Raw genomic sequence first — 288,358 nt, 5'->3', positions numbered from 1 at the left:
CCACGCTTCTCAGCCACCAGCCCAGGGGCTTTCCAGTGTCAACTGCTGTGGTGCAGTCTCTGGGGATTCAGAGGAGTCACCAAGCTACTCACTCACCAAAACCCATGTCTTCTCATATTCCTCTTTGTGTAACTCATCTTTAGTGCTCAGATGTTCTTGTACCAATGGATTGTTTTGCTACCATCCCTGGATTTTTGCCAGGGTCACCCCAAAATTTGCAGAATCCCTTCAGCAAGTCATGAACCTCATACCATTTTTTTCATACCATGTATTTATCAGCCTCCCCCAACTACTTACATGTAACACACAGACACATGTAGAACCTCTCAGCGATTCATGGAAGATGGTCGCCTCCTCAAAGAGGTGGCTGGTCTACCCGCCAGCATGATTCACCTTCTTAGAGATGTGACCTGCCTACTGGTTGGTGCCCCACACCTACTGGCCAGTGTCACATAACTGCTAGCTGACGTCACCCACCTACCTGCTAACAGCACCTCCCTGCCTGGTGAAGAACTCACTCACTTGCCTGGGTAACCAACCTTTTTGCTGAAGAAAACCCTTGTGTCTTGATGTCACATCTCTATTTCTGACCTCATTTCCTTGTAAAACTATTCATTCCCCCACTCCCTCTTGTTTCTTATCTCCTCCAACAATATATTCTTGGTTCAGGTCACCTCCTCTTCTCCTGTGGATCCTGTGACCCCCACATTCTAGGCCCCCTGCTTCCCTTCCTGCCGCTTCTGTCTAGTTTTCATTCAGCCGGACACTTCCTGTGGCTTGCCCCTTCAGACCCCACAGATGGCCTCTCATCACATTCAGATGAAAACCAGGCTCCCTACCGGGGCTACTGATGCCTCACATCATCTGGCCCTAGACCTTGGTTCCCTCCAGTTCACTACCTCACACACATCTTTCTTGACAAACTGGCCTCCTTCTTATTTTCTTATTTCTAAAAACAAAACAAAACAAAACAAAAAACTGAATCCATTCCTGCCTCAGACCAAAGCTTTGCCCCATTCCCACTGTCAGTGCCAGAGTCACCCTCCACGCAAAGCTCTGCATGTCTCACTTCCTGTATTCATTAAGTCTCTACTTCAATATCAATTATCTTGGTTAATATAGCTTTTACAATTGTTAATAATGTCGAATATTTTAACAATTCCAATGATTTTAAAAAACCTAAATTCATAAGGATAAAATTCTTATCAACTAATGTTCTTTTCAGAGGCCTCATGGTGCAGTGGTTAAGAGCTACGGCTGCTAACCAAAAGGTTGTCAGTTCAAATCCACCAGGCGCTCCTTGGAAGCCCTATGGGACATTCTGCTCTGTCCTATAGGGTAGCTATGAACCTGCATTGACTTGATGGCAACAGGTTTGTTGTTTTTGTTAATGTTTTTTCAGGAAAGGCTACATTTAAAGCGACATAGTTAGATGGTTTTTTTACAGGAAAAGAGCCAAATCTAGTTATGTGGCTACAGGCAAATTCATCAATGTCTTCATGTATCTATTACTTCCCTTGTAAAGTAGAAAAAATTCTGTTTCTGATGCTCAAAAAGCTGTGTGACACAGGGGACATGTTCATATGAGAGAAATACTTTGAAAAAGTTTTCAACTTCTCAAAGCTTTCTTGTTTATTTATTTATTTTTTCAACTCCTCTGGATATTTTGCACTCTTTGAACATGGGTCTCTCAGTGAAGGCAGACAAAGAACATTAATACTGATCCTTTACACGGTACTCTGTTAGATTTTGTCCCAACTTTGATTTTTTTTCTTCTCTAAATTTTACTTTTAATGTATGTTACGCCACATTAAGTCCTTTCTGGTATAAGGAGAAGTTACACATAAATGCATTTTAAAACAGCACTCACTGTTTGTATTCTTGAATCATGCTTAAAAAGGAAAAATTAGAAATACCCCTGCACTTTCAGCTCTGTGGTGTGTATTTTAATTTTTTCTTTTAAACCTATTATTTGAAGATGGCTGGGGTCAATTTGAATATAAAACCAAAACCAAACCTGTTGCCGTCGTGTTGATTCCAACTCATAGTGACCCTATAGAACAGAGTAGAACTGCCCCCGTAGGGTTTGCAAGAACTGGCTGGTGGATTTGAACTGCTGACCTTTTGGTAACTACTGCACCACCAGGGCTCCAATTCAAATATAAGGAAGTAGAAAACATTTCAATAACCTAGATATGAGTTTGTTCTTCTATTACCTTACTCCCATCCCACACAGATTTTTATTTTTGATTTCTTGGTGTCTCTAATATACCCAGAAAAGACTTAAAAAATTTCTTCCCTAAGTATAGCATAATGTATAAAATTATTATTTCTAAAGGTATTTAATTTTATGAATGACTAAAAGAGGGTTAAAGCCAAAAAGAACTGTGGAGATTATTGAATTCAACCTTGTCTTTTACATGTAAGAAGCTTTAATTACCTGCTTAGTTCCAGACAGCAAATTTGAAACACCTATTCCTTTCTGGAGCCTTAGTGGCACAGTGGTTAAGTGCTCGGTTGCTAACCGAAAGGTTGAGGGTTCAAACCCACCAGCTGCTCTGTGGGAGAAAGATGCGACAGTCTGCTTCCGTAAAGATTTACAGCCTTGGAAACCCAATGGGGAAGTTCTACACTGCCCTATAGGGTCGTTATCAATTGGAATAGACTCAACAGCAATGTGTTTGGTTTGGGTATTCTCTCCCAGAGGCCATTATGAAACTGTCAAATTATATCATGCTCCTTTGAATGGCTTTCTGAGACATGTTTGTACATGCTTCTGGGGTACTTTAAAAACTTTCCAAGCAGAGGAATAGTCTTGTGATACAATTATCTTCCATCTGAGCAGATCCCTGTGTGGACCTCTTTGCTGAGCTGTTTGGCACAGAGTCCAGGATGACTGTGGGTCACTTGATTCAGCAGAGATTTGTCTCTTCTACAAGACGCATTTTAAACCCCCACAGCTTTCACACAGCATTCTTTGTTCCAAGGAGGATTAGGTAGGAACGGCAGGATGTCCCGGTCTTAATCGTTTCGTGCAATGGATTGTTGAGGGCCTAACTTTGTGCTAACCCAGAGATAAAAGGAACAGTAAAGAGTTTGCTCCTGCAAGGAACGTGTAATTTAGTTATCTATCAACCTGACTGGGAGATAATCCCCAAGCAAATTCCTGGGTGGTGGTTAGGAACATGTTCTTGGTTCAGTGTATAAACAGGTGTTTTACTGGTCTAGGTAACATGGCCAGGAGTGGCTTGAGTGACAGTGAAAGTGAGTAGTTTCTCCTGTTTCACTAGTGGAGGAAAACATAGCCTCATTAAATGTTAAAGCTCCAAGTTACCTTAGAAGGTATGTAGCCTATCCCACTTGCTCTGCAGGTAAGGAAGTTGAAGCCCAAAGCTGATGTCAGACCTGGAACCTCTTTCTGGGTTTCCTGTTGCAAGCCTTAAGCTCTTTTCTCACTTCCTCACAATTACCTCGGTTTTTTTAAGCAATAGATCAGTACCCTGTGGCAACAGTGCCAATGAACCTAACACGAGGTGCAGAGGGCAGACCTCACCAACATGTAGGCATCCCAGGAGGGCTTTATGACAGGCTTCTTTGCTTTCTTCATTACCAGGGTTGTGCAGTATTCTTCACCTCAAGGCAAAGTGTAAGGTGAGAAGCACTGTGACGTTGCTCCGCAGCTTGTAACACACTGTTCCTAGGGTTCCATGCCCTACTTGTGCTGCAATAGTGTGCGTGAACCACAGTATTCAGGTAAATGGAGAGGACCACCAGCAACAATGGTGATCATCTGGCACTACCCCTGTGACTGGTACCCAATAGCTGTAAAGGATGTCCACAGAAACAGTGGAGAGGGCTCGATGACATAAGCTCCTCCCCAGCTCTCAAGCAAGTACTCTGGACCACAATTCTCAGCCACTCCTACCTATTGTGTAGATTGCTGTGGCAAAGTTCCCTCATGACATATGTCTTTGCTGCCCATTTCTTCCCTACTTGTGTGACCTGGCCTACCTTGGGGCATGACAAGTTAACTGGACACATCCACAGTGAGGAGGGAGGTGCTAAGGAGATAAGAGATAATTTGTGGATGCCAGGAGGATGTTCATTCTGTCATACAGAGCCCAGTATCAGGGAGGTCCACTGTGGGATATCAGCTTCTGCTCTTGGGTGGGATTTAACGGCAGGAGACTTGTGAGAGCAAGGACAGGCCACCAGGTTGAGAGAATTTTATGTGCCGGGCATGTTACCAAGACAGTGACATGTGTTGGACCCACTTATCAGATCCAGGGTATAAAATCAGCATTGGATCCTAGAAATGCACCATCAAAACCAGGTACAAGGCCAGAGCTAGACCAGAAGCAAGGTTGAGTAGACACTGAGTTGGAGAGTGCTAGGAAAGAACTTTTTAAAACTCTCCTTCTTAAGGCCAGCTTTGAGAGAATGAGAAAGGGTGTGTCTAAGGGGCCCATCTATGGCAAAGGAAGGGCTGAGAGATGGAGAAGTAAGCAAGCTATGATGTGATCATAGATACTCATGTGCTTAAATAAGGCCTACCTAAGAATGGGCTGTCTCCATACCTGTGCCCTGTGTGTCACTCCCTTTGCCACCACTCTTGGTCAAACCCACATCGCCACTCACCTTGCCATTCTTATGACCTGCACTAGTCCCATTGTTGTGTTTCTCCCTTAAATAAAAAAAATAGGCCCTTACATTTATGGTACATTAAGCTGGAAGGAAGTGGAGGAACAGGAGGCGTGTGGCAGCTTCTGGTCCATAGCAATTCTTCCCACCTTCCATTACGGCAGGAAACTGTTTTGCCAATTGTGTTGTACACTATGTCCCAATCATCTCAGCGGTCGCCTTGGAGAGTGAGTCCAAGTGCGTGTGTGTCTTGAGGTAGGAGGTAGGTGGGCACTGGTAGATGGTTAAGAAGAATTTTCACTTTTTGGTTTATATTCTTTCATGTTGTTTGAGTTTGTATTCATGCATTTCTTATATAATTTAAAATAAAAAGTATATAAAATAATAGAAAATAGAATATAATTGAGCTCATGAATGGCACCAGCCCACTTGGATCCTAATAAATTGCGCTACTGTGGTCTTGGTGGTGTGAAGACAGGAGACTTAGAATGGCAGACTAGACAAGAAGGTGGGTTTAAATTTGTAGCATGAGTAACAGTAGCTCCTGCAGCCTGTGTCAAGGTGGGTGGGATCACCGGCCACCCTCTGGCACCCCCAGTATGCAAGCACCAGAGCAAAGTTGGGAAGCTGCATGACTCTGGGCAAATCCCAGAACCTTCCATGTCTCAATCTCCTCATCTTTAAGATGGGAGTAGAGTCAATGATCAGGCCCAGCTAACTCACAGGGCTTTTGTTTTGTTTTCTTTGGGTTTGGGTTTTTTTTTTTTTTTTGCTGGTTACTTGATATTTCCGTGCGTTGCATCTCTGACCCAGTGGAATGAAGATTGAAAGAAGGTGTAAGGTAAAAGCTAGACAATGATGACTGGAGTCAGATTGGGAGGAGATAATGAATTGGTACATGTTGCAATAACCCAGCTTTGCCTGGTATCTTAGGAGAGCTAAAGGCAGAACTTAACACCATTTCCAGGAAAAGAAAACCAGCAGGCATTTTGTCAGCATTGGAGACTTTTTTTGAGATAGAAATCTCTCCCTCTGTGCCTATCTTTAGAAGGCCCCATGAACAAGATATTATGAAAATAATCACTATTCTGCCAGTCATATTAATGAGGAAATGTGTATTTTTAATCCATTTCCCTTCCCTCTCTCCACGGACCCAGGACATAGGGAATGCCAACTCAAAGGCCAATGTATCTACATATCCGCCCACAATGAAATGTGCAGGAAAATGTGGGCAAAAGCATACAGTTTATAATTTTAAAACTCATTTTACTGCAGAACTATATATTTTTCCTGAGTTTTAAAGACATGCATGGCCTTTGTATAAATGAATGAATAAATAAACAAGTAGCTTAGAAATGTGTAAAAAAAGAAAGTAAAATTTCTCCCACAATCCCACCACTCAGAGATAACCACTAATGGGTGACACTTTTGTGTGGGTCCATTTTTAGAAAGTAGTTTTTTTTTTTAAGTATCTTTAAAATTTTCTCCTGTATAGATAACATTAGGAAGACCCATAGCAAAATTATCTCTGCAAAGCATTTCATCCCTTAAGTATGTGATGATAAGGGAGCAAACACTTATCTTCTCCTTTCCAGAAAGTTCTTCTTTTGAAGGAAGCTGTCTTCCCTGAGGCTTTCTTACTCAAAACCTGGGGGCAGCCCTGCAGTTGAGAGGGTGTTTCCATAATGTCCCCCAAAATTTTGGCAGGCAATTTTTCTGCTCTTCCTAGTTACTGCAGTTCAAACATCCTGAAGACCAAGAAGAGTGTTGTCATTTGGGCAAGACTCCCACCCTTGGAAGTGTCAAACGTTTAGAGTCCAGCGGGATACACTGTTCAGTGTCTGCTTCTTCCTGGAATTTTTTATCTGAATTGATCGTTACTGGTCTGATACTGTAGCCATTTTCTTCCTCTTTCTCTAATAAGATAAACTCTAAAATTCTAAAACTTGGGGGTAAGTTCAGTGACGTTTGTAAACCTTCTATTGTGCCCTGCGGTGTCCCACCACCACCACCACCACCCTGGCAGCTGATGGCGAAGGCAGCCCTTGCTGGGTCCCCACACCTGGCCACCAGGCTCTGGAAGCTTCTCAGGCACCAGCTCTACATTGGCACCAGGCCCCACTAGCTCAGCAAACAAAGAACAATCAGCATGTTGTTCTCAGTAGAATTCACAGTGTTAAAACCCTCTGGGCCAGGCACAAACTCCCTCCTCTCTCCCCTTGTAGTTTGAATTTCTAATTGACTGGGTGTTGAAGCCTGGGACAGGTGAGAGGGGTGAAAAGAGAGGATACAAAGTATGGTTATGCCTTCAATATAGAAGCACCTTCTACTCCCCTACCAGGCTGGTAAAGACCTTTCACGGTGTTAATCCTTGCAAAGGCAACGTTCTTACCCACCTCACATATATAGAATAAGGAATGCAAGAAAAATCTATTTTTTTTTAAGCTACAATGACTCCTGCAATATTATTTTTCAAATATCAAAGGTGATATGTTTTCCAAAACATATTTTGATGCCTGCTCTAAGGACATGCTTAGCTTCCCTGTAGGAGAATCCAGCTGTGCTGACCCGACATCCGAATTTGGGAAAGTAGTAGCAATTTAATAGATAGCAGTTTCAATAAGATTAAAATAACTTCTGCCAGTGCGATCCTGCTATTTCTGGGAATCCAAGACTAAAGATTGTTCTATTTATATGTGAACTCACTCACTCATCACACTTAGAGAAGTATTTCTTAGAACTGGAAGAAAAAGATGCCAGCAAACCTTAAGAAGTTTTGTTCTAAACAGCATTCTTTTAAGTAAAACTGTATTTTCTTTGCAAGAGGAAGTCTTGCCATCGTTGCTTCTAAAGAGCATTCTGGTTGTACTTCCTTCAAGACAGGTTTGTTCCTTCTTCTAGCAGTTCATGATACGTTCGATATTCTTTGCCAACACCACAACTCAAATGCATCCGTTCTTCTTCCATCTTCCTTTTTCATTGTGCAGCTTTCGCGTGAATATGAGGTAATTGAAAAGACCGTGCTGTCGGTAAGGTGCACCTTAGTCATCAAAGTGGTATCTCGGCTTTTTTAAAGGGGTCTTTTGCAGCAAATTTGCCTAGTGCAATACTTCATTCGATTTCTTGACTGCTGTTTCCATGGGCATTAATTGATGCAAGTAAAATGAAATCCTTGACAACTTCAATTACTTCTTTTTTTGTTTGTTTTTGTTTTTTAATTTTTATTATGCTTTAAGTTAAAGTTTACAAATCAAGTCAGTCTCTCATACAAAAATTTATATACACCTTGCTATATACTCCTAGTTGCTTTCCCCCTAATGAGACAGCACACTCCTTCTCTCCACCCTCTCTTTTTGTGTCCATTCAGCCAGCTTCTGACCCCCTCCGCCTTCCCATCTCCCCTCCAGACAGGAGCTGCCCACAGAGTCTCATGTGTCTACTAGATCCAAGAAGCTCACTTCTCACCAGTATCATTTTCTATCCTATAGTCCAGTCCAATCCCTGTCTAAAGAATTGGCTTTGGGAATGGTTCCAGCCTTGGGCTAACAGAAGGTCTGGGGACCATAACCTCTGGGTCCTTCCAGTCTCAGTCAGACCATTAAGTCTGGTCTTTTTATGAAAATTTGAGGTCTGCATCCCACTGCCCTTCTGCTCCCTCAGGGGTTCTCTATTGTGTTCCCTGTCAGGAAAGTCATCAGTTGTAGCCGGGCACCATCTAGTTCTTCTGGTCTCAGGCTGATGGGGTCTCTGGTTTATGTGACCCTTTCTGTCCCTTGGGCTCATAGTTACTTCGTGTCTTTGGTGTTCTTCATTGTCCTTTGATCCAGATGGGTTGAGACCAATTGATGCATCTTAGATGGCTGCTTGCTAGTGTTTAAGACCCCAGGCGCCCTCTCCAAAGTGGGATGCAGAATGTTTTCTTGATGGATTTTATTATGCCAATTGACCTGGATGTCCCCTGAAATCATGGTCCCCAGACCCCTGCCCCTGCTATGCTGGCCTTCAAAGCATTCAGTTTATTCAGGAAATTTCTTTGCTTTTGGTTTAGTCCAGTTGTGCTGACCTTTCCTGTATTGTGTATTGTCTTTGCCTTCACCTAAAATAGTCCTTGTCTACTATGTAATTAGTGACTACCCCTTTCCCTCCCCCCCACTCTCATAACCATCAAAGAATATTTTCTTCTCTGTTTAAACTATTTTTTGAGTCCTTATAATAGTGGCCTCATACGGTATTTGTCCTTTTGCAACTGACTAATTTCACTCAGAATAATGTCTTCCAGATTGCTCCATGTTATGAGATGTTTCACAGATTCGTCTATTGATGCATAGTATTCCATTGTGTGAATATACCATAATTTATTTATCCATTCATCCGTTGATGGACGCCTTGGTTACTTCCATCTTTTTGCCGTAGTAAACAGTGCTGCAAGGAACATGGGTGTGCATATACCCGTTTGTGTAAAGGCTCTTGTTTCTCTAACATGTATTTCAAGGAGTGGGATTGCTGGATCCTGCGGTAGTTCTATTTCTAGTTTTTTAAGGAAGCGCCAAATTGATTTCCAAAATGTTTGTACCATTTTACATTCCCACCAGCAGTGTATAAGTGTTCTAGTCTCTCTGCAACCTCTCCAACATTTACTATTTCGTGTTTTGGGGATTAATGGCAGCCTTGTTGGAATGAGTTCGAATCTCATTGTAGTTTTGATTTGCATTTCTCTAATGGGCTAATGATCGTGAGCATTTCCTCATGTATCTGTAAGCTACCTGAATGTCATCTTTAGTGAAGTGTCTGTTCATATCCTTTGCCCATTTTTTAACTGGGTTATTTGTCTTTTTGTTGTTGAGTTTTTGCAGTATCATGTAGATTTTAGAGATCATACACTGATCTGAAATGTCATAGCTAAAAACTGTTTCTCAATCTGTAGGTAATCTTTTTACTCTTTTGGTGAAGTCTTTGGATGAGCATAGGTGTTTGATTTTTAGGAGCTCCCAGTTATCTAGTTTCTTTCTGGTGTTTGTGCATTGTTAGTAATGTTTTGTATACTGTTTATGCCATGTATTAGGGCTCCTAGCATTGTCCCTATTTTTTCCTCCATGATCTTTACTGTTTTAAATATTATATTTAGGTCTTTGATCCATATTGAGTTAGTTTTTGTGGATGGTGTGAGGTATGGGTCTTGTTTCACTTTTTTGCAGATGGGTATCTAGTTGTGCCAGCACCATTTGTTAAAAAGACTGTCTTTTCCCCATTTAACTGACTTTGGGCCTTTGTCAAATATCAGCTGCTCAAATGTGGATGGATTTATGTCTGGATTCTCAATTCTGTTCCATTGGTCTATGTATCTGTTGTTGTACCGGTACCAGGCTGTTTTGACTACTCTGGTGGTGTAATAGGTTCTAAAATCAGGAAGTGTGAGGCCTCCCACTTTGTTCTTCTTTTTCAGTAATGCTTTACTTATCCGGGGCTTCTTTCCCTTCCATATGAAGTTGGTGATTTCTTTCTCCATCTCATTAAAAAATGTCACTGGAATTTGGATCAGAATTGCATTGTATGTATAGAAGGCTTTTGGTAGAATAGACATTTTACAATGTTAAGTCTTCCTATCCATGGGCAAGGTATGTTTTTCCACTTATGTAGGCCTTTTTTGGTTTCTTGCAGTAGTGTCTTGTAGTTTTCTTTGTAGAGGTCTTTTACGTCTCTAGGAAGATATATTCCTAAATATTTTATCTTCTTGGGGTCTGCAAATGGTATTGATTTGGTGATTTCCTCTTTGATGTTCTCTTTGTTGGTGCAGAGGAATCCAACTGATTTTTGTATGTTTATCGTGTATTCTGATACTCTGCTAAACTCTTCTATTAGTTTCGGTAGTTTTCTTGAGAATTCTTTAGGCTTTTCTGTGTATAAGATCATGTCCTCTGCAAATAGAGATACTTTTACTTCTTCCTTACCAATCTGGGGAAACCCTTGTGACGTAGTGGTTAAGTGCTACGGCTGCCAACCAAAGGGTCAGCAGTTCGAATCCACCAGGCACTCCTTGGAAACTCTATGGGGCAGTTCTACTCTGTCCTATAGGGTTGCTATGAGTCGGAATCTACTCGGTGGCACTGGGTTTTGCTTTTGGTTTGGTACCAATCTGGATGCCCTCTATTTCTCTAGGACCTCCAGCACAATGTTGAATAAGAGTGGTGATAAAGGGCATCCTTGTCTGGTTCCTGATCTCAAGGGGAATTCTTTCAGGCTCTTTCCATTTAGGATGATGTTGGCTGTTGGCTTTGTATAAATGCCTCTTATGTTGAGGAATTTTCTTTCTATTCCTGTTTTGCTGGGAGTTTTTATCATAAATGGGTGTTGAACTTTGTCAAATGCCTTTTCTGCATCAATTGATAAGATCGTGTGGTTCTTCTATTTTATTTATAAAATAAATAAATTTAATTTATTAAATTTATAATTAAATTTAATTAATTACATTGTTTTTCTAACGTTGAACCATCCCTGCATAACTGGTATGAATCCTACTTGGTCATGATGAATTATTTTTTTGATATGTTATTGAATTCCATTGGCTAGAATTTTGTTGAGGATTTTTACATGTAAGTTCATGAGGGATATAGGTCTGTAATTTCCTTTTTTTTGAGGTGTCTTTACTTGGTTTTAATATTAGGGATATGCTGACTTCATAGAATGAGTTTGGGAGTATTCCATCCTTTTCTATGCTCTGAAATACCTTTAGTAGTAGTGGTGTTAACTCCTCTCTGAAAGTTTGGTAGAACTGTGCAGTGAAGCCGTCTGGGCCAGGGCTGCTTTGTTGTTGTTGGGAGTTTTTTAATTACCTTTTCAATCTCTTCTTTTCTTATGGGTTTATATAATTGTTCTACCTCTGTGTTAGTTTAGGTAGGTTCTGTGTTTTTAGAAATTCATCCATTTCTTCTTGGTTTTCCAATTTGTTAGAGTACAATTTTTCACAGTATGATTCTTTTAATTTCAGTTGGGTCTGTTGTGATATCACCCGTCTCATTTCTTATATGAGTTTTTTGCTTCCTCTCCTGTTTTTCTTTTTTCAGTCTGGCCAATGGTTTATCAATTTTGTCAAAGAACCAACTTTTGTTCTTGTTAACTCTTTCAATTGTTTTTCTGTTCTCTATTTCATTTAATTCTCCTCTAATTTTTACTATTTGCTTTCTTCTTGTGCCTGAGGGTTTCTTTTGTTGTTCTATTTGTTTAAGTTGTAGGGGTAATTCTTTGATTTTGGTCCTTTCTTCTTTTCGTATGTGTGCATTTAACGATATGAATTGACCTCTGAGCACTGCTTTCACTGTATCCCAGAGGTTTTGATAGGAAGTATTTTCATGCTCATTCCAAAACCACACCAAACCCAGTGCTGTCGAGTCGATTCCGACTCGTAGCAACCCTATAGGACAGAATAGAACTGCCTCACAGAGTTTCCAAGGAGCACCTGGTGAATTCAAACTGCCGACCCTTTGGTTCGCAGCTGTAGCACTTAATCACTACGCCACCAGGGTTTCCTCATGCTCATTGGATTCTATGAATTTCTTTATTCTGTCCTTAATGTCTTCTATTACCCAGTCTTTTTTGAGCAGGGTGTTGTTCAGTTTCCAAGTATGTGATTTCTTTTCCCTGCTTTTTCTGATATTGATATCTACTTTTATGGCCTTATGGTCAGAGAAGATGCTTTGTAATATTTCAATGTTTTGGATTCTGCTAAGGCTTGCTTTATGACCTAATATGTGGTCTATTCTAGAGAATGTTCCATGTGCACTAGAAAAGAAATTATACTCGGCTGCTGTTGGGTGGAGTGTTCTGTATATGACTACGAGGTCAAGTTGGTTGATTGTGGCATTTAGATCTTCAGTGTCTTTATTGAGCTTCTTTCTGGATGTTCTGTCCTTCCCCGAAAGTGGTGTGTTGAAGTCTCCTGCTATTATTGTGGAGCTGTCTATCTCACTTTTCAGTGCTGATAGAGTTTGTTTTATGTATCTCCCAGCCATGTCATTGGGTGCATAAATACTTAATATGATTATATCCTCCTTTAATCATTATATAGTGTCCTTCCTTATCCTTTGTAGTGGATTTAACTTTAAAGTCTATTTTGTCAGAAGTTAATATTGCCACTCTTGATCTTTTTGATTGTTGTTTGCTTGATATATTTTTTTCCATCTTTTGAGTTTTAGTTTGTGTCTCTAAGTCTAAGGTGTGTCTCTTGTAGGCAGCGTATAGATGGATTGTGTTTTTTAATCCATTCTGCCACTCTCTATCTCTTTACTGGTGCATTTAGCCCATTTACATTCAGCGTAATTATGGGTAGGTAAGAGTTTTGTGCTGTTATTTTGATGTCTTTTTTTGTGTGTTATAGACAGTTTCTTTTTCCCACTTAATTTTTTGTGCTAAGTAGTTTATATATTGTCTTTTCCTGTTATTCATTGTTGTTGATTTTGTTTCTGCTGAGTCTCTGTTCTTTCCTTGTATTTTATTTTGATGAATAGGATTGTTAGTCTTCTTTGTGGTTACCTTAACATTTACCCCTATTTTTCTATCTTTAAACCTAACGTTTATTTCTTTATGTTGCCTCGTCTTCATCTCCATATGAAAAATCTATGACTACTTTTCTTAGTCCCTCTATTGTTTTAATATGTCTTCTTTTACATAATGACATCACTTTTTCCCTGTTTTGAGCATTTTTTTAATCTTCATTTATTTTTGTGATTTCACTATCTGGGTTGACATCTGGTTACTCTGTCCTGTGCTCTAGTCTTGGGTTGATATCTGATATTATTGATTTTCTAACTAAAGAACTACCATGGTTTCTGCTGAGTGAAAAAGTAGTCCGAGCTTATTCTTGTTGGCTGTTCTATGTAGGTGACTTTTCATTTATCCCTAGGTACTCTGAAAATTCTCTCTTAATCTTTGGTTTTGGCAAGTTTGGTTATAATATGCCTTGGTGACTTTCTTTTGAAATCTACCTCACGTGGAGTTCGATGAGCATCTTGGATAGATATCTTCTCATCTTTCATGACATCAGGGAAGTTTTCTGCCAACAAATCTTTGACAATTCTCTCTGTATTTTCTGTTATCCCTCCCTGTTCTGGTACTCCAATCACTCGTAGGTTATTTCTTTTGATAGAGTCCCACATGATTCTTAGGGTTTCTTCATTTAAAAAAAAAAAATTTTATGTGATTTTTCTTTGAATGTATTGGTGCCAAGTGTCTTATCTTCAGTCTCACTAATTCTGCCTTCCACTTCCTCAGTTCTGCTTCTCTGACTTTCTATTGAGTTGTCTAATTCTGTAATTTTATTGTTAATCTTCTGAACTTCTGATTGCTGTTTCTCTATGGGTTCTTGCAGCTTATTAAATTTTTCATTATGTTCTTGAATAACCTTTTTAATTTCTTCAACTGCTTTATCTGTGTGTTCCTTGACTTGTTCTGTGTATTGCCTGATCTCCTTCCTGATGTCTTGAAGAGTTCTGTGTATTAATCTTTTGTATTCTGCATCTGGTAATTCCAGGAAGACACCTTCATCCAGAAGGTCCCTTGATTCTTTGTTTTGAAAGCTTGATGATGTGATCATGGTCTGCTTCTTTATGTGATTTGATATTGACTTTTGTCTCTGAGCCAACTATAAGCTTTTGTATTAGTTTTTTTTTTTTTTTTATGTTTGGTTACTGTATCCTAGCTTCTCGCTTTGTTTTGTTTTGTTATGCCCAAATAGGCTGCTTGAGTGAGCTAGCTTGATTATTTTCACCTTTGAAGATCTGATGTCCTGTCACCAGATTGCTAGAGCTGTTATCAGGTATATCAGTCTAGGAGTCCATTTGCTTTTCTTGTATGGATTCGGCTCAGGTGTCCAGGTAGTTGATCATCAAGTGTGTGATACAGGCTCTGTCCTACAGTCTTAGAGGGGCAGGGGGGATTGGTGTAGTTACTGGTATCTGATTGCAACAGGTGGTCATGCTCTGAACAAGACAGGGGCTGACAACTTTCCCCCCAGTATCTGTGAGGAAAGTGTGTCCCTGTTCTTTAGATTGCACAGGTGGGTGGGTTCTGCAGACAGATCATGGGCACCCAATGCTTTTGGTTGTAAGGACTGGGAGGTACCAGTTATCCTTGGACTCCTGCCACGGGTGGCTAGATGACATGGGTGGAGCCACCAGTCCTTAGGCCCCTGATGTGGGTAGGTGAGGACCCTGTTTAATAGGCAAAGCAGTGTCAAACATCAAACATCCACCTCTCCGCCACACAGCTGAAACAGTTGCAGTCTGGCAACAAGGGCCTATTGTCCTGAAATAGGGCCACACAGATCCATGCAACAGGGAAAGGTATTCACAGACCTTTTATGCCTGGACTGCAGCTGCTTCTATCCTGAGCTCCACAGCTTAGTGGAGCTGGGCGATTATCTTTTCCCCCAATTGTGAATTTATTCCTTCTCCAAGGCCAAGAGAATGGCTCAGGGAACTCAGCAGGTCCTATCTTAGCCCCAGGGAAATCGACAGCCACTGAAGCTGACTTGGGGGCTGGGGGCACGATAAAATATACACATGTACTTAGGTTTTGCTGAGAGCGCCATTCCTCTCTGGTTCCGAAAGTGTGAGTAGGCTGTGTGGCTGCCTGTCTCTCTCTGAGGAAACTGCGTTCCCGAGCACTACCTCCAGCCCCACCATGGTTGCTCCAGGGAAAGAGTGCCTGAGGGTTCCCAGTGATTCAATTCGGGTAACTCCTCTCTGCTTCTGAACCGTCTCTCCCTTGCCAAGTGCCACTCAGTCTGTTTTCTAACTTAGTCTTTGATGTTCTGGGCTCCTAGCGTGTCATAAATGTGATCGTTTCACTTGTTTTTTCAGGTCTTTCTTGTAAGAGGGATCACCGGAAGTGTCTGACTGCTCCATCATCTTGGTCCTGCCCCCTTCAGTTACTTCTTAATTTATCATGATATTGTTTATGAGTCCAGTTGTAAGGGCTTTTTTTTTTTTCTTTCACATTCAGGTGTAATCCATTCTGAAGGCTGTGTAGTCTTTGACCTTTATCAGTAAGTGCTTTAAGTTGTCTTTGCTTTCATTGGGGAAGCAAGGTTTTGTTATCTGCATATCTCACATTGACAACGAGTCTTTCTCCAATCCTGATGCCATGTTCTGCTTTATATAGTCCAACTTCTTGGATTATTTGTTCAGCATACAGATTGAATAAGTAAGGTAAAAGAATACAACCCTGCCACACATCTTTTCCAATTTTAAACCACATCGTATCGCCTTGTTCTGTTAGAATGCCTGCCTCTTGATCCACGTATAGGTTCTGTATGAGCACAGTTAAGTGTTGGAATTCCCGTTCTTCATAATGCTATCCATAATTTACTATGATTCATAAAGTCAAATGCCTTCGTGTAGTAAACGCCTTTCTGGTATATTCTGCTTTTGGCTTAGATCCATCTTACAGTTGCAATGATATCCCTTGTTCCGCCTCCCCTTCTTAATCTGGCTTAAATTTGTGTGGTTGTTTTTCAATTATCTTCAGCTAGCATTCAATAATTTCCACATTAAGTTTGATCATCTTTCTTTGGCATGGGCACAAATATAGAAAAATAGGTAGGTGTCTTCCAAATTTCTTGGTATAGGCAAGTAAGCACTTCCAGCATTGCATCTGTTTGTTGAAGTACCTCAGCTGGTATTCTATCAATTCCTGGAGCCTTGTTTTTCACCAGTGCCTTCAGTGCAGCTTGGACTTCTTCCTTCAGTACTGGTGGTTCTTGTTCATATGCTACCTCCTGAAGTGGCTGAATGTCAACCAATTCTTTTTGGTACAGTTTCTCTGTGTTTTCCTTCCATCTTCTTTTAATGTTTCCTGTATTATTCAATTTTTGCCCATAAAATCTTTTAATATTGCAACTCTAGACTTGAATTTTCTCTTCAGTTCTTTCAGCTTGAGAAATGGTGAACGTGTTCTTCCGTTTTGGTTTTCTAACTCCAGGTCTTTGCACATTTCATTATAATACTTTGTCTTGTCAAGCCACCCTTTGAAATCTTCTGTTCAGCTCTTTTACTTCATTGTTTCTGCCATTCACTTTCGCTACTCTTCTGAAATCCATTTTGGTCGTTTCCTTTTCTTTTTAATGACCTTTCACTTTTTTCAGGGACTCACCTTGAAAGACACTCAAAACACAACTGGGGGAGTTGTCTCCTCAAAGTAGAGTCAGCCTTAATGATGCAGGTGGAATAAAGCCATTGGGACTGTTTTTATTCATAAGGTTTTCAGAAGTAGATTGCCAGTCTTTTCTTCTGTCTCAGTCTAGAAGCTCGTCTGAAACCTTTCCAACATGAATGACCCTACTGGTAATTGAAATACTGGTGTTATAGCTTCCAGCATCGTAGCAACACACAAGCCACCACAGTGCAACAACCTGACAGGTTCTACAACTTTATATAAAAGGAAAAAAATATATATAGAAAGTTTTCTTTTGTGTCTGGCTTCTTCACTCAATATTATTCATATCGTTAAGTGTACCAGTAGTTCATGTTTTTTTATTTGTCCCAACATTTATTAAGAAAGCCTTAAGGCAGGCCAGGCAGGTCTATGGGAACTAGCTTGGAGCAGGCCACGGCAGGTCTCTCTTTTGGATAAGTCATGCTGAGACAAGTCAGCAGCCATGTCACAAGGACACTCAAAGGAGTCAAGTCTTCAGATGATTCTACCCCCATTCGACGTCTAGACTGAAACATCATGAGAGACTCTAAGCCAGTAGCTGATTGGGAAACCGTATACAAATATGATTTTATGTGTACATAAACAAATGTGCATACACATACACAAAAGGGAACCATTCTGATTTTGCTGTGGATGACCCAGAATTTAGATAGGTGCCACTACATATTTTCTATTTGTCTTGAATGGTCTGAGTGCTAAGAGCTAAGGTTTGAGATGATGTTTTATGGGTACATAATCACTTAGGTAATAAGGTGAACCAGGGGAGGCATAAGACACATTCAAAACTAGTTTGTAGATTGACTCTAGAAAATAGTCCTTAAAGAGAGAAAAGCAATAATCAAAAGAAAACCTTTACGAAGGCTGCAAAGGATTTTGTAATTGTCATTGTTAAAAACTGCTTAACCTATTTGTTTTTGCTTGTCTAACAAGTCTAAGAAGAAAGACATAATTAGAATTTAATAATAGTTTCCCTTAAGAAATTGAATTATTATAAAATAGAGTGAAGTGAACAGACATGGGTTTTGGATTCACACAGACTTGGGTTTGGATCTGGCTTCTTCACTTACTTACTATCTGCCTGAACTTGGACAAATTAATTTCCCTGAAACCAGCTCCCTTGGGTGTGAAACAGAAAAATCAATTGCCTTATAGGGTTGTTGTGAAAATGTAATGTGCCTTAAGAGTTCTTTCCACCCTTAATTACTTTTTTTTATTGTGATAAAAAAATACGTATAACGAAACGTTTGCCAATTCAACATTCCCCTTTATTGAAAAATTTAAGACTTGTTAAGCTGTAAGGAGAAAAAAAAAAAAAAAAGGAAATTGACCTGTAAATTAATCTGACGCACTCGGATAAAATACTTTGAAATATATCTTTGGAATTCGAGGCAGCTTGACCTCAGAGGTAAAATAATTGTGAAGTGGGAAAAAGCCATCAGGCCAAAGAATCTGTAAAGTGCAGCTTTTGCCGTAACTCTAGCCTAGACAGAAGGAAAGTGAGCGCCCAAGAAGGCACAGGGTCCATGCTGGGATTGGGCAACAGTGCCCCCTGGTGGGCGATGAATGCAGAAAACACCCACAGTTTTCAAAACTTGAGGGTGGTTTTGAACTTGATCTTTTCTTGCATTTTCCAAGTGTTTGCTTTTGATAAAAACATGTTCATTTTTATTGCATTATCTATAATTATAATTCATTATAGAGATATTGCATTTTCTCTGATTTTAAAGAATTCCTTGACTTTTAAAGAGCATTAATTTTACACTTCTTGAAATGATCACGGCAAACCTTAGCAGTGGAAGAAGTTCACCGTCAGCTGTTGGGGGTTAGAGCATTAAAGTTAGCTTTATAAATACCTGTAATGAAACCATAATGGGCCACAGCTTCATATCTGTGAAATGGATTGGACAATACTTGTCTAATCCTTTTTGTGCAAATCATGAAAAATGCTGTCTGTAAATGTCTTCGGAAGACTGAACGTACTAAAAAAAAAAAACTACAAAGTGCAAAATGTAATTATCAGGTATCAGGATAATTGAAAGAAAAAACTCTCAAAAAGTGGGTAATAATAAGTGAATACTAAGTAAAACTGAGTTCCATTAACGCACTGACATGTTGCAATTCCTCATATTACTTATGTATCATCCTCCCCCAAGGAGCCCTGGTGGCACGGTGGTTAAGCGCTCTGCCACTAAGTGAAAGGTCAGTGGTTTGAGCTCACCAGCTACTCTGCCTGAGAAAAATGTGGCACTTGGCTTCTGTAAAGATTGTTGTTGGTAGGTGCGGTAGAGTTGGTTCCAACTCATAGCGACCCTGTGTACATCAACAGAAGGAAACAGTGCCTGGTCCTGTGTCATCCTCACAATCATTGTTATGCTTGAGTCCAGTGCTGCAGCCGGTATGTCAATCCATCTCTTTGAGGGATTTCCTCTTTTTCCACTGACCCTCTACTTTACCAAGCATGATGTCCTTCTCCAGGGACTGGTCCCTCCTGAAAACATGTCCAAAGTATGTGAGACAAAGTTTCATCATCCTTGCTTCCAAGGAGCATTCTGGCTGTACTTTTTCCAAGACAGATTGGTTCGTTCTTCTAGCAGTCCATGGTATATTCAATATTCTTTGCCAACACCATAATTCAAAGGCGTAAATTCTTCTTTGATCTTCTTTATTCAGTGTCCAGCTTTCTCATGCCTGTGAGGCTATTGAGAACACTATGGCTTGGGTCAGGTGCATCTTAGTCCTTAAAGTGACATCTTTGCTTTTTAACACTTTAAAGAAGTCTTTTGTAGCAGAATTGCCCAATACAATGAATCATTTGATTTCTCGACTCCTGCTTCCATAGGCCTTGATTGTAGATCCAAGTAAAATGAAATCCTTGACAACTTCAATCTTTTTATGTACTACTGCAACTGCTTTTGAATGATCTTCAGCAAAATTTCACTTGTGTATGGTATTAATGATGTTGTTAGATAATTTCCATATTCTGTTGGATTACCTTTCTTTGGAATGGGCACAAATATGGATCTCTTCCAGTTCATTGGCCAGGTAGCTGTCTTCCAAATTTCTTGGCATAGACCAATGAGTGCTTGCAGTGCTCCATCTACTTGGTGAAACATCTCATTTGGTATTCTGTCAATTCCTGGAGCCTTGTTTTTCACCAACACCTTCAGTGCAGCTTGGTCTTCTTCCTTCGGTACCATCAGTTCTTGATCACATGCTGCCTCCTGAAATGGTTGAACGTGAACCAATTCTTTTTGGTACAGTGAGTGACTCTGTATTCTTTCTATCTTCTTTTGATGCTTCCTGCGTCATTTAACATTTTCGCCGTAGAATCCTTCAACATTGCCACTCAAGGGTTAAGTTTTTCCTTCAGTTCTTTCAGCTTGAGAAATGGCGAGTGTGTTCTTCCCTTTTGGTTTTCTAACTGCAGGTCTTTGCACATTTCATTGTAATACTTTATTTTGTCTTCTCAAGTCACCCTTGGAAATCTTCTGTTCAGTTCTTTTACTTCATATTTCTTCCTTTTGCTTTAGCTACTTAATGTTCAAGAGTAAGTTTCAAAGTCTCTTCTGACATCTACTTTGATCTTGTCTTTCTTTCTTATCTTTTTAATGACCTCTTGCTTTCTTCATGGATGATGTCCTTGGTGTCATTCTACAACACGTTTAGTCTTTGGTCATTAGTGTTTAATGAGTCAGATCTATTCTTGAGATGATCTCTAACTTCAGGTGGAATATACTCAGGGTCATTCTTTGTCTCTTGTGGACTTGTTCTAATCTTTTTCAGCTTCAACTTGAACTTGCATATGAGCAGTTGATGGTCTGTTCCACAGTCAGCCCTGGCCTTGTTGTGACTGATGGTATTGAGTTTTTCCATTGTCTCTTTTCATAGTCAACTTGATTCCTGTGTATACCCTCTGGCAAGGTCCATATTTATAGTCACTGTTTACATTAGTAAAAAAAAGATATTTGCAATGAAGAGGTTGCTGGTCTTGCAAAATTCTATTTTGTGATCTCTGGCATTGTTTCTATCACCAAGGACGTGTTTTCAATTACTGTTGGTGGCACAGTGGTTAACAGCTACAGCTGCTGACCAAAAGGTTGGCAGTTCTAATTCACCAGCCGCTCCTTGGAAACCCTATGGGGCAGTTCTACTCTGTCCAATAGGGTCATTATGAGTTGGAATCGACTCGATGGCAATAAGTTTGCATTTTTTGGCTTCTCCTTCTTTGTTTCCAACTTTTCCATTCTTATCATCAGTAATCATCAATGCATCTTGGTTGTATGTTTGATCAATTGTAGGCTGCAAAAATTGCTAAAAATTTTTCACTTTCCTCATTTTTGGCACTAGTGGTTGGTGTGTAAATTTGAATAACAGTTGTATTAACTGGGTCTTCCTTGTAGGCATATGGATATTACCCAATCACTGACAGTGTTGTACTTGAGGATAGATCTTGAAATGTTCTTTTTGACAATGAATGTGACACCGTCCCTCTTCAATTTATCATTCCCAACATAGTAGATTATATGATTGATTCAAAATGGCCAATACCAGTCCATTTCAGTTCATTAATGCTGAGAATATCAATGTTTACGCATTTCGTTTCATTTTTGATGACTCCTAATTTTCCTAGATTCATACTTCAGGCCTTCCACATTCCTATTGTTAAGGGATTTTTAATGCTGTTTCTTCTCATTTTGAGTCGTGCCACATCAGCAAATGAAAAGCTTGACTCCGCTCATATCATTAAGGTCGACTCTACTTTGAGAAGGCAGCTCTTCTCCAGTCATATTTTCAGTGACTTCCAACCTCAGAGGCCCATCTTTTGGCACTGTATCACACAATGTTCCAGGGTATTTATAAGGTTTTCACTGGCTAATTTCTTCAGAAGTAGACTGACAGGTCCTTCTTCCTTGTCTGTCTTAGTCTGGAAGCTCAACTGAAACCTGTCTACAATGGGTGACCCTGCTGGTATTTGAAATACCAGCGGCATAACTTCCAGCATCACGGCAACACACAAGCCCTCACAGTATGAGAAACTGACAGATGTGTGGAGTCATAATGATTACAGCCTTGGAATCCCTATGGGGCAGCTCTACTCCGTCCTATAGGTTCGCTGTGAGTTGAAATTGACTCAATGATAATGTAATTATTATCCTCCCCCTGACCCTGCCAGAACTTCTTCATTCTGAGCTCTCAGACTTAGGAGGCTTAGTTTTGGGAGAGTAGAGTGGGAAACTAACGCTTACTGAACACCCTTGAATTAAACATCAATCAGGCTTTAATGTTTCACACATACTATGTCATTTAATCCTTCCACTAACCCTTTGAGAAAGTGTTACTCCATTTTTACAAGTATGGAAAGCAAGGCTCAGACAGTTTAAATAATTGTGCATAAGGTCACATAGGTAGGTAAGTGGCAGAGTCAGCATTTGAACTTGGATCTATTTGGCACCAAAGTTTTTTCTTACCCTGTGTTGCTAGAACAACATACAGTTCATCTTTATCCTCATGATTTTTCTTAAACAAGAAACATTGAAATTGGCTTATTTTTCTACCCCACAATTCTGTAATTTATCTTTTCTGCCCCCTAAATCTGCCCACCCCCTTGACCCAAATGTAAAACAAAATATAAAACATATGTAGATTAATTTGAGTGTACTATCTGCAGATGAGAAGTCCTGGAGGTGTAGGGTTAAACATTATACTGCTAACCAAAAGGTCGAGGGTTCAAACCCACTAGCTGCTCCGCAGGAGAATTACGTGGCAGTCTGCTACTGTAAAGATTTACGGCCTTGGAAACCCTTTGGGGCAGTTCTACTCTGTCCTATAGGGTTTCTATGAGTCAGAATTGACTTGACGGAAGTGGGTTTTGGGTATCTACAGATAGGAAAATTTAAAGAAAAGCCATATGTGATCTTAACTGTGCAACATATTAAGTGAGCCCTCTCCTGCTGTGAGCATTAGTGGATGTTCTCTGTAGAGTCACAATATTACAACTGGCGTAACAGACAATGGATTTCCCATTTATTGCCGTGTTTGCATTTGCATTGAAGGGGCAATTGCTTATTTAAACAAAATGCTTTGCCTTTTTTTAATAATTTTATTGTGCTCTAAGTGAAAGTTTACAAATCAAGTCAGTCTGTCACATATAAGCTTATATACACCTTACTACATACTCCCATTATTCTCCCCCTAATGAGTCAGCCCTCTCCCTTCTTCCAGTCTCTCCTTTCGTGACCGTTTTGCCAGTTTCTAACCCTCTCTACCCTCCCATCTCCCCTCTAGACAGGAGATGCCAACACAGTCTCAAGTGTCCACCTGATACAAGTAGTTCACTCTTCATCAGCATCTCTCTCCAACCCATTGTCCAGTCCTTTCCACGTCTGATGAGTAGTCTTCGGGAATGGTTCCTGTCCTGAGCCAACAGAAGGTTTGGGGACCATGACCACCAGGATTCTTCTAGTCTCAGTCAGACCATTAAGTCTGGTCTTTTTATGAGAATTTGGGGTCTGCATCCCACTGTTCTCCTGCTCCCTCAGGGGTTCTCTGTTGTGCTCCCTGTCAGGGCAGTCACTGGTTGTGGCTGGGCACCATCGAGTTCTTCTGGTCTCAGGATGATGTAAGTCTCTAGTTCATGTGGCCCTTTCTGTCTCGGGCTCATAGTTATCGTGTGACCTTGGTATTCTTCATTTTCCTTTGATCCAGGTGGGTTGAGATCAATTGATGCATCTTAGATGGCCGCTTGTTAGCATTTAAGACCCCAGACGCCACAGTTCAAGGTGGGATGCAGAATGTTTTCATAATAGAGTTTATTATGCCAATTGACTTAGAAGTCCCCTTAAGCCATAGTCCCCAAACCCCTGCCCTTGCTCCACTGACCTTTGAAGCATTCAGTTTATCCCAGAAACTTCTTTGCTTTTGGTCCAGTCCAGCTGAGCTGACCTTCCCTGTATTGAGTGTTGTTCTTCCCTTCATCTACTAACTAATCAGTAAATAACCCTCTCCCACCCTCCCTCCCTCCCTCCCCCATCGCGTAACCACAAAAAAATGTGTTCTTCTCAGTTAATACCATTTCTCAAGAACTTATAATAGTGGTCTTATACAGTATTTGTCCTTTTGCATCTGACTAATTTCACTCAGCATAATGCCTTTCAGGTTCCTCCATGTTGTGAAATGTTTCACAGATTCGTCACTGTTCTTTATCGATGCGTAGTATTCCATTGTGTGAATGTACCATAATTTATTTAGCCATTCATCTATTGATGGACACCTTGGTTGCTTCCAGCTTTTTGCTATTGTAAACAGTGCTGCAATAAACATGGGTGTGCATATATCTGTTCGTGTAAAGGCTCTTATTTCTCTAGGGTATATTCCGAGGAGTGGGATTGCTGGGGTGTATGGTAGTTCTATTTCTAACTTTTTAAGAAAACACCAGATAGATTTCCAAAGTGGTAGTACCATTTTACATTCCCACCAGCAGTGTATAAGAGTTCCAATCTCTCCGCAGCCCCTCCAACATTTATTATTTTGTGTTTTTTGGATTAATGCCAGCCTTGTTGGAGTGAGATGGAATCTCATCATAGTTTTAATTTGCATTTCTCTAACGGCTAATGATCGAGAGCATTTTCTCACGTGTCTGTTAGCTGTCTGAATATCTTCTTTAGTGAAGTGCACGTTCATATCCTTTGCCCACTTTTTGATTGGGTTGTTGGTTTTTTGTGGTTGAGTTTTAACAGAATGATATAGATTTTAGAGATCAGGCACTGGTCAGAGATGTCATAGCTGAAAATTTTTTCCCAGTTCGTAGGTGGTCTTTTTACTCTTTTGGTGAAGTCTTTAGATGAGCATAGGTGTTTGATTTTTAGGAGCTCCCAGTTATCTGGTTTCTCTTCGTCATTTTTAGTAATGTTTTGTATTCTGTTTATGCCTTGTATTAGGGCTTCTAACGTTGTCCCTATTTTTTCTTCCATGATCTTTATCGTTTTAGTCTTTATGTTTAGGTCTTTCATCCACTTGGAGTTAGTTTTTGTGCATGGTGTGAGGTATGGGTACTGTTTCATTTTTTTGCAAATGGATAGCCAGTTATGCCAGCACCATTTGTTAAAAAGACTATCTTTTTAACTGACACTGGGCCTTTGTCAAATATCAGCTGCTCATGTGTGGATGGATTTATATCTGGGTTCTCAATTCTGTTCCATTGGTCTATGTGCTTGTTGTTGTACCAGGACCAGGCTGTTTTGACTACTGTGGCTGTATAATATGTTCTAAAATCAGGTAGAGTTAGGCCTCCCACTTTCTTCTTCTTTTTCAGTAATGCTTTACTTATCCGGGGCTTCTTTCCCTTCCATATGAAGTTGGTGATTTGTTTCTCCATCACTTTAAAAAACCTCATTGGAATTTGGATCAGAAGTGCATTGTATGTATAGATGGCTTTTGGTAGAATAGACATTTTTACTATGTTAAGTCTTCCTATCCATGAGCAAGGTATGTTTTTCCACTTATGTAGGTCCCTTTTAGTTTCTTGCAGTAGTACTTTGTAGTTTTCTTTGTATAGGTCTTTTACATCTTTGGTAAGATTTTTTCCTAAGTATTTTTTATCTTCTTGGGGGCTACTGTGAATGGTATTGATTTGGTGATTTCCTCTTTGTTGTTGTTTTTGTTGTTGTAGAGGAATCCAAGTGATTTTTGTATGTTTATCTTGTAACCTGAAACTCTGCTGAACTCTTCTATTAGTTTCAGTAGTTTTCTGGAGGATTCCTTAGGGTTTTCTTTGTATAAGATCATGTCATCTGCAAATAGAGATAATTCTACTTCTTCCTTGCCAATCCAGATGCCCTTTATTTCTTTGTCTAGCCTAATTGCTTTAGCTAGGACCTCTAGTACAATGTTGAATAAGAGCGGTGATAAAGGGCATCCTTGTCTGGTTCCCATTCTCAAGGGAAATGCTTTCAGGCTCTCCCCATTTAGAATGATGTTGGCTGTTGGCTTTGTATAAAATTGTATAGATACCCTTTATTATGCTGAAGAATTTTCCTTCAATTCCTATTTTGCTGAGAGTTTTTATGATGAATGGGTGTTGGACTTTGTCAAATGCCTTTTCTGCATCAATTGATAAGATCATGTGGTTTTTGTCTTTTGTTTTATTTATATGGTGGATTACATTAATGGTTTTTTCTAATATTAAACCAAACTTGGTATAAATCCCACTTGGTCATGGTGAATTATTTTTTTGATATGTTGTTGAATTCTATTGGCTAGAATTTTGTTGAGGATTTTTGCATCTATGTTCACGAAGGATATAGGTCTGTAATTTTCTTTTTTGTGTGGTGTCTTTACCTGGTTTTGGTATCAGGGATATGGTAGCTTCATAGAATGAGTTAGGTAGTAGTCCATCATTTTCTATGCTTTGAAATACCTTAGTAGTAGTGGTGTTAACTCTTCTCTGAAAGTTTGGTAGAACTCTTCAGTGAAGCCGTCCGGGCCAGGGCTTTTTTTTGTTGGGAGTGTTTTGATTACCTTTTCAATCTCTTTTTTTGTTATGGGCCTATGTATTTGTTCTACTTCTGATTGTGTTAGTTTAGGTAGGTAGTGTTTTTCTAGGAATTCATCCATTTCTTCAAGGTTTGCAAATTTGTTAGAGTACAATTTTTTGTAATAATCTGATATGATTCTTTTAATTTCAGTTGGGTCTGTTGTGATATGGCCCACCTCATCTCTTATTTGGGTTGTTTTCTTTCCTGTATTTCTTTAGTCAGTCTGGCCAATGGTTTACCAATTTTGGTAATTTTTTCAGAGAACCAGCTTTTGGCTTTGTTGATTCTTTCAATTGTTTTTCTCTTCTCTAATTCATTTAGTTCAGCTCTAATTTTTATTATTTGTTTTCTTCTGGTGCCTGATGGATTCTTTTGTTGCTCCCTTTCTATTTGTTCAATTTGTAGGGACAGTTCTCTGATTTTGGCTCTTTCTTCTTTTTGTACGTGTGCATTTATCGATATAAATTGACCTGTGAGCACTGCTTTTGCTGTGTCCCAGAGGTTTTGATAGGAAGTGTTTTCATTCTCATTGTATTCTATGAATTTCTTTATTGCCTCCTTAATGTCTTCTATAACCCAGTCTTTTTTGAGCAGGGTATTGTTCAGTTTCCAAGTATTTGATTTCTTTTCCCTGATTTTTCTGTTATTGATTTCCACTTTTATGGCCTTGTGGTCTGAGAAGATGCTTTGTAATATTTCAATGTTTTGGATTCTGCAAAGGTTTGTTTTATGACCTAATATGTGATCTATTCTAGAGAATGTTCCACGTGTACTAGAAAAAAAAGTATACTTTGCAGCTGTTGGGTGCAGTATTGTGTATAGGTCTATGAGGTCAAGTTGGTTGATTGTAGCAATTAGGTCTTCTGTGTCTCTATCGAGCTTCTTACTGGAAGTCCTATCCTTCTCCGAAAGTAGTGTGTTGAAGTCTCCTACTATAATTGTGGAGGTGTCTATCTCACTTTTCAGTTCTGTTAAAGTTTGTTTTATGTATCTTGCAGCCCTGTCATTGGGTGCATAAATATTTAATATGGAATGTCTTCCTGATCAATTGTCCCTTTAATCATTATGTAGTGTCCTTCTTTATCCTTTGTGGTGGATTTAACTTTGAAGTCTATTTCATCAGAAATTAATATTGCTACTCCTGCTCTTTTTTTGTTTGTTTGCTCGATATATTTTTTTCCATCCTTTGAGTTTTAATTTGTTTGTGTCTCTAAGTCTAAGGTGTGTCTCTTGTAGGCAGCATATAGACGGATCGTGTTTCTTTATCCAGTCTGAGACTCTTTGTCTCTTTATTGGTGCATTTAGTCCATTTACATTCAGTGTAATTATAGATAAGTATGAGTTTAGTGCTGTCATTTTGATGCCTTTTTGTGTGTGTTGTTGACAATTTCATTTTTTCACTTACTTTTTTGTGCTGAGACATTTTTGTTTGTAAATTGTGTGTTCCTCTTTTTCATAGTAGTTGAATTTACGTTTGCTGAGTCGTTATGTTTTTCTTGGTTTTTATTTTTGAGTTATGGAATTATTAGGCCTCTTTGTGGTTACATTAATATTTACCCCTATTTTTCTAAGTAAAAACCTAACTTGTATTGTCGTATATCACCTTGTTTCCCTCTCCATATGGCAGTTCTATGCCTCCTGTATTTAGTCCCTGTTTTTGATTATTGTGATCTTTTACATAATGACTTCAATGATTCTCTGTTTTGAGCATTTTTTTCTTTTGAAAATTAATCTTAATTTGTTTTTGTCATTTCCTTATTTGAGTTGATATCGGGATGTTCTGTTCTGTGACCTTGTGTTGTGTTGTTATCTGAAGTTATTGATTTTCTGACCAGTTTCCTTTAGTATTTCTTGTAGCTTTGGTTTTGTTTTTGCAAATTCTCTAAGCTTGTGTTTATCTGTAAATGTTTTAATTTCGCCTTCATATTTGAGAGAGAGTTTTGCTGGATAAATGATCCTTGGCTGGCAGTTTTTCTCCTTCAGTGCTCTGTATATGTCATCCCATCGCCTTCTCGACTGCATGGTTTCTGCTGAGTAGTCTGAACTTATTCTTATTGATTCTCCTTTGTAGGAGACCTTTCTTTTATCCCTGGCTGCTTTTAAAATTTTCTCTTTATCTTTGGTTTTGGCAAGTTTGATGATAATATGTCTTGGTGATTTTCTTTTTGGATCAGTCTTATATGGGGTTTGATGAGCATCTTGGATAGATATCCTTTCGTCTTTCATGATGTCAGTGAAGTTTTCTGCCAATAGATATTCAACTATTCTCTCTGTATTTTTTGCTATCCCTCCTTGTTCTGGAACTCCAATCACATGCAAGTTATTCTTCTTGATAGAGTCCCACATGATTCTTAGGGTTTCTTCATTTTTTTTAATTCTTTTATCTGATTTTTCTTCAACTATATTGGTAATGCTTTGCCTTTTAAAAAGTCATTTGGCTCACCAATAAGTTAAGATGTCTTTGAATCTTGTAAAAAACAAATAAGATCAACTAATACCTGAGTGGAAACCATGGTGGCATAGTGGTTAATTCCTATGGCTGGTAACCAAAAAGTTGGCAGTTTGAATCCACCAGGTGCTCCTTGGAAACTCTATGGGATGGTTCTACTCTGTCCTGTAGGGTTGCTATGAGTCGGAATTGACTCAACAGCAACAGGTTTTGTTTTGATTTTGGTTTAATACCTGAGAGGAGCCCCAGTGGAGCAGTGGTAGCTCTTAGCTTAATGAGCTACAGGTTTCGTTTTGGTTTTGGTTTAATACCTGAGTGGAGCCCTGGTGGCCAGTGGTTAAGAGCTATGGTTGCTAACCAAAAGGTCGGCAGTTGGAATCTACCAGCTGCTCCTTGGAAACTCTATGGGACAGTTCTACTCTGTCTTATAGCATTGCTATGAGTTGGAATGCAGTGGACAGCAAAGGTTTTTTTTAATACCTCAGTGTTAAAAAATCCATTGATAGTCTTCTGTAAATATGCTTAAATTTCATGTATATAAATTATGTAATGTGAGATGAAAAATAGCAGAATACAAAGACGTAATAATCCCAATTTAAAAAATATGTACGTATGGGTAGAAAAAGGAGTAAGAATGTTAATGTAATTATCTTTTGATAGTGGAATTACAGATGATTTTTATTATCTTTTTTCTGTAATGAGCATGGATTACCTTTATAATCAGAAAATTTTTTTTCTCACACTTCTGTCTGACAGATTTAATTTTTTTTTAATTGTGCTTTAGATGGTATACAGAGCAAATTGATTTCTCATTAAACAATTAATACACGTATTGCTTTGTGACATTGATTGCCAGCCCCGTGACATGTCAACACTTTCCCCTTCTAGACCTTGAGTTCCCCATTTCCATTCATCCAGCTTTCCTACCCCTCCCCTGCCTTCTCGTCCTTTCCACTAGGCTGATGTGTCCATTTAGTCTCGTATACATGACTGAGCTATGTTTATCGTTGTTTGTTTTGTGGGCCTGTCTAATCTTTGGCTGAAGGGTGAATCTCAGGAGTGACTTTGGTACTGAGTTAAAATGGTGTTTGGGGGCCATACTCTTGGGGTTTCTCCAGTCTCTGTCAGACCAGTAAGTCTGGTCTTTTTTTGTGAGTTAGAATTTTGTTCTACATTTTTCTTCAGCTCTGTCTGTAACCCTCTATGGTGATTGCTGTCAGAGCAGTCAGTGGTGGTAGCATTGTATCATCTAGTTGTGCTGGACTCAGTCTCGTGGAGGCTGTGGTAGCTGTGGTCTATTAGTTCTTTGGACTAATCTTTCCCCTGTGTCTATGGTTTTCTTCATTCTGCCTTGGGGTATCTTAGATGGCCACTCACAAACTTTTAAGACCCCAGACACTACTCACCAAAGTAGGATGTAGAACAATTTCTTTATAAATTATATTATGCCAATTGAACTAGATGTTCCCCAAGACCATGGTCCTTAGGCCTCAGCCCAATAATTTGATACCTCAGGGAGTTTGAATGTGTCTGTGAAGCTTCTATGACTTTGCTTTGGTCAAGTTGTGCTGATTTCCCCTGTACTGTGTACTGTTTTACCCTTCTCCAAAGTTACCACTTATCTATTGTCTAGTTAGTGTTTTTCCCTCCCCATTTGAAGCTTATGGTTCCATGATTGACATTTGTATCTATTTTACTTAGCTTTTCGGGTCTTTGGTGCAGAGGGCTGGCACAGTGCTTCTGACTATAGCGCCATGTTGGCTTCACCTCAGAAAGAAATCTTAGTATAAAAATACATGCATCTTAAATACCATAACAGGAAATCAAGAAACTGAAAATAACAGCTGTGTACATATTTCAAGCAAGGCTTTTTTTTTTTCTTGTGGAGTAACTTCAGGGCAGTGGCCACGGGCAATACTGATTAGAAAGCGTAGAACTAAAGTATGAAAGGATATCATACTTGGTGCACGTGCCTCCAACTCAGTAGAATTACAGATGTTTAGTTGCATTTTCAAAGCCTTCAGCCCTTTTTCATCTTTCCTAGGTGGTTCAGAATAACAATTTCATTATACATGGGGAGAAGAGTACTGAGATAGATTGTTCTTGTTTTTGTAATACAAATCCAAACTTCCCAGACGTCTTCAGAGAAAAAAAATTTTTTCTAAACTCAGGAAAGCCTTGAAACCCCTCCAATACCAAAATAAACTCTGAGGATGGAGAAGTGTATTAGAGGAAGAAGGAGGAGTGAGAGAGCTCAGGGGAATCCAGTTGGCCATGGCAGAAAGCACATTCTCTTTAGATGGAATGATGGAATAATACCACATTAATTTACTAAGTGAACTTACTATGTCCACCAGTTCTTTCAACACCTATGCCTTTATCCTTGTCTGAAACAGCCTGGCTAAGAGAATGCCCACCTATTCTTTTCCTTCTTTGAAACTGACTATCTGGGTGCCTCAGTCTTTGGACATCTGCAAGATCATCTGCTTCAAGTTGCTTCATCCCACACTGGAGGATCTAGAGAAGTGACAGAGAACTACTAAGGGGTCAGACAAGGAAGCTTGGGTTGAAATGGAGAGAGCAGAGGGAGGAAATTATACCCACCCTGAAGAAGGACAGGAGACAGGACTGGAGGCTTTCCCTGAGAGTAGGGCACTGGAGTTGGCTGTGTGGCCCCAACCTAGGTAAGACAACAGTGCCAGGGCAGAGCATCAGGGGTGGGGAGGGATGAGGCAGGTTCTGCCCCTCCTGAGGGCATGAGGACATATAACTCACCCTATTTAAAAAATGGTGGTGTTTTTGGTGATGAATTTCTTTGTTAAATTTATCTAAAATAGCCTTGTTGCCCCTTCTCATTCATGTTAGATTGTATAAGTGAAGAGGACCCCATCTCTATCATCTCTCCCCACCCAGCATTTAACTCTCCCCCTTTACATATTTTCTTCCATTATCTCTTCAGAGTAATAAAACGATATACATGGCTTTTACTCAGGATCCTTTAGGAAACAAATCATATCTTCCAGAATGTATAATCAATAGATAGCACTGAGATGGACCAACCAATGTAATGACAATTCAAGATATGGTTAACTGTTTATGGCCTGAGAAGTAAGAAAATGTGGTAAATTTTGGGGGACATGTTCAAGTAAATGTTTATATAGAGATACCTATGGTGGAATATAATGGCAGAGACAGAATTGTGGGGAATGAAATACAGAAGGTGAGAGCTGCTAGATGAAGGTCATGAAAACATGTCTATCTGGGAATAGTGTTTGATAGTGCTCAAAGGAGGAGAGAGTGTCAGGAGATGTAGATGGAAGAGGGGAACGCTCACAGTGGCTGAATGATCAGACATTCTCAGGTGGCTTATACACAGTCCCCTTGCTGTGGCCATGTTGAAATGTGGGCCATCACATTGTGATGTGCCAGTAGAACAAGTTACTCCCACAAATGGTACCAGATACTAGAAACAGTTTTCTCTGAATATCTGTTCTCTGCCTTGAATCTAGCTGGAATTTAAATGTTCGTGGAATTGAGCTGCTTTCTCCGTTATTTGTCTGCTCACCCTCAATATCATCCTGTGAGCATATAATTTAAATTCCTGATCTTGGCATTCAAGCTATCTACAGTCTAGCCCAGTTCTGGCATCTTTGCTATATTTCCCACAATCTGCATAGTTCATCTAGGCTGGTTTACTCTCTATCACTGTGAATGCTCAACTCTGCATTATATTTCACGCCTTAACCTCCCTCCCCTACTCCACCTGTCCTGGCCTCATCTACCACCTAAAATACTCACCTTCACAGTACCCTCCCCAGCCCAGGGTGACCTCTACCCTCTTCTGAAATCCTATAGCCCCAAAGGTCAGTCCCATTTATTTGTCATTAAACATAGTGTTTCCATTAATTTTTCATGTTGGAGTATATATACTACACTCTACCAGATATTAAGCACTTGAAGTCATGAGCTGTCTCATGTCTCTTTTATAACATTTGTATTCTCAGATCTCATATCTTCAGTTAGATCCAGAATGCTTGTTTAATTCTCAAAAAGGACAACAGATGAATTCAGACTCACTTATCTAAGGGATAAATTTTCATAGTAATAAAAATACCAACTAAAAGCCAGCCAGACACTGCAGTAAACTTGTTATCTGTATTATTTAAGTAAATCCCTCAACAGCACATATAATTATTCCCATTTTACATATGGAAAAATTGAAAATTAGTAGAGAAGACAGGAGGTGAGAAATAGATCTTCCTGAAGAGGGAAAAATGAGTTTTTACCATTAGCTACTGATTCCTTTGGGTTAGACCTTGCATTTTTTTCAATAAAAAACGTGGCTGAAAGTATAAGCCATTAGCTCCCAAAATCTTGTTGAGAGTGAGTAGCTCCTGAGAGGGCAGAAGCAGTGACTAGGGAAGGTGGGATGGGGGGAAGAAGTAGGCAGAAAATCAAGTGGAGGTGCTAGCACTGGAGATAAATTTGCTTTTCTTAAAATAACTGACTTGCTTTTTTCCACTCTCCCTAACTATTTTTTTGCTGTTCTGAGGCCAATAATCTAGTGCTGATTCTCCTGAATCCCACGTAGCTAACTTAGCTACCTCAGCCAGGTGTTGTGTTTTAAGTCACAGGTTTACCAAATGTAGCCCAATCCTAAAAAAACAACCATTGCCATCAATTCCACTCCGATTCATAGCAAACCTATAGGACAGGGTAGAACCACCTCACAGGGTTTCCAAGGCTGTAATCTTTACAGAAGCAGACTGACACATCTTTCTCCTGAGGAGTGGCTGGTAGCTTAGAACCACTAACCTTTGAATTAGCAGCTGAGCACTTTAACCTCTGTGCCACCAGGGCTCCTCCCAATTATTGCAGGACCCAATTAAATCAGTCTGGGACCTGTTGTAGATTATGGCTTCACTATGTCTTCCAATTCTCTGAGAGTCTCTGGTTTGATGATTTTCAGATTGGCTGGACTGGACTGATATGAAACTTGACTGAGTACTGCTGGTGAATATCAAATATTTGAACTCTGTACAAAATTTAGGCCTATAACTATCTTATCCTCATTTTATCCCCTCCACCTTGCGATGTTGAACAGATTCCAAGTTCTTTTCAAACAGCCATTTTTGACATATCCTCATTTCCCTCTTGCCAGGCATCATCTGCAAGCCACTGATAAGAGCAGCTGCAGGGAGGGTGACCCAGGCAGAACAATGCTCATGACTTGCTTTCATTATCTGAGGTTGCTCTGGTCCCTCCTGCTTTCCCTGTTTGCTGAGCAGGGCCAGATTAAGGCGTGTGAGAGCCCTAAAAACTGATAATCTGTGGTCTCCCTCCTCTGTTTACTCACACATTTGAATGGGATATATTAGTTTTACATATAATGTACATATAATGTGTGTGTGTCTATGTCTTAGCTGTCCATGGTGTGACTTCCCTTTAAATGTGACTATAATATTAGCGATTGAAAGCAGAAGTGGCATATGCCATCTTAGTGCAATGAGATAAACTGGATTATAAATGTGTAGTGGATGTGGGGTACTAAGATTTTTGCTATATACCACATTTTCTACAAAAAAGAATATTCCACATATTCTACAGCAAAGCAAATGTGTCAGTGATCTTGGCTGTTTCAGCAATTAGTGTAAAATTCTGTTGATCTCCCACGACGAATAACTGACTTTCACCAGTTATGAGCCTTAAACGGCTCATACTTCAATTTTGCTGCGCATTTCATAATAAATGCTATTATTATAAGTGAGCAAATGAAAATATGTCATAAAAGAAAATTTAATGATCAGAAAACAGATATTACAACAAATTACTATATTTTATTTTTAGATAGATCTTTCATCTTTAATGTATTATAATTACAAACATTTCTTTGTACCTGATCAGTCTGAAAAGAAAACATAATTGTTAAGGTATACAAAATTTGTAAAATGTACATTTTATTTTTTGGTGGAATTGTTCAACTACCATATTGGAAGATATGTACATAATTGATGGAACAACAGCACCACTTCTCGACAAGCAAGTTTGTTTGACAAGTCATAGCTATATCAATCTCTTGAAAGAGAGTCAGTCTGAAGGAAAATGGAAACTAAAATACATGTCTATAATTTTTATTACCTAAATTTATTTCCTTGAGGAATTGTTCAATTTCCTTACATGGAGATACATAAATATTCTGATAAAATATAAATGTATTGTTCTGATAAACACTCCTCATTGCTTTCTTGGGAAACAAATTTAGAAACACTCTCATTGTTGCAAAACAGAAACATATATTGCATGATAAATAAATATTGAATTTTGTGTCCACTTAATGTGCCTAATACCTCATTTATTAGCATATAGAGATAGTGATATCAAACACTGTGTCTCATGCAACAGATAATAAAAAGTGAAACTCTCTTGAAATATAAATTAAAACATTTTGTGTTAGATAAATATTTCCAGTATTTTTGGATGTTTGCTACATTAGTATTATACTATTACCCATGTTAGTATTATATATTAAATGTATGCCGGATTGTGTCCATGTGTATGCCAAACATATTTAAAGTTGGTGTTATAAATATTATTGTCTACAAAACTTAGAACACAACTCTGTACATATGCATGCTATGCAGTTAAAAAGTAACCTGAGTGATTCACTGCAAAGGTCAACTTATCCGAGTTCCCTTGCTTTTACATGTTTTCTGGAACTGGAGTTTCCATTGGTTGTTTACCAGGACGTGTACAAGAGCCTACCCCTGTGTTTCTATCATGACAAAGAGCATTGCTGGCCCTCCTGGCTGGAGTTGCTGGATCAGCAGATGTGGTTGTACAAAGTGGCTCTCTCAAAATGGATCAAAGACTTGTTATCTATTAATATAATATGTCCATCACCAGAAACTGCTCATGTTGGATCCAGTTGCATATTGGCTGAATATAGCAAGAGTTAGACTTGACAGTCCACCCCCACCTCTTGTTTATTAGAAAGAAATAAACCCAAGACATGCTGAGATAAGGAGTTTCAATTACACAGGAGTAGACCATAAGAGACAGAAGTCAACAAAGATGTTGAAGTGGTAGGGACCTCATAGCTTAAATAAACTTATAGGTGGGTTCCCTCATGACCCTGCGTGAACCTTATTTCCGGCTGGCACGCTCTCACAAACTGGAGCTGGTATCAGTTTTATTTAATGCCCTTCCAGTTCCCTTCCACTGTGGCACTCCCTTTTTCGTGTCCTGTCTGCTTGTCTCCTTGGCATCTACGGGTCTTTGCTTTGGACAACTGGTGCCTCTGTTTTGTTGATGCCCTTAGAGTGTGCTTACGTTGCTTATTGGGTAATCCATCCATGGAGCTGAGCCATTTCCATGCTATAAAGATGAACAAATTCAGAGATTCTACTTCTATTGGAAACTTAAACACGGTGTCCCAAAAATCCCATCAGGGAGTCTCCAAATCTGAAAATAAATGCAACAAGATGGAGAACATTATATTTATGAGGATTCACTTCAAAGAGAGTTCTGCGTTTGTTTTGAGGAAATTTGTTTTGAGGGTGAAGGGTCTCCCCCCACCCCAAACCAAGTGTAAGTGGAGCTAGTCTGAAAATAGTCTGTGAGAGAAAATGGGAGGATTGAAGCTTACTCTGGGAATGAGAGAAGGGAGAATGGAAGGGAGAGAGGAGGGGAGTGAAGGTGGGGATGGAACCAGTGAAGTGGTGCTACCTCATGGGACTACTTCCTGTGCGCCCCAAAATCTTCGTTAAAGGTACTTCCATCATGAAATTTTTGGATATGAGTGGGTTTTTTTTTTTTTTAATATAATCAGATAAAGGGATGAAATTTTACATCTGAGTGATACATGGATGGACTCAGACTTAAAGAAAAAGATCATGAAGAAAACTATGAAATTGGGAACTTTGAGGCACATTTACTCAACTATGTAAGGATTGGGGAGGTCCTAGCTGATGCCTGAGTTATATAAACCGATGTGAGGTAACCAGAAAGTTTTGTAATTACACTACTGATGGCCTATGTCTCTCGACATTAGTAATCAGGATGTTGCTGATACCAGTGGCCTTAATGCATATTTTTCTGCCTTGTATGGGCAGCCTGACAGTTGTGTTCCATGGTTTTGTTGTTGTTGGTAGGTGCCTTCGAGTCAGTTCCAACTCATACCGACCTTATGTACAACAGAACGAAACACTGCCCAGTCCTGTGCCGTCCTCACAATCATTGTTAAGATTAAGCTCATTGTTGCAGCCACCGTGTCAGTCTATCTTATTGAGGGTCTTCCTCTTTTTTGTTGACCCTCTACTTTACCAAACATGATGTGCTTTGCCAGGGGCTGATCCCTCCTGATAACATGCCCAAAGTATGTGAAACATAGTCTCGCCATCCTTGCTTCTAAGGAGCATTCTGGTTGTACTTCTTTCAAGACAGATTCGTTCGTTCTTTTGGTAGTCCATGGTATATTCAATACTCTTCTCCAACACCACAATTCAAATGGATCAATTCTTCTTCAGTCTTCTTTATTCATCGTCCAGCTTTCACATGCATAGGAGGCAATTGAAAACACCATGGTTTGGGTCAGGTGCACCTTAGTCCTCAGGGTGACATCTTTGCTTTTCAACACTTTAAAGAGGTCCTTTGCAGCAGATTTGCCCAATGCAACGCGTCTTTTGATTTCTTGACTGCTGCTTTCATGGGTGTTGATTGTGGATCCAAGTAAAATGAAATCCTTGACAACTTCTATCTTTTCCCCATTTATCATGATGTTGCTTATTGGTCCAGTTGTGAGGATTTTTATTTTCTTTATGTTGAAGTGTAATCTATACTGAAGGCTGTGGTCTTTGATTTTCATCAGTAAGTGCTTCAAGTCCTCTTCACTTTCAGCAAGCAGGGTTGTGTCATCTGCATAGGGGATTGCTAATGAGTCTTTGTCCAATCCTGATGCTCCACTCTTCTTCATATAAGGATTATTTGCTCAGCATACAGGCTGAATAGTTATGGTGAAAGGATATAACCTTGACGCACAAGTTCCCTGAATTTTAACCATGCAGTATCCCCTTGTTCTTTTCAAATGACTGTCTCTTGACCTATGCATAGGTTTTCATGCACACAATTAAGTGTTCTGAAATTCCCATTCTTCAACAGAGATCTGTGCCTATGTAGGTTTTATATATTTAGTGAGAAAATAAAATATAGATATAATAAGTAATGTATTTATCTTATTAGAAGGTTGTAAGTATTACAAAAAAAAAAAAAAGAAAAAAAGGATAGGCTAAGTGTTTTCAGAGGAGTCTAGGTGGCGCAAGCAGTTTGCAAGTGGCTGCTAACCCAAACATTGGCAGTTTGCTCCCAGACACTCCACAGAAGAAAAGGCTTGGTGAATTGCTTCCATAAAGATTACAACCAAGAAAACACATATGGAGCAGTTCTATCTAGCACACGTGGGGTGGCCATGAGTTGGAGGCTGAAAACAACGACAAATATTCTTAGGAATGAGGAGGGGGTTGAGGATAGTAGTTGACATGGGTTGTAATTTTAAACAGGATGGTCAAAGTATGCCTCCTTGAAAAAGGAACATATAAACTAAAATTTATAGAAGTTGAGGGAATTGGCTAAGCAGATACCTAGAGGAAATGGGTTCTGGGTAGAGGGAACTGTCAATGTGAAAATCTAAGATGGAGCATTCTAGAGTGTTTCGGGCACAGCAAAGAGGCTGGATTGTGTGGAACAGGGTAAGCGAGGGGGTAAAAGCAGGTATGGGGAGGGTGGGTATAGATTATATGGAGACTTGTAGGACTTTGTAAGGACTTTGGCTTATACTGGGTGAAATGGGGAGCCATTGCAGGAGTTTGAGCAGAGAATGACAGGAAGTGACTTCCTTTTTAACAGGATAATTCATTTCATATTGCAACCTGTAACTGTAAAGCATGATATGTGTGTCCTGAGATGGGATCACAGGAGGATATAATTTATAAATTATCTGTGTGATTTGGGGCCCTAAGCTTAACCAGTCTCAGCCAGCCTCAATAGCTCATTGTTGTGAGGCACCAGTAACATGCTATATACATATGCACACAATTTTTAACATTATTTTTGGCACTAATTCAGTTGTTTGTTGTTGTTGAGTGCCGTCAAGTTGATTCCGACTCAAAGTGACCTCATAGGATAGAGTAGAGCTGCCCTGTAGGGTTTCCTAGGCTATAATCTTTGTGGAAGCAGATGGCCAGGTCTTTCTCATGTGAAGCCTCTTGGTGCGTTCTAACCACCAACCTTTTGGTTAGCAGTTTAGAGCTTAACCATTGAGTGACCAGAACTCTGACCTGTAATCTAATGCTAGATGATGGATTATACCCTATAAGTATTTTAGGAGTTAAGCATGCATTCTCAGTGGGGGCGGTAACATGCCCAAGGGGTAAAAACTGGTTTGAGGGAGCCAATATTCCTACTCTTGAATATATAAACTACAGATTTACATACAGTACCTAAAGAGATATACACTAAAAAAAAAAAAAAAAGAGAGAGATATACACTATATCTGTGGTATTCTAACTTCATGAAGAAAAATATTGTAAAATGCTCCTTTAGTTGAGGAGATGTTATTGAAAAGAAATAGGTTGAAAAACAGTTAAAAGAAGGGCATCAGTAGTAGAAAGATCATTGAGCTGGGGGTCAGAAAACCAGAGCTGAAATCAACCGTCATTAACTCTCTGTGTGAACTTGAATCATTCACTTCCCCTTTGTAGGTTTTCTTCAGACGTAAAATAAAACGTTAGACTGAGTGATCTCTTAAGTTTTCTGCAGCTGTAAAATTATGAGGAGGCTTGAACTGGAGTTCCATAGACTTATAAATGCCTGGATATGAAACCTATAGTAATTTATCAGATATTTGGACCCATTAAACTTCACTTTTAGTAAAATAAATATCAGTGTCAATAGTGTTTAATAGCTTTCTCTGGCCTTCTACCCCTTACTCGTTTTTAAAGTTAGAATTCTAGAAATACTGCTCTAGTTCACTCTAGAAGATTTCTGGATACAGTACATAGCCTAAGGGTACAATGGAGTTTTACCGATAAGATGCCCATCAAATGCTTTGAAATGTGCATTGCTTCTCAATTTGCACATAATTTCTAGATATTACAATCTAGATAGTATGGTGAAGGGAAGCAGGAATTAGCAAAAGAAAGTACCAGATTCAAAGACAAAGACTGCATATATCTACAACACCTGTGTTGTTGTTGTTGTTAGGTGCCATTGAGTTGGTGCAATAGAACGTTGAGCTGGTGCAATAGAACGAAACACTGCCTGGTCCTGCGCCATCCTTACAATCGTTGTTATGCTTGAGCTCATTGTTTGTTACAGCCACTGTGTCAATCCACCTTGTTGAGGGTCTTCCTCTTTTCTGCTGACCCTGTACTCTGCCAAGCATGATGTCCTTCTCCAGGGACTGATCCCTCCTGACAACATGTCCAAAGTATGTAAGACACAGTCTCGCCATCCTTGCCTCTAAGGAGCATTCGGGCTGCACTTCTTCCAAGGCAGATTTGTTAGTTCCTTTGGGTTGGCAGTCCATGGTATATTCAATGTTCTTCGCCAACACCACAATTCAAAGGCGCCAACTCTTCTTCGGTCTTTCTTATTCATTGTCCAACCTTCACATGCATGTGATACGATTGAAAATACCATGGCTTGGGTCAGGTGCACCTTAGTCTTCAAGGTGACATCTTTGCTCTTGAACACTTTGAAGAGATCCTTTGCAGCAGATTTGCCCAATGTAATGCATCTTTTGATTTCTTGACTGCTGCTCCATGGCTGTTGATTGTGGATCCAAGTAAAATGAAATCCTTGACAACATCAATCTTTTCTCCATTTATCGTGATGTTACTTATGGGTCCAGTTGTGAGGATTTTTGTTTTCTTTATGTTGAGGTGTAATCCATACCGAATGCTGTGGTCTCTGATCTTCATTAGTAGGTGCTTCAAGTCCTCTTCACTTTCAGCAAGAAAGGTTGTGTCATCTGCATAACGCAGGTTGTTAATGAGTCTTCCTCCAATCCCGATGCCCTGTTCTTCTTCATATAGTCCAGCTTCTCGTATTATTTGTTCAGCATATGGATTAAATAAACAAACAAACAAGAGAAACCAAACCCAGTGCTGTTGAGTCAATTCTGACTCATAGCAACCCTATTGGACAGAGTAGAACTGCCCCATAGAGTTTCCAAGGAGCACCTGGCAGATTCGAACTGCTGACCCTTTGGTTAGCAGCTGTAGCACTTAACATCTACGCCACCAGGGTTTCCACAGATTAAATAGATATGGTGAAAGAATACAACCCTGATGCACACCTTTCCTGACTTTAAACCAATCAGTACCCCCTTGTTCTGTCCAAACAACTGCCTCTTGTTCTATGTAAAGGTTCCTCATGAGCACAATTAAGTGTTCTGGAATTCCCATTCTTCGCAGTGTTATCCATAGTTTGTTATGATCCACACAGTCCAACGCCTTTGCATAGTCAATAAAACACAGGTAAACATCCTTCTGGTATTCTCTGCTTTCAGCCAGGATCCATCTGACATTAGCAATGATATCCCTGGTTCCATGTCCTCTTCTGAAACCAGACTGAATTTCTGGCAGTTCCCTGTCGATATATTGCTGCAGCCGTTTTTGAATGATCTTCAGCAAAATTTGCTTGCGTGTGATATTAATGAGATTGTTCTATAATTTCCACATTCGGTTGGATCACCTTTCTTGGGAATAGGCATAAATATGGATCTCTTCCAGTCAGTTGGCCAGGAAGCTGTCTTCCATATTTCTTGGCATAAACGAGTGAGCACCTCCAGCGCTGCATCTGTTTGTTGAAACATCTCAATTGATATTCCATCAATTCCTGGAGCCTTGTTTTTCGCCAATGCCTTCAGAGAAGCTTGGACTTCTTCCTTCAGTACCGCGGGTTCCTGATCATATGCCACCTCTTGAAATGTTTAAAGATCGACTAATTCTTTTTGGTATAATGACTCTGTATTCCGTCCATCTTCTTTTGATGCTTCCTGTGTCATTTAATATTTTCCCCATGGAATCCTTCACTATTGCAACTCGAGGCTTCAATTTTTTCTTCAGTTCTTTCAGCTTGAGAAATGCTGAGCATGTTCTTCCCTTTTGGTTTTCCATCTCCAGCTCTTTGCACATGTCATTATAATACTTTACTTTGTCTTCTCGAGAGGCCCTTTGAAATCTTCTGTTCAGTTCTTTTACTTCATCAATTCTCCCTTTTGCTTTAGCTGCTTGACGCTCAAGAGCAAGTTTCAGAGTCTCCTCTGACATCCACCTTGGTCTTTTCTTTCTTTCCTGTCTTTTCAGTGACCTCTTGCTTTCTTCATGGTTGATGTCCTTGATGTCATTCTACAACTCATCTGGTCTTCGGTCACTGGTGTTCAATGCGTCAAATCTATTCTTCAGGTGGTCTCTAAATTCAGGTGGGAGATACTCAGGGTCATGTTTTGGCTCTCGTGGACTTGCTCTGATTTTCTGCCATTTCAGCTTGAACTTTCATATGAGCAATTGATGGTCTGTTCCACAGTCGGCCCCTGGTCTTGTTCTGACTGATGATATTGAGCTTTTCCATCGTCTCTTTCCACAGATGTAGTCAATTTGATTTCTGTGTGTTCCATCTGGTCAGGTCCATGTGTATAGTCACCGTCTACGTTGGTGAAAAAAGATATGTGCAATGAAGAAGTCGTTGGTCTTGCAAAATTCTATCACTCGATCGCCGGCATTGTTTCTGTCACCAAGGCCATATTTTCCAACTACTGGTCCTTCTTCTTTGTTTCCAGCTTCCGCATTCCAATCGCCAGTAATTATCAATGCATTTTGATTGCATGTTTGATCAATTTCAGGCTGTAGCAGCTGATAAAAATCTTCTGTTTCTTCAACTTTGGCCCTAGTGGTTGGTGCGTAAATTTGAATAATAGTGAGATTAACTGGTTTGCCTTGTAGACGTGTGGATATTATCCTATCACTGACAGTGTTGTACTTCAGGATAGATCTTGAAACATTCTTTTTGACGATGAATGCAACACCATTCCTCTTCTGGTTTTCATTCCCAGCATAGTAGACTATATGATTGTCCGATTCAAAATGGCCAATACCAGTCCATTTCAGCTTACTAATGCCTAGGATATTGATGTTTATGCATTCCATTTCATTTTTGACAATTTCCAATTTTCCTGGATTCATACTTCGTACATCCCAGGTTCTGATTATTAGTGGATGTTTGCAGCTGTTTCTTCTCATTTTGAGTCATGCCACATCAGCAAATGAAGGTTCCGAAAGCTTTACTCCATCCACGTCATTAAGATCTACTCACTTTAAGGAGGCAGATCTTCCCCAGTCATCTTTTGAGTGCCTTCCAACCTGGGGGGCTCATCTTCCAGCAGTATATCAGACAGTGTTCCGCTGCTATTCATAAGGTTTTCACTGGCTAATGCTTTTCAGAAGTAGACTGCCGGGTCCTTCTTCCTAGTCTGTCTTAGTCTTGAAGCTCAACTGAAACCTGTCCTCCATGGGTGACCCTGCTGGTATCTGAATACTGGTGGCATAGCTTCCAGCATCACAGCAACACACAAGCCCCCACAGTATGACAAACTGACAGACACGTGGGGGACAACATCTGTAGGTGATATCAACTGGGCAACCTTGCGCACAGTTCCTTGCTGCTTATTCCAGAGCTGGGCCAATCGCACTAAGAAAACCTTGAATACATAGTATACCCTGCCTCTTTTAGTGTCTTAGTTTCTCTTAATTTCCTGGCCCTCCAACTATATTTAAAAGACCCTTGAAGAATAGAGAATATACCTTCTAACACTTATATGTTCAGGGCCCTCTTCAGTGTCCTGTACATAAAAACCTCTCAGTGAATGTTTGTTGACTTTGATGAGCATGTACATTTAAGAGGGAAAATTAATGCAAAACTATAAATCTTTGAGTGCCTTACTTTGGGTGGTCTGTACAGATATGCCCACAAGCCAGGGCATTCATCTTCTTTTCCTTCTGCCATTTAATCACCTAGTGGTGTTTCCAGATAAGAAGTGTACATGTAATTCATCACCTGACTTGAGCGTTATAACTAATCCACAAAAGAATATAAATATGCAAAAATTGTTTTGTTTAATGAATTCCAATGTAAATAAATGGGTTGCTATTGTGGTGGTGCAGTGGTTCAAGCACTTGGCTGCTAACTGAAAGGTTGATAGTTGGAACCCACTAGCTGCTCCTGGGGAGAAAGATGTAGCAGTCTGCTTCTGTAAAGATTTATAACCTTGGAAACTGTATGGGGCAGTTCTCTGTCCTATAGAGATGCTGTGAGTTGGAATTGACTTAATGGCAGTGGGTTTTGGTTTTTGGTTATTGTGAAGAGCTATAATTCTCAACTGAATAGCAGGAATTTCTTGAATATTGTCAACATTTGGAGAGAATTAGGAGAGGGAGCTCTATTCAGTGACAAATGGCTAAATATTCAGAATTTCAATGTATACTGAGAAGGTAGTTCAACCCCTGGTTTGTCTAAAGAATCTTGGAGTTACTGGCAATGACAAAACCCCAGAGCCTAATTGAAAGAATCCTTAGTAGGGAAAGAGTTAACTGAGTGTGTATGCTTTATCTTTTGTCCAATGGGCTTGTGGTTTGCTAATTAAAGTCTCTGGTAAATGATTGCTAGAGACCTGTCATTGATAGCTGTTGCTAGTTGCTGCATGTGAAAAGCCTGTTGATTCCTCTGAAAGGCTGTACAGCATCCTTGATCCCTTTACTGATTTCAGATCTTCTCAGGTTTGCTGGCAAAAGGATCTGTCAGATCAATAAACATAAGTGATAAAGACTACAGCACCATCTATGACACAATCCAAAGAGAGGGAACATATGAGGTCTCAAACCAGCCAGGAGAAAATGAAGGTCTCCTTTATGATGATATCCACAAAGGCTTGAAACCAGAAAACAATTTATATGCCACCCAGCTGGAAATCCGTGAGCATGACTCTGTGTCTGGCTATGTTGTTGGGGGTGAGGAGAATAGCCTAGCCTCTTCCCAACCGGAAGCAGAGGGATACCTCCTGCCTGATGAGGTGTGGCCTGAGGCCCAGGATCCTCAGCCAGGTGAGTCCCAAGAGGACAGAGACGACTGGATAGAAGAATTACATTCACCAGCTCAGGCTCAGGATCTCCTCTAGGAAGATACCTGCTCAGGGAAGCCCCGCTCAGTGGAAACCTTCTCAGAAGAGCCCTTCTCAGCGGAGCCCTGCTCAAAGGAACCCTGGTCGGAAGAGCCCTTCTCAGAAGAACCCTTCTCAGTGGAACCTCGTTTAGTGGTGCCCCGCTCAGCGGAGCCCCTCTCAGCGGAGGCCTTCTCAGCAGAGCCCTTCCCAGCGGATTCTTGCTCAGTGGAGCCCCACTCAGCAGAGCCCTTCTCCTCCGAGCTGTGCTCAGTGGAGCCCTTCTCCGAGGACCCCCAAGGGAATAGAAGCATAATGAAGGAACACCTGCCTTCTCCTTCAAGCTTCACCATCCAGGATAGCAAAGCCTTCTGTGCCAGCATGCATTCCCCAACTGGCTATTCCAGTGCTAATGGTTTTGAAGAAAGTGAAGCATTTTCCATGCACCCTGAGATTTTCCTCTTCGTGAAGGTAAGGGCTGCCTTAGACAGCACACCTGCACATGCAGATGGCTGAATTGGGGTTTTATCTTGCTCTGAGTGGCCAGAGATAGATGAAAGGGATGATGGTCCCTGGACCTCGGTATTCAAGAGTAGGATTGAATAGATGGGTCCTTCCAAAGTTCAGTCAGGACTTCCGAAAATAAGAACTGGGAAGTACATATAAAGTGTGTGTCAGCAGTGACTTTTATATGCCACGGGCAAAGCATTTTTTGAAGAGTTCACTTATGAGTGGGCAGAAATTGTTGCTCAAACAATTACCTTTGTGACAGATATTAAGTACATTTTAAGTTACATTTAAGTTAAATTTCCGTGGTCAACGTTGTTTTTAAAAATGAAACCGAGGCTTGTGAGAGAAAATCAAATCTACAGTTAGATGCTGGTGTTTCCTTCTTACATTCCTAAGGTCACAGATACTTCAGATATATGGTCCATAAATGTTACTGCTGTCACTGAGTTTGCCCTTTTGTTACTGATATAAATCACTCAAGTATCTTACCAAGTAAAACGATTTCGGTAGTAGTAAGAAAAGTAATTAACAGTGTTAATATTTAATACTTATGATGTTTAAACAAGGAACTTTCATGATCTTTGCATTAGACTGCTATAATAAAGATTATGGTTATGAATATTATCTAAATGTAAAAAGCATTTCAGGCTCTTTATTAATCAAGATGGCAGAACCTTTTCCACTGAAATTGTCCCCCCAACATGCAATGTTTATTTTTATATATTTTTATGTGTAGATAGCATGTTAGTAAATACTCTTATTTCTGGCTAATAAAAATGGTTATTCTATGGAGCTACAAAAATCCCAGTCCACACTCATTTCTCCCCTTCCTTGTTTCCAAAACCATGTCTAATGGAATATGTTTTATTTGCTAATTTAATACATTGTCATTTTTTTACTTTGTGCTTTTCTGTTTTGTGTGTAAATCATGTCTCCTTTATTCTATTATAAATAGCCATTGGAAGAATTTTCACTTTTACTCTGAGTGATATGAGGAGTCATGGGAAGGATGAAAGGATTATTCTAACTGCCTTTGGAGAAAAGACTACAGTGGTACAAGGGTGGGAACAGGGAGAAGGGCCAGGAGGCAGGAGATGATGATGGATTGGCCCACAGTGACAGTGGTGGAGGTGGTGAGAAGTAGTGTTGGATTGTTTTGAAGAGAGAACCTGAAGAATTTGCTAATGAAATTGATGTGGACTGTAAAGAAAAGAGCCATGATTGACTCTAGGGGTTTTGGCTTGAGAGCTACTAAGTGAATGGATATGTCATTCCCATTTCAACTATGGACCCCTTCTCAAGGAATTCTAACATCAGCTTTCTTGATAATTTGCTGTGAAACATCCCTGGGCCCAAGTTTCCTCATCGCTAGAGTGAGATCCCTCCAGCTCTTATAGTCTTTGATTTTAGTGTGTGTAACCTAGCTTAGCATGCATACATGTGGCACCACATGTTGTCCGTTCCTGAATTCACGCACCGTAGCAGCCCTGGTGAATATTCCTCAGATTCCTATTTAGCCTAGAACCTTTATTCTAAAGGAGTGACTCCCTATAATTTGGCTCAGTGACTCACAAAGTGTGGTTCAGGGACCAACAAAATCAGCATTGCTTGTGAGCCTGTTAGAAACACAAATTCTTTGGCTCTGGTCTTAATGGATCAGAAACTTTAAGAGTGGGGCCCTGCACTCTGTGTTTTAACAAGTCCCGCAGGTGATCCTGATGCACGGTTGAGAACCACTGGCTTTGCTACACCTGAGACTAGCTCATCACTCCTTGGATCTTTTCAGGTACTTAATTACTCTGTGTTGCCTAGGCTAGAGCTGTAGAGTCCTTGAGGCATTTCTAGGGCCTTCTATCGATTGAATTACCCAGAACAGCTGTTGGGGGATTCTAGGACTGTCTGTGCTGGTTATGTTTGTGAGGAGCATCCCTTCATTGCTGGCCAAGGTCCAGAATTTGATCCATAATACCTGCTGCTGCCGTTTGACGTTTAGGTAGTGTTGATAAACATCATCGGACTCTCTTAGCCTATCAATGGTCTTGTCTTCTTGATGCAATTCTTCTTTTCTTGATTGATCCAAGTATCACCAACCACTGTGTAGCTTCAGTTGCAGAATTCAGCAGCAGCTTCCAGTCCTGCTTCTCCAGACACAGGATCAGACTATACGGAAGGTTTCTCTGAAGCAACCTAGACTGTAACCTTAATCTTCAAGTAAAAGACAGCCCATACCCTTAAGTGCACTCTTTCTGAATGCAGTTCAGGATCAGTCCGGTGTTTCATTCGGTGTGCACTGCAAGAGAATATCTGTGGGCATACCGAGGCTATCATGTCCACAAATTTTGTGGTTGTTCATAATTTATAGGTTAGGAGCAATTTCTCAAATACCTGAAAACTACACAATCTTTGATAGGTCTCCTAAAAAAGGTTTAAGTATGTCTTTGAAAGGGATCAGTTAGACTGAGTGGTCCCATCCTTGCAAATGAGAAATGTGTCAGATGAGGCATCATGTAATCAGAATCGGCCTGCCGCACTGTCCATACCATATCCGTCCCATCCCAGAGTAGTACTGGGTTATCAGCAGTCTTTGAAGGGCAGCTGGTTTTCCCTAGCAGATGTCAGCATCAGTGCTACATTCTGACTGCTCTTAGGGAGACTTAGGGTGATGGCATGATGGAGAGAAACAAACATGAGACTGGGAACTGAAAGGCTTGTATTCCAATCCTGACTCTGATACTTTAAGATTTAATTTTCCTGTGGAAGTGACAGCCTCTCTCTCTGAGAGAGAACCTCAATTTCCTGTTGTATAATATGAGGGTGATAAAACTTACCGCATGGATCAAATGGAATAACAAAGACAGAAGAGCTTTGCATAGTGGAAAATGTCACAGAATTTTCAGTAATTGATATTATTGCCATAACACAGGAACCTTGATGCTGTTTTAGGGGCATGATATCCCAGGTAGGGTAGTCAACATACTCTGTGAGGGTACAGGAAGAAAATATTAAATATTAGAATAGAAATATTAATCAACATTTCCATTTATTTTTATCTCATCTTTTAAAATATTTTATACTTTATGTGTTTCATAACGTACAAGTGTATTCTTACAGTAGAACATTAACATAAACTGTAAGTGCATAAGTGTACCTATATTTTGGGTAAATGATTAAGTTTTTTATGGATTAAAAAAGCAAAAAAAGAAAAACAAAAAACCTGTAGCCATCGAGTCAATTCCAAATCATGGCAACCCTACAGGACAGAGTAGAACTGCCCCATAGGGTTTCCCAGGCTGTAATCTTTACAGAAGCAGACTGCCACGTCTTTCAACCATGGAGTGGCTGGTGGGTTTGAACTGCTACCCTTTCAGTTAGCAGCAGAGCACTTTTGTATTGATAACCAAAATCTGTTGCCATTGAGTCAATTCTGACTCCTAGTATCCCCAGAGGATGGAGTAGAGCTGCCACATAGGGTTTCCAAGGCTGTAACCTTTACCGGAGGAGACTTTCGCATCTTTCTCCTGCAGAGCAGCTGGTGTGTTCCGGCTGTCCACCTCTTTTCAGCAGCTGGGTGCTTAACCACTGCACCACCAGGTCTCCTTTTTTGTATTGATAACGATGTACACTTAAAAAAATCTTGTTGACCTATATAGCCTTTCCTCCCTTTTCTGCCACCATTCGAGAGCTCTTTCTTTGGCCCAAGCCTGGTGAGAACAGGTCCCCTCACGTCCTAGGTCCTTCTCTGTAGTAAGTTTTCACAAGAAGCACATTCAGTCCGTTTACCTTGGAGGCAAAAAAGAAAAGATATACGGCTGCAGGGGAGAAACTGTAAAATCACATTGAGGAAATGAGGGAAATGAAGCTGGATTTGGGTGTGAGATGCGGCTCAACTGAGGAGCTGGGTGGAAAGATAGTGGACATAGAATAAGCAAAGGTACAGCAAAAATGCACATCCGTGTGACTAGATCCCTTTGGCTGGAATGAAAAGAAGATCTGAGTAGGGGCAGGGCAGACAGGGAAGTTGAAGAACTAGGAGTGCAGCCTTGCATGGCAAACTAAAGGGTTTGGACTTTATCCTGAAAGCAACAGAAAGTAACAAAATATTTCTGAGGAGGATGACACGAGCGAAGCAATACTTAGGGTGATTGGTAAACCAATTAAAAAGCATTTCCACCTATGTGTACAGCAGAACCAAACAGTAAAACTTCTAAGCTTCAGTTATGTTATTAGTTCAAGCATTTACATGTAAAGACACTGTGTGTAACAAAACTATATGTTTTTATAGTTAGTTATTTGTTCAACTGATCATCTGGGGATACCCAAATGTTTAGATCCTTGGCGTCGTATAGGCAATTTTTTGAAGAAAACGTATCCAGGTACAATGCTGATTTATATCTTACCTACATATATGTCTACCTAGTTACTTCATATTTGGATTCAGGACAAAATTTTGATTGTTGTCATTTTAGTATAGTTTCTATGTGTTTGTGTGAGCCTGACTTAGCCTGGATGAAGTGCTCAAAGTTGCACGTTTAAAGAACTCCTTGCCTTCGAGTTGATTCCATCTCATAGTGACCCTATAGGACAGAGTAGAACTGCCCCATACGGTTTCCAACGAGTGGCGGATGGATTTGAACTGCCGACTTTTTGGTTAGCAGCCGTAGCTCTTAACCACTGCCCCACCAGGGCTCCTGTTGCATGTGTTTGGAAATAGTTGGAACCCTGAAAGGGTCCTCTTGTTCCATGATCCTCCAGGAGCAGCCTGCTCTAACATCAGTAATATAGATACTTCAAATTATGTCCTTGGAAACATTTGTAAGAATATGCAAGTCTGAGCTTGTCCCAGGTGCCCAATTGCCCTTTCATGGAACCAACGAAGCATACAAAAATGAACCAATGAGCAGGTTTGAGCAAAGATTTCTATTCTTGTCAGAATAGTTTCTTAATTGGGGTTCTAGGAATACAATCAAGATTCGATTTTATTCAGAAGTCATTTAATAGGTGCCAACACGAACTGATTTGCTTTGTGAATCAATACTATCAATCAAAGTGGTCACAGAATCTCAGCTATGTGACAAGAACATTGAAAACCAGAGGAGTCAAGTGACTTCTGCACTCCTTGCAAGACTGCCTGTGAACGAGTGGCAAGCTGGGACTTTGGGCTTTCAATTCAGTGTGCATTCCTTTATATTGGCATTCCTGGTCTGGGGTGCCAAATATTCATGAATATGCTTCAGGAGGTTCAGGAACATTCTAAATCTCTATGCCAAATTTTGTGTGGGAAATGATTCTCAGGGGGGCCCATGTCTCCTCAGAACGGTTAAAAATCACTGTGATGCATTCCACCTTCCCTGCCTAGGCACCCTGTTACTCATATGTACATGTGGGAGGAGGTAGAATGTGCTGTGGAGCAGCCCAACTCTATTTATTTCCTGATGAGTCATCCACTTGCTCTAAGCCTTTCAGCATCCTCAAGAAACCATAGGAAGAAGCCCTCATAAAAGAGTAATAAAGAAGCATAGCTTGAATCATCGTGTGGGGATTATGTCAGTTCTGAAAATGAAGGTGATGTGATGCTCTGATATAAATGTCCCCAAATTAGGACCGATTTGGGCATTTTTTTTTTTTCTACAAGAGACTAAAAATTCAATTTTAATTCATCCATGACTAATTCCACGAACTTGGTGGACAGTATAACTAATTGTACAAATGAAAACTTTCGAGTAACTTAGATTTCTGATTCTCTGTCCAGCCAATTTCACCTCCTAAAATATTATCTTCTCCATCTGGACCACTCTAGTCACTGTCATGTTAGCCATGTCTGTTCAACTGGTCTCTCTACCTTTAGACTCATCTCGTCTCAAGAATCTCTCAGGTACCCATCAGAGTGATCCTTATAAAGTGGGCATCAGACCATACCATTCTCCTGCTTCTAACTGTACAGTGGCTCTTCATTACCTCCAGGAAAAAGGCCAGGCCTGATAGAATGCATAAAAAGGCTCTTGTGATCCACCAGGCTTTTAGTCAAGATCTCCATGACTGCCAGTCCTCACTCATGCTTTGCCTCAAAAAGCATGGAGTTGCCTGTACTTCCCTGAACACTTCATGTCATTTTATGACTCTGGGCCTTTGCTCAAGCTCTCCCCTTTCAATGCTCTCTTTTCCTGGGATAACCTACTGCCCTTTCACACCCAGTTGAAAGTCATCTCCTCAGCCAAGCCTTCCCACATCCCTCCAGACAAGGCAGGGCAGGATCCCCTCTGTGATCTCCCATTTCTCTTACCTCAGTGTTGTAATTACCTGGTTAAGTCTTTATCTTCCTCTTCAGTTGTGAATTCCTGAAGAAGAGTCTACACTTAAGCCATTTTCATATACTTGGCCCATGGTGTACTTAATAATTCATAGCTGAATGAAGTAAGGAAGGAGCTAGCCAGCCCCAGGGATCCTCAGAGCAGTGGGGGAGGAGGAAGACTTGTCTGAGTAGCCGGCAGCAGTAATAAGTGTGGTGCTCCAGACCCCTGAAGGAAGAATGAGTTGAGATGAAGCACGGGAACCTCTGGACATGGGTAGCCACTTGTGGGGTCCATCTTCCTTCCAAATGCAAGAGGTTCTGTGAGGAATCGGTGAACTGTGTACACTTTCATCTCTTTTGTTCTCAGACATTCACGAGAATGCCTGCCATGTTCCTAGCATTGGCCTGAATTCGGAAAGGAAGCCAATATTCTGAGTGTTTAATTGGATGTATTGAGCTTGTATTGTTCAAGTCAAAGAACTTGAGGATTCGGCCTCTATCTGAAGTGTTAAATACTGCAAGGAACAGCCTGAGAAAGCGATGTTGCCATAGCTAATTCAATGCATCCTTGTCCTTGAGCCTGCCTTTGTGTTTTTCTGCATCAAAAATATTTACCAAACACTGTTCTGTCAACAGACACAGAGCCAAACTAAACACAGTGACCAGGAGAAAGTGAGAAGTGTCAACACCTGGGGGAGAGAACAGCAGCTGACTGGGATGTGGCTGCCAGTCTGAAAGGAGTAGGTGGATGGGGAAGGTTGGGGTATAGGGGGGTTAGACTAGTAGGTGAAGAACCATTTTCTGGGCCCTAATTTTTTAAGGGTGATTCACCAGACTGTCAGTTCCTTGAGGCAAGGGACCATGACTTGCTTATGTCTGTAGCTCAGTGTCCTAGGCGGGGCAGGGCGTGTCCTAGGGGCTCTGAAAATGTTGGTCAAAGTGAACTGACCTGAAGAGTCACCCCTGGGACACTCAGGTAGCCTTCACCTGCCTAAGGAAGTAAAGATCACCATCCCTTGGAATAAAACTGCAAGTTTGATACTTAACTTCCCAGCTTTAAATCTCGCCTGCTGCCAAGAGGACCAATTTCACCCTTAAGCATCCCATGTTCTGCCCCTAACAACTTAACCATCCCATCTCCCACCATGCCCTGACTTTAGAAGAGAACTATGCCCCAGGAATACTGAGCTGCTTGTAGCTCCCCACAAATCAGATGCTGTTTTGTATCTCCTGACTTTGCCCATGCTGATCCCTCTGCCTACAGCACTTTCTCCTCTACTTTATCTGGATAATTCTTTCTCATCTCTCTAGAATCATATTCCCTGCGAAGCCATCTCTGAAACTCCAGGTTATTCCAAATGATACTCCCTCAGTAATTACCTTACCTTCTTCTTAGTTCTTGCCCCCTAATGTTATGACTATCTGGTTAAGTGTATGTCTCCCCCAGCCCCTCACTAGACTGAAAGCTCCACAGAGAAAGCACTCTCCATCCATATCTTCTTCACCACGTATCTCCATAAGTGGCGCAGAGCCTGAACAGCACCCACTGCCACTGAGTCAATTCTGACTCATAACGACCCTATATGAGATGAGATGAGATAAGCGATATTTACTGAGTTAAACTGAGCTGGCAACAGGAAAGGAAGTTTAGCTTTCTTCTTAAAGGAAAGCAACTAGTGTGTTTGGGAAATTTGGTCAGCAGTCAAACAAAGACCCTTATATCTCTACATCCATTTATATTTGTCTTTGGGGTGGAATAGATGGAGAATCCTAGCTGAGGGGCTGGCTGGCATAGCAAAAAAAAAAAAAAAGTATATATATATATTTTTTATATAAAGCAAGTCACATTTACTGAATGTCTACTTTGAACCAGGCTCTCTTCTAGGTTTCATGCTTCATTCACATTATCTCTGAAATAGGGCTTAAGAACTAGGCCCCCATCTTGATTCTGCTACCGACTAACTGGGTGACTTTGGGCAAGCCTTTTACATTCCCTGGACCTTGGATTTATCACTTGTAAAAAGAAGCAGTGGAATGATATGAGCCCTAGAGCCCCCACTGGCTCTGATTTGCTGTGTATGGAAGCTTTGTTTTTCTCCTATGGTAAAGCAATCTGCCTCCCACCGGAACATCTCTCTCACACCTTAAATTTATATTATTGTCATACTCTCTGAAGGTCTTAGGCAGCACTGTGGTTTTTAATATGCGGGGGAGGGGGAGATAAAACAGGATTTTTAAAATAACTTATTTTATTTTTGTTGTAGTTGAGAATAGACACAGCAGAACATACACCAATTCAACAATTTCAACATGTACAATTTAGTGACATTGATTACACTCTTCAAGTTGGGTAGCCATTCTCACTCTCTGAGTTGTTCCTCCCCCATTTACATAAACTCACTGTCTTCTAAGTTTTCTGTCTAATCTTTTGAGTTGCTGTTGTTCATTACTGAGCATATTGATCAAAGACCCTATAGAAGAATCATGTTCAAAAGATAGAAAATGCAGAACAGAATTTCAAATTCTTATGGAATCCAGACTTTTTGGATCCATGGAGGCTGGATGAACCCCTGAAACTATTGGCCTGAGATAATCTTTAAACCTTAAACCAAAAAATATCCTCTGAAGTCTTCTTAAAACTAAACAATAGTTTAGCTTAACTAGTAAAGAATGTCTGCTTTTAGCATTGTACTCTTTTAGGATTTTTCTATATGGGATGAAATTGACAACAGCAACTTGAAAGAAACAGAATTTTGTCTCAAATCACATTGAATAGTGTAGCCCAATTGACTCCCTATTCACTTTGAATAAGTTGAGTATTTGCACAGCACAAAATTTGAAAGATACAAAAGATAGAGTCCTTTCCCCCTCCATATTCCCGCAAACACTGTATTTTTGTTTTCTGAGCCAATTCATTCCAACATTTTCATGTATATACTTCCTGAAATATTTATGCACATTCTGACAAATACATGTAAATGCATATTTTTAAAATTCTCTTTTATCTTTTATTTTACACAGATGGCATTATGCTGTTATGCACCTTGCTTTTGAGGGGTTATTTTTATTGGGATATAAGTTATATATACATTAAAATTCACCAATTTTAAGTATACAGTTCAATGAGTTCTGACAAATGTATACAATTTCATAATAGTCACCACAAACAAGACACAAAAACATTTCCATCACTTCAAAAAGTTCCCCTGCCCCTTTGCCATAAATCCCCTCCTATTCACCCTCTAACTCCTGGCAACCGCTAACAGGCTTTCTATCACTCTAGTCTTACCTTTTTAAAAATATCATATAGGTAGAATTAAATTCTATGTAGTCTTTTACTTAACAATAGTTTTAAATTCATCCGTGTTGGTACATTTTTCAGCAGTTTGTTCCTCTTTATTGCTGAGTAGTATTCAACTGGAAACCCTGGTGGCGTAGTGGTTAAGTGCTACGGCTAACCAAGAGGTCGGCAGTTTGAACCCACCAGGCGCTTCTTGGGAACTCTATCGGGCAGTTCTACTCCGTCCTATAGGGTTGCTATGAGTCGGAATTGACTCGATGGCAGTGGGTTTGGTTTTGGTTTTTTAGTATTCAACTGTATGAATATACCATATTTGTTTAGGCATTCACCAGTTGATGGACATTTGGTTTATTTCCTAGTTTTTGGTTATTTTGATAAAACTGCTATAAATATTTGAGTATAAGCATCTGTGTTGATTGTGTTTTCTTTCTCTTGGGTAAATACTTAGGAATGGAATTATTGGTCATATGGTAAATGAAAGTTTAACTGTATAAAAACTTGCAAATTGTTTTCAAAATAGCTATCAGAATTTGTACAAAACTTATAGTCGCCTTCTTTCCAGCACTTGTGTTGCCAGTCTTTTGAATTTTAAGCATACTGTTGAATGCATAGTGCTATTTCGTTGTAGTTTTAATTTGCGTTTGTCTAATGACTAATGAACCCTATGGGGCAGTTTTCCTCTGTCCTATAGAGTCAATATGAGTGGGAATAGACTCAGCAGCAATGGGATTTTTGGGTTTTAATAACTAATGAGATTATAATGAAATGTGCAAAGACATGAAGTTAGAAAACCAAGAGGGAAGAACACTCTCAGCATTTCTTAAACTGAAAGAACTGAAGAAAAAATTCAAGCCTTGAGTTGCAATGTTAAGGGATTCTATGGGCAAGATATTGAAGCATTAAAAGAAGATGGAAGGAATACACAGGGTCGCTGTACCAAAAAGAATTGGTCGATGTTCAGCCATTCAAGGAAGTTGCGTATACTCAAGAACTGATGGTATTGAAGGAAGAAGTCTAAGCTGCACTGAGGGTATTGGTGAAAAACAAGCCTCCAGGAATTGATAGAATACCAACTGAAGTATTCAACAAACGAATGCAATGCTGGGAGAGCTCACACATTTATGCCAAGAAATTTGGGAGACAGTTACCTGGCCAACCAACTGGAAGAAATCCGTATTTGTGCCTATTCCAAAGAAAGGTGATCCAACATAATGTGGAAATTATTGAACAATATCATTAATATGACACACAAGTAAAATTTTGCTGGTGACAATTTAAAAATGGTTGAATCAGTACATTGACAGGGAATTTACAGAAATTCAAGCCAGATTCAGAAGGGGATGTGGAATGAGGGATGGAACCTGTGTTTTATTGACTGTGCAAAGTCATTCTACTGTGTGGATCATAACAAATTACGGATAACATTGGAAAGAATGGGAATTCCAGAATACTTATTTGTGCTCATGAGGAATCTGTACAGAGACCATGAGGCAGTCATTTGAACAGAACAAGGGGACGCTGCATGGTTTAAAATCAAGAAAGGTGTGCATCAGGGTTATATCTTTTCACCATACTTATTCAATCTGTATGCTGAGCAAATAATCTCAGAAGCTGGCCTATATGAAGAAGTATGGGGCATCAGGATTGGAGAAAGACTCATTAACAACCTGCAATATGCAAATAACACAACTTTGCTTGCTAAAAGCAAAGAGAACTTGAAGCACTTACCGATGAAGATCAACGTAAGGAAACCAAAGATTCTTACAACTGGACCAATAAACAACATCATGATAAACAGAAAAGACTGAAGTTTTCAAGGATTTCATTTTATTTGGATCCACAATCAATGCCCATGGAAGCAGCAGCCAAGAAATCAAATGCCATATTGCCTTGAGCAAATCCGCTACAAAAGACCTCTTTAAAGTGTTGAAAAGCAAAGGTGTCACTAAGGTGCACCTGACTCAAGCCATGGTATTTTCACATGCATGTGAAAGCTAGACAATGAATAAGGAAAACTGAAGAAGAATTGATGCCTTTGAATTATGATGTTGTCAAAGTATATTGAATATAATATGGATTTCCAGAAGAACATAAGCCTTGGTGGTATAGTGGTTAAGAGCTGTGGCTGCTAACCAAAAGGTCAGCAGTTTGAATCCACCAACAGCTCCTTGGAAACCCTGTGGGGCAGTTCTACTCTGTCCTGCAGGGTCGCAAGAGTCAGAATCACCTTGATAGCAACAGGTCCAGAAGAACATACAAATTTGTCTTCGCTTCTTAGAAGTGAGGATGGTGAGACGTACTTTGGACATGTTATCAGGAGGGACCAGTCCTTGGAGAAGGACATCATGTTTGATAAAGTAGAGGTCAGAGAAAAAGAGGAAGACCCTCAATGGTGTGAATTGAGGCAGTGGCTGCAACAACGGGCTCAGACATAGCAATGATTGTAAGGGTGATTCAGGACTAGGCAGTGTTTCCTTTTCTTGTACATAGGATTGCTATGATTTGGAACTGACTGGACAGCACCTAACAACAAAGACTAATGAATGATATTGAACATCTTTTCATGTGCTTAGTAGCCATCCTTATATTTTCTTTGATGAGGTGTCTGTTAAATCTTTTGCTTATTAGTATTGTTATTTTAGTATTTTGTCTTGTTATTACTGGGTTTTTAAGAGTTCTTTACTTGGGATACAATTCCTTATCAAATAAGTGTATTGCAAATAGTTTATCCCAATTTGGGGTTTGACTTTTCATTTTCATAAAAGTGTCTTTTTAAAATCAGAACTTTTTGATTTTGATAAAATCCAGTTAGCAATTGTGCTGTTTATATCCTACCTAAGAAACGTTTGTGGAGAATTAGGACACAAAGATTTTCTGGTATATATATTCTTCTAGAAGTTTTATAACTTTAGGTTTTATATTTAGTTCTATGATCCATTTTGAGTTAGTTTTGCATACGATGCAAAAAAAAAAAGGTTATTTTTCTTCCTTCTTTCCTCCTTGCTTGCTTCCTTCCTTCCTGTCTGCCCGCCTGCCTTATTTCCTTCTTTACTTTCTTTCTTCCTTAGGCATGTCCAATTACTTCAGCACAATTTGATGAAAAAATTATTCTTCCCCATTGAATTGCCTTGATACCTTTATTGAAATTCAGTTGACTATATATGTCTGGGTCAATTTTGATCTCTATTCTACTATTAATCTATGTCTTGATATCACACTGTCTTGATTACCGAATATGGTAAATCTTGAAATCATGTAGTATAAGTCTTCCAACTTTGTTCTTTTTTCAAAATTATTTTGGCTATTATAGATCATTTTATTTTCATATAAATGTTAGAATCAACTTGTCAGTTTCTACAAAAAAAAAAAAAAAAGCCTTCCTAGTTGTGTTTTCATTTTAATGTAGTTAAAAGCATTTTCTAATTTCTCTTGTGATGGTTTTCCCTGATGTATGGGTTATTTAAAATTGTATGTTTTAATATCCAAATACTGTGGAATTTTCCACACATTTTTTCCAGTACTGCCTTATAATGTAATTCTGTTTTGATTATACTGTGTATAATTTCAATCTTTTTAAATTTAATGAGACTTGTTTCATAGCCCATAAGATGGTCTATCCTAGTAAATGTTCCATGTGACCTTGAAAAAAGTGTGTATTCTACTTTGTTGGGTGGAGTTGTCAATTAATGTCAACCAGGTTAACTTGTTTGATAAAGTCCACATATTCTATTTTCACTGATTTTCTGTTGTATTAATTATTGAGAGGGAAGCGGGCGCTAAATCATCAAATATAAGTGTAGATTTTGTCTTGTTTCTCCCTTCAGTTCCATCAGTTTTTGCTTTGTGTGCTTTGTATCTTGTGTGTAGGTACATAAACATTTAATTTGATATTGACCCCTTTATTATGAAATTATCTTTTTATACCTGATAATAGTCTTTGCTATGGAATCTACTTTATCTGATATTAGTATAGCTACTCCAGCTTTCTTTTGATCAGTATTGGTAAGGAACATCTTTTTCTATCTATTCACTTTGAACCTATTTATGTTTTTATAATTAAAGTGGGTTTCTTACAGGCATCACATAGTTGGCTCTTTCTTTTTAAATGCAATCTAACAACCTTGTCTTTTAAATGTTATGTTTAAAATATTTACATTTGATCTGATTAATTATGTGGTTGGGTTAAACTGTACCATCGAGCTACTAGTTTTTCTATTTATTCATCTCTTCTTTGTTCCTTCCTCTCCTCTTTTCTTGACTTCTTTTCTACTAACTGAGTCTTTTTAAAAAGGATTTTATTTTGTTTCTTGTATTGGTTTGTAGCTCTAACGCTTTGTTTCTTCTTCACTTTTGAAAGGTATTTTTCAAGGTATAGAATTGTAGGTTGACAGGTTTACGGTTTTTTCCGGTACATTAAAGATGCTCCATTGTCTTCTTTGTATCATTTGTCGTAAGAAGTCTGCTGTCACTTTAACCTTTATCTTTTATCTCTGCTTTAAAAATTTTTCCCCATCCATGTTTTTTAGCATTGCCTTGATGTAGTTTTTTTCATGTTTCTTCTGCTTGGGGTTTATTGAGTTTCTTGGGCGTGTGTGTTTATAGTTTTCATCATATTTGGAAAAATTTCAGTCTTTGTTTCTTAAAATTTTTTTCTGCTCCTTTCCCCATTTCTTCTTGGATTCCAATTATACGTATATTTGGACTGCTGATATTGTCCTACAGCTTACTGATGCTCTGTCTATTTTTTTCAGTCTTTTTTTCCCTCTGTTTTATAGTTTATTTTACTATATACTGAAGTTCACTGATATTTTCTTCTGCTGTACCTAATCTACTGTTAATCCCATTCAATGTATCTTTGCATTTTAATTATTGTCTTTTTCAGCTTTAGAAGTTCTATCAGGCTTTTCATATCTCTCCAATTTCTGTCTTCATCATGTTCATGTTTTTTTCCTACTGTCTTGAACATATGGAGTATATTTATAACAGAAGTTTTAATGTCCTTGTATACTAATTTTATTGTCTTTGTAATTTGGGGATCTATTTTGATTGATTGTTTCTTTCCCTTGGTTATGAGTTGTATTCTCATAGTTATTTGCATGCTCTGTTAATATTTTTTTGTTGCCAGATATAATGAATTTTATGTTGGTGGATGCTAGATTTTGTTGTTGGTCCTGATTCTGAGGTGTAGTTAAGTTACTTGGAATGCATTTAATTCCTTAAGCTTACTTTTAATCTTTGTGAAGTTGATCCAGAAAGCCCTAGTCTGGAGCTAATTTGGCCCCATTACTGAAGCAAGATCCTTCTGAGGACTCTGCCCAATGCCCTGTATGTTAGAAGGTCTTTCAACACTGGCTGCTGGGAACACAAATTATTTCTGGTCCTATATGAACTCCTGAGATTGTTTTCCTACTCATTTCCTGTGGTTATTTTCCTCACATCCATGTGAAGTTCAGTACTTAGCCAAAGATTCAAGGGGTCTTCTCTGTAGATCTCCAGAGTGCTCTCCTTCTCTCCTCCCCACTCCCTCTCTATCTCTATCCAGCTCCATTCTCTCCTGTATTTAGATTTACAAATTCTTACTGCCTTGGCCTTCCCAAACTCCAAACTCTGCCATTTCTTCAACTTGGAGCGACTGCCAGGCTTTTTTTTTTTTTTTTGAGTCCTGTGTCACCTGTTTCCAGTGTCTGAGAACCACTGCTTCACATAGTTTGTCTGATTTTCTAACTTTTAAGGTAGGAGGGTAAATCTGATTCCTTTTATTCTATCATTGCCAGAAACAGAGGTTGTTCTTACAAACTTTGAGCTCCCCATTTCTCTTGAGTTTTCTCTCCTTTCATTTTGGATATAGGCCTCCTGAATTCAGGTTTGAATTGGAGTTTGAAGGTTAGTTATGACCTGCAACTGAACTAAAATCCAGTAAATATGGTGTTAAAGTAATGTCATGGAATAATAATAATAAAAAAGCTATAGCTAAACATTCTGGCTGTCTGGCAAGAGGTTCCCTCCTGATCCTCCTGTTTTTCATTCTCTTTGAACGAGTAGACTCTTCTGCAAAGCCTTTAACTATACCTCAAGTTCTTGGCAATTAGAAAACAGGAAAAAAGATGTTCTAGCTAGTCATTCATGGACATGAGCCAACATGCAATGTCATCTTTTCATCTTTTACCTCATACCACTCAAGCTTCTGGTGATCCTGTGAGTTTCCTTGGGAAACCTCAGGAAAAATGGCCTTTACTACTATCAAAAAGGAATCCTATCTCAAGCTATCTTTTGATACCTGGGCCCCAAGTGTCCTGAATCAATTTGTGTATGAATTTTACTGTGTGTGTGGGAAAATATGCTGACTAGAAGCTCTGCTCCCAGATAACATCCCCTCAAAAATACAAGATGATTTTCCTTATGAGTATAGTATGTACTTTAGACCTGAAGCCAAGTACTTTTGTGCAATCTTGTGAGGACAAAGATTAGAAATCTGGGATTGGAGCCATGCCCCACTTCTATGCTATATAAACAGGGACCTTCTCCCTTCCTTCATGAGCCCATGGGTCAACAAAAGTGCCAGGCCTATCAGAAGCTGTCAGCCTCCCATTGCTGCCCAGGCTTGGTGGACAACAGTAACATGGCAATAGCTGAAATAAGTAGGAGAATTCATTGTTTAGGAAACTATTACTGTTCTGAGGTTTCAATGATAATAACCACAAGGTAAACATGGAAGGTGGTAATGAATAACTGACATGAGTGCCTTTTGTTAATTGGACTACAACTGCATGCTTTTTCCCTCCACAGACATTCTTTTGTTATATTCTTCTATGATAGCATGACAGGAAAGAGTATGGGGGACAGTCATGTTATATTCACAATAGCATTCCTCTGTAAACTGACCTGGTTCTTCTAGAAATGTACTGTTCAAAACAATAGCCATAAGCCATGTGTGGCTATTTAAATAAAGTAAAATGACATAAAATTAAAATTTTAATTCCTCAGTCATGCTAGCCACATTTAAAGTGTGCAATAGCCTTATGCGGCTAATGTCTTCCATATAGGGTTGTGCAGATAGGGAACATTTCCATCATCACAGAGAGTTCTATTGGACAGCATAATTTGGGGGGTGATCTGGGCTCAGATTTGGCATGAAGACCAATCAGCTATCTTCAGACAGTTTATGCCTGTTCTATGGGACTTTATTTCTTTGTCTAAAAATAAAGGGGTTTGGTGCTTGGCTATTAACAGTGTTGATGCACACAAAATAAAGAAGCCACAGAACAGATTATTCATACTGATAAACAGTACCTGTGATACAATGTCATATGAATTAATTGATTAAAATGGTAACTATCTAGGCACAACTCTACAACTGATAATCAATTCTTGAGAATCTCAGTAAACATCCACTGGCCATGCCCAAGCCACTGGCAAGTGCGATCATCAAAGTTTCAACAAACTTGAGGATGATGATGTTGCCTCTCTAGCTACCAGGGCCAGATGAAGCATTAATCCTGTGACCAGGCCTTAGGAATCTGGATCCCTCACTCATCCACCCTTCTCCTCAAAACAACTTATCAAGTTAAAGCAGGGAGGGTTATCGGGGTTGGAGTAAGGAGGTTGTTACAACTACTCAGAAAATGGGAGGATGAAGGCTGAGCAATTGTCTGGTGAATGTGGAGAGTCCTATTCCGTGATAAAAATTTTATGCCTGCAAAAGTGAAAGCAGGTCAATATGCTTATTCCTTCTGGTGTATCACTTTAATACATTTTACATCAACAAGTTGATAAGTTTTTATTGAGCCTGAACTCTGCACCTCATGCACAGATACTGTGACTGATACAAAAGCACTCTAAGATAGGGGCCCTTTCTGTGAGGCTCTGGTCAACTGGGTCAGGAGGAAGGACTAATGTTAGGAAGCATTTAGAACTTAATACAAGAGCTCTGGTAGAATCAGGTTCTAGAACATATGGTGCACAGTATTGAATAAATACTGAAGACATTCAAAGATGGAAGAGGACTAGATTTATCAGGGAAAGCTTCATAGAAGAGGCAGACCTTGAAATAAACTCTAGACACTCAATAATATAGTTTGGATGGAACATAAAGTAGCTGAAGGTGAAGGCTTGGAAGAAATAAAATTATACCTGGGAATTGGTCAGGACCACAGATGGCTTAAATACCAGCTAAGACTTTTGAAATGTATTTGGTCTGAGTGCTTTAAACCAGGAAGTTTCAAGGTCAGAACTATGCTTTGGGAGAATGGTTCTGGCACTGGTAGGTTTTACAGCAAGTCTTGCCCTTATTACCTTGGAGCCAGTAAGGAAGTGGGAGCACTGGCAGAAGAAATATCTGGCTTAGTATCTCCCAACCAAGCCATCAGATGGCTTCTCTAAATGCTAGTCAGTCCCTTCTTTGACTGGTAAGGAAGAAACATGTGGCCTGGGCACAGAACCTGGGGTGTCCCTGTAAAGAAAAACCAATATGAGGGGTGTCATCCTTTCACCTGCCCTCAGCCAAGATTTCCAAGCATCAGTCCCAAAGCAAAACAATTCCCTTTATATCAGCAAAAGGCATTGAATGGGAACTCTTGATTCACTGACCAAAATAATTTTGGAGGGTTTCTTGCTGGCTGCCGAGTACACAGCATGGCTACCTGATCTTGCGTTTCATGAAGAGGGCATCTAGTTCTCAGAGGTTGTAAATTATCAAATCTCAATTATAGGGCTCTTCAGGGCAAAATTACAGAAGGGAACGCCAATCCCCTGGGGTAAAGCTCTCGTCAGCCTCCTTAGGCAACTGGCCACAGCAGTGACTGCTGACGACACCTAAAAATAGCCATAGTATAAAGCCCCAGCTCTGGGAGAAGCTGCAGAAAAATAATTTGCTGAGGGAAGAAGTACAGACTGTGATAAAGTGCTGCCTGATATTTTCTAACACGTCATCAGACATGATGTGTATTCTGAAATCATGAATGACAACCTCAGCAATTAAAATGAATTTACTGGGTGGGATTGAAGGCCACTTTCTAAGTTGTGACAGGCCTCGCAGATTATCTAGTGGAATGTCTAAATTTACAGATGTGGAGAGTGAAGTTCTCCATTCCTCAGCACATCATTCTTCCATTTACGTACGTTCGTCCTTTTATTCACTCAGCAAATGTTGATTGAGCGTGGCTCAGTTCCTCACTTCCTTCAGTGTCTCTGTTCAAATATCGCCTTCTCACCCCCTAAGACAGCACCCCAGTGTCACTCTGTTTCACTTATTGCACCGGCATTATACCAAAACCAAAACCAAACCCGTTTCTGTTGAGACGATTCCAACTCATAGCAACCTTATACTTTGTATTTATTTGTTGATTGTCTATCTGCCCTAGAACATTGGCCAGCTGCAGGGGCAGGGACTTTGCCTGTTTGGAGTCTGAAAAGTGAATAAATGTGCTGAGCATGGAATGTGTATCAGGTGTGGCCCTACCCTCTATTTTCTCTGTCCTCTCTTTCTATAGCTCCTATCAACTGGATGTTGGCCCTCCTGGATTTGGCCTCTAAGAGTCATTTTTCTCATGTTTTCTCCTTGGGGTTTTTTTTGCTCTAGGATTTGAGATATTTTCTTTTAGTTCTCAGCTCTAAAGTTTTACATTTTTGACAGTTACATTCTTAATTTTTAGTAACTCTGATCTTATTCTCTGATTGTTCCTTTTTCAAAGCTTTCCATTCTGTATTACAAGGCTGAGAAAAAGGGCAGGTGTCTATCTATCTGTCTGTCTGTCTGTCTACCTACTTACCTACCTACCTACATACTTACCTACCTATCTGTTGCACACACAGGCAGGCTGTGCCTCAAAATTCCAGGCAAGGATAAGGCTGCTAGGAATGAAGCCTTCACCCAATGGTATCAACCACTCCATGGGTGCTGTGTTCATTCAGAATGATCAAGCTGGCTACAGGAGACACATGCACAGTGTTGGCAAAGTGAAAGTCATTGCTATTATTTATAGAAGGCAGGTAAGCAATAAGAACAGATTACTTATGGTAAACAGTCCTGCCCTCCTACTTGTAGTTCACTTTGTAGGAGAGGACCCTGCTTCTGTCTCAAAGTGGGAACCTCAGCTTATCCTTCCCCCAGATTAATCATGCCCATACTTATGTCACTGGGTTCCGTGGTTCAGGTCAGATGCTTTGTTCACATCACTGCTTCTTTCAGCTCCCACCATGCTACCCTGGGCCCACATGGGGCCTGTAAGACTCCTGCCATTTCGCTGTCCTGGGGCCCACGCAGCTTCTACCTGGGCTGCATGGTTCTGACCATGCTCTGCTCTGCCACTGGACCTCACTGGACATGGTGTTGCTGGATCTGCCTTGCTGTAGAAAGGTCCCTGCACAGGATCTGAGGCTCTACAGGCAACTCCTGCCTAGGGGTACCTAGCTTCTCTCTGTGGGCCAACTAACCCACTGCAGCCATCTCTCTCCATGTGCTGACAAGTCCACCTCTCTCTCTATCTTCATTGTTACAACCCTTGACCTGTGTTACAGCTCTTTTATTTAGGTCTAGGAGATTCTCAGCACAGGGACCCTGGGTCCAAAGGATGTGCTGAGTTCCAGCCTTTAGGTAGTCATAAGAGCCCGAAACACCTCTGAGAAATAGGTCAGTAATATAGGCAATATCTAGGTGTGGCCCTGTCAGCAGTACCACAAACTACCCAATCCCCTAGGTGGACTGCAAGCCACTCTCAGTCCTTTTGGGTGGATTACAAGCTGCTTTTGCAGCTAGTAAACCAACCAATCCCTGAAAACTGTTTATGTGGATAGTAAATAGATGAATCACTTGCAAAATTGTTGTCTGACCACTCCTTTGGGGAGAGTTACAAACCCAGGGCCAGAAAGACTATATATAAGAGAAATCCATTGTACTACAGAAGGTCAAATTAACCATCCTTACTTGAGAGTGAGGAGAAGAGAAGTGGATCTCCAAATGCCAGACCAAGGAAGGCTGTACCCTGGAACTGCCACACACACATCGGAAGCATGAGCTTTCTCCAGGCCATCAGATGGATTCCTATGAAGAAGAACCATCCACCTAGAACCTAGAGGTTAATGCCAGGCTGCCAGCCCTCTGCACAGAGCTGAGAAGTGGGAGAGGGCTGCTGTTTGGCACAGTTTTTCTTAGAAAAGACTTTCAATAAATTCCTTGACTTAAGCCCCATATCACACCTCCTGTCCAGTGTGGGATGGGCTAACTCCAAGCCCACCGTTTCTCAGGAGTTCTGGTGGGGAACCTGGCCCCACCTGGCCTCCTCCATTGCCCCCTTGGGATTTATTCTGAGCTGTGGCTTTCCCTGTCCTTTATCATCAGTCAACACTTTCCTAGCTGCCTTCTATCTTCTAAAAGTTTGTCTAAATCCCTTGTCCATTGATGGCCCTGTCTCATTTTCTTTATTGTTGGGAGATTATTCCTATTCATACTCCTATGATTTTATTTCAGCATGATCTCAGGAAGACCTGCAGACGGTAACCTGTCAATAATAGACTATGAACCAAAACTAAACTTGTTGCCATTGAGTCAATTCCGACTCATAGTGACCCTAGAGGACAGAGTTGAACTGCCCCATAGTGTTTCCAAGGAGGCCTGGTGAATTCAAACTGCCAGTCTTTTGGTTAGCAGTTGAACTCTTAACCATTATGCCACCAGGGTTTCCAGATTATGAACAAAGTATTTTAAATACAGTTTTGGAACTGCTGAAGCTAAAACAGTGTTTAAAAGGACTCTTTACTGCAGTACTTCTCAGCACCTTTAATTTGCAAATATGTACTGCAAATCTTTAAGAGAGGGTGTGATATGGAGCATTTCCCAATGATTTAATCACAAGACTCTTCTTTTTTCAAGGAAATCTCATCATTCTAATATTCCATGAAATACACTGTGGAAACTACTGGATCAACTACTGATATCATGCTAGTCCTGGGACTGGAATATAGCAGATGTTAACAATGTTTGCTGAATATATGCATGAATACACACACACACACCTCCCCTGTGACACACACACACCATAGGTTTAGTTAGTGAAGATGATGTCTTAACTCAGACAGTGAGTGCAGCGGAAAGAACACCCAGGCTGAACTCAGATTAGCATAACTCTTGGGTGACATTAGGTAAATTGACTTCTCTGAGCCTCAGTTTCTATATCTGTGATATGGAAATGTCTGCTCTTATCATATGAGGCAATTGCGAGCATCAAAAGATAAAATATATGGAACAGTAATTTGAAAAATATAGAACACTACAAAAACACAAGGAATTATTGTTGTTGCTGTGAAATTCGGTTACCATGTCACAGGGAGTTAGAAGGTGAAAGAAAGACACTTGAACATTCTGTAAGCATGTCATATGTCTGGCCCCCTAATTATTCTGCATTTAGAGATGGCCCGAGTCACAGAATCACAGGAAAGAGCAATTATACAGAGAAGCCTTAATCGTTTACATGGCTTGCACATAGACCTAAGTCAGGACTTTATGCTCATTTTGCAAGTGAAAACATTGAGGGAGACAAACAGAAACTGAGATCTTTAGATCTGGAAAGGACCAGAGATGTCATTTGATCCAACTTGCTTGGTTTAGACAGTGGAAACTGTGGCCCAGAGAAGTTAAATAATCTGTCCCCAATCATAGTGAGATAATGCTAAAGAAAGAACTAGCAAGCAGATCTCCTGGTTCCTCGTAACATAACTCAACCCAACAAACATCTATTATTTGCCACTGCCCCAGGTGCTGCAGGGATACACAAGTATAAGCAAGGTTTCTACCCTTAAGGAGCTTACAACTGCCTGTGGAAAAAAAGAGTAACAGCAAACACTAGAAGAGAGTTGATAATTAAAGACTGAGTTGTTTAGTTAAATGTTCTAGGAGCTCAGAGAAAGGGGCACTTGTTGATGGCTGAGGTAAACACAGAGATTTTGGTTTGTAGTTGGTGTTTTCCATTTTGAGAAATTCTATGCCTTCATCTCAAAGATCTTTAGTGAGAAGGTTATACTTGCACATGTATACATACACATATATATGTATATATATAGTTGTGTGCTGTTGTGTGATTCCAACTCATAGCTCTATCATAAAACAGAGTAGAACTGCCCCATAGGGTTTCAGAGGCTGAAATATTTACAGAAGCAGACTGCCACATCTCTCTCCTGTGAAGTGGCTGTTGGGTTCGAACCACCGACTCTTTGATTAGTAGCTAAGCACTTAACCATTGCACCAATACTATGACATATATACTTTATACCTCAGATACGAGTTGAAGAATCTGTTGTGAATTTCGAGGATAGTTTCTTGGCCTTAAAAACTCCAAGAAAAGTGAACATGTAGAGTCCATTCTTTCTGAAATATGCTTGTTGCTGCCTAATCCATCTCCATGGGGCCCTGGTGGTGCAGTGGTTAAGAGCCTGGCCGTCAACCAATAGGTTGGCAGTTTCAATCCACCATCCACTCCTTGGAAGCCCTATGGGGCAGTTCTACTCTGTCCTATGGGGTCACTATGAGTCAGAATCAACTCAACGACAATGGGCTTTTTCATTGGAAGCCATCTCCGTAGAGCGCATGTTCCTTTTGCTGCAAAGAAGTAGAAGAGAAATCTCCCATTTCTTTGGCAACAATTTTTATTTAATATTGCAATAATATTCCTGGGTTTGGAAGACCAATGCATCTATTAGTATTTTAATTTCTGGAGTTTAAGGAGCAGCAAATTTGTCTGGCTTCTGTTAGTAACTATGCTGTAAGATGGAACGATTCATTCTTGGCAGTTAGTGGATCTCCCATTAGTGGAAGTTATGAAATGATGTGGTTGAACTTCTCAGAATACCAAGTTTATTTTGCGTTAGGACAAGTGGCATGTTATCTTGGTTTCCATTTCTTCAAAGAGCTTCTAAAAATCTCTCCTTTTGTATTCATGTTGGAAAATTCAATTTAACCAAATATCCAGAACCAGAGCACAAGATATTCAAATGCCTGTTGGGGGCTGGGTGTACCCACCCTGCACTACTGAATGCACAGGGATGGTGACTTTCAGTTGAGCAGAGTAACTGTGGTGGCTCTGCATAGGGGTGTGCTCCACAAGGACCTAGAGGACCATGAAAAAGAATCAATGGGTTACGATGAACAGTACACTCACACTCACATTGGCTCTAAATGGTTTGCTCTTGAGAAGATGGATGGATAATAGACATCCGTGGGCTCTCCTAGGGCCAGCAATTATTTCTGAAAATATATCCCACAGACCACAGGTCACTGGAGGTACTCCACAAAAAAAGGATTCTATGGCTAAAGAAATTTGAGGAACGTTATCAATTATTTCCTCCTTTTGCAGATTCATGGTGCACATTAGCCTATAAGAAGGGCAAAGAATCAGTCAAGAAATCCGTTGAACATTGTTTAATCCAGTATTTCCCAAACATTTTGGATACAGTAACTACAACATCCCATACAATGGAATTGATAAGCCTAAGCTTCCTGACTCAGGCTATGTATGACACCGAAAATAATTGATGACAGAGAAATGAACATTTTATTCTGTTTGAAATCTATGTTTTTACCCCTTAGCCAACACAATATTCTGTCGCAGTCCCTGGTGGTGCAAATGGTTAACATGCTTGGTTGCTAATCGGAAGTCCACCCAGAGATGCCTCAAAAGAAAGGCCTGCCAATCTACTACTGAAAAATCAGCCAATGATAACCCTGTGGAGCACATTTCTACTCTGACACACATGGGATTGCCATGAGTTGAAATCGACTCAATGACAGCTGTTGTGTGCTGTCAAGTCGATTTCAGCACATAGCAACTTTATAGGACAGAGTAGAACTGCCCAATAGCATTTCCTAGGCTGAAATCTTCACGGGAGCTGATCACTAGCTCTTTTCGGCCTTGTAACAGCTGCCAGCCTTTCAGTTAGCAGTTGAAAGCTGAACCATTTCGCAAGCAGGGCTCCTCATTGTCGACTTAGGTGCGTTCAAGTTGGTTCCAACTCAAAGCAACCCTATGTACAATAGAAAGAAAACACTGCCTGGTCCTGCACCATCCTCACAATCATTGCTATGTTTGAGACTATTGTTGCAACCACTGTGGCAATCTATCTTGTTGAGGATCTTCCTCTTTTTTGCTGACTCTCCACCAAGTTTATGTCCTTCTCTAGGGACTGGTTCCTCCTGATAATATGTCCAAATTACGTGAGACAAAGTCTCGCCATCCTCGCTTCTAAGGAGCATTCTGGCTGTACTTCCAAGACAAATTTGTTCATTCTTCTGGCAGTCCACAGTATATTCAGTATTCTTCATCAACACTATAATTCAATTCTTCTTTGGTCTTCCTTATTCATTATCCAACTTTCACATGCATATGAATGAGGCAATTGAAAATATCATGGCTTGGGTCAAGCACACCTTAGTCCTCAAAGTGACAACTTTGCTTTAATACTTGAAAGAGATCTTTTGTAGGAGATTTGCCCAATGCAATATGTTGTTTGATTTCTTGACTAATGCTTTGATTGGTGTTGACTGTGGATCCAAAACAAATGAAATCCTTGACAACTTCAATCTTTTCTATGTTTATCATGATGTTGCTTATTGGTCCAGTTGTGAGGATTTTTGTTTTCTTTATGTTGTTGTGTAATACATACTGAAGGCTGTAGTTTTTGGTCTTCATCAGTAAGAGCTTCAAGTCCTCTTAAGCAAGCGAGGTTGTGTCATTTGCATATTGCAGGTTCTTAGAGTGTCTTCCTCCTATCCTGATGCCACATTCTTTCTATAGTCCAGCTTCTTGGATTATTTTCTCAGCATACAAATTGAATAAGTATGATGAAAGAATACAACTCAGATGCACACCTTTCCTGATCTTAAACCGTGCAGTATCCCCTTGTTCTATCTGAACAACTGCTTCATGGTCTATGTAGAGGTTTCTCATGAGCACAATCAAGTGTTCTGGAATTTCCATTCTTTGCGATGTTATCCATAATTTGTTATATCCACACAGTCGAATGCCTTTGCACAGTCTATAAAACACAGGTAAGCACCTTTCTGGTAATCTCTGCTTTTAGCTAAGATTCATCTGACATCAGCAATGATATCCCTGGTTCCATGTCCTCTTCTGAATCTGGCTTGAATTTCTGGCAGTTTTCTCTTGCTGTACTGCTGCAACTATTTTTAACTCATCTTCAGCAAAATTTTACTTGTGTGTGATATTAATGATATTGTGTGATAACTGCCGAATTCTGTTGGATCACCTTTCTTTGGAATGGGTGCACATATGGATCTCTTCCAATTGGTTGGCCAGGTAGCTGTCTTCCAATTTTTTTGGTGTAAATGAGTGAACACTTCCTTTGTTGCATCCCTGTGTTGAAACATCTAAATTGGTATTCCGTCAATTCCTCTAGCCTTATTTTTTGCCAGTGCCTTCAGTGCAGCATGGATGTCTTCTTTTATTACCATCGGTTCTTGATCATATGCTACCTCCTGATATGGTTGAGTTCTTTTTGGTACTGTGACTCTGTGTATTCTTTCCATCTTCTTTTGATGCTTCCTGCCTCATTTAATATTTTGCCCATAGAATCTTTCAATATTGTGACTCGAGGTTTGAATTTTTCTTCAGCTCTTTCAGCTTGAGAAATGCCGAGCATGTTCTTCCAGGTTGGTATTCTAACTCCAGGTCTTTGTACATTTCAGTACTTGACTTTTGTTTTCTCAAGCTGCTCTTTGAAATCTTCTGTTCAGCTCTTTACTTCTTCATTTCTTCCATTTGCTTTAGCAACTCTATATTCAAGAACAAGTTTTGGAGTCTCTTCTGACATCCCTTTTGGTCTTTTCTTTCCTGACTTTTTAACGACCTTTTGCTTTCTTCATTCATAATGATGTCCTTGATTTCATCCCACAACTTGTCCGGTCTTCAGACATTAGTGTTCAATGTGCCAAATCTATCATTGAGATTGTCTCCAAATTCAGGTGGGATATACTCATGGTTGTATTTTGGCTCTTATGGATCTGTTTTAATTTTCTTCAGCTTCAACTTGAACTTGCAGATGAGTAATTGATGGTCTGTTCCACAGTCAGCCGCTGGCCTTGTTCTGACTGATGACATTGAGTTTTTCCATCACCCCCTGCTGAAGATGCAATATTGATTGGATTCCTGTGTATTCCACCTGGAGAGGGCCATGTATATAGCTGCAGTTTATGTTGTTGAAAAAAGGTATTTCCAGTGCATAGGTTGTTGGTCTTGCAAAACTCTGTCATGAACCTTTAGTGTCATTTTTATCCCCAAGGCCATATTTTCCCAAATACTGATCCTTCTTTGATTTCAACTTTCACATTCCAATCACTAGTAATTATCAATGCATCTTGATTGCATGTTTGATCAGTTTCAGCCTGCAGAAGTTGATAAAAATCTTCAGCTTCTTCATCTTTGGCATTAGTGGTTGGTGCATAAATTTGAATAATAGTATTAACTGGTCTTCCTTGTACAAATATGGATATTATCCTGTCACTGACAGTGTTGTACTTCAGGATAGATCTTGAAATGTTCTTTTTGACAGCAAATGTGAGTCCATGTCTCTTCAATTTGTCATTCCCAGCATAACAGACCATATGAATGTCCGATTCAAAATGGCCAATACCAGTCCCTTTCAGGTCACTAACGCCAGGATATTGACCTTCAAGCATTCCATTTCATTTTTGACAACTTCCAATTTTCAGATTCATATTTTGTACATTCCACATTCTGATTATTAATGGGTGTTTGCAGCTGTTTCTTCTCGTTTTGAGTTGTGCCACATCAGCAAATGAAAAGTCCCAAAAGCTTTACTCCCTCCATGTCATTAAAGTTGACTCTGCTTTGAGGAGGCAGCTCTTCCCCAGTTGTATTTTGTCGTCCAACCTAAGGGGCTCATCTTCCAGCACTATATCAAACAATATCTGCTGTTATTCATAAGGTTTTCACTGGCCAGTTTTTTTTAGAGATAGATCACCGGGTCCTTCTTCCTAGTCTGCCTTAATCTAGACTTTTTGCTGAAACCTGTCCATTAGGGGTGACCCTACCGATATTTGAAACATCTGTGGCATAGCTTCCAGCATCACAGCAACATAAGCCACAACAGTATAACAAACTGATAGACGAGTGGTGGCCATGAGGACTAGTTACGGGTTATTACTATGCAGGTTGACAGGTCTATATCTGAGAACATACAGAAACTGCAGCTCATACCTGTGTCCTTCGGTCTCCTAAGTTTATATTTTTAACTCTTATGTTGCTTGAAATGTAAGTGCATTTAAACTCTCTCTCTCTCTAAAGACAATTCGCTTCAACTTCCTCTGCCTGTTATAAATGAAAAAAATGAAAGAGAAGGGGAGGGAGTCAGGGAGAGAAAAAAAAGGAAGAAAGATGGTATCTAATTTTTGTAGAAATACGTGTGAGGACTTAGCCACAGGAATACTTTTGTGCATTTGTGACATGTCTCTTTATCACACATTATAGTTGGTGTAACAACTCCTGGAAGATGTTGTACTTGGACATAGGTTAAAAACATCATTGTTTAAAGAGGGAAAAACATCCATCTTCCCAGGATGGGGAGAGAATCCCAAAGATGATTGTGAATGAGCTCATCTAGGGTTATTCCTTGTTCACTCCAAGGTTTTCGGATCCCAAGTCTACGGGCCAGCCCCTAAGCCACAGTTGTTCTTCTCAGCCTTAATTTGCAAAGCAAAATAGTTGGCATAACTGGTGTCTTATCTTTCCCAAATCTGCCTTGCTCTGGGAGCTGCAGAAGGTGTTCATACAGGAGCCCTTTCGGAAAGTGCTTTGGGACAGCAAGATCATTTGTTTTCCTCCCTTGCTTCTGACCATTCTAGCATTTAAATTCTTAAATTTGAATTCTTGAATTATATTTTGTATGACTTTTACACCGTTTTCCAACCAGGAAGATTCCATTTTCCCTGAGGTTACCATCTTCCTAAGCACGCACTGATGGCTAAGCCACCATGATATGACTGATTGATGCCTCATGCTTCAGGCTCCCTGCCAAGTCTTTTCCCTGGAAATAAGGCCTGATGAAAGTGCCAGCTTCTTATTGGTTAAACTCTTCTGAGCTGTCCTCAATGCCAGCCTAACCTACCCTCCCAGGCAAGGAGGAAGTCCAGGGTTCTGACAGGCTAGGGTTTCAGGAGCTGGGGTTTGAGTGTGTGTGTAGGGGGTAGTGACTGCTGGGTATAGCAAAACAGGCAGCATCAAAGGTGAGATTTGAAGTAAGTAGGCCATTTACTACCAGCAAAGAGGCTGAGAAGAGAGATGGAAGCCAAGGAGCTGGCAGAGGGGACATTTGAACTTGGGAAGATGAAGAGGAGGCAAGGTCTAAAAAAATCCCCACACCAAGGGTTGGGTAGGAGCAGGGCCAGATCCACATTTTGTGGGGCCTGAAGCTTGTACAATCAGGGAGCCCTCTTCAACAAACGTATACAAAATAATGAATACATTTTTATAATGAGAAAAAAATCAAAATGAATTATTTAAAAAATCTGTGAAATATCACAAACATAAAAAAAAATCCAGAAAAGAAACTTAATATTTTAATAATTAAATGCCTGACAAACATCTATAATATTTTTTTTTTCTCTCCGTTTTTTGACTGCATACACTTTGGTTACTTTCTCATTTGACAACTATTTTGTAATATCATTTTCTATTGGGAGAAGAGAAAGATAATAGTTTTTTTCACAAACATGGGTGATCAAAATTTGATATTTAGTACTGATAGTTGTGATACTGTGTGGTTTAAAATCAGGAAATGTGTGCATCAGGGTTGTATGTTTTCACCATACCTATTCAATCTGTATGCTGAGGAAATAATCTGAGAAGCTGGACTACATGAAGAAGAGCGGGGCATCAGGATTGGAGGAAGACTCATTAACAACCTGCGTTATGTGTTAAGCAACCTTGCTTGCTGAACGAGAAGAGGACTTGGAGTACTTACTGATGAAGATCCAAGACCACAGCCTTCCGTATGGATTATACCTCAACGTAAAGAAAACAAAAATCCTTACAACCGGACCCATAAGCAACATCATGATAAATGGAGAAAAGATAGAAGTTGTCAAGGATTTCATTTTACTTGGGTCCACAATCAATACCCAAGGAAGCAGTAGTCAAGTAATGAAAGGATGCATTGCATTGTGCAAATCTGCTGTTAAAGACCTCTTTAAAGTGTTGAAAAGCAAAGATGTCACGTTGAAAACTAAGGTGCGCCTGACCCAAGCCATGGTATTTTCAATCGCCTCCTATGCAAATGAAACCTGGACAATGAATAAAGAGAACCAAAAAAGAATTAACGACTTTGAATTGTGGTGTTGGAGAAGAATACACCATGGACTGCTAAAAGAACGAACAAATCTGTCTTGGAAGAAGTACAGCCAGAAAGCTCCTTAGAAACAAGGATGGGGAGACTGCATCTCATATACTTTGGACAAGTTGTCAGGAGGGATCAGTCCATGAAGAAGGACATCATGCTTGGTAAAGTAGAGGGTCAGTGGAAAAGAGGAAGACCCTCAAGGAGATGGATTGACACAGTGGCTGCAACAATGGGCTTAAGCATAACAACAATTGTGAGAATGGTGCAGAACCGGGCAGTGTTTCATCTGTTGTACATAGAGTCGCTATAAGTCAGAAGGAACTCAATGGCTCCTAACAACAACAGCAACAAAACTACTCTAAATGAAATCTGTTTCAAAAGACCTTTATTGAAAAATCAACATAGGGTATACACCCAACTGAAAAGTAAAAAACACAGCTTTCATGTGAGTGATGGAGGTCTCTTCTTAAGTGATCACACTGAAGTGACCCCACAGGCTTCCGCTAAGTTAAGTAAAATGTTGAATTCCAGAACAGGCAACAGCAGGTAATCAGACATGAAAAAGACTTTTGATCCTCTGCCACCCTCTTTACACTGTTAGTCAATAGTCACATATAGCTTTTAGGAAATGGTTAATCCCTTATTATGTTTCTTTTGTTTCCATTCACGTGGAATTTATGAGCTTGTCTTGCTCACTTTGACTAGGAAGATTGTCCATTGGGGCAGAGAAGATAGCATCAGAGTCTATCAGAGGAGAAGGGAGCCTTAGAGATTATCTTCATTACACAGTGGAGGAACTAAAACCCCAAGAGGAAATTCACACATCAGAGTTAAATGAAGTGGCACACAAGAGCAAGTGAGACAAGGTCTATTTCTGGAAATTGTATCTACTTTGTTCCTTTACCTTAAACATAAACTGATGTTTTGTCAAAGTCAAAGTAGAGAGAATAGTTCGGGCAACTACATAGTACCTCTGGCATTTTATCCTCGGCCCCATCTCTCCATGCTCACTCACACCCGCTTACTAGAAAGTGATTACACCTGCCTGTACACAGTTATGGTGATTGAAAATTGTATTTGAAAAGTAATAATACTAAATATTTCTATCTATTGTCCATTACTTATCCAGTGCTTCCAAATACTAGGAAATGTTAGAAATTATATTAATAGAATTTCATAAAGAAGAAGAGTAAGAAGTTGAAGATAGTGGTTATCGTGATAAATACCAACAGATAATACAGTATAATTTCAATTTAGTAAAATACGTACAATAAAGATTATACTTATTTGGGTAGCGACCTTAGAGTTCTTGTCATTGTTTCTTCAGTATAAAGATGATAGAAAATATAGAGGTATAACTCTTTATATTTTTCAGACTATTTACAGTCCATAATTTTTTTTTACTAAGTTAAAAAAAAAAAGACTTAAAGCCATGGAGGTTTTAGGGTTCAAGGTGAACCCCTAAAACTATTGCTGAGACAATCTTTAAACTTTAAACCAAAAATATCCCCTGAAGTCTTCTTTAAAACAAACAGCTGTCTAGCTTAACTAGTAAAAATTGTCTGCTTTGAGCATTAATGCTCTTTTAAAAACTATCTATATGGGGTCAAATTGAGAACAGCAACTGGAATGATTAGACAGGAACCTTAAGGGGCAGTGAGTTTACCTTAATGGAGGAGGAACAACTCAGAAAGGAAGGGTTACAATCGTTGCACAACTCGAGGAATGTAATCAGTGTCACTGAACCGTAGATGTAGAAACGGTTGAATTGGTGTGTGTTTTGCTTGTGCAGATTCTCTACAGCAACAATGAAAGAAACAGAAAAATAAAAAGATGTAGATATAGTTTCTTAAAGAAGATGAAAGTACCTTGAATTTGCATAATGACTAGGAAAACTTGTATCTGGTTTACTGGTTTTGATTCAGTTGTGTTGTTTGATAAACAGGGAAACCATACACCCATGGGAGTTAAGTAAATTCCCACTAACATTCCGCGAAGGGAGAACTTTGACGGACCTTCTCGTTGCCCAGAAGGCCCCTGGTTTCTCTGTGCCCAGCATGAGGGAGAATAGGCCAGTGACACTCTGTCCTCCCAGAGCCCAGCTTGCTGGGTGTTTCATGGAGTCACTCTTGCTCTGAGTCAGTCCAGGATGAATAACGTTTCCCCTGGACAGGCGGTTCCCACATTTGCGAGAGGAAGGAAGTGAAGGAAACAAGAAAAATAATAACTTTGCTGTTACCACATTAAATAGATTTCAGTATGTCGGACCAGGCAGTAAAATTATAGAAGCCAATCTTTCTGAAAATGTAAAATGCAGTGTGTTGGATCATGTGTTTTCTTTTTAAAACGTTTTCAAAAAAATTGTTGTCAAATTTATTTATTTTCTGACCTCTGGAACAGACTATTAAAAAAAAAAAAAAGAGACTGCTAATTCCTCTGGCAAACGTTGTGGAAACTTGACACAGGGTCTTGGGGACGGCATTAAAAATGCAAGAAGGCATTTTACTCTCTGAAGGATGAAGGGGGAGGGGACGGTGCTCACTCACTGCTTCGGGTCAGAAAACTAACTATCATTTATTTATGGAAAGTGTGCTAGGTGCCAGCACGGATGCGGGGAGTCTGAGTGACAAGAGCAAGAATGAAGTTCTCATACACAGCAGCCTCTGATGATTCATGAGGGACTTTCACATTTCACTCTCATCTTCAGATAATTTTTCAAGCTATGTTTTCAGATCAAGCTGTTGATCTTTCACTTTCTTTGGATTCAATAGGATAGGGCTTAGATTGTAATTTTTATTATTTGCGTTGTAATTTAGGAACCACTGGATACTCATTTTGCACATTCAGTGACTCTATGCCCCCTCCCCCAAACGACAAGACATGTGTGAGAATCAAGTTCCCTAAGACATTCCCATCTAGGCTCAGGAGACACCCAGATTCCTGCCACTGGTGGGTCTGTTCTACCCATGTCAGGCAAGAGATGGCCCAATCTCCATTTACATTTTATTTGTGCCCTAGAAGCCCTGGGTTGTACAAACTGTTAACATGCTTGGCTGCTAATCAAAAGGTTGGAGGTTCGAGTCCAGGCTGAGACACCTCAGAAAAAGTCCTGATGATCTACTTCTGAAAAATCAGCCATTGAAAACCCTTTAGAGCTTAGTCTGACATACATGGGGTGCCCATGAGCCAGAATGGACTCCATGGCAAATGGTTTTGAAAGTTCTGAACAATGCTGAAGCCAAAAGAATTTGAATCATACAATTTCTAAATTTATATACATTTCTGGACAGGCTTAGTTTTAAGCAAATGATGGTATAGATGAAAGTTGATTTTCTGGGAGCCAGGGAGCCCTGGTGGCGCAGTGGTTAAAGCACTTGGCTGCTAACTGAAAGGTTGGCCGTTCAAACCCATCAGCTGCTCCATGGGAGAAAGACGTTGCAGTCTGCTTCTGCAAAGATTTAGAGTCTCAGAAACCCTAGGGAACATCTCTACTCTGTCTTTTAGGGCCACTGTGAGTAAGAATCGACTTGACGGCAATGGGTTTGGTTTCTTGGTTTATGGCCTCCCTTTACCTTCTTCCTATTCTCCCCTCCCTTGTCCTCTCCTTGCTCTTGCTCCTTCCATCACCACTGTGCCCACCCTCTTTGAGCATTGCTCTCAGAAAAGAGTTTGGTAAATGAATCTGTGCCAAACCCTAAATATGGTTTGAGGTGGTTATTTTTATCAGAGTATTTAGATTTTTTATTCGTCAAAAGTCCTTCAACTATAGTAAGGAATCCCTCATAAAACTTCAGGCCCCAACAGGTGGTATTTTGGAAGGAAAGAATGAGCCCCTGAATAGCATCCGCGGCATGACTATTCACTGTCAGCACCCCATAAAGACATCAAACATGATTTTGCCCCTGAGCATTTTCATTGTGGATGTCTTTTCTCCCAGCTATAACATAAGAACCTGGAAGTGAGTAACATGTTTTATTTGGCTTTACCTAGCCCACAGCACCCAGCATGGTACCTTGCCCGTAGCAGGCACAGCAGACATCCAGTGAGCCTGTGAACCAGAAGACCGGCTGCCACTCCCTTTATCCATGCAGTGGCAAATTATGAAGTCCTATGCAAATTATAAGGTCCCTGGGTGGTGCAAGCAGTTTGCGATCAGCTGCCAACCCCAAAGTTTGGGCGTTCAAACCTTCTCAGTGAACTCTGAAAAAAAAAAAAAAAAAAGGCCTGGTGAACTGCTTCCATAAAGAGTACAGCCAAGAAAAGCCTATGGAACAGTTCTGCTTTGTAACACATGGGGTCACTGTGAGTTGGAACTGATTTGATGACAACAATTTTATTCAAGTTATATGGGGTCTCTGGGTGGTACAAATGGTTAACGCACTTGGCTGCAAACTACTCAAGGTGCCTTGGAAGAAAGGCTGGGTGATCTGCTTCCAAAAAATCATCCATTGAAAGCCCTATGGAGCACAGTTCTATACTGATGCACAAGAGGTCACCATGGGTTGACATAGACATGACAGCAACTGGTTTTATGCAAGTTACCTACGGAGGGCTTCTCTGCTGCAACCTGTGCAATGTGCCACCTTTGCCCTCATTTTCCATATTGGAAAATGGATATACAGCAAGGTGAGTGAGCTATCTTCAGGAAGTAATTGAAGCACAAATGAAGGGATATTTCTCTCTTCCCTTTCTCCAAGCCTCAGTTTCTTTTTTGTAATACTTGAGCTATAGGAGCCCCGGAGGCACAGTGGTTAAATTGCTACGAAAGGTCAGTGGTTCGAACCCACCAGTCACTCCGTGGGAGAAAGATGTGGCAGTCTGCCTCTATAAAGATTACAACCTTGAAAACCCTGTGGGGCAGTTCTACTCCACACTCTAGGGTCACTATGAGTTAGAATTGACTCGATGGCAATGGTTGTAGTTTACCTGAGCTATCCCTAAAGTGGATCCTAACCTAAACTTCCTCTCAGTGCTACAAAGTGCTATAATCATGTTCCAACTTGAAGCAATTTCTCCCGTGTTGTATTTATAAATAGAACATGAACCTAGGACATTTAGGAGTTTGTCTAATTTGATATGGCAGCACAAAACCAAAAAAAAAAAAAAAAAAACCCATGGCCATTGAGTCAATTCTGACTCATAGTGACCACATAGGGTTTCCAAGGCTGTAAACCTCTATGGACGCAGACCATCATATCTTTCTCCCTCAGAACAGCAGGTGGTTTCTAACCACAGATGTTTTGGTTAACAGTCAATCGCTATAACCACTGCGCCACAAGGGCTCCTTATGGTAGCACAAGGTTTCCAAAATTAGCTTAACCACTATAGTTCTACCCCCTTAAATCCCTCTCTATCTTAAGGCCAGCCCCATCTCATTCCATATACTTTGCAGGCATTTGAGAACAGGTGACATGGTGACAATGAAGACATTGATCTGGCTGTACAGTCTGGTTCGCCACTTACCAAGTGTGTGATTCTGGGCTGGTTACATAAAACTCCTAATCCTCACTTTCCTCATCTATAAAACAGGATTAAAAATAGTGCACAGCTTATAATTTGTAAGATACATATTGTAAGGAGTAAATGAACCAGTGTATATAAAGCATCTAGCATAGTACCTGGCACACAAAAGGTGCTCAATAAATGTTAACCATCATCATCATCAATAGTTTCATCTTCACCATCACATCCAGTAGCAGCGACTAACACTTTGTATACCATTCATATCTGAGCATGTTTACTCTGTTGGTCATAAACAGGCAAAGTCATTAGATGTGATTTAACAGTAGGCTAGAGTCACAAGGAAGAAAATCCCTGTGAATTATGCAGTTCTGAAATGTATCCCTCCCCATCAGTTTTGTTTCCTCGGAAACAAAAACAAGTAAGCAAGGGAGACTCTGCTTCCCGAAGAGTTTGTAATGGCCCTCCTGCTTGCAGGATGTTGCTCTTATCTGCTGTAACCCAGAGGGGCAGTGTGGTACAGCCAAGAAGCCTGGGTATCTGAGCCCTGGGCTCTAGTTTTGTCTCTGCTCAAATGAATAGGAGCCCTGGTGGCACAGTGCTTAAGAGCTCAGCTGTTAACCAAAAGGTCGGCAGCTCAAATCCACCATCCGCTCCTTGAAAACCCTATGGGAGTTCTACTCTGTCCTATAGGGTCGCTGTGAGCTGGAATCGACTAGACGGCAGTGGGTTTGTAGACTCCACCTCTCAAGTCTCCTTGAACTTGAACAGTCTATGTTTTGTTTTTGAGGTATTGACATTACTTCTTTTTTTCCCTTTCCATTTTCCAATTAAGAAGACATTGCAGAAGTGAAACAGGAGAACAGTGCCCTCTAGGGCCTTTCAGAGGCATGCCCGCATTGAGAATGTGTGAGCGTGTGTAAACTGACTGAGCATCCCTAAGGGCCTGGGTGCTTCCTAAGGCCTACCTGCCCCTGCTTCTCAGGTGGGCTGTACAGTGTTGTTCCTACCTTGATGGGGATTTAAGCAAGTTTATTTTGGCAAAAAATTTAAAAACTCAAAAATACACACACACATGAAAGCTGGAGAAAACTTGGAGGTACAGAACCCCAAGTCAAGATGGGGAATTATTGGGGGAAATAAAATTAAATTCCATCTGAAGGCATTAACTATTATTTATTTCAAAGATAAGTTTAACATTTAATGAAGAAATACAGCCTTTTTGATGTTTCCATTGTGGTAGTTAAGAAAATGTTCAGAATATTTAAGCCAGGTAAACTTTAGTATTTTATTAATGCAATGTCTTAACTTCTTTAAAAGTAAAGACTATTAGAGAAAGTCCATTTTGGTTTATATTTTGGGGCTGAGTCATCGAATGTCGCAAATTACCCGGTCTACTTATCCCATTGCACAGATGAAGAAACTGGTAACCCAGCTCTTTTGTTTCTGATCCAGAGATTTCAATGTTCTCTGAAAGAGTAGACATAAGAGTAATTGTTGTTGTTGTATGCCACTGAGTTGACTCTGACTCATGGTAACTCTATAGGACAGAGTAGAACTGCCCCATAGGGTTTCCTAGGCTGTAATCTTTACAGGAGCAGATTGCCAGGTCTTTTCTCCTGTGGAACCACTGGTGGGTTTGAACCACTGACCTTTTGGTTAGCAGTGCTTTAACCATTGCACCACCAGCTCTCCTTAATATGAGTAATGGTAATGGAATTATTCAGTACAATTAATAATAGGCATGAATTGACTATGTGCCAGGCACTCTGCCATGTAATTCTCATTTAATCCTCACAACAAACCATTGAGGTAGTTACTATTATTATTCCCATTTTACGACTGAAGAAATGGAGGCATGGAAAAGTTATGTAATTGCCACAAAATTCACAACTTACCAATACTTGTGGGCTTTTGATATACAACAACAAACCTAAAGACTCACATTCAAATTAATAAAAATTGACAGATACCACTGTTTTTTACGACCTCTGTGTTTTGTGGAAACACTACCCTGGTGGGGTAGTGGTTAAGTGCTACGGCTGCAAACCAAAGGGTCAGCAGTTCGAATCCGCCAGGCGCTCCTTGGAAACTCTATGGGGCAGTTCTACTCTGTCCTATAGGGTCGCTATGAGTCAGAATCGACTCGATGGCACTGGGTTTGGTTTGGTTTGGCTGTGTTTTGTAGAGCCCTTTGGAACAGCTTATTGAAAGCTCTTCTTAATAATTGTGAGGATATCATGAGGAACAGAGAGTTGGGATGGGGACTAAGAGATAGATGGTAAATGGACTCTAGGGAAAGGGTGACAAGTGGCTAGTCTCAGAATTGGTCAGTTAGGAGTGAGGTGAAGCTTGAGGGTCAGTCATGATCCTTCATAAACTAATGGGTCCATTGAGCAAATACATATAAAAGAAAAAACTTAATTCATATTAAACCTTTAATAAACTCTATGCACATGCATTTATATTTTCTTCTCTTTGGTAAAAGCACACAAATGTACACTGATTATCTGAACACATAGTTTTGTGTTGTTCTAACACAGTGTTTTTCACATGCAATTTTCCTCTTGTCTCACTTTTGATAGCTGTATGATATTATTTCTTCATCTAATTTGCTTAGTCATTTCCCTATTTTTACAGCTTTGGATTGTTTTCAGCTATAAATAGCACTGTTATACCACATCCAGACAATTTCTAATTTGGATAATTTTTTTTCCCTAATGTATATTCCTGAAAGTTTAAACACTGTGTCAAAGCTCTTGCTATATATTGCTAGATTGACTTCCAGAAAGACTAAAAAACAAGTGGTGAGATTAATAGTGTCGAATATATCTTCCATTTTTTCTGATTTATTAATTGAAACTGGTATTTACTATTTTAAGTTGTTACCAAAATACCACAGTCACTGGCAGCATCACAACTCATCACCTTTACCAACAAGACCAAAACCAATGGCACCATTACCATCATCACCTACCATAACCATTAACACCACCACTATCATCCCCTTCAACAACACAACCAGCAACTCCACCAACATCATCTCTGTCATTCACTACTACCAGCACCATAAAACCTCCACCACCAAAAACACCAGCACCACCACCACACTGTTACTTGTGCCATCATTATCTCCGTCATTAGCTACCATCACCATCACCTTTTGCTGCTGTCAGGTGCCGTCAAGTCAGTTCCAACTTATAGTGACCCTATATACAACAGAACAAAACACTGCCCGTTCCTATGCCATCCTCTCAATCGTTGCTATGTTTGAGCCCGTTGTTGCAGCCACTGTGCCAACCCACCTCTTTGAGGGTCTTCCTCTTTTTTTGCTGACCATCTACTTCACCAAGCATGATGTCCTTTTCCAGGAACTGGCCCCTCCTGATAACATGTCCAAAGTATGTGAGACAAAGTTTTGCCATCCTTCCTTTTAAGGAACATTCTGGCTGTACTTTTCCAAGACAGATTTGTTTGTTCTTCTGACAGTCTATGTTATATTCAATATTCTTTGCCAACGCCATAATTCAAAGGCATCAATTCTTTTTCAGTCTTCCGTATTCATTGTCCAGCTTTCGCATGCATATGAGGCGATTGAAAACACCATGGCTTAACAGAGAGCCCCTGAGGGAGCAGGAGAGCAGTGGGATGCAGACCCCAAATTCTCGTAAAAAGACCGGACTTAATGGTCTGACTGAGACTAGAAGGACCCTGGTGGTCATGGCCCCCAGACCTTCTGTTGGCCCAGGACAGGAGCCATTCCCGAAGCCAACTCTTCAGACAGGGATTGGACTGGACAATGGGTTGGAGAGGGATGCTGGTGAGGAGTGAGCTTCCTGGATCAGGCAGACACTTGAGACTATGTTGGCATAGTCTGGAGGTGAGGTGAGAGGGTAGAGGGAGTTGGAAGCTGGCAGAATGGACATGGAAAGAGAGAGTAGAGGGAGGGAGCAGACTGTCTCACTAGGGAGAGAGCAATTGGGCATGTATAGTAAGGTGTATATAAGTTCTTGTATGAGAGACTGACTTGATTCGTAAACTTTGACTTAAAGCCCAATAAAAATTTTTAAAAAAGAAAAACCACCATGGCTTGAGTCAGGTGCACCTTAGTACTTAAGTGACATTTTTTTGCTTTTAGAACACTTTAAAGAGGTCTTTTGCAGCAGATTTGCCATACGATGCGTCATTTGATTTCTTGACTGATGCTTCCATGGGTGATGATTGTGGATCCAAGTAGAATGAAATTTTTAACAACTTCAAACTTTTCTGCCTTTATCATGATGTTGATTACTGGTCCAGTTGTGAAGGTTTTTGTTTTCTTTGTATTGAGGTGTAATCTATACTGTAGTCTGATCTTCATCAGTAAGTGCTTCAAGTTCTTTTCAGTTTTAGCAAGCAAGGTTGTGTCATCTACATATCACAGGTTGTTAATGAGTCTTCCTCCAACCCTGATGCTGCATTCTTCTTCATATATTCCAGCTTCTTAGATTATCAAAACACTGTGCAGCATACAGATTGAATAAGTATAGTGAAAGGAAATAACCCTGATGTACACCTTTCCTGATTTTAAATCATGCTGTATCTCCTCTTTCTGCCTCCTGGTCTATGTACAGGTTCTTCATGAGCACAATTAAATGTTTTGGAATTCCCATTCTTTGCAATGTTATCCATAATTTGTTATGATCCACACGGTCAAATGCCTTTGCATAGTCAGTAAAATACAGGTAAGCAACTCTCTGCTATTCTCTACTTTCAGCCAAGATCCATCTGACATCAGCAATGATATCCTTTGTTCCATGTTCTCTTCTGAATCTCACTTAAATTTCTGGCAGTTCCACTACCTTTCCCACCACCAGTCTTCATCCACCATCATTAATATCACCTTCACCACCACCACCAACAACACCATCACATCTTCACTACACCACCAACAAAACCAGCACCATCATCACACCACCACCAACAAACCAGCACTACCATACTATTAGCTACATCATCAACAGCATTTCCATCCTGCACTATCATCATCATCATCTTCAATGACTCCAACAAAAATAATACCACCATCACCATCATCGCCATGACCTTTTCCACCACCAACACCAGCACCAATACCACCATCACAGTCTTCCACCACTAATACCACTTACTATTAATGCAAACTTTCTGTATGTGCCAAATACTGTGTTAAACGTTCTATTCGCATTAATCATTTTATCCTTGCAATGGCTCCTAAAGATACATGATAACCTACTGTTACTGATTAGAAAAATTTACTTAGAGGTTAGGATCCTTGATCCACACCTATATTTGTCTGACTCCAAAACCTCTTCTCTGAACTGCCAGTAACTACACTTAGTTTATTATAAAGTTCATTTGTTTACTTTTCTTTTCTGGCTATTGAGACTGAGCATTTTTCCACGTGGTGATATATTGTCTACATTTTCTTGTGTGTAAATGCTCCATTTATTCCCCACGACCTCATTTTGAATGAAAGCTGAATATTGATCTTACACAATTACATCATTTGTCCATTTCCTATAGTAAAGCTTTACCTTTAACATTTTTAACCTATAATTTTCTCACCTACATTTTCTCTTTTAAATCCTTTTATTTTTTATATTCTAGCATACTTACTTTTATCTAATTGTATCTTAAGGAATCAGAAATGTTTTTTCTTTAAATGAAATGGATATGCTCATTTCCTCCTAGTTGTCTTTTTAATGTTCATCATTTTGCTTCAACTGAAATTTAGTGTATGACGTGAGGTGTAAACCTAATGTACTGTGATATGATTGTCCTATGGATTAAATAATGATTAATTCTTGTGTTTGCATATCCTATTTTTTTATATAATAAATTCTTATAATAGCTTGAATTTACTTTTGAAATACCTATTCTATTTCATAACTTTTCATGCTTTAAAGCCAATATCATATACCCAAGAAAACTCATTGCTGTCGAGTCAATTCCAACTCATGGTGATCCTATAGGACAGAGTAGAACTGCCTCCACAGGGTTTCCAAGGCTGTATCTTTATGGTAGCAGACTGCTGCATCTTTCACCCTCAGAGAGGCTGGTGGGTTTGAACCACCAACCTTTGGATGGTTAGCACTGAGTGCTTAACCACTGCACCACCAGGGCTCTTTAATATCATATAGTTTTGATAATTGTCACAGGTTTTAAAATCTGTAAGGTAAATCTTTTATCAATTCCCTTGGGAAAAATGTGTTTGTGTGTACGTGTGTGTCTGCTTATGCTTTTTGTATGCTTTCCTGTTTGTTCTTTTGGAGGAATTTCCAAATCAGCGTTTCAGGTTTTAACGAATGTGTTACGGAGAACTTAATTATTATCATATGAGTAGGGAATATTGTTATCTTAAGAATATTTGGTCTTCCGTCCAGAAAGAGAAAAGTAACACAATGAGTAAATGGAGAACTATACCTTATTCATGGACGGAAGACCAAATATTCCTGCCCAAAAACTTTTAAAAACGCAGGCTAGTCTTTTGTTCTGTGAGACAGGGGTAAGCGTAGCTTAGGCCCTCCTTGTCTCCACTTGCAAGCCTCTTCAATAAAACTTTGCTCGTACGGAAAACTCTTCATGCCTTACCTGCTCGTTCTTGACTAGTGAAAGGCAGAGTTTTGGGGCAGGAAAAGATTCATGTTTATTCAGAGACATAGGTGGGGTTTTCCGGCAAGTAGCCTGTTTTGGGCGAGGATAGGTTAACTAACATGCCCGAGCAGCTGCTTTCTAATATGGCTCCTCTCCCAAGGGCCTCTGGGATTCATAGCAGGACTTATTATGGGGTGTCATGCCTGCCCGGTCTCTTGCTCCCCGAGTTAATTCCTCGGATGCAGCTGCAGCCCCTCACTGCCTCTGGTGGGCAGTCACAGGTGGATGTTCTGTGCATGCCCCTGTGGCTGGTTTTATCTAGCTGCTTCTGAAAGACAACTTTAAAGAAGTTTCCGGGCTGTTTTCTGATACCCTGCCCCATTGTTCTAGGGAATGGCTTTGTTTCTGCTGCTGCCCCATTTCCTGTTACTTTGTGTGCAGATTTGGGGGCTCCTCTGTTCCCTATCTTAGTCAGAATGATTTGACTACTTGTGCAAAATGGCTGGTTACTTCAGCCAAAGTAGACGCAGACTGTGCACAAGCTGAATGTCACTCTGTGCTAGTTTTCAGACACAATTCTCAGAGATTAAATATCCAGAGGCAAACAAACCAAAAGAATAGTCGAGATGGAGGCATTGATAAGAGAGTTCAGGCAAAATTATGTCATTTAAAAGGAACTGAGGCATCAACAATTGTGGGTAGTTATTAAGCAATACATCTGAGCTTCTGAAACAAATGTCCTCATTGTCACTTAATCAAAATACCTTTTACTTGAAGGAAAATGTTTTCTGCTCCATTAGATTTCTCTTTCTTTTCTTTTTTTTAATGTTAGTCAATGACTTGAAAATTTCTATCTTTTGAGAAAAGGATTGCAGCAGAATGTAAAATAGGGAAAGGGAAGTGGCTATTAGGAGTCAAGAGACCTGAGCTCCTGGCCTGTTTTTTCCTCCACAAGATAATGGTGACAGCACCTATCCTAATTATCACACAGGATTACTTGGGTATAAAGTAAGAGAATGTAGATAAAATTTTTTAACGTGCTGAGCACGTATTTTGAATCAGGTACTTCCACATTCTTTGTTATTTAATGCTGAGGACAATAATTCACTTTAAGGATCCCTGGTGGCACAAACAGTTAAGCGCTGAACTACTAACCAAAAAGTTGTCGGTTTAAACTCCCCCAGCAGCTCCTCGGGAGAAAGACCTGGAGATCTGCTCCCATAAAGATTACAGCCAGGAAAACCCTTTGGGGCAATTCTACTCTGTTATATAATGTCCCTATGAATCGAAATCAACTAGAGGGCACCTGACAAGAACAACATTAATAGTCCTATTGCAGGAAACTGCAATTTGGAGAGCTTGAATAATTTGCCCATGGCCACACAGTCACCCTTTTCTTTAAGGTCCAAACACTCTTTAAGCCCACGCTCTGCGTTCTTGTTCTCCCCTCCATCAGTTGGAGGCTCCTACTGCTTCGAGGCTCAGACAGAAGTAGAAAGAGAGCAGTGCTTGAGGTGGGATGTTGTCAGGCTGGGTCAAGTTCACATGAAACTCTTCAATTCGACTAAGATGGAAAATAGAGGCGGGTTGATGGCATGTGGAGCACTGGTGGCATAGTGATTAAAAGCTACGGCTGCTAACCAAAAGTTCAGCATTTCAAATTCATCACGCCATTTTTGGAAACCTTATGGGGCAGCTCTGCTTTGTCCTATGAGGTCACTATAAGTCAGAATCAACTTGATGGCAACAGCTTTTGATGGCATGTGGCACAGAGCATCCAAGGCATTGGCCACAACCATCTCTTAAACATCTCAGTCTGATGTGCCTGTATTGGGATTATTCCCCAGCTCAGGGCTACCTGAAGTGTAGGCCTTGCCTTACACCCGTGAGACTAAAAGGCCTCTCTGAAAAGCAGCATTCACAACCTTTGCTTTCTATCAAAATTACCTAGGGTTCTTTAAAAATAATCCTGGTACCCAGGCCGCATCCCAGACAAGCTAAATCAAAATCTGTGGCGACGGGAGATGGGCAGAAATATTTTTTAAAGCCCCCAAGGGCAGCCAAGTTTGAAAATGGCTGCTCCAGATTGTCCCCCAGAGGACAAAGGAAGGACCACCATAAGGACAAATTGTACTCCCAGGATTTTAAGCGAGAAGCTGCTTTGGCATAATTTTGAATAGTACTTTTTCATTTGTTTGTCTTATTTCATTTTGTGCTTATTATACTAACAAATGGTATGAGTCCTGGAGTTTCACCCTAGGTCTCCTTATTGTTGCCTTAAAAAAAATAATAGCCCCTTGTATTAATTTAGCAGAGCCCTGGTGGCCCAGTGGTTAATTAAGCGCCTGTCTGTTGGCAGAAAGGTTGGTAGTTTGAACCCACCAGCCACTCTGTGGGAGATAGCTGTGGCAGTCTATTTCCTTAGAGATTTACAGCCTTGGTAACCCTACGGGGCAGTTCTACTCCGTCCTACAGGGCTGCTCTAAGTTGAAATCGACTCCATGGCAATTTTTTTTTTTTTTAAATTAACTTAGCACTTTATGGCCATCTCTTTTGCTTGCTCTTAAAACTGGCTCTCCAGATCAAATTGTTGACTTAAAAAAATTAAATCACATTAAATAGAGATACTATTGATGGTCGATGGTGATCAGTCCTTCTGGTTACAGTGATGTCAGAAGTCAGCGCAGGAAAGACTCCCCAGATGTAGAGATAAATCTAGAGATAAATTGATCTATAGATACAAATTTAGTTTTACCAAGTGATGTGAGTCTCCCATTCTTTGGCATTTCTTCTCCCTTCCCTACACAGGATCTTTGTGGGCCCTCAGAGTTAAGACATAAAATCTTCATGGGCTGATAATGTCCTGCAAAACCGGGTAGGTCTTCCCGTGTGAGCTGATTCCGTCTGAAGACAATGGAGAGCAGCAAGAAAGGTCTCAGACCCCAGCTCTCCTCTACTCCAGGGGCTATGGGGTTTTAGTGAGAAAATAAATAAATAAATAAATAAAAACCCAAACCCATTGCCTTTGAGTTGATTCTGACTCATGGTGACCCTATAGGACAGAGTAGAACTGCCCCATATGGTTTCCAAGGAGCGCCTGGTGGATTTGAACTTTCAACTTTAATTAATTTTAATTAATTATCATAAAATTTATTTATTATAAAATTTAATTAATTTTAATTTCTAGCTTTTAACTACTAAGCCACCAGGATTTCAGGAGAATAAAGAGGTAGATTTCCAGGCCCCACCCTCAGATACGGGGCTATGGGAAGAGCTCCACAATAATTTTGGTACAAACTGTTCTAGGAGGCTTTACTTCACCCACGCCCCTCACTTGGAATGCAGGCCTTTGTGTTATTGTTTTCTCCCTGAGATGCCCTTTTAAAATGCCTGGATAACTCATTAAAGTTCCACTCTGCAGTGGGGAGATATGAAAAGGACAGCTGTAGGAGGATCCCGAAGCAGGTATTGAATGAATGAGAGAAGAGTGAGAGCTGAAAGATCTGTTAGTATGCGGTGTTGGTGAGGAATGAGGATTTTGAATCCAGGGGCAAGCCTGCAGAAGAGGGATTTAGCTTCCTGAACAGAGGTGGTTGATTAGATAGAGGTGGGAAGCCTACCTAGCACAAAGAGGCTCTGAGAGGTCTGGGCAGAGGAGGCTGGCTGAGATGCCTAGGTCTTGCTCCACAACTTAATTTTTTAAATTAGAAAAGTAATGCTTCTTGTAAAAAAAAAAAAAAAAAATCAAACAATATAAAAGTGTATAAAGTAAAAATTGAAGAGTTTTCCCTCCCCAATTCCATTGTCCTGAAATAACCAGTTTATATCAACAAACAACACCCACAGAAGCAGCAGTCAAGAAATCCAACAACGTATTGCATTGGGCAAATCTACTGCAAAAGACGTCTTTAAAGTCTCAAAAAGCAAAGATGTAACTTTGAGGAATAAGGTGGCTCAAACCCTGGTGGCATAATGGTTAAGTGTTACAGCTGCTAACCAAGAGGTTGGCAGTTCGAATCTGCCAGGCGCTTCTTGGAAACTATAGGGCAAGTCTACTCTGTCCTATAGGGTCGCTATGAGTCAGAATCGACTTGACGGCAGTTGGTTTTGTTTTTTTTTTCACCTAAGCCATGGTATTTTCAGTTGCCTCATATTGACAATAAAAGAGGAAGACCTAAGAAGAATTGACACATTTGAATTGTGGTATTGGTGAAAAATATTGAAGATATCATGGACTTCCAGAAAAAAGAATAAATCTGTCTTGGAGGAAGTACACCCAGAATGACCCTTAGAAGCAAGGATGGCAAGACTCAAGGAATTTGGACATGTTACTAGGGTCACTATGAGTCAGATCGATTTGATGGCAAACGACAACAAAAGCAATCCTTGGAGAAGGACATCACGCTTTGTAAAATAGAGAGTCAGCGAAAAAGAGGAAGACCCTCAACAGGGCAGATTGACACAGCCTGCAACAATGGGTTCAGATATAGTAAGGATGATGCAGAACAGGGCAACATTTTGTTTTGTTATACATAAGGTTTGCTATGACTTGGGGCTGACTCCACAGCACCTAACAATACCACAGTTTAGTGTATAGCCTTTCAAATAATATAGTGAAAAATATATATTTTTGACATAAATGAATTAAATACACACACTATTCCGTAATTTGATTTTTTTTAATTTAACAATACATCATGGATATCTTTTCACGTCACTACATATATATTCCTTTTGTGATAACCCCCTCTTGTATATGATGGTTGTTTCTAGTTTCTTTATTTCACGCAGTGATGCAATGAACATCTTTGAACACACATCCTTTACTCACTTAAGAGTTCCCTAGCAGTAGACCTGTTGGGTAATGATAAGGCCCAGATTTGTTTTCAAATTTGATAACAGGCCCAGCAAAAAGGCTGTGCCAATTTATATTTCCTACCCACATTGCAAACTTACCCAAAACTTGTATTATGAGTCTTCTTTAAATTCTTACCAGTTAAATAAGTGAGAACAGCTCTCATTGATGCAGTTTGAGTTTCCCGTCTAAGTGGGATGCCTTTTCATATATTAATTACTCATTGCGTCTTTCTTCTGTGAATTAACTGTTCATGTCTTTTATCCAAGTGATGGCTCAAAACTGTGTGTTCCCACATTGTGTTTTCTTATTTTCACTATGACATCTGTTGGCAAACACCAAGTAGTCATGTGCTGAAGACAACAAATTCCATGGAGAGGGTGAGGGGTTAGGGAGCCACTTTTCACTTCATCAAGGGATCAGTAAAAAACCAAAACTAAAACCAAAACTAAACCCACTGCTGCAGCATTGATTCCAATTCATAGCGACCCTATAGGACAGAGTAGAACTGCCCCATAGGATTTCCAAGAAGCACTTGATGGACTCAAACTGCCAAACTTTTTAAATTATCAACAAGCTCATTAATCACTGTGCCGCCAGAGCCTCTAGGTATCAATAGCAGCAGAATTTATTATTTAAAAACACTGTTCACATTATTTTGTGTGTAAGACCTGCAAGAACTGGAGCAGCATCTTACATTCTGCAAAGCACGGTGATGGGGATAAAAGGATCTTAATCAGTAGTGGTTGAATAAATGAGTCAATGTGGATAGATAGGCCATAGAGACATATGCCCTGTGCTTATCGCTGTGCTAGGAACAAGGAAACAAACAGAAGAAACACTGTCTCTGCCTTCTAAATGCTTGAAGCTTTGTCGAGAATGATAATTACAATGCAATAAGTGATTAGTACAGGCAAGGTTCGATGACTCTTGCATTTGAAGACATTAGGTCTAGAGGGCAGACAGATACATAAAGAAATACAGTAAAGGTTTATACAAGGTGCTATGGGAGCATGAGTTTTAAGGGTGAGGAAGAGTTAACTGAATGAGGAAATGTAGGAAAAGTGTTTTAAACAACGTGAGCAAAGACATGAAGATGTGAAAGAGCAGGGTGTGTATGTGGGCAATGAAACCATAGCGGAATTCCCAGAATCTATGGAGCCTGAGGCCAAATGAGGTCAGGTGAGCAGGCAAGGATATGACAGGCAGCATGTCACAACTTGGTGTCATGCTGGAAGCATGGTCCAGTGCCGAACCACCAAGGGTGAGGAGTGACCTGGTATGCATTGTAGATGGCTTACTTTGACCACCAGGTGGAGGATGGACTTGAGGGCAGGGTGGGTGGCCAAGTGAGAGATCAGTTAGGAAGCCTCTATGACCGACCATTCAGGCATGAGGTGATGTGACTATGGTAACAAGGATGAAGAGTGAAGAAATTTGAGAGGAAGGATTTGGTGACTAGTTGGATTTGGGATGATGGGGGAAGTAAACAAAAACAAGGGCTTGGTTTCTGCTTTGGGTGACTGGACGGATGATGGTGTCATTGACTGGAAAAAATATACAGGGTAAGGAGAGACTTTGGGGTAGAAATTTATTAGTGCAACATTTTGGAAATGTTGAGTTTGAGGAAATTGGGACACTGAAAGAATACACCCAGCAGACAGTTACGTATTAGCATGTGGCTCTCAGGAAGGTGATAAGGGCTAAAAATCAAGATTTGGGAATGAATGAGTGAATTCAGCATGGCAACGGATTTCAAGGCAGGGGCCTTGTTGAGCTTCACCCATAACTCACTCATAACCTGGCATAGCTCCTGGGGGAAGTTAATTGTCCATTTGAATTCGTACTGCAGCTGCGGATCTGGGTGAATTTTGGCCTGACCCTGTGAAGCCCTTTTGGTCCCTAACAGCAGTAGGGGAAGCCCAGCAGTGTAGTAACCCAAACCCTGGTCTTCATCATTGAATGAGAATGAGCTATTATTGATCAGTTGTTAGTTTCTTTCCTCAGATAATCAATTCTGCAGCAATAGTTTACTCGTGGTAAAAAAGGAAAATTGGGGTTCGATGGTATGTGCCACCCTGTCAAGTTCAACAGGACTTTTTGTGTGTGTGTGAAAAGTTGGGTTCTCCTTAGCAACATGATTTGAAGGGCAGGGAAAGGTGTCTTAGCTCTTGCCTGTCACTACATCAGTATGAATTAGTTTCTTGTCAAATATTGATCAGTTTGAATGACCCAGAGCCCAGCTTTAGGGGAGATTTCATACAGGATAAGGCATCAAAGTACATCACAGAGTTACAGAGGCCAGATCCTGGCTCTGCCACTTTCCAGCTCAGGGAATTTGGATGAGTTATCTTACTTTTCTGAATCTGAGTTTCCTGATCTTTTAAAACGGGGATAAGAAGAATAGCATCTGTTCTCCTACCTCTCATGACTGCTGTTTTGATAAAATGATATTTTTGGAAATACAAATGCTTTTGTTGTTTGAAGATGCCTGGGAAAGTGCATGTACTTAGTGGAAAAAAGTTACCTTTGAGTTGATTTCAACTCATGGCGACCCCAGGTGTGTCCTCTTGTACACTTAGTAGCCCTCCATAAACTGTTGTTGAAGGAACTGTGCTGAGCTGCAGTCATTAATTTGCTCATTTATTCAACAAATTCTCGTTGGGTGGCTACTATGTGCCAAGCACTGTGCTTACTGCTTCTGTTGTTGTGTGCCGTCTAGTCGACTTAGACTCCCAGCTGCCCCAGGTGATAGAGCAGAAGTGCCTCATAGGGTTTTCTAGGCTGTAATCTTTATGGGAGCAGATCAGCAGGTCTTTCTCCGGTGGAGCCGCTGGGTAGGTTTGAACCACCAACCTTTCAGTTAGCAGCCAAGGGTTTAACCATGATGCTACCAGGGCTCCTTGCTAGGCCCGTGTGTGCATTATAGGCCCCAAGCAGCTTACTGGAGGAGAGCCAAGTGTAAACAATCTTAACGTCAGATGCGGAGGAGGGGGATACAGCTGTGTATATGCACAGCATAAGCAAGCACCTTCCCTTTTTATTGTGCAGATGTTTTATCTCCATTGTGACAGGTGCACGCAGACAGTCAGATCTGTTTATTGTTCAGACAGGACACCCTATTCTTTCTTCACTGCAGGATAAATGATCACCCAGTGGTGAGAGGCTCAGGCCACCCCGGGTCTCCCTGTAATGGCGGGTGGGGTGGGGGTGGTGTACAGTCAGCTTTCACTTGGTCAGGCGCACAGCATTTCCGTGATCAGCTGGGAAGAAGTGGAGGAGGAATTGGAGTTGACCAGTGAGCTCAGCCGGGCCACTTTTGCAGGGCTGTTTTGCATCCCTGTGCCCTTTAATTTGATGACTTTCCTAAAGGAGCCTGGTGCCTATGAGTAACGCAGAGCTTAAGTCAGCGTTTTGACTCTTTGGGCATTAATATTGGGAGGCTTCATTAAGTGTTTTAAGTGTGGTGTCTACTGACGCAATTGCGCTATGCTGGGTTAATGGGAGATAAATGACTGAGTACATATTCAACCTTGTTTCTCTTGGGACTTTTATGAGAGAGGAAAAAGTGAACACGGTTGGGTTTACAAGATGCCAAAAAAAACCCAGTGCCGTCGTATAGGACAGAGTAGATGCCAAAAGAGCAAGGTAAAAAAGAATTTCAATGTAATAGAATTTATTTCAATGGATTTTTTTTTTTTAAACATAAAATCACTTAGATAAAATATCAACCTTTGGGGTAGGGTTCTCCCATTCCCCAGATGTCCCTGCCTGGTGAAGGTGAAGCCAATGAGCAAAACCAAGTGTGAGAGACCTTGGAATGGAAAACGTATAATGCAAAGGAGTCTGAGAATAATGTCTATCTCTAGTACAGGCGTGCGTTGCAGGCCTTTCCAAAGTGCATTTAACTGAAGACGTTGTGCATAGTAAAAGAGCGATGAGGTATTTTTTTCCTTTAAGTGATTTATTGCAAATTCAACAAATATTCTGTGGCGCAGTCATTATTTATGCTAGAAGTTTTTCACTGAATAAAACTTCTGGGCAGATTTTCTCCAGTGATGTATTTAAATTACAAAGACTGCATAATATGATTATATAGCAAAAGGTGTAAATGTGGCCCTACCGTGTAGACCCCATAGGTATACATGAAGGAATTCAAGCCAGGATTTCAGCTCCTTAAGCATAAAATGCTCTGCTCTTCCTCATTGCCCTCACATATGCTATTCCCATCTCTTTTCCCTCAAATTTCAAATGACTGTCTCTTTTTCATTTTTCAGTTCTGGGTGTAAATGTTACTGCCTCAGAGATGTCTTCCCCACTGAATTTCCTACAAAGGAGGTTCCCTAACCCCACTGTGATTCTTTATCATTATACCCCAGATTCCTTTACTAGCATTTATCACAATTTAGAACTTTGCATTTATTTGTTAGTTTACTTGTTTGTCCTGTCTCCCACAATGGATTGCAAGAGCCAACAAGCAAAGCCTAGCTATGACTGTTTTATTACCCCAAATACCTAATGTCTCCAAGAGTATTTGATTTATAATAGGTAGTCAACAGATAAATGAATGTGAAAATAAACTAATTATGGAGATTGTCATCTCAGTGGAAGAGGACTCATTTATGAGGCAGCTGGGTGTAGATCCAAGTGATATCTTTTAGTTATGAAAACTTAAGTAATGAGCATCTTTTGTCAATACCATCAGCTTTATTTCAATTATGTTTTTCTAAAAACACACTGTATCTACTTAACTATAAATGGATTGGGAGTGGGAGTCCCCAGGAGCATTTTGTGTATTGTGAGCTCCTTGCAGGCAGGGACCCTATCCTATGCCTAAGTTTATCCCCAGCATGAAGCACAGTGGCTGACACAGAACAGGTGCCCAGGAAATATTTGTTGAATAGAACCAAATCGAGGTAATTGAGCACTTCCTGCCTTCTCCTTGGAAGACATTTGGGAGGAATTTTTGTTCTTCGGTTTTGCGTCAGTCACTGTGGTTAGACGCATCATGAATATTTGTAAGTAATATTACTTAAGTGTTACATAAACTTCAGGGAAGTTACTGTTATCCCCATCTTACAGACAAAGAAACTGAGGCCCATAATAAGGTTATTTGGCTAGAAAGTAGGAGGAGCTGAGCCCTGAATTTAGGACTTCTGGATTTAAGTCTAGTGCTCTTTTCACTATATCATGAAGATGATCTCTTTGTTAAAAAAAATTGATGGAGACATTGTTTTGTGATTTTTATTATCTTATTCTATTTTTATTTTTGGTTATACCTATTTATGATCACCTTAAATCTATATATAAAGCCTTTCCCTACGAATTTGTCAACTTATGAACATATATATTATATTTTTTTAAATTTTGTGTTTTAGCTCAAGATTCTGAAGACTATGTAGAGTTTTTATGTGGGCCTGGAACTTTAAAAATAATACTCTTTATTCACCCCAAGATGTCTCTTCCTTTTAAAAATGAATGACTGTGTAGTTGATTCATGTCCAATTTACAGTAGCCTTGAGATCCTTTATTCTGTCATGTGTACCATCTCTTGCTCATAAGTCTCTTTATTCTCTATAAATTCATAACCATCGCAAGTATAAATCTCAAATTGCAAACATTAGAACACCCAGCTCAAGATGGCCCATGCCAAAAAATAGATTTTTACTGACCATTATGACGGAAGTTCTAAGGATATCAAGCTTCAGACATAAAGAGATTCAGGGTGTCAAACAATACATCAGAACTTGGGCTTCCTATCTCCACCTCTTGGCCATCTCTGTTGGCTTTACTCTCAGTCAGGCTGTTAGTGGTGGTAACATAGCACAAGCAGCTCCAGGATCATATCATGACCTAGCATCTCCAAAGTCCAGCAGAAGGAAAAACAAAATGTCTCTTAAACACATTTCTAACAAAGTCCCAGAATTTAATCTCATTGGGCCTAAGTCAATCATGTGTCCATTTTGATCCAATCACTATGGCCAAAGTGATACAGTGCTCTGATTGGCTAACATATAAGTCAATTGTCATTCCTGAAGTCAAGAGTGAAGCACCCACCCCTGAAGCTCTACTTGAATATGCTGGACCGAGAGTGGAGAAGGGAAAATTGGGGGACCCTTACCAAAATGCAGGAGCCCTGGTGGTGCAGTGGTTAAGCACTTGGCTGCCAACCAAAAGGTCAGCAGTTCAAACCCACCAGCTGCTCTATAGGAGAAAGACATGGTAGTCTGCTTCTGTAAAGAATACAGCCTTGGAAACCCTATAAAACCAAACCCACTACCGTTGAGTCGATTCCGACTCATAGAAACCCCATGGGGCAGTCCTATCCTGTCTTATAGAGTCCCTATGAGTTGGAATAGACTTGATGGCAGTGGGTTTTAACAAAATGGCAAATGGATTCAGGTTGTTAACAATTACAACCACACTTCACTTGTCCTTTCAGAACTTTAAACTATTTGTTTGTGGGCATTTGTTTTTACTTTGCTCAAAACATTCTGCATACTGTTCCCCCTGCATAGATGCTGGCTTCCCACCCTCAATGTTACTCACCATGATTTCCCCCTCCAACACTTGCCTTCTTTAACACAATGCCCTTTTTTGAATTATTAAAGTCCATTCTTGTGAGTTGGCAAAATTGGCTTTTTGACCAAAATAAAATCAAACGTGTGGGTCAAAGTAATATTTGTCAACAGTTATTTTAGAATTTTGTTAAGTGCATCTTGGATCCTGACCAATATATATATATTGGTCGCAATTATAAATATATATTTGTGTAATAGTTATATTTTTATGTGCTTTTGCCAGGGCTAAAGTAGGAGCTTGAGGACAATCACCAGAGCAGTAAATCCTGCCAAAAATGCATGGTGATACAACAGAACACGACCTCGGATTACTTTTCTCCTGCCTTTTGGCTCCCATGTTTTCTCTTTTCTTAGGGGCTGGGTACTTTTTCTCTTTTGTATTTCATCTCTTAATGTCTATGTTTCTTATTTCAGTTCATCTCCAGGTGTCTCTTAGTTTAAGCAGAGTGAAGGAGGGTTCTAGAATTCCCAAGCTAACCATTTCTTATCTAAGACCATTTATTCACAGATTCAACCAATTTAGTAAGCAATTTCCAAATATTTATTAATGTCTGCACCTCCTGCATCCTACTTCAAACATGTGCATGTGTGTGTATGTCCACATACACACACAGTTAAGCATGATGGTTACTAGTATGGGTTTTAATGGCCGAGAGACCCGGGTCAGAAAGAGTACCAGATCTGTTGTTTATAATTATTCGTGTGATCTTGGGTAAGTTACTTAAACTCTTTACGTCTTTGCCTGCTTGTTTGTGAAATGAGGCTGATAGTACCTGCCTCACTGGGTTATTTTGAAAGTGAGATAAGCTAATAAGGCTTTCAGAGTTCTAGGCATATGGTAGGCTCTTAGTAAACAGTAACTATTATTATTATTATTACACAACTCTTTCCTATGCTTTTCTGCAAAATTAGAATCTTTAGATAAACCTCATACTGGAATATCCATGTCACTGATGTTAGTCTTTGAGTGATATAATGGCAAAATCCCTAGTGGAGGAGGCTCCAAATAAAAAAAGGTGCTGTTTATTCCTTGATTGATTCCATTAACAATGACTTATTAAGCCTCCACGCTGTGTTGGGAATATTATCAGGCTGTATGCAAGCTTATAGCCAGAAACAATTGTGCTCTGTGGGTCATGTAAAAGAAACACAAAACTGGATTCCTATCCTCAAGGAGCTTCCACTCTTTTGGGAAAGACAGAACTCAACCCGTGAAGAAATAATGCAGGAGTAACCATCAGGAGGCAATATCATACTTACTCCATATTCTTGGAGGGTTCTAGAAAGAACATCAGTAGTGCCTGGCACACGTAGGTACTCCCAAAACACCAGTTGAAGGAATAAGTAATGAGTGAATCAGTGTGATGAGTAATGGTTGTTGACAAGGACTCCTGGCTTCAATCCAGCTCACTCCTGGAATTCTCCCTTTGCTGAGCACCAGTGGGCAGATTACTGTATGGACAAAGATTACTGGTAATGTTGGGCCTACCTGAGAACATATCAGTTTACAAAGGAAAAGATCGAGCTACCAATCCACCGCAATTCTTCTCACACAACAAAGTATGACCTCATGTAGGTGTGGTCCCTCCAGAATTTACCTCTCTTTGTCCACATCCACATGGTCCTGCCACAGAGACACAACATGTTTGGTGCTTCTGCAGGTGTTATCAGAATCCACCAGTCCCCTCTGTCTGAACTTCAAGCCCTTGGATTGTCTGCAAGGTCCTCAGTAGAGAATGTAGGGGTGGGTGGCACAACCTGGTTTAATTCCCACAGAGCAGAGTGAATGAGTCCAATTAAATACTGTTAGGTACGTACAAGTTGGAGCTTATAACTAATAAAATACTTGTATCCTGGTATCGAGTAAGGTGAGCATATTTTAAAATCTCCCCATAAGGCTTATCATTATTTCATAATACATATCCTATTATCATGCCTGAAGATAAAACTGTAATACACATTCACAGTTTAAATATGTTTATTATGTTTGGTTTTATTTTTTATTCTAATGAAGGTTCATTCTATTTTATTGATTGGCTATAAGTAGAAGCACTTGGTGTCATGGATTAGAGGTCTGTTTCACATTTCTAAAGTCAACAGTAAGGTGAGATCTGATGCTAAGGATTTGAAGCAGAGAATATGCGGAAAGGGGTTGTAGAAATACAATCTGGTAGCTTTAAAAGCTTATGTTTTTTTTAAACTTATTTAAGCATTTTGGTCATTTAAAAATGGGCATAAATTCACTTTTTTAGTATACAATACTATAGATTTTAACGTATGCATAAATATTATGTAACCACCACCACAAATAGGATATAGAACCGTTGCATCAATTCAAAAAATCTCCTCATGCTGTCCTTTGTAGTCAAACCTTTCCTTACCCCTAGTCTCTGGCAACCACTCATCTGCTCTTCATTTCTGTAATTTTGCCTTTTCCAGAACGTCATATGAATGGAAACATATAATATGTAACATTTCGAGACTGGCTTCTTTCACTTAGCACAATGCATTTGAAATTCATCTATGTTTTGCATCTATTAATGGTTCTGGGTTCTTTTTTTTTTTGCTAAGTGACATACTATTGTATAAATGTAACCCAAAACCCAAAAAATAAATAAATGTAACACAGTTTGTTTATTCATTTACCCATGGAAGGACATTTGTGTTGTCATTTCCAGATCTGGGCAATTATGAATAATGCTACAAACATTTGCATACAAGTTTTTATGTGAACATAAGTTTTCATTTCTCTAGGATAAATACCCAGGAATGCAACTTCTGGGTCATACGGTAAGTGTACTTTCAACTTTATCTGAGCTCGCCAAGCTGTTTTCCAGAATACCTGTATAATTTTGCATTCCCACCAGCAATGTATGAGAGTTCCAGTTATTCTGTATTTTTGTCAGCACATAGGATTGTCTTTTTTAATCATTCTAATAGGTATGTAGTGGTATCTCCCTTTAAATTTACATTTCTGTAGCATAGTGGCTAAGTGCTATGGCTGCTAACCAAAAGGTTGGCAGTTTGAATCCAGGCGCTCCTTGGAAACTCTGTAGGGCAGTTCTATTCTGTCCTACAGTGTTGCTATGAGTCAGAATTGACTTGACGGCAACGAGTTATTTGTTTTGTTGTTATACTGAATGATGATGGTGTTGAGCATTTTTTCATGTTTTTATTTGCCATCAGTGTATCTTATTTGATGAAGTGTCTGTTTAGATTTTCTGTTCATTTATTTTTTGGGGGGGGGTGTTTCTTTTCTAATTCTTGAGTTTTGAGAATTCTTTATACAAGGACACAATTCTTTTCTTGAACATGCAATTTGAAAATAGTTTCTCCCAACTCGTGGGTTGTCTTTTCCTCCTCCTAACTGTGACTTTCATGGAGCAAACGTTTCTAATTTTGATGAAGTCCAATTTACGAATCTTTCCTTTTATGAATAATGCTTTTTATCCCCTAAGAAAACCTTGCCTAGTTCAAGGCCACAAAGATTTTCTTTTATATGTTTTCTTCAAAGATTTTTATTGTTTTGTGTTTTATATTTAACTCTACGCTACATTTTAAGTTAATTTGTATATAATATGTGAAGTATATGTTGAGATTCTTTTTTTTTGATAATTGATATCCAGTTGTTGAAAAGACCATGCTTTCTTTGTTGAACTGCCTTTGCACCTTTTTCAAAGATCAGTTGATCATATATGTGGGAGTCTATTAATCGACTCTGTTTTTTTTTTTTTCCATTGATCCATGTGACTAATATTTTGCCAATATTAAACTCTCTTGATCACTTTAGCTTTTATAGAGTGTCTTAAAAACACTCTATGGAAGAATGAGTATTCCAAATTTGTTCTTCTTTTTCAAAATTGTTTTGACTATTCCTGTTCCTTTGTCTTTTTGTAGAAATTTTAGAATAAGATTGTCTATATCTAGAAAAAATTCTGTTGGGATTATGATTGAAATTTCATTACACCTATAGATCATTTTGATGAGATCTGACATCTTAGCTATACTGAGCCTTTGAATCCATGAATGCAATAAGCCTTTCTATTTATTTAGGTCTTCTTTGGTTTCTTTCGTCAGCATTTTGTAGTTTTCAGTGTACAGATTCTGCAGTTTTTTTTTAGTGTTGTTGTTGGATTTATACCTAAGAATTTCACTTTTTTTGAAGCTATTACAAATGGTATTTTTTAAAAAATTTCAGTTTCCCAATGGAACAAAGGATCAGTAAAACTGAAGACAAATTCTTGGATACCACTTTGAGGAAAAAAATCAGAGAAAAGAATGAAGAAAAATGCAAAACACCTGAGAATGATGTGGGACACAATCAAAGCAAAAATTTGCACGTGATCAGAGTTCCAGAACAGGGGAGAAAATGGAAAACACAGAGAGGATCATTGAAGAATTGCTGACAGAAAACTTCCCTAATATCATGAAAGAGGAAAAGCTGACCATCCAAGAAGCTCAATGAACATCATAGAGGATAGACCCCAAAAGAAAGTCACCAAGACGTATCATAATCAGACTTGTCAAAACCAAAGACAAAGAAAGAATCCTGAGAGTAACTTGAGAAAAATGAAAAGTCACATAGAAAAGGGAAACAGTAAGACTAAACTCTGATTATTCAGCAGAAGCCATGCAGGCAAGAAGGCAATAGGATGACATATATAAAACCTCGAAAGAAAAAAAAAAAAAAATCCAACCAACAACAATATATCCTGAAAAATTCTTGCTCAAATATGATGGCTAAATTAGGACATTTTGAGATAAACAGAAATTAAGGGAATATGTAAAAACTAAACCAAACTTACAAGAATTATTAAAGGGAGTCCTTTGGTTAGAGAATCAATAACATTAGACAACAACCTGAATCTAGGACAAAGGACAGAATCAACAAGATATCAACCTAGGTAATGAACTCTCAAGGATAAAACAAAACTAAAAGATTTACAACAAGGAACCAGAGAGGTCAATCTGTAAGTGTTGACGACATCAGAACAATAAAAGAGGGAAGTGTAGGTACAGAACTTTCAAATAGACAGGAAGTCAAGGTGATATCAAGTAATAAAAGGACAGTTTAAACTTAGGAAGATGGGGTAACTTTTAAGGTAATCACAAAGAAAGTTACAAACCTACTCATCAAAATAAGGAAGAAAAACATAAAGTCTCAGTAAACATAAAATCTACAAAAATGAAAGGAATGGGAAAAAAATCCACAAACAAAAGGAATTCAGCACAGGAGAGTCAGAGGAACAAAGAAAACATCAGACCACACACACACACACACACACACACACACACACACACACACACACACCTGTCAATAATCACACTGAAAGTAAATGGCTTAAATGCACCCATAAAGAGACAGAAAGTGACAGAATGGATTAAAAAAAACAAAAACAACCAAACAAACAAAAAACAGGGCCCATCAATACGCTGTTTACAAGAGACACACTTTAGAAACAAAGACATAAATATATTAAAAATCAAAGGATGGGAAAAACTGTATCAAGCAAACAGCAGCCAAAAAAGGGCAGGAGTGGCAATACTAATCTCAGATAAAATAGGCCTTAAAACAAAATCCACCATAAAAGACAAGGAAGGACATTATATAATGATTAAAGGGACAACCCATCGTGAGGACATAACTATAATAAATATCTACACACCCAATGACAGGGCTCCAAAATACATAAAACAAACTCTAACAGCACTGAGAGGAGAAAATGATGGTTCCACAATAATAGTAGGGAACTTCAATACATCATTCTTTGTCATAGATTGAACTATGTCCCCGCAAAAATGTGTGTATTAACTTGGTTAGGCCATGATTCCCAGTATTGTGTGGTTGTCCTCCATTTTGTGATTGTAATTTTATGTTGAGAGGATTAGGGTGGGATTTTAACACCACCCTTACTCAGGTCACCTCTCTAATCCAAGGTAAAGGGGTTTCCCTAGGGTGTGGCCTGCACCACCTTTTATCTCTCAAGAGATAAAAGGAAAGAGAAGCAAGCAGAGAGTGGGGGACCTCATACCACAAAGAAAGCAGCACCAGGAGCAGAGCACATCCTTTGGACCCGGGGTCCCTGCACTTGAGAAGCTCCTCGACCATGGGAAGATTGAGGACAAGGACATTCTTCCAGGGCTGACAGAGAAAGGCTTCACCTGGAGCCGATGCCTTGAATCTGGACTTTTAGCCTACACCGCTGTGAGGAAATAAAATTCTCTTTGTTAAAGCCATCCACTTGTGGTACTTCTGTTATGGCAGTACTAGATAACCAAGACATTCTCGGTAAAGGACAGAACATATAGAAAGAAACTCAGCGAAGATACAGAAGATCTAAAGGCCTCAATCAACAAACTTGACCTCTTAAACATACGTAGAACACTCTACCCAACATCAGCAAGGTACACATTCTTTCCAATGCATATGGAACGTTCTCCAGAATAGACCACACCTTAGGCCACAAAGCAACCCTCAACAAAATCCAAAACACTGAGATAATATGAAGCTTCTTCTCTGATCACAATGTCATAAAAGTAGAAATCAACAGGAAGAATGAGGAAAAAAAAAAAAAAGGAAACTGAATAACACCTTGCATAAAAACCACTGGGCAATAGAAGAAATCAAAGATAGAGTAAAAAAATTCCTAGACTCAAACAGAATGAAAACACATCATACCAAAACATTTGGGAACAGCAAAGGCTGTGCTCAGAGCTCAAATTATAGCAATAGATGCACACATCAAAAAAGAAGAAAGGGACAAAATCAAAACATTAACTATACAACACAAGCAAGTAGAGAACATCAAAAGAAGCCCACAGTCACCAGAAGAAAGGAAATAATAAAGATCAGAGCAGAAATAAATGAAACAGAGAATAGAAAAACAATAGAAAGAATCAACAAAACCAAAAGTTGATTCTTTGAAGGATCCAGAAAACCTACAAACTATTGGCCAAATTCACAAAAGAAAAACAGAAGAAGCAAATAACCCAAGTAAGAAATGAAATAGGGGAACATTACAACGGACCCAAAAGAAATAAAAAGGATCATAACGGAGTACTATGAAAAACTATACTCCAGCAAATTTGAATATTGAAGAAATGAACAAATTTCTAGAAACACATTACCTACCTAAACCAACACAAACTGAGGTTGAAAATCCAAACAGACCCATAACAAGAGAAGAGATTGAAAAGGTAATAATAATAAAAAACTCCCAGCCAAAAAAAAAGCCCTGGCTCAGATGGCTTCACTGGAGAATTCTACCAAACATTCAGAGAAGCTCTCACATGGGCAATACTCAAACTATTTCAGAGCATAGAATAGGAAGGGATACTTTCAAATTCATTCTATGAAGCCAGCATAACCCTGATGCCAAAACTAGGCAAAAGCACCACAAAAAAAGAAAATTACAGACCAGTATCTCTCAGTAGTATAGCTGCAAAAATTCTCAAAAAAACTCCAGCCAATAGAATTCAGCACTATATTAAAAAAAAAAAAAAAAATACACCATGACCAAGTGGGATTCATACCAGATATGCAAGGATGGTTCAACATTAGAAAATCAATCAACGTAATTCACCACATAAATAGAACAAAAGAAAAGAATCACATGATCATCTCAATCAACACAGAAAAGGCATTCAATAAAGTCCAATACCCATTCCTGATAAAAGCTCTCAATAAAATAGGTATAGAAGGGAAATTCCTCAACGTTAATACAGGGCATCTATGCAAAACCGACAGCCAACATTATTCTCAATAGAGATAGTCTGAAAACACTCCTCATGAGAACAGGAACAATACAAAGATGACCTGTATCACCACTCCTATTTAACATTGTGCTGGAAGCCCTAGTTAACTCAGTAAGGCAAGGAAAAAATAAAGGTCATCCAAATTGGTTAGGAAGAAGTAAAACTATTCCTATCTGCACATGATATGGTACTATACATAGAGAACCCAAAAGAATTCATAAGAAAACTACTGGCACTAATAGATTCAGCAGAGTTGCAGGATACAAGATAAACATACGAAAATCAGTTTGATTCCCATACACCAATAAAGAGAACTATGAAAAGGAAATCAGGAAACCAATGACATTTATAATAGCCCCTAAAAAAATAAAATACTTAGGAATAAATCTAACCAGGGATGTAAAAGTCCTATACAAAAAAACTACAAAACACTACTGCAAGAAAACAAGAGAGACCTACATAAATGGAGAAACATACCATACTCATGGATAAGCAGACTCAACATTTCGAAAATGTCAATTCTACCCAAAGCAATCTACAACTACAATGCAATCCTGATCCAAATACCAATAGCATTCTTTAATGAGATGGAAAAACTAATTATTAAGTTTAAATGGAAAGGGAGGAGGCCTGGAGAAGTAAAGCACTATTGAAGAAGAACAATAAAGTAGTAGGCCTCACACTACCTGACCTCAGATCCTACTATACAGCTACGGTAGCCAAAACAGCCTGGTACTGGTATGACAGACACATTGACCAGTGGAACAGAATTGAGAACCCAGATGTAAACCCATTGGCCTATGGTCACCTGATCTTTGAAAAAGACCCAAAGTCCATTAAATTGGGAAAAGACAGTCTTTTTAACATATGGTGCTAACAAAACTGGATGTCCATCTGCAAAAAAAAAAAAGAAAAAGAAAAAAAACAGGATCCATACCTCACTCCGTACACAAAAACTAATTCAAAATGGATCAAAGACCTAAATATGAAACTAAAAACTATAAGAGCATAGAAAAAAACTAGGGTCAATGCTAGAAGCCCTGATACACAGCATAAAAAGGATACAAGCCATAATTAACAATATGCAAATGCCAGAAGATAAGCTAGATAACTGGGATCTTCTAAAAGATTATGCTAATCAAAAGACTTCACCAAAGGAGTGAAAAAAGAACCTACAGCCTGGGAAAAAAATTTGGCTAATACAAATCTGACAAATGTCTAATCTCTAAAATCTATAGGAAAATCCAACACCTCTACAACAAAAACACAGATAATCTACTTAAAAAATGGGCTAAGGATATGAAAAGATACTTCACCAAAGAACACATTCAAGCAGCTAACAGACACAGGAAGAAATGCTCGCGATCACTAGCCATTAAAACCCAGTGCCGTCGAGTTGATTCTGACCCATAGCAACCCTACAGAGGTCCCATTAGAGAAATGCAAATCAAAACCACAATGAAGTACCATCTCACCCCGATCTTATGGGCACGAATCGAAAAAACAGAAAATAACAAATGTTGGAGAGACTGCAGGGAGATTGGAACTCTTATGCACTGCTGGTGGGAACGTAAAATGGTACAACCATTTTGGAAAATGATATGGCACTTCCTTAAAAACTAGAAATGTAAATACCATATGATCCAGCAATCCCACTCTTACGAATATATCCTAGAGAAATAAGAGCCATCGCATGAATAGACATATGCACATCCATGTTCACTGCAGCATTATTCACAATAGCAAAAAGATGGAAATCAACAAGTGAATGGATAAACAAATTATGATACATACACACAATGGAATACTATGCAACGATAAAGAACAATGATGAAACCTGTGAAACATCTCACAACATGGATGAATCTGGAGGGCATTTTTCTGAGTGAAATAAGTCAATCACAAAAGGACAAATACTATATGAGACCTCTATTATAAAAATTTATGAACAGGTTTACACACAGAAAGAAATAATCTTTGACGGTTATGAGGGATGGGAGGGATGGGGATGGAAAAACACTAACCAGACAATAGATAAGTGGTAACTTTGGTGTAGGGTAAGACTGTACACAATACTGGGGAAATCGGCACAACTTGTCCAAGATATGGTCATGGAAGCTTCACAGACATATCTAAACTCCCTGAGGGACCAAATTACTGAGCTGAGGTCTGGGCACCACGGTGTTGGGGAACATCTAGCTCAATTGGCATAGCAGAGTTTACAGAGAAAATAGTCTACATTCTGCTGTGGTGAGTAGATTCTGGGGTCTAAAGGTCCATCTGGAGGAAGGTAGAATGGAGAAAACCAAAGACACAAGAGAAAGATTAGTACAAAGGACTAATGGACCACAACTACCACAGCCTCCACCAGACTGAGTCCAGCACAATTAGATGGTGCTTGGTTACCAACACCAACTGCCCTGACAGGGTCACAATAAAGGGTCCTGAACAGAGCTGGAAAAAAATGTAGAACAAAATTCTAATTCGCAAAAAAAGACCGGACTTACTGGTCTGACAGAGACTGGAGAAACTCTGAGAGATGGCCCCCAGATGTCCTTTTCACTCAGTATTGAAGTCACTCCTGAGGTTCACTCTTCAGCCAAAGATTAGACAGGCCCACAAAACAAACAATAATAAACGTAGCTCAAACATGTATACAAGACTAAATGGGCACACTAGCCCAGGGGCAAAGACTAGAAGGCAGGAGGGGACAGAAAAGCTGGACAAATGGAAATGGCGAACCCCAGGTTGAGAAGGGGAGAGTGTTGACATGTCACAGGGTTGGGAACCAGTGTCACAAAATAGTATGTGTATTAGTTTGTTTAATGAGAAACTAATTTGTTCTGTAAACTTTCATCTAAACTACAATTTAAAAAAATGAAAGAAAAGAAGAAAAACCGTTTTCCACTAAAAGGAAACAGGGCTTCTTAGGGAAATGGCTGATTCCTGAACTGGGCCAGGGAAGGTACAAGAAGATTCTGGGATAGCTTGTTGCACCAGAAAATAAAGCAGTGCTCAGAGAACTAAGGGAACATGTGAAAGAGAGATGCCAGTTTGAAACGGCTATCACTGGCCAAATTAAAAATAACCTGAGCATCAAAATAAATAATGATGTTGTTGTTAGGTGCCGTCGAGTCGTTCTGACTCATAGCGACCCTATGCACAACAGAAGGAAACACTGCTCAGTCCTGTGCCATCCTCACAATCATTGTTAAACTTGAGGTCATTGTTGCAGCCACTGTGTCAAACCACCTTGTTGAGGGTCTTCCTCTTTTCCACTGACTCTGTATTTTGCCAAGCATGATGTCCTTCTCCAGAAGGACAAGTAATGATAGTAATCAATTATAACCCATTGGGGAAAAAAAATTCAGTTTCCAGTTTTTCATTGGTGTTATATAGAAATGTAAATGATTTTTATATGTTGAACTCCTAAGCTGAGACTTTTCTATGATGCACTTATCAGTTCTGGGAGCTTTTTTTTTGTAGATTCCTTGGAAATTTCTACTTAGACAATTGTCATCTGATAGTAAAGACAACTCTTCCTTTCCAATCTGAATGCATTTTATTTCTTTTTCTTGCCTTGTTTCACTGGCGGAAACACTGGTGTAGTGGTTAAGTGCTACGGCTCCTAAAAAAGAGGTCAGCAGTTCAACTCCACCAGGTGCTCCTGGGAAACTCTGTGGGGCAGTTCTACTCTGTCCTATGGGGTCGCTATGAGTGGGAATCGACTCGACGGCAGTGGGCTTGGTTTTTTGGTTTGGTTTCACTGGCTAGGACTTCTGGTTCAATACTAAATGGAAGTGATGAGAATATCCTTGCTTTATTCCTGATCTTAGGGAAAAAGCAATCAGTCTTTGCCTGTTTAGCTTTTTTGGTAGATGCCTTTTATCAGAGGAAGTTTCTACTTCTATTTTTCTGAGAATTTTTTTTAATAGTAAAAAAAAAATAAAAGATGCAATTTTTCTTGTTTAATCTGTTAATATGGTGATTTACATTGATTGATTTCTCAATATTGAAACAGCTTTGCATTCCCAAGGTAAACTTCACTTGGTTGTCATGTATCGTACTTTTTATATATTGCTAGACTCAGTTTACTAGTATTTTGTTGAGGATTTTTCCATATAGGTTTATCAGGGATATTGGTCTGTAGTTTCTTTAATGTGTTCTGTCTTTACTATTATTTTTTAATCAAGGTAAATAGCCCTCAAAAACTGTGTTGGGAACCGTTTGCTCTTCTAATTTCTGAAAAAGATTGTGTGTTATCTCTTAAATGTTTAGTGAAGACATCTGGGTATAGTCTTTTTTTTTTTTAATTATTTTCGAGGGCTTTCAACTATGAATTTAATATCTTTAGTAGATATAGAAGTATTCAGGTTATTTGCTTCTTCTTGGGTGAGTTTTGTTAGCTTGTGTCTTTCAAGATCTGGTCCATTTCTTCTAAGCTATTTATTTATGCACAGATAGTTGTTCATAGTATTTCCTTATTATCCTTTTTAATACTGGTGGTGTTTTTACTGATATCTCATCTATCATACCCAATACTGGTGACTTGAATCTTTTCCCTTTTTTTCTTGGTAGGTCTAGCTAGAAGTTTTTCAATTTTATTGATGCTTTAAGGAAAACACCTTCTGGTTTTATTGATTTTTTCCATTGTCTTATCTTTTTGAATTTCATTAATTTCTCTTATAATATTATTTCACTCCTTCTGCTAATTTTGGGTTTAGTTGGTGACTTTTTTTCTAGTTATATGCAGTGAAAGCTTAAATTATTGATTTGAGACCCTTCTTCTTTTCTAATATAAGCATTTCATGCTATAAATTTCTCTCTAAGCACTGTTTTAGTTGTGTTCCATAAATTGTGACATGTCATATTTTTGTTTTCATTCAGTTAAAAATATTTTCTAATTACTCTTGAGACTTCTTTATAGACTATGAATTATCTAAAGTTTGTTGTTTAATTTCTAAATATTTGGGGGTTTTGCAGATATCTTTCTGTTGTTGATCTAGTTTAATTTCACTATGACCAGAGAAGAAACTTTGTATGATTTAAATTATTTTAAATTTAATGAAGTTTGTTTTGTGACCCAGAATATAGCCTATTTTCATGGATGTTTCATGTGCTCTTGAAAAAGATGTATATTCTCCTGTTGCAGTAGGGTGTTCTAGAAACGTTAATTAGGTTCAGTTGGTTGATCATGTTGTTTGTTGTTATTAATTGGGGTCAAGACCATTCTGATTCAACCTTCTATATTCTTGCTGAGTTTTTTTTCTGTCTATTCATGTAACTGCTTACTGAGAGAAGAATGTTTGCAGTCTCCAGCTATAATTGTGAATTTATTTCTTTCTCCTTTCAGTTCCATTTGTTTTTGCTTTGTGTATTTTGAAGCTCTGTTATTTGATATGCACACATTCAGGACTATTATATCTTCTTAGTGAGCGGATTCTTTTATCATTGTGTAACATCCCTCTTTATTTCTGATAATTTTCTTCATTTTGAAGTCCATTTTGTCTGATATTAAAATAGCCACTAACTTTCTTTCAATTAGTGTTTATCTGATATAGCTTTTTTCGTCCTTTCAATTTATCTATATCATTATGTTTGAAGTGAAATTCTATAACAACGTATAGCTGGGTCATGTTCTTTAACCCAATCCAACAACCTCCATTTTTTTAATTAGGTGCTTAGAAAATTTATATTTAGTAAGTGTTGATACGGTTGGATTTAGGTGTATTATTTTATTACAGATTTTCTGTTTGTTTGCTATCCTTTTTTTCCTTCAGTTTTTCCTTTCCTGGCTTCTTTTAGATTATTTCAATGTTTTTACCATTCCATGTTAATTTATCTATTTTTTTTTTTTTTGACTATACCTCTTTGCACAACTTTTATAGTTACTGCTATAGGGATTACAATAAAACTGAAAAAACCAAACCCATTGCTGTCAAGTCGATTCCAACTCATAGTGACCCTATATCTACATACCTAACTTTTGGTCACACTTAGAGTTAGTAGTTTGTGACTTCAAGTGAAATATAGAAATCTTGCAATGATACAAGTTCCTTTGTCCTCCACTCTTTAAGTTGCACTTTTCATTTGTATTATATCTAGATATACTGAGAACACAATCAGAAAATATAACTTTTGCTTTTAGTGAAATACAAAAATATATGAATTTGCATGTCATATTTGCATAGGGATCTTGCTAATATTTTCTGTGTTTTTCCAATTTTATTTTATATGCTACTTAAGGGAGCACCTTGAAGTGCTTTTCTCTTAAAGATTTATCCAGAACTTGCACCAAGTTTGTGCAACTCTGAGCTAAAATTAGAAATAGAGCTCATTATCAAGGAAGTGTTTTCTCTGGACAGAGCTGGATTTGACTCTAATCAATTATATTTTGACATTAAAGGGTAGAAAATTAAGTATTTTTTCTTGAACCAAAGCAGAATGTAGAATTAAAAACTAGAGATATTCATAGAGATATTTTATGATCAAAGCAGAATTTTTAATTTTTTTTTATTTTTTGAAACATGAGGGTTTACAGTATCCAAACCAACAGCTTCAGGGTTGTCTAAATGGGAGGTGTTATCTGGAAATGGAAAGGGAACTGTTTCATTTTCCAATAAATGGTAGGTATTTGGGAAAGAGCAAATGAAAGCTAAACTTTCCAGGTTTGGAGTTAAGGATTGTAGAGTTCATATCATACATTGTTTAGATCCAGCCACGAAAATGATCACATTTGTAAAGCATCTTTCATTCTAATAAAAAAATCAAAGTAATTTTATGCACATGATTTTGTTTACCTCTGCCACATTCCATTTGAAAATATTGCCCACACTTCCCATTAGATGTTCTGGGCCCGGAGCAGGGAAGTGGTGAGTCTGTGCAGCATGCAATGAGGGTACCAATCTCCCTCTGCAACTTTGGTCCTTCCCCGGGGTGTGCAGTCATTTGCTAGGAATGTACAGCTATGAAGGTGACTGCTTCTCTCGGATGTTTGGTGATGTAAGCCTGAAACCAAGGAGGACGAAAGCAATTAAACTTCACCTTGATTCAACTATAGGTGGGCCATAAAGGTTGCAGTCGGGCTTGGTAGCAGCTTCCTTCAATGAGAAGGAAACATTTGCTCTTGGAGTCTGTGGGGAAACAGCCTAATGTAAAAGTTAGTCAGGGTACTTTGCCCTCTCATCTGCCTATCCAGTACCTGACCATTCTAGAACTGTCTTCTGTTCCATGAAACCTTTCCACGTACCCACCCCATCCATGGTGTAGCCTCTCCACCTGCTCAATTCATGCGGCAGCCTTAGTTTTTCTTTCATGTGACTATTACCCTGGAATGGATTTTAATTTCTGTTAAAACCAGGGCCGTGTCTTTGTTTCCCCAGTGCAACTTACCCAGAGTGCGTTAAGTTGGAGAAAGATTCAGTTGATAAGAGTAATTAAGAGCATGGGCTCAGTCTGTCTGGGTTCAATTCCCAACTCTACTATTTCCTAGCCAGGTGACTAGGGGAAAGTTACTTAATAATGCTATGTCTCAGTTCCCCCACCATAAAAAATTGTGATATAACACTACTTGGGGATATAGAACTACTAGTTAAGGCATGTCAAGTGCTTAGATTTTTTTTAAAAAAAATTATTGTGACAAAAAATGTATAGCACAAAATTTGCCATTTTAACCTAGCACAGAAAGTGTAATAGACTGAATTGTGTTCCCCAAAAATATGTGCCAACTTGGTGAGGCCATGATTCCCAGCATTGTGTGGTTGTCCTCCATTTTGTCATTTTCCTACATGTTATAAATCATAATCTCTGCCTGCAGTTAAAGAAGATTAGAATGGGATGTATCACTCTTGCTTAGGTCCCATCCCTGATCCAATGTAAAGGGAGCTTCCCTGGGGTGTGGTCTGCACCACCTTTCATCTTACAAGGATAAAAGGAAAGGGAAGCAAGCAGAGTGCTGGGGACCTCATACCACCGAGAAAGCAGCATCAGGAGCAGAGACACAGGGTCCCTGCGCCTGAGAAGCTCCTCGATTGGGGGAAGATTGAGGACAAGGACCTTCCCCCAGAACCGACAGAGAGAGAAAGCCTTCCCCTGGACCTGGCACCCTGAATTTGGACTTCTAGCTTACTAGACTGTGAGAAAATAAATTTCTCTTTGTTCAAGCCATCCATTGGTAGTATTTCTGTTAATAGCAGCACTAGTTAACCAAGACTGAAAGCTAGGCAATGAAAAAAAGAAGAATCGATGCATTTGAATTGTGGCATTGGTGAAGAATACTGGATATACGGTAAACTGCCAAAAGAACAAACAAATCAGTCTTAGAAGAAATACAACCAGTGTACTCCTTATAAGCAAGGATGGTGAGACTTTGACTTACTTTCTCTGGACACATTATCAGAAAAGACCAGTTGCTAGAAAAGGACATCATGTTTGCTAAAGAAGAGCTCTAGTCAGCAAAAATGGAGGAAACCTTCAATGAGATGAATTGACACAATAACCACACCAATGGACTCAAACATAATGATGATCACCAAGATGGACTGGGCAATTTTTTTTCTGTTATACATAATGTTCCCATAAGTCAGAGCTGACTCAATGGCAACTAACAACAGCAAAGCATTTTTTCTTGGTACTAAAGTACTGTTATTTATTTTTCTTACTAACTAAGTGGTTAATTTTTTTCCCTATAAAGCTATGAAATAAACATATAATTTATTATATTTGTAAGTAAAGCAGGGCAGAGCACAAAGAGGATATTAATTCAAGAAAAGGAAAAGAAAACAAAGAAGTTGACCAGATTCCAGACACAAAAGTCGTAGTACCTATTTTTAAAAGAAAGAAAGGGTGGGCATGTAAATCTGTACAACCACCTTGGAAAACTGTTGGGTGGTATTTACTCAGGAAGAGCATTCACATCCTCTGTGGCCCAGCAGTTCTACTCCTGAGCGTATATCTGTGAAGGTAAATCAAATATCCACCTTTTTATTTCTTTCTTCAGCTCTGACATCAGCTGCCCCCCATGCAGCACTTCCTTCTCTGTCCCTGGCCACCCAGAGACAGGTCTGATCTCACAAGTTAAAAGGATACTGTCCTTCAGACTGCCAAATAGGCAGATACCAGCTGCGAGTCTGGGTGTCTATACACCTTTACTTCTGACCTGCTGGCTATAAATTCTGGGCTTCCCTCTACTCCTTCAGGATGCCAGGCACAAGCTTGGGAGTCCCCCTGGGCTCCCACACGTCTAACCTGCTGATTATAAACTCAGGGGATTTCCTCTAACCAAAACCAAAACCAAGCTCGTCTCCATTGAGTCTATTCCGACTCATAGAGACCCTATAGGGCAGAGTAGAATTGCCCCATAGGGTTTCCAAGGCTGCAATGGTTAACACTCAGCTGCTCACCAAAAAAAGTCAGCAGTTCCAACCCACCAGCCAGTTCTCTGGAGAAAGATGTGGCAGTCTGCTTCCGTAAAGATTTACAGTCTTGGAAACCCAGTGGGGCAGTTCTACTCTGCTATATAGGGCCCGTATGAGTCGGAATCAACTTAAAAGCGGTGGGTTTGGTTTTTTGGGAATCTTTATTGGAGCTGACTGTCACATCTTTCTCCCGTAGAGCAGCTGGCAGTTTTGAAAACTTGACCTTTTGGTTAGCAGCCGAGCACTTAACCACAGCACTAGCAGGGCTTCTTGATTTCCCTCTACCCCCTTGATTTCCAGCTGCAAGCTGGGGCTCTCCTGAGCTCCCTCATTTCTGACCTGCTGACTTCTACTACTCCTTTGTGTTTGATAATTCGCTAGAATGACTCAGAACTCATGGAAAGCATTATACTTAGAATTATGGCTTTATTATAACAAAAAAAGGACCCAAATTAAGAGACGCAAAGGGCAAGGTCTGGGAGGGTTTCCAGCACAGAGCTTCCATGTCCCAAAGGGTGTGCTACCATCTCACGTGCATGGATCTTCAGCATCCAGAGCTTTTATTGGAGGTCCCACTACATCATGCAAATTCCAGCCACTCTTCCCTGAGGCCAGTAAATATCACGAGGTGATCATGAAGTGGGTGTTTCTGGCCTGGCCAGCCCCTACCCCAGGGCCACCTCAACATTTCACCTAGCCTGTTAGTTATCTGTGGTCTGAAGTCCTTCTTGAAGATACTTAAATTCCAAGGTTTTTTTTAGAGATTATATCTCAGGATCTGAGGGCAAAGACTAAACTCTTTAATGTTTAGTTAATATAAATGCCACAAAACCCAACAGAAAAGAGTTCATGTGTTTACCAAATGATGCTGATAGGTTATTGTTGTTGTTACTTCGGAAACCCTGGTGGCACAGTGGTTAAGTGCTACAGCTGCTAACCAAAAGGGCAGCAGTTCAAATCCACCAGGAGTTCCTTGGAAACTCTATGGGGCAGCTCTACTCTGTCCTATGAGTTGGAATCGACTTGATGGCAACAGGTTTGGTTTTCAGTTTTTTGGTTGTTAGTTGTTGTCCAGTTAATTCTGACTCATGGTCACCCCATGTGTGCAGAGTAGAACTTCTCCACAGGGCTTTCAAAACTGTGATCTTTCAGAAGCAGATCACCAGGCCTATCTTCCAGGGTGCATCGGGGTGGGTTTGAACCGCCAACCTTTTGGCTAGTAGTGGAGTGCTTAATTGTTTATGCCACTCAGAGACTCCATTTGATTGATACATAGATAAAATGTTTATAGCCCCAGTATCCATACCACAGGAGTCCTGGTGGCTCGGTGATTAAAGCGATCAATCGGCTGCTGATCGAAAGGTTGGCTGATCAAAACCACCAGTAGCTCCACAGGAGAAAGATGTGGCATCTGCTTCTGTAGAGATTTACAGCCTTGGAAACCCTGTGGGTTTGCCGTGAGTCAGAATTAACTCTATGGCTGTGGTTTTTTGGATCCATATCACATAAGGTCCATCAACAGAAGCGGATAAATAAATTGTGGCAATGAAAATGGATGGTCTCCAACTACACACATCTGAATGGATGAACCTCACAAACACAATGGTGAGCAAAGAAGCCAGTTACCAGGGTACTGTATATATATGTAAGATTCCATGCAAAACTAATCTGTGCTGTTGGAAGTCAGGATAATAGTTACCCTGGGGAGGGGACGTAGCTAAACATTTTGTTTCTTCAGCTGGTTACATGGGTGGGCTCAACTTCTGAACATTCATTGAACTGTACACATCATAAATGTATGCACTTCTCTGTGTACCATACTTCACTAAAAAGAAAAAAGAGAGAAAAGAACAGAAATGAGGGGAAAGAAGAGGAGAGGGGAGGGGGGAGAATAAGAAGGAAAGGGGAAGCAAGCAAACACATAAGGCTGAATAAAAGACACGGATACTTGGCTCTGGCTGCACCTGACCCCGTTGCCTGACGTGCTGGTTACCAGCTTCTCCTGCCCCACCCCTCTGCCATGCCCTACTCCATTTGTTCAGCGCTAGGATAGCAAATGCCCTGTTTTCGGGGTCCTTTCCGTCCCTCCCCTGTACCCCTCAGCTACCCCCCCATCTGGAGCATCTCTAAGGGAAGAAGGGGCTTTTCAAGTGGGTAACGCTGGTAGTAGAGTAACTTGGAGAGGCTGATGCTTTACTAAAAAAAACAGAAGACGGTAAAGCCATCCCCTCTCTTCTCTCCTCCTCCCCTCGTGCCCCCTCTGCCACCCCCTTGGCCTTGGTGGCCGTCTGGGGATCCGCTCAGTCGGCGCCTCCTGTCCTAGCCGGTCTCTGGGCGGGGGCGGAGGCCAAGGAGGCCGGCACTCCCGGGGCGCAGCGCCCCGCCGCCCGGGCTGACCCCGCCCCCGGCCACCGTCTATTTTGGGCGCGTTGGCTGCGGCCGCGGGATCTCTGACAGGCGCGGATCCTGTGACACCGTGACACCTCCCGGCAGCCTGGCACTTGTTGCTCCCAGGACCTGCTGCCACCCCTGAACCCGACTTTACCCCTTGCCCCCTTTCCCCTCCTGGCTTTTTTTTTTTTTTTTCTTGTGATTACCTGGGGCATTCATCTCTCAGCCACCGCTGTCCCTGGCTTGAGAAATAGATAATTAAAAAAAAAAAAAAAAATTAAACACAGCTCTGAAGAGGGGCCTCGCTGGGCAGGAACAGGAGTGCAGAGCGCTGGCCTGGGCGTCGCAGAGGTGGTGCCTCCCAGGCCCGGGACGGTGGTCCTGGGCGTAGACAGCATGACGGACTCGGTGACGGCTAACGGGGACGACAGGGACCCCGAGATCGAGCTCTTCGTGAAGGTAGGTCGACGTCCCGGAGCCCAGCGCGCACCTGCCGCGCCTCCAGCCGGCTCACGTGTCCTGGGCGCAGACAGCGCTGGGACTCCGTACCCTCCCCAGGGACGGCAGCACAGGACCCTCGCGGTCCCCTAGGTGCCCTTTCCACAACCCAGCGCCTCGCCTCCGGGCTCCCGGGACAAATGGACTCAGGTGCAATTCGGCAGGTGGCTGTCTTCTTGAAGACTCGGCGGGCAGTTTGTCAAACCCGCTGCCGGACGGGTTCAGAGCCCGGGCTGAGCGCGCTTCTGGCTTGTCCTGAAGGGCATCTCCCGGTGTAGGGAGATGGCAAGAGCCTGCGCCCGTGACTCTTTTTTCTAAAATGGGGCGGGGAGAGAGGGAGTAGGAGAGAAGGAAACATTATTGATATAATTAAGTTGTGCAAACAAAAAATAACATACTTCTTAAAATTCTCTTTTACTTAGAGCTAAAATAAAAGCAATGGAAAACATAGGTATTTTCTTGCTTTGTGGCCTGCGAAGCAGAAAACGAACACCTCTTCCCTGATGTTATTGTCAAAAGTCTAAGTAGGCAGTGTAGTATCAGGAAATGCTGTGGGTTCGGTAATAAGGAAAAGCTCCCGGTCAGCCCGGGGCAGACTGGGATGCAGGGGTACAGTGCAAAATTAAATCGCCTTACTGCCTGTGCAGAAACGGGCTAGCGTCAAAGCTCCTGTACTTCATTTGTGACCTGCGGGAGGGAGGATGGAGGCCAGAGGCAGCGTTTCCAGTCCGCTGGTGTAATGAGAAAGAAACATTTGATCAGTCCTCAGAGTCGACACCGCAGAAGCCTGGAAACCTGAGGCCTCAGGAGCGTTGCCTCCAGGACTGAGCAGAGAGAGTGGCCAGGACTTGGGGGATGGGGACTCAGCAGGCTGCCCGTATGTCAAGACCTTTCAAAAATCGGGGGAAAAAAGGCCCTTAGAGTGCAAAGTTTTCCTAGAAATATACAGGTAAGTGAGATGGGAAGAGTCCTTGGTGTCTGCCAGGGGCCTTCTGGCTGAATTTAAAATGCACATATACTCTGGAATGGAGAAGACTTCGTTTTGTGAAAAGGGGCCCTATCTATCAGCTAATTAAATAATTAGAGATTTTTGCAGAAGTTGTTAAGTTCTAGACAAACCTTGATAACAACCTTTTGGTCTTTGATATATTTTGACTCCTAACAACATAATATCAGTTGTGACTTATTTTACACTTAAGAAGTGACCCATCCCGGTTGGCCCAGCCTTCCGTCTGCGAAACTTCTTCTAATGCGTTGTACATCCTTTGTATTTAGTTTTCAAAATTATCCATAAAAATCATGCTGGTAATTTACTGACACTTATGCTCCTCAGGCTGTTTAGTTACCTCTGTTGCTTTCGTGTGATTACCGGGACCTCTCAGGGCAGGATTTCCAGGTAGTCTGGCAGACACAGTCGTATCTCTCTGAGTCTGTGTCCTGTGGCTGAGCTGGGCAGTGCTGGACCATAGGGCAGTCAGGAGGTGCCCTTAACCCCCACGTCCAGGCCTGCAGTCTAGGGAGTGAATAAGGGAAGCTTTAAAAAAGCGATGAGCCTTGCTGCTCTCCTTGAAGAAAGCTATTCTAGGACCTCACTCAGATCCCCTGGGAGTAGGTAGTTTCAGGGTGTCAGGTTCCTGAAAGATATTTGAAACACAAATTGGCCCTTTAGAGCCAAAGGAGCTCTTGGCCCCACCACTAGGCGTGGAGGCCAATTCTATCTGCACCTTTGCAATTTTGCGTTGGCAGCTTTGGAGGCTTTCTCCATTTATACAAAAAGCTCACTGCACAGTCCCCAGTGCCCCCAAAGAATTCTAAAATGCCTGTGTTGTGATTTGTTTTTCCCTAAAGGAAAGCAATCCATGAGAGCCAGGCAGGCCTTCACGGTTAGCTCAAAAACCAAAGTGATGGGAAGAACAAAACATCAGGTAGGAAAGCTATTTTGATTCCGTCTCTCCTCTCTGAACTTCTGGTGGGTTGTCATCACAGGGACAAGTAAAGGCTGGAAATATTGTGAAATGAAGACACTGACCAGGCCTCGGACTGTTTCATAGCAGGGAAGCGACGTCCTGATTTACAGATTCAGGCTTTTCCAAAGTTTGAAGTTTCTCAAACCTATATGATTCCCATAAAGAGAAAGTCCTTCTTGTAGAAAGTGTCAGTTAACCGAGGTGCGATTTGTAGGGCAGGGCGAGTGAGTTTCTATGAAGCCACCCAGAGTGGGCCCCAGCCAGTTACAGTCACTATTGCTGGTCATCTTCAGCACCCCATGGAGGGGACCCTTACCCCCACCACAACCTGTCCACCTGGCCCCTGTCTGCCATCCTAAACCTCAGTTGCCCAGGGAGTTTCAAGGACATTCACTTCTCTCCTACGTCAATTGGTAATCATTATCTATTACTACTACTAATAATAAATGGCCACATTTTAGAATTTGTGGAGCTCATATACCTCATTTGATACTCATCATCCTTGTTCACGAGCCTTGGTTCACTCGTGTGAAAATGGAGAAAATAAATAATCCTGGCTAACAGTGGTATCCTGAGCCTTAGTGTAGTGAAAGCCCTTCGTAAAGAATGGCAGTTTGCTCTCGTTGTGTAATGACCCAGGGAAATCAACATGATGAGTAGTCCCGTTTTATGATTGGACAACACATGCGCTCAGCAAGCGTGTGTGAAATGCCCAGAGGTAGACAGCAAATAAAAGGAGCCCTGGTGGCACAATGGTTAAAATGCTTGGCTGCTAACCTAGAGATTACTGGTTCAAACCCAACCAGCCACTCTGTGGGAGAAAAGACCTGGCAATCTGCTTCTGTAAAGATTTACAGAAGCCTAGGAAATTCTATGGTGCAATTCTACTGTGCCCTAGGGTCGCTATGAGGCAGAATTAACAACACACAACAACAGACACAGCAAATAAGATTCTGACCACTCCTCAAATCTAACATTTTAAACTCTAAATTTCTTGCTTTTTCCTAAATACCCATTTGCTGGGCCTTGTATTTTATTGGCACTCTGGTGGTGCAGTGGCTAAGAGCTCAGGCTGCTAACCAAAATAATGGCAGTTCGAATCCACCAGCCACTCCGTGGAGACTCTATGGGGCAGTTCTACTCTGTCCTATAGGGTTGCTATGAGTCAGAATAGACTTGATGGCAACGGGTTGGCTTTGTACCTTGTTTTGCCAATTTAGGCTCTCAAATACCATCCAAGATGATAATTATTTATAATTTTCTAATCTGATGTGTCAATAACGAGCTTTCCCAGAGACTGTCACCCTGCCCTGCTCTGCACTCCAAGTCTTTCCCTCCCAAAGAACATCTACATTCTAATGAAGACTTTTAAGAGATCAATTTTTAGTTTCTTTAATGATAATAAGAAGTGTTAGATTAGATCACTCTGATTCCACTGTTCTGTGATACGGTGGATGGGAGTGGAGGGGGGCAGAGATTTGGAGAAAAGGGAATTGAGTTCAAGTCTTGCCTCTGCCTCTAATTAATGACTCTGAACAAATTATTTAACTTCTATGAGCCTCCTCTTAAAACAAGAAGAAGGCTATAAACTGAAAGACCACATAATTTATTACCTAAGCCAAGATACTTTGAGAGTAAAAGGGGGTGCTCCCAATGATTAGACTGGAGTACCGGGCTTTGTTTACGGGAAATCAGGATGTGGAGCCACTCTAGTTATGAAAATAGTCATCACAGACTTGCTGTGAGGAGTCCACGGGGACATATAAGTGAAGAAAAAAGTGAAAGCACTTTGTAAATTGAAAATGGCTGTAAACACACTGACTTCAAAAATGATATGAGATCCGTAGCAGATAGAACCTTCCTGGATCTGCATGTCCCTGATATGCTTTAGGGAACAAAGGCCTGGCTCCTCCCTCACTTGGGATATTTTGAGAATAAATGAGATCATATGCAGTTTGGACTTTGATCAGGAAGGGAGGACAACAGGCTAGAGCATTGATAATGGTGGGGAGTGTAGCTTATTCAAAGAAAAAAGAACAAAGAAGTAAAGCAAAACAGAAAGTGATTTGGAAAGACAAGCACAGAATGTGCTGGACGTATTAGGTAAGGTATTCCTCCCATCTATATAGCCTTCTCCACCCCAGTTCCATTGCTAGGCTCCAGATGTAGAAATCTACAAAAGCAAAGTGACTATGACAGGCAAATTAGTAACAAATATCTCTTGGGCCAGAGGCAAGGGTTTCAAGAGAAACCAGTGGTTTCCATGAAGATGGCTACATATTCAAATATTCAAATCAGCTGTGAAGATTTTAAAAACTCCTGATGCCAGGCTGCTTCCCTGGTCAATTACATCATAGTCTCCATAGGTGGGACACAGACACATTGTTTTACCTCTGCCCCTGGGTGATCTCAGCGTGCAGCTATGGTGGAGAGCCACTGAGTCATAATCAGAGGCGAGTCCAATAGCGGGCAGCTCCTGCCATGGCTAAAGTGGGCAGCCTGTCTATTACTAAATAGACGATAGGCTGTCAAGTTGATTCCAACTCACGGTGACCCTATGTGTGTCAGAGTAGAATTGTGACTCATAGAGTTTTCGTGGCTGATTTTTCTGAAGGAGATCACCAGGGCTTTCTTCCAAGGCACTTCTGGGTGGCCTCGAACCTCCAACCTTTTGGCGAGCAGCCGGAGGCATTAACCATTTGCGCCACCCAGGGACGCCCGGTGGCCTCTCTACTGCAGATTAATTTCCAGACCTTCCAAAGGCTCTAGGACAACCTGGTCAGGACTACTGTTGATAGAGGACTTGCATCCATTCAGTGCTCAGTTAATAGATGCTGATGGACTAAAACTGTATCCAAGGGACTCCAGAACAGTCAGCGTGTGGCATCCCTCTAGTCAAATAATCATCAATTCTGTGTCGGGAAAATAAAGTAGAGCCTGGCAGATTGTCCAGTGGAAATGACTGGTGATTTCATTTGCTGAGTAACCTGAAAGGCTTTGACAATAGTTAAGGGCACAAGTCAAGTCATGATGACCTGTGGTGTGATCATCTGACTTCTAGTCACAAATGGGATTGAATCTTATGATGTTCTCTATCATTCCCCAAGCTGCCCACTTGGCTGCCTGGCCATCTCGGGCAGCTCACCTAAGCATGGGCTCATTAGACTTTTGAAATTCCCTTCATCACATGAAGCCACTGTGTTTTTCTTTTCCACTAGCTCCAGGTTTTAGTCTGCCGTAAATAATCCAACGTACAATTTCATCTGCGCTGATAGGCCAGTCAGTACTTCCTTCCCTGGTAACGCATTCCTGGGAGTCCTGGTGTCAGAAGGTCAAATGACACATATTCCAGGGGCCTTGCAGGACAGTGGGAGTGATGGCTTTGGCTTTGCAGATGCTAAAGTTCTCTCTCCTGATGTCAGCTCCTATCTTCTGATTGATTTGTGTTGCTTCTCTATGTGTCAGCCCTCCCCATCCAGAGGAAGAGTTCCTCAATTTAGAGAGCCAGTGGGGTCAAAAGTTTTCATTGCTGGTTTCCTTTGAGTCATCAGGTACTGGGCCCGTGTTAGTGGTGGCAGGACGCATGGTGAAAAAGGTGGCCTTGCATGTTAGGCAGTCCTGCCTTACTAGCTGTGTGGTCTAGGACAGGCTGCTTGACCCCTCTGGGCCATAGTCCTTTTACCAGTGCAATACTGATAACAGCAGTACATATTTCATAGGGTTGGTGTGAGCATAGAATGAGCTGTGTACAAATCTAGGGTATAAGTAAGGCCTCCTCTGTAGGCCCCACGTAGCCCAGTTATAAGCCCAAGCTCTTGGACTTCCCTCCCTTGATGTGCCCAAGACTCAGAGACACATGTCTGCTCCTGCCTCATGGCTGGAACCAGGACTCAGACTATGTGGACCCAGAGAACAGTGCTACCCTCACTGAAGCTGAATACCTCTGACTAGGCTGCCGCTCCATGAAGCTGGAGGCCGCCAGAGGCCACTGTCTTAAACAATGTGGTTGTGCTTGACAGCAGGGCTGGTCAAGATCTCTGACCCTTCTGTTGAGTTCTTCAAAGCTCAGGGAAAGTGGATTCCTCCTGACAGTGCTCCTGCATCCAAGGGAGCTTCCCGGTAGCTGTTCTTTAAGCCCTCTGGGATGGCTGGACTGGGATGCCTCATCCGCTGCCCTTTCAACCCCGTGAAAGAGTTATTTCAGGGGCTTCATTCCGTTTCCTGTCACTGGGCTCTGGTCAGGACCTCCCAGGCTCACTTGAAAGATGCCTATACCTTTGACCCTAGGGCACTGAGGTCTAGGTCCTTTGGCTTCAAGAGGATCCCTGGGCTCTCTATACAAAATTTTCCACCAATCCCCCAGCAACCTTCCAGTTCTGCAGAGCAATAATTGCTTTCACAGAGAATACACACTCACATATATTATCTATCTGGACTGTTGGGAAAGAATCTAGTACATAATATATTCTCAACATATTGTATCTTTTAAAACTGTTATGCAGGAGACATCCTCAGTTATCTTCATCATCAAAGACAGAGGCTAGAAATACCCTATGGAGCTCAGTTCTACTCTGTAACACATGGGTTACCATGGGTTGGAATCGACTCCATGGCAACAGGTTAAGGTGGATAAGTATGGGTTTCCTGAAGATGTGCACTATAACAGGGCTTGCTTCACTCAGGGCATCCTAGATCTGACACTGCTTGCATTCTGAGGGGTCAGCTCTAACTTTAGGGGAAATTTCTCTGCCCCTTGCCTGAGTGAAAACCTGCCTCAGAAGTTTTTGTTTTCCTTAAGGGACTCTCTTAGTTCTGAGACGTGAAATTCTTTAAGGATAAATGAAGTAGATATTCTGCCATCAGAAATGAAATGAATTCTTCCTTGAAAAAAAAGAAAGACAGTTGTTAACCCCTGGAAGTACTCTTTAGCATGGCTAGTGTGGCCAGATTCTTTGAATTATATTTATTGTAGCATTCAGTGGTGCACAATGGCTAGGCCAATGGTTCCTGGCTTTTGGAGCATGAAAAATTTACTGCAAAGCTTCTTTATCATGCACTTGCCCAGGGATTCAGATTCAGGTGGTCAGGGTAAGGCCCTGGTATCTGTATCCTTAAAAAGCTACCTAGGTGGTTCTGAGGCTCAACACAGACCTAGAACCACTAGCCCAGACCACAGGTAAATAAGGCTGAATTGTTCAGTGGGCATTAACAAGGGTAAAATGAAGTATGGTCCCCATGAAGCAAGCATTTTATAGGATGGAGGAAGTTGAGGCAAATAGGCTTATTAACATGAATTATCCCATACTGACCACAAATAAACATAAAAGGAGAGGATAGGAATGTTTTTGATCTTTCTTTTGTAATTTTTCTTTGTAATTTTTTTTACAATGTAGGAGTGACAAGTAATTTTAAAAGTGAAGCTTGAAAGAGTTATTAGTAAGATAAAGAACATAGGGAGTTAGGGGATTGAAGACAATCAGTCAATTAACCAATTAGCGAAAGTGCTTATGAAGCACCTCCTCTGTGCCAAGGCCTGTGAAAGGTGAAGTGGAGGGATCTAAGGAGAAGATGAGGTCCCGGTAGTCCAAGAGCTTGCATCTGGAGAGTGAAAATGCAAACAAGTTTCAGTTCAGTGCCACATGAGTGATGGGAATATAAATGAGAGCTACAGGTGAAGAGACCAGTGTGGCCTGAAGAGTTCTCCACGTCTAGTTGGAAGGGAGTTGGAATTTAAGTTGTGCCTTGAATAATACTCATGGGTTCACAGTGGTGACCAAGAGTGGGTAACCACATTAGGCCCGGTGATAGTATGAAAGTGAGGAAGTACAGGGCCTAGTGGTTGTATAAGGTTGGTATACAGAGGGACACAATTGGAAATAAGATAGGAAAAAAAGCAACAACAAAAGCACGCACACAGAGAGGGAGAGGAGGTCTTGAATGGCAGGCAAGTGGTTTCTGTTTGCTTATAATAGGGAGTAACCAGAAGTTTCTGCCCAGGGTAGGGGCTTGATGAAGTCTGTGTTTAGAAAAGTTCAGATGGTGGGTTGTGTAATATGGTGAGATCAGTGAACTCATGGACCCCCGGTCTGGCTCTGCCTCACACTGGTTGCATGGTTTTCCTTAAGATCATGTTTCTTTTTCTGTAAATGGGGTCAATAATCATAAAGGGATAGAATTTCAGGTTTGGGAAAACCTCTTAGAAGTTATCTACTGTGGCCCCCTCTTAGCAGTTAAATTCTCAGTCTAACATATTGAAATGCATGCTACATGGATTTAAGGAAGAGAAGTGAGATAAAATTTAAGGTGCTGCTGTTTTTGCTGTTGTTATTATGGTGTGTTTATTGTGACCACATTAGAATAAGGGGAGTCTTTTTTTGTTTTGAGGCAGAAGCCAATGAGGAAGGTACTCCAGTGGCCCTGTTAGGGAGTGATAGGAAGAGTACGAAAGGAAGATGATGTTGTGGCAGGAAGAGGATGCTGTGAAAGTACGCTGTGGGAGATGGATATGAATACAAAAATAGGTATGGGCCTTGGAAAAAGCTTGTGCAAACATATGGGGACACCAAAACTTAAGATTCAGTAGTTTTATGAGAAACTCGCCTCTGGAGAAATAAGTTTCCATATTTTGAATGGTAATATCATTGATGGGCTTGACAATTACTGTCTAAAATGTTGTTAGTAGATTGAGTTTAGATAAACTAATGGGGCTTAAGTTATAAGGTTCTTTTTAACTTTGAAATCTCATGAGTTGATGGAAATAGGTCCGTGAGGAAAGGAGTTGTTGTTGTTGTTAATAAAAATAATATTCTAGTTTTAGAAATGTTTCGCTTGAGGTGATGGCAAATCAGTCAAGTGCAGATATCCGCTAAAGTGCTGGAGAATCAGAAATGAGAAAAGAGGAAGGTTGGGGCCAGGCATATGGGTTTGGACTTATGCTTAGAGCTACAGGTGAAAAATAAGTTCCCTGGAGGAGGAAACGTAGAGAAGGAGTAAAGAAATAAGGACTATGCTTTAGGGAATGCCCATTGAGAGGGAGGAATGAGGCCCTAGAGGAGCTAGCAAAGGTGATAAGGAAGCAATCAATGAGGTAGAAAATAAATATACTGTCTCAGGAGAAGGTAATTGTGTGAATAGTGACTCAGAGGCAAGAAATGTCAGCATGTGCCCCAGAAGAACTAAGAGTTCTGCTTGGCTCTGGCACAAAGGGTTTGAAGGGGTGTCGGAAAGGAATGGAAATATTAGCTAGGGTTGGATCATGAGGCTCCTCTGAAGGCAAGCTGAGCAATCTGGACTTTTATTTATACAGTAGAAATTGAATGTGCTACTATATGCTTGTGGGACAATTATATTTTAAAAGAGATTGAAGTGGTTAATTATCTGAAGATGGTGTGCCTGTCCCTGTTGCACTGAGGAGAGAGAGATTTTGAAGTGGGAGGTCTTTGCAGTGTGTCTGTGATTACCCACAGGACTTTGATGTGTAGGAGTAGGTGCTGGTTACCTTATACCCTTTGTCAACCTCTGTGGACTCTAAGGTGATGTTTTTCACTTCTGTTTATCATTATTATATAGTTAAGGGAGAAAGTAACAGACTAGAAAAATAACACAAAAGGTGGAGGTGGGAAGGGTGTATGCAGTAAATGAAATCCAACTGGGAACCCATTACGTAGAATGAAGAGGACTTGAAAACTATGTTCCAGTGACACTTTCTTTAAAATCCAATTGGGGAGGTTGTCATGGCAACAGGTACAGTTTTTTGATTCAACCCAAGGCTCCTCTCCCCTCAGTGCACTCCTCCGCTTCCTAAGGCAGACAGCGGGCATATTGGAAGCAGAGACCCAGTAAACACAGCAGGTGTGTCTAGGGGTAGCCGGAGGGGGTGGGAATCTCATCTGCTTTTTATTTATTTTCACATTTTGATTCTGTGGCATTTTGTAGCTATATCATAAAATACAGGATCCATAGGTCTTTGGAGTTCACCTCAGAAATCAAAAGAGACATATGTCTTTGGTTTTTATATTTTTATTTTTTTTATCACAAATACCTCTAATTTTTCCTGTAGAAGTAAGGGGTTCTAGGCAGGGCCTGATCACAGGACTCTGGGCAAGGGGAGCCATGTGGGGAAAGTGATGTGACCTCTCCTTATTCAGGTATTTCATGAGTAAAACAGGGATCTGATCCATATTGCAGGATTATTTTGGAGATCAAATAAGACAGGAAATATGAAGTACTTTTGTAAACTAAAGTTTTCACTGTTCAGATGTACAGTACTGTATTGGTCAGTAGAAACCAACTGCTGAAACACCAGCCCATCAACTTGTTCACATAATCACTCAATGCTGGTGTTTGGTGAGTAGCCTTGCCATCTCGGGCTCTTTCTACCTTGTAGCTCTGCTACCCCTTAGGTTCACTGTCAAGTCCTTATTCAGCACAGGGGGAAACCAAGGGTGGAGGATCACAGCAGGGGTTTGTGTGGTAGCTGTCTACCTACCCATTGCCGTCAAGTTGATTTTGCCTCACAGTGACCCTGTAGGACAGAGTAGAACTGTCTCATATGGTTTCCAAGGAGTGTCTGGTGGGTTCGAACTGCCTACCTTTATGGTTAGCAGCTGTAACTCTTAACCATTATGCCACCAGGGTTTCTGTGGCAGATGCCTGGATGTGGGCAGATCACTTCCACCCACTTTCCATATTCCTGAACTCAGTCATGTGGCTATTCCTATCTGCAAAGGAGCATGGGAAGTGCCATCTAGCTATGTTCCTAGGAAAAAAAAGAAGCAGATTTGGTGAACAAGCCAATCTTACCCATGGAAATTGTTATTTATTTCCTAGTTACCTACCACTACATTGTCTCATCAACCTCTAATATGGTATCTGCCTGCAACCTCTCACCTCTAGTCCAGCATGTTTAATACCATTATCTTAGTCTTCCTAGAATACCCTCGTTACCACAGCCACTCCCCTACCTGTTAGACCAAGTTCAAACTCCTCAAACTGTTATTGAAGACAGTCCAACTAGGCTCACACCCCTTTCCCAACCTTATTTCCCATACTTCCTTAAAATATTATTGATGCACTTTTATAAAGTTTCTGAAACATTTTTTTAATCTATTATCTGGTTCTATCTTTACAAGGTCTTTGTGGGGAAGAACAAGATGACTTGTCAGGGACTGAATATTGTGTTCTTCTCTACAAGCTTGGGAGGAACCCAAGATCCTGAGCACATTCCACCAGAACCAGGTTTCCCAGCCTTGCATGGTCATAAGAACCACTGGGACACTTGCCAAATTCCAGCCAATTATGAATCAGAGTCTTTAGGGGAAGGAGTCCCAGACATCTGTAATTTTAACAAGTGTCTAGTTGACTCTGATGCATAGTCCAGTTAAGGGAGCACTGCCTTTAGCCTCACCAAGGGCTATGGAGAGTCCTGAACCCAAAGACCTGAGTCTAATGGTGGAAATTTAAAGCGCTGTTATAGCACATGGGAGAGAAATGTGGGGAGTGGAGCACCCCATATACATAGTTTTCCTGTCATCCTAAATATTGACCCTTGACCTGGGAGTCTGCTCTGCAGACTACAAAGTTATAATAACAACAGCCATGGGCTTACTTTTTTGCACAGCTGCTCATCCCGATCCCCCAAATATAATGTGCTTGAAGTGGAAATGTTGGGACAGAGACTGAGGGGATGGTAGGGAGAAAAGGTGAGAGAGACAAGGGGGAACCGAAGTGACTTATGAAGTAGGAAAACTGTGGTCTTTGAACCAGTTCTCGTTCTCCACTCCTCTTTGGTCCTGTGAGATTCTTTGCATTTTCAGAAGTCAGAGAATCAGTTCAGAAACCAAATACTAATGGTGGCTATGCTCCAGTTTGGTTCTGAGTGCCTTCTACATCGACTCCTTTAATTCTGTGGGGTAAGTCCTGTTATTACCCCCAATTTACAGTTGAGGAATCTCAGAGAGATTGAGTTACCTGACCAAGGCCACAGAGCTGAGATATAGTGGAACCTGGCTTCAAATCCAGGCCTTGGCATCAGGACCTGTACTTTCTACTGCCTTACTTCACCCAAACCCTCAGCTTTATGAAGAGAAGGTACTGAGTGGTGAAGCAGGAGGCTTTTTTTTTTTTTTTTAAATAATGGCTAGCTAGAGAAGGATGATCAAGGTTTTGCCTTTCCTTAAGTCTCCATAGGTCACAATGAATAGCCCAAGGTCAAGGCCAGATCTCTACACTTAAGGAAACTAGGCAACTACCATAAAGGGTGAATTAGAGCTGCTTAAAGACCCTTCTGTTCCCAAACCACCTTCCCACTTTTCTGTCGTGTGTGCCATTTGATCAACTTCTTTGGTTTAAGGAATTTCCCCCCAGAGATCCTTTTTAAAATTTAAGTATGTTACTCTGAATGGGCTATATATGAATACCCAGTAGCCCCAGCTGACACATTAGCTGGGCCTTCTTAATCAGGTCGATAGGCAGAGGGAAGAGGAACAGAAGGACAGGGTAGAGAGAGACCGGGAGTCCTGCATACCGATGGAGCACTGCATGTACTGCGTTGGATGTCTGTCAGAGCAGGGAGTAAATGGGGTACCGGATGTGCAATATGGGGGTGGCTACCAAAGGCAGGCTTTGACCCTTTGCCAATTTGCCATTGGTCCGACCAACTCAGTCAGGATTCCAGGGTAAGCTTTATCTTTGGAAAGATAAAGCCATTGATTCGGGGGCCTATCTACAGAAAATAATGCCTATGGCAATTAGTTTTAATTTGCTGAATTAGTTTTAAGTTGCTGAATGATGTCTCACAGCTGGCGATGGAAACATCGGTGGCCAATAGAGACTATTCATTAGCTCCTCTCCTGAAGGGAAGCCCAGGGCACACGCCCTACCTGCCATGCCTTAGTTACTCCTCTGCCTCAACTTGAAAGAAATTTATGTTTATCTCACTCAGCTTTTACTCCGTTACTAAGATTTAGGCCCTTACAGATATATGGTAAAATCCCACAATTAAAAAAATATGCGTATACACACACACACACACACACACACACACATATCTATAAGTATGTATGTGTATATAATTGTATGTAAGTTATATGAATGCATATACAATTTTCCAGGGCACTACAAAGGTGAAAAACAATAATAAATTAAAAGAATAAAAAGAAAAATGTTATTCATGAAATTCAGTGCATTTCACTGACGCCTGACAAGATACTAACAGGTTCCAAGGACCTGAAGGTGCTTTTCCTAATGGAATATCAAAGTCCAGAGAGGTTAAACTGTTATTATTGCCACACAGCAAACAGGGTTGAGAATAGAGCCATTGGCTGCAGTTCATTCCATTGCGACCCAACCTCGAGAGTTGGCCCTTTCTGAATCATTCTGAGAGACACCTGACAGGGCCAAAGGTAGCAAGACCATGGAAGGCATTACAACACATACAATTTGTTGAGCATCTACTATTGTGCACTAGACGATGAGCTAGGCCGTCTATTTAATTCAGTATCACTAATCCTTTACAGTGATACCCTGAAGTAGGTATCACTGTGAGTGTTACAGATGAGAAATCCATGGTTAGGAAAGGTTAAGTTTTGTGCTCAGGGTCCCATGGGAAGTGGCAGAGTTGGAATTCAAACCCAGGGCTGACTGACTCCAAAACCACGTATTTTAATGTACATTAATATTTAAAAATAGTTAAATTAAAGTCAGAGGGGCTTGAAATACAGCTTTCCACATATCAACTGTTTATCGAGGCTGCCAGGTGCCAGACTCTGCGCCCAGTGAGGAAATAAGGCAGTGCATAAGGCAGCCGCAGTCTGGGCCCTGGAAGAACTTGCAACTTGGGAGTGGAGAGAGAAGGGAGCAACTGGAAATGCAGTAGGCCTGTAACCCAGCGCAAGCATGGGGCTATGAGAGCTCACAACAAGGGACCTGGTATTGGGAAGGCATTAAGTGGAATTTTGCAGCACAGGCAAGGGAGGACCTGGGGTTCAATTAAGGGGTGGAGCATGAGGGGAGAATCCCAGTTAAGCTCAGGCAGAGAAGAGGGAGAAAGTCAACTACCCCCATCCACCCAAAATTGTTGCCAAAGCAGATTCTAGAAGGAGAAAGTGGTGATGAAGGGATCCTGAGTTCTCCACCCCCATCAGGACCCAGGACCCTCTCTTGACATCTTCTACCCAGCTCCAGGAGAGCAAGGACGCCACTAGGGAAAACCCATGGACTATTCCCCTTCTGGCCTCTCCCTCTCTTTGGGTCATCCTAAATGACGCTATGAAGCTTATCAAGGCCTATTGCTTTGCAAAAATATTTCTCAATCTGTGTGCCAAGAATTACTCTACCAAGGGCGAGGCACCTTTCATTCCAGGGTGGGCGATAAACAGCTCTAAGTGGGAATTGCCTGGTTGGTTAACACTTTTAAGTGAAGCATTACCTCTCGGTGTGTAATCAGACATCACTAAAAGAGGGAAAAGGACTAGTTACCAGATGCTCAGAGTTTTGACAAAGGGCTCGTGATGTGGAGGAAGGATGGTCATAAGGGACCACAATAAGGAGCTGGAAAAAGAGGCCCAGGATGGAAGATGAAGGTCAACATGCCATGGCTGTTCTCACAGAGCTTGGCACTGATTTCCTTCAGTTGGGTTCAGATAAATAGGACTTGCCTAGTGCAGATGGTTACCCTGAAGTCACAGATCACAGATGGATCCCCTCCTCGTGACTGGCTGGTTCCAACAAAGGAGTGTGTGTGCTACCATTTTATTATTGTTTCATTGAACACATGTATTTTTTCTCATGAGAGTTGAGGTCCTAGTCTGAAACACCTACATCCATATATTGTTCGGAGAACACCATTACTCAACAAATGATATTATTGCTATGTAAATCCATATATATCTTTGTGTGTGTTCCATATTCACTAAATATTTGCTGAATAAGAATAACACAGGGAAGTTCAGAAAACCTGAATTTTGGTTCTGCTTCCTGCTATTCTGTTATTTTGGACTGGTCACTTGGGTTTCTTCATCTCTAAAGTAAAGGGATTGGATGAATTGACATCTGAGGTCCCTTCTAGCTCTAAAAGTTAGTTCTTTGATTCTGCTGTTTCCTGAGCACTGTGCTCTCCTGTGGGAGGCTCCAAAACAATTCTGCCCATAAGGAGTTTACAATCTACTTGGTGAGGGGAACTTGGAGCTTTCATAACCTAGGTCGGGGGTCAGCAAATTTTTTTCTGTAAAGGACCACATGGTAAAAATTTTAGAATTCGTAGGCTGTACAGTCTGTTTTACAACTACTCAGCTCTGCCGTTGGAGCATGAAAGCAGCCCTAGACATTTCATAAACAAATGGGCATGACCATGTTCCAAAAAAACATTATTTATAAAAATAAGTGGCAGGCTGATTCCTGGCCTGGGTGCCCAACCCACAGGGAATTGAACTGAATGTGGTGTGGTGCCCAGAGCTGTGCACTTGGCCTTCACTATAATTGGTGATGAGGTTGGAGAAGCTGCCTTCAGTGGAGGCAGCTCCATTCCTCTGTTGCAGGTCAATCCACCAAGCATTGAGGTCTGGTGGCCCAGGCACTGAGTTGTAAGACGAAGCATTCTAAATTTCTTGGAGCATGTTCCTGTGTGAATCCAAGTTATTAGGATTCCTATTCTGCCCATGATGAAACATTCACAGAGTCTGAGGCTCAAGACTTTATTGGCTGCCACAGAGCCAGGACCATGAAAAGGTTTTCAGTGGTCATGGAACTCAGGTTCTGGTGGGGAGAGTTACACATGGACAGAACTCTTTCCCTGCTTTCACCACACTTTTTCCTACTATCCTTGCACTTGGGGTGTTGTCCTGTCAAATGATCCTCTTGATGTTTACTGTTTGGCCTGGCTCCCGCTAAGCCATGTGCTGCTGACACATGCTGCTTCCCTGGGCAGCGCCCTGACATACGTGTGCTGGGAAATGGCCACCTGGCAGTGGGAAGGTGCAACCGGGCCTACCCAGGGGTGTTGCCAGGTGAAAAAGTGGCATATTTTCCTTATTTCCAACCCAATTTTGTACACTGACTGAAACAGGTAAGCCATTCAAACAGACAAGGCAATCTTTAATGCCTCAGAAAACTGTTCCAGAAGGCAGATTTCTCGAGAAAGAGAATGTTTCCTTATGAAGCCAAGCATTCCCAATGGTAAACACTCAAAGTAGTTTCTGCCCTTGACTTCCCTGTGACCTGGACTAGGACACTTGGCCTCTCTAGAGAATTTTTTCAACTACGAAATAGATGGAACCACAATCCTGGGCCTGCTGGATTCTGGTCTCAATTCAAATTGTGAAAATTCATGGAATCCACTTATGATCTTTGACTTTTGTTGACTGATTTTGGTTAACTTTAAGGTTAGCCAGTTTCATTGTGTATGTTGGTCTGTCTGCAGGCCTGGTTTTCTTATATTTAAGGCCTTCTTTTTCAGCCATCTCAGATGCCATGATATGACTGAAAATTGTTTTTTTCCTATGCCAACAAGTAATAATAAGAGGGCACTTTTGCTCATTATTTATATGTTCCTTATCTGTGGGGTATTCTTACCGGTTTATATATTGACTTACATATCGGACACTTGTTCCAATTCATCACTGCTTGGCACCATTTGAACATCCTTCCTATGGGCCCAGCTTCTTCAAAATGGAAGTCAGGAACTGGCTTTCCAGCCCAATTCCTTTCCTGCTTAAATTAGCTAGAGTGAGCTCTGTGATTTGTAACTAAGAACCCAGATTGGTATTTCTTTTAAGAAAAATTGTAAAACAGAACCTTCTTTGAAGTCTTATAGGTCTCATGACATTAATTATAATACCTAGTTTGAGCACCTAGAATGTCCTAGGAGGATATTTAACGTCCAATGTTTATTTTATAATCCCAATAAATTCTATAAGATGATCTTAATAGGTATTGATAAAAATGTATCCTGAGATAGGACATAGGGCTTTTTATGAGCACTGAATCATCTGTCTCATGGCACTAGTGTAGGGGAAGCTGAGGTAAAGGTATACCACACTGTGAGTTCTTTCTCACCCTTCCCCGTCTCCTCAAGTGCAGCCAAAGTGAAACCTGTTCACCAAGTGAAATCAAGTTACAGTATTTTCTGAGAGCCTTCTTCAAGGGAAAAGAATGATGGTAATAACTGCTAACATTTATTAAATGCTTACTGTGTGCATTCTAACTGCTTTACTTATATTTATCATTTATTCCCCATAATAACTCTGTGTATTAAGTACTCTTATTAGTATTCCCATTATATAGATGAGGAAACTGAGGCACCTATGGCTTAAGTGGCTTGTCTAAGGTCACAAAGCTAATGTTGTTTTGTTGTCATTTGCCATTGGCCCTGACTCATGGGAACCTTAAGTACAACAGAACAAAATGTCACCTGGTCCTGTGTCATTTTCATGATCATCGTTACATTTGAGTCCATTGTTGCCTTGCAACCTGAAGGACTGGTCTTCCAGCACTTTATTGGACAATGTTCTGTTGTTATCCACAGGGTTTTCATTGGCTGATTTTTGGAAGTAGATTTCCAGGCCTTTTTTCCTGGTCTTAGTCCAAAAGCTCTGCTGAAACCTGTCACCATGGGTGACCCTGATGGTGTTTGAAATGCTGGTGGTATAGCTTCCAGCATCACAGCGACACTCAAGCCACCACAGTATGAAAAAATGACAGATGGGTGATGGACACAGCTTATAAGTACTCCTAACCTGTCACTTCCCTAAAGGAGTGACCAAAGAGGCCAGTGCCATCTGCCTGGTGAATGGGGCTGAAGGGACAGTCTTTTTTTAAAATTGTGCTTTAGGTGAAACTTTACAGAGCAAATTAGTTTCTCATTCAACAATTCATACACAAGTTGTTTTGTAGCATTGGTTGCAATCCCCATGGTGTGTCAACACTCTCCCTTTCCACACCCTAATTCCGTGTTTCCATCCATCCATTTTTCCTGTCCCTTCCTGCCTTCTCGTCATTGCTTTTGGGCAGGTGTTGCCCTTTTGGTCTTGTATACATGATTGAACTAAGAAGCATGTTCTTCACGTGTGTCATTGTCGGTTTTATATGCCTGTCTAATCTTCGGCTGAAGAGTGAACTTTGGGAGTGGCTTCAGCTCTGACTTCCAAGGGTGTTCAGGGGCCATAATCTCAGGGATTCTTCTAGTCTCTTTCAGATCAGTAAGTCTGCTCTTTTTTTTGTGAATTTGAATTTTGTTCTAAGTTTTTCTTCTGCTCCGTCTAGGACCCTCTGTTGTGATCCCTGTTGCAGTGGTGGTAGCCAGGCACCATCCAGTTGTTCTGGTGTCATGCTGGTGAAGGCTGTGATAGTTGTGGTCCATTCATCCTTTGGACTAATGTGTCTTTGGTTTTCTTCATTCTCCTTTGCTCTGAACGGTCTGGGATCAGTAGAAGTATCTTAGATGGCCGCTCACAAACTTTTAAGACCTCAACAGTGCTCATCAAAGTGGAATGTAGAACATTTTCTTTATAAACTTTGTTATGCCAATTGACCTAGATGACTCCCATGAACATGGTCCCCAGCTTTCAGCATCAGTAACTCAGTCCCTCAGGGTGTTTGGATGTGTCTATGAAGCTTCTATGAGTTTGCCTTGGTCAAGTCGTGCTGACTTCCCCAGTGTTGTATACTATCTTTCCCTTCACCAAGATTAACACTTGACTACTATCTAGTTAGTGATTTCCCCTCCCCAGTCATCCCCTCTCTTGTAGCTGGCCAAGATAGTTTCTTTCTGTGTATAAACCTTTTCTTGGGTTTTTAGAATAGTGGTCTCATACAGTATTTGTCCTTTTGTGATTGACTTATTTCACTCAGCGTAATGCCCTCCACATTCATCCATGTTGTGAGATGCTTGGCAGATTTATCGTTGTTCTTTATTGTTGAGTATGTACTGTAATTTGTTTATCCATTCATCTGTTGATGGGCACTTAGGTTGTTTCCATCTTTCTGCTATTATGAATAAGGCTGCAATGAACATGAGTGCGCATATGTCTATTTGTGTAGTGGCTCTTATTTCTCTAGCATATATTCCTAGGAGTGGGATTGCTGGGTCATATGCTATTTCTATTTCTAGCTTTTTAAGCAAGTGTCATATCATTTTCCATAGTGGTTGTACCATTTTACATTCCCACCAGCAATGCATAAGAGTTCCAACCTGTCCACAACCTTTCCAACGCTTGTTATTTCCTGTTTTTTTGATTAATGCCAGTAATGTTGGGGTGAGATAGTATCTTAATGTTGTTTTTATTTCATTTCTCTAATGGCTAATGATTGCAAGGATTTCCTCCTGTGTCTGTTAGCCACACGGATATCTTCTTTAGTGACGTGTCTGTTCATATCCCTCGCCCATTTTTAAATTGGAATATCTGTCTTTCTGTTGTTGAGGCGTCAGCTATGTTGTAGCCAAAAATTTTTTCCCAGTCTATAGGTTCTCTTTTTACTCTTTTGGTGAAGTCTTTTGATGAGCATTAAGTGTTTGATTTTTAGGAGCTCCTAGTTTATCTTCTGGTGCTTGTGCATTGTTAGTTATGGTTTGTATCCTATTTATGGCATATATTAGGGCCCCTAGCATTGTTCCTATTTTTTCTTCTGTAATCTTTATAGTTTTAGGTTTTATGTTTAGGTCTTCGATCCATTTTGAGTTAGTTTTTGTGTATGGTGTGAGATATGGGTCCTGTTTCATTTTTTTACAGATGGACATCCAGTTTTGCCAGCACCATTTGTTAAAGAAAGTCTTTTTCCCATTTAGTGGACTTTGGCCATTTGTCGAAGATCAGCTGACCATAGGTAAATGGGTTTAGGTCTGGATTCTCAATTCTATTCCATTGGTCTCTGTGTCTATTGTTGTACCGGTACCAGGCTGTTTTGACTACCTTGGCTGTATAGCAGGTTTTGAGGTCAGGTAGTATGAGGCCTCCTACTTTGTTCTACTTTTTCAATAATACCTTACTTATCTGAGGCCTCTTTCCTTGCCATGTAAAGTTAGTGATTAGCTTTTCCATCTCATTAAAGAATGCTGTTGGTATTTGGATCAGGATTTCATTATGTGTGTAGATTGCTTTGGGTAGAATTGACATTTTTGCAATGTTGAGTCTCTCCATGAGCATGGTATATTTTTCCATTTAGGTAGGTCTCTTTCGGTTTCTTGCAGAAGCATTTTGTAGTTTTCTTTGTATAAGGCTTTTACATCCCTGGTTAAATTTATTCCTAAGTATTTTATTTTTTCAGGAGTGATTATAAATGGTATTGTTTACTTGATTTCCTTTTTCGAAGTTATCTTTCTTAGTGTATAGGAATCCAACTGGTTTTTGTGCATTGATCTTTTATCCTGCTACTCTGCTGAATCTTTCTATTAGTTTCAAAGGGATGACCTTTGTTGACCATTTTTGGGCCTTTTTACTACCTCCTCCCCTTCTCCTTCCTGAATAACTATAACAGCCTTGTCTGTTGGTAATATACGAACAACAGGACCTGCTCACTGTACACGTTCCAAGTTTATAATAAAATTTTAAAAAGGGACTGGCTGTTATTTAGGCTTATAGTAAAATAAACCCCTGTAATTACCTGCAGACTGAATGGATCAATGCCAAGAGCAGACATGATTGTGACTGAGTGTCAGGGTTGGGGGCTTCAGCAGGGTCTGTGCAGAGGTTGGGCACTCTTTGTGGGTACCCCACACAGTTGTCCTCTTTGATTTGCCTTGATTCATCTGTTCCTTCCACCTATCAGTAAACATGGTGCTGGGTAATAAAGGCCCAGTGTTAGTACTAACTATGTCTCTCACTAACTGAGTGACAACAAGTGAGAAAGTCAACCATTAACGTTACCCTTCGCCTACTGAGTTCACATCTCTCATCCTTTACTGAAAATGGGATCTTGGTGGGGACATCTGCTGACTATGAGTCCTGATTTTAGTCAACCATATAGAGGAGGAATTAGACTTATTTGTGTCAAAGGCGAGAGCTGATTTTAAAATTTTGAATAGGGAAGCCAATTTTAGGTTAACAAGGAACTTTCTTGCAATAAGAGTTATCCAATGCAGCAGTGGGATTTCTTGAGAGATATGGGTGGACTTCCCACGAATGGATGTTTTTAAACAGAGATTGGATGACGTCCACAGAGCTTAGTGTAGAAAGAACCCATGTATTTGGACCCAGCACATAGTACTTAATACATTAAACAGTAGCAATTGTTAGCAAATCCATTAGTGACTCATTATTCTAATTTTCTCCTTGGTTTGCTTTACTGTAAGACAGGTTGAAAGTGCTCAGTACCTCTATTGCAGAAAGGGTTGCCAAGGTCAAAAATATGCACAAATAATATTGTGTTTTTGAAGTGCCTCGGTGACTCAGAAGAGCAAAGGAGGGGCTTTCTCTTCCATGCCTTGTGGTCGACGTAAGTCACACAGAGCTGAGGTTCTCATATATTACCCGATTTATGTTATAACAAAACTGGCCTAAACAGCATTTGAAGGCAGAAGCAGTGATTGTTAACTTCCACATTCCCTGGAAGTATTTGCACAGAGCTAAACATTTGGCAGGTGTTCCATGAGTTTTTCAAAGATAGACTGATTGATGGAGATTATTCAGTAAAACCTGGCCTGCCCTGATAATCAGATCCCTAAAATATAAAATACACTGGTGGGTCTATTTTGTCCAAAAATGTGTTCTGTTCATTTACTTTAAAATAAGTGGGTGCACAGAATGGTTTGCAATGGCAATGTAAAAATTAGAATTTCAGAAACATTCATTTTATGCACAATTAGATGTTTTCTGTTCATATGATCTCATAAGATCTCTCCCAACTCCAAAAATTTGGAAAGCAGGTCATGCCCAGTGAGCTTCAGAACATATACTAATTGCTAGTATCTGTTTCCCACAAGTATCACTGGGCCAGAGCTACTCTCCTGATTGGCTGTCATTGATGAGAAGCCTCTTACCTAAGAGCTCAAAATGCTCTGCTGGCCTCTTTCCTGGGGGATACGTGTACATATATGTAGCAAAAATAATCAATAAGAGGGCAAATGGGCCTAAAAATGTTGAAAAATGTTAATGATGGAAGAGGAAATTGTATATATGTATTTTCTTATATATTCTCAAAGGGATCAATATGATTCCCAAAAGGGGATAAAATTGGTTCTTTTGGAATGAACATACCTTATTCTGTTTATGTGTTAAGCACAAATGTACATACAATACATAAACAGATCTATAGTATATCTGTGAAATTAAATTTTGATGGGGGGCAGTTAGGAAAGAAATGTCTATAAAGACTCCTAGATAGATAGATAGGTAGGTAGATAGATGCCATCCAGTTACTCTGACTCATGGTGACCTTATGTACAACAGAATAAAACCTTGCACAATCCTGTGTTATCCTCATAATCAACAGAATACTTGAGTCCATGATTATGGCTATTGTGCCAATCCATCTCACCAACAGTCTCCCTCACCTTCACTGGCCCTCTACTTCAGCAAAGATTATGTTTTCCTCCAACAATTAAGCCCTCCTGATGATGTGTTCAAAGCAGCAAGCTAGTCGACAATATTCTGTTGTGATCCATAAGGTTTTCATTGGTTAATTTTTGGCAGTAGATTGCCAGGTCTTTATTCCTAGTCTTTCTGAGTCTGGAAGCTCTGTGGAAACCTGTTCGCCAGGGGTGACCCTGCTAGTATTTGGAATACCGGTGGCATGACATCCAGCATCACAGCAACACACAAGCCACCACAGTATAACAAACTGACAGATAGGTGGTAGAAAAGGACTCCTTGAGGGAGGTAATAATGAAAAAATATATTGAAAAACACTGACATAAACTTACAACACATATACTGTTGCTGTTATTAGGTGCTATTGAGTCGGTTTTGACTCATAGCGACCCCATGTGACAGAGTAGAACACCCCTGTAGGGTTTTCTTGGCTATAATCTTTACTGGAGCAGACCACCACGTCTTTCTCCCACAAGCCACTAGGTGAGTTCAAGCTGCCAGTCTTTCAGTTAGCAGCCCAGCACTTAACTGTTGCGCCACCAGAGCTCCTATTATAACACATAAAAAAAATTACTGTCAAGTCGATTCCAACTCATAGGTACCCTATAGGACAGAGTAGAACATATGCTGATATGTAAATACACACGTATCGGCATATCTACATATATACCATACACACGTGCACGTATTAGGTATAAACAAACATGCAGTATAGTAGGCTCATCCTGAAAACTGAATTGGCGAGAGGGGTAAGAACGAACTCTGTGTTCTTTCTGAAACTTTCACCTATTAAAAATTTCCCCAAGAAGGATTTCCTTTCACTTTCATAACCCCCATTTAAAACCTGATTATTTATGAATTGCTATTCTCATTTTAACTTGCAAACACTTGAATTAACATCACACGCAGTCTTCAAACATTGTCTGTATTCACTGTCATTCTCTGGAAAGGCTGCCTGTTAGGAATTAGCTGGGTCAACAATTCATTTCACCGGACATCTGCTGAGCACCTCCCAGGTGTGTGGTGTTGCACTGTATTCTGTGGGATGTGCAAAGATGGAGGACGAGGTCCCTGGGTCAGGGACCCCGAGGCAAAGTCAGAGTTAGGGATGGAACTTACAGGTGTGAGCACCGCTGGTGTGATCGAATAGTGGTAGGTGGCTGGAGAAGCCCAAGGGGGAAGGGGCTCTTGTCACATCCCTGGAATCCTGATGTAATTTTCCATCACTACTGTTTAGCAACATTTTTATGCCCATTTTTCCTCTTGAGGATTACTTTTGCTATTATCATACCTCATTTTAATTTTGAGTGCCCTCAAAGTCTTTTTATAAGTAGGTGGTATATACAAAATCCCTAACATAAAATGAAAGTCTAATTAAAAAAAAAAATTCTCACGGTTTCAACTAACCTCTGTTCCTCGCTCTCCATCTCATTAACCTCCTCTTTCATTATACTGACCCTCTGCTCGCACATAATCCCCTGGTTACCTTGATGCCATGTCCCAAACATCCATTAGAAAGCACATGGGAGCTTTAACAAATGCCATCGTCTGGCTCCACTCTAGACCAATTGGATCAGCATCTCTGGCGGTGGAGCCCCGGCGTTAGCGTGGCTTACGAGCTCCACAGGTGATTCTAATTACAGCCAGGCTGAGAATCACTGTTTTGGTCCACTGGGTTCCCCAAATGATTGCATATCAGAACCTGCTGGGAGGCTTCTAAAAATATAACAGCCAAGGCTCCACCCGGGAACTCAGGGATAGGTACGGAAATGCTTATTTAAAACCAAACCGGTTGCCACCAAGTCAGTTCTGAGTCATGGTGAACTCATGTGTGTCAGAGTAGAACTGGGTGTAGTAGGGGTTTTAATGGCTGATTTTTTTCAAAAGTAGGTCACCAGGCCTTTCTTCCAAGGCACATTTGGGCAGACTTCCACCTTCAACCTTTTGGTTAGCGGCCAAGCGCATTAACTATTTGCACCACCCAGGGACTCCAATCTTTATTTACTGCTGCTTTAATACCAGACTTGCACATGGAGGCCCTGTCACTTCTGGAGGCAACATTTTCTTTGTTTGGAATGATCTCATCCCTCCCCAACTCTTCCCTTACCTCCTTAGAAACCAGCTCAGGATTCTTTTTTTTCTTTTTTTAAAGAAACTCCTTTCTGATTGACCCACATACTCTTCTACATCCCACTGGCTCTAGTTAATAAAATATGGATTTGCAATATTAGATTTATGTATTGTGAAAATAGGTGTGATTTCCGGGACTCAGGGAAAAACCCCAGATTCTCCCAGATTACGCAACTACTCCTTGGAGACATGACCCCTTAAAAGTTTATTATACTTTAGAGTGAGTGAAGGCTCTGGAGTCATGTGTGGGGGGCATAAAAAGACAGGACGGGTGAAGGTGGGCTTGAGGATCGCATACAATATGGGAAAATGGAAAGTGCATGGTTGTTCTCCACCCTTAGTACGCAACTACTATGTGTCAGGTACTGAGGTCCCCGCCAACAGTGAGCTTGCTAGCTACAAGGTAGGCAGACAGTTAATCAACAGTTTCAGTTGTTTCGTGCTGGGTGCCATCGAGTTGATTCTGACCCATAGCAACCCCATGTGACAGGTAGAACTGCCCCATAGGGTTTTCTTGGCTGTCATCTTTATGAAAGCAGATGGGTGGGTTTGGACCACCAACCTTTTGGTTAGCAGCTGAATACTTAACCGTTGTGCCACCAGGCCTCCTTAATGTTTTAACTAGGGGCTCAATTTCAGTAGCTCCCTCGAAGAGTTATTGGGAGGATTACATGAGTCCATATATGCAAAATATTTAGAACAGTGCCTAGCATGCAGTAAGTGCTCAATAAATGCCAACTGTCATTATTATTTAACTTCATGCATTCCTCTGTGCCATTCCCTTGCCTACAAAGCTCTGTGGCATTTCTTTTTTTAAAGCTTCAAGCCCTTATCCATTCAACAAACACTTATCTCAGTATTTCATCATATTTCAAACAAATATTCATCAAACATCTTCAGTGTTCTGGTCTGTTGCTGTGCTGGGCTCCATGGCAACGAAGATAAACCTGGGTGTCTGCCCTTGATCAGACTAGAAGGGGGAGTTACCACTTCTAACATCAAACACTGAAAACTCAATAACATGAAATCAATAACTAATTTTTAAAAATATCTCATGAAAGATTCACAACTTACCATCTGTATTTGGCCTCAAGTCACTGAGGTCAAGATTCTCTGAATCTGCTGCTCTTTGGTCTGTGAAAGTTGCTGTTTCCAGACTATCCCCTTAGATGGCCATGGACTGTCCCTTCCCCTTTTCAGCATAAGAACCATTGCCATTCATTTTTATTTTAACTTTTAAAAAACCTGTTTTCACAGTGATTATGTTGTCCTCACAACATCCTTCTGAGCTGGGTAAAGCCAGTATAATTCTACCCATTTTGCAGATAAGGAAACTCAGACATACTCTATAAGTAGCCCTAAACCAAAACCACTGCCGTTGAGTCGACTACAACTCATAGTGACGCTGCAAGACAAGTAGAACTGCCCCACGGAGTTTCCAAGGAGCGCCTGGTGGATTTGAACTGCCGACCTTTTAGGTTAGCAGCTATAGCTCTTAACCACTACGCCACCAGGGTTCCCAAGGGATTAACCCTACTTACAGGTAAATCGGCAAACCAGAGCTAGGTGGCCACTGCAAATTCTCATGGAGACCTGGATATGACCAGAGAGCCAAGCGCCAGGAGAGAGTTCAGAATACTTCACAAGAACCCTTCTCAGCTGCGGCATCAGGTGAATTCTTCAGAAAAGGGACCAGATATTTCTGGGGCAGCTTCCTTTTCCCTTCCTCTTCCCCACATCCAATAATTCTATAGATAGGATATGGGTAAACTCCATCTTCTTCAGTCCAAGCTTGTCCTTAGGAAATGATTTCCATAAGAAGCAGTATATTTCTCTTGCTGTGTAACAAATTACCATAAATTTAGGGGTTTAAAGCTTTAAACACATAAGGAGCCCTGGTGGAGCAGTGGTTAAGTGCTTGGCTACTAACCAGAAGGTTTGTGTTCAAACCCACCGGCTGCTTTGCAGGAGAAAGATGTGTCAGTCTCTTCGGTAAAGATTATAGCTAGGAGAAGCAGAACCTGGTCTCTAATCCAGATTTGTCTGACATCAGACGAATCAACCAACAATCTATGTGCTGCTTGAGAGAGCTAGCTGACAGGCCCAAATACTCTGAGGATACCATTATATTGGCAACTAAAACTTTACTTTGACGTTCCTGGATGCTCATCAACTGCATTTATATTTCTGCCCAAACTTGGATTAAGAGCACATCTATGACCTTGGACTTAGCATCAATATGTTTTCTGAGGGGGGAAGGACTCCCTTTATTACGTAACAGAATTTTTCACATATATTCATGTATAACCATGCTCCGGCGTGAACGTTGTTATCAAACTTTGGCCATGAGGAAACTCATCTGGAAGCTCAGGAAAGTTGTGCGGCACGACAGCTACAGTTGCCAGGAGTGAGGTGTAAAACCCACCATCTTTCCACCACATTTTGTTCCCACTGGGTAACTCACCAGCCAACTCAAGTAGTTTTCTAAAACAAAGAGGAAACATAAGGAAAAGCCAAGTTTGTTTTTTTTTTAAAAAAAGGCAGTTGTATTTTTAGCTGCTTCTTTAACTTGCTGACCTGTTGCTGAAATGGAAACTAGTGACTTAAACATGAGAGGAAACCACTTTAAAAGACCAAGGGGGGAGGTTTTCAGAGGCCCTCAGAATAGCTGCCTTGTTTTGTTTGATCCTAATAATAACTTTCATTTGTAAAATAGACTGCAGTTAGAAAGCATATTTGCATTGTTTTATAATTTAATTGTCCTAACAACCCTGTTCACAGTTCCCTACTTTACAGATCAGATAAAGTTTCAGGGAGAGGCTCTGTGTCTTGCCCAAGCTGGTTATTGTTGTTGCGGTGTGCTGTCGAGCTGATTCCGACTCATAGCGACCCCATGTGACAGAGTAGAACCGCCCCATAGGGTTTTCTTGGCTGTACCTTATGGAAGCAGATGACCAGGTTTTTCTCCCACGAAGCCACTGATTGGGTGTGAACTGCCAACCTTTGGTTAGCAGTCAAGTGCTTTACTGTTGCACCATCACAGGTCATAAGAAGAAGAGCTGGGTCTCATACACAGGTATTTACTTCCTAGCTCTCACTCTACACTCATGAACACAGGTGGATATATGCATGCCTATATGTCACTGGAGACAGCTCATGAATGTCACTGGAGACAGCTCATGAATGTCACTGGAGACAGCTCATGAATGTGAGATGAATTCTGGCCTGACGCACGGAAACACCAGGAGTTGGCCCCAGAGTTCAGCCATCAGCACACTGTTGGTGAAATTCTTCAAACTACTAGACTAGGGCTATACTTTGGCTTTTGCCTTCAGTCCTGGACAGCAGTTGTGACTTGCCGTGCATTATGCCTTTTGCAAAACTACAGTACCTTTAATGGAATGCCTAGCTTGCGCGGAGCCACACAGCTACTAGCTGAAAGATCGGCGGTTCGAACTCATCCAAAGTCATCTTGGAAGACAAGCTTGGTAATCTGCTTCTGAAAGGTCACAGCCTTGAAAACCCTATGGAACAATTCTTCTCTGCACACATGGGGTTGCCACGAGTCAGAAATAACTCAATGGCAACTAACAGAAGTTAGCTGCTGTTACCGTTTTGTGAACTGTAATATTCCTCTGCTTACGAAGCAGAACAAGGGCAGAGATTCCTTGTAGAGAGCAAGAAGGGCCTTTCCCACTCATGTTAAACTGCACTACCTGATGGAGAGACATGTATATTGACATTATGATGTGATGTTGTGAAGGTGGCACCCAGGATACTGGTCAAACAGTGATGTTGGCACAGGGAAGTGGTGAATCCAGAAAACAACCCCCATTGATCTTCGTCTCAATTTGAAGTTTTTTCATTAATGGTTTTACCGATAATTTCAAAGCAGCCCTGACTTCTGCCGAAGTAATTGCAACTTTATAGAGGTGGTATCAGGAAGTAGGATATTGATAGAACAGCACAGCTTCAGCAGGAAAACAGAAGCCCCTTGTGGGAGGAGCAGAAGAGGGCCTCTGAGTGCTTAGTGATGACAGTCAGGAGAGGGGACATAGCCCTGGAAGACTGGCCCTTGGAAAGCAGTGCTGTGGGGAGCGGGGGTATCCAGTCAGAGCCAATTATGCTGTGCGTTCCCTCCTACCCCTAACATTTTGACAAGAATCAAGCAAGATTCAAATGAAAGGGCAAACCAGGTCTTACAGGTAGCACTTTAGACTCATGTTGGCAGAAGATCCATGCTGCTGCCTGGGACAGAGAGAGCCTTGGACCCTCGGTACTGATCCTCAATACTCAGAACAAGGACCTCACAAATGAGACTGGCCTTCAGCTTTCTCCCCAAGTTATTTTCCACCTGCCAGTGGCTACAGCCATCCTGATTCTGCTAGATGTCAAAGTCCAGGCAGTGGCCCCATTTGTCCTGCTTGGGAAAGCTCTGCTGTCCTGTGCATACCACCCTTAGCTGGGCAAGCATCACAGTATGGAGGGGAAGAACTTGAGAAGTCAGTGGGCCAGTGGCTTTTGTTCTCAAAATGCTGTCGCTTGAGCCCACACTCTTGAAGGCAATCTAGTAGAACCCTGCTTTAAAAACAAGGGTAATATTTAAGAGTGGTAAGGGTTTGCTATGTTTATTCATGACAGGTGGCCAGAAGGCAGGTCAACTCTTAATATCAACCAATAAAACAATAGGCATTATTTTTTTTTTTTAGTTTCATCTATGTATATGGCTCTGTAGGGAGTATTTATTGTTGTTGAATCGACTTCGACTCGTGAAGAACTTATGTGTAACAGAATAAAACATTGCTTGTTCTGTGTCATCTTTATGATCATTGGTATGTTTGCATCTTCCAGCACTATACTCGGCAATGTTTCTTGTGATTCATAAGGTTTTCCCTTGGCTGGTCTTTGGAAGTATTATCACCAGGCTTTCTTCTTAATCTGTCTTAGACCACCTGTCTGTCAGCTTGTCATACTGTGTTGGCTTCTGTGTTGCTATGATGCTGGAAGCTATGCCACTGGTATGTCAAATACCAGCAGGGCCATCCATGGTAGACAGGTTTCAGAGGAGTGTCCAGACTAAGAGAGTAGAGGATATAACCAAAACCAAACCCAGTGCCATCAAGTTGATTCCGACTCATAGTGACCCTATAGGACAGAGTAGAACTGCCCCATACAGTTTCCAAGGAGCGCCTGGAGGATTCAAACTGCCGACCCTTGGTTCGCAGCTGTAGCACTTAACCACTATGCCACCAGGGTTTCCGTAGAGGATATAGAGGTATGTAAAACATGTTCCCTTCTTCAGCGGAGACTATAGTTCAGTTGAAGAGATAAAGCCTGCACACACACCAGCAGGTATCTAACTCCAAAGGGCAGCAAAGGATAGCGCTGAATGTTAAGTTCAGAAGGAGGGGCAACGACTTCCAGCCAGGGATTTATAAGCGAAGGCTTTGCAGACAAAGAAGTGATGTTAGTAAATGTCTCTAGGAAGCAAACATTTTGCAGAGCTTCCCACATACCAGCTAAGTTAATGAGGTTAATTGCTTGGGTTAAGTCCACATCACCACCCATGTGCTATTCTCAGAATCTTCCACTGGCTGCTGGTGGAAAAGTATCAGGTCTCCAGTTTCATGAACAGCATAGGAGCCACACTGGCTTTCAAGTGAGACACTACTTCCGCTGATACATACAAGTATTAATGGAAAATGACTCAGGTTAATACCATCCTGGAATTTTGATTAAGCAGTATAGCTCCTGGGTCCTTTGTCCCTGCATAAGCCTCCTTCATGTTGGCCAAGGTCACAATCACTGCCCGTCTGTAATCTAAGCATTAAGTAACTCCAACCACTACTGCCTGAGCTATTGGCCACCATATTCGTGGCCTGCAGTAGAGATGACGTTACCATGTTCTCTACGAGATGAAAGAGCAAAGATGACATCTCAGCTGTAAAAACCAGAAATGATCTCAGAGTCATTAAGCCCAGTGCTTTTCAAGTATTTCATGGTGGCAATGAATCGTTATTTTTGTGTGTGTCAAATTAAATCATATATGGAACCTCACTACTTAAAAAAAGATGAAAGAGGGACTGCTCTGGCTCAGCCACCCCCCACCCCAAGGTAACCCCTGATGGTCCTGCACAGATCATAGGAGCTCTGGGAAAAATAGACTGAAAACTCCAATCCAGCCTTCCCTGTCCACTTGGAGATACCATTGCCCTATATGTTTATGAAACTATGGTTACAAAATGCTTTCATCAAAATTGAGGCCTGGCAGGATTTTCTTCTTGCTTGAGGCCCTAGTAAGTCTCTTGAATGTTCTATGTCTGGCCCTTTGGGTAGTAATGGGGTCAAGGATGGTAACGATTAGTGTTAAACTTTGGCGTTAAGACGGTGCCTGGCACAAAGTTGCTCAAGAAGTGTTCGTATCTTTGAAAAGAAATTCTTATGGAAAACTGAATGAATTCTTGAGGGATTCTGAGTGGATGGCTATAAACAAAGGCACTCACCTCATGACTTATTTTTTTTAAGTCTATTCTTGGAACTCCATTTTGTGAGTAACCAGCCCCAGCAAAGACAATAAGCCCATGAAGTCCTCACCCTGCAGTGAGTCACAAGTTGTTTCACAGTTTATGGAGCACATTCACTGTGTTACCTAATTTAGACCTCAAAGCAAAACTGTGGGAGAGATGGTTAATACAAATGTCATTACCCCATTTTCTCCAGAGAAAATGACTCTCCTAGCCAAGGCCATGTGCCTTGTCTCAGAGTCACACAAGTAGTTATGATGTAGGCCTGGGCCTTCTGACCTTTATGCTCAGTATCCTTCCTACACTAGCATGCCGAATCTAAGGACAGCACAGGTGACCTGAAAGAACCTGGGCATTATCTACCCGAAGATGGTAGGATCATAAGCCAGGAGGACTGGAAAATACTTCAGAATTCATTTTGCTCAACTCCTTCATCTTGAACACAAAGACACAACACTGATGATTCCTCTGATTTTATATTTGTTTTTAAATGCCAAGTGCCTTTTTGAATTTGGGGATGGGGAACCACACTCTTAAAGGCCATCTAGTAGAGCTCTGCTCTAAAAACAATGATAATATTTAAGAGTGGTATGGACTTCCTATATTTATTCATGACAGACAGCCAGAAGGCAGGTCACCTCTTACTATCAACCAATAAAGTAATAAACATTTTTTTTAGTTTCATCTATGTATATAGCTCTGGAGAGAATATTTGTTGTTCGTTGTCGTTGAGTCGACGTCGAGTCATGATGACCTTATGTGTAACAGGACAAAACACTGCCCAGCAATTTCCTTTTCCCTTACTTTTTTTTTTTTTTCTTACTATCCTACTAGGTGCTTTTTCACATTCTCTTAGAATCTCTTCTTGAAGGACCCAAAGTTCATCCGTTTCTGTAAATTAATCATTCAACAGTTTTTTGAGGGCCTGCTACGTGCTAGCTACTGTTATAGGTGCCAGGACCACAACAGAGAACATATAAACATGGTTCCCACAACAGGGAACATACACATGGTTTCTGCCTTCATGATGCTTGAATTCTAGCGGGTGAGACAACAAGATATGAAAAAATATATATATAAAATAATTTCAGATTATAAAAACTGCCATTAAGAAAATGAGTAGGGTGGTGTGGAAACCCTGATGGCGTAGTGGTTAAGAGTTCGGCTGCTAACAAAAAGGTGGACAGTTGGAATCTACCAGATGCTCCTTGGAAACCCTATGGAACAGTTCTACTCTGTCCTATAGGGTCGCTACGAGTCGGAATCGACTTGACAGCAACTCGTTTGGTTTTTTGGTTTAGTTTAGATTGGTCCCTGGATGGTGTAAATGGTTAAGCACTCAGCTTTTAACTGAAAGGCTGATGGTTTGAATCTACCCAGAGGCACCTCAGAAGAAAGACCGGGCAATCTACTTCTGAAAAATCAGTCACTGAAAACCCTATGCAGCACAGTTCTTCTCAAAACATGGGGTCTCCATGAGTTGGAATGGACTCTACGGCAACTGGCAAATATAGATGGGGGGGGCCATAAAAGAGCAAAGCACTATATTTTACCTCCTACTGCAGAGCTTAGCACTTATCAGGTGCCGAGGAAATATGAATATATGTATAAATTAATTTGTATGAATGAAGGAATGGATGGTTACTTGTATTTTCTTCTTAACCAGACATCCCCCTAACCTACCTTGACCTGCCTCTTCCCTCTTCATACCAGCCATTCCGTACCTAACTCTTCCATGCTTTTCATCACCCTTCTCCCTCCCCAAGAATGCACAACTCCCCAAAGCAAGCTACAAGGTACATGAGCAGTGCAGGCCTGAGCAGAGCTCTCAGGAAGGGCCTTGGCTCTGAAATGCCACACCTTGTGGTACATTATGATAAAACCTGCTGGTGACGGTATGTGGCATACCAAGCATTCTGCTTCCTGTCTTGAACACTATATGTTGACATCACTCCACCCAACCCCAGTCCCCACTCAAAATGGGAGCAGGGACATTATTGTTTCAACGGTACTTTTGTGGCTCTGTGCACATGACACAAACTCTTGTCCTAGAATGCTTGGATTTTTATGGCTCCCTAGGCAAGAATGCTAACAAAGCCCTACCCAGCCACCTCCCACTCCCTCCATACCTGTCCATTCCTATCCTGTTGCATAAATTTTAGATCTGGTGCAATCCGGGTGTGAAAGAGTCCCTGGGTAGAGGACTGATGATTTAACAGACTTATTGAGAGTTATAGGATTACACTGATTATGTGCCATAAGGAAGTTCAGCTCCTCTATTTTGCTGGTATTTCATTTTCCCTCCATTTCCCAGAACTTGCAGGCTTTTCCTTGTGCAGTTCATAAAAACAGGCCACCAGCCTCAGTTCTCACCTTTTATCAAGCCTTATTCCATTTCTTGATTTATCATTAGTCTTTTCAGCTCTTACAAACGCCAACTTCGTGTCGTTTAGACTGACTCAGATAATAGTGTCAGTCAGAACTAAAAGCTAATCATTGACTTCTTAAATGTCCTTTATTAAAATCACTTGTCTACACAGCCATTCAGTCTAAGACAGAGTAGGCGTAAGTCATTATCTCCATGTGCAAAATCTTACTTGCAGAGCATGTATATAGAAAGAAAATAAGTAGGTATATATATCAATCAAAGGAGCCCCAGTGGCACAATGGTAAAGCATGATGGTTTGAGCCCACTCAGCAGCTTTACGGGAGAATGACCTGGTGATCTGCTTTCGTCGAGATTACAGCCACTAGAACCGTATGAAGCAGTTCTCCTCTCCTGTCACATGGGGTCATTGTGAGTTGGAATCAACTCAGTGACACCCAACAATAACAGCATATATCTATCACCAGAGTCCCTGGGTGGTGCAAATGATTTACACTCTCGGCTGCTAATGGAAAGGTTGGAGGTTTGAGTCCATCCAGATGCACCTTGGAAAAAAGTCCTGGTGATCTACTTCTGAAAAATCAGCCATTGAAAACTCTGTGGAGCTCAGTTCTACACTGACACATATGAGGTCACCACGAGTCAGAGTCAACTCAATCACAACAGTTTTTATATCATCAACTGAAGGAACTGGAAAAGCCTTAAAGATGAACTAATTCAACTCATGAGGAAACTGAGGCCCAGGCAGGGGATGAAAGAACTTGCCCCAAGTCACCCAAACTGGTAGGGATGGAGTTCAGACAATAACAAGCCCCTCTGTGTGATTTGTGGTTCAGTGTCCTTCCACAGCTCCAAACCACTGATTCCTTGGGTTCCTCATCTCACGTCAAAGCCTTCCTCTAAAGCTGGGCTCCCTCACCTTTCCCATCGCTCATGTTGGCTTTGTCGTTTCCAGTCTCCTAGGATCAAAGCCCTAGAGCATCCTGGATCCTTCTGTTTCCTGTTTTCCATCAGATGCCTGGTCTTCTTCAGAGCGACTCCCTTGACTGACGCCCATTAAAGCTGTACAGCTTTCCTCCCAACCTGAGCCTGACACGCAGAATCCACAATGAGGGGAGTAGATGTCCTTCATCTGAGCATCTACTGCTTACAGGAAAGGACTGCCATGTACGCCGTGGTCTTGACAAACACTGCGTCAGATTGACCCACAGCTTAAACTTCTCCTTGGTTATAAATCACTGAGAAATGGCTTTAGTTTTTCAGGTACCTAGCAGCTGCATTATTTAATTCATTTATGATTTATATCTCACTTCTGGCTCTCTATTTAGTTTCTAAAGAGTTCAGAGTATTAATAAATTTTGGAAATTATATAGGATGAGAAAGTTTCACTTGTCTATTAAGTTAAAAGCATATAAAATAAATTAGTAATAAAATAGAAAATAAAAATAAGGGCTATAAGAACCAGCCATAAAGGTTAATATAGCTATTGACAGTGAGTGTTTTTCAAATATGATTTTGAATGTCTTGGAAGACAAGACGGAGCCTTGGTGGCACAGTGGTTAAAGCGCTCAGCTGCTAAACAAAAGTTAGCTCTTTGAACCTACCAGCCACTCTGCGGCAGAAAGATGTGGCAGTCTGCTTCCATAAAGATTTACAACCTGGGAAACCCTATGGGGCAGTTCTACTCTATCCTGTAGGGCCACTGTGAGTCAAAATCTGATCAATGGCAGTGGGTTTGGTTTCGGTTTTTGGAAGGAAAGGAAAACACGATCAGTTACAGAATTCTCTTTTGAGAGTGGAAGAAGCCATTTAATTTCTTGGAGGACATAACATTCTCTAGCACTGAATTACTTTAAAAAAAAAAAAGAAGTCGTCTTTTTATCTCATTATAAAAGTAATTCATGCTTATTTTATAAAATTTGGAGCATATAGGTAAGTATAAATAGTATCACCCATAATCCACCACCCAAACTGACCTCCGATAACATTTTGGTTTCTTTCCTTCCAGTCTTTTTTTGTTTGTTTTAAACTATGGGAAGCATACAGCTTACACATTTTGTGGTCTGCTTTATTTGCTTAACAGTTTATGACTAGCATTTCCCCTTAGCATTAAGCATCCTTTTACAATGTGGCCCTGGATTCCAAGACCATTTTCTCACATAGTGTTTTCTGGGAAGTCTGTGGAGAGAACCCTGGGAGTTGTAACGAACAATGTCATCAGCATTTTCTTTTTACAGCATGTGCAGTAGAAAACTTTGTATGATTATTGCTTCTAGTTGCAGTTGCTAAAAAATGAAGTCATAATATTAAAATGTAATTCAGCAAGGCCGATTTTCATAGGAGCTAATCTTATATGGTTGCAATATTTAATAGTCGGCAGCCTAGTGGGATTCAAGACGTAGGACAAATGTCTGGAAGAGTGAGCAGAGGATAGGTAGCCCTTAGTGGACCTTTCCTAAATGTCACTTCCCAGAGATAGGCTCTTGATTCAAAGTTGCTTTAAGATTTTAGGTTACCAGGGAGTCTATTCAGCTAGTTAGTTCTTTAAGAGACTAAACAATACCTTGATGAACTGGGAAAGAATGTGACTTGCCTAGAGGGAAGAAGTGGAGGAAAGAAAACGTAATGTCCCCTGCTCATGTTTGGTCTCCTGGTAGCGTACAGCATAGATACTTTACAGTTATCCTGGGTCCTCACAGCACTGTGAGGAATGAGGGGTTTTTCCTCTTCTTACTTTACCAGTAAGGAAACCAAGGCTTGCAGAGGGTAAATGATTTGTCCAAGACCACATTCCAGTAAGTGATGGGACCAGGGCTAGAATTCAGGTTGTCTAACCTGGTCTGGGAAACCCTGGTGGTGTAGTGGTTGAGTGCTATGGCTGCTAATCTAGAGGTCGGCAGTTCGAATCCACCAGGTGCTCCGTGGAAACTCTATAGGGCAGTTTTACTCTGTCCTATAGGTCTCTATGAGTCTGAATTGACTCAACGGGTATGGTAAGGTAACCTGGTCTGGGCTTCTCCCACTCTGCTGCATAGTTTCTTCAGACTAGCTTTTGGGGTCTTTTGGAAGGTTATCGGCAGCTGTCCTATAATTTATTCTCTATCCTTAAAGTCTGGGCCATGCCTAACTCGTAGTACAGAGGTTCTCAAAGTGTGGACCGCTAAACCAGAAGCATCAGCTTTATCTGGGAACTTATTAGAAATGCAAATTCTTGGGCCCCATTCAGCCCTTCTGTGCTTTAACAAGCCCTCCAGGTGATTCTAATGCACTCTAAGAATTACTGTCCTAGTCCAAAAAAAAAAAAAGTAGTTGTTCTCTATAAATAGCGTCTAATAAATACTTCCTAGAATTCTCATAGACATTCGTTAAAATATTTCAGGGCTCCCATTTATATTTCTATTTGAAAATTTCCAGTGGCTGCTCTGGAATCACCACTAATTAACCAGACCCCAGTGGGAGAAGGGGAGTGTTTTAATCACACAATTACGTGGAGACCCAACACTTCGTTCTTATATATGAAAAGTATATTGAGAGAGAGGGCATCAAATAGTACAGATAATACCCAGGAGCATATCAGACCAGGTATAAGAGCATAATAGAAGTAAATTTTATTGAGCACTTGTTTTGTGCCACAACCTTTTCCTTAATGCTTTACATGGCCCTCTCATTTAATCCTCACCACAACTTTATGAGATATGCATCCGTCTCCATTTTACAGATGAGCAAACTGAGGCCAGGAAACTGCCCAAGACTACAAAGTTAGTAAGTGGCAAAGCCCAGATTCAACCCCAGAACCTCTAATTCCAAAAGAAAATAGCTCACCTGCTGTTGTATGTTGCCTTCCCATGCTCTGCTTCCTCTGGGGAAGAGCACGGTAGCAAGTCACAGGGAAATATGTCGAGTGGAGACTCATTAGGCATCTTTTGCGTCTATAATAGTGCTCAGGACGTTACTGATGCTTGATATTTGTCAAATGAATGAATAAGATGAGCTATACAGACAATGATTCTAATAACCCATTACCATCAAGTCGATTCTGACTCATAGCGATCCTATAGGACAGAGTAGAACCACCCCTTAGGGTTTCCAAGGAGTGCCTTGTGAATTTGAACTGTTGACCTTTTGGCTAGCAGCTGTAGCTCTTAACCGCTGTGCTACCAGGGCACTAATAATTTTAATATAGGGGGTGGTCCATTTTCCGAGAAGGGTGGGATCTGAGTTGGAGTTTGAAAATGGAGAGGGAGGAAAAACGCGATCCAAAAGAGAGAAATGGCGGGGTCAAAAGTGTAGATACAGTAAATCCAAGCCCAGTCAGGGTGATGGGTAAGCAATTTGCCTTCAGAGATGGGGGGAGGCAAAGGAAGAGATCCTGCCAGGGGAATACTGATAAAACTGGAAAGAGAGAGGAGGGAGCCTGAGAGCCAGCCCAGAGAGTTTGATTTTATCCTGTTTTCATGAACGGTCATTGGAGCATTCCGCGCATGGGCACAAAGGGCCAGAGAAACAATTTAGGACAATCAAGCATATCTGTTTGTTATTTTTAATTATACAAATGACAAAGGAAGGTCAGCTAGACTCTAGATCTGGGAGAGTTTGCAAGGAAGCAAATAAGAAAACAATCTTTCAACCAAAAGAGTCCGATAGCCATTTTGATTTATTACAATGTATGCGGCAATAATAATTACAATGTACCTGTCACTAAAGCCTACAGTTACACTTGATAAAAACGTCGTTTATGATTCACTGCAAGAAGCCTGAAGTGCTGTTACAGGAAGGAAGGATGAAAAATCAGAAGGGCTATGGGGGAAAGATGTAGATGGAGAAATTGCTATAATCCCTGTTTTTCAAGGGTAGAATGAGCACAATCACCCAATCTGTTTATTTAAAAGAAGTATTTATTATAAATTATCTTGTAGCTTAAACACAGCTTCTTTTCAAAAGACAAAGCACTGAAAAGAAGTCGTTTTTGAGTGGGCAGACCTGTTTGAACTTCACTGCCCATTCAATAGTGAAAAGGCAGATGAACATGGAGATGAAGTGTGCACGTTGCATATCCACAGAGCACACATCAAATCCAGGCTTAGACGAAATTAACAACTTCTATTGCTACTACCCATTGCTGTCGAGCCGATTCCAACTCACAGCGACCCTATAGGACAGAGCAGAGCTGCCCCATACGGTTTCCAAGAAGTGGCTGGTGGAATCGAACTGCTGACCTCTTGGTTAGCAGCCGTAGCACTTAACCACTATGCCACCAGGGTTTGTACAACAACAACAGTACTCCTTTATTGTTGTTCTGTTTTCCTGACTACCTGCCTTTTATCTGTTCTAGTTATTTTGGGAAAACTCATAGGTTTGAGACATTGCAATGTCCATCACCTATTTAAACATTTAAACACAGTCATGAGTGATTATTAATACTGAAGATCATTAAATTTGATCCAACGAAGGATAAAATTATAGTATGATTTTGTATCCTGCAACTTTGTTGAATTCATTTATTAGCTCTTTAACATTTTTTTTTTTTTTTTGATGTATGTGTGTATTCTTTAGGGTTTTTAATGTTTATTTTTTATTCTCTGGTATTGGATACACAAAAGTCCATGGGCTTGAATTTGTTAGAGTCTCATAGGTGCAGGTCAGGCCCACTTTCTGCTATGTCTCCGAAGAGCTTCATCCTTGGTTACTGCAGTGCAGTGACCTACTTAGTATGGCCCTTCTAGCCAGAGTTTTTGTAACTCTCACCAAATGACTGGATAAGACTACATAAATGAGGTGCTTGTGGTCCACCAATGGGATTGGATAGCTTTCTAATGGCACCCTTGTGGGGGGTGGGAAAACGGGAATTGGTCGGTTTTGCCATCCTGCTAGGCTTAAAAGAGAGCCAATTCCAGAGCAGAGAGGGGAGCTGACTACCACCAAGAAGAGAGGGAGGAGGAGTGAGTCCTTTGGACTTGGGATCCCTGCGCTGAGCCCCTCCTAGACCCAGGAGACAGAAAGGGAGAGTTGTAACACTGAAAACGGCACGAGGGTGAGAGGCAGCGGCAGACAAACGGTAGCAGCAGAGACAGCAGAACCAGGAGACTGGCAGGAGGTGGCCTGGTGAGCTTCCTGAACCACAGAGTGAGCGCCTTTGGGCAGGAGGCTTGCTGGTGGAGTGAGGTGCCTCCAGAGACATGGTGGAGCTAGGCTTGCTGACCCACAGAGTGAGAGAGCTGAGTGCCTTCTGGCCAAGGCTTGCTGGTGGAGCGGGGTGCCTGTGGGCACTTATTGGCAGAATGGGGTGCCTCTGGGTACTTGTTGGCAGAGCTAAAGAACTTTGTAACACTTGCCTAGGCAGGGAAGAGGCTGGGCCAAGGAGCTGAGGGGCTGAGGACCAGAAAGAGACCTGCTTGTGAGCATGGCTGAGAAGAAGCTATCCTGATCGAAGAACTCTATCCTGAGTATTTCCTAGTCCTAAATTGTAACCTGTTACTTCCCTAATAAACCCTGTAATTATATGGTTTGTGAGTTCTGTGTGGCCACTGCAATTAATTACTGAACCCAGCAGAGAAGTGGAGAGTGCCGTGGGAGGGACAGATGGTGTCAGAGTTGGTAAAAAGGTTAGAAGGTGGAGGTATGTCTGACCTTTGCCTCATGGGACTCAGCCTTGGGCTGTTGATGCTGATAATGGCTCTTCCCCGTTATGAAGTTAGAGGCTGTCGGATGCCTCCACTGAGCCGTTTTTACAGTTACTCTCGGTTCCGATTAGAGCCCTTTGGAAGCATAAGTAAGAGTACGTGAGGGTACTTCAGAGGGTCCCCCCGCCATGTTTTTCTCTTTCCTTTGTCCCCTTCTTTTCATTTTACTTTATATATTTTAAATTTCAAATGCATGATCATTGTCACAAGTCAAACCCTAAATAGATATATACATAGGCCCACAATCCTTGTCTGTAATTCTGAAATTCAAAAAGCTATGAAAATTGAAAGCTTTTGCAGAAGTTTATGGCAAATTCATTTGGAGGCAAAACTGACCTGAACTTATCTGTGGCTATTTGTGGTCTTTATTTCTCCTCCTTGTGTGAAAATCATAGGTTTTGCTGCAGAAATGTTAACGTGCATAATCACAAAGTAATGTCCCAAAGCCTGCTGAGGTGGGGTGAGGTTACGTATATATATACGCACTGTTTTACCTTTCTAAATTCAAGAACACTTTGAATTCTCAAGCATATCTGTCTCCAAGGAACTATCTGAAACCATGCGAAGAAAATATTAAGATTTTTCTTTACACACTATTCCCCTTCCTGAGGAAACAGATGTTATCAGTGTGAGGTACTGCCCTCACCTTCCCTATTAGTTACCTCATACGCACACACACACACACACAGACATATACACACAGGATTTTGTTTCTAAATAATAGTAATAATAAAAGGATCACACTATTTCTTGGGCATTCACATTACTTTGTCCCTTGCCTTTTTCTCCTAACATGACATTCCCTCCAGAACAATACTTAAGAATCCAACTTATTATTTTAAAATAGTTAGATAGCTGCCATTGAATCCACTCTGACTCACGTCAACCTTATCTGCAACAGAATGAAATATTGCTTGGCTCTGTATTACCTTCACAATCACTGACATGTTCCAGTCCATTGTTGCATCTATCGTACCAATTCACCTCACCAAGGATCTCCTTTGCTCTTGCTGGCCCTCTGCTTCACCAAACATGATGTCCTCTTCCAGTGATTGTTCCCACATGATGGCATGTCCAAAGCAAGGGAGTTGAACAGTGTTCTGTTGCAATCCATATGGTTTTCATTGGCTAATTTTCAGAAGTAGATTGCCAGGCCTTTCTTCCTGGTCTGTCTTAGTCTAGAAGCTCTGCTGAAACCTGTCCACCATGGGTGACCCTGAAAGTGTGTGAAATACTGGGTGGCATAGCTTCCAGCATTACTGCAACATGCAAGCTACCACAGTACCACAAACTGACAGATGGGTGGTGATCTTTTTTAATAGCTGTACAGTATTCCATAATATGGCTACATCATACTCTAATCAACCATTCCATTACTGATGGACATGTTATTTACAGCATTTTGAGGATTAAGTATTAGCAATTATAAAATGACAACTTATCTATAGAGTTTAATTCATTCTATATATGTTGGGGAAACCCTGGTGGCGTAGTGGTTAAGTGCTATGGCTGCTAACCAAAAGGTCGGCAGTTTGAATCCACCAGGCACTCCTTGGAAACTCTATGGGGAAGTTCTACTCTGTCCTATAGGGTCGCTATGAGTTGGAATTGACTCGACAGCAGTGGGTTTGGTTTTTTTGTTTTTTTTAATATATGTTGGTTTATTGGTTGGCCCAAACATTTTTCTGTACATTATACAGATAGAAACCCTGAGACAGAGAATGTTAAAAAAAAAAAAAAAAAGAAAGAAAGAAAGAAGTTATCTCCAGCTTATTGACTTTCTTGTTTTTCTGTGACATTTAGTCTTTCTGTGCACTGGGGTCTGTAGGTAGGTAGCTGCCGAGGCACCATCCTGCACAGCCATGAGCACTGGGAGCTCTTAGCCGGCCTTCAGAGAGCTCAGTTCACTAACCAAGACACTTCAAGGTTCCATAACTCAAACCCCTTGGGCGAGGGTCTGACATCTGCTTTGTCTTCACGGACAAAAAGCTAACTTCAGGGGTTGCAGGATGTAGCCTGCTCAGGATGGATGTGTTCAAGGACTCTAAGCTCTGTCTGCTCCTAACGAACAAGCCAGGTCATGGAATTTCAATAAATAATTTAACCTGGCTCCAGTTTCAGCTTCGGCGTTCACTTTGAGCACCTGGATGCCATTGTTGTTTGCAACCAGGCTCCGCCTCCCCATGAGGTATGGAAATTTGGTTGAGATTCACTGACATTTTTAGGATCCAGAAGGACTGAATTAACCATGTGCAATAGTAGAGATTTCTTTTTCTTTTTTTTTTTTCTTTCTTTCTTTTCTTTTTTTCATTCAAGTAAAATATATATAACAAAACATTTGTCATTTTAACCATTTTTAAGTGTGCAATTCAGTGACATTAATTACACTCACCATGTTGTGCAAATATCTCCACTATACATTTTCAAATTTTTCTATCCTCCTCACCAGGGGATGATAATTTTTTTTCCTAAACAAGAATTGTATGAAATCTAGATGTACAAAGATGTAATTTTTAAAATAGAAAAAGAAAATCTGGGTATATCTGGCCTATTGCTTTGGTTATGAAGGTCTTTACATTGTTGTTATATGAGACCTGTGTCTTCCAAAGATTTTGAAGACCAGTTTCGTCAAACACTAATAGGCATAAGTCACCCGGAAATCTTATTAAAGTGCAGATTCTGATTCAGTAAGTCTGGGGCAGGGCCCCAAGAATCTACATTTCTAACAAGTTCCCAGGGGTGCCCTGTGCTGCTGGACCCACTTCGAGTAACAAGGCAGTAGACAGCTTAGAATTTCCTCCTATCAAGAAAGCCGTTCCTTTTGGGACCGTTGCTTGGAGCTCTGGGGGAGAAAGAGAGAGCTCTTCAGTTGACTGGATTGGGGGAGGCGGGGAGGTAAACTTATGCTTGTTTTCCTGAAGTCGTAGGACTTCTTATTCTAGCTGTAATTCCCACCCACTAATGGAGAAAGGCTGGGTGTGGGGAGCTGTAAATTGTGTTAGTTTCCTAGAGTTGCCGTAAAAAAACACCATAAACTGGGTGGCTTAAAACAACAGACCTTTATTGTCTCACAGTTCTGGAGGCTGAGAATCTGAAAGCCAGTTGTCCTCAGGACCATGCTCTCTCTAAAGGCTCTCAGGAAAGGTCCTTCCTTGCCTCTGTTTAGCTTCTGGTGATTCCTGGCAATCCGTGGCATTCCTTGGCTTATAGATACTTCTCTCCCATCTCTGCCTCTGTCTTCACATGGCCGTCTTCCCTTGTATCTGTGTCACTCTGTATCTCTTCTCTTTTTATGAGTACACCAGTCACATTGGATCAGAACCTAACCTACTCCAGTGTGACATCATGTTAACTAATACCATCTTCAGAGATCCTGTTTCCAAACAAATTCATGCTAACAGGTACTGGCGGTAGAAACTTCAACATATCTTTGTGGGAGACACAATTCAACTTATAGGTGTTATTGTATCTTATCCTTTCAGAACACTTTCACATGCATTATCTCATCTGATCCTCACAGACAGCTTGTGAATCAAATGGGTAGCTATTATTATTCCCACTATAGATGAAGGAGAGAGCTTTGAGGCCAGTTCAGTTCACCGCCCCCCCTTTTTTTTTACCTTCTGGGTGAAGGGATTGAGAGAGAAAAAAAAAATGCCTTGCTGAAAGCTGGTTGGATGACTGCAAATGCTATAGGCTAAAATTCTGTGACGATCATATAAAACCCCAAACCAAACCCACTGCCGTTCAGTTGATTCTGACTCATAGTGACCCTATAGGACCGAGCAGAACTGCCTCATAGAGTTTCCAAGGAGCGCCTGGTGGATTTGAACTGCAGACCTTTTGGTTAGCAGCTGTAGTTCTCAACCACTATGCCACTAGGGTTTCCAATCATATCCACAAATTCATTTCTATGGCCTTGTTTCTCTTCAGCCCCGTGGTATGTCTCTAAGGTGGTCTTTGCATGCAGTCTACATTTTGCACAACTAGGATGAATATGTCTGACTTCGAACTGAATCAAAGACTAAGAAGAGAAAAATAAAACAGAATCTGTTTCATGACTTAGTAGAAAGAAATCATGTTAAAGAAAGATGTGACAAGAGCTGACTGGAAATGCATAGGGGGAAATTATGCTTCTCATTTTGTCTCTGCACCATTTCTTCTAATGCTTCGACAGACCTCTGGTCTCTGTGTAGAAGTGCCTGCAGAATTCTACCCATGGTTATAAATAAGACATAAAATCAGCAAATGATGCTGACATTCCCACTGGTCCTTATTAAGACCTCAGAATCTTTCTATATCATACTTCCAGCATGGGAGATGAAGTACGAGTTAAAACTTCTTTGCCATTCCGTTGCCTCCATCTAAAGCTAGTTTAAAGGAGCTGATCCTAAATGTTAGATAGGATCTAGAAGTCCGCTGCTTTTAATGCTTGAAGGCCATTGCTTAGCATCATCTATCTAAACATAGCCCAACAATAGGCTTCCTTCCTTAAATAGGTATTGCAAGTAAAAGGAAGCTATTGTGACTTTGGGTCATCCTAGCTTGCAGTAGTACAGATGGTCTGGTGGGGGTTGGGATGTGGAGGAGATGGTCATAATTTTTAACAAACACGTGGAACATTCTTTTTTTTTTTTTAACCTTCAAACTAAATGGAAATAACAGGTGACATGCTTTAATGATTACTATTCCAGACCTATGGATGGAGCAATCTCTGCTAGAACTAGAAACACGGCTTCACATCTTTTGATATATCAGAATTAATTGGCTTGAGGGATCCATTCCACGGATCCTGTTATTAAGATGTGGAAGCCAAACAGATTTTTTGGTGCTCATGAACGTAAGTATTCTGAGAACATCGTTCCCAATCCTGAGACTTACAGAAAGGATCCACAACAGGAGGAGAACAATCCCTGTTCCACTTTTTTCAGCATCAGCTCATGGGGAGTTTTGTTTCTTTGTCATGGCCACTTACAGTTTCTTCTCCTGGGCATGGAAAAACACAGTGGAGAATTTATATTAGAGCTGTTTATGAGAAAAGATCATTACTAACTCCTTTGGGCCTAATCAGTATTGCTGAAGAAGTGAGTGTGGAGAGACTGAGAGAATTTCTAGCTAGGCATTATCTAGCCGTCCCTTCATTTTACAGGGGAGGATTCTGATGACCAGACTGAGGCAATGACTTGCCCCCAAACAAATCCGGTTGCTTTTGAGTTGATTCTGACTCATGGCAACCCCGTGCGTTAGACAGCAGAACCGCTCTATAGGGTTTTCTTGGCTATAATCTTTATAGAAGCAGTTCACCAGGCCTTTCTTCCATGGTGCTGCTAGGTGAGTTCGAACCACTAACCTTTAGGTCAGTAGTTGACCACTAACCATTTTTACTACCCAGGGACCTTATAACTTGCTCAAGGGCACATTTATCTTGCAGACAACTGGGGCTAGCACCTGGACTTCTGACTCTCACTGGTTAGGCAGGAAGCAGAAACCTGTCTTTTCTAACTGGAAGGGAATTTGGTAGGTCTTGAAAAAATTCCCTTTCTGAAGAGAAACACTAGCTCTTTAATCTTTGATCCCAGGTTGTAGCTTCCTGGATGACAGCCTGGACTATTGTGTGCACAGAATAATTGTTGTTGTTGCTCTTAGGTACCATCGAGTCACTTCCAACTCATAGCAACCCTATATACAACAGGCACTGCCTGGTCCTGCACCATCCTCAGAATCGTTGTTATGTTTGAGCCAATTGTTGTAGCCACTGTATCAGTCTGTCTCACTGAGGGGCTTCCTCTTTTTCACTGACCCTCCACTTTACCAAGTATGATGTCCTTCTTCAGGGACTAGTTCCTCCTCATAACATGTCGAAAGTACGTGAGGCAAAGCCTTGCCATCCTCACTTCTAAAGAGCATTCTGGCTGTACTCATTCCAAGACAAACTTATTCATTCTTCTGGGAGTCCATCATATATTCAATATTCTTCACCAACACCATAATTCAAAGGCATCAACTCTTCTTCAGACTTCCTTATTCATTGTGTAGCTTTCACATGCATATGAAGTGGTTGAAAATACCATGGGTCAGGTGCACCTTAGTCTTCAAAGTGACATATTTGCTTTTTAAACACTTTACAGAGGTCTTTTGCAGCAGATTTGCCTAATGAAATACATCGTTTTACTTCTTGACTGCTGCTTCCATGGCTGTTGATTGTGGATCCAAGTAAAATGAAATCCTTGACAACTTCAGTCTTTTCTCCATTTAACATGGTGTTGCTTATTAGTCCAGCTGTGAGGATTTTTGTTTTCTTTATGTGGAGATGTAATACATACCGAAGGCTGTAGTTTTTGATCTTCATTGGTAAGTGCTTCAAGTCCTCTTCATTTTCAGCAAGCAAGGTTGTGTCATCTGCATATTGCAGGCTTCTAATGAGTCTTCCTCCAATCCTAATGCCCCATTCTTCTTCATATAGTCCAGCTTCTTGGATCATTTGCTCAGCATACAGATTGAGTATGGTGAAAAAATACAACCCTGACGCACACCTTTCCTGATTTTAAGCCATGCAGTATCCCCTTGGTCTGTCTGAACGACTGCCTCTTGGTCTATGTATAGGTTCCTCATTAGTACAATTAAGTATTCTGGAATTCCCATTCTTCACAATGTTATCCATAATTTGCTGTGATCTACATAGTTGGATGGCTTTGGATCATCACTAAAACACAGATAAACGTCTTCCTGGTATTCTCTGCTTTTAGCCAGGATCCATCTGACATCAGCAATGACATCCCTGGTTCCCCTTCTCCTGTATCTAACTTGACTTTCTGGCAGTTCCCCGTGGTTGTACTGCTTTAACCATTTTTGAATTATCTTTGGCAAAATTTCACTTGCGTGTGGTGTTAATGATATTGTTCAATAATTTCCACACTCTGTTGAATCTCCTTCCTTTGGAATGGGCACAAATATTGGATCTCTTCAGTTAGTTGGCCAGGTAGCTGTCTTCTAAATTTCTTGGCATAGATGAGTGAGCGCTTCCAGCGTTGCATCTGTTTGTTGAAACATCTCAACTGATATTCCATGAATCCCTGGAGCCTTGTTTTTCACCAATGCCTTCAGTGAAACTTGGACTTCTTCTTTCAGTACCATGGGTTCTTGATCATATGCTACCTCCTGAAATGTTTAAATGTCGACTGATTCTTTTTGGCACAGTGACTGTGTATTCCTTCCATCTGGGGCAGGTTTATTATTTTTTTTATTAGGATACAGTAAATAGAAAATTTCCTGCCTTAGTCTGCCACTCAGAAAAGGTTTTCATTTCCCCTTTGGGTCTGGGAAATTACAAAAGATAGATTTCTTTTTAATTATAACCTGGCTCAAACTTGAACATAAGCTCAGCTGGGAGTGAGCTCAGACTGACTTTTTCTACAAAAAACCCATAGATAGAGAAAACTCAATTAGGTCTGCTTCATGTAAAACCCGGCTCAGTTTCTAAGTCTGTAACTGTGAAGCTATTTTTTAAAAAGCTGTCTTCTAAAGTAGAAGATATAATCACCCAGGGGTACAATCTTCATGGTAAGTTCTATAGAAGCTTGAAAGAAATCCGTTAGATGGCCTCACGTGACAGGGGAATTTAGCTGGCAGAAATATTTCCCTATTAAATGATGGCACAGAAGACTTTCTCTAGGCCTGTGGCCTTCTGTGTGCTGGTCGGGGGTAGTGAGAGGGAGGAGGAAGGGTTGAACCCCGAGGGCAGGATGATGACAAATTGAGTGACATGTAGTATTACTCTCTACCAGGCACTGTGCTACCACATTACTTGTGTTATCTTTCTTCATCCTCCCAATAACCCTGTGAGGAAGAAGGAGGAGTACGGAAGGGAGGGATTTAGCTTCACGCCTTCTGTTTTGTATTCTCTGCCGGGGCTCAGAAACTGCAGTGTCATTTTGAATTCCCTAGCCTGATGGATTTAATGTGGAATCTGTCCACATTAAAGCAGACTGAACCTTGATTCGAATCCAAACCCTGTAAGAGCCCAATGATAAAATGTTGAAGGATTTTTTTTCTTCCTGAGCCTTCAACATTTTATTCTTTCAAGAGAGAAAAATGACAAGGAAGCAAGAAATAAAAAGGACCATCTCTAAAGATGACTTTTGAAGGAATTCAGTTCTATTTCTCATTATCTTCTAAGTAGGGGTGGATTACCCAGTAAGCATGGTAGCATGGGTTTAGTTGGGTTTATTTACTAATCTGTAGTGCACAATTTCACTTGAATTTCACCACATCGTTGATATGGTGAAAAACAGGTGAAATTGTGCACTACAGATTAGTAAATCAGCACAAGTAAGCCTGTGTGTACCTTGCTTATTGGGTAATCCATGCCTGCTTTAAGAGTATGTCTAAATTACTAATACTGATGGTTTGGACTGAGATTTCAGCCATCTCTGTTGTATTTCAAACTCCATCCCTACCAATTAGCTCTGAGATCTTGGGAAAATCATCTAACTCTTTGGACCTCTGCTGGCCTAGTCTGAAAAATCAGGGGGTTAGATGAATTTCTTTGACTGCTTTCGAAGGTACCGTGAAAAGACATTAGAGGAAAGCTGTGAGAAAGCAAAGCCCTAAAGAGCCAGGTGAAGGTGGTCTCGTCTGGTTCTTGGTTTATGCCCTCGTTTCCCCTTTAACCTACAGTGCAAGCTCCTGCCTCACAGGTCCACTTGCTTGCCTTTTGGAAAAAGACATGCCCAAGGGTAGAATGCTAGCCCACAAGCTCCTCATCCTCTCAGCAGGCATTCATTAATCTATGAGCCAGGAGTGGTGCTGGGTGCTGGGGATTGTACTAGTGCATTGAGTCCTGTTCAGCCATTGAAATTCTTAGACACGAATAAAAAATTCAAAAATAGTGACCTTCTTCCAGACATATTTTAGAGGGTTTTTAAGATCATCTCTTCTAATTTATTCACTTTAGAAATAAGAAAATTAAGGCCCAGCGAGAGGAAATTACGTGCCCTAGACCACAAAGCTCTTTGTGCCAAAAGCAGGTCTGGAACTCAGGACTCCTAATCTGCTTTTTTAATTTTTTTTTTAATTAAAGTGCCCTCTTTGCTTAAAGGGCTAACCAAGGCAGTCAATTCACATTATGGCTAACTGATGTCTTACTGCACATGTATAGGAAAACATAACTATTCCAAATTCATAGTGTTCATATCAAAGGCAAAATGAAGCATCTCTATTGTCTCTCACCTCCAAATTAATTAAAGAGGAATGAGTTGTTGGAAACCTTGGTGGCATAGTGGTTAAGTGCTATGGCTGCTAACCAAGAGGTCAGCAGTTCGAATCCACTTGGCGCTCCTTGGAAACTCTATGGGGCAGTTCTACTCTGTCCTATAGGGTCGCTGTGAGTCTGAATCTACTCGATGCAATGACGCAATGGGTTTGTGTTTGTTGCTTTGTTTTCAGGTCTTGCCATTCCAGTCAACCCTTAAGTAATTTTAAACAGGGAATTTTAAATGGAAATTTAAACAACTCTGTGATAAGAAGTACCTATGGCCCTTTGGCCTGGGGCAACCATTATAAACTCTTGCCATTATGAGCTGCAGAGGTCAGAAGTTGGCTGGATCTTACATAGGGTGTGATAGGTCTGTCTGGTTTCAAGATCTCCAGGAAGCTACTGTTGCCCTTCCTCTTCCTTTCCCAAATCCTCACCCACCTTCTGGCAGATGCCAAAACCCAAACCCATTGCTGTCAAATATCTGATAGGTAATGCTAAATAAAAACATACCAGGAGGAATAAATGTTAAACAATTGTCCGTCATCATACTTGACTGGGAATGCTTTCAGAGATGGCTTTGAGAGATGGCAGTGGGGAAGAGCCGTGCTGTTCAAGGCCGGCTGAACAGTTAGAGACCAATGACGGTTGGAATAGCAGAGCCAGGAGCCCTTAGGTGGTGGGCCCTTGATTGCTTTGTGGCTTTGCCTGTCATTGATCTTGAAAGGACTGGGATCCTCAGACTGGAGGAAGAAAAAAAGCTGGTGAATTCCCGTGTGGGTTTCCCTGATAGAGCAGGAACGACAAGACTAAATACTTGCAGTTGTCTACATGCCCCACATAGTTTTATCAAGCCTCGCATATTCTGCCTGGATGTCCTTACCCACTGCTTCCACTTCAAGGCTCATTTCAAGGATTGTTGTTCCCGAAAACCTTCCCTGAATCTTCGAAAGGGTTGCTTCATGTTCCCCATTCCACCCATGTTCTATCATTGCATTATACTCATGACCTGCGCACCGTCTCTGTACAATTTTCCATCCTCACTGAATGTCAGCTTCTCAAGGAGAGGGCCTGTGTCTCATTCATCACTGCACTCCAATCTGGCACACAGCAGGTGAAGATGCTCATCAAGCTTCGTGAATTCGCCCTGCCCAAGTGGCCGGGTGACTATATACGGTTGAGAGTGGAACTAGAGCCCTCTACTATTCCAGGCAGCCAGAAAAGCCAAACATAAGGCTTTTTGGCCTATGTTTGCCCTGGTGGCGCAGTGGTTAAGTTCTCGGCTATTCAATCCCACCGGCCTCCACGGGAGAAAGAGATGACAATCTGCTTCTGTAAAGATTACAGACTTGGAAACCAAATGCGGCAGTTCTAGTCTGTCCTGTAGGGTTGCTGTGTGTCAGAGTTGGCTCCACGGCAAAGGATGGTGGTATGGAGAGCCTGCATTTTAGAAAAAGCAAAGTTTATAGCCATTGTTGGTAGGAAGGAGAAAGTGCGTGGAGAGAGAACATATGGCCAGAGGCTGCACTGAGCTGGGGAGCGCTTGAGCTGACTGACTAGGATTTCTGAACCCAGTCTCAGCACTCTCTTTGTCAACCTCAGGGAGGACCCTCCCCACAAAGCTTAACTGCTCTGTGTGGAGGTGCGACCAAAACCACATCAGCTGGTGGGTGAAACTCTGGCATTGTTATGACTGCACTGACTGGAGGTTCTTCAGACGTCTTTATCCAAAATGTGCTCTCCATCCCTGAATGACTCAACATGGGGCATTTCTTTCAGGGCCTCGGCAGGGACTGAAGATGAAAAAGGAACAGACTTGTAAGTGGGTTGGCAGGTAGGGGGGCCTTATCAAGAAGCTTCCAGTTTAGAAAAGGGAACAGAAAGCAAAAAGAGTAGGGATAAACAAAATCTGGTGTATCCATACAATGAACTACTAAAAAGCCCAGCCAGTTGCTGTCTAGTGGCAATCCGTGCGTGTCGGTGTCCACAGGGTTTTCAGTGGCTGATTTTTTTTAAAAATAGATTACCAGGTGCTTCTTACAAGGTGCCACTGAGTTAGTTTAAACCTCAAACCTTTCGGTTATCAGCAGAGCACGTGAACAATTTGCTCCACCCAGGGTTTTCTGAAATATTACTCAGCCATAAAGAGAAATGAGGTGTTGATTCTACTTATATGAAGTATCTCGAATAGGTAAATGCATAGAGATCAGAGCTTATTAGTGGTTACCAAGGGTGGGTAGGAGGGAGAGATAGGGGTGTATGGCTTAAGGGTGAGGGAAAATTTGAAAATGGATAGTGGTGATGGTTGCACAAAGTGGTCAAAGTAATTAACGTCCCAGAATTATACACATAAAAAGGGTGAAGTGGCAAATGTTTTGCTATATATATTTCACCACAATAAATTTTTTGTAAAAATTAAAAAGAAAAAAAAAAGTAGGATGAAGCAACGTCCAAGCACTATGTACCCTGATCCAACCTGTCACACACATCCCAAACCAGGAATTCTGATTCATTGTCTGCAGTGGGCTCAGAGCTCTTTTCTGTTTGTTTATTTGTTTGTTTCATTTCTTAAGTTTCTTAGGTGAATTTGTTGTACACCCTTAATTGTGAGCATCGCTAGGTTAGGTTCTCAGTCCTAGATGAACACCTGGAGAGCACTGGGGGAAAAATGCTGATGTCTAAACCCTTTTTTTTTTAAACCCTATCCCAGATTAATTAAATCACACTCTCCAAGAGTGGACCCCAGATATTGCATTTTTTTGTGAGTAGAATTTTCAAGCTCTTGGCAAGTACTCCATTGACATGTTATAAAATATTAATTTTTACAAAAATTTTTCAGAGGGCCCAGGGTTTAAGTAACTATTTGATAAATCTCATGACTCAGATCTGATTTTAGGGCCGTAAACTTTTAACCTGTCATATTTAGGAGTTGTGGGTTGATGAGAGCTTACTGAGCACAACTGAGAGGTAGGATGACATATCTTGTGATCTCTCTAAAGTCTTTCCAGATCAGCTGAGGCTTTTAAGACGCAGTATGAAAAACTCAGCATTCAGACAGCCAGAGCAGAGGGGAGGACGGGTAATAATTGAGGAATTTCGGCTATCGCCGGCTTCCAAACACCAACGCTTGTAGGCGAAGCAGAGCCCGTGTCAAGATACGCTTATTTGGTAGGAAGATTATAAGAATTACAGGGTCATTCTGTGAACATAGAGGAAATGATTTCATGATCAAGAGCTGGAACTAATTTCCATAACATCTTGAATAACAAATAGAATACATGCCGGTAGAGGAAAAGAAAATTTGACAGGGGGCTAATTAAGTAGAAAGCATGTTTCGTCCATCAGGACTGGATTCTCCAAGGGAAGGCTCAAGTGAGAAGATATCTTCTTCAAATTAAGCCCACGTGGGAAGGAATTCTGTTTATTTGAGGCTGCAGATTTGTATCGCACTTTGGTTTCCTGTGCTTTGGTACACTTCTGCGATGGAAGAATTCCAGCTTTCAGTTTTCCTGATTCCAGCATTGTGAGCCATAATTAGGCCTGAAGAATAACATGGCAGTCCTGTAAACGTTTGTGACAAAGGTTCCTGGAGCTTGAAAGAACACAAAGACTTCCTTCCACTGGGCTTCTATAGAAAATCACCTGGAATCTGCCATAGATGCAATTCCTTGGCTTTGCCCATCAATCTGCCTGGGGTTCCAGCCCTTCTCACCTTTGGCTCCTGAACTACTCAAAACAATGTTTGGTTGGATAATGTTGCTCTGTCCAGAAGCTCAATGGCTTTGTTGAGAACGGACATGCACATGCCTGTAATTTTACCTGCAGCTAACCAAATACAAACCACTTTCCCCTATCTCCCTTCATAGTAAATGTGAGACCAACCTGGTTTAGGAACCCTCTTCTCCAGCCAACATGCAGTGGCCATAATTCTTCCTATGTTTGCTTTCTCTGTCGATTGTTCTGTTGTTTCCCACACGAAACCCTGAACACCGAGGTAGTATTAAATTTTTGCGCCATCAAAGAGAGGTCTGTTGACTCTTTACTAAGGCATAGCGTTTCACAAACAGATAATTTTTTTTTATTAGCTCTCCCTAAATGTTTGTTTTCTATGGTAATAATGAGAAGAGCTGCAAATTTATAAAGCAGATACCATTTTTTTTTATATATATACTATCATCCAGTCAGGAAAACCTGGTGGCATAGTGGTTAAAAGCTACAGCTGCTGACCAAGAGGTCAGCAGTTCGAATCCACCAGGCGCTCCTTGGAAACCATTTGGGGCAGTTCTACTCTGTCCTATATGGTTGCTATGAGTCAAAATCGACTCAATGGTATTGGGTTTGGTTTGATTTGGATCCTCGAGTCATATAATAACCCTGAAGGTGGGTATCACTGTCCCCAGATTGCAGATGAGGAAACTGAGGCTAAATGTATCAGTTATCTGCTGGATAACAAACAACTCCAAACTTAGTGGCTCATGAACCTGTAATTTGGGTAGGGCTCGGTGGAAACAGCTCATCTTTACTTCACAAAGTTATCATTCGGGACAGCTCAAAGACAGGGCTGAAATCATTTGAAGTCACACCCACTCACGTGTCTATAGGTTAGTGCCGGCTTTTAGTTAAGAACTTAGCTGGGACTATCAGCTGGAACACTACACAATACCTCTTCAGAGGCTCTGGGCTTCCTCACAACATGAGGGCTGGGATCCAAGGGCAAGCATCCCAAAAGAGAGAGAGCCAGGGGAAAACTGCATCATTCTTTATGACCTAGTCTCTAAACTTACACATAGCGTCACTTCTGCCATATTCCACTCATCAGGGCAGCCACAAAGGCATGCCCCATTTCAATGAGAAGGAAAAATAGACTCCACTTTTGGATGGCGATGTGCTAGACTCTAGAAGGAGCATATAGGACTGGAAGTAGCGCTGTGGCCACTTGGGAAATAAAATCTGCCATACACAGCTGATTGGTGTCAGGGCTGGAATTTGAACCCAAGTCTGCATGGCTCTGACACCATACCCTTTGCACTGCTCCATGGAGCTCTGACCTGGTGTTCAGTTGAGAACTTAAGCCTGCCCCTAGTGCAATGGAATTTAGCTGTTAAATATTATACCTGGGGATCTAGTATACCAGAAAGAGCCAAACTTAGAGGCAGAGGGCTAGACATTGGGGTCTCCCAAGGCTTGGTGTGGGTTCATGATTTTATGACAGGAGAGCTGAGAGCCATTCTGCCTTCCGATGCATGAAGGAGTCACTTTGAAGACACACCGGGGAAATCAAACTTATATTTCTTGAGTGCTTACTGGGATCCCAGGGCTTCAGAAAATGAAAAAAACAATAATAATATGGCCCCTTCTCCTCAGGTACCTGGCAAAATATCTAATTGAAAAGAAGCAAATTCTAAAATAGTGTATAATGAAGTATAAGAAATTAATATCCTGTAACATTGGGGTCTAGAGTCCCTGAGTGGCACATATGGTTAAGTACTTGGTTACTAGCTGAAAGGTGGGTGGCTCGAGTATACCCAGAGGCAAAAAGAGATTGGTGATCTAAAAGATCACAGCCACTGAAAACCCCAGGGTGCTCCAGCATTGTTCTACTCTGAAACCCACAGGGTCACCATAAGTCAGAATGGACTCAATGGCAACTTTTTTTAACCATTGGAGTGAGGCAGGATAGGTGATGGAACCAACAAAGAACACTTGAACCGAGAAAGCCCTGCAGCCGTTGAACATTTTCCCTCTCTCTTTCCTTTTTTTTTCTTTCCTCTTTTTTTTTTTTCTTTTTTAAGCTAAGGGAAAAGAGCATGTTTATAGGCCCCAAAACCAAAAGCATTGCTGACTTGGGGAGGATAATTATGTTGCCAGGGGTAGATGAATTATTCAAAGGACACCTAACGGAGAGTGGGAAGAGCAGTTAGCTGGGGAGGGAAAGGGCAGAAATAGGAGGACACCAGCAAAAGGAACAAGGGAGCCACATGTACAACGCCCCGCACAATCTGTGGGGCCCTGTACAAAGTGAAAATGAAGGACTCTGTTCAAAAATTAAGAATTTCAAGACGATGCTGTTGTTCTGTGGCATCAAGTTGATTTTTGACTCATAGTGCCCCTGTGTGACAGAGTAGAACTGCCCCACAGGGTTTCCTGGGCTGTAGTCTTTACAGAAGCAGATTGCCAGGTCTTCTTTCCCTGGAGCGGCTGGAGAGTTCAAACTGCTAACCTTTCAATTAGCAGCAAGGGCTTAACCATTGCACCACCAGGGCTTCTTAAGATAACAATCCAAACCAAAAACCACCCAAAAACCAAACCCATTACCATCGAGTCAATTCAGTAGCAGAGCATAAAATCAAGTCCAGGCTCTTCGGAGGACGGGGCCCTGTGTGACTGCACAGATTTTCATGCCCAGGAACCTGGCCCCAGTGCATGAGAGACAATAGGTGATAGGGAGGCTGCACAGGGCTGAGTTTTAAGAATAAGAAATAAGCCAAAGTCACGGCTACAAGGAAAAACTCAGGTAGGATGAAGACACAAAGAAAAAAAAAAAATCACTAAAGCCCTGAAAAGGAATCATTTTAAAAGAGGGTGTTAAGCAGAATCAGGACTGGCAAGCAGCTTAAAATAAATTCATTCGCTTACTCAAATAATTTGGACGTGAAAGAATAGGAAAAAAAAAAAAAGCCATGTAGGAGGGGAAAGAAGAAGTTGGAAGAGAGGACATTGGTGTCAAGTTAGAAACGGCAGCTCTTTCTCAGAGAGTGTGGTGAAAAACAGGAGGGTAAATAGGGACTCCTCCCCCTGCCCCAGGCCTCAAGTACTACAATGTTATGCAACATATAAGTTGTAGGTGGACCTAGGTTTACAGACACTGTCAGACCAAGCTTGTTTCTCACAGGGTCAAGGGTATCACTGGCTTCTTCCCTCCTAAACTGAGTAGCCTTCTGGATATGGAGTCTAGAAGTTCCTTTGGGAGGGGATATTGACAAAACTATATTTTGCTGTTTATAAAACCATCTGATGAGCTAAGGTGACAATGACAGATACTGGATTAATGGGTTACCCATCTCAGGTAATATTTTTAAATTCACCGGGGATTCTTCATATCACCCAGCACAGGCAGCCATCTCCATAGGGCTGAGTCAGCTTTTATGTTCAACTTTAGATAGATGCTTTAGAATCCTTAAAGACTCAAATATATACTTGTTACCTGACTGTTTATTGAAAAATGCCCAAATGACCCAGTGAGTTAAGCCTTTTCTGGCCATTGAGAAAAGGAGGGTTGATTTTGCAAGGATAAACCTCCCCACCCTCATGTGAACATAAATCGCCAAGTCATATCCATACTAATGGAAGGCTTACCAACAAGATGAAGGAAGGTCAGATCATTTGTTATTAAATATAACAATAGTAAGTAATATTGTCTGATTTACACTAATAAGAAGTGGGCAGCTCCCTTCCATATGCTATGAATCTGCTCAGTGGTTTATGTTGTTGTTGTTAGGTGTCGTCCAGTCGGTTCTGACTCATAGTGACCTATGTACGACAGAACTAAACACTGCATGGTCCCGCACCAGCCTCACAGTTGTTATGCTTGAGCCCATTGTTGCAGACACTATGTCAATCCATCTCATTGAGGGTCTTCCTCTTTTTTGCTGACCCTCTATTTTACCAAGCATGATGTCCTTCTTCAGGGACTGGTCCCTCCTCATAACATGTCCAAAGAATGTGAGATAAAGTCTTGCCATCCTTGCTTCTAATGAGCATTCTGGCTGTCCTTCTTCTAAGACAGATTTGTTTGTTCTTCTGGAAGTCCACAGTATATTCAATATTCTTCGCCAACACCGTAATTCAAATGCATCAGTTCTTCTCTGGTCTTCTTTATTCATTGTCCAGCTTTTACACGCATATAAGGCGATTGAAAACACCACGCCTTGGGTCAGGTGCACCTTAGTCCTCAAAGTGTCATCTTTGCTTTTTAATACTTTAAAGAGGTCTTTTGGAGCAGATTTGCCCAATGCGATACGTCATTTGATTTCTTGACTGCTGCTTCCATGGGCATTGATAGTGGATCCAAGTAAAATGAAATCCTTGACAACTTCAGCCTTTTCTCCATTTATCATGATGTTACTTATTAGTCTCGTTGTGAAGATTTTTCTTTTCTTTATGTTGAGGTGGGATCCATACTGAAGGCTGTAGTCTTTGATCTCCATCGGAAAGTGCTTCAAGCCCTCTACACTTTCAGCAAGCAAGGTTGTGTCATCTGCTTAACACATGTTGTTAATGAGTCTTCCTCCAATCCTGATGCCAGTTCTTCTTCATATAGTCCAGCTTCTCAGATTATTTGCTCAGCATACAGGTTGAATAAGTATGGTGAAAAGTTACAACCCTGACACACACCTTTCTTGACTTTAAACAGTGGTACATAGATGAGTCATTTTATATCCAAAGAAAGTTCTCTTCTCATGGCCTTTGCCACTTTGGCTCTCTTTCCTGTAAGATAACAATCAGCCTAGTGTATTAGAAGACTAAGAATTGGGAAGCAGGAATTATATCCCTGATTCTGCCATAAAACCAGGTTGTGCAACCATGGACAAGTCATTTAACCTTTAATGACCTATTTCCTTATGAGTAAAAAAGAAAGAGCTGGGCCGTTCCATCCCTGAGGTCAGTTCCAGCTCCACTCTTAAGAATTTTTATCACTAACTTGACCAAATGACTGTGGAATCCCTTGAGTCTTCAGGATCAAGTTTCATGGCCTGAAACAACCAACAGTTGAAATGTGATGTAAATGGTGACTTAATTAACTTTCTGGAAAAAATTGAAGTTCCTTTCTTCTAGTACCTCATCCAAGACTTAACCTTGCCAGATTTTTAAAGGAATCAAAGAGCATAAAAATCTCGCATTTTGAAATCTCAGACACTGAGGCGTCTGTAGTTGTCTGGGTCTAATCAGGAGGAAGAAACCACACCGTAGGTTAAAAAGGAGAGGTTTAATATAAAGAAATATTAACTGTGATAAAAGAGTAACCATAGATATAAGGAAACTTTAGGAAACCCTCAGTGAGATGGGTCGACACAACAGCTACAACAACGGACCCAAACATACCAATCATCACGGAAATGGCATGAGACCAGGCAGCATTTCAGTCTGTTATACATAAGGTCACAGTGAGTCAGAGCCGACTCCATGGTAACGACACCCTAGGGCTCAGGGAGAGCAGCCAAGGAAGTACAAACTTCAAGGGGTTCAGACCTCGTTGGAGAAGGTGTGCTCAACCCACCAGGTGGCAGAGAAGTTTGCTGGTGTGGTCAGGTCAGAGCTGATGTGGAGTTGCTGGGCAAGCAGTAGACCACCTCCAGAGCTCGGGCAGGGAGCAGGTGGTCAACAGCAGGAGTTAAGGGCATACAGTGGGAGTCCAGTGGTTGTCAGCGGAGGCAGAAGGGCTTTAGAGCATGTGAGGCATGTGGGGGCTTACGGAGGGTGTGGCAAATCTGTGTGACCCCCTGGGCCACAGGCGGGCTGCATGCAGGTGCATGGGGGCTTTGGTTTCTGTGTCAAGAATGCTGAGGAAAGGTTTTCACCAGGCTGGGGCTACAAGGTGGCAGAGGGATCATGTTCTGGGCTTGTGGCTGGGGCAGGCTGCACTGGATGTCCTCATGCCTGCACCACCGACCTCCAGCCTAGGCCAGAAACAGCAGGAGGGTCCCTTCTCCCTCTAGTGTATCTCCAGTGCTCTCTACTGAGAATATGTAATCTGGTCCTCACCTTAAAGAAGAAATGCTTAAAGGAATCCCTTCTGTTCCCACAGAGGATATATTAAAGGGTACATTTGGAGCTGAGGGGCAATACATTGATAACTGATATAGCATCTGTCAAACTTAAATGTCATCTGTCCATTTCCTGCTATTCTTTCTTCTGGAACTGGCTGTCTACAAGTGACTTTAGGATGATGATTATCAGCCTCCCCTTATTGCCTGGACACCAAGCTCTATATACCTGGTCTGTTCAAGGGATTTCATAAACCAACAGTTCTCAAATCTTGTCCATGGACTCCTAGGGTCCCCTGAGATCCTTCCTTGCCTCTTCTAGCTTTTGGTGGTTTGCTGGCAATCTTGGCGTTCCTTGACTGGTAGATACCTCACTCTGTTCTCTGCACCTGTCTTCACGTGGCCTTCTCCCATGCGTGTCTGTGCTTCTGTGTTCAAATTCTCCTCTTCTGAGAAGGACGCCCAGTCATATTGGATTTAGGGTCCACCCTGATCCAGTATGAACTCATCTAAATTTGATTACATCTTTAGGGGTTCTGAGACGTCACAACTATTTTCAAAGTAATATCAAGGTGGTAGCCATCTCTGTGCTGACTTTTAGTGTATGCTGGTGCCTTAGAACAAATCAAGGCAATGACATCAAATGGTACAAGTAGTCATGCACATGCAGGACAAAAAACCAAAAACCCAGTCTCATTTAGGAAAAGCAGTAAAAGTTTTATAATGCCGTTAAATCTCAACTCTTGAGTATATGTCTTTCAAATATTCTGGGGGATGAAATAGAAAGTTCACATACAGCTCTTCGTTGCATTCCAAAATACGATGGTTGTCAAAGGAAAAGCATTTGTGTGGTTGAGTTGTGAGCAGAACCAGACACTTCTTTCATGGAACACGGTTTTAATTGAAAGAGTGAACGGCAGGCAAGCTATGATCATTCAGACTTCTTATTTGCCAGATCTTTTCTGGAAAATCAATGAAGTCAGCTTGTCACTTCAAGGGTAATAATTGATAGCATTTATTGCCAATTATCTTAGTTATCTAGTGCTGCTATAATAGAAATACCAGAAGTTGATGGCTTTAACGAACAGAGATTTATTTTCTCATAGTTTAGGAGGCTAGAAGTCCAAATTCAGGGTGCTGGTTGTCTAGAGGAAGGCTTCCTCTCTCTGTTGGCTCTGGGGGAAGGTCCAGAGCCTTCAGCTTTTTTCCTAGTTCCTTGGAGATCTCCATGTGGCTTGACAGCAATCTTCCCTCATCTCTGCTTCTTGCACACTTGTTTAATCTCTTTTATATCTCAAAAGAGATTGGCTCAAGACACACGCTATACTAACCCTGTCTTATTGACATAGATAACCCATTACCAAATGGGATTATAACCACAGGCATAGGGGTTAGGATTTATAGCACACATTTTTGGGGGACAAAATTCCATCCATAACACCAATGATAAAATACAAATATTCAAGAGAAAATTAAAATTTTGGAAAACTTGTATTCACCACCTTGAGCTTGGCAGCTTCCCGATATTTTTCTGGTGAGACTGGTGGTGATATTACTGAATGAGATATTTTTGATATTGTGTGATGAAATATGTAAGCATATGGAACAGATACCTGTGTAGCTCAGTGAAACACTACTTTCCAAATGGAAAATTCATGATGTTACAAAATCATTCATGGGTGAAAGATCCCTTTAAAATACAAAACAGACCAATGGATTTTAGTGAAACAGGAAAAAATCATTTCTTTCTGTTATGTTTTCAAATTCCACATATCAACCAACCTTTAAGAACTACCACTTGTTGAGTTTAAGTGTACACATTGAAGAAGAATAGGCTGTAAAAAGGCTGTTAAAAAACTCCTTCCTTTTCCAACTACATATTTGTATTATGCCAGATTTTCTTTATGTACTTCAGCCGAATAGCAGCAGATCAAATGCAGGTGCAGTTGAGAGCCGGCTGACTTCTATTAAGACAGATATTAAAGATTTTGCAAAAACATAAAACTATCCCACTCTTCTCACTAAATTTCTTTTGTTTTCAAAAATATAATTCTTTTATATTAAAATGCTATGTTAACATGTAATGGGTTTATTATTGTTGTATTTAAATCAATACTTAAAGCATTTTTCAGTTTTAATTTATAATCTAGTAAATAGTGATAGCTACAACCCACATTTAAAAAAAAGCTCTTTGAGATCCTCAATAACATTTAAAGGCATAAAAGGGTTCTGAGATGAAAATATTTTAGAACCAGTGTCTTAAATAAATCTCCATTAGCCACTTGAATTCACAAAATTTCAGGAAGTTATGGAGACAATGGATCTCAGAGAAGGAAATCTACTTCCTCCTTTTGCCTCTGAGGAAATGAGGCCAAGAAAGGGGAGGTGACTTATTTGCCCAAGGTCACATGGCAAGTTAGAGGCAGAGAGGGGACTAGAACCACTATCTCCTGCTATAGTGCCCTACACAACACAAGTTTTTTTGTACAGGATCCTCTTCAGAATGACAGCATCAGAATTTCAAGATACTCTTAGGCATAAAAAGGGCACAATATCACCCTCACCTCAGCATGCGTCCATTTATACAGGCACTGAGTAGCCACAAGTCAGGCACCTGTGCTCCTTACTGCTGAAGGCAAAATAAACAAAACATGGGCCATCTTTTGGGGGGAGCCAAGTTCTGCAGATATAGAGAGAGACTTCATGAAAGGCAATACCTCATAGTATACAATATGAATTGTACAGCTGCAGTGCTGTTACTAACTGCACTACTAAAAGGCAAGGTGGGCAAACCCCACCTCTATCGATAATTACATGGCAAGGATCGGCCTAAATCCAATTCCCACCTGAAAGTGGACCTAAGCTTCACCTTCCCATATCTCCATTCCTCTTTGCCAGCTGCTTCTTCTGTGGCACTTCCTCTTTCACCCTAACCACCCAGTGCCCCAGCCACCCGGAGCCAGGTCATCAATTATCAGCCATAGGCTGAGGAGTCTGCATGACTCCCAGCACTTCAGACCAGCCGTCTCCCCCACTATGGTCCCCAGGGATAGGTCACAAGCTAGAAGAACTCTATCCTTTGGTGACTGCTTGTGCAGCCTTACTCTGTCACTCAGCCACCTAGAGCTGGGTATTCACAAATCAACTGTCTTAGCAGCCTTTCTCTGAATCAGCCATCTACCCTGAGCTAAGTTACAGTTCCACTGCCCCTTGTTAGTTCATTAATTCTGTACGATGGCTCACCAAAATTCATGGGGACTATTACCGATACTTGAGACCTGGTGGTGCTGTAATTAAAGTGCTTGGCTGCTAACTAAAAGGTTGGTGGTTCAAACCCACCAGCCACTCTGTGGGAGAAAGATGTGGCCATCAGCTTCTGTAAAGATTACAGCTTTGAAAACCCTATGGCACAATTCTATCCTGTCCTATAGGGTTGCTATGAGTTGGAATCAACTTGATGGCAATGGGTTATTTTCAGAAAACCAGAGAGAAAATGCCAGATCAAGTTCTTTGTCCCACACAACAGCATGTAACATAATGTGTAATTATACAACCTATATAATTACATTTTGCTATTATTGACCTTGTCATATGTAATGTTATAAACTGCATAATATTTTATATTAAATTTATGTACTATATGTAGGGAACAGGAAGTACTTTGGGGTCGTAGTGGGCAGTTGTGCACATGTACACTAGGCTCATGGCAAAGCAGAATGGTGAACTTGGAAAGTTTGCCATTATCTGTACTCTGTTCTCCTTTTGTCACTTCTCCATGTATATTAGTCTCCTAGGGCTGCTGTATCATATTACCACAAACTGTGAGGCTTATAACAACAGAAATTTATTGTCTCATAGTTCTGAAGAGGAGAAGTCTGGAATACAGGTGTTGGCAGGGCCATACTCTATGAAGACTCTAGGGGAGGATCCTTTCTTGTCTCCTCTAGCTTTTGGTGGTTTGCCAGCAATCCTTGGCATTCCTTGGCTGGTAGATGCATCACCCCCGTCAGCGTGTCTGTCTTCACATGGCCTTTTCTCTACTGTGTCTGTGTCTCTGTGTCCAAATTTCCCTCTTCGTTGAAGGACACCAGTCATATTGGATTTAAGGCCCACCCTAATTCAGTATGATCTCATCTTAACTTGATTACATCTACAAAGACTCTATTTCCAAATAAATTCACATTCACAGGTTCTGGGTGGATGTGAATTTGGGGGGGGAGGTACTAGTCAACCCAGTACACCACTTTTAGCCTGTCCGCAGCCTCTTCGGACCAAAGTCCATCTGGATTTTCTGTCACAGTTTTCAGGGCATAGGGTCCCTCTGAGCCCCACTTAGTTCTTTTCCATTAATATTTCAAATGGCTGCCACAGCTTCAGCTCATTTAATTCATAAGTTTAACAAACGGTTTATCAGGGCTAGTAAGTTTGAATGCATTGCATTGGGCAAATCTGCTGCAAAGGACCTCTTCAAAGTGTTGAAGAGCAAAGATGTCACCCTGAAGACTGAGGTGCGCCTTACCCAAGCCACGGTATTTTCAATCGCATCATTTGCATGTGAAAGCTGGACAATGAATAAGGAAGACGGAAGAAGAGTTGACGCCTTTGAATTGTGGTGTCGACGAAGAATTTTGAATACGCCATGGACCGCCAAAAGAACGAACAAATCTGTCTTGGAAGAAGTACAGACAGAATGCTCCTTAGAAGCAAGGATGGCGAGTCTTACATACTTTGGACATGTTGTCAGGAGGGATCAGTCCCTGGAGAAGCACATTATGCTTGGCAGAGCACAGGGTCAGCGGAAAAGAGGAGGACCCTCAACAAGGTGGATTGACACAGTAGCTGCAACAATGAGCTCAAGCATAACAACGATTGTAAGGATGGCGCAGGACGGGGCAGTGTTTCATTCTGTTGTGCATGGGGTCGCTATGAGTCGGAACTGACTCGACGGCACCTAACAACAACAACAACAGTAAGTTTGAGGAAGCTGAAAGAGGAATACAAGGATAGTGAAGGCAAGTTACCAAATCTTCACATATTTGCTTCTACTGGCCCTTTGGATATTTTTGTTTACTAGGTCTAGAATCATGATTTCAGGCTATATCAATAAAACATAACGAACTTGTTGGGGGCTATGAAAGCTGGCCTCACCCCTATACCTCTGGCATAGTTGAATGCACATGGAGGGTATGGAATGTGTGTGTAACTCTAGCACCATCACCTCCCAGCTTTGTGACCTTGGGAAAATGCTACCCATCTGGGTCCTCAGGTGGAATTTAGGGTGCAGTAGTTAAGAGCCTTGAATCTGGAGCAAAATCACCTGGGTTCAATCCTGGCGTCACCATCATGGAGCCCTTAGGCCAAGTACCTCACCTTTCTGAGCCTCAGTTTCCTCACCTGTGAAAGGGGGATAAGATCACACTTCACAGGATTATCATAAAGAATAAATGTGTTAATAATATATGTAAAGCACTTAGAATAATGCCTGGCAATATAGACATTGTTGTTGTTGGTTGCCACAGAGTCGATTTCAATGCACAGTGATCCCATGTGTGCAGAGCAGAATTACTCCTTAGGGTTTTCAAGGCTGTGACCTTTTGGAAGCAGATCACCAGGCCTTTCTTCCAAGGTGCCTCTGGGTGGGTTTGAACAACCTTCAGCTAGCCTTTCAGATGCTGGTCAAGGGAATTATACTATAGACATTAGTTGTTGTTATTCTGTATAACTCTCCCTATAAAAATTTATTATATTATTATAAAATTTGTATTAAAATACATGTTTTTTTGTTGTTGTTCAGCTAATGGGAATTCCAATATTTTACTGGTTCCTCCTTTAATTCTCTTATTCTCACTGCCCCCTGATGCTCCCTCCCGCCCCGAGAAAAATAGCTGACAATACATGGATGTGGCTTTTGTTTTTGTACACTTATGTTTTAACTAACCCTGGGAAGGAAGATTTAAAGGACCAAGAACCAGGTATCTGTCAAGTGCTTCTTGGGAAAGTTTTAGGAAACTGACACCAGAAACTAAAGTTAGCACCAAGCTGTTATTAAATTAATAGTTATCTGTTTGGAGTGTGGCCTGCAGGCTAAGGCACTGTCAGTAACTTTAGCTCTGTGAGCAGGTGTTGCACACACAATGGTGCCTCCCACCTTTCAGATTGTATGTAACAGAGCCCACGCTGTCTCAGCTACTTAGAGTGGGTCTATTTCTAGCACTAAGGGAAAGTGAGAACTGAATAGAGAGTGGGGCTTTTGGGGTTGCTAGGGGAAGGCAAAATAACTGTAATTTCATAGCAATTACCTACAACCAACGCTGTAAAAAGCTCCAGCTTTCCATTATAAGCTTGAGCCTCCACTGGGTGTGATTTGCAAGGCAGAAATAAGCCCACAATTAGGCTCTAATGTATGAAAGATTCAGCACTATTCCCTGTCTAAATCTTTCTGAATGCATTTTTTTTCCTCCCTTGCTTTCAAGAAGGAAACCCTGGTGGTGTAGTGGTTAAGTGCTATGGCTGCTAACCAAAAGTCGGCAGTTCTAATCCACCAGGCGCTCCTCGGAAACTCTATGGGGAAGTTCTACTTGCTATGAGTCGGAATCAACTCGACGGCAGTGCGTTTGGTTTTTGGTTTTGGTCTTTCGAGAAAAAAACTCTTAGGAAGCTCCTGTTCCAGGATGTTGGTTCATTTTGAGTTTCAATAAATTGAAATTTGGAGCTTTGCAAGTATAGCTAGGAGCCGTCCACTGCCTATGTCCTCCCTATGAGCCAGGCTCAGTGCTGTGGCCTCCAGATGAGGCCGTGGTTGCCAGTGGAGCCAACACTCTGGACAAGAGTGAGGGGGTTATTTCTCTCTCTAAATACCATGTTGGGAGCCAATAAACCACCCAATAGAAACAAATTATACAGAGGCTTGCTCCCCATTATTTTTTTTGTTTGTTTGTTCATGTGTTTGCTTGAAATAAATCCTTTATAAAATTCAAGGTTTTGCAGCCCACTCAGAAGTGCAGTAGAGACAGACGTATCTTTCGAACATGTGAAACAACACCAACAAAAACAAAATCCCAACAAAACCCTATTTTGAGGAGGATAGCAGAAAGGGGGAATTTAATGAGCAGAAACATGTAAGCAGTCAATAATGATATCTGTTATTGTTATATGTGTCCCTGTCTTATCCCTCTGTCCATTCCACATAAGGCCATAAACTCCTTGAGGGAATACATTTTTTTTAATAGCATTTTTTTATTTTAATTTTCGTGAAGATTTTAAAAATCTTTTATTTTTTTTATTGTGCTTTAAATGAAAGTTTATAATTCAAGTCAATTTATCGTACATTGTTATGTGACCCTAGTTGATCTCCCTACAATGTGACAGCATGCTCCTTCTCTCCACCCTGTATCTCCTGTGTCCGTTCAACCCAGCTCCTGTCCCCCTCTGCCTTCTCATTTTGCCTCCAATCAGGAGCTGGCCACCTAGTCTCATGAGTCTACTTGAGCTAAGAAGCACACTCCTCACCAGTATCATTTTATGTCTTATAGTACAGTCTAATATTTGTCTGAAGAGTTGCCTTCAGGAATGGTTTTAGCTCTAGGCTAACAGAGAGTCCTGGAGCCATGCCCTCTGGGTCCCTCCAGTCTCAGTTAGACCTTTAAGTTTGGTCTTTTTACTAGTATTGAAATACTGCATCCCACTTTTTTCCTGCTCTATCAGGGATTCTCTGTTGTGTTCCCTGTCAGGGTAGTCATTGTGGTAGCTGGGCACCATCCAGTTCTTCTGGTCTCAGACTTATGGAGTCCCTGGTTTCTGTGGCCCTTTCTGTCTCTTGGGCTCATATTTTCATTGTGTCTTTGGTGTTATTCATTCTCCTTTACCCCAGGTGGGTTGAGACCAATTAATGCATCTTAGATGGCTGTGTTAAAGACCCCAGAAGCCACTCACCAAAGTGGGATGCAGAAAGTTTTCTTAATACACTTTGTTATGCCAGTTGACCTAGATGTCTCCTGAAACCATGGTCCCCAGACCCCTGCCCCTGCTACTCTGTCCCTCGAAGTGTTTGGCTATATTCAGGAAACTTCTTAGCTTGTGGTTTAGTCCAGTTGTGCTGACTTCCCCTGTATTGTGTGTTGTCCTTCAACTTGAGGGAATACATTTTGAATCCTCCATGCAATTTTCTCCAGTGCTCTGCATATAACTGTTAGGCAATATGTCTTTGTTTAGTAAAAGAATAATTTAACCAATGAATGGTATATTGACTTTGAAATCAAGTACTAGTCAGAACTACTAAGTAGAGTATTGATTAAAGCCTTGAGCTCTCTAACTTTTAAATACGCTAGGAGAGGGGGATCAAAATTTGAGGCATTTGTACTCATAAAATCCTCATGGAGCAAGGACCCAAGGGTGTTAGAGGGTAAGCTACAGAGGAATTTGTTTTGGCTAGGTATAGCCAAAGAAATGCATTTCTACTTGTTAGACTTGCCCTCAGATAGAATGGACTGCTTTGACAAATATAAAATGCTGGTCAGTGAAGATATTCAGATGACTACTTGGAGTTATAGAAGTTGGTACTCCACCATCATTTTTGTTAGACTATGTGATGTTGAAGGTCTCCTTTTACCCTGAGATGCTAGAGTTCTATAGTTTCGGAAAGTTATGATTCAACATAATCGTGATAATGGAAACTCAAGTTCAGTTCAGCAAATATTTATTGAGCTCTCATATTGTGCCAGGCATTGTCTTAGATAGACATTAGAGGGGCAAAAATGAATAAGGTATAGTATGAGATATAAAATACAACGCTGCCCTTTGAGGTTAGGCGTGGACCTGCATGATTTTTGTAGTTCTCAGATTACGGTTTTGGTGTTATATATAACCCTATGTCCCTTCTTGGTAATATGTATGTGCCAACTCAGGACTCTGGTTTTCTTCCTTCTAGGCTGGAATTGATGGAGAGAGCATCGGCAACTGTCCTTTCTCTCAGCGTCTCTTTATGATCCTCTGGCTGAAAGGAGTTGTGTTCAATGTCACCACTGTGGATCTGAAAAGGTAAAGGACACTGCATTAATGGAGAATGCAAGGAACAGAGAACCTTCCATGAGGGAGGGCAAAAGCATTCCCATGGCTCCCACTAGCTTTCTGCTTGTAACTATTGGCCAGAAATGTGTAACAGGACACACCCCTAGTTACAAGCAAGACTGCAAAACTGAGTATCTCACTTGGGGTTGAGCACTTCTTTGCCCTGATTATCAAGGTTTGTTTAGCACAGAAGGGAGGAATGGATATTGGCTATGCAGCTAAGAGCGTTTGATGCAGATCAGCTAAAGATATAGGTGTTAGCCTTTTCAGCAGTACTAGTGCCCACATCCTGGGGGATCCTACCAACTCTCCAGGTGTGAAAGTCTGAGGCCTCAGAGATTTGAGATCCAGACCATGTCCCATATTCCCAACAGTGTCATATTACAGGTATAGTTAGGTCTTCAACATAACTTTTAGGGGTACACAGTTCAATAACACTTTGCTCTTCCGTTTTCTAGACTCCAAAACTTGGGAGTTGTTTCCATCTCTTTTCTCTCATTACCCCTGTGGTCGATTAGTTGCCAAGTCCAAGACAGTCTCCCATTGTACTGTCTCCTACCTCCAAGCTCTCTTGTCCATTCTCAGGTCCCACCACTGCTAGCCTGACAATTTCCTGTTCAAACTGGTCTTCTTTCCAGGTACTCTCTCTTTCTCTCTAATCTATCCTTTATGTTATCATAAGGTTATCCTATGTCTTATGTCCCCATCTTTAGAATTCCTTAGTGTAAGAATTCTGGATTATAGGGTGGAGAATTACTGATATTCCATTTTTAATAAAACAAACAAAGTAAATAAAACAGGCAGCATTCAACATCAGAAGCCACACGCTTCATTCTTACATAACATATTCTGTTTTTGTCCTATTTGTTAGCCTCTCTCTTGTTCTTTAAATGTGGAATAGCTCAAGGCTCACTCCTTGAGTCTCCAGGGAGCATAGCATGTTCTCCCTTTCTCCTTTATGTGATTTTTTTCAGATCCAGAGCTCTGGGCATTGTCTAGATAGCTCTACTTGGATTTTTTTTTTTTGAAACCGTCTTAAACTCTATATGTCTAAAATTGTATTCATCACTTTTCCTTCAAGATGGGCTCCCCTCCTGAATTCCTTTGCCTCTTAGTTTACTAGCGCTGCCATAACAAAGCATCATAAAGTAGAGCTTTAAAGAACAGAACTTTATTTTCTCATAGTTCTGGAGGCTAGAAGTCCAAATTCAGGGAGTTGACTCTAGGGGAAAGTCCTTCTTTGTTCCTTTCAGCTTCTAGTAGGCTCTGGCAATTCTTGGTGTTCCTGGACTTGTAGAGTCATCTGCCTCCATCTTCACATGGCATCTGCCCCTTGCATGACTCTGTGTCTATTCTGTTCTTCTTATGACACCACTCAGAAGGGATTAAGTATAGGACCAAGCCTGTTCCCATAAGACCTCATTAACATAAGAAAAGAAAACCTTATTTCCAGAGTCATATTTACAGGTACAGAGGTTAAAACCAAAAAAAAAAAAAAAAAAAAACCCGAAACTCACTGTTGTTGAGTCGATTCTGACTCATAACGACCTTATAGGACAGACTAGAACTGCCCCATAGAGTTTCCAAGGAGTGCATGGCGGATTTGAACTCTCAACCTTTGGGTTAGCAGCAGTAGCTCTTAACTGCCACACCACCAGGGTTTCCTCAGGGGTTAGGAGTTCAACATAACTTTTGGGAGACACAATTCAATCCATATAATGCTTTGCTCTTCTGTTTCTTAAGCTCTGAAACTTTAGAGTTGTTTCCAGCTCCTTTCTCTTGTCATCCCTGTGGTCAATTAATTAGTTGCCAAGTCAGGGACATTGTCCCATTGTAATGTCTCTTACCTCCAAGCTCTCTTGTCCATTCTCAGAGCCTACAGCTCAGTTCAGGTCCCACCACTGCTGGCCTGACAGTTTCCTGTTCTTCAAACTAGCCTTCTTCTTTCCAGGTACTCTCTTTCTCTAATCCATCCTTTATATTATCATAAGGTTGTTCTTCCAAAAATAGTCCTCTAATCATGTTGCTCCTGAGGCTTGGAAAATCTTCTGATGCTTCCCATTGCCCGCAGAATAATGCATTCCCATCCCTCCTTTGTCTTTTCTCAGCTTCTTCCCAGCATTATCTCCCAATACTTCTCTCCATGAACTGTCTACATTTGTCACACTGGCCTTCTTCTGCTGCTTTTGTTCCTTCCACCCTCTAGCACTTGGCTAGGGTGCTTCCTCTTTCTAAGACAGGCTCTCTCCTCCTTTCTGTCTCTAGAGATTGTGCCCAGCCCGCAGGCCCAGCTTCTGTCCCTTCTCCTCTGAGGAGCCTGCCCCCCCCATCTCCAGTCTCTAGTGCATTGTATCAATCCAACCTGCCTCCAAACTCACTTAGCCCCTGTCGTCTATGTTGTCTTGCACCATCATTTAGCATTTCACCTGGTTATGAGATCTACAGTCCTAATACTTTAAAACTGGCGATGCTTTCCCATAAATAATCACCTAATGCATAACCCGATGAAGGAGGTCTTGTTTCCCCATTTTGTGTAAGGAAACTGAGGTGGATGCATTTAAGTGATTTGCCCAAGGTGCCCAGCTAGAATAGCAGGTGCCGCTACTGAAAACCCAGTCTTCTTGGTTCATATCCCATGTGCTTCACAACACACCAGATTGCCTTCTGAAGTGTTTTATTTTTCAAATGAGACCCTAAGTCCTCAAGGACAGGCAGGGATCCTGTTTTAAGTTTCTTTGTATTCTCCATAGCAACTAACAGGCCTCAATTAACGTCAAGTGATAACAGACATAATCGATGATAACTAAAGAGAGCAGGAAGCTTTCACCTAGTTTGGAAGTACAGCTTTCTTCAATGGGATATTGGAGGTCTTTGGATTATCATCTGTAAGAGTGAACTTGTATGTTTGGCTGGAGATCAAAATGGGAGAGGGAACAACCCCAGCATTCTTCAAATGCTTATGCTACACCTTCCTGTCTGTTATCACGTATTTTCCTGCCAACACAAATCTTTCCTGCCAACACCCCTTTGAGGCAGGCAGGCAAGTATCATACCTCCAGTTCTATAGGTAAGGAAACCTTCTTACTACCATATATATATGTATGAAACCAAACTTGTTGCTGTCAAGTCAATTGCGACTCATAGTGACCCTAAAGGACAGAGTAGAACTTCCCCATGGGGTTTCCAAGGAGTGGCTGGTGGATTTGAACTGCTGACATTTCAGTTAGCAGCCATAGCTCTTAACCACTGCACCATCAGGGCTCCGTATACACACACACAAATATATATATATCACACACACATATCTATATTCAAAACAAACATATATACACACATATATGTATATATGGGGAGTCCCTGGTGGATGCAAATGGTTAAGCATTTGGCCCCTAATTGAAAGTTTGAGGTTCAAGTTTACCCAGAGGCACCTCAGAAGAAAGGCCTGGCAATCTACTTCTGAAAAATCAGCCATTGAAAACTCTATGGAGCCCAGTTCTACTCTGACACACGTGGAGCGACTATGAGTTCGAATTGCCCCAACAGCGACTGGTTTGGTTTTTATATATATATTTGTATGTGTGTATTTGTATATACATGAAAGGTGGTAGATATTTTTAAATGTAAGATACAATGAAGTTAAACGATTTCTAAGAAAACTGGATTCTTATCCTGGCACCACCATTTATTGCCTGAGTGACCTTGAGTAAGTTATTTCACTTTTCTGAGCCTCAGTTTCCTCACTGGTAAATGGAGATAAAAACAGTGCTTTCTTTATAGTTTGTTGTGAGCACTTAGTGAGCAGACCGTGTAAAACATTTTTGTTTAGTTTATGCCTGGCTCATAGGAGGAACTGACTACATACTGGCTACTAATTGCACTATCCCTGTCCTCATGAAACTTGTGATCAGTCAGGGAAAGATGATTGATGCACATTGAATAATTCATAAATTAGACCTGATAGTATGTAGTTAAATGCTAATGGTATCATTTCAGCTATAAATGCTGAAGAAGTCACCAAAGAGCCAGCATCCCATTGGCAAGGCCCAGTTGAGTGTTGGGAGCCTTAGGCATTACTTACCAGGTTGTCAGGCTCCAGAGACCATTGTCTCTAGAGTCAGGGGTGCGGGCGTGGCGGGGGGGCACAGGGATATAATCGCTGAAAAACAAAATCGACATAGATTTCCCCTTCCAGCTGAGAACCCGAGCGCTGCTGTCTTATATCAGCTCTAAAAATCAGGAGAAACTAAAGAATGTCATTTGATTGTCTGAAATGAGGGACACACACAAAGTAAACAAAGGGACAAAATGAAGTAGATTTTTAAAATTCTTTCCATCTCAGTTGTCTGAGGAGTTCCAAGTGCCACAGAAGTACGTGTGGAGAGTATGTGTGTGTGGGGAACGACATGGGAGTAGCACCGTAATTGAAATTCTTCTCTTCCCCTCCCAAACTGATTACACCAGGAATTTATTTCATTACAGACTCCCCACCCCCCCCCCACTACTTATTTATTTATTTTTGGTTCCCGCATGCAAGTTTTCCACTCTCAGCTCCCACAGAAATGTTGCATTCTTGGAGAGAAAGCATTTGAGGTGAATCTGATGTCCCAGCCCTGCCCATGGAATTCTCCAACATCATTCCCTCTTTCTCACTCTTTTCTTAATTCAACCCTCTCCCTCTGCACTGTCCCCATTTCACCAGCCCTTCTTCCCCTCATTTTCCTTCATCCTTGCTCTTGCCTGCAGACCAGCTGGCAGAAACAAGAAGGCAGTCTTTGGGCGTAACTGTTGTTGCTAGTTGCCATCAAGTCAACTTTCACCTCATTGCAAGCCCATGTGACAGAGTAGAACTGCCCCATAGGGTTTCCTAGGCTGTAATCTTTGAGGAATCAGATTGCCAGGTCTTTCTCCTGAGGGGCCACTAAATGGGCTCAAACTGCCAACCTTTTGATTAGCCGTAGAGCACTTAAGCGCTTAACCATTGAGCCACCAAGTCTCCTTTGGCATTAACAGGCCCCATAAAAACACAAGGTCTCTTTCTTTCCTGTTATACATACTATGGAGCCCTGGTGGCACAGTGGTTAAGCGTTTGGCTGCCAACCGGAAGGTTAGTGTTTCGAACCCACCAGCCACTCTTCAAGAGAAAGATGTGGCAGTCAGCTTCCGTAAAGATTCATGGCCTTGGAAACCCTATGGGGCAGCTCTACTCTGCCCTGTAAGGTCAATATGAGTTGGAATAAACTCAATGGCAATGGGTTATATGTGCCCTTAATAATGCAGTCCTTTTACGCAGGCAGTTAGCACACTCCCCAGCTCAAACCAACAATGTCCCTTAGCACTGCTATGGGCTGAGTATATACAATTTAATCAATTATTTGTTTGTTCATTCAATTAAACGTGGGTTTCAGGATTTCACCACCTCCTCCATCATCTGAGCTTTTCTCTCTGGATAATTTAGGACTGTTGTGTTTTTTTTTTTTTTTTTGCTTTGGTTATCTTAGATTTCCTTCAGTACCTGACCCAGAATCCAACAGGTACCCTAAGAGACTCTGTTCTCAGGGAATGAATTTGCTGCATATTATAAACATGCTTCACCTACAAAATCATATTGGTCCCAGCAAAGCTTGCTAGAAAAAGAAATAACTTCCTTAATGAGTCCCATTAGAAAATAGAAGATATATTTACTTGGAAAATAAATTGTTTATAACTTAAGATAACACTTAAGAACCCAGATAATTTTTTAAACATAAGCACAATTTCTGATTCAATATCAATAGGATATTTTATATATATATGTATATATATACCTGTATAGAACAGAGTTAAAATCATATTTCAAGAAAAATAATAACCTTCTAGGAAAGCTTGAACCAGAATACTTGAAATTTAAGAATAATAGCATGAGCTTGAACTAAGTTACAAAGTAGAAATACTGCAAAAGTAAGAATATAATGGTGTACCAATACTCTAGCAGTATATTTGTTGACTGGTTTTCCCCATATTTAATTGTAATCCCAAAAGGTTTCATAGTTGGACTAAGGTTTTTACCAACTTTGGAATAATCTACAGTTTCTAATTTTGCAGTTAAAAATCATTCCTTTTTTTAAAAATTAAAAATGGGGAATGCAAATATACAACATATCTTTTTACACTCTTTTCTAAATTATTTTCTAAAGTTGTGCTAATTTTTTGGTTGTGAAAAGTTAAATTTTTCTGTTGCTTTCATTTTTATCTAGTAGTTTTTCTATTTTTTAAAAAACAAAATTATATTTCAACCTTAAAGAAACATATGTCACCAATTTAGAAATTGTTGTCTTTTTTGTTATTAAACTCTGATAAAAATTGGCATAACATATAAAGACCTATGGAACTAGAACTGTTATTAGAGAAATTTAGGGAATCATAGTTTCCTACGAGGGCAATTGTTGTTATCTGTACTTTCCTTTAAGGAGCCCTAGTGGCACAAAGTTTAAATTGATCAACTGCTAACTGAAAGGTTGGCAGTTTGAAACCACCAGTGGCTCCGAGGGAGAAAGATGTGGCAGTCTGCTTCCATAGAGGTGTACAGCCTTGGAAACCTTATGAGGTCACTATAAGTTGGGATCAACTTGATGGCAGTGGGTTTGGGGTTATATTTTCGTTTGGTAAAATGTTTTAACTGTGATTTTTTAGCTTAGTAAACATTCTGTTGGGTAAAACTTGATCATAAACTAATTTTCATAAATTAATTGAATTATCTTGCAACATTAAAGTTTATATAAAGTTTTGAGTTGCTTTGGATTAAAAGAAAGCATTGTTTCAAAAAAATTAAAAATGGATGCTTTATTCATGTATTCCTTAAGAATATGTATCTATTGAGGACCTTCTATATGAGAGGCACAGTTCTAGGTCTTTGCCCTTATGGATCTAGAGGTGCCAGACTTTATCTCAGATAGCTTCTCACCCAGTAATAGTAGGTTCTTGATGCAGAATCCTTGGTGAGGAGAAGGCCAAAGCCCCTCAGGTGTTTGTTGAGCAATAATGTTGAACTTGGGTCTGTAGGACATAAATCCATGAGTTTTCATAAAGTCCTGTAGCTTGTCCATGTTGGAAACTTAGCAATGAAAATACTTTTGAAAGCATCATCTCCATTTAATAAGTGAGATTTAAAACTAATAATTTGCCTTTTTTTTCAGGATACCCAAAGGCTGTATTAGGGGCTATAACGATATATTAAAAAAGTGTTCTGTTGAGCCTGACAAAAGTCTGACTAATGTTAGACATTGGTTATGAGATATTAGAATTTAAGTTACACAGAATAGAGGTAGTCCAACATGGGCAAATAGCTCAAGCCCCCAACTTCCTTGTGTTTAAGAAGTTTATCTCTGCCCTCTTGGGGTAATTGTATCATTACAATGACATTATCTCAAGGTAACGTTACGATAGCCTCCTCTTGGGAGAATCTTTTGGGATGAAAGTGTGATTTAATGCATTAATTTTTGAGGGTTGCAATTCCATATACTGAATTTTTGTTAAAATAATTGGTGAAGGAACTTTTGAAAGCAAAGCCTAGCCTCTCCCCGGGTCATTAAAGCTTGACACAAATTTTGATGGTCATCTGTGATCAGTCTCCATTTTTTCAGTAGTACTCAAATCCTTCATCTTGACTTGCTCCTCTCTCACTGACTTGAACCCGATAGATTTCCTGGGTCATACCAGGTCTTCAGAACTTTCCCCCACACACCCCACACTCAGGGGTGGATTAACCAATAGGCAATGTAAGCATGGTGCTCACCTTGCTTACCAGATCATTTGTAGTGAACGATTTCACGTTTTTTCACCACATCAAAGATTCTGCTTCTACGTATAGCTGGCATCTCTCTCTCTCCCAACCCCACAACACCTGCCTACAGAATCAAAGCCTCTTTTCAAATTTACAGTTCCCGACAGGAACAGATGACTCAGTAAGCATGGTAAGCACGGGCTCACTTACTAATCTGCACTGAACAGTTTCACATGTTTTTCAGCACATCTTTAATACTGTTCACTATTAGCAAGTAAGCACAAGTAAGCCTGTGCTTACCTTGCTTATTGGGTAATCCATCCCTGCTCACACTATAAATCCGTCTTGCTGGCAAGCATGTTGGACAGCACAAAGAGTCTAATTTCTGGCTTGAAGTCCTAGGTTTCCTGAACGTGAAGAAACCTGGTGTAAGCCAACACCTGAATCTTGCTCTCTCTACAGGAAGCCAGCCGACCTGCACAACCTAGCCCCTGGGACCCATCCACCTTTCCTGACCTTCAACGGCGACGTGAAGACAGACGTCAATAAGATCGAGGAGTTCTTGGAGGAGACCTTGGCCCCTGAAAAGTAATGAGCTATTTTTTTCTGGAGCTAATGAAAGGAAAGGGTCCACACTGGAATCAGAAAATCACAGTGTAAACTTTCAGAAGGCAGATTTCCAAAGGAACTTCATCAATCCAGCACATAAGATCCTCTTTTCCAAGAGAGGGTGTGGGACACCCCTCCTCATCCCCAAAGGGCTGCCAATCTCAAAATTGCTTCACAAGTCCACTCTGACAGTAAATATCACCTATGAAGGGAAGCAGATTACTCGCCCCTAAACAGGGCGATTTTTAGGAGCACGGGGAAGATTATCACTCCTTCCTTCCCCCGAATAAGCCCTCTACCCCTTTTGCTTTGCCTAACAGAAATCTAAGTGAGGACAGAGGCCTCCTCTTTCCTGAACAAGAACTGAAAAGCTGATGAAATGAAAATAAGCCAGGAGAGAGGTAACTCAGTGACTTAAAACCACAGCAAGATATAAATAAGAGTTATAAATCTGACCAAGTCTAGTCTGACCCTGTAATTCAACAGATGAAAAAACTGATTGATAGCAGTTCCTTCTCTGAAAAGGGCACAGGGAAGAGAGAGACCACAGGGGCTATAAGTTGTTATGGATAGATAAGCCGTTACTGACTGAAAATAGGAGTGCCAAGAAGAGGGATGAATTCTAAAATTTACCAGAGCTGGAAATGTCTGTTATAGTATGTCATACCCAGAGATTAAAGCAATCACAACAATTAAAAAAAAAAAAAAAAGAAAGAATATATATAGAATATATAGAGAGTATTATATATACCTGGGTTGGTTATTATATATACCCGGTAGGATAGCCACTGAAAGGTTTTAAGCCAAAGATTTAGAGAGTCAGTTTTATAACTTACTTTGTGGGGCAGGTGGGGCAGAAGATGGCAAAGCTGTAAGTAGAGAAATCATTGAGGAGGAGCCAATGGGTGGCCATCCAGGTGAGACATAATGGAGTGCTGAGTTAAGACAGTGGCAGTAAAATGGGAGGAGAGGGGTAGAATGGATTCAGGAAATACTTAGAAATTAAAATAAGCAGAATTTGACAACTGAAACTCACCATCTTGCGTTTAAAAGCCCATTGGCGCAGCCACTGTGTCAACCCAACTCCTTGAGGGTCTTCCTCTTTTTCGCTGACCCTCTGCTTTACCAGGCATGATGTCCTTCTCCAGGGATTGATCATCCTGATAACGTGTCCAAAGTATGTGAGACAGAGCTTCGCCGTCCTTGCTTCTAAGGAGCACTCTGGCTGTATTTCTTCCAAGACAGACTTGTTTGTTCTTCTGGCAGTCCATTCGATATTCTTTGCCAACACCATAAGTCAATTTTTCTTCAGTTTTCATTATTCATTGTCTAGCTTTTCCATGCATATAAGGCGCTTGAAAACACCATGGCTTGGGTCAGGAAGATCTTAGCCCTCAAGGTGACATCTTTGCTTTTTAACACTTTAAAGAGGCCTTTTGCAGCAGATTTGCCCAATGCAAGGTGTCATTTGATTGCTTGACTACTGCTTTTATGGGTGTGGATTGTGGATCCATGTAAAATGAAATCCTTGACAGCTTCAGTCTTTTGTCTGTTTATCATGATGTTGCCTATTGGTCCAGTCATGAGAGTTTTTGTTTTCTTTATGTTGAGGTGTAAACCATACTAAAGGCTATAGTCTTTGACCTTCATCAGTAAATGCTTCAAGTCCTCTTTACTTTCAGCAAGCAAGGTTGTGTCATCTGCATATCATAGGTTGTTGATGAGACTTCCTTCAATCCTGATGCCCTGTTCTTCATACAGTCCAGCTTCTCGGATTATTTGCTCAGCATACAGATTGAATAAGTATGGTGAAAGGATACAACCCTGATGCACACCTTTCCTGACTTTAAACCATGCAGTATCCCCTTGTTCCGTTAGGATGACTGCCTCTTGGTCTACATACAGGTTCTTCATGAGAACAATTAAGAGTTCTAGAATTCCCATTCTTCGCAAAGTTATCCAGAATTTGTTATGATCCACACAGTCAAATGCCTTTGAATAGTCAATAAAACACAAGAAACATCTTTCTGGTATTCTCTGCTTTCAGCCGTGATCCATCTGACATCAGCAATGATATCCCTTATTCCACATCCTCTTCTCAATCTGGCTTGAGTTTTTGGCAGTTCCCTGTTAATGTACTGCTGCAACTGCTTTTGAATGATCGTTAGCAAAATTTTACTTGTGCGTGATATTAATGATATTGTTCGATAATTTCCACATTCGGTTCCATCACCTTTCTTTGGAATAGGCATAAATATGGATCTCTTTCAGTCAGTTGGCCAGGTAGCTGTCTTCCAAGTTTCTTGGCATAGACGAGTGAGCACTTCAGCACTGCATCCGCTTGTTGAAACATCTCAACTGGTATTCTGTCAATTCCTGGAGCCTTGTTTTTCACCAGTGTCTTCAGTGCAACTTGGACTTCTTCCTTCAGTACCATGGATTCTTGATCATATGCTACCTCCTGAAATGTCTGAATGTCAACCAATTCTTTTTGGTACAGTGACTCTGTGTATTCCTTCCATCTTCTTTTGATGCTTCCTGCATCATTCAGTATTTTGTCCATAGAATCAATAAACTTTATGAAAACTGAAATTTGAATTTCCTATTTTTAAACATCACAGAATAGTATCCTTCTTTTGATATTTTTTCAACCATTTGAAAATTTAAAAACAATTCTTAGCTCCTGGGTCAGACAAAAAGAGATGATAGACTGGAATTGGCCCATAAGCTGTAGTTTGCTGACTCCTGAATTAGAGAAATTCACTATCTCTTTGATTCTCATCAGGTCATATCATAATTTTATTTCAAAGATGTTTGTGTGAATGAAAACACTATTTGCTTGCCTTTTAGAGAAACAGAATATACTCTGTTCAAAAACCAAAACCAGGCCAGTTGCCAGCTAGTTGACTTTGACTTATGGCGACCCCATGTGTGTTAGAGTAGAACTGTGCTCCACAGGGTTTTCAGTGGCTGAGTTTTTGAAAGTAGATCATCAGGCCTTTCTTCTGAGATGCTTCTGGGTGGACTTGAACCTCCAACCTTTCAGGTAGCAGCTGAGTATGTTAACTGTTTGTACAGAAACTCCATGTTCTCTGTAGCCTATTATATTTGCATATTTAAAATATGGTGTAAATATGTAGCTAAAATAAATGCACTTAATATCCTGTATAGTAGCCTCCCCAAAACTTACTGAAATACCTGAGATTAACATCTTGGAGACACATTTCCCACAAAGTGAAATTCAAATGGGACATTATGTATTCATGAATCATAGTACTTAAAATGCAGGGTGACACTACCAAGGTCCTTCTGAATACACGGCTGAATTTGGTATCATTCATTCCTGTTTGGCCCACACTAATTGTGGAGAAATTGTCAGATTACTGACTAAATAATGGTATACACCAAAACAAATCCAAACAAATTATCCACTAAAAACACATTTTCTGGACCCTTTTCTCTTTACATTGTTAAGCAGAAACAAAGAGTGCTCAGTATTTATTGATAATAATTTAAGGCTATCAATTCTAAGAGCATGCCAGATTCTATGTGAATAGGCCAAAATAGGAAAATCTCCATGCCCTGACAGATTATATAGCATCTTGCAGGAAACTTTGCTTCATACACCTGGTCACAGCAGATGAATTAGATAACTCAGCATACCCAGAAAGACCTGTGTGTGCAGAACCTGTGGTGAGCACCTCCTTCCTTACTTATGGAGAGATCTTGTCCATGTGGTCTGCCAAGCTTCAAGGGTTTTGGGGCTTTGAAGGTGTTATGGGTTGAATTGTGTCTCCCCAAAATATGTGTTAAAACCCTAACCTCTGTACCTATAAATATTACCCTGTTTAGAAATAAGAGTTTTCTTTTGTTATGTTAATGAAGTCATGCCACAGTCGGGTGGGTCCTAAACCTAATCACTCTGAGTTATAAAAGGAGCAGAATACACCTAGAGACATACACAGGGGGAAGATGTCAGGTGAACACAGACACACATAGCAGATCTAGCTACAAGCCCAGGAACCCCAAGGATTGCTGATTACTAGAAGTTAAAACAGACAAGAAAGGACCTCCCCCTAGAGCCATGCCCTGAATTCAGACTTCTAGCCTTCTGAACTGTGAGAAAATAAATGTCTGTTCTTTGGTATTTTTGTTATGGTAAAAAAAAAAAAAAAAAAAAAAAACACCACTAGCTAAATAAGGCAAAGGGTAAACAGCAGAGTCCCTGAGAAGCCAGAGAACACAGAACTTAAGAGCTGGGCTTCCGAAGTGAAACTGTCTGGGTTGGCTCTGCCAACTTTTCCAAGGAACGCCTGGCTAGCCATGTGATAAATTTCTTAACCTCTCTGACCTCAGCATCCTCATCAAGGAAGTGAGGCTATTAATATTACCAATAGGATTGTCATGAGGAGTAAATGCCTAGTACATGTGAAAGGGTTAGTAGAGTGCTGGCCCATGGTAGGCATTCAATACAAGTTAGTTTTTATTGTTACCAGAGAAGTGGTGGGATAGAGGGAAAAGACCACAGGTACAGGGGCTGGGAAACCAGGTTCTAGTTTTCCCTCCACTGTCTATTGACCATGAACTCTCATAATGGTGTTTTTACCTCTCTGGTCTCCAATTGCCTTTTCTGTCAAATGAAGACAGCAATGCCTTTCTCACCTGCTAAAGGCAGAGAGATGAACCGAAAGACTTTCTGAAGGTCATTTCCATGGCCACATCTGAAATTAAACAGTCCCCTACTGTGACCCTAACAGTGGACAGTGGCAGCTAACAGACTAGATGAAGAACAACAACAACAAAAAAAAGAGATGACACAGTGGTTGCAACAATGGGCTCAAGCATAACAACGACTGTGAGGATGGTGCAGGACCAAGCAGTGTTTCATTCTGTTGTACATAGGGTTGCTATGAGTCGGAACTGACTTCTTGGCACCTAACAACAACAAATTATAGGAAGGGCTTTTTTGGTTTCAAATTATTTAAGACATTGAATCAAACAAAAAATGTATTTTGGCTTTTAAATATTATGCAACCAAACAGCTCACGGTAGACAACTATTCCCCCATGATCATAAAGGTCCACATTAATAATAATGATAATAAGGCAATTATCCCCTAACTCCTGTGACCCCTGCCTGGCCATACACATGAAATGTTTGTGAAATAATTTTTTTTTCATTAGAATTTCTCAGTTTGATAGTGCTAGGGGGGTCAAAGCTATGGACTCCCACACAAGCAAGTTGATCTTGTTCAGTTTCAAGGTCCCAGACAGCAGTCCTCACCTCAGTCTGCCTCTGGTGTTCTTCTGGCTTCAAAATGAAAGACTGTGCATGGGAGAGGGGCTAGATCATTGCAAATCTATACAATTCATAGCAACCCTACAGGACAGAACAGAACTGCCCCATAGGGTTCCCAACGAGTGCCTGGTGGACTCAAACTGCCAACCTTTTGGTTAGCAGCCTTAGCTCTTAACCACTATGCCACCAAGGGTTCCAATCTATCCCCACACCTGGAAATAAAAGAACTGCAAACACACACTCTGCTGATGAAGGCTAGTAGTTTTCTCATGTTTTTGCTGCACATAAATAAGAAGTGTATGAAATATATTTCAGAAGAAATCTGTGGTTTGGAGGCCTCAGGGCCAAGGTGCCTGGCATCTCTTTGCTCCTAGAGTTAGCTCTGTGCAGCTAGGATTATAATCACAGACCTGGAAGTGGATAGCTGTTCTTCTAATGTGGGCTGGGGAAATGTCAATGACCCTCCCTGATATAGAGGCAAACCCCTTCAGAATTTTGATCAGAGCCTTTTCTTCAGTACACCATTGTTAGTTGTCCCAGGAAGAAGACATAACCTGGGCCCTCTGAATGGTGTTCTGGTTCCTTGCCTGATAGACTGTCAACAGATCTCTTTGCCTCACTGGTCTCTGCTTTCTTCTATATGTGAACTGGGGCTAAGAGCACCCACCCTTCCATAGAATGGGGGTAAGAACCCAAAGAGATTTGTAGATCCAACTAAATATTGGAATGGCGCTCATCATGATGGGAGCAGACTGTCCCTTAAAAGAGCTCCAAGTTCTCACTGATTCTAGAACCGTACGTCTTCCATTCCAGGTACCCCAGACTGGCTGCGAAACATCGGGAGTCTAACACAGCAGGCATCGACATCTTCTCCAAGTTCTCTGCCTACATCAAAAACACAAAGCAGCAGAACAATGCCGGTGAGTGACTCCCTTCCTCTGTGCCCTGCCCTTGGCCCGTGAGCATTTCAGATACTCAGGTCAGAGAACCATCTGGAACTAATGCTACTTGACTCTTTGCCCATGCCCCTTTCCCCTTGACACTGGAAGGAGTTTGTAGATCCTGTCCTGCCTGCTACCTCGCTAGTGCTGGAGGAAAGGCCAAATCAAAAAAACCAAACCCACTGCCATCGAGTCGAGTCCGACTCATAGTGACCCTATAGGACAGAGTAGAACTGCCCAATAGAGTTTCCAAGCAGCGCCTGGCGGATTCGAACTGCCAACCTCTTGGTTAGCAGCCATAGCACTTAACCACTACACCACCAGGGTTTCCGAGGAAAGGCCACTTGGGCCTTATTGCTGAACTGGAGGTAGAGATACAGTGTGGATTCTGAGTGTTCCTTGTTGCACAGCATAATACACTGCAGGGAACAGTCCTGCCTCAGCCTTACTACAGTCCATTTGTCCCAGATTCACCATGCTGCCTGTGTTTACGCGAAGTCCGATTGGAACAACACATTTCAGTTTCCTCCCAGTACCTGGAATGGGGTTGACCAGAGGCCATGAGAAGGGCAGCACAGCCACCACAGTGGAGAATGCTGGAGGCAGCTGCCTGGCTCCCTGCTTTCCCCTCTACTGCAAATATAGAGGGTGCTAGAGAAGGCCCTTCTCAAAGCAAGGCTTCAACCTCCATCTGGCACTTGATTTCTGGCATTGGCTACAGAGCTCAGGACTTGATTCTCTTTTAGAGTTTAAGAGCTTTGTTGTAGTTGGCAGCACATTTATTCCCTCATTTGGCATTGTTCTTTAAGAATCAACTAAGGCAGTTTGAATAAAACCATCAAATTGAATATGTGTAATCTTTGAAGAGCTGTGCTAGGCCCTGTGAGGAGAAGGAAGAAAGGTGAGAGAGTTTCCTTGCCCTCAGAATGGGAGAATGTGGCACTCTTACAAGCTGGGATCCCTAGAACCTAGCACAATGCCATGCAGAGTGAGTGCTTCGTGAATATTTGTAAATGAATGAATGAACAGTGGACCTCAACAAGGTGGTATAGTCTAGATGCTCCAAGAGCTCAGAGGAGAAGGGCATCTCTTTGGACCAAGGTGACCAGGACAGGCAGCCATGTTTGTGGTGAGAGGGAAGAGATGTTGGCAGGAACAGAGTTGGCACAGTGGGCAGTAAATAATTTATGAAGAGTTACTGATGTTTGGGATTGTGGCAAGTGCTGAGTTAGAATTGGGGGTTCAAAGACATTTTCCCAGTCTTCAGGGCCTCAGTGGTTCAGAAGGAATGGCTTAAATTCACAAAAGGCTAATAACAAGACAAGAGATAAATGATGGCTTAATAGGAAAAAAAAAAAAAAACTTGCCAGCAAGTCAATTTTGACTCATGGTGACCCCATGTGTGTCAGAAGGGAACTGTGCTCCACAGGGTTTTCAATCACTGATTTTTCAGAAGTAGATCACCAGGTCTTTCTTCCAAGGCATCTCTGGGTGAACTCCAACCTTCAGCCTTTTGGTTAGTAGCTGAGTGTATTAACTCTTTGCACCACCCAGGGGCTCTGGCTTAATAGAAGGGAGTTCGAATTGTTTATTAACTGCCAAGTGAAAGTTAGAATGATTTCTGTCAAAGAATTTACCTTAGGGTCCTTTGAGAAAGCTTCTTGAAGGGCTTTTGACTGGGTCATAAAAAACAAGGGGGAATTAGTTGGCTGAGGTCAGGGGAAGACATGGAGAAGGTGAAGCAAATGCCAGGGACAGAGATCCATAAAAGCAGCCGGGGCCTGCAGTACCAGCCCAAGACACTTGGATTTTATCCTGTGGGCAACAGACATCAGAGGTGCGCAAGCAGGTACTACAACATGAGTGGCCTTTTACGAACAGCAGCTAGAAGAAATGCGTGGAAGAAATTTTAGATACATGCCATGCTCTCGCTTCATTGTTGTTTGGACCCTGGTATAGGGTGAATAGGCCCCAACATTCATGTCCACCTGGAACCTGCAAATGCAAGCTTACTTGGAAACAGAGTCTTTGCAGATGTAATTAATTAAGGATCTTAAGATGAAATCATCCTGGATTTAGCATGGGCCCTAAATCCAATGACTGCTATCCTTATAAGAAAAGGAGAGGACACCCAGAGACATAGGGAGAAGATGGCCATGTGAAGACAGGGCAGAGACTGGAGTGAGGCTGTCACAAGCCAAGGAATCCCTGGGGCCACCAGGGGCTGGAAGAGGCAAGGAAGGGAATCCCTAGAGCCTACTGAGAGAGCATGACCCTGCTGATACCTTGATTTTTTACTTCTGGCCTCCAGGACTATGAGAGAATAAATTTTCTGTTCTTTCAAGCCACTGAATATGTGGTCATTTGTTATGGCAGCCTTAGGAAACTAATAGAGACCCTCAGAGCCACCTGTGGGAATGGCCAGTTATCACCGCCTTCCTGGCGGAGGACGCTGAGGCACCTGAGAGGATTGGTGGCTTGTCCCAGTCCCAAGTGGCAGAGCTGGTACTTGAACCCAGGTTTTCTGACTCCACACCCAGTGTCCTTTTCTTGGCCACAAATATATTCCTTCATACTAGTCAAAGTGTCCTTCCAGAGATTATCTCATTAGAACCTTTCAGATTTTTTAAATTATAAATGGTATTTACATATTATCCATATTTACAGTTCTCCTATCCCCAAAGCCAGAGCAACAGTTTCTACCAGACACTACATATCAGTTTCTTATAAACTCAAGGCTCTCCAATTTTCATTGTTTTCCCTTCTTTTGTTTTACCCTGCCCCACCCCCTATGGATTTTGCCCTCCTGACTCTACCTTCCCCTAACTTATTTGCACATTTCAAAGCTCTTGCATTCCTTCCTGCTTCCCCAGATGACCCAGATCTCTCAGAACTCAACCCTTTTCATGTCTCCTTCCTTTTAACAAGACACCATGTTTCTTCACTGTCACTGTAACTTGACCACTCTTCTCCTTTCCCCTTTACTCCTCATCGCCAACCCACAATCCCATACATTCCAATCATGATTAATTGCATCTAAAATTCTTAGGCTTAGCAAGCCAGAGGCCAAGACTCATTGGGACCAGTCCTGCCCACCCTCCTGCAGAGAACAAAGGCCCTCCTGGGCTGGGTCCCAGAGCCACACTATGGCCCCACCCCACACAGCAGCTTGCCCTGTGAGCCAGTTCACACCTGCTCTCTGCTTGGCCAGGCTCTATCGCAGTAGCCTGTTAGAGATCTCTGCAAGGGTATCAACATTAGACTCCAAGCTTCCTTGGCTTCATACACTACTTCCCCATTTTTTTCTGTGTTTGTCAGCTCTGCATCTATGTCTTAAACATCCTTTCTGCAGATTGCTCCTTTTGTATTTTCAATTTTTTCCTCTGTTCCCATCATCTTACCACCTAGGGTCCCTCACCTCTCATATACGTACTGGTCGTGGTCCTTTCCTGCCTCCTCAGCATCAAAGCATGAAAAAAACTCAACACCGTACAATGATTCTGTGTGGCAGATCATCTCTCTACTCCCGTGGTGAATACAGAAACTACCATCCAAAATTCCCCATTGTTTCATGTAGCCTCAAACATCTCCAGCTCCTCCATGAACAACTGCCTCCTTTGCCATGAGACCAGAAGAACTGGATGATGCCTGGCTACCATTACTGAACATTTTGATAAAAGATTCTGTAGAAGGATCCTGATCAAAAGGGGGGAAAAAAAGAACAGAATTTCAAAGCCTCATAGATTCTAGACTTTCTGGAGCCATGGAGGGTGGATGAACCCCTGAAAGTACTGCCCGTAGATAATCTTTAAACCTTAAACCAAAAATATTCCCTGAAGCCATCTTACCAACCAAAACAACCCGTTACCATCGAGTCAATTTTGACTCATAGCAACCCTATAGGACTGAGTAAAACTGCCCCATAGGATTTCCAAGGAAGGCTGGTGGATTCGTACTGCTGACATTTTGGTTAGCAGCTGTAGCTCTTAACCACTGCACCACCAGGGCTCTGAAATCAACTTAATACCAAACAATAGTGCGGCTTAACTAGTAAAAAAGGTCAGCCTTGAGCATTATACCCTTTTGAGAACTATCTATATGGAATCACATTGACAACAGCACCTCAAAAGATTTGATAGGAACTTTAGGGAGCAGTGAATTTACGTTAATGAAGTAGGAACAACTCAGAAAAGAAGGGTGAGAATGGTTACACAACTCAAAGAATGTAATCAATGTCACTAAATTGTATATGCAGAAACTGTTGAATTGACATTCAACAGTATTTTGAATATGTTTTGCTCTGTATATTCTCAACAACAACAAAATGAATAAAATTTAGGGGAAAAAAAAAAGTTCCCAGCTACCAGAACCCACACCCCGGGGGGGTGGGAGACATCCATAGCTATTATACAAGAGATTTGTCAATTAGTTTGTTTATTCAGTCACTTGTTCATTCAACAAACATGAATTGCTTGGAGTGGGTACAAATCCAGCCTCATGTTTATAGAGGATTTATTGTGTGCCAGGCGCTGTGCCAGGTTCTGAGGTTGCCAAGAAGAAAAATACAAAGTCATTGCCCCTGATGAAGTAAGTCTATTGGGGGCTGTAAAACATAAACATGGAACTACAGACCTGAGTTTGAATCTGAGCTCTGCCATTCCTTGCTATGCAACTTTGTCCTGGACACTTACTCTAACTCAGCCTCTGTTTCCACATCTGTGAAATGGACTGAAAAATACCTTCAATTTCATCCTCTCTCATATAAGACAATTAATAGTATATCCAAGGTTCATAATGTAGCTTCATTTATTTCATAAGTTAGTGCACATAAATCCTTTGGGACAATGCTTAGCACATAGTAAATGCTCATTAATGTTAGCTTTGATTATTGTATTGTCTCTAAAATGGGGCAAACATGAATACTGGCATCTGAAACTGCTGTTTCAGCCATTCTCCCCCCTGCCATCAGCATGTTCAAATTCCCCACTCATAGTCTACCAGTTTTTCAACTTCTTCAGCTTTGTTTCCTACTTTCTTAGTGCATTTCCTCCTCTCCAAAGTTTATGTTAAAGACTGTCTCCTATCTGGTCCTCACCGTTACACCTCCAACGTCATTGCATTTCTGTGTCTCCCGAGGTGATAGTTTTGCCGTCTATCACTCCACTGTCTCCTCCTTCTGTAATTGCCAGACCCAGGTTTCCTTTGTCTGCCATGACTAGATTCAGCCTACATGACCCTCCCCTCAAGTTTTCAAACTTACTCTTCCCTTAAATGTAGCATGGGTTTCTCAAGACAGGATCTCTGCTGTTGCTATGTGCTGTCGAGGCAATTCCGACTCATAGCAACCCCACGTGACAGAGAAGAACTGCCCCATAGAGCCTGTAATTTTACGGAAGCATATCACTAGGTCTTTACTCCTGTAGAGCTGCTGGTGGGTTCAAACCACTGACCTTTCTTTTGGCAGCCAAGTGCTTAACCATTGTAGCATCAGGGCTACCTTATGGGCTCTCTAGGCTCCCCATTTAATAAGGTGCTACAGGGCAGGCTTGCTCCATTTTCTCATCACTTAAGATTCCCTGTCTTGGTTATCTTCCTGTTGCTGTGAAGTCACTTCTGACACATAGTGACCCTATAGAACAGAGTAGAACTGCCCCACAGAGTTTCCAAGGAGCGACTGGTGGATTCAAACTGCTGACTTTTTCGTTAGCAGGTGAGCGTTTAACCGCTGCACCACCAGGGATCCATCTTAGTTATCTAGTGCTGCTATAACAGAAATATCACAAGTGGATGTCTTTAACAAAGAGAAGTTTATTCTCTCACAGTCTAGAGGATAGAAGTCCGAATTCAGGGTGCCAGCTCCAGGGGAAGGCTTTCTGTCTGTCAGCTCTTGAAAAAGATCCTTGTCATCAATCTTTCCCTGTCGAGGAGTTTTCAGCACAGAGACCCCAGATCCAAAGGACACACTATTCTCCTGGCTCTTGTTTCTTGGTGGTATGAGGTCTCCTTGTCCTGCTCAGATTCTCTCTTTTGTATTTCAAAAGAGATTGACTTAAAACACAACCTAAATTTGTAGATTGAGTCCTGTCTCATTAACATAACTGCCTCTAATCCTGCCTCATTAACATCATAGAGGTAGGATTTACAACACATAGGAAAATCACATCAGATGACAAAATGATGGACAATCACACAATACTGGGAATCTTGGCCTAGCCAAGATGACAGATATTTTGGGGGAGACACAATTCAATCCATGACATTCCCCCACACAGTTTTGGGGAAAGACAAAGACTTTGTTTCTGGATGAGTTTCCTCACATTGTCTCCTGTGGCTGAGACAGACAAGTGTGTTTCGTGATTCAACTCTCAGATTCTGAGGCAGGGTTTCAGACCTCAACTGTGCCTCTTTTGGCCTGGTGACATTGGATGAGTTACTTCAGCTCTTTGTCCCTCAGTTTCTTCATCTGTAGAATAAGGGTCATAACTGTATGTGCCTCACACGTATGCTTGGTACAATGCCTGCCACTATGTGCAGGTGTCAGTTGTTCTGAGTGGCGTTGAGGGGCAGACATTTGTACCTCAGGAGAGGAGTCTGGGCTAAAAATACAGTTTGAGGAGTCAGATATGTACAGACAATTAAGTTTATGATTGAGAAGAGAACCACACTGAACACAACACCCTGGATCATCCTTATTTATGGGAGGCCAGGAAGGATGATTACGAAGGCCTGCCCGTTGGGAAAGGAGTTTTTGGGTGGTGCAAACAATGAACGTGCTCGGTTGCTAATGGAAAGGCTGGAGGTTTAAGTCCACCCAAGCACCTCAGAAGCAAACCCTGGCAATCTACTTCTGAAAAACCTGGCATTGAAAACCCTATGGAGCACGGTTCTACTCTGACACACACAGGGTTGTGGTGTTGGAGTTGGCTCAACAGCAACTGTTTTTTGTCTTGTTTTAGCCAGGGAGGAAGGAGGAAAGCTAAGGGTGGGTGGAATCGTGAAGATAAAGAAGGACAGATTAAAAACAAACAAGTGAGCAGTCTGTGATATGAACTGCTGTATAGGAGGTCACAGTGACTTCTGCCTCTGTGTGCTACTCCCTACAAGTGTTCTCAGGTGGCTTTCTCTGACTACCTTTCTGCTAGGAAACAGCCCATTCCTCAGATTCTGACCCAGGCAGTAAGGATCCTTTTCCCTTGGAAGTGGGAGAGGTAGCATCAGGTCGGTAGGGAATGGGATCAAGAACACGGGTGAAGGGAGACTCACAGCCCTGAGACGGGAGAGAACAGCACTGCCTTAACGCTCGACTGCAGGAGTCCCTGCTGTGGGACCCGCACTTTACTCTTCCGTTCTAGCATGGAGAGTTACACGATTTTTTTTCAGTACTGAAGGTTTGTAGAGTGCTGAAGCAGGAGGATTGGGGCAGGGCGTAAGCTCTGTCCACCCCGACTTTGCCGCATCCCGTCACATCCCTTGAGTTAACCCGCAGCCCGCCTCTGTGCTCTGCCATCCTGCCCAATGGCGGGCTTGTCCTTGTTTAGTAACAGCGGTGGCTTCTGCTCTAACATCTTCCCATCTCCCTCTGCCAATTTCGTTGTTAAACACCCCTCACCTCCTGACACTGCTCCACTTACCTTTCCTGAGATGCCACTGGGGACAGAGCCCAGGTGACTCGGGACGGATGGGATGCAAGCCCACAGACTCGCAGCCCTGCTGTCTCCTCACCCCCAAACAGCACACTTATTCTGGAGCCTCTGCCACTGGGTCCTCAGTCTGGCTCCTTGGTTTTAACCCTTCCGTTTAAAGAGCCCTGGTGCATCAGTGGCTAAAGTGCTGGACTACTAACTGAAAGGTTGGTGGTTTGAACCCACCAGCCTACTCTGCAGAAGAAAGATGTGACAGTCTGTTTCCGTAAAGATTACAGCCTTGGAAACCCTCTGGGACAGTTCTTCCCTGTCCTATAGGGTCACTATGAGTTGGAATTGGCTCAGTGGTGTAAGGGTTTGTTTTTTTGTTTGTTTGTTTTTCCTGAGGGGTTCCTTTACATCTTATTTTAACATGTCTCCCCACCTCTCTGTCATCTTATAAGAGGATCCAGCCTTCTTCTTCTGAATATTCATCTTACATTAGTATTTCTTACCCTCAAACTGTGGTATTTTCAATCACCGCATATGCATATGAAAGCTGAACAACAAAAAAGAAAGTCCGAATAACTGACACATTCAAATTGTGGTCTTGGCAAAGAATACTGTACAAAGTACAAAGTATAGTCAGAATGCTCCTGAGACGCAAGAATGGAGAGACAGACTTCTTAATGTTTACTTTGGACATGTTATCAGGAGGGACTCATCTCTGGAGAAGGACATCATGCTTGTTAAAGTAGAGGGTCACCAAAAAAAAAAAGGAAGACCCTCAACGAGATGGATTGATACAGTGGCTGCAACAGTGAGCTCAAACATAGCAATGATTGTGAGACAACACAGGATGGGGCCGACTCCACGACACCTAACAACAACCTTCAAACCGCGTTTTAACAGCCTCTAAAAATCTCTGCCAAATCCCTTGGCTTTCAAGAAATTTATTTTAGTTACTTCCTAGAATCTATCTTCTATTTTTCACAATCTCCCTTTTTTCTTACGCTTAAATCCTATCAATTCTGGTGTATTTCACTTTTTGTACATATTGCACATTCCAGGCTGCTAAAAATGAATTCGAGGCACATCTTCAATTCTCTATTCTTATGAACTAATTTTAAAGTCCACTTTTAATTTCTTCCAGCCCTATCACTCCTCAAACTGTTCCAGTATTATCCAGATACAGATGATATCCCTGCCCATATCAATATTACCATCCTCGTTTTAGACATGAGTGCCATATTCTGATGTGCTTTTTCCCATTTTTTTTTTGGTTGGGGAGTAATTGAGCTTGTATATGTACGTCGAAACTAAGACAAGTATCTACTATATCTCCAACTCTATTCATATTCACAAGGTCCCTAGGTGGCACAAACCATTTGTGCTAACTACTACCTAAGGGTTGGCAGTTTGAACCCACCCAGCAGCAGCAGTCATTATACCAAAAAAGAATTAGTTGATGTTCAACCATTTCAAGAGGTGGCATATGATCAGGAACCCATGGTACTGAAGGAAGAAGTCCAAGCTGCTCTGAAGGCACTGGTGAAAAACAAGGGTCCAGGAATTGATGGATTATCAACTGAGATGTTTCAACAAACAGATGCAGCGCTGGAGGTGTTCACTCGTCTATGCCAAGAAATATGGAAGACAGCTTCCTGGCCAACTGACTGGAAGAAATCCATATTTATGCCTATTCTCAAGAAAGATGATCCAAGTGAATGTGGAAATTATCGAACAATATCATTAATATCACACGCAAGCAAAATTTCGCTGAAGATCATTCAAAAATGGCTGCAGCAGTATATCAACAGGGAATTGCCAGAAATTCAGGCTTGTTTCAGAAGAGGACGTGGAACCAGGGATATCATTGCTGGTGTCAGATGGATCCTGGCTGAAAGCAGAGAATACCAGAAGGATGTTTACCTGTGTTTTATTGACCATGCAAAGGCATTCGACTGTGTGGATCATAACAAACTATGGATAACACTGCGAAGAATGGGAATTCCAGAACATTTAATTGTGCTCATGGGGAACCTTTACATAGATCAAGAGGCGGTTGTTTGGACAGAACAAGGGGATACAGATTGGTTTGAAGTCAGGAAAGGTATGCGTCAGGGTTGTATTCTTTCATCATACCTATTCAATCTGTATGCTGAACAAAGAATCTGAGAAGCTGGACTATATGAAGAAGAATGGGGCATCAGAATTGGAGAAGACTCATTAACAACCTGCATTATGCAGATGACACAACCTTGCTTGCTGAAAGTGAAGAGGACTTGAAGCACTTACTAATGAAGATCAAAGACCACAGCCTTCAGTATGGATTGCACCTCAACATAAAGAAAACAAAACTCCTCACAACTGGACCAATGAGCAACATCACGATAAACAGAGAAAAGATTGAAGTTGTCAAGGATTTCATTTTACTTGTATCCACAATCAACAGCCATGGAAGCAGCAGTCAAGAAATCAAAAGATGCATTGCATTGGGTAAATCTCCTGCAAAGGACCTCTTCAAAGTGTTGAAGAGCAAAGATGTCACCCTGAAGACTAAGGTGCACCTGACCCAAAACATGGTATTTTCAATCGCATCATATGCATGTGAAAGCTGGACAATGAATAAGGAAGACCGAAGAAGAATTGACACCTTTGAATTGTGGTGTTGGCGAAGAATATTGTACATACCATGGACTGCCAAAAGAACAAATGAATCTGTCTTGGAAGAAGTGCGGCCAAAATGCTCCTTAGAAGCAAAGATGGCGAGACTGTGTCTTACATACTTTGGACATGTTGTCAGGAAGGATCAGTCCCTGGAGAAGGACATCATGCTTGGCAGAGTACAGGGTCAGCGGAAAAGAGGAAGACCCTCAATGAGGTGGATTGACACAGTGGCTGCAGCAGTGAGCTCAAGCATAACAACGACTGTAAGGCTGGCTCAAGACCAGGCAGTGTTTTGTTCTGTTGTGCATAGGGTCGCTACGAGTTGGAACCGACTCGATGGCACCTAACAACAACAACAACAACAAGCAGCACCACAGAAGATAGGCCTGGCAATCTTCTTATGTTACGATCACAGCCAAGAAAACCCCCTGGAGCAAATCTACTTTGTGACGCCTGGGTTCTCCAGGAGTTGGAGTTGACTGGATAGCAATGGGTTTGGTTTTTGTTGCTTTTATTCATATTTGCCATCTTCCATCCTTGATTCTTTTGAACAAGCTTACTCCCATAGAACTCTTTCTCTCATTTTCTCTAGGTCTACAAATTCCCAAACCCAATCTCTTTGTATCTAATCCATAGGTCATATGCAGCCTTGTGACTTTTCCTAGCCACATCTGCATATTCCTTTTTTAAAGATCTCAACAAACATACATTTCAGGCTTTCCCAGGCCTCTCAGGCTGCCTGGGTCACAGATTTCTGTAATAAATGGTGTTTTTCCCAATTTGGATGATTTCAGTTTTTCAAGGCTTCCTTTGAATTCCCTCTTCTCTCCTCCCCTTCAACCCTAATTTTCTCTCCTATTTCTGCCTCTGTGTTCCTCTGTCTTGGGGGGCTTCTTTCTATTTTAAAATTTATACTCCACTTGTTCTCTAAAGGCTTTATAGCTACTCACAGGGACACATAAAGCACAGCAAAGCAACATACGCTAGGAGGAGGTGGGAAAGAAAAACAAGGGAAGACCATAAAACGGAGTCCAGGGTAAGCTAAACAATACAACAGCTCCAAGAACCTAAAGGCTTGAAACATATGACAGACTGCAAATTCAACCTCAACAGCCTAGCAGACAAAGCAGAAAGGGACCCCTGGTCATCTACACTTGGTTCTCCCAGAAGATAAAAACAAATCAACCTCCCAGAAGAATAACAAATATTCCTGATCTGGGGCTTGAGTCACAAGCATGGAGGAGCTGTTAGTTTCATTTTCTTTGGCCTTTTCCTTCTGTGACTTTTCCTCTTGTTCCTCTCTGTAGATTCCAGGCCTGGCTGACTTCATGCTAACAAGACTTCCTTCCGGCTCCATTGCAGGCATTGTCTTCCCCCTGCCCTTGCAGCTACACCCTGGTCACCCCTCTGTTCATCACTTGTACTCTCTGCTTCTGAAATCTATTTTCTTCTTTATCTCCCCATCATCTCTTGAAGACACACGGGACCTCCCTGTAGCCCCAGGCTCCTGTCACCAACCTTCTTGCTCTGCTCTGTCCATTTCAGGATTCAGGAGTAGATCTGCCTGTGTCTGTCTCCTTTTATGGTGACTGGTGGGTGCCGGCACTGTGCTTGCAAAGCAAAGATCTGCCCCTTTTCACTTCCAAGGTTGCACACAATTTTATTTTTATGAAGACACTGTGATACCCAACATAAACCAACAAACCCACTGACACTGAGTTGATTTTAACTCATAGTGGCAGTATAGGACAGTAGAATTGCCCCATGAGGTTTTCAAGGAGCAGCTAGGGGATTCTAACTGCCAACCTTTTTGGTTACTATCTGAGCTCTTAACCACTGCACCACCAGGGCACTAAAAACCAAAACAAAAAACCAAACCTGTTGCTGTTGAGTTGGTTCTGATTCATAGTGACGCTATAGAACAGAGTAGAACTGCTCCTTAGGGTTTCCAAGGAGCGCCTGGTGGATTCGAACTGCCAACCTTTTGGTTAGCAGCTCAGCTCTTAACCACTGCACCACAGGGGCCCACCAAGGCACTATACCCTAACATATTCCTCCCAAAATACTAGTAGAATACTGCAGCAAGCCCTCTTTGAGTATGCCTGATGAGCTGGACACGGTGCTATGTGCTTAGGGTGCAAGGACCACACTCAGATTGTGTTGTTTCTCTAGCTTTTGCCCTTCATTAATTGTAATTGTAGAGGCCATGTTTTCCAAACTGAAAATCAGATGTCTAACAAATTGCCTTCATTGAAAATAATCAAATTATAAGAAATTGGTACTGTCTCAGAAAATGTAGGACACATGTCCCCAAATGAAAAGCACCTGCATGGGGCTTAGCCCTCTGCTCTCCCTCCTCTCCGGGGGAAATGCAAACCTGGGTGCTCACACTGCCTCCTGGCCCCGGGCTCTTTGCTGGAACCGATGAATAGCCACTGGCCTTGGCTTAAGCCGTAGATCAACCAAAAGTTCTCTGAGCAGTCTTGGCTCTGTTTCCAAACAAGAGACAAGATTATCTCCTCCCTAAAGCTTACATCGGAGTCCCAGGGTGGCAAAAATGGTTAACGCACTCAGCCGCTAACTAATAGGCTGGAGGTCAGAGTTCACCTAGAGGTGTCTCAGGAGAAAGGCCTGATGATTTACTTCAGAAAATCAGCCAATGAAAACCTTATGGATCACAACGGTATGATCCACAACCAATCATGGGGATGACACAGGACCATGTGTTTCCTTCAGTTGTCCATGGGGTTGCCATGAGTCAGGGACCGAATTTAAGGCAGCTATCAATTTTTTATCAATAACAGTGGAAACCCTGGTGGCGTAGCGGTTAAGAATTATAGCTGCTAATCAAAAGATCAGCAGTTCGAATCCACCAGGTGTTCCTTGGAAACTCTATGGGGCTGTTCTACTCTGTCCTATAGGGTTGCTATGAGTTGGAATCAACTCGACCACAACAGGCTTAGTTTTGGTTTTTAACAATAACAGTGTGGTTAAGAGCTTGGCTGCTAACCAAAAGGTTGGCAATTCAAATCCACCAGCTGCTCCTTGAAAACCCTATGGGGCAGTTTTACTCTGCCTTATAGGGCTGCTACGACAGCAACGGGTTTGCTTTAGTTTGTAACAACGACAAAGAAACGAAAAATGTCCCCACATAAATTGTGACACGCCTTTGATTATAAGATACAGCCTGATTGCAAAAATGTCAAAACATGAAAAAATGTGCAACTTAGACTTGATGAAAATATAATAGGCGTTTCCATACCCATTAAAACCCATTGCAGTTGAGTCGATTCAGACTCGTAGCAACCCTGTCGGACAGAGTAAAAAATTTGAGCTGCCGACCTCTTGGTTAGCAGCTGTAGCACTTAACCACTACGTCACAGAGTAGAACTGCCCAAAAGGGTTTCCAAGAAGCAGCTAGTTGCTTTGAACTGCCAACCTTTTGGTTAGTACCCAAACTCTTAACCACTATGCCACCAGGGTTTCCTGATGATTGCCATAGTCCTTTTCAAATTTTACATTCTATTACTTCTTTGAGGCTACGCAGTGAAATGTCAAACCCTCCCTCCTGCTCAGACTTTGAGCTACCTTGTTGAAAAGAAAGGGAATTGAGGTCAACACTGCTTCCAGCTCCCTCCGGGACAGCCATCCTACTCCATATTCAGTGCCGCGTCAACTCTGACCCCTGACCTTCTTGTATGAAAACAGGTACTGCTTATCTCTAAGGTTGACAAACTTTCTCTGTAAAGCGTCAGACAGTAAATATCGTACAGTCCTTGCTATGACTACTCAACTATGCTGTAAAACAGTAAAACAGCCATAGATAATTCATAAATAAATGATCTGTGTTCCAGTAAAATTTCTGAAATTGGAATTTCCCATAATTTTCATGTGCCACAAAATAGTATTCTTCTGATTTTTTTTCAACAATTTAAAAATACAAAACCCATTCTTTGACTGAGGGCCATACAGAAACAGTCGGTGCTTGTTTGAGTTGGCAACCCACATTTACTCCACCCAGGGACTCTGCAAAAGGCAGTAGCCCTTGGGCTGTGGTTTGCTAACCCCTTTCTTAGGCAGTTCCAGGCTATAACAGCAATTTCTCCTAATTTCTAGGTGCCTCTATCTCTTCATCTGTAATAAAAACACAGTAGAGCCCTGGTGGCACAGTGGTTAAGAGCTCGGCTGCTAAGCAAAAGGTTGGCAGTTTGAATCCACCAGCCACTCCTTGGAAGCCCTATGGGGCTGTTTTACTCTGTCCCGTAGGGCCACTATGAGTCGGAATCCACTCAAGGGCAATGGGTTTTTGTTTGTTTTGGCCTTTTGTGTATCATTGTCATGTTAATTAAATGAATTAATGTATACAGAGCACTTGGGACAGTTTTTGGCACACAGTAGGCACTTATAAGTGAGACCTATTGTGCTGCTGTTGTTAAATGCACTCACCCTCCCCAAATTCCCTTGTGTCCACCTTTTAGACTGGCCTGATCCACTTTCCATGTAATGTGGAAGTATGTGCTGCCCTCTTCTGGCAGTCACAGAAATCACCACTTGAGTTGGCTAATGTTACTCTGGATTTCTAAGCAGCTTTCTGCAGACAGGAACCTGTGGTATGCCTAAACGTTGGCTGAGAGTCCGGAAAAGGCCAGGTCTCTCTGGGATATCTAAGCCACTTTCCGTTTTCTGTCTCCCACACCAAGGGAAGTGCATGTCCCAGGCCTGATGGATCCTCCAGAGGGCGCTGGCTGCCTGGTGATGAGCTGCCCCCAACTGCTTCTTTCTCCCTTTCCTCTCCCCCTTCTACCACCCCTAGTCTTTACTTTTATGAACTTCCTTGACCTAAAATAGTAAAGCATTTGAAAGGATTCAAAGCGACCTGGGAGGGCTGTTAGCCCAGAGCTAACAAGCCTCTTACTATCAAAGCCCGCTCTGCTGTGCTTTCCCCCAAAGGATCATGAAAGCAAATGGCTGGTGGGGTGAGGGTGAGAGGGGGGCAGTGGGGAGGCGAGGTGGAGCATTTTTTCCAGATGCCCAGGATGTGGCAAGCCGTGTTGAGAAGAGAGCGTGTGTATTTATTATTCCAAGCCACTTCAATCACAGGGCGCTTAATTCCTTCTCTTCCTCCCAGCCCTCTGTCCCCATGCTCTGGTGGGTCCAGTCTGTAGGCAGAGACCTCTCCAGGGGCCTGGGGCATGACCCGATTCCCACCTTTCATTCAGCCTCAGGCTCTCCCAGGGACCCAGAGACCTGAAGTGGAAGCTAAGGCAGTATGTATAAAGCAGTACGAATGTGAGTTATAATTACCCTGCAGGGTTAAGGTGCTCCGCTGCTAACCGAAAAATCAGCAATTCAAACCCACCAGCTGCTCCATGGGAGAAGAGACCTGGTAATCAGGTCCTGTAAAGATTACAGCCAAGAAAACTCTATAGGGGCAGTCTACTCTGTCATATAGGGTTGCTATAAGTTGGAATCGACTCAATGGTGCACAACAATAACAGGGTCTTCAGTCCCTGGGTGGTGTGAGCAGTTAAGGCACTCATCTGCTAACCAAAATGTTGGTGGTTCCAGCCCACCCAGATATGCTTCGAAAGAAAGACCTGGCAATCTACTTCTGAAAAATCAGCCACTGAAAACCCTGTCGTGTGTAGTTCTACTCTGATACACATGGAGTCACCTTCAGTGAGACTGGACTTGATAGCAACTGTAGGGTCCTCAGAAACAGAAGTCAATGAAGTGGCAGTGGGGTTCCATGTCTATTCTGCTAGAGACACCAACTGATTGTTTTGCAGTAGGACAGCTGTGTCCTACCTCAGGACAACTGGCTTCTGGGAAGGCCTCAGCTGAGGCCTCTGAGCCCTCTGGTGGGGAGCTATCTTGATGGAGGCTCCCAGTGGTCAGACAGGCCACCGCAGTGATGAGGGTAACGATGTAGCTGTCTTGCCACTTCCTTATAAAGCAGCCATTGCTGTCTCATTTCAAAAATGCCTCTAGTCATAAAGGAACCCTTCAGGCTGCCTTCTTTGGCAACCCCTGCGTGAAAATAACAAACTCAGGGTATTTTGTTTGTTTGTTTGTTGGGTTAAAGCTTTGCTTTGATTAGCGTGCTTGCAAGGAAAAACAAATAACCCAGCCTTGGTGGGTCCAACCTCTAAGGTCTGGCTGTCCTGCATAGTTGCACGTCTTATCCTACATGGAAAGCCCTGGACGTGGGAGGGAAGCTAAAGAGGACAAATATTTCCTCCGTCACCTCCCAGGAATTGCCCAGGGGATGTCCTCCAGAGGGTCTTTGATTTGGTTCATTATTGAGGTGGGATGCTTGCAATTTATGATTTAACAAATTTTGTTCCTGAAACGAATCCTTGGGCCGTCATAAGGAAGGAGGTTGTGGCTGCGAAGCGTTGGGTGGGGCAGGCATGAGTGGGGGAGGGGGAAGGAGGAAGGTGGGTCCTGCATGGGTGGGCACATTCATTAGTGGAATGAGCGGGTGTTTTGCTGTGTGGGCTACCTGGCTGGAGTTGAGCAGAGACCACCAACACCATTCCATGGGGGTGGAATTTCCCACCGTCTGACCAGAATGAGTTCTCCTAGCCTGACCTGGACTCAGATCAAGAACTGGGGAAGAAAGGAACATTAAATGACTAATTTGAACACAAGTCAAATGCTCTTTCACCTCTTGCTATTGCTACCTTACCCTGTGCGACTGATATCTCCTATCGTTATACAGTTGGCACGTGGCAGCTAAATAACTATTTCCCCCTCTCTCTCTCCTATATGTGTGTGTGTGTGTCTCTATACACACACATATATATACATACACATACAGTACGTGTGTGTGCTGATGTTTCTATATACTAGCTGAGGTCTTCACATGCCTCCTTAAATGGACAGGTACATATATCAGTTAATCAGAAAACAATGTGCTTACATACAAAGTTATTTTAGTGATGGGATACAGTCAGGTCTCACATGGTGTTTAGACCATGGATGTGCAATAGATGTGTGTGGGCTTGTGTATCTACCTTTTGCTGTGTGTGCATAGGCAGGGAGCATTGCAGTTGGTCTACAGGATGGCTGCCCTATAACCCCTTGTCTGTGATTAGCACATAGCTTTGAGGAAAAATTCTCCCCTGTCTCTATCTACTCTCAGTGGAGCCTGGCTCTGGGTAGATGAGCATGTAGAATGGGTTCCTCGTGTTCTATACAGCTGGGGCTGAAAATGACAGTATGTAAAATCCAAGTGGCATGCTGAATCTTCCGGCAAAAATTTCAAACATCCAAATTATAAATTCCCTTGTGAAATTTGTCACCGTCTTGTCCAGGTAGGGTGGGCAACATTTCACACAAGGAATAGCTGAAGCATTGGAGAAATCCTTCAGAAGAAGATGAGGTGGAATCCATGGTGAGCCTGGGCAGACTAGGCATTTCTCAGCTTTGAACCTCTTTTGCTGCAAACTAATACTACTAAAACATAAGAATTGAGACCTGGGGTTAAATCCAGTCTGGTGTTCCCAGTTTATAGCACAGAGTAGAATTGCCCCATAGTGTTTCCAAGGAACAGCTGATGGATTCCAACTGCCGACCTTTTGGTTAGCAGCCCTAGCTAGCTCTTAACCACTGTGCCACCAGAGCTCCAGCAGCAGTGACTTAGAGGGGATTGTTTCTTAAACAAACAAACAAACAAACAAACAAACAAACAAACAAACAAACAAACAAACAAACAAACTTGCTACACAAAACTTTGACTTTAAGACCCCTAGCTTTCTTCGAATACCTGCTATAGAGCTGTCTTTCAGGAAGGTACCCCAACCCCTCTAGCCTATTTATGGGTTTAGCCTGAGTAGCCTCATTAGCTAAAGAGACCCATATGTTTACGGGTAAAGCAGCGCTTCTTTTTGTTTATCTTTTTTATCCAGAACGAGTACTTCTCCAGCTTGAATGTACATAGGCGTACCCTAGAAGTCTTGTTAAATGCAGATACTGATACAGTGGGTCTGGAGTGGGGCCTAAGAGCTTCTAGGCAATTCCAGTGCTGCTGGTCCAGAACCATGCTCTGAGAGGCAGATTCTAGGCAGCTGTCAGGTGTGTCTCATTCCTCATCATTATTCCAGATTCCAGCTCGATGTTTGGACCAGAGTGGTGCTCATAAACATTCGTCAGATGAATGAGTGAACTATACCCCACACACTTCAAGACTTCCTCTCCCTGTCTGCCTGAGAGATGAGGGAAGAGCCCATCCTGGCCCTTCAGTGTCAATGGTGTTTCTTGCATGCTACTTCCTCCTCCAGCCTGTCCTTTAAGTCCATCTTCATATTGTTGTTGGGTGCCGTTGAGTTCATTTTGGATTCATAGTGACCCCATGTGACAGAGTAGAACTTTTCCATAGGGTTGTCTAGGTGCTAATTTCTACAGAAGCAGAGTGCCGGGTCTTTCCCCCTTGGAGCCACTGGGTGAGTTTGAACTGCCAGCCTTTTGGTTAGCAGCTGAGTGCTTAACCGTTGCTTCACCAGGGCTCCTTGTCTTCACATTAGGTCCTTCCATTCTCTCGATTATCTTTCTTTGAAACTTCCCAGTCCCCAGTTAGCTTATGAAGTTCAGCTGAGAACATCTAATGCTTTTATAACCTCTGTTATATTAATTCAACTTTCACAGTTAAAAAAAATAGTCTCATTTAGAGCCTATCAGTAAGAATGCAGGAATCTGAACAGTTCCTGTCACTAAGACAGTCAGTGTGGTGGTGTTTGCCTAAGTGGTATTTTTCTTTTTACCCCTTATTTTTATAACTACGTTAAAGGCAAATATATTTGGTGTTAAAGGTGAGATTTCACTAAGAGTCAAAGAGAAAACACAGAAGGCGAAATTCTGATGTTCTTCCAGCTGGAAGCCAGAGGACAAATGATTTTTCTAGGGCCTTGGGCCAAAGAAGCATTGAATGATTTGGATCGTAGTAACATGCTTCTTGGCACTGATCCCATGTCCAGGACCCCCACGGATCCTGAATATTAGGATGGGAAGGGGGGTATGTCCAACCACATGATTTCTCAGGCCTACCTCTGTCCAGCTCTAACCCTCTGATGGCCTCATGCCTACTGACATCTGCACTGATTACCCATTTCTTGTTCCCATGGTGGGACATCAAAAACAAGTTTTAAACAACACTTTGCCCAGGCCTGGCCTTGGCCTCTGTTCTGCTTGTGTCTGCTGGCAGAGAGGTGCAGGTTGGTGGTGGCCTGTGCTCCTCTTTTGGCTCTGATGACAAAGAGGCCTGGAATAGGTACAGGCTGAGACCCGACAGGAGGGCAGCCCGGGCCAAACAAATAGAATCCCTTCATCCATCCCCAAGAGAACAACCAAGCACTACCACGATCCTTAGAAAGAGAACTATTGTAGACCATCTAAAGAGATAAAGCCAGTTACATAACCATATGGAGGCATATAGAGTCACATGATTTTAGGGTCCCTCATTTATCCTCAAATCCCATAGAATAATTTTATCAACAAATACTTATTCAGGCATTGTGCAAGGTGCTATAATAATAATATAATAGTGAAATATTGGCAGTGGTTATGTGAATTGGCAAAGATTGTGTTTGCATGTAACAGAAAGTTGATTACAAAGGCTAAAGCAAGTATTTATTTTATTTTAATTACCAAACACCTATGTAGCATTTTGCTATGTGCCATGTTCTGTTCTGATCAATTTTTATAAATATTAACTTCATAATTGGAGTTCACTTTTTTCACATATCAGAAGTCCAGAGAGTAGAGAGTTCTAGGCAGGTGTAGTTACTTAAAGAAGTCATGAATACATGTTCCTGAGGGCTCCTGAAACCACATCTTTAGTATATGAGTTTTATCCTTATGCCACAATATGGTTGTTCTACCTCCAGGCATCACATCTGAGTTCCAGGTAGTGCCAGCTGCATCTGTCTTTTCTTTCCCAGAAGCCCATCCATTGGCTAGATATGGGTCATTTGACCTCCTCTAGCTCAAAGTCTGAGAGCCTGGGGAAATGAGTATTTTTGTCTGGGCACATTGCTACCCTAAAAAAAATTGTGGTCCTCTTAGTGAGAAAGTAGGGGAGAGTGGATCCTTGTATATAATTCACTTTCAACTTAAGGTGATTGGGGTTTTTTTTGTTTGTTTTTTGCTATGGTGAAAATGGAAACCCTGGTGGCGTAGTGGTTAAGAGCTACGGCTGCTAACAAAAAGTCAGCAGTTCGAATCCACCAGCTCCTTGGAAACTCTATGGGGCAGTTCTACCCTGTCCTATAGGGTGGCTATGAGTCGGAATCGACTAGACGGCAATGGCTTTGTTTTTTTGTTTTATGGTGAAAATATCTGATCTAGCCATGCTGAAAAAGACACACTATTTGAAATTCTTCTTTGGGGTTGATTAAATCTAAATCATTACCACATCTAGATTTCAGGAAACAGAAGCATAAAATTTCACAATAAATGTTCTATGCTCTTACTTCAAATTTTAGAAGATGCAAAACTCATGTAGTAGAAGTTGTGCGTGTAAAACCCCGTGTGGATAGCCTCTCTCCACCAGCTGTAACCTGGCAGGGGCCAGGTGCGGGCACCCAGGGAGCTGCTCTGAGCTCTGTGGGGAGAGGTTCAGGTGTGGCTGTGGCCTATCTGGGAAATTCTGCAAAAGCATCCATCACCCCCAAGCCCCACCACACTCACTCTTTAAAGTCGCCCTATTTCATGACTGTTCGGAAGGTTGACTCTGGTGGGATTGCGGTTATGGCTGCAGAGTCAGAATGAAAGGACCAGCTGAGTATCGCTGTTAATGTCAGCATTTACGAAACACAAGAAAAGACTCGGCATAATTCGTCTGGGGTGATTTCCTCAGGGCAGAGGACGAGTTAAACACAATATTTGTCAAGCGAGGCCAGAGGCAAGAGTCATTTTTTTTTTTCTTGCATCTCTAAGAATGTATTAGTGTTGTTGTTGTTGTTGTTGTTGGCTTTATTTCTTATACATCAGCAGCTTCACACAACAGCTAATCAAAAGGTTGGCGGTTCATGGAGAAAGGCCTGGAGATCCGCATCTGTAAAGATTACAGCCAAGAAAGCCCTATAGGGCTGTTCTACTCTGCCATGTGGGATCCTATGAGTTGGAATTGACTCAACAGCACCCAACAACAACAACATCACACATGGCACGTGAAGACCACTCACTGCATGCCAGGCACTGTTCTGAGCCCCCTACAGGCATTGACTCAATCATTCCTCGCAACAACCCTACAGGGTGTGCCATGTTATGATCCCCATTTACAGATAAGGAAACTGAGGTACCCAGGTTAAGCAACCAGCCCAAACTAGTTACATGGCAGAGCCCAGATCCCCACCTAGGCAGCTGGCCTCATGGGCATTTATATCCATGGGTATTAATATCATACATTTTATCTAAGCCATTATTTAAGATGTGTGTGGCACTGAGTTTTTAAACAACAGTGGGTCATTTAGGATACCATGATCAAATGAGTTAAAAAACCAGCGAACACCCATTGAACGTCTACCTTCCGTGTTTCCATTAACACACTCAATAGTCCTCAGCTGCACTGTTTAAATCCTAACCCAGCAATCCAGGAGAAACGAGAGGCTCCAAACTTGGTCCAGAGTGAGCACTCGTTAGATATATGTTTAATGAATGAAAGAATGAGCGAAAGAAACAATTTATGGATATTCACAGAAAGGCCAAAAACAATAATTACTTAAATTTAGTTATGGAAATGGGGAGGGGGTGACCTACAGTACTCGCAGTCTGTAAGTTTATAAATAAACCAAAACCAAACCAGTTGCCACTGAGTCCACTCTGACTCACGGAGACTCCACGTGTGTCAGAGTAGAACCGCGCCCTGTAGGGTTTTCAGTGGCTATGATCTTTCAAAAGTAAATCACTAGGATTTTCTTCTGAGGCATCTCTAGGTGGTTTTGAACCTCCAACCTTTCCGTTAGTAGCCAAGCGCTTAAAATTTATAAATTGCTCTTATATAAAAGATGTGGCCGACTGAGGATGAAGCAAGACAAACTGTGGTTCACATCACTTCGACCTAAGTGTTTGGAGGAGGGAGAGTTGAGAAAGAAAGTCTCCAGGTTTAAATGCTGGTGCAGATGACGGAGAAAGTTAGACTGTCCCTTAAACAGCTCATTCAAAACGTTTGGACATCAGCATCCAACCTAATCTATGGACTGATACTTAAAAATAAACTGTTACAAAGTAACCATAAAAAACTCACAGTTTTCAGCCTGCTTCAGTCAGCTACATAAAGTACAACCAGCATTAATAGCTTCAGTCAGCATTTATGTCGTTCCTTCTATTAGCACAATGGGTTTTACAACCATTTATGAGTTTCTGGAAAGCCTAATAGAAAACACACCTACATGTCCGCAATGGAAGCAGCAGAAGAGTTTATCTCAGGACAAGCCAGAAGGGGTCGCCACCACCCCATCACTGAAGTCTGGGCCAGCTCCCTAATCAGGAACACATTCTCTCCGGGCTGTTCCGGCTGACTCCCTCCCTGGCCGGTTTCTGCAGTTTTCTCCTTTCAGCTGGCTCCGTTCAGAATCGTCCTCTCTCTCCTCCTACTGATAAATAAACATTTTGGGAGTCTACATGGTACACACTGTGTACACAAGTGGAAACCTAGATTTGAAACCTTATGTGATAATCTTTCTCTTCAAATTTACTGTGTTTCTAGGAGATTTAGAAATTTATCTGATTCTGGAATTATATATATCATTTTATCCATACTTCCCTTCATACTTAAAAATATATATATTGTATTAAAGGCATGTTGAAGTTGTCCTAAATGCTTAATAACCACACTGGTGTTTTAAGCACAAATAATTGCCAGAGGACCTCTTGACTTTTTTTTTTTTAATATGCGTTTTTGTTTGTTTGTTTGTTTTGGGATTTTTTTTTTGCCGGGGGTGGGGAGGAGGCTATAAGTATAATGGTGCAGTGGTTAAGAGCTCGACTTTTAACCAAAAAGGCGGCAGTTCAAATCCACCAGCCACTTCTTGGAAACCCTGTGGGGCAGTTCCACTCTGTCCTATAGGGTCACTATGAGTCTGAATCAACTTGATAGCAATGGATTTGGGTTGTTTTTTTTTTTTTAAATAAGTATAATAGTTCTGAACATAGGCTAAATATAAGATTGATTTGTAAAGCCATGTAAAAAAGATGTTCCTTTACAAGGATCCCCCATAGGGCTCAGGGAAGAAGCTATATGGAGAATATAGTCCCTTCCTCAAAAAAAAAAAAAAAAAAAGAAAATCCCTGAATAGCTTAGAAATACATCAGAGAATGCCCAACTTACATCAGAGAATGCCCAACTCACCTGGGATTCCCTCCACCAAAAGGGGGTGATGATATGTCCACAGTATCCTATATTCCAGTTCACCATGACATAAAGACTTACATCCTGTCCTGTCTGGGGTAAAGAATTATTTACTGGCCTCTTACTGGAAAGAGCCATAGGAGCTTGTCATTTAATTCACCCTCCTGTCCAAGGCCGAAATCCCTTCTAGAACAAACAATACCCCTGGCAGCACGGGCTGCCTGCCGACTCTCCTCCACCCAGCCGACCCCTCACAAGGCAGCAGCAGGGCGTCTGTTGAGCTGGCCACTGCATTCTGCTTTCTTATGAACTGAGGTTTGTCTTTCCACCTGTCCTGTTTCCACCAGTGCCTAGAATGGAAGCTCAGGAATTGCTTCCCACATGTCTGCCCTTGGGTCTTCCACAGTCAGGGCCAATCTGACAACACCCTCTTCTCTGGCTGAGAGGCCAATTCCAGTGTCCTTGGTCTGATGTCAAAGGTGGACATCAATCCTCCAAAATCTGACATGCCCACACAGCCTGGGGACAGTGACGCCAGACCCGAAGAGATGACTCCAGGTGATTTTGGAACACCAGCATGTTGGGGAAGGCAGGAGTGAGCTGCACCCTAGGAGTTCTCCAAGTTTCTCCTTAGACCTGTACAGTTCTAGGGTGCTCAGATAAGCTTCGCTTCAGACACTGTGCTGCCTTGAGCTCATCTTTCTCTCTCTCTCTGCCCCTCTCCTCTTCCTCTCAGTTTCTCCTTCCCTCCCGTTTTCTCGTAAACTGAAGTTCTGCAGCCACAACAGTAATAATAGCTACCTTTTTATAAAGTCCCACTACATACCAGACACTGTTGTTGGTGTTGTTAGTTGCCATCAAGTTGGCTCACGGTGACCCCAGGTACAACAGAATGAAAAGTCGCCCAGTCCTGCGCCATCTACACCATCCTAGGTATGCTTGATTGAGTCCATTGTTGTGGCCACTGTGTAACTTGAGTGCATTCCAACCTAGGGGGCTCATCTCCCAACGCCATATTGGACAATAGTCTGTTGTAATGCATAGGGGTTTCATTGACTAATTTTTTTAAGAAGACCTCCAGGGCTTTCTTCCTGATGTGGAAGCTCCACTGAAACCTGTCCACCGTGCAGCCGATATTTGAAATACTGGCGGCATAGTTCCAGCATCTTAGCAACTTGCCAGCTAACATAATAAGACAAATTCATAGATAAGTGGTATCACCATGGAAGTGACACGGGTGACAGATACTGTCAAAGATGCTTTAACAACAGCCTGTTAACAACCACAACCAGTGGCAGGATTCACACTCAGGTTTCTTGACCACCAGAGCCAAAGCCAGTACGCTACACTTCTGCTCAGAGGAGGAGCCTGATTCAGGACTTCCTAACACCTGACTCAGGGTTTCTCTGTTCCCACCCTGATGACGTTAGTGACATGCTAACGTAGCCATGGGACCCAAACCTGAAAGAAAACCCTGTCCCCATCTTCTAAAACTCTGCTGCCATTTCTGCCTCTATGTGGCCTCAGGGACCATGGACATCAGCCACTGCCTGCCTGTTTTGCGTTCTAGAAGGGGTCACTGTGGATCAGAGGGAAGGGACCCAAGTTTCCATCTTCTCTATAATTTTGCCCTGGCTTGGTCATTTATACTCATGTAGCCCAACTGTAACTGGGCTCTTTTGCTCCCCCTTTAAGGACTTTTGCAACAGAAAAAAGCTGCATAACTTCTAAGTCCTGAAAGATCAATGCAGATCTTTACCTCCCCAAACCTGAAATATCAATATAGATCTTGACCAGGGTTTCTTGGGGAAGGAGAGAAAAAAAAGTGAGTATACTGCTAATGACAAAGCTGAATTTCCTAAAAACCCCTTTAGAATCTTTTTGTCTGTTCTCAAAATTGTAGTCTTTCTGAAAGCATCTAGATTTCTGGCTGCCTGGCCTATGCCTCCTCCTCTCCTCAACCCCCCATAGCTGCCTTGGGCCCAGCTGCTGCTCCAGTGGCCTCCTCCCTGCTGGATCCTTTGCCCTGGGCATCTTGCACAGAGCAATTTGACCTCTCTTAGTTTCTCCTCTTCTTTCATAGCTGGGCAAGATTCTTCTTACAAAAAGGTGAGGAATTAAAAAAAAACCCAAACTCATTGCCATCGAATTGATTGTGACTCATAGTGACCCTATAGGACAGAGTAGAACTGCCCCATAGAGTTTCTGAGGGGCCCTTGGTGGATTCGAACTGCCGACCTTTTGGTTAGCAGCTGTAGCTGCTTAACCCCTACGCCACCAGGGTTTCCATTCTTATCTTATTTTTCTGTTCCTATCACATTACCATCCCATGGTTTAAAGTATCAAATGTCAACAAGGTGTGAGCATTGTTGTATTGTCTCTCCAAGAAAATGTAATGGCCAGAGAAGTCTCTGCCGTGGTTGCCCCCAAACCACAGCTGCACTTTTTTTTTTTTAATTAAATCTGTTGGTTATGTCAACATGATCTCAAAACAGAAGACAAAAAGTAAAAACATCATTCAATCCCTTAAGTATTTCTCGAACAGATAGATATTTCTGTCTTCACAGGCAAAACTCAAATGGATTTCTCACTTTTCACCAATATGTTGTGGTGTCACATAGACAAAGTGACAGCATTTGCCTTGAGTACCGGCAGCATTGGCATTGTTGCTGAGAAATGATCGGAAGGGTCGTGCTAGGCTCTCTACTCAGAGATAACTTCTTCTAGATCCAATCACGGTTACTCAAAGTACCAAGAATTCCAGCTAAAATCAAATTATTAATAATAATAATAATAGAGCAGTCGATGTTGGGTAGACGCTGACTCATGGTGACCTCGTGTGTGTTAGAGAAGAACTGTGCTCCACTCTAACGTGTTCTCTCAGTGACGCCGACTCACGGTGACCTCGTGTGTGTTAGAGAAGAACTGTGCTCCACTCTAACGTGTTCTCTCAGTGGCTGACTTTTCAGAAGTAGATTGCCAGACCTTTCTTCCAAGGCAGCTCCGGGTAGACTTGAACTTTGAACATTTTGGTTAACAGCTGAGAGCATTAACCTTTGGCACCATACAAGTACTTCAAGCCATTACTAGTAGTAACCAAACATGTTATAAAATTAGCTGGGAAGTAGGGCATGAAGGAATGTGAGAAAGTTGTGCAGCAGGAAAGGAAGGTGGCAGGCTGGGTAGATACCCAAGGGGCATTGGGGCAATCCCTGGTGCCCAGAGGCAGCCTCGCAGAATTGAAGAAGCTTTGGAATCCAACAGCCTGTTTTTAAATCCTGCTTCTGCTCCTAATTTGTATAATAGGGCTAATATTCTAGGGGAAAAAATGTTTTTTTCTCTTTTGCCTTTCTGAGTAAGATCTTTTTCAGAACAGATTAGGATTTCTCTAGAAGAAATTCTAAAAGATGAAAAAAAAAACTGTGCCATGAAAGGAACTAAATATTCAGCTTCTGATATTCGAAATAGCATTGTCAACAAGACAGCAGCCTTGCAAACCAAGCTTTTGTCTTAAAATGTTCTAAATTCTTTTATCTCTCCTCTTCAGGCTGGAGGACTCAACTCACAGAGTTCTCCCAGGATGTAGAGGAGAAAGCCCTTCTGCTTGGGCTGCAAAGCCAGGCTGCTTGCTGCTTGTGGGTCCCTGGGCTATCTGACACAGGGAAACCAAAAGGAAAGCCCATTCCTTCTGGCTCAGGGGAGGGGATGGAGGAGAAAAGAGGCAGGCGAGTCAGAGAAGTATGTCTAGGAAGCACCGCATGGAGCTTTGCTTGGTTATCATTCCAGGGTTTCAGGGGAAGCTGTCTTTCAAACAGCCCACCGCCACCCACCCATTCCAGGGTCAACGTCATGAGGCTGCTCTGGAAGACAAGTGGAGGTGTGGCATAACTGAGAAGAGAGACGCAGGGCCTGCATTAGTGCCCCATAGATCCCAGGACTCCATCTCCCCAGGGCCATGAGGTTACCAGAGTCCCCTGCCCCCATATACCCAGGGAGAAGAGCAGGAAGAGGGGGAGGGGGGACGCTGTCTGAACAACTGAGCATTTTTATCCAAAAGAGATTGAGAATCTCAGAAGAGACTATTTAGGTTATTGCATCAGAAACCTTGGTGGTGCAGTAGTTAAGAACTATGGTTGCTAACCAAAAGGTCAGCAGTTCAAATCCACCAGGCACTCCTTGGAAACCATATGGGGCAGTTCTACCCTGTCCTGCAGGGTCGCTATGATTCAGAATTGACTAGATGGCAATGAGTTTCTTAGTTTTTCTTTTTTTTTTGTTTATAATCCAGAGTGGGTTAAATTAAAGTTGTTGTTGCTTTCCCACAACCCAGGGATTAGGAGCTCTTGGAAACCCTGGTGGTGCAGTGGTTAAGAGCTATGGCTGCTAACCAAAAGGTTGGCAGTTCAGATCCACCAGATGCTCCTTTGAAACTCTCTGGGGGCAGTTTTACTCTGTCCTGTGAGGTCATTATGAGTCAAAACTGACTTGATGGCAATGGATTTTTTTTTTTTTTTTTTTTTAATGGAAGACTATGGTAGTTAAAAACAAAACAAGGCACATTTCCCTGTGCATCCCAGGGGTAGTTTGAATGGCTGAAGGACCCAGCTCTGTGTGTGTGTGCTTGCACACGCATGTGTGCTTTGAGTAAGACTAAGACTCAGTTTCTTTATCTGTGAAATGAGGATAAATAATAATTCCCATCTCTTAGGTTCCTTGTGCATTAAAATGACAGGTGGCATATACATCCTGGGCCCATTTTGCAAACTGGCTGAGTGTATTTCCTTGGTGGTGCTCGGGAACAGGGTAGAACAATGAAAGGAACACTGTGGGGCAGAGGATGCCTGACCAAGGGCAACCCAGAAGCCACAATCTCCTTCTTCATTGAAGGGTTGAACAGACACCCACCCAGGCTGCAGACATTGGTCAGAGGTAGACTTCTGGTTCTTATGTCTCTAAAAGTTTATATGCCAGAGAGAAACTGAGAGTTCGGTAACCCACAGAACTCTCTTGGTCTTTTCAAAGATCCCTTTGATGCCTGCTCCTCTTCAAGTAGAGTTTGAGCCCTAGGGCAGGTGCATGGCTATTTGCTCCTCAGTATCCCTGCATGGAAACCCTGGTGGCGTAGTGGTTAAGCGCTATGGCTGCTAACCAAGTGGTTGGCAGCTTGAATCTACCAGGTGCTCCTTAGAAACTCTAGGGGGTAGTTCTACTCTGCCCTATGGGGTTGGAATCAACTCGATGGCAATGGATTTTTTTTTTTTTTTTTAAATCCTTGCTTGCAGTATCCAAGTGTGCCAGCAAACCAGGGCCAAGCTGTGCTTGCAAGAGCTTGTTGGAGCCTGGGTTGAAGTCTTGGCTCCTAAGTCCCCATTCAGACTCCATACCCGGGTAAGAGTATATTATTTTCTTAGCTCAAATTGCATTTCCAAGTCATTATTTCTCTACGATGAGAAAACAATATTGGGTCTTATGTAATATCAACCTCAATGAATCTGGAAATGATCAAGGAATGGGTGGATTTTTTTTTTTCTCTTTAAAAAAGAGAAAAATAAATTTGAGATTGTTTGCATATGGCTGAGAATATTTATGAACTATTCCCCTTGTTTCCTCCTCACATATTTTACCCAGTGCATTTGTGTGTGGTACAGAATAAATCTTCATGGAGGGAGGTGGAGAGAGGAAAAAGCAGTTAAAGGCCTGGGTGTCCATCTATTCCCTGGGATACTTATGATCCTAGGGTGCCCCAGTCTGAGGCTCGCTTGCTGTGGCCTGAAGGTTACTTGGTCCTGCTATTCAGAGAACGTCTTTGGAAGGGAGAGTTTCCAATGCAAAGACTGAAGGAATTTGGGCAGCTTGTTTTGACATTTTCGACATCTTCTGGTCACTCTGGTTTCTTTCACATGCCTCTCACTCTTAACCAGAGCAGAAAGTTCAGCATGAACTGTTTCATGACCCAAGTGCCGTCAGCAGAAAGAGATAATTAAATTCTATGGATGCCAGATTGAGCCAGAGCTAAAGGCATGAGTTGGCAGATAGGAGGGAAACGAGCTGGCAGAGAATGCACGGGTGCTGGCATCTGTGATTCGATAATGTGGCAGTGCTTTGGCACACAGTGGTGTTGCGTTTATTTCCTTCCGGCTGTGCATCTCGACATAGCTCATCACCAAGCAGAATCCCAAGGGAGCATAGGGACAGGGCTGTGGCTGTACATTAAAGAATTAAGAGAAGCCGAACTCCAGCTGTTGATTATCCCCTCTAGGGGGCTCAGCGTTTGTACTTCTTACACACTGCCATTTTCTGCCACCCCTTGGGATTTTCAGGAATATACTGACCAAAGGGTATGGGATGAGGGACACAGAATGGGATGACCACTCTGTTCAATAACAATAGCTGCAGTAATTGTTGTCCCAGTATGGCCAGACATTGTATTAGGCATTTTGCCTGGATTGCCTGCATTATCCCAGTTAATTCTCACTGTGGCCTTCTGAGGATTACCCAGTCTAGTTGCTATGGAGTTGGTTTCAACTCATGACCTACATGTGTCACAGTAGAACTGTGCTTATATGGTTTTCAATGGCTGATTTTTTGAAATAGATTGCCAGCCTTTTCCAAGTCACCTCTGAGTGAACTTGAATCTCCAACCTTTTGGTTAGCAGCCAAGCACATTAACCATTTGCACCGTTCAGGGAGTCCTCATGGGATTAGATATCTTTATTCCTGTTGTTGAGATGAGAAAGCCAAATGAAGCTCAGCAAAGTTGAGGAACTTGTAAATGGCAGGATCAGGGACGTATCTAAGATTTGGGGGGTCTAAAGTCAATACAGGAGCCCTGGGGGCACAAGGATAAAAAATCTTGGCTCCTAACTGAAAGCTTGGCAGTTCCAACTCACCAGTTGCTCTACTTTCTCTTGGGAGAAAGGTGTGGCAGTCTGCTGTCATTAAGATTACAGTCTTGGAAATCCTACAGGGCGGTTCTACTCTGTCCTATAAGGTTGCTATGAGTTGGAATCTACTCGATGGCGTGGGTTTTTGGGTTTGGAAGTCAGTACAGTCAGTACAAATAAGGAATAAAATAATCAGGTTCAGGGCCTTGGAAGGTGCCCATGCCAGCACGGGGCCTTGAAGCTTAAGCCTCATCAAGGTCACAGTAAATCCACCCTGAGCAGGGTCAAGATTCGAACACAGGGTTAGCTCTAGGCCACTTGGCCCCTTCCCTGCCCAGTTATCATAGCCTCCATCAACACCACCTTCCCCCTGATCAGAGACACACTCACCGGCCTCATCTCCTCTTCTCTATATCATGATTATCACCAGCTCCAACCTTCATATTCCAGATCAAAAATACACAAAGAGAAGTGATGAAATTGACACACCAAGGACATGCTCAAAACATGCTGACTTGGTATGTGACGTGGTAACTCGCAGTCGTGACATAAGGCAACAACCACCCCCATTACCAAATGTTATCCTTCCATTTCAAGGAACCCTAGAGTGATAGATGAATTTTACCCAGAATTATCCACCCAAGGAGCTTCAGTTGCTGTCCAGGCCTCATCATCAAATTTCAGGATTGTCTCACAGCGGATGGGGACTGGGACACAGACTTGTACAGCAGCCTGCTCAGGTCTCCAAGGGCATTTGGAATTAGAACTTGCAATGCTTTGTTTTCCATCATAGATCTCTTTCCCTTGAATAATGTTGGTTGGCCAAATTTTGACAAGCACCCTACTTGAGTTTTCCTTTCTCCATAATAATCAGGCTTTTGCCATATCCTCCATAACTGAAAGGGGCAGGGGGATTTGAGGGAGCAAACAAACTTAAATCACAAGTGCTTTGGGGTAAAAAGCATAACAAGTATTGCTTAGTATCCAACTTCTTCCATTGCCCTTGAATAGGCTTGCCATCCCGTCACAGTCTAGATGATTACTAAGTGGAATACAAGCATTTTTCCCAGCCCTGCTCACACTGTTCTTTCAAACTGAAAACACAAAGCAGGTGATGAAGTACAAGTTCAATGCCACTCCAGGGAGAAGGAAGTACGTATTGAGAAACTAGGTCCAAACTCCAGCCGGTTTTCAAACATTCCAGTAAGTGCTCAGTTGATTTATCTTGGGCTGGTGTCATTCCATTGTCTCAAACAAAAGGCCTTCTGTGGAAAACAAAAGCGGGTTATGCGAGGAGTGACTAACAGAAGGCACATTTGGGAAAATCTGAACAAGAGTTCAGTTCTCTTGGCTGTTCCTCCAGAAGGCAACATTGCCTTTGTATCTGCTGAAATTAACATCATGACTGACTCTCATTATCCCAGTGTCACGTTCTAAACCCGAGCTGGAAAAAGAGCCCTTGGGTATAGGGCTAATGACGTAGGTGCAGTGGCTAATGGCCCAGTCAGCCGTCTCCTTCATGGCTGCCACATGAGCTCTGGTGGAAAGTTTCTAGGCTAACGTTTGATGACTGAAGTGGACTGTGAGATTCTGAGTGAGATGACTTTGAGTGATAGTGACTTCTCATAGTTGTTCTTTTGAGTATCTTGTTCTGTTCTGTGTATAAACACATTACTTGATCAATAAATATTGGGGCAAGACTGTAAAAGTCTTCTGCTCCATTATATGACTTTGGGTGTCCATTCTTTAAGCTGTATCCATGACAAGTTTCCAAGTAGCTATGATTGCACATCCTTGGGGATAAGGTACCCTCTGCTAATGTGCTGGCCCTTCCATTTTGGACAGGTCTTCCCTGTATTGAGCCCAATATACCTCCCTGATACCCACTGGTTCTCTGGGAGACACACAACAGGAATACTCTTTCCTATGCCATGTCCTCCCGGAAGCTGTGTCTGCTCTTTCGCCCCTTCTCAGGATGGGTTAGCTGGACATCATCAGTGCTCTCACAAAACCCGGCGCATGCCTCTGTTCTAGTACCACTGTGCAGTTATTTATTTATTTAATAAATAAATAAATGTATTACTTATTTAATAAACACATGTAAGAAATAAATTATTTCTTTCTACAAAATTGGTTTGTGGGCTTATTGTGGAATGTTGGCAAAATATTGATCAACTTGAGATATAGTATAAACTGAGAAGAACACATACTTTTGTGGTTACGAGGGGGGGAGGGAGGGAGGGTGGGAGAGGGCTATTTACTGATTAGTTAGTAGATAAGAACTACTTTAGGTGAAGGGAAGAACAATATTCAATACACAGAAGGTCAGCTCAACTGGACTGGACCAAAACAGCAAAGCAGTTTCCGGGATAAACTGAATGCTTCAAAGGTCAGTGGAGCAAGGGCGGGGGTTTGGGGACTATGGCTTAAGGGGACCTCTAAGTCAACTGGCAAAATAATTCTATTATGAAAACATTCTGCATCCCACTTTGAAGTGTGGCATCTGGGGTCTTAAATGCTAACAAGTGGCCATCTAAGATGCATCAATTGGTCTCAACCCACCTGGATCAAAGGAGAATGAAGAATACCAAGGTCACACGATAACCATGAGCCCAAGAGACAGAAAGGGCCACATGAACCAGAGACTTACATCATCCTGAGACCAGAAGAACTAGATGGTGCCCGGCCACAACCGTTGACTGCCCTGACAGGGAGCACAACAGAGAACCCCTGAGGGAGCAGGAGAACAGTGGGATGCAGACCCCAAATTCTCATCAAAAGACCAGACTTAATGGTCTGACTGAAACTAGAAGGATCCCAGTGGTCATGGTCCCCAAACCTTCTGTTGGCCCAGGACAGGAACCATTCCCAAAGACTACTCATCAGACATGGAAGGGACTGGACAATGGGTTGGAGAGAGATGCTGATGAAGAGTGAGCTACTTGTACCAGGTGGACACTTGAGACTGTGATGGCATCTCCTGTCTGGAGGGGAGATAGGAGGGTAGAGAAGGTTAGAAACTGGCAAAACTGTCACGAAAGGAGAGACTGGAAGGAGGGAGCGGGCTGACTCAGGGGGAGAGTAAGTGGGAGTATGTAGTAAGGTGTATATAAGCTTGTATGTGACAGACTGACTGGATTTGTAAACTTTCACTTAAAGCACAATAAAAATTATTTTAAAAAAATGACATAAAAAATATTGATCAAGCAAGATAAGAAAATGAAAGCCGACTACTATTACTGCATCCACTGGAGATAAGCCTGTTAAATCTTTGGTATATATCCTAAGTTTTATTTCTATATTTTATTTTATTTTTTTCCAAAAAATCATTAGATAATACTTCTTGTTCTGTTAGAGTTTTCTTTTTCAGGCCATTTAATCCATTCTACTGCAGTATGTTAATGGCTGCCATGTATTCTGTAATGTGGGGTGGTGGACTGGCAGTGTGATGAGAGGGGGACAGGATTCAGGATGAGCTCCCCATGCTAAAGACATTGTGGTCAGATCCAGGGGCAAGAAGGTTGGCTAAAGACACTTCTTTTGCTCTTCCATACCAGCCCTTGAGAGAGGCCTGACCAAGGCACTGAAGAAACTGGATGACTACCTGAACACCCCTTTGCCAGAGGAGATAGATGCCAATACCTGCGAGGACGATGACAAGGGGTCCCGTCGAAGGTTCCTGGACGGGGATGAGCTGACACTGGCCGACTGCAATCTGTTGCCTAAACTCCATGTGGTCAAGGTAAGAGAGCTCTATCTACAGGTGCTCACCAGATCCAACTCCATCCACAGCTCACCTGTGTGGATAAGCCAAGACCACACTGTCATCAAAGGCCCAGCCTTTGAAGTCAGATGGACAGGAACTCAAGTTCAGCCTCCACAGCTTGCTGGCTGTATAGCCTCTCTGAGCTTCAAGTTCTTACCTGTACAATAGGCATATATCACCTACTTTTAGGGTTGCGGGGAAAGTGAATATGTGTGAAAGTGCCTGGCATATTGTAGGGGCTCAGTGTAATAATAGTTGCTATATTATTAAGAGGTTTATAGGTGGCACAAACGGTTAAGCTCTCAGCTACTAACCTAAAGGTCAGCAGTTTAAACTCACTCAGTGGCACCACAGAAGACAGGCCTGACAATCTGCTTCTGTAAAGGGTATAGCCAAGAAAACTCTATGAAGCAGCTTTACTCTGTAACACATGGGGTTGCCATGAGTTGGAAACTACTTAGCAGCAACGAGTTTGGTTATGGCTTTTATTGTTATTAAGTATAGTCATATGGAAGGACCCCCAGTGGCCCAGTGGTTAAGCACTTGGCTGCTAACTGAAAGGTTGGTGGTTTGAACCCACCAGCTGCTCTGGGGAGAAAGACGTGTGGTAGTCTGCCTCTGTAAAGATTACAGCCTACGAAGCCCTATGGGGTAGGTCTGGTCTGTCGTATAGTGTCGCTAAGAGTCGAAATTGACTCAATGGCAATATGTTTAGATAAAATCATATCACTCCAAAGGCCTCTTTCTCCTGGGTTTTCACTGACTTCACTTCCACATCTCTATTAAATGTACCCTGAAATGTACAGTCCTTCAGTTCACAAGGCTGCCTTCTCGTTCTCTCCAGCAGCTCCCTAGAGTAGGCATGCCTCTTCTTCATCCGCCAGGGAACAAGATGGAACCTGTAAGAGATGAAGTCTGTCTGTCATCACACTCACTGAACATCGGTGACATGCAGTGCAGTCCTTTCCTCATTCCTGCAGGACCTGAGAGTGGAAAGATAATTCAAGATCATCCAGGGCAATTCCCACACACACTGGACCACTTTCTCCCGTGTCAGTGACAGGCTTCTGTGCCACTGTGATTGCACAGTCCCGTCCCTGGGGAGTCCTCTGCCCAGTGAGCAGGCCTCACCCTGCTGGACAGCTCTGAGTATTCCAACAGCTTTCCCTGTATTGAGCCCACATGTGCCTCCCTGCTACCCACTTGTTCTCTGGGGCAACACGGAACAGGGGTGCTCTCTTCCATCTCATCTGAGACAGCAGTTATTTCCCCTAGGTTCTCTAAGCTAACTTCTTCTCACGTCATTTTCTGACCCTCCACCAGCCTAGAGAAAAATGCAGTGGAATCATAGTTGTACTGCTCTCTACTTTCTCTCGAGTTCTTGGGTGATGCAAACAGTTAATGCATTTGGCTGCTAACTGAAAGGTTAGAGGTTCAAGTCCACCCAGAGACACCTTGGAAGAAAGGCCTAGCAGTCTACTTCTGAAAAACCAGCCATTGAAAACCCTAAGTAGCACAGTTCTATTCTGACACACGTAGGGTTGCCGTGAATCAGAGTCAACTCCGCGGCAACTGGTTACGTGGTTACTTCTACACCATCTATACCTTGTCATCGCGATCAGACACTAACCTCTGTGAGGATGGGGCTTTCCCCATGCGTGATGGTGGGCAGATGGTGGCCTTATAATAAATACTCATTGATCGTTTGATCACATAGCATGTGTCTGGGTGATACCCAGTTCCCTCTATGCCTCACTAAGAAGCTTAGATACCCACCTATCGTTTCTTATCTCCAAATCTCCCCTTCTGTTTGCTTCTACGTGATTCTGGGGCTGGGATTGTGTAAACCACGTCTCTGCTTTGCCGGCTACTCCCTGTTAGGCTCTGCCAAGAAGGGGTGCCAGAGAGAGCTTGCAAGGCTGGAAGAGGGCAATATCCACCTATCATTTTTCAGCTGAAGTTCTGGGCTGGAAATGCATGCTTCACTGAAATCAGAGCACACACAGGCTTGAGTTGACTTTGGTTAGCTGTGCATGCACTGATGTCCCCAGGGGCCTTGGTCAGAGCTAGAAACTGGAGGAATCATGCAGGCCTGTGTTGGTGGGCTAGACAAATACAGTCTGTTAACATGAAGACACTCTGGATAAGGGGCCAATCCAGTGATCAGTTAGAGGCCTAGCCATACTATGTCTCTTTGAAGTTATTAATACTGCATGCTTTCTTTCCCTCTAAGCCTCCTTGATTCTCCTTTTCCTGGGGACTAAATGGCACCGTTAGGGATGAGAGGCTTCCAGTTCAGACCCACTGTATCAGAGTGCTATGAAGGAAAAAGCCCCGTTCCAGGAGTCAGGAAACCCAACTCCCAGTCCTATATCTGTCACCAACTAGCAGCTTCATCTAGGGCAAGTCACCTCGTCTTTTTGGAATTGATTTTTCTCATATCTAAGAAGGAGGGACATGGATTATGTTCCTTCCTGCCTCCCTTTCGTTTCCTCCTTCCTCTTTCTTACCTTCTTTCTTACTTCTCTGTTTGTTGAATAAGGTAAACAAATGGATCTCCCAGGCCCTGTGCTTCATCCTATGATTCCTTCAGTTCCTTCCAGCCCTAGTTGACTAAGTCAAGCCCCCCTCCTTGGATGGAGTTCAGTGAGTGGTTCACTCGGAGGAGCTGGGGATCAGAGACAGGATGGCCTGCGAGGGAACAAAGGCTGGGCCTCGCCTCGTGTCTCCTTGGATTTCTGCTGATCCAGCTTATCAGATCCCAGAGACCTGGCAAACCTCTGAAGTTCAGAAAGAGCCAAAGGGGCAGCCAAGTCAGGCCTCCAGTTTGGCTTTAGATGCCAAAACTTAATCTGGGCTGTGGGAGCTAACTGTTTTCATATGAAAGAGGAAATTCAGAACATAAGCATGGACGTTCCTGCAGACGTCACAGCTTTGTGTGCACATTCTCTCTCTCTCTGTCTCGTTGTGAGCTTTGTGTGCACATCCTCTCTCTCTCTCTTTCTGTCTCTTGCTCTTACTTTTGCTGTCACTCTTGCCCTCACTCTCTCACTCTCGCTCCCACTTGGCTCACTTTCAGGTCCATCTTCATCCATGGACGCTGAGTTGCTCTGACCCAGGCGCTCATTGGAGTCTGATTTAAACTTTCACTGTCTGGCTCCCTTCTAGTTCTCATCTCCCCAAGCACGACCAAAGTGTGAAGGAACAATGGCCAATACACAGGGTGACTGCTCTAGGTGGGGAGGCTATCTGTAGGCTTTTAGTAGCCAGTGTTGGGACCCTCGCTCAGCAGAGTGGCCATGCTCATCCCTGCAGCACACAGGAAGAGAAACACAAACACATTTCATAAATTGCACTTCTGCTATTTTAAAGCCAATATTACACCCTTTAAAATCCTGAAAATAAAAATTCAGCATGGGAAGACTGGAGGCTGCTCTATCTAATCAGTTTGGAATTGTGAAAAATATTTTTGGATGGATGCCGTGACCCTACTGTGGGCCTTTTTCATCCCCACTGGCAAGTTCTGGCAACGTCCCGTGGTCAGGGCACCACTCCGGAATAGATTTGCTCTTTAGCCAAGACGGCTTTTCTCAAAGGCTTTTGGGCAAATGCAAGGGACTGTCATCTTGGCAGTGAGCAGAGGGAGGCTGAGAAGAACGAGTGGCGAGTGTTGGCCTTAATATTCACTCATTGACCTTTGCTTATTAGATGTACTTAAGCTGGACAGAAAATTGTGGGGTGGCTTCTTCGGTGGCTACACCAAACCAGTTATTTTAACCAAGATAACTTAATATAAAAATTATTAAGTAAATGCTGAAGAACTGGGAAGGCAAAATATACCACAAGTTTGCAACTTCAGGAAGCAGCTACCACCCCTAGGGTTGGGGGAACAAAGGGAAGAGGTTAGAATTAATAAAACTTTGAAACTTAGATAAGGGGCCCCTCAGAGCTACAACTCAGACCTCTGAGGTAAGGGTGAAGCTCAGCTGGTGTTGGAGTCTGAGTGTTACAGTGGGGCCCAAGAGGCTGCAACCCAGGCCTCTGAAGAGGGGCCACTGCTTGGGCACTGGCCTCTTTGAGGGGGTATGATGGAGGTGGTTCTGTGTTGGTGAAAGAGTAAACTGGATTCAGCTGATGCTACTGGAACAGACTGGAGACTGACAGGAACAGGAAGTTGACAGGAGAGTGCAAGTCCCTTCTCCCTCCTCCAGCTTTGCAGGCTTTCTCTGGCATCCCCTCTTGGCAGAGCCTAACAGGAAGTAGCTGGCAAAGCAGAGATGTGGTTTGCACAGTCCCAGCCCCAGAATTGCAAAGATGCAAATAGAGGGTGGGTTTGGAGATAAGCAAAAATTGCTTAGTAACAGGCATGTGAAGAATTCCGAGTAGACCAATTCCTTTATCAGGTACATAGGGTTCAGTGGCAAAATTGAAAGAACTGTGGGCTAGAAGGCAGGAACTTAATAAATATTAGTGATTACTCAATAGATATTGGTTGAATTAATTAATGTCCTTTGAAACATTGGATAAGTCAATCTCTCATGACTTCAGTTTACTCATTGCTAAGGATCTTTAGAATTATGTGACTTTATGACACAAGATACACTTTGTCTGCTGTTAAAATAAATAAGGATGAAAAAGATGAAATACATCTGTTTATTGACTTCCTACTTATTTAACCTCCTTTTGCCTTACTTTTCTCATCTGTAAAATGGGAATAAAATAGATTGTTCTTTATAGAGTTATTCAGAGATTTAAATAGCTTGCAAAGTGCTTAAAGCAGTGCCTGGAAACATTAAATAATTTTTTGCTATTATTACTATTATCAGCATCATCATTGTTATTATCGAGAGGTAAATAGAGGGAAACGCTGAATGAGATGGATTGACACAATAGCCATAAGGGACTCAAATAGGCCAACGATCATGAAGATGGTGCAGGACCAGTGTCTTAGGCTTGGTTCTCTAGAAAAGCAAAACCAGTGAAGCATATATATATATATATATATACATAATTTGGCACATATGTATATATACACATAATTACATACATAGAGATTATGTCAAGAAAATGTCTCATGCAGTTGTAGATCTGGCAAATCCGAAGTCCATGGGTCAGGCATCAAGCTGGAGGCTTCTCCTCACTCACACAGCTGCAGGGACTGACGAACCCAAGACAGCAAGTCAGAAGGCAGGCCCTGGCTCACAGGCTGTGGAGGCCAAAAAATGCCAAGATTGGCAGGCAATATAGGAGACAGCTGGTTCAAGTCTCAAGAACCAGAGATCAGATGACGACAAGCTGGATGCAGGATTCAGAGCAAGGAAGTGAGCTTTGCCAGAATATCCATACATTTACTAAATGCAAGCCATGGCCATGAGAAAACTCCCTTTACAACTGATTGGCTGATCACATCAGATCACATCATGAAGGATGACTACATCATCATATAACTGCCAAATTACATCACTACATAACTGCCAAACTACAACATTACATAACTGCCAAACCACTGAGAATCATAGCCCAGCCACACAACCTTAACCATCACGACTGGGTAACATTTTACTCTGCTGTACATAAGGTTGCCATGAGTTGGAGCTGACTTGATGGCAACTAACAACAATAACAACAAAAGAGAAATGAAGAAATCTGTGGTTCCTGTCCTGACACTGCTCACAAGCTAGGGGAGAGAGAAAAGATACTAAAATAGTAATTGTGATTCAAAATAAAATATAGCTTAGTATTGTAACAGAGGTTCAAAACTGGGGTAGGAGGGTGGAGGGGAAAAGAATGCATTCCCCTTGGGAATGTGGACATACTTAGAAGACCAAGCTTTTCCCGTACTAGGTCATCGTTGCTCTTTTACTCAATGTGGTTTTCTGAGGACCTTGCACATTGCTGCCACCGAAAAAAGGTGAAAGCCTAGAGTGGCTGATCTTGGGGTTTCTCTAAGCGGGAAGTCCCTGGGTCAGTGGTCTGGGGCCCTCTCTAGAAAGAAAGCAGAGGAAGCAGAGTCGGTGCTTCAGGAGAGGGAAGACTCCCTGCCCTTTCACCCAGCCCCTGAGAATGAGAGGTGGGGCCAGCTCCTGGGCAGGCCCCAGTGCAAACTGGAAATAAGGGGCCCCGAGTGAAAAAATTTATTAAGACTGTCAAAATGGTGACAGCAGAGCATTAAACCAAGAGTGAGGGCCCTTCTAAGCTCAAGGTCTGGGTGACAGGCCCTACGTCCAAGCAGCCAGTTCTACCTAGAAGGACCTACCCTGGCCCCGCCATGAAGGAAATGGATGCAGTGGGTAGAAGCTGGGCCTCCATGCCCTCTGTGGCCTCTTCTGACTCTTACATTATAATAATGGGTTACACTTACTGAGCACTCATTGTGTGCCAGGCATTCCTCAGAGCACTGTATGTATATTAATTTATTCTCCCAAGGTAGTTCCTATCACTATCGCCATTTTCGAGAGAAGGAAATTGGGGCTCAGAGAGGTTATGTAAGTGGTCCAAGTGGTGGAGTTAAGTGGTGGAGCCAGGGTTGCAAATGCAGTCATTTGGGATCCAGAGCCCATGCTCTTAACCACTATGCTACTGTTCCCCTCAACACGAGCACCACCTCCACAGAGTCCTCCTAGCCTACCCGGGCCAAGTGTAGCAAGCCATGGAGAGAATAGGGATCACTCTCTGTTCACTCTCCATCATGCCCTGAGTCTACATATACCTTCCAGCATCTAACTTACTTTCATATTATAGCTTTGTTTTTTCCTTATATGAGTAAGGATACTTATGTAAAACAAAGTGCATAAGGGAAAAATTTAAAAAAAATTGTAATTCTACAAATCAGGCATAACCACTGGCAATACATTGGTATATATTTTTCTATTCATTGTATATTTTTCTCCAAATGTATCATACTGCACTTTATACTTAAAGAGTATCCTTCTTGAAGATCCATCTTGAAAAGTCTGCTATGTCTCCAAAGATTCCTTTACAACATCGTTTTAATGACTCATCAGTGTACCATTGTATTTATGTACCATAATGTATTTATCCATTCATGTATTGTTGTGTACCATTTTGGTTATTTAAAACAGTCCTGTGATCACATTTGTGTAGTTAAATTTTTGTGTACATCATCATGTCCTAAGGAAGACTTCCTAGGAGTGGGGAAAAAAAAAAGTAGTCAAAGAGAAAATTATATTTACTTAACCACCAATTGCCATCCAGTCGACTCCACCTCATGGCAACCCCACTTTCCTGCTGTGCACAAGCTAGATCATGCCACTAACACCCTCTCAGTGGTCTGTTTCATGCATTCGCTCCATCTCTATTCTGTGATCTCCGTTCTAGATTGTAGCCAAGGCATACCGCAACTATGGCAGCCCAGCCGAGGTGACAGGCCTGTGGTAATGCCTTAAGAGCAGAATTCTGTTCCATGGGGTTTTCAGTGGCTGATTTTTTGGAAGGAGATAGTCAGGACTCTCTTCTGAGGCACCTCTGGGTGGACTTGAACCTCCAAGCTTACAGTTAGCAGTCAATTCCCTTAACCATTTGTGCCACCCAAAACCAAAAAACCAAACTCGTTGCCACTGAGTCAACCCTGACTCAGAGCGACCCTACAGAACAGAGTAGAACTGCCCCATGGGGTTGCCAAGGCTGTAGTCTTTACGGAAGCAGACTGCCACATCTCTCTCCCACAGAGCGGCTGATAGGTTCGAACCGCTCCTCTTTCTGTTAGCAGCTGAGCACTTTAACCACTGCGACGTCAGGGCTGATCTCGCACCACCCAGGGAGTCCTGCATTTACTTAGGAAATATAAAATAAAATAAAAAGAAGGCAGCACTGCCATCTGACATTGCAGCGCTGCAGACGTTTTCCTGGGGGCCCGTTGTGGTGCACAGCACTTGCCTGCTGTGCACACACTGGATCATGCCACTGACACCCTCTCAGTGGTCTGTTTCATGCGTTCACTCCACCTCTGTTCTGCCCTCTCTGTCCTAGATTGTAGCCAAGAAATATCGCAACTACAATATCCCAGCTGAGATGACAGGCCTGTGGCGGTACCTCAAGAATGCCTATGCCCGGGATGAGTTCACCAACACCTGTGCAGCTGACCACGAGATTGAGATGGCTTACGCAGATGTCGCCAAGCGCCTCAGCCAATCCTGAGCATAGCCGTCATACCCCGTAACTGCTCAGGAGAATTCAATCTCTCCAAAGGACTCCAGCTTCACAGCCTCCTCTTCCACATTGCCCCCGGGAATGTTTTTTATCACGGCCACATCTTGCTGACATCACAGGAACTCCAGCCTACCCTCTTACCAAAGTCAACACCCTCCCCTGCTTCATCACACAAGAACTGGCCAGCAGAAACAATAGAGACAAGACAGTCAACCTCTCAGCCTGCCAGCCTGACCTGGGTTCACTGTATTTGGGGTCAGTGTTGGAAAAGCCACATTTCCAACAATTGTCACTGGCCCCTTCTGCAGTACCAAAATATCTGCTGAGATGAATTAGAAAAATACAACACCGGCAACTCTTCCACCCTCCTTCTTGTCAGTAGCCCCAATGGCCAAGGACAAATGCCATCTTCCTTCGTGTTAGAAAGAGTTCTGCTGCCCTGGTAGGGGAGACAGAGGAAGTGAATGGAAGAGGCCCAAGCTGGCTGTGGATTTTGGCATCTGGCAAACACACCTTCAGCTGCTACTTTCTGACACACCTGGCATTGGGCACTGATAGCAAGATGGAAAAATCATTCCAGACACTCCATTCTTAATTTGTTGGAGTGATGGGTGTGTTGCAATGCTGCTGCACACACGGCAGACACTGATCCTGGTTTGCGTGCCAATCCAGACCTTACCAGGAAAGGAAATTAGCATGCAGTTTCAAACTGGGATGCCTGGGAAGGGGAGGGTAGGGGGAGCAGTGTCGGTGCCAAAAGGCCCACAGGGTCTACCAACCATGGTTTTCTTGCTTAGTGGTAGTTGTTTCATTGGAAATGACATGCTTGGGTTTGACTGTGTTTATCAATGAGTGGCTTTTTTTTCTTTTTTTTTCCTGTCTGTGAGAAAGCATATGGGAATAGGAGGTGGAAGGTTGGGTGAAAATAAGGAAGTTCTTTATGATGCCTGGTGTTCCCTGGGAATCTTCTAGATAGGTCTTCTCTCTCATGATCTAAGTCTTGGACTGATGACGTCATGTAACTACCAACCTTATAGCAAAACCCAAGAATTAGCCAAAAATTTCTTTTCCAATCTTTCCAAGTTTCTCCAGGTTGCGGATCTGCTAGCTGGATGCTCTCAGGCAGCAGCTCCTGACTGATTCCGCTGCACCTCTGATGGCTGAGAGATACATTCAGTAGGTGGCATGATCATGGGTTACCTTAAGATGAAAGTCCATTGGCCTTTCTGACTGGGGAGCCATGCAATTTGAACTCAAAGAAAAATGCACACCTACGTAGATTATTTTTTCCAACCTTCAGATTCAACTGCTGTATTTTTAGCTAATATTTCACTCCTTAGTCATTCTCCTTGAGTTTCACCTCCTTAAAAGCTTACTGGGTCTGAGCATAGGGACCTGTGCAAAGAAAACTAAGAAAAATGAACTAATCATCAACTCCCTCTCTCAGTGAACGCCCTGTGAGGAAATCCATCTGCCACAGGCCCTCACCTTTAACAATCCTTCTTTCTATGTTGCTTGTTGGTCCAGGGCGAGGGCCCAGAGTGTTGGAAAGCCCCTGGACTTGGCTCATTTCTCAGCGAGGGCAGGACTGCACGGGTCCTTTCCATAGAAACATCAACAAATTTTAACCCCAGGAATCCCTGGACTTACCTGCCTCATGGGATCTCTGAAGAAAAAAAGTGACCCATTGATGAGAACAGAGTGAAAGTGGGAGGTCTCCTTTAGCACACTGAGGAAGAGGAAACTTCTCAGTAGGACATGCTATAAGCCTTTTCAAAGGCAGAATGAGTTGATTCATTTCCCTCTCTAAAGGCACCTTTCCATGGAAACCCAGTCCCTCAAGATGTGGAGAAAGGGAAACTGGTGAGGAAACAGTCCTTTTTACTGTAGGAAAAAGCCCCTAACTTGTCTCTGAGGGAGAGAGAAGGGTGTGAAGGCTTGAAAGGTCCCGAAGGCCTTTTAATTACTGGTGTGAAATCCTGTTGCTCTCAGAAATCCTTCCGTCAACTTCCATGACCTAAGAGGCAGTTTACTTTCCACAGAGCCACAGTTGCCTGTTCCAGAAACACTTCTGTGAAGCACAACCAACCGTGACAGAAAAAAATGGGAAGGAAGTGCCAGGCGGAGCAACTCCACCCTGAGGGGGATTAGTGGGATACTAATAACTCTGATAGTCAGAATTCAGCAATTGGCAATTCTTAAAAAAAAAAAGCCAAACCAAATCAATATTGCTGTTTGCAGTTGTTCCTTCTGAGGTTGTGTTAGTTCTTACACAAATAACGATATTAAGGAGCTGGTGAGCTGATAATCAAGATATGACCAATTATAACCATTTAAAAGAAGGTTACATGATAAATTATAACCATATGAAAGGAAGGCACTTGTGGGTACTCAAATCAGAAATACCTTTTTATTTAAACAGTAGATTATTAAATAATGCAACTGACTACTGACTTAGAATTATAATACCTTAAGACCGTGTTTAAAATAGTAATTTAAAAACAGCAATAATTTAGTAACTTTATCCTTTGATGTTTTTTTCCCCCCAGAGGAGATTTTTCTCAAAGTTCTTCAGCCTTTTCTGAGGTTGGTGATAAGTGTATCACAAGCACATCAAACCATCTCCCAAAAAGTGTGACGAGGTCCTTTTGTGTCCCAAGAACCAACCCAGGAAATATCGAAGGGTTTGCTGCAGAGTTTTAGGACAGGAGCTAAGACTTGAACTTGGTCCTGAAAGAATATTGATTCCTCAGAAAGCATTTCGGTGGCGCAGGGAAGGGGATTTATTTGTGTTGAGATCCTGTTTTATTTTGTATTGACTTTCATGTCACAATTTTTTGTGAGATGGGTTAGTCAGAGGCAGAGGCTGGAGCAAGATTCAGACTCGGAATTACTGAGTTGAATTTGCCCATCAAATCAGGGCTGCATATTGGGTAAGATATTGGGTAAGATTTTGATAGCTGTAGAAGATGAGCTGAGTAATAAAATCTTGATTGATCAAGGGCATCTTTCCTTCTGTTGGAAGCCTTCCTCTCCTGACAAAGGAAGTCAAATGCCTAACAGTTCAGAATCACAGGCAGGAGCCTATTTGCTTTTAAATGGGGGCGGGGGCAGGGGGCAGGGGGCAGGGGGTGGGGGTGGGGTGGTAATAGCTTACCTGGCACCAGAGGAATGAGCTGAAAAGTAAAAACCACAGTCAATCAGCTTATTTGGCTATGTGACCCAAACTAGTTTCAGCTGCTTAGGAAAAGGACCCGTGGTCAGGGTTGGCTTCTCCTGTTGGTGGGGCCAGCGAGGACCTTGATCTTTTAGTATAAAGAGGCTGTGCCAAGAGTGAGGTTTCCCGAGCCACGTTCTCTACCACTCGTCAAACGAAATGACTGAAGCTCTCCACAGCACCTGTGCAGACCATTCGCCCCGCAGTCATACGACATCAAGCGTCTTAGAATTGTCACAAAGTGAGCCATGCCTGGAGCAGAGCTTGAGGATCTGCAAACTTCAGGACTCAGCGAGGCCCCGATAAGTAGAATTAAGAGGGAGGCAGAGACAGGAAGGTGCTTCATGAGAAAACCAGTACCAGTTGCTGTCAAGACAGCTGATTCAGGGTGACCCATGTGTGTCAGAATAGAACTGTGTTCCATTGCAAGTAGGTCACCAGGCTTTCTTCTGAGGAGACTCTGAGTGGACTCAAACCTCTGAGCTTTCGGTTAACAGCCAGGCAAGTTAACCATTTGCACCATCTAGGGACCGCCATCATGAGAAAGCAGAGTCTAAAATTAAATTGGCCTAGTGGCAGCAGATACCTGAAAAATACTTGTGTGATACACCCCTTTTCCCACTGGCCAGGGACTTTTTAGGGACTGTCTGAACACCATAGTAAACCAAAATGCTGGTGTCTCCCACCTTTGAAAAATCCTTTAGCCTTTTTAAGCTTTGGTAATAAATGTCATGTGCACAGCAAACCATCCCTAAAAAACAGTGTGATGAGGTCCTTTTGTGTCCCACGAACAAACCGTGGAAGTATTGAGCATTAATTCATGCTTAAAACTAAGTTCAATGATTCCCAAGGAATCACTTCCTTATTTTTTGTATGACACCAAAACGAATTTTAAGACAGCACTGGAGGAAGAAAAGTGTATCGTCCCATCTGATGAATCCTGGGTCTGATGTAGGAGAATGGATCTGGTCACATCATTGTCTTGGGGCACTTTTTACACACACACAGCTGGTTGTCCTTAGAGTTTGAATCAAACAACGAGTGCCCTCTTCATGAATGCATGTCCCTCACCCTCTGTCAGTATTCTTCTCCAGGCAGGATTCTTTCATTTCATAATTAGGTATGATCCAAAAGGTAACCTTATTTAAGGTTAGTTAAGGAAATAGATCCAATGCCTCCCTGACACCTCACTCTCCTCCTCTCCTCCAAAAAAAAAAAAAAAAAAGTTATTGCCTCATAGGGTTTGGGCCAATTTGTGCTTCTATAAAGGCAATCTGGTTTTTTGCAAGTTTTAAGGATCCAATCATCTAAGGTATTTTATGTATAGTTAGAGATTTCATAGTATTGACTATGCCTATATTTAAACTATGAAATATTCTGATGGTGTTTGAATTTGTCTCACTTTCCTAGCTACCTGGTTATCCTGTTTTATAAGCTGGAGCTTAATTGATTGAACAAAAGAACAAGCATTTCGTTTTATAAAGACACTCCAAATGATAGTTACTTGATGCTCTTGAGACCTTTAACTGTGGTGATAAAATAACCAGACTTGCTTTTAAGCCTTAATACATGTAAAATGCCTTTTAACAAAGATATAGCTGAGTGTTTTCCTCATGAATCTGAACCAGTTATTAATGTGTTCCCCAGTCTTGATTGGTATTGACTGATTCAAATAAAGCTGGTTTATTTTCAAATATTACAAACACAATCATCAGACTTCTTATTTGGGGTGGAGATTTCCTAGGCTGTTTTAAATGTCAGATATGAAATACTTCTTTTTTTCAAATAAAGGTTATTTTATTTTCCCATGATAAAAAAAAAAAGTTCATTCTTTATAAAAACCAAAAACAAATGAAGAGAAGGAGGTAGAAGAAAAGTTTGTGACCCCAGCCATTCAAAAACTGAACTTTATTTTTAGCAAGGTTAAAAAATTGTATCATTGTACATGGGCTAGGTATAAAATTATGCTGATCCCCCTTCATGTTTTTCATTTCAATTTTCTATCTGTATTGTACTTGAGGGTAGTCCAAAGATGATAGTCCAGGTGTAATTTAAGGAGTACCCTAAAATATTTGCCTACCTGCACCCAAAGCTCTCTCTTGGCCCTCTGTGGCCTAGCCCCATCAGCATTTCTGGCTTGAAATTCCTACCCTTATTATGACCTCAAGGAGCCCTGGTAGCACAACGGTTAATCACTTAGCTACTAAACTGAAAGACTGGAGTCTTAAACCCACCTAACAGCTCTGTGGGAGTAGGACCTGGCTATTTCCTCCCATAAGGATTATAGCCTAGAAAATCCTATGAGGCAGTTCTACCCTGTCACATGGGGTTGCTCTGAGTTGAAATTGATTCAGCGATGCACATAAGGACAACGATAACCACACCACCTCCCTGACACCAACACAACACCCAATGAGGATCTCTATGAGCATTCACATGGCTAAAGATGCAAAGGTTTAGGTGGTCTCCTACGTGCTCTGTGTTTTGTCAGAACAGGTCTTATTGTCTAGGAAGGAATAGAACACCTGGCTCAGGGGATGAGTCCTGGTGGGACAGGCAGCCCAGAGCTTGGGGCAAGTATAGCAGCTGCTATTGATGGCCACCTCACCATCCTGACTACTCCCTTCTTCCTCCGTCACAGCTCTAATTGGGTCAGGTGTCTTCCCCTGACCGCCACACTCCCACCCTTTACTGGCCCCCCCATCCCATCCTCATGTAATGTGACTCAGGTGAAATTGACTCCATCCTCCAGCTCCAGGGGTTTAAAAAAAAAAAATCATGAATGTTCTGAACCTTTCTGTCCTCCTGACAGTGGTTGGTTTCAGAGTGGATTTGTCAGGAACTTCTGAGAAAGACCTCCTGGTTCTTCAGAAAGTGACTCTTGAAAACGTAGTGCTGCCTCTGGATGTGAATATATGGCCTGGCAGTGTTGCTACACTCTAGCAACCATGAATGGCCAGCTTCAGGGCAAAGGTGATATGCTGAGAGAGGCAGCAAGAAACATGGAGAGAACTTATGTCCTTGATGAAACCAGGGAGCTGCTGAATCAACAAACCCTGAAACTGGTCCTAACTCTGGATTTCCTGTCCTATAATATATCCCAGATTGTGTGAGGGTGGGTTTTTTTTTGTTTTTTTTTTTTTTTAATTACATGTGGCCAGAGGCATGCTAGGTGATTTATTAGCTTTTTTTTTTTTTTTTTTTTTTAAATAGCCAGTTAGATCATCAGACTGCTCAACCAGGAGGCATCCCACATTTCCATTGATTGAATGAAGGGGGTTGGTTCTACGGATTGACCAAGTGTTGGGAGCATTGGGGACTTCATCTCTCTGTATCTCAGTTTCCTAAAATATCCTACAATGCAACCAAGGAGCATAGAGTACCTGTGACAGAAACTGGCATTTAGGGGGATTGAGTCCTGTTTCAGAAAAACTTCCAGATCTCAGATTCTGACAAAAAATAACCTTGGAAATTTTAGTATATCATTGTAGTCAAAGGTGTGAGCTGTATCTCTTTTTTTTTTTTTTTTTTTTTTAATTTTTATTGCACTTTAGGTGAAGGTTTTCAGCCAAATTAGTTTTTCATTCAAAAATTTATACACAAATTGTTTTGTGACATTGGTTGCAATCCATAATGTGTCAGCACTCTTCCCCTTCCCCTTTACACCTTGGGTTCCATGTGTCCATTTGTCCAGTTTTCCTGTGCCTTCCTGCCTTCTTGTCTTTGCTTTTGGGCAGATGTTGCCCATTTGGTCTCACATGCTTGACTGAGCTAAGAAGCATGTTCCTCACATGGGTTAGTGTTTGTTTTATAGGTCTGTCTAATCTTTGGGTGAAAGGTGGACTTTGGGAGCGGCTTTAGTTCTGAGCTAGCACAGTGTCCAGAGGCCATAGTATCTCTATGTCTCATGGTTTAAGGCTCAAAAATCCCCAGTAAGTTATACCTTGTTGGAGAAAGTATGGGGTATCAGACTGGAGAGGTAGGAAGCTCAAGACTGAGACCAAGGAGATCAGAATCCTAATCCTAGGCCCATCACTAAGTTACTATGTGACCTTGAGCAAGGCTGTTTTCTGGGCCTCAGATTCCCAAACGGAGTTATTCAGGCCCCTTGTCTATGAGAGTGCTTGATCCCTGATGAAGAGTACTTATTGGCAATAAAGAGTTATTTTGAGTAGAATAAAATTTCAACCAATTAGAACCTTCAATCTAATGGAAAGTCTCACTGTGGTTTTCTTTAATGGAAAGAAGCTGAACACCTGAAAATACATAGATATTAGGAATTTGTCTGTATGTGTGTGTTTCAAGACCGTGGTGGCATAGTGGTTAAGAGCTACAGCTGCTAACCAAAAGGTTGGTAGTTCAAATCCACCAGGCACTCCCTGGAAACTCTATGGGGCAGTTCGACTCTGTCCTGTAGGGTTGCTATGAGTTGGAATTGACTCGATGGCAATGGGTTTGTGTGTGTGTGTTTCTTTCAAACTAAATTTCAGGATATGTTCCAGAGTCAGTTTTCATCCACGTCGGTCTCCTATACTTTCTACATCTACAGTCAATGAAATATTCATCTCTATACAATGAAAATGACCCTGAGGACCTGCCATTGGGCTCATTAAGCTGCAGTTATAAATGCAGAAAGTAAAGCTGATTCAAATTTTGAAAAGTTTCAATAAAGTGTGGAAATAAAAAAAAAAATTTCATTCGAATCCTCCTCCTACTAAGAATATCTCAATGCCTAAAACTCTTTTATCTCTGAGTTTATACGAGACTTGGAGTCTAGACCACAAGTGACGGTTCATTTTATGTGTCAACTTGGCTAGACTATAAAAAAAAAAACAACTACCCAGTTATTCAATTAAATACTAGTCAGGGTGTTGCAGTGAAAGTACTTTGTAGCTGTGGTTAACATCTACCATCAGTTGACCTTAAATAAAGGAGATGATTCTCAGTAATCTGTATGGACTTTATTCAATCACTTGGAAGGCCCAAAGAATAAAACTGAGGTTCCCCAGAGGAAGAAGAAATTCCACCTGTGGACTGTAGCTTTAGCTTCTGTTCATGAGTTTCCAACCTGCCAACCTGCCCCACAGATTTTGGACTTGCCAGCTCCCAGTATCACATAAGCCAGCTCCTTACCTTGTAGAAGCATAACTCCAATTTCTGACTCTGTCTTCACATGGCTTTCTCCTCTTTGTCACCGTCTCAAAAATCTCCCTCTGCCTTTCTCTTACAAGGACAACTTCATTGGATTTAGGGCCCTACTCTAAACCCAGGATGATCTCATCTGGAGATCCTTGTCTTAATTCCATTTGCAAAGACGCTTTTTCCAAATAAAGCCACATTCATAGGTTCTGGGAGTTAAGATTTAGTCATATCTTCTTTGAGAGATACTATTCAACCAACTATGCCGCGCAAGAGACTTAACACAGATAACAACCAGGACAGAGTCAAGGCTAGTCCACCTGAGGGACAGAGCTTGGTTGTATGCAATTTTGTACCTATCTGTAATTATTTCCTGGTTTCCTGTGTGCTGGTCACTCCTCACCCCTTTCCGCAATGTAAAAATAAGCTCCTTCGTGGGATGGATAGTAGGTTATCCAACTTTTGTGCCAGGCCTCACCTTCTCTAGCACTCAGCAAATGTTAGATGCTCAAAAATGAGCATTAGTGATTCACTGGAGAGACCATGAGACAGCTCCCCATACTTCTGGGTCCACCTTGGGCCTCACCATTCATTTCCCTCTAGTCCCTGACACCCATTTTACCATAATTCTGAAAATGGAGCGATAACAACAGAAAAGAGAGGACAGAAATAGGTGTCTGTATTAGTTAATATGCTTCCAGTAAATTCTGAAGAATGGATTCTTCTAAAACAGTATGGACATCATTTATCTTTCCAGCGGAAAAGATTAAAAGCTACCAAATACCCATTGGGAAGTTTCTGGGTGGCACTAACAATTAAGCATTTGACTACTAACCAGAAGGTTGGTGGTTTGAACCTACTCAAAGGCATCCTGGAAGAAAGTCCAGGCAATCTGCTTCTGAAAGTTCATAGCCTTGAAATCCCTGTGGAGCAGAGTTCTACTCTGTAACACATGGGGTCTCCATGAGTCTGAGTGGATTTGCTGGCAACTGGTTTGTTTTTAATACCCATTGGAGTGGATGATTCCGATAAGGTAAGTGTCTAGTCAGTTTTCCAAGTTGGCCCCCAAATTGTGCTTGTATTAGGTGTTATATTTAGACATGGATTAGAAGTTTTGAGGTAAGGGCGATTCTGGATACTGAAGTACTACAATTATTCGGCTAAATAGTGGTTAAACAACTGCATCTTCTTTTCTGCATATAAGTTCATTATAGGAAATTTAGAAAATGCAAGTAAGCAAAAAAAGAAGAATGTAAAGAAATAATCCCTGCATCTAGAGATAACCACCTTTAATATGTAATTCATTATCTTCCCAGACTAAATTAACCCAGAATGATGGTTTTTGGGTTTTTTTTTTTTTTTTTTTTTTAACTGAAAGAGGGTTGTTATTGTTGATAGGGACATTGGTAGTTCAGTGGTAGAAGTCTCACCTTCCATGCAGGAGACCCAGGTTCGATTCCTGGCCAAAGCACCTCATTTGAAGCCATCACCAGTCTGTCAGTGGAGCCTTGCATGTTGCTGAACAGGTTTCACTGGAGTTTCCAGACTAAGACAGATTAGAAACAAAGGCCTGGTGATCTACTTTTGAAAATCAGCCAGTCAAAAACCTATGGATCACAACAGTCTGATTTGCAACCAATCATGGGGATGGTGCAGGCCCGGGCAGCGTTTCCTTCGGTTATACTTGGGGTCGCCCTGACTCACCAGCCTGTAACAACAACAATAACAACAATTATTGAGAACTGAAACCAATGTACTTTCCTGTTCCTGTGATGAACAATTCTGAGGCAAACCATATTTTCTTGTTTCTGTGCCAAACAACACTGGAACCAGACAAAAATAACTTAGCTATTTGCTCTAGGAAATATTTTTTTACTTATTAAGACCAACAGCTTGCTCAACAATATTCCCTTTAAGACCTCACCTCACTGTGCCCTTGAATCCAAAGCTATCATGTCATGAGCGCTGCCCAATCCCAACCAGTTCTCTGCTTTGCAAGATACACCCTAAAATCACTCAGCCATGCACCTAAATGCTGCAAATACCTTCTTCTTATGATACACTAAAAGTCTGCCAAGGTAATATTCTTCTTTTTTGAAATACATCTAATAAACAGCTTTTCTTGGTCAACAAACTTCTCTACTTGTCTTTTTTTGGGAATTGTTAGCCAATATTGTAAATACTTTTTTTTTGTAATGAGTTTTTTTTCACTCCTATATCATGAACATCTTTCTACGTGCTTTTTCATCTATAATATCATTTTTATCTATCATAATCTATTTAACCAGTTCCCTACCATTTGGCCTTTACATTTTACTATTTCATACTCTTGTAATTACTGCTACAATGAAGTTCCAGTAAGCTATATTCTCCACCTAGAAAACATTTCTGGAGATGAATTTATTAAATTAAATGGTATGCATATTTTAAGGCTCCTGATATATATTGCTAAATCTTCCTTAACTTTGTTCCAACTTACTCTGTCACCAACAGAATATGAGTGGTTATTTTCTCACATCATTGCCAGCATTGGGTTTTATCATTTTTCAATTCTTCTCAATTTGATAAGTGAACTATGCCTCGTGGTTGTTGTTAGTTGCCATCGATTCTGCTCTGACTCATAGCGGTCCCATGTATAACAGAATGGAATATTGCCTGGTCCTACACCATCTTCATGACCACTGGTTTGCTAGAGTCCATTGTTGCCACTACTGTGCATTTTGAGTTTCTTCCAAGGAGCCCTAGTGAAACAGTGGTTAAGTGCTCAGCTGCTAAATGAAAAGTCAGTGGTTCAAACCCACCAGCTGCTCTGAGAGAGAAAGATGTGGCAGTCTACTTCCATAAAGAAAGCCTTGGAAACCCCATGAGGCAGTTCTACTCTGTCCTACAGGGTAGCTAGGAGTCAGAATCAACTCTATGGCAATAGGTTTTTCCAACCTAGGGAAAAAAGACCTAGTGTTTTTTAATTATCCACTGTTGAAAATCTTTGCCTAGTGCACAATTCCACTTACTTTTCTGTCTTTGGGTCTTTCTTTTCTGTCTCTTAGAAGCAAACTAGCAAACTAGGGAGTATGCTAGTTTGCTCTCCTACAATTCTGCTCCTACGTACCCATGAGGCTACCACACCAGGGAATACATTGAGTATAAACTGGTTCTTATGAGAGTTGTTCCTCTTTTGGACTGCTAGATATATTTAGAAGGATTCCTTTTTCAAATAATATTTGAGAAAGTTAAAAAAGGAAGAAAAAAACCTTTTTATTTCAGGCTACATAAAGGCTGCCATCCTAAATCAAGCTGTCAGGAGTTTCTCAAGGGTATTAGCGATGTATTATGGGAAGGTGTGTGTGTGTGCGTGTGTGTGTGTGTGTGTGTGTGTGTAGGGGTGGAGCCTCTCTGACTTACAGCTTTGGAAACATTAGTGTTGGACTTTTAAAGAACTATTTTCCACCAAGAAAGTCCAAAACATGGAAAAATTCTCAGACCTTGTTGAGCTCTTGGCCTTCAGAGAAAGACTAGGCTCCTCCCAAGGGAAGATGAGGATGAGTGTGGATAAAGTGAAGATCGAGAAGGATAGATAGATGGCAGGACCTGCACTGGGATTTGTGGTTGTGTGATATAGGAAAGTGAAGCAAGAGAACATGAAATCCAAATCTACATTTCTAGGGTAATGGTCTCCAGAGTAATGTGGCTTCTAAAATAAGGCCCAAGAGAGGAAGAACTTCGGTCTTAAATCCTAGGTTAATTAATGATGGAAGAGGGAGACTGTATTTACCTGGAACCAAACGACTCTGGAAAACAGGTGGTCCTCAATCATTTGTGTGCCCCCGCCACATCCTCATGTGTCACACACCTCCTGAGCACCATCCCTCATCTCAGTCAGTGATTCTCAGAGGGATTCTCACATAGGAGGTGTGGATCTGACCCAAACCAAGATGGCACCCATATGTGGCCCTTACTTTATCAAAGCGTCATATAATCTGAAAATAAAAACTAGGGGAAACATGATGAATGTGAAAGAGCATGTGACTCTAACTGAACTGCTACATAATAAAGACCTCAACAGGGCCAAGTTCAACATCCAAAACAGACATGGAGCCCAAAAGCTATCATGCGGTTATTTAAATCTAGAAAAGGGAATTATATAAGGGTGTTGAGGAGTGTAATGAAAGGAGCAGTTAAAAAGTAAATTGCCCACTGGAGACTATTTTAAAATACTTTTTTTGGAATACCTTGCTTGGAGCTCCAAAGTCAATAATAAAAGACCCTATAAATATATCAAGGCTGAAAGCCAACTAGATAATCAGTGAGACAACTTGACCCAGAGCTGTGCTGAAAGATGAAATGGAGAGAAGATGGGGGGAGTCCATTATTTTTCTTTTTAACTCTGCAAACATGAAGATAGCATGGACATCCTCACTTCCTCTTTTGAAAGAGTCTGTTCGGAAGTATGGAATTAAACACAGACAGGACTAATGGACTGCAAGCAACAGATGGCAACAAGGGGCTCCTGAGGGTGATGCCAGTGGATAAAATACGTAGTTGCAGGGTGGGAGTAAGTGCCCTGGGATGAACTGTAAAAAGCCCCGTACAGGTAAGAACACAGTCCAAATTGTATCCACAGAATAATGAAATGTGAACTATCATTGTTGTTAGTTTCTGTGGACTTGGCCTTGACTCATAGCAGCCCCATGCACCAAAGGATAAAATGCAGCCGGTACTGTGCCACGCCTCTGATCACTTGTGGATTAGACCGTTGTGACCCACATGGCTTTCATTGGCTAATGCTGTCTTAGTCTGGAAGCTCATCTGAAACCTGTTCAGTATCATAGCAACATGCAAGCCGCCACTGACAGATGGGCGATGCCTGCCCATGAGATGTATTGGCCAGCAATTTAACCCAGGTCTCCCAGATAGAAGGTAAGAATTCTACCACTGGAATACCAATAGCAATTACCTGAGATACTGGCCCAAGGCTACTGCAGCCAAAAAGACCGGCCTAGTACTGGAAGAGCCTTGACCATAACACACAAAATCTTACTTATCTTGGTGCAAAACCAAGATGTGGTCACTCTTGTCTGCCTTATCACAAGGGATATTAATGGTAATAACAGTCACCATGCCGAATGCCTGCCATTGGGTCCAGTCACATGCTAGATAGTATGTGATTTATATTATCTCAGATTCTTACAACATTTCTTTTAATGTATTCTAATTTCCATTCACAGATGGGGAATCTAAAACCCACAGCAAGTTAGCAAGTTGCTCATGCTTTCAACCCAGAAGACTGATGTCAAAACCTACAAGTGAAGGAGACATATTGAAACAAAAATTAGTCTTCCCTAGAGGGACCCCGGAGGTCATGGTCCCTGGATCTTCTGTTAGCTCAAGACTGGAACCATTCCCTAAGCCAACTCTTCAGACAGGGATTGGGCTGGGCTATAAGACACAAAATGATGCTGGTGAGGAGTGAGCTTCTTGGCTCAAGTAGACACATGAGGCTATGTGGGCAGCTTCTGTCTGGAGGCAAGATGAGAAGGCAGATGGGGACAGGCAATACAGGGTGGAGAAAAGGAGTGTGCTGCCTCATTAGGGAGAGAGCAGCTAGGAGCACACAGCAAAGTGTATGTAAGTTTTTGTATGAGAGACTGACTTGTAAACTTTCACTTAAAGAACAGTAAAGAAAAAAAAAAAAACTCTTCCTCAGTCTGAAAGGCAGAGATGTAATATGATCAAACCCAAAGTAATGAAAAGCATTGTAACTTGATCACCAGATAGAAGAAGAGTGAAACAGGTAATACATAGCATAAACCAAACACCCAGACCAGTTGCCATCGAGTCAATTCCAACTTATAGCGATCCTATAGGACAGAGTAGAACTGCCCCATAGAGTTTCCAAGGAGTATGTGGCGGATTCAAACTGCTAACCTTTTGGTTAGCAGCCGTAGCACTTAACCACTACACCACCAAGGTTTCCATAAGTAGTATGAGAAACCCTGAATCAACTATAGTTAAAAATACAAATTAACAACGTATGTTGGAGACTGTTCTGTGTAAGTACATAAAGAGCTTCCTCAGTTGTTTTAGAGTTGTATGGTTTTCAATGTATGGACGTACCTGTATTTATTGATTTCTTTATAAATAATTTTAATTTAAAAAAAACAAAGCACGTACACAGTAAAAGAAATTCAGGCAGTTCAAAAGCATTACAATGAAAAGTAGGTGACCTCCCTACCCCAAACCTTCTCACCCACTTCCCAGAGGCCACCACCACTGAAAATTTCTTGTATTTGCTTCCAGAAATTTTCTGTGTTTTCACACGCAGTTACACACCCATCACACGCATTGCACATGCATTTTCTCTTTTTTAGTAAGAATACAGGATATGTGGGCATGTGCGTATGCATCGTATTTGTTTGATCACAAATGGGTATACACTAATGCACAATGTTTTCTGTCTTGCATGTTTTGCTTGTATCTTGGAGATATTTCTATGTCAATACACGTTTCACATTCTTTACAACGTCTACATGGGGCTTCGCTGTATGAATATAACTTAATCTGTGTAACCATGACTTTTCTATGAAAACTTTTAATAGACGTTTAAATCATTTCCAGTCTTTTGCATCCTTGCATCTTTGCACATACCTTTGCGCATGAGTGAGAAAATATTTGTAGGATGAGCTCCCGGTAATGTGATTGTTGATCCCAGGGGATGTGCATTTAAGGAATTTATTTCTATTTTAAAGGAAAAAAAAAAATTTACATGGATCAAAAATTAAAATACTATAACAAAATAGATACTGAAAAGTCCCACTCCCCTCCCTGTCCCTGGTCATCATGTTTTCTTCATCTTCTGTAAGTGAGGATTTTGATTAGTTCTTTGTGTATCCTTCCAGATGGTTCTTTATTCAGATGCAAGAGAATGCAAATTGATGTTCTTCTTCCCTCTCTTACCCAAAATGTAGCATACTACGTTCACCGTTCAGTGTCTTGCTTTTTCACTTAATGTAACCTAGAGGTCCTCCTGTATAAGTGCTTACTCCATTCTACAGATGTTCCATAATTTAATTAGTCCTGGTTTGGTGGACACTGACGCCATTTCCAAAGTTTTGCTGTTGCAAACAGTGCTGCAATGAATAAATGCATACATACCTAATTACACACACAGATGAACATGAAGGAAATAGCACGCTTCCAATTGTGTAAAAAATGAGGGGAAAACGGAACTATATACCTGTGCTGGGTGGAAATTATATAGTACATTCCTAGAAGGAAAAACAAGAAACTCATTGGAGAATATGGGAACTGAATGGAAGGAGAACAAGGTGGGAGAGAGATTTTTCTCTGAATACCTTTATAAAAAATTTTTTTATTGTGGTAAAAATATATATGACAAAACAGTCACCAACCGAACATTTTCTGTACACCTTTTTATATGTTTTATTATTTGAATAGAGAATATGCTACTGTGCTACGTATCTATGTTGAAAATTAAATTGTACGTGTCAAAATCCACTTATGACAGGTATGGATAAACTCAAAAGGGGTTATTAAAATACAGGCTGTTCTTCTGAAGCAAAGTTACAACTGACCGTAATTCTTGCTCTTCAAACTCGTCCCTTAGTGCCCTATTGGACTTGTGGCACAAGTATCAGGATCAGTTTTCATGACGGTTGATGTAATATTGCTAGCATTATCCCCTTTTCCCGAAACCCTAGGAACATCAGAAATACCAGTTAACAGGCTCCTTCTACAGAACTAAGTTAAGAAATATGACGAATAGAAATTACCCTGTATCACACATATACCAAATATTAGGTGAGGAGACAACGTAGGGCTCCAGAGAGTTCCTGGGCAGCAGAGCCTCGTTCACCTAACCCACATGTGAAACCTAACTATGCACTGCTTTGTTCCTCAAGCCCCACAGGTTCCCAGGGTAGGGGACCCTCTGAAGCTGCTCTTACTTCAGTCCTCTTCTCTGAACCGAAACTCCTGTGAACACCTGACCATCTCCCACTACTTCAACCTTGCAGAAATTTTAGGGCCATATTCTACATTCTGGGACTGCTTTGTTAGTTTTTCTTTAACCTTGGTTCCTCTTCCACAAGCCATTCTAGAATCAGCAGGAAGTGTTGGGGCATTCAATCTGTTAGACTCCACAGGGAGTCCCTGGGTAGTGCAGTTAACATGCATAGCTGCTAATTGAAAGTTTGGAGGTTCAAGTCCACCCAGAGGCAACTGGGAAGAAAGGCCTGTCAATCGACGTCTGAAAAATCAGCCACTGAAAACCCTATGGAGCACAGTTCTACACTGACACACATGGGGTCGCCATAAGCTAGAGACGACTCAGCAGTAACTTTTTTTTTAAATTGGATTGACCACTCCTCCCCCCATCTTCTTCTTTTGAACCACTTCTTGGAACCACTATTTGTGACAATTCGGTCACCCATGACTTCCATGCCCCTCAGGCTTACAGCCCCCGTATATTTGGATTGTTCTTTTACTGCATATGAGTCTATTGTACATTATATTACATCATATCATACTTTATTATATCTCTTTAGAACTAGAGCAAAAAAATTTTAGAAAGCCATTGCCTGTCTTAGAGGGTGGTGGTTATGAGCTCGGCTGCTTACCCAAAAGGTTGGCAGTTCAAATCCACCAGTCATTCCTTGGAAACCTTATGGGTGCAGTTCTACTCCGTCCTATAGGGTTGCTATGAGTTGGAATCAACTTGATGGCAATGGGTTTGGTTTGCATTTGGTCTTAGAGGGAGAACCCTAAGCTGAAGTGACAATGGATTTAGGGCTTTCCAGCATCCCAACTGTCCATGTGATAAATTGAGATGGAAACTTTGTTTTCCCATGAATTCATTCATTTCTAAAAATGTTCTGTGCACGCCCCTTCCCTGACCTGCTTCCGCATATTCGCAGCCCAGACGGAATGACACTCAAGCATCTTCAGAGAAGTTGCCCACGGCATCAAAGGTTGGGTTTCAGCATCCTGTGTCCTCAACACTAGGACCAGTGGCCTGTCCATGCTGCCTCCCCAGCATCACCTGTGTGCACTGGTGAGCCTCTGCACTGAACGAGGTACAGGTTGTTTCAGGAATGCTCAGGGGATCCGGGGCCTGGTTCCACATCATTGTTTTGCACATCATCCCACATCCAAACCACTTCCCAATCCTGTGTTGCCCTGGCTACAGGCATTTGGAAAGCATATCTTCCTTCACTTCTCTCTACTTCATCCACATGAGGAAGCAAACCCCCCAGCTCTGTCCACCCCAAATGCCTTTGAGCTCCCTAGTAACAAAGGGCAGAAAAGACCTGTTTTCAAAGCCATTTGCCTGGAGAGCACCTGGAGGACTTATTTGGCAGCTTCTTCCTTCAGATTTCCTTTCAGGTGATCACGGATTTGGCAGTGGAGTACTTGGCTAATCCTCAAAGAGCACAAATCAAAACGGCCCGTTTGCCTGCCCCGTAATTATATTATCCAGTTACTCCCCAAGAGCCAGTGATAAAAGGAAATCTACTGAGTGGGTGCTCGACAGGTGGCGTTAAAAGGTTTAAATTGCCACTTGAAGCAGGGCTGATGAAAGGGGTCTGTGCAGGTGTGACTTAGGCAGACAAGGACAGGACTCACTTGTTCAGGGTGGGGCCACTCAGAGCACACCCGTCGGTGGAGGATTGGGCCTGTGTCTTCCCCTGTGGCTCGCCTTTGGTTCCTGGCCCAGATGCTGAGGTGAGGGTCTGGGTCAGTGTCAGGACTGCAGGCTGCCCCTGGGGTAGGTGTTTAGACATTAGACTTCCCCGTGCCACGTGGTCCCTCCTACGGTCTGCCCGGGGACCACAGACCAATCCGTTTTATGCCCTTTTCTGAAGAGACCCGAAAGAGCTCCTTGTGGTAGCCTTAGAACATTAAGTCTCAGCTTACTTGGTGTTTAGTCCTTAGGTATTATTCAAGCAGATTGGTGCCATTCTTTAGCTGTATCTTCAGTTATATCCTCGACTTCCGTCTCGTGGAAACTTGTTGGAAGAGTCCCTGCGCCATATTGGTTTCTTTAAGAAAGAGCTCTGCTTCCTCCCAAAATTCCGTGATTTTATTATGTTTGCAGGATTTTGAGAGTCCCTTGTTCCTCCTGTGCCATCTGCACATTTGAAGCTTTTTGCCGTGAGATCATATTCATTGTTTCTCCAAAGTTCTTGAATATAGCTTCCTAAATTCTATCACAGCCATCCTAAAGAGCCCAGTGTTCCCTTAGCTTTTAGGAGCACTGGAATGAGGGCCATGTTCTCCCTGGGTTTCTATGCCTTCTGTTTCATCAATCAGACCTTCCTTTTGGTCAAAATTAAATTCGGAGGACGTCCAGAGAGTTGAAGTTGCCCAGATATCTGTTAGATTTGTGTCTATGTTGGGGAAGCATCCCCCACACATTCCACTTAGGGGGTTGATTATGTACTCTTACCCTTTCGATCAGACCTATTTCTTTGAAAAATGATGGTCTTTTGTTAACATCATGGGTATAAGATGACTAAAAATATTAAGAGGAGGATAATCCCTTGTATTATTCAGCACCGGTGGTTCAGTGGTAGGATTCTCACCTTCCCTGTGGAGACCTAGGTCATAGTCCCAGCCAATGCACCTCATACCCAGCCACCACCTGTCCATCAGTGGAGCTTTTGTGTTGCTATGATGCTGAACAGGTTCTGGTGGAGATTCTATACTAAGGAGGACTAGGAAGAAAGGTCTGGAGATCTACTTCTGAAAAATCACACAATGAATCTCAATGGTCTAACCTGTAGCAGATCATGGGGATGGCGCAGGACTGGGCAGCGTTTCATTCTCTTGTGCATGGGGTTGCCATGACTCAGGGGTGGACTTGATGGCAACTAACAACAATAACAACAATCCTTGGGATTAGATATTAGGTAGGGGGTGAGGGGGAGGTGTCTCTCCTTTAGATCTCTCAACAAATTATCATCTCTTAAGGTATCCTCAATGAAAAGGCTGTGATGTTTTAAACTTGTTTGTGAGATACACAGATTTTACATACTTTTGATAATTTATTACATTCCAGGCAGTTACAAATTGTTACTAACCTCTGGAAAGATGAGAGTGGGAGGTACCTAGTCCTTAACCCCTCACTCTCCCCAAATTGCAAATTGTGGTTGCCGCAATCCAGCCTTGAATCTCATTCCTCATACGTGAGGCCATGTTGTCTTCCTTAGTTATTACTCATTGAAATCCACATATATTAAAAACGGTAGTCTAACTGCTATAACCAACTCTTGCCAAAACTCAGTGCTTAACTAAACAAAAGGATTATTTCTCACTCAGATCACAGTCCAATTGGGTGCTTAATGCTGGCACTTCGTATAGTGATTCAAGAACCCAAACACCTTCCATTTAGGGGCTCCACCATTTTGTGGGTTTTCACAGTCCTCCACTGGATTTATGCAATTGTCTGGGAGACAAGAGAAGACAGAGCATGGAGGATTGTATGGAAGGTTGTGAGGGTCAGGCCTGGAAGTGGCTTACATCATTTCTTCCATATTCCATCAGCCAAAGCTCAGTCACATGGTCCCAATTAACTCCCAGGAAAATAGGAAGATGTAGTCTTACTCTGTGCCTAAGAAGAAAATGAAATGAAATAGAGGTATTTTCTCTGCCTCTCCTGGCAAACATGTATGTTTTTTAATTCTCTTCTGCAACTTCCTAGTACTTCACCCAGTAGTCGTAAAATACCACCTCTGTACTAGTCCATTAAAAAAAAAAAAAAAACTTATGAGGCTTTTTGTTGTGGTTCCTGATAGGACCTTGTTTTTTTCTGAGTAATTTTCTCCTTGTTCCTCAGAACTCAGTTTAACATTTTCTAGATCAGGCTGGATAGTGAAGTCGCTTTTTGCTAAGGAATTTCAATAGTTCCTAACAGTTCTCCCCGCCTCCTGTCTCTCCTTCTCTCACATTTCTGCATAAAAATCTTTACTAGCTTCCTGTATTAGCTTCCTATTGCTGTTGTAACAAATTACCACAAATTTAGTGGCTTAAAACAACACAAATTTATTCCCTTACAGTTCTAGGAGGTCAAAGTCTAAAATCAAGGTGTTGGCAGGGCTTTGTTCCTTCCAGAGAGAATGTTTCCTTGCCTTTTTCAGCTTCTAGAGGCCCCTTCCTCGCATCTCCCCAGCCTCTTGCTTTCATCATCACATCTCCTATTGCTAACTCTGATCCTTCTGCTTGCCTCTTATAAAGACCCTTGTGATTATATTAGACTCATCCAGATAATCCAGAATAATCTCTCCATTTCAGATTCCTTAACTAAATCAATCTAGAAGTCTCCTTTATCATGTAGGGTAGTATACTCACAGATTCTGGGGATTAGTATGTTAAGACCTTTGTTGTTGCTGGGTGCCACTGAGTTGATTCAATTCCCCATAGGATTTTCTTGGCTATAATCTTTATGGAAGCATATTGCCATGTCTTTCTCTGCAAACCTGCTTGGGGGGGATTTGAACTGCCAACCTTTCGGTTAGCAGCCAAGCGCCAGCAGGACTCCTTGACCACCTTTGGGAGGGGCATCATTCAACCCACTGCATTTCCTTCCCTAACAGGATGAGCCCCCAGTCTGCCTCATCTGATAAGGATTTGGCCCCTTGTCAGGAAAAAAAAAAAGTGATGCCCTTAATTGCCTACCCTAGAAGGCACCGTCCCTGCTTCCTTGCTGGCAGAGCCCAGTTCTGTTCAGGCAGCAGTGTGCCCAGCCACAGTGGCTGAACCTGAGCGATTTCAGCCTTCTCCTTTGCCATAGGCTCACTTTCTCAGCCTTCTTTACATTCAGGTGGTCATGTGACCAGGTTCTAGTTAATGAGAGAGAAGGTGAGTCTTGGGGGCTTCCTGGAGGAATTATTCTCCTTGATAAAAGCAAAGCACATTTTTCTACTGCCCCTTCTTCCTAGTCCTGCTAGGAATACTGTTGTCAGCAGGCAATCATTTTTTCCTGGGTAATTTCAGAATTCCAGACTGTCTCCCTGTTTGCCTTTACATTGTTGCCAGTCATCCTATAAAAAGACGTATCTGACCATATCACCTCTCTCAGTGAAAAAGCCTGGCTTCTGGAGATTCTGGGAAGTTGGCGGCATGAGCAGGTCTAGGTTTCCCACTCTCCCCACCTACACCAAGAAATACGGCAAGAGATCTGTGCTTAGCCCTGTGGAACTCTACATCAGGGGGCAGGAGACAGCTGCAAGGACCTGTGGATGGACTAAAATCAATGATACATACATAGCCTTGCCACTTTACCACGTGGATGAAACCTAAAAACATGCTGAGTGAAATAAGTCAGTCGCAAAAGGACAAATATTGTATAATCTCACTTATGTGAAATATCTAGAATAGGCAAGTTTTTTAGTGGTTACTAGGGGTGGGCAGGAGGGAGGGGGAAAGGGGGCCTCATTGTTTAAGGACCACTGAGTTTCCCTTGAGGGTGGTGGGAAAATTTGGAAACAGAAAATGGTGTTGGTTGAACATGATGAGTGTCATTAATGTCAATGAATTGTACATGCAAAAAAAGTTGAAATTCATGTTTTTCTCATATATTTACCAAAATTTAAAAAAAAATAATTAAAAAAATTTTAAGATAATCTTAAGAGAGTAAAACAGCAACAACAAAATCCTCTAGCTTCCCTTGTTTATAAGCAATCTCCAAATGCCAAAGTTTAAGGATAAGGCAATATCATCCATGAAAAATAGGCCTGGTTATGTGGCAGCCATCTCTTGACATGAAGCAACAAGCATGAGGATAAAAAGCCAAGTAGAGGGATGTAAGGAGCCAGGCCCCAGATGGCATCACTGAGCCTTTGTCAAATGGATTCTGACTCATGGAGACCCCAGGTGTGTCAGAGTAGAACTGTGTTCCATAGGGCTTTCAAGGGGTGTGACCTTTCAGAAGCAAATCACCAGGCATGTCTTCTGAGGTAGCTCTGGATGAGTTTGAACAGCCAATCTTTTAGCTAGCAGTAGAGTGCTTTACCAGCTATGTCACCCAGGGACTCCAATTCAGCTCCATTTCAACTCAGAGCGACCCCCATGTGGCAGAGTAGAATTTCCCCATAGGCTTTGCTTGGCTGTCATCTTTATGGGAGCAGACTGCCAGGTCTTAATCTCATGGAACTGCTGGGTGGGTTCCAGCCACCAACCTTTCAATTAGCAGGTGACTACTTGACCCTTACGCCACCAGGACTCCTTGAGCCAGCTCTAAAATAAAAACAAACCCATTGCCGTCAAGTCGGTTAGGACAGAGTAGAACTGCCCCATAGGGTTTCCAAGAAGCAGCTGATAGATTTGAACTGCCGACCTTTTGGTTAACAGCCCAGCTCTTAACCACCACACCACCTAAACTCCCTTATTATGGATCTCCAAAATCCTTATTGTGCAAGATAATGAAGTCTCTTCTTTGTTGTTATTATGGTTGTTGCTTGCTTATATAGACCCTCAGAGTCTGTATAACTAACAACCTAACTAGTCAGCCTGGTTTCCTCCTTTCACCACAATGTACCTTACCTTCCAGCCACTACAAGCAACTTAAACAGTTTACTTAGGTTCCTTCCACTGCTAGAATGACCTCTTGGCTTCCCTTCTAAACAAATACATGTTCATATCTATTCTTCAATGTCCACTTTGATGGTTCCTCCTACATGAAGGCATCATTGATTTCCCCCAGGCACAGTTAGTCTCCTCAGGACACTTTGCTCCTCTTTCAGGGATGGGCCAGGAACACATTTTACTATGACTGTTTACATCCCAATCTTCTCCACAATTAGGAGGCCCTTGAGGTGGGGGGGAAACCTGGTGGCATAGTGGTTAAGTGCTACAGCTGCTAACCAAAAGGTCGGCAGTTCAAATCCACCAGGCGCTCCTTGGAAACTTGATGGGGCAGTTCTACTCTGACTTATAGGGTCACTATGAGTCGGAATCGACTTGAAGGCAGTGGGTTTGGTTTTTGGTTTTTTTTTTTTTTTTTTGGGAGGGGGAGCTGGTGGAACACTGGTTAAGTGCTATGGCTGGTAACCAAAAGGTCAGCAATTCAAATCTACCAGCTGTTCCTTAGAAATTCCACAGGGCAGTTCTACTCTGTCCTATACGGACGCTATGAGTCGATGTCAACTCAATGGCAACAGGTTTTTTTGTTTTGTTTTGGCTTGGTTTGAGGTCCAAAAAAAAATCAAACCTGTTGCTGTCAAGTAGATTCCAACTAATAGTGACCCTATAGGACAGGGTAGAACCACCCCATAGAATTTCCAAGGAGTGCCTGGTGAACTTGTTTTTGGTTAGTAGTCATAGCTCTTAGCCACTAAGCCACCAGGGTTTCCAGGTTTGAGGTCAGGGTGGTACAAATACTTTGCACTTAGCTGTGGGTGGGACAAACGGTTAAGCATTCCAGTACAGCTCTACTCTGACACACAGAGGGTCACCATGAGTTGAAATTTACTTGATAGCAATGGGTTTGTTTGTTGTTTTTTTGAGAGTTCCCAGCACCCAGCATGGTACATTTCAGTATATATGTTTCTTGATTGGTTACTTGATAAAGACTCTCCTCTCAACGATAAAACCCACTACCCCATGCCGGAAGCCCACAACACTGTTACCACAGCTCACACTGCTTCTCTTAGGCTCTCTTCTCCCCAGGTGCTTTAGTTCCAGTTTGTCTCCTGAATTTCTAGAATGTTAGAGTTAGAACACCTTAGAGTTTTCCTAAGGCTTATTACAATAATAGTCATTGAATGAAACAAAGGACTCATTAGTAGCAAATATACTTGGGAAACACTGAACATAGCATATGTGAAACACTAAGCAAAACTTAAGCCTTTCACTGCAGAACTTCCCAGAGCCTATAGTATGCTAACATGTGTTAGGAATCTCTGAGAAAAGAATATGGTGACCTTTCTCAGTGCCTCCTCCTCCCCACCATGGAATCCTTCTCCCTCAAAGCATTCACTAAGACTTGGTTCTGTGGAACACACCTTGGGATACTCAGATCCAGTGTAATCCCCTCATTTTACAGGTGAGAATTTGCTCTCTCGGATCATAGAGCCAAACCCACAGTGAGGCTGCCTGACCCCAGCTTAGAGTCTCCGTTGCGCTGTGGTGCTCCATCTTGATCTTCTCCACCACTTTCTGGCCACACCACTAATTTAGCACTTTGCATGGTTGGCCATGTATGCACTTATGTCTAGAACTAAATTATAGCTTTCTAAAAGGGAGGGGCCATTTCAACACTCTTCTAATCTCCTCTGCACTGTTTATGATACACTCTTACTGAAAAATGAATAATGAGTGAGAGAGAGAAAATTTCATCATAGTGTTTTGAAAAGTGATCATATATTTTTCCAGGAACTAGTATAGATGCACCATTATTTTAGTTACCCCTAAAGAAAAAATTTCCTTTCAATTTCTTTGCCACAGTACTTTCTTATCATCAATGGTGAGTAGCATCTCAATTTCAGGGATGGCACATAACAGCAGCAACAACATGTTTTTTTTAAAGCGTACCTTAAAATTGATGAAATTCGGTAATAACGCTTTAGCAGAAAGCAAAACTCAATGCTACAGATAACCTCATTTCACTGGCAACTGATTTCAAAATTGCCCAAAGCCTTAGAGTGGGAAGGGAGTGGGAGCAAAGGAAGGTTTGGAGTTGCAGGGTTAAAGAACAGCCAAGAAAGTTCTGCCAAGGGCCAAAGTCGTGAGTGCCTTGAGGTTTTTGAGGGTGGTGGTCACTGCTGTAGGGCGGGCTCCAGCTGAAACCCAACAGGCAGGGCACACAAATGGCATCAATTAATCTAAGATTGGTAATGGCATGTTTGTTTTGGATTGAATGAATGCCACTGTGGCTTCGATGCAGTGGTTGGGTTGTTGTGGATGGAGGGCAGGAAGATGTGTGTCCTGGATGTTGTCATGCCGTGACCCTTGAGAGCCATCCAAGGGAGTTAGGGGGTGTTTGGGGCAGGTGGGAGTCTCTGGGTAAAAGCTTTTTCTTGAAGAACTTCAAAGAAAAGCAGCCACTGTTCATAATAAACATGTGAACCAGAGGCTAAAACCTGCTGATGGCCACCAAGGCTTTTCAGTGGACCCTGCCTGGTATGTTGGCAGGAAATGCAATGCTCAAGACTTGATCTGCACATAACTTTTTTTTTTTTTTTAAGGAAAGCTCTTTCTCTGACTGCGTAAACACTGGGGCCACGGGAAGTCATTTCCCCCTTGCCAGAACATCCTCCAAATTCAAGAGTTGGAAATTTCAAACCAGATCCATGCCCTCAGTGGTCAGGTCGGCTTTCCTTGGGCCAAACCCAACCTTCTACATGTGGAGAGGGCGGCCTAGGGTGGAAGGGCACTTTCAGGGCTTATTAGAAAGGGCACCAACGTCTTCTGGGAGAGAAAATAACCCTTTCCAGAGAGACTGTGATGATTAAGTGCGAAGGAATCTAAAACATATGGATCACGTTTCCCTGAAATTACACATAGTTTTAAAAACTCGGGGGGAAAAGGAATGGTTTTGCTGGTAACCCCGAAACATCTAAGGAGGAAACACACACTCATGCAAACAAAAATAAAGCAAACATAGTGTCAGAGGTATTCTATAAATGCAGAATTCAGCTGCATTTATAGCTCAGCACATGAGAGCGAGGTCTTCCCTTCCCACCAACAGGGAGACTGGCTGGGAAGCTCTTCTGTGGACTGCAATTTTGAAGAAGGAGGCAGGCAGTGTGGGGGAGGGGGGGACCCATTTTCTGTCCGGTAAGCCTCTCCATTAGTTACCTTTACCTTTATGAATGCTGCTAAGATTTGGGCTTTAACATACATAACTTTAAATCAGTAATATCCTTCATGGCTCCATGATTTGTTGGCTCCATATGTAACCTCTTGGCCCACTCAATTGGCTCCAACTCAAATCTCGTTGTTCCTTTCAGCTTTCTTTTCATTGTAGGTTGGGCGGGGTGGGGAGGCGGGGGAGGCATGGAGTAGAGGAAGGAACGAGTAGGAGAAATGAGAAGAAGCTAGAGGAAGAAGAAAAAATGAGATTCCTTCTACTGAAATTTCTAAATGTGGAACTCATTGTACTGGCTTTGAGGCAGAAAAAAAAAAGAAGAAGAAGAAGAAACCCGAAGAGTTTAAATATTTGTTCAAGTCTGGATTTCTCCCTACGTACCCCGTCCCCATCCCCTCTTGTAAAAATGAAAGCTGAAGCTAGCAGATCACGTCTGGCTCTTGAAATGTCACCGGCAACGCTGCTATTATTCTGATTTTCTGGGCAACGCCTGTGGGTTCCCTGCAGCAGCTCAATTAAGCTAACTCGGCTTCGCGTGGATCAGGCCTGACAGCTGCGTCGAATTTGGGTTCATTGGGTGATTTACCGGGTCTGCTGATGCACAGCCGCCTGATTTAGGAGTGTAAAAAACCCTGGAATGCACCAGAAAGCAATATATGCATTATTAATAATAATAATAATAAAGATAAATGTCAGCCCCAAGTGACTCTGATGGCCCTTGCCACCCCATTTAACATTTTCACAGTGGCATGTGGCCCCAGCGTGGCACTCGGTTCTGTCTGGTGCCTTCAAGGAGGCTAAGAAAAGGTTATTTGTCAAAGGCTGGGTCGAGTCTGGGGGTGATATTTTTAAAGCTCTGGGTCAGACCAACCCAGCTGCATTCCTGTCCCTGTCATTGAACGAGCTGAACTTTGTCACATTATTAAGCTGTCAGCAACGCCAGGGCGTTGTTTAGATTTCTGGTGGGAACTCCTCGCACATGCTCCAGGGCTCCGTGGGGATTTTATCAACACCATTGTAAAACATGCACAAATGAGCTGTGCTGGAATTGCCCTGGGAAGACCAGGCTCCTTCGGCCTCATCAGGCTGAGATGGTAATACCAGAGCCGGGCCCTGGTGCTGCCCATTCCTCCCCGCTGGCCTCTGTAGACACCCACCGCACAGCAGGGTCCCTTTGCTCTGCCATGTCACTTCTCCCTGGGTGTCGATGGCTGAGAGTCCTGCCTTGGTCCCACCCAGTTAGATCAGATGCTGAGAAGCTCTGAGTTCAGATCCATGTGACACTGATGTGATTCAGTGGGGCTGTGGTTGAAGTCTAAGTTCAACCCTTCAGCTTCCCTGTGTCTTCCTCTCTCCCCTTGAGATCCAGTTCCTTCCTCATCCCTGAGATCCAAATGCTCTCAGATTGTTAGTCCTCCAGGCTGGAAGCTGGGACAGCTCCAGGTACAAATTAGAGAAGTTGAGTTTTCAAGAATTATGGTATGCCCTGTCTCCCTAAGGAAGGTCTGCATTTAAAAAAGACTGAAAGCAAGAGCCATGCTTCAAATTTTAGCTATCAACAATAGGCCTCAAGGGAAGAAGGGACTCTGGGCTGGGGGCTTTCCAGCAGCCCTCAAATCACACCACTGCATGCAGTGCGCACATCAAGCCTGCATGGAGCTGCTGCTAAAGAGTGGATATGGGATGCAGGAAAAGGGACATGGGCAAAAAGAAAAAAAAAAAAAGAGAGTGGCAAGGGGGACACACAGGCTGCAAGGTAGCTCCAGGATCTCTTTATTGTTGTTAGCTGCCACAGAGTCAGCCCCCTACTTGTGGTGACTCTCAACTCATAGAGAGCCCATACGCAACGGGATTAGACCATTGTGAGCCATAAGGTTTTCACTGGCTAATATCTCAGAAGTGGACCACTAAGCCATCCTTTCTAGTTTGTATTAGTCTGAAAGCTCTGCTGAAACTTGTTCAGCATCAATGCAACACAGAAGCCTTCCCTGACAGACGCTCTGAGGTCTGTACGTAAGGCATACGGGCCAGAGATCGAACTTGGGTCTCTCCCACGAAAGGCAAAGATTCTATTGCTGAATCACACAGCCCTACCCTCCAGGATCCCTTAAAACCAAAAAACCAAACCCAATTCTGACATATGGTGACCCCATAGGACAGAGTACAACTGCCCCAGAGGGTTTCCAAGGAGCAGCTGGTAGATTCGAACTGCCAACCTTTTTTGGTTAGCAGCCAGGCTCTTAAGCACTAAGCCACCAGGGCTCCCTTAAAGAAACGAAACCCATTGCCTTCGAGTAGACTCATAAAGTCCCTGTAGCTCTTAACCACTATGCCACCAGGGTTTTCAGGGCCCCTTAAGTATTTGAAAAAATTCCTAGAAAGCCGTGTTTCAGCCATAGGCAGCCCCACCCCCTACTGGGAATAGGTGAGTGACCGGACAACGCTGGCACAATTTGCTGTCAAAGTATCAGGCTAATCTTGAGCAGTTTGAAATAAACTGTTGCCTATGGCTCTGTGACCTTGGGTCCACAGGCCATCTTTATGATGACTATAATAGCAGCACGTGATTTGTAGGCTGATGTGAGGATCAGGCAAGATAATGCAAATAACAACACCAAGTATATTCCTGGAACATAAACAAACCCAAATCAAATCCGTAGTCTTCATTCAATCTCAACTGATAGCAACCCTAGAGGACAGAGTACAACTGTCCCATAGGGATTCGAACATGCCAACCTTTTGGTTAGCTGGAAACCCTGGTGGCATAGTGGTTAAGACCTATGTCTGCTAATCAAATGGTCAGCAGTTGGAATCCACCAGGTGGCCCTTGGAAACTCTATGGGCCAATTCTCTACTTTGTCCTATAGGGTCACTGCTATGAGTCTGAATCGACTCAACAGCAATTGGTTTGGTTTGGTTTTTTGGTTAGCAGCCGGACATTTAACCAGTGAGCCACAGAGCTTCTCCTGGAACTTAGTAGGGACTTAATAAATTGTGACTATTGTTATTATTCCCCACCATAAAACAACTGATCTTTCACATCACATATTACTAATCACAGAATATGAAGGTAAGAAACAACCTCCTCAAACTGGACCACGAAACCTGTTGCCGTTGAGTAGATTCCAACTCATAACAACCCTAAAGGACAGAGTAGAACTGCCCCATAGGGTTTCCAAGGAGTGCCTGGTGGATTCGAATTGCCAAGCTTTTTGGTTAGCAGCCGTAGCTCTTAACCACTAAGCCACCAGGGCCCACGGACAGGTTGATAAACACCTACCCTAATCGTAAAAAGTCTTGGAAGGATACTAATCACCTGACTATCCTCAGATGCTATGTTTAGGGTCGCTATGAGTCAGAATCGACTCGATTGCAACGGGTTTGGTTTTGATTTACCCATTAAGGAGAGTCCCTGGGTGGTGCAAACAGTTAACATGCTCAGCTGCTAACCAAAAGTTTGAGAGTTTGAGTCTATCCAGAGGCACCTCAGAATAAAGATCTGGTGATCTTCTTCCAAAAAAATCAGTCGTTGCAAATCCTGTGGACCACAGTTCTACTACCACACACATGGGGTCACTATGAGTCCAGACCAGCTCGATGCAGCTAATTTGGTTACCCATTAAAAAATGTCTTAGTGGTTAAAGAAACAAATAGATGGGTGAACGGATTAAAATATGTAATATACAGATGAATAAATAGTGAGACAAGTAAAGAGATAATAGCCGGTGTGCTCAACTACTAACCTAAAAAGCGTTGGGCTGCTAACCAAAAGGTTGGCAGTTCAAATACACCAGTGGCTCCTTGGAAACCCTATGGGGCAGTTCCACTCTGTCCAGTAGGGTCACTACAAGTCAGAATCAACTCGATGGCAATGGATTTCGAACTCACAGTGGCACCTCAGAAGAAAGACCTGGCAATCTGCTTTTGTAAAGAGTACAGCCAAGAAAATGCTATGGAACAACATATAGAGCAGCAATAGATTTAGACATGAAGTGTTGTTATTATAGATATACACGTATATGTTTATACATACAGGCATATGCACATAGATGGTGGATGGATAGATAGAATATATGTATATGTATTACGCATATTGTATATGCTAATACATGTATGTTTATCTATTTATGGACATATTTATATAAATAAGCTCAAAAAACCAAACCTATTGCTGTTGAGGAGATTCCAACTCATAGCAACTCTATAGGACAGAGCAGAACTACCCCCTAGGGTTTCCAAGGCTGTAAAATTTTTTTTCTTTTTATTTTAAGTGAAAGTTTACACATCAAGTCAGTCTTTCATACAAAACCTTATATACACTTTGCTATATACTCCTAGTTGCGCTTCCCCTAATGAGACAGCACATTTCTTCCCTATACCCTGTGTTTCCGTGTCCATTCAGCCAGCTTCTGTCCCCCTTGGCCTTCACATCTCCCCACCAGACAGGAGCTGCCCAGATAGTCTCATGTGTCTACTTGATCCAGGAAGCTCACTCCTCACCAGTATCATTTTCTGTCTTGCAGTCCAGTCCAATCCTTGTCTGGAGAGTTGGCTTCAAGAATGGTTCCTGTCTTGGGCTAAGAGAAGGTCTGGGGACCATGACCTCCGGGATCCCTTTCGTCTCAGTTAGGCCATTAAGTCTGATCTTTTTACTAGAATGTGGGTCTGCATCCTACTCCTCTCCTCCTCCTTCAGGGATTCTCTGTTGTGCTCCCTGTCATGGCAGTCATTGGTTGTAGCTAGGCACCATCTAGTTCTTCTGGTTTTAGGCTGATGTAGTCTTTGATTTATGTGGCCCATTCTGACTCTTTGGCTCACACTTACCTTGTGTCTTTGATGTTCTTCATTCTCCTTTGCTCCAGGTGGGTTGGGACCAATTGTTGCATCTTACATGGCCACTTGCTAGCATTTAAGATCCCAGATGCCAAGGCTGTAAATTTTTATGGCAGCAGACTGCCACATCTTTCTTCCATGGAGCAGCTGGTGGTTTGAACTGCCAACTTTCCAGTTAGCAACTGAATGCTTAGCCACTGCACCACCAGGGCTCCTTTATATAGATAGATGACAGATAAATATATAGATAGACAGACAAATACACATTGTATTGTTGGGGGCCATTGAGTTGATTCCCACTCACAGTGACCCCATGTGACAGAGTAGAACTGTCCCATACAGTTTTTTAGGTTGTAATCTTTACAGAAGCAGATGGTCAAGCCTCTCTCCCACATAGCCTCTAGGTGGGTTCCAACTGCCAACCTTTTGTTTAACCATTTATACTACCAGAGCTCCATAGATAGATAGATAGATGATAGATAGGTAGGTAGATAGGTAGATAGACAGATAGGTAGGTAGGTAGGAAGGTAGGTCAAAAAAAAAAAAAAAAAACAAACCCAGTGCTGTTGAGTCGTTTCCGACTCATAGCAACCCTATAGGACAGAGTAGAATTGCCCCATAGAGTTTCCAAGGAGCGCCTGGCAGATAGGTAGATAGGCAGACAGGCAGACAGACAGATGATAGGTAGGTAGGTAGGTAGGCAGGTAGGTAGGTAGGCAGGTAGGCAGGTAGGCAGGTAGATATGTGTATCCTAAAAACCCAGTGCCGTCAAGTCGATTCCGACTCATAGCGACCCTGTGCATACATATAAACATACATACTTGTGTGATATATAGATGAATAGACAGACAGCCAGACAGATAGATACACCTGTCCCAGGTGATTCATTGTCAGTTAGAGTCCAGTAATTGTGGCGCTTTTCTCTAGAGACCAAAACCTGAGCCTTGGTTGTCCCAGTCTAGTGCTCTTTTGGCTCTTGCATGTGGCTGCCCCCAGTTCTGTGCCGGCCTGGAAAACTCACTTGTCTCTCTGGCTAGTAAGGAAGGTGAACTAACGACTCAGTCCTCCTCTAACTTCTGTGATTCTCTTCCAACTTACTGATCAAAAACAGAGCAAAGGAGTTGGAGCCACTGTGCGGAATACGCAAGTCTCATGGGGCTGAAACAATGTACGCTGTGACACTTACATAAGAACACGACCCACGCATAAACCAAAACACATGGCTGCTTCCCCTGCCTTTCAGTACACACAAACACTTGGGTGGTCCCTGCAGGGAAGTGGAAAAGAACGCTACCTGCTCAGAGGATTTTTTCCGCATAAGAGCCCCAGATCTTTCCCCAGACCTCCCACTGCCGACAATTTGGTCCATCACCCTGCAAAGAACTCCTCAGGGATGGGAAACTTCTCCTAACAAGCCCATTTTTAGCACCACCGTGGCTCAGGCTAACAGCTTCATTAAATTGGGTCCATCCAGCCTCCCCCCCCAGCCCCCATTAATACTGTGGGTACATCAGGTGGAAGCCACAGACCAGTCTCGAGACATGCAAGGAATTACAATTTCTCTTCTCCTAGTGTATGTGGCTTGGTGATTATTGCTAATAACAATGACAGATGCTACCACGTTTGTTAGCAAACAAAGCTAGGTAACAGCAAGTGGCCCCCCTTAAGCACAGAGACACCCTCCAGATACCGAGACACTAAGATCCTGAGACATGTCATTGACATGTCATGGTTAAGACTTGGGGTTTAGATTGAGAAACCTGAGTTTACACCCTGCTTCTCCCAGCAGTAACTTTTGGCAAGCCACTTCACTTCACTGAACACTTACTTGATTGGAGGACAGGAATAATAATGATTATACCTGCCCTGCCTACTCCTCGAAAGACTCTTGTGACTAATAAGTGGATATGGGGCTTTCAACAAGGTCTGTCTCAAAGAGGATTAAAGAAAACAATGCACATAATATTCTTCATACAGTCTGACATACAGCAAGAGTTTAATAATTATTTGCTATTTTCTTCATTGAGCCCTGGTGGCACAGTGGCTAAGAGCTTGGCTGCTAACCAAAAGGCTGGCAGTTCGAATCCACCAGCTGCTCCCTGGAAACCCTACGGTGCAGTTCTACTCCGTCCTATGGGATCACTATGAGTTGGAATCGACTCGACAGCAACAAGTTTATGAGTTTTATTTTCATCGTTGTTAATATATCTTACCTTGTTGACTTAGTGTTGAACATTGCACTAGATGCTTTAAAAATATTATTTAAATTAATTCTAACAACCTGAAGGGGAAGATATTATTTTCTACGCTTGACAGATGAGGAAACGGAGGCCTAGACAGGGTGGTTCCTCTCAAGTCCTCTAGTCAGGGCTAGGACTTGCACCCAGGGCTCTCTAACTACAAAGCTGTTGCTCTTTCATTTCTGATTAATTCTTATTATTTCACTTTAGAGTCTAACCTCTGCCAGATAGGGGTGTGTTTGGCTGCATGTAATAGGATGCACAGCTATCAGTGGCTGGGATGATAAAGACATTCAGTTACCTCACATAAAAACAAGGATGGAGGGAAATTGTTCTAAGACTGCCCGAGTAGACCTGTGAAGTCAGAACACCAGGAAGTTGGGTCGGCCTCTCTGTGTTTTCTGACCTTCCTCTCATGGTTGCAAGATGGCTGCCGAGGGCCTGAACATCAGGTCTTCACACCACAGCATCCCAAGGAGAAAAGCAGGGAGGAGACAGAAGGCCTTTTCCTTCTGCATCTCTCTCTCTTTTTTTATTATGGAGAAAAATCTTTTCCAGAGGTCCCGAGCAGGTATCTACTTGTGTTTTTTTTGGTCAGAACTGAGTCACATGCCCACAACATGATCTTCTTCTCTGACAAAGAGGAAGCGAGTGGCCATAATTGACCTAGAACAATTGTCTCCATCTCCTAAAAACCCAATCCTTTGCTGTTGAGTAGATTCCGACTCATAGCAACCCTATAGGACAGAGTAGAACTGCCCTACATGGTTTCCAAAGAGAGGCTGGTAGATTCGAACTGCCAATGGGTATACTGCTGCAAGAAGAGAATCGGGTTTCTATTTAGCAAATGGGAAAGGTAAAAGGCTATTTGTTGGTCAACAATTCCTCTACATAGCATTTGAGTCCCCCATTCCTCCCCTCACCTCATAACCACTCCCCTTTTGCAGCCCTCCTTTCATTGCTTTCGTGCTGAACCCAGCTCTGGCCAAGCCAGTCTCCTCATTACTTGACCCACATGTCATGCTCAGACCTGTTTCCACTTTACCTGGCATTCTCTCTGCTTTCAATATCTGTTTTCCCATCACCTTGCCAATGAAAATCCTATTCCACTATAAAAGCAAACCATAACTCATATTCATCCCCAGTGAGTACAGCTCACAACAATATCAACTTTTTTTTTTTTTTATATAAGCTTGCATGGCAGTTAAAGCCTGGATTGTAGAACCAACCTGCCTATACTATCTACTTGGTGTGTGAACTTGGGCAAGTCGCTAAGTCTTTCTCGGCCTCAATTCCCTCATCTGTAAAATGGGATTAATAATACCTCATAGGGTTGTTATAAGGGTTAAAGGAGTTAATGTAAAATGACTTTAGAACAGTGTCTGGCACATAGTAAATGTCATTCGTGTGCTCTTTCTGTATTTTTAAACTACGACTTTCACTACTTAAATTCTAGACTATAGGGCTGAAGGAGAATATCCAGATTAGTCAATCTATATGGCAGTTATAGAAACCACGATCCAGGGAGAGTAAAATTGAGTTTCTCAAGGTCACAAGGGCAATTCCATACTGTTGGAAGGTCAGTGAAATATGGACACTTCAATGCCAAGGATGCTGTTTGGGAAATTGTTCATTTGAGAGCCTCTGAATCAGTGTTTCTCAAAGCGCAGGACTCCACCACCAACATCAGAATGCCCTGGAAAGCTTGATAAAAATGATGACTTCTGAACTCCATTTCAGATCCCCTGAATTGGACTCTCTACAGATTGGGCTTAGATTTGCCATTTGAACAAACTCCCCAGATGATTTGCAAACTGAAGTTTGGTACCCACTGCTGGAGGGCTAGGTGTGTTCTTTGGACAGAAGGCTCCCATGGACAATGCCAAGGACAAGAAGAAGCTCATCCCAGGACACATCTAATGACCAGAGCAGATCATCATGGGCTGTGAAAGTGGGCGTAGGCAGGAGGGCACAGGGTAGAAGGATCACTTGTCTCAAGTCAGGCCACCAGGATTTTAGAGACTAGGAAGTTTGACCAATGGGTGAATTTTCTTGAAGGGGTTGTGTTGAGGAATGAGACAAGATGAGAAAGAGGTGGTTCTTCTGAGACCCAGTATGCCACTCAGCTTTCAATCTTGAGCATTTTTCCCAGTGCCAATTCCATTTAAACTGTCATCAGGGAAGTCAGAATGGGCCCACATGTGGAACAAATGGAATCAAATTTACTAGTTTTCTGTTGCTGTGTAACCAATTACCACAAACTTAGCCACTTCACATAACATGCTTTTATTATCTCATAACTTCTGTGGGTCAGGTGTCTGGGCAGGCTTTATCTGGATCGTCTGCCTCAGGATCTCTCACAAGGCTGCAAATGAGGCCTCTCACAAGCTTAGGCTGGGGTCTCACCTAAAGGCTTGACGGAAAAGGATCCACTTCCAAGCTTGCATGATTGTTGGCAGCATTCAGTTCCGTGTGAGTTGTTGGACTGAGGGCCTTGGTTTCTTACTGGCTATTAGCTGAAGGCCACCCTCAATTCCTTGTCACGTGGGCCTCCCTCTCCAACCTGGCAGCTTGCTCTATCAAAGCCAGCCAAGGACTCTGCTAACAAAAGGGAAACCTTATCAAAGAAGTTACACTGCCTCAATGCTGCCATAGTCTATTTGTTAGAAGCAAGTTGCTCAAGGGGAGAGAATTATACAAGGCCATGAATAAGGCCTTGTATAAGCAAGTTAATCAAGGGGAGAGAATTATGCAAGGCCATGAATAAGGAGGTGGGGAAAAAGGGCCGTCTTAAATACTGTTCACCACAACGCCCATATCCAAAAACTTCTCTCACAAAGGGTTGAACCCATTAATGAGAACTGAGGAACGTGCAAATACGTAACATGAGCAGGGTCACATTAATCCATGTATACAGTGTCTCAAACTACCTTAGCCACTCACCAGCATTTATTAATGAAATATTATAATAATTGACTAGAGTTAGGCATTTCTAGGCATACTAGGTGAGTAAGACAGGGGACTTCCCTCAAGGGATTGAGATATATTACTCTAATACGTGCTACTAAATTTCTATTGCCAAAAATCCTTGCCTTGAAGCCACTTCTGGGAACTGAAGTGCAGGATCTCCCAAAGGCCACTATTAAATGCAAATATATTATCCCACTTGGGAGAATTCAAACAACACATATTTCTGCAAGATTTCACTGACAGTCATAGAACACGTAAAAGCAAAAACATAAACTCAGACATGGTAGCAGGCTTGGTGGGAGAAATATAATCCAGGGAGTACCTGGAAGGCTTTAGAAGGGTCCCTCCCATAATTGGGGACAGAGGCCGTGGAAGAAAGTGCTAGAAGTGGGTAGGTGGGCATTACCAAAGGAAGATTCTTCACCAACAGTTCTGTCTGGGGTCAACTCAAGTTTCATCCAAGAAAAAGTAAGCAATAAAAGGTGCTTGATAAAATATGGAATCCTTTAACAAACATTTCCCACTTCCAAACATTATTAATACAAAGGAGGTAATAATACAAGAAAGCAAACCAGTTGCCCTCTAGTTGGTTCCAGCTCATGGCTACCTCATGTGTGTCTGAGTAGAACTGTGCTCTACAGGATTTCCAATGGCTGTGATCTTTTAGATGTAGATTGCCAGGCCTTGCTTCTGAAGCACCTCTGGGTAGACTTGAACCTCCAACCTTCCAGTTAAAAGCCAAGCCCTTAACCGTCTGCACCACCCAGGGACCAGGGACGCCATAATTTATAACAGAGCTTGGTTAATTGCTTTGATTTATCCGACAGCTGTTTATTGAGTACCTACACTGCAAAGCATGCAGGACCTGTTTTTACTCCTGTGCAGCTTGTTGTGGGACCGCAAGCAAGATGTTTCCCTGCCCCCTTTGTAGTACACGGGAAGAGTCATTCTGCAGTCAGCACGGGAACACTGCCAAGAAGGATAAAATATGACCCCAAACCTCCTTTCATGGAGCTCACCGTGAGACAACGATGAGAGAAAAGCCAGCCTGACATTTATAAAGTGGGAGCCTTAAGTGAAAAGTGCTTCTTGGAAAGAGGGCAAGTAGAGATGGGCCAGGGGTTGGAAACAGCATTTGATAAACTGCTCCTCTTGGGGATTTTAACATGTTCACTGAACTCTAACTGATATGGGAGAAACTGACACACGTAGATGAACAAAGCACCTATTTGAAAAGAGGAGTCAAGTAATGCTTTCTTCCCAGAGCCATCCCAGGGACAGAATACCAGGCTCACTCCTATGCCAGGGCAGGGGGTTGGGAGAGTCCTGAGCAAAGTAAACTGCTTTACGTCCTCCAAAAATATACATGGTCGGCAGGCGAGAGAATGTTTGCCCCATGTTACTTAATCCTTGTTATGCTTTAAAAACCAGCTGTCGTCCAGCCTATTCTGACTCATGGCAACCCCATGTGTGTCAGAGTAGAAGTGTGCTCCATAGGCCATTTTTTGGAAGTATATCACCAAGCTTTTCTTCTGAGGCACCTCTGGGTGGACTTGAACCTCCAACCTTTTGGTTAGCAGCTGAGAGTTTTAACCCTTTGCACCATGCAGGTACTCCTTATTATACTTTAAGGACATAAATTTTGCTATTATCACTACAGGCTTTTAGTGGTTCAAACATTCTATTCAAAATTGCACCCCACAACCAAATCTCCCCCCCCAAAAAAAAAGACCACCTAGAATTTCCGCTTGATAAACCTTCCACATGAGACTCACTTTCTGCTTAGATGTGCCCTTCACCACCAAGATGTAAGTAGCTGTCCTGGATTGAATTATGTCTCCCAAGAATCATGTGTATCAACTTGGTTAGGCCATGATTCCCAGTATTGTGTGGTTGTCCTCCATTTTGTGATTGTAATTTTGTATTGAGAAGATTAGGGTGGGATTGTGACACCACCCTCACTCAGGTCACCTCCCTGATCCAAAGTAAAGGGAATTTCCCTGGGGTGTGGCCTATACCACTTTTATCTCTCAAGAGATAAAAGGAAAGGGAAGCAAGCAGAGGGTTGGGGACCTCATACCACCAAGAAAGCAGCACCGAGAGCAGAGCCTGTCTTTTGGACCTGGGGTCCCTGTGCCTGAGAAGCTCCTCAACCATGGGAAGGTTGAGGACAAGGAATCTTCCTCCAGAGACAACAGAGAGAAAGCTGTCCCCTGGAGCTGACACCCTGAATTTGGACTTAAACCTACTAGACTGTGAGACAATAAACTTCTCTTTGTTAAAATCATCCACTTGTGGAATTTCTGTTATAGCAGCACTAGATGACTAAGACAGTAGCTTTTTTTTTTGTCTAGGAGTTTTATGCCAATCATTTCAATACATCATAAGAAACTTGGTTTCCACCATTAAATAATAATAGAATGGCTCTCCAAAAGACACCTAAACAATTCTGGGAGCAAAGATGACAAAATTGCAGAATCAAAAGTCTCTCCCAAGATGTGGATCTGAGTCACTGAGTCTCTGGGAATGTCTGGGCCAGGAGTAGCTAGTTCTGTTCTTTCTGGTGCCTCTGGGATTACAGTTCACCTCAGAGTGTCCCTACAAGCACTCCATCTCCTGTCCCCCATCTTTTCCTCTATGGTCTTACCTTAGGGAGTTTGGTCGCAAAAAAGTGCTGATTTAAGTAAATAATCAGCAAGAATTATTATCCAGATAGATACCCAACACTGTGTAATAGACAAGACGCCTAGAGTTCACCTGTGTAGAGCAATTTACTCCCTCAGACAATTTTAATTTTGCTCTCTTCTCTTGAAAAAAAAAAAAACTCTCTTTCTCCCTTTTTATTTCAGTGGGTAAAATAACAGACAGTAACTTTGGGAAACAGTACATTGAATCTGTCAAAAATATATTAAATCAGCTACATAAGTTATAAAACAGAAATTGTTGCATTTCTAATCTGTGATGGTATGTTGTTTTTGTGTGTTCTTGAGTGGGTTTTTAACTCGTAGTGACCCCATGTGACAGTGTAGAACTGCCCCACAGGGTTTCCTAGGCTATAATATTTACAGAACCAGATCTCCAGGTCTTTTCTCCGAAGGAGCAGCTGGTGGGTTCAAACATCTGATCTTTCGGTTGCATCAGCAGGGCTCCTTTGAGGTAATGAAAGCTCACAGTGTTAAAAATCAATAGCACAAAAGTAGTAATAAAGCCTACGAATGCCCTGTCATGGAGAGAAACCATTTCAAGGTATATATCTCACATCCAATCATTTCTTTAGCTTTGCTTGTACTGGCCCTTCAAAAAAGAGCTGTTGGAAACTGTATGAAGGCATAGTTCCACTCTGACACACATGGGGTCGCCAGGAGTCATAGGCAACTCTACGGCAACTGAGTTTTTCTTTAATCTTATAACAATTTGTTACACACACATACCATACCACATGCACACACACAACACCACACACTCACATCACACCACGCACATACACATACCACACACACATCATACCACACACACACACCATACCACACACACATCACGACACACACACACATCACACCACATGCAGACACACAGACATCACACCACATGCAGACACACATACATCGCACCACATACACCACACCACACACACACATCATGCCACACACATACGTATCCCACCACATGCAGACACACGCACACACACATCACTTCACAAACACGTACACGCAGGCACACCCAGAAACTAACAACAGTTAACAACAAGAATCTAAGGAAATGTGAATATTTAAGAAGCAGAGTGCACTTTCGTTCACGGAGCAGAGCTGATCTGGAAATAATCTGGCTTCACTACGCCTCTGGTATAACCCCTCAAGTATAAGACCCTTACAAGACTCTTTATCTCTAATTTCTTTTGTTGCAATTTTCCAACAAACTCTGGCAGTGACCCAAGTTTTCAGAGGACTAATAGGGATAAGAATGTCCCTGATTTTCCTTCAAAATGAGAAATCATTTCAACGTGAGGAGTCCAGCCGCAACTGGCACAATCCCCATGGGTCCCTGGATTTCAGGAAAGGGACTGGGGCCTCTCAGACCATCCCAGCAGCCTCCCAGGCTTATAATTATTCAGTCAGCAGCCCAGAATTGTGGCCTACTTAGTTTTCTCTAAAAGCACTTAAGGCCACTTTAATGAAAGGAAAGAGCAGCAAAGAAAGGGGAAAAAATGCTTTTTTTAGGAACAGAACAAAATATCATGTTTTCTTCTCTCTCTCTCTTTTTTCCCCTTTTGCAATATTTCTCCTCAGAGAAAATTATAGTCTTTAGGGCCAGCAATGCGCTCTGTATGTTTTGCTTATTACAGTGGTTAAAACGAGAACCATGGGTGATGGAGTATCATTATAACATTCTTGATACTCCTGATATATTTGTGCAAACATAGTTGTGGGCAATGCACGCACAGTGATGAGACGATGTTGTCTGGAGAAGTTTCTCCTTGTCTTTGTTTATTTGCACAGCCTCTTGCCTTGCTCGGGAATCCATAGTTTGCATTCCTTTTTACGGTTACTGCCTCTTCAAACTACGTTTTCCTTTAACTTATCTTCTTTCCCACCTCCCTCAAGCAGCATCCAAAAGTTCCCTGCCAAATGATTTGCAAAGGAAATGGCTCCAGTTAGAAATGGAGTAAAATGGAGGCTGTAAAGTCATGCCCATTTTATTCTCCTTGGTTTGTATCTGAGTCGTTTTCTATATTCTGTTCTGTCAATGGGAGCCCAGGAAAAGGCCTCCATCTCCTATACAGGGGGCCAAGAACCTAAAAATAAAAAATGAAATAAAACCACCATACCACTGAGTAGTAATGTTGGATATCATTGAGCCAAATGCTCTTGGGACACAAAGGAGTAACACCCTCCATGTCCCGCTCTAAAGATGCTTAAAATGCGCTGAGAAGGAAGACATGAAACGTTAACACACAAGGCAGTGTGTGTTAACCTTTGGGTCACAAGAGTTCAGAGGCATAGGGGCCCTGTGAGAGCTGGAGAATTCCAAGAAGGCTCCCTGCAGGATCTGGGCCCTGAGGATGGACAAAAAACAAAACAAAACCAGGTTATCATTGACTGGACTCTGACTTATGGCGACCTCATGTCTATCAGAGTAGAACTGTGCTCCCCAAGATTTTCAATGGGTGATTTTTCAGAAGTCAATCACCAGGCCGTTCTTCTTAGACTTGAATCTCCAACCTTTCTGTTAGCAAATGAGCACGTTAACAATTTGCACAACCCAGTGACTGCAAAGGATGGATGGTCCCCTGGAAAAGAAAAGTGAGGAGAACTTTTCAGTCAGAAGAAACCGTAAGCACACAAATACAGCCCTAGGCAGTCTCCATTGCCCAGTGGGCCAGTTCAACACTGGGGTGGGTGTTGTACTCTCCAAAACAACACTTTCTAAACAGGCATGACTTATATCTTATACTAATTTGTCCCCTTTGATGCCCTCTGGTTCTAATTATGCTAATTTTGTGAGTTTGAGGCCTCTTAAAATTTTGTTTCTAAGTAATCTGCTTCTGTAAAGATTACAACCAAGAAAGTCCTATGGGGCAGTTCTACTCTGTTACATGGGGTCACTATGAGTTGGAATGAACTCAATGGCATCCAACAACAACGACAACTTAGTCATTGGATTCTAAGTATTTGAGTCACACTTTGGGATTCTGATGAAAGTTATGGATGGACTCGCTCCCCAGAACAATTAAGACAAGCAAAAAACTGTGCTTATAGTTTCAAAGGCCCTCCGAAGCCCTTTCATAAAGCCCAGGTCAAAATTCCTGAGACTGAATTTTATTCATCACTGTGTGTCAATGCCCAGAACATAGTAGCTGGTTGATAAAGGTTGGATGACTGACATGAGAATGAGTTCTGTGTTTCCTTCACTTTCTGGTCCCCAGGGACTTCTATCAATTCGCCCTTTTTGGGCCACAGACTGAAGTTACCTGCTGGCACCCATGTGGAGGACTCTCATAGAACCTGCTCACTGTGATTTCAGCTCATATCCTGGTATACTAGAACCTGTCATTTTTTGTGAATCCACCTTTCATTATTATTTGTCCATCTTGCGTCTTATCTCCCAAGGTTTGGGCTCTCCCTGGCATCTAAGATGGTAGCCAACCAGTTAAAGAAATTCATGTCAATATGCTAAAGACAGAGAAATAACCCAGTCTCTCATTCCTCCCAGGTAAGCCAAACATTTCTTGAGGGCTTTCTGGAAGCAGCGCCTCAATCTTATTTTCTAATCCTGAAGCATTACTTAGGAGGGGAATTGAAGCCTAGTGGAATGGAATATGTGTCCTTGAAAGGCTGGAGGAGAAGGTGCTTTATGGCTGTGGCAGCGTGTGAAACTTCTCTGGCCATACTCCATGTTAAGAAAGATTGCCCAAATTTTGAGATCATACCAAAGATTACTATATCTGTTTAGGAGTCATACTAGAGCATGTCTGAAAAGCCATCCCAAGAATCGCCTCACGCTGTCTTGGAATATAGTTTTTTTTTTTTATTTATTATTTGATATTGAATAGAGCTCAAACCCTGTAAAGTTAGATGTTAATTTGTAGAAGATTGATCTATTGCATATAATTTTTATCTGGTAGAGATCAGTAGAGATAGAAATGATTTCTGTCTGATAGAAAACTCCAAAAGTTATGGTTTTATTGCTCTGTAGGACATTAACTAGTTCTGTTAATGCCTTAAATATTTGTTAAATATTTAGATGTATTTAAACATTCAATCTTATTTCAGTAATCTCTTTCATTGACTGTATATACTTTGGTCACTTTTATTCTCTTTTAAACTAGTTTTATCATCCTGCAGGTGTCGTGTTTAATGGGTTAACTGGATCTTTGACTTATTAACTCTCACAGTTGCATGTGAAATATGTTTTTAATTTTTTGAAATCATCCGCTGTATTTCTGCTATGGGCAGGGGCAGCGTCAGGTGTACCTTAACACCCAGAATGTTGGAGAGCAGAACTTCTTAGATGCTAATTTGCACACAATCACCTGAGGATGTTGTTAAAACGCAGAATCTGAGGCAGTAGCTCTGAGGGGGGCATTTCTCACAAGTCTCTAGATAATGCCAATTCTGCTGGTCCATGGACTACACTTTAGTAAGTCTGTAGAATGTAAAGTCTTCACAAAACCTCTATGAATCTCTGCACCCTCTCTGTCCCCTGCTCCCCTATTGTCACCTCAGAGACAACCCAAAAGAGGATCCTTTCTACCAGAAACTCGGCTTGGTGGGAAGTTCCTGAGAACTTTTAAGGGGAGGCTTAAGCAAGTGCAGAGGGGTGTAAGTAGGAGGGTGGGGCAACATAAAGGAAGGGAAGTGATTCATGCTCAACTGTGATTGCATTAACATTAAATACAATCAGAGCGAAACCCAATCTTCCCACTGCAAAGGGAATGGTCCAACTTGGAGAGCTGTTCTCCAAGCAACACAGCCTCCACCCTCTCCTGACAAGGACCCACCCAGACCATTCACTAAAGATCCCTCCAGGGCTGTCAGTGCATGGGCAATGCACAGGCTTCGTGTTTTCAATGGCAGTTGAGTTGTTTGCACCTCCTTTGGGAAGGGGAGAGGTGGGTCCCCTTTGTTTTCAGTGGGTGCATTTCAATGCTTTGGTGGCCCAACTGTGCTCTGGCGCATGCTTTCTTATATCATGATGCCATTTTTTGGAA

The 288,358-nt window shown here is 41.7% G+C and overlaps 1 protein-coding gene, 1 long non-coding RNA gene and 1 pseudogene across 4 annotated transcripts; 1 reads left to right on the top strand and 2 right to left on the bottom strand.

Moving 5' to 3' along the window:
* Positions 1-35,381: 35,381 nt before the first annotated feature.
* LOC126081608 (uncharacterized) lies at positions 35,382-52,327 on the bottom strand. The gene is made up of 4 exons (XR_007518418.1): positions 51,848-52,327; positions 49,044-49,330; positions 48,379-48,528; positions 35,382-36,291 (listed from the first exon to the last, which is right to left on the bottom strand). It is a non-coding gene; the product is annotated as an uncharacterized LOC126081608 (long non-coding RNA).
* Positions 52,328-112,920: 60,593 nt separating this feature from the next.
* LOC126057805 (uncharacterized) lies at positions 112,921-113,017 on the bottom strand (annotated as a pseudogene).
* Positions 113,018-118,566: 5,549 nt separating this feature from the next.
* Positions 118,567-247,533, top strand: CLIC5 (chloride intracellular channel 5). Of its 3 annotated transcripts, XM_049893536.1 has the most exons (7): positions 118,567-119,030; positions 120,918-120,994; positions 187,219-187,328; positions 195,580-195,705; positions 201,838-201,944; positions 236,050-236,234; positions 244,248-247,533. In XM_049893536.1, exons 2-7 carry the CDS (start codon positions 120,929-120,931, stop codon positions 244,413-244,415), a joined length of 762 nt encoding a protein of 253 aa, XP_049749493.1. In that variant the 5' UTR covers positions 118,567-119,030; positions 120,918-120,928; the 3' UTR covers positions 244,416-247,533. The 3 variants fall into 3 exon arrangements, with proteins under 3 accessions (XP_049749493.1, XP_049749496.1, XP_049749500.1); XM_049893539.1 differs by lacking the exon at positions 120,918-120,994 and having other exon boundaries at positions 118,568-119,030; XM_049893543.1 differs by lacking the exons at positions 118,567-119,030; positions 120,918-120,994 and adding an exon at positions 119,882-120,018.
* The last annotated feature ends 40,825 nt before the right edge of the window (positions 247,534-288,358 follow it).

This window comes from Elephas maximus, chromosome 1 (assembly GCF_024166365.1).
Source record: "Elephas maximus indicus isolate mEleMax1 chromosome 1, mEleMax1 primary haplotype, whole genome shotgun sequence".
NCBI lineage: Eukaryota > Metazoa > Chordata > Mammalia > Proboscidea > Elephantidae > Elephas > Elephas maximus.
The sequence above is the reverse complement of the archived record's forward strand: the minus strand, read 5'-3'. Positions and strand labels throughout refer to the sequence as shown.

Coding starts and splice junctions, on each gene's coding strand:
- CLIC5 (XM_049893536.1), top strand. CDS start 120,929: ATGAGAGCCAGGCAGGCCTTCACGGTTAGCTCAAAAACCAAAGTGATG. Junction 187,329..195,579: donor ACCACTGTGGATCTGAAAAG/GTAAAGGACACT, acceptor CTCTCTCTACAG/GAAGCCAGCCGACCTGCACA. Junction 201,945..236,049: donor AAAGCAGCAGAACAATGCCG/GTGAGTGACTCC, acceptor CTTCCATACCAG/CCCTTGAGAGAGGCCTGACC.